At 53.3% G+C, this 283,810-nt stretch overlaps 2 protein-coding genes and 4 long non-coding RNA genes across 16 annotated transcripts in view; 4 read left to right on the forward strand and 2 right to left on the reverse strand.

Annotated features, from left to right (window-relative positions):
- Nucleotides 31,560–34,805, forward strand: LOC100516105. Its single transcript, XR_297633.3, has 2 exons — nucleotides 31,560–32,092; nucleotides 34,584–34,805. It is a non-coding gene; the product is annotated as an uncharacterized LOC100516105 (long non-coding RNA).
- On the forward strand, nucleotides 40,930–106,329 carry LOC102164155. Of its 3 annotated transcripts, XR_002336971.1 has the most exons (9): nucleotides 40,930–41,685; nucleotides 43,454–43,574; nucleotides 46,575–46,676; nucleotides 47,659–47,807; nucleotides 55,280–56,312; nucleotides 58,964–59,109; nucleotides 98,085–98,638; nucleotides 99,092–99,248; nucleotides 104,920–106,329. It is a non-coding gene; the product is annotated as an uncharacterized LOC102164155 (long non-coding RNA). The 3 variants fall into 3 exon arrangements; XR_002336970.1 differs by lacking the exons at nucleotides 40,930–41,685; nucleotides 104,920–106,329 and adding an exon at nucleotides 41,763–41,970 and having other exon boundaries at nucleotides 99,092–99,343; XR_002336969.1 differs by lacking the exons at nucleotides 46,575–46,676; nucleotides 104,920–106,329 and having other exon boundaries at nucleotides 40,931–41,685; nucleotides 99,092–99,343.
- LOC102164165 lies at nucleotides 114,888–116,047 on the forward strand. The gene is made up of 2 exons (XR_306398.3): nucleotides 114,888–115,378; nucleotides 115,491–116,047. It is a non-coding gene; the product is annotated as an uncharacterized LOC102164165 (long non-coding RNA).
- Nucleotides 119,503–164,040, forward strand: LOC110255964. Of its 4 annotated transcripts, none has more exons than XR_002336975.1 (6): nucleotides 119,503–119,827; nucleotides 138,987–139,038; nucleotides 140,555–140,659; nucleotides 144,195–144,330; nucleotides 161,179–161,280; nucleotides 163,202–163,773. It is a non-coding gene; the product is annotated as an uncharacterized LOC110255964 (long non-coding RNA). The 4 variants fall into 4 exon arrangements; XR_002336974.1 differs by lacking the exon at nucleotides 163,202–163,773 and adding an exon at nucleotides 163,783–164,040 and having other exon boundaries at nucleotides 119,505–119,827; nucleotides 144,200–144,330; XR_002336972.1 differs by lacking the exon at nucleotides 163,202–163,773 and adding an exon at nucleotides 163,783–164,040 and having other exon boundaries at nucleotides 119,506–119,827.
- MGAT5B (mannosyl (alpha-1,6-)-glycoprotein beta-1,6-N-acetyl-glucosaminyltransferase, isozyme B) lies at nucleotides 160,866–235,590 on the reverse strand. Of its 3 annotated transcripts, none has more exons than XM_021066558.1 (17): nucleotides 235,209–235,590; nucleotides 231,341–231,453; nucleotides 221,962–222,109; nucleotides 209,035–209,150; nucleotides 208,186–208,259; nucleotides 207,104–207,274; nucleotides 206,176–206,340; nucleotides 205,138–205,307; nucleotides 188,994–189,125; nucleotides 187,499–187,632; nucleotides 182,423–182,553; nucleotides 171,289–171,450; nucleotides 170,097–170,243; nucleotides 169,840–169,956; nucleotides 164,268–164,338; nucleotides 162,818–163,074; nucleotides 160,866–162,381 (listed from the first exon to the last, which is right to left on the reverse strand). In XM_021066558.1, exons 1-17 carry the CDS (start codon nucleotides 235,274–235,276, stop codon nucleotides 162,344–162,346), a joined length of 2,214 nt encoding a protein of 737 aa, XP_020922217.1. In that variant the 5' UTR covers nucleotides 235,277–235,590; the 3' UTR covers nucleotides 160,866–162,343. The 3 variants fall into 3 exon arrangements, with proteins under 3 accessions (XP_020922217.1, XP_020922216.1, XP_020922215.1); XM_021066557.1 differs by having other exon boundaries at nucleotides 164,268–164,342; nucleotides 171,289–171,444; nucleotides 235,209–235,589; XM_021066556.1 differs by having other exon boundaries at nucleotides 164,268–164,342; nucleotides 235,209–235,587.
- MFSD11 (major facilitator superfamily domain containing 11) overlaps nucleotides 280,167–283,810 on the reverse strand; it is a 25,767-nt gene continuing 22,123 nt past the window's right edge. For all 4 annotated transcript variants that reach the window (XR_002336977.1, XR_002336976.1, XM_021066560.1 and 1 more), the window contains one exon: nucleotides 280,167–283,171. Coding sequence is in view for 2 of the 4 variants with exons in the window: in XM_021066560.1 (XP_020922219.1) it covers nucleotides 283,007–283,171 (165 nt within the window). In the remaining 2 variants the exon portion in view is untranslated. The remainder of the gene's footprint in view (nucleotides 283,172–283,810) is intronic.

Consider the following 283,810-nt stretch of genomic DNA (forward strand, 5'->3'; position numbering starts at 1 on the left):
AAACAGACTTTCCTTCCAGACGCTCAGCTGACTGTAGGATGGACATCGAAACAGCCTGTTAGGTTCTGGAACCCTTCCCTAAAGTCTTTTCTTTCGCCTCTTCTTTTTTTCTCTTCCAGGCCAGGGATCGAACCCACGCGGCAGCAGTGACAACGCCGGACCCTTTACCCACTGAACCACAAGGACCTCCCTCTTCTTTTTTCTCTGCCTGTGCCCTTGGCACTTCTGTTATAAGGCACACGGCCTGAAGTGAGGTTGCAAAAGAATTGATCTGCCTTTCCCTTCCAATTGTAAGTTGCTTGGGTCCTGGGAGCATTCACTCCTGTTCTTCTGCCTATCACAGTGCTTGGCATCTTCTAGAAACCTATTAAATGTCCGTTGGGTTGACGTGATGAGCCTTGAGTTAGGCCTTTCTGCTGAGTGCATGAAACACATCTCTCCATCTCAGGCACTGAGCTGACACATCCTTGGGAGCTATGCTTTCGACCCCCACTCTGCTGTCCCCTGTGTCCCCAAGCAAGGACATCGAGCCTAGGGAAGCAGCCTGGCCTAGGAGAACGGCTGCCGTGCGCCCCGGAGAGCAGAGCATTCATCCGAATAGATTTAGGACAAGAAAGGACGACCCAGGGCCTGTCAGCTTCCGGCTCAGAGAAATAAAAATAGACAAGCCGATCAGACTTCTCTTTGGTTTGATTCTTTTGCAAAATGTTGCCCTTGCTTCGCCCACCCCGGTACAGCTGTGCGCTGCCTGCATAGACCAGATCCGGACCTAGACCAGCAAGTCAGCAATCCATCCCCGGCTCCTCCACCGCCGGTGCCACGAGGTGGAGGTGGGGGCCGCCTCACAGAAGGATGGGAGCGCTCACAAGGGACAGAGGCCACCAAACAAGGGGGGACTGGATGAGGATAAGAAGAGCACCTCGAGGTGTTCTCATCGTGGCTCAGTGGTCAAGGAACCCGACTCGTATCCATGAGGATGCAGGTTCGATCCCTGGCCTCGCTCAGTGGGTTAAGGATCCGACATTGCTGTGAACTGTGGTGTAGGTTGCAGATGCAGCTCGGATCTGGTGTGACTGTGGTATAAGCCAGCAGCTACGGCTCTGACTCGACCCCTAGCCTGGGAACCTCCATAGGCCGTGGGGGCGGCCCTGAAAACACAAAAGACAAAAAAAAAAAGAAGAAGAAGAGCACCTCAAATCTGATTAGTACAGCAATTTTCCCAAGGCTAAATGTGGACGGGCACGCCCTCCACTTCCAGGGCTGCGGGCAGAGCCTGGGCTGCTCAGGGAAGAGGCGCACAGAGGCCCAGAGCTCCTTCACTTCCTCCTCGGTGTGGCCAAAAGACAGACCGCCTCAGATCCCCAAATCTCCTGTCACCCCACATGCTTTTTATGGGGGACTGTTTATTCAGGGCGCACACCCCAGCCAAGCCTCCTACAGCTCCGCCTCCAGAATATTCCACGACCTCCTGCTGAGATTCACACACCTGCTCGTTTGACACCTACTGAAAATTCCATCTCCCATCCCTTCCCACCTTGGCAGGGCCTGTGTGCTGATGGGGCCATCTCAGTGGCCGAAGCAGCTTTTAGTATTTTTCTCTTCCAAAGGCAAGAAAACCTACCTTTTTAAAAATGTTCAATTTTAATTATTTCTTTGTCTTTTTAGGGCTGCACCTGCGGCAGATGGAAGTTCCCAGGTTAGAGGTCAAATCGGAGCTGTAGCCTCCGGCGTACACCACAGCCATAGCAACACAGGCTCTGAGCTGCCTCTACAACCTGCACGGCAGCTCACAGCAACACCGGATCCTTAACCCACTGAGCAAAGTCAGGGAGCAAACCCATGTCCTCATGGATACTAGTCGGGTTCATTAACTGCTGAGCCACAACAGGAATGCCAAAGAAAAGATTTTTTTTAATTGAAAGCTGATGGGATTTGGTGTCAGAAAAATCTCACAGGGTTGTGAGCTCAGGTAAGAAAATGTTTGCCAAAACACTTTGTGACTGGTCAGGCTCTGTGTACGTGCTTTCCACAGCCAGGCGTTTTCGAGCTCTGCCTCCAGAATGTTCTCCAAGCAGAGGTTATTATTATCCTGCCTTCCCTGTGGTCGGGGACCAGCATCCTCCTCTGTCATTTAGATAAGCCCGTCCCATCTTTTATTTCCCCAAACCGAAAAATCATACGAGTGCTGTTCAAAAGGGCTAGCCTCGGAGTTCCCCGGTGGCACAGTGGGTTAAGGACCTAGGGTTCTCGACTGCACGGATGAGGTCACTGCTGTGGCATGGGTTCCATTCCTGGCCTGGAAACTTCCATGTGCCGAAGGCACAGCCCCCCACAAAGGTCTGTCCTTGAGTGGCTGTGAGCATAGATATGAGGGAAAAATAGAGGAGTCTTTCTTGGTAAACCACATTCTAGAATCATGAGCGACATAGGGCTGGAAGGGATCAGGAGCCCATGAAGAGGTGGTCATCTTGCTTAGCTGGACGCAATAGCCCCTGCCACCCTCCGGGTGCTCAAAGCTCACTGGACCAAATGCCAAAGTGTGGGTGCATAACAAGTCCTAACAGGGACGGGCCTGCCAGGTGCTTGCAAACCACAGAGGAGGCCTCCAGGCCCCCAAGGGCCTGTGCTCTTCCCTGAACACCCCCCCCCAACCACTACGATCTTTAAGGAAAATGAGGCTGAAGGAAGGATAAGGCAGATCTACTGTCCACTTTACAACCCGGGCTCTGAAAGAGCCCCGAAGACCCGCCTTGCAAAGACTTGGTGCCCGGGGCGGCCTCCGTGTGCAGCTGGCCTCACGCAGAGGCTCCCCACGTGTGTCTGCAGAGGAGCTCGCCTCCTGGGACCCACCAGGGCACACAGAGGACACACAGAGGGCTCAGCCACTCAGGGGAGCCTTCCAGGAGCCCCTGTTATGCTGCAACCTGAGCTTATTCCATCCCCGGGGAAACAGAAGTGCAAAGAGACCTGCTTGTTTAATCCCTACAGAGAATTCGGATCTTTGGAGCTCGTGCCTCTGGCCCCATATGGTAACGGAATATGATTCCCTATCCAATTTAGTTACAGTTTAATAACAGCTCCCTCTGCTGCACATCAACCCTATGGGCCTGGCCCTAGGCACTGCACATACACCACCGCTGATCCTCCTATGAGCCCATTTTGCAGGTGGGGACACCGAGGCCCCCCATAGCAAGTAGCTCGGAGGACGGAGAACACAACCCTAACACTATTTGACTCTAACACACAGGAGTGTTTCCATTGCATTAACTTCTCTCTGCTTAACTCACAATTTTCTCCTTTGTGTTCTTTCTGCCAGGTCACCAGTTTCAAGACCTGGACGCCCAGGCGTCATGGTGAAAAGCCCATCACCCTAAGCACGTAGGCATGTGGATGCCCAGGTGGCCGTGCGCGAGCTGAACGAAGGCACCTGTGCACCCGGACATTCCGCTGAGCAGGTAAACCAGGAACAAATCTGCCCTCAAGATATTTCCATATGGCTCCTGCGTAGCAGCTGAACAGGCTTGACACATGTGTTCTTTAAATAGCAAGTGGCAATACCCTGCATGACTTTTTAATGTTCCATTTATTCTTCCATCCGCTCATTGTTCTGAGAGTTATAATAATAGAGTTCTCGAGAGCCTAGCACATGACATAATAGAGGCCAAGAAACCCTGATTCAGTTCAAGTTTGAGGATGCCAAACGAGTTTAAAGTTTCTCCAAACTTGGTGAAAATAATAGGAAGTTTTTTCCCATTTTTTTTCTTTCCTTTTTCTTTAAAGCCACTTAGTTTTGTGTCCCAGCAGCAAAGACGATGAGGCCAAGTGGGGTGTCAAAACAAAGCAAAGCTTATTCTCTGATAGAAGACATTGAACCCTCTGTCTGCATTTCTGCATCCCTTGCATTAAACACTTTAGCAACGGTACAAAAAGCTGAAAGGAATCCATGATTTTCTCTGCAGCTGGTTCAAACTTGCTAAAAGCTGGTGCTGGGAAGGTTTACGGACTCAGAAAAACTCAAGGGACGGCCAAGTGGCTCCTGTTACTCCCACCCTCAGATTTGCAAAGCTGAGTCACCTCCAAGTCCGCTTCATTCGTCTTGGCCAAGCCCTTAACTGTTTAGAAGGCTCCATCAAATCATGTCTGATGAAAGCTTGGCTCTCTTCACAGCTAAGGACCAAACTTCACTTTGAGCCATGACACTTTAAGAGGGGAACTTTACCAGCCAAGACGGGGAGTCCTGGTCAGTGGTCTGGCTCACGTGACCCACGTAAGGGACACACCTGAGGAAATTCAGGTCCCGTGACAGCCAGCTGGGACCTGTTCGGTTCTTGATGTTCGCAGAGATAAAATCATCCGAGGCCGACAGTAGGGGGTTTTGTTCCTGCTTAGACGGGGATTACTTTTCAGGAAGCAGGAAGGAGCAAAAAGTTTTCATAAACAGAGGGGACCCATCAACACAGCCCTCCACCGCAGTACCAACCACAGCAAGGGTAACGTCAACATTTGAAATAGCAATGTAATTTTTTAAAAGAGTAAATCATGCACTCCAGCAGACTGTCTCCACAGCATCCATTCCCTGTGTCTGCCTTCCCGAGGACCAGACCCCTGCCGGGAGCTCCAGGGAAACCTGGCTCCTGCCCCAGCTCTGGCAGGTGAGCCTAAGGCATCCCTTCTCCCAGGGCCTGATTTAGAAAGGGGCACGTGATCCAGTTCTGACCAATGAGCTCGCAGGGATGTACCAATGGTTTCTGGAAGGGTTCCTGCCATCTGAAAAGGAGACACCCAAAAAAGGGCCCATTTCTGTGTCTGGCCCCTGCCGCGCCCGCCTACGCTGATCCCTGGGCTGTGACAGCGGAGCTGGGCCCACGGGGGGAAGCCTTCGATGGGTGGGGGAGGCGTGCCGGGGCCTCAGGGAGAAGAGCTGAGGGGAGCAGAGCTGGTCTTTGGCGACGCATCCCCACCCAGCCTGGGCTCCCCTTCTGGCTAGACTTACTTCCGTCACACGCACTCGTCAATGCGGAAGGGCTTTCTGTTCCCTGTCGCTAAAAGCTAAAAGCAACCTGAGCACACGCTCGTTTTAGAAACGTGTTTAGATGCAGGGAAGCAGGAAGGAGAGAATGAAAGTCACCTGTCATCCCGCCCCCAGTGAGAACCATGCTTTAGGTTTTGCTGCTTTTCCGTCGCGCTTTGGCGGTGCTGATTGTGATGTGTACACACAGAGTACGCTTGCTCTCCACGAAGAATCCAAGTGGCACGGTTGTTGGGAGTTCCCGTGGTGGCGCCTCGGATTAAGGACCTGACGTTGTTGTCACCGCTGTGGCGCAGGTCGCTGCCGTGGTGCGGGCTCGATCCCTGGCCCCAGTATTTCCACATGCTGCGGCAGAAGCCAAAAAGGAAAAATACACACACACACACACACACACACGCACAGACAAAGATAGCACAGTGGTTGAATGTAGAAATAGCTGCTATAAGCCCGTGCCCTCAGCAGAGGACTCTTTGCGGTCTGCCATGGATTATGCAAATTTTCTTTCCTTTTTTTTGGCTTTTTAGGGCCTCACCCACAGCATATGGATGTTCCCAGGCTAGGGATCTAATTGGAGCTATGGCCTCCGCCACAGCCCCTGCTAAGTGGGATCTGAGATGCCTCTGCGACCTATACCACAGCTCACGGCCATGCCAGATCCTTAACCCACGGAGCAAGGCCAGGGATGGAACCTGCAACCTCATGGTTCCTGGGTGATTCATTTTCACTGCGCCACAATGGGAGCTCCCTGTTATGCGAATTTTCTAATGTAAGAGCGGTTCCAGTCTTTTCGAGCCCGTACCCAGGGAACCTGGAGAGTGACTCACACCGGCAGAACATCTGGGCTCGGAGAGTAAGCGGCCAAGAAAGTAAGAGGAACAGAAGGAGTTCCCCTCCTTTTTGCAAGCAGGGCTGGCCTGGGCAGAGGAAGAAGTGCAGAGATCCCGGCCTTGAGAACAAGGGATCAGGGTTCACACTTCCGATTCACTGTCGAAGGCTGTGTGGCCTTGGGCAGGTCCCTTAACCATTCTGAACCTCTTTTCTTAGCTGTAAATCGGGCACGATAATGCCCAACAGAGCTGTTGTAAGGGTTGGCGATAAGACACGTGGTACAGACTCAATAAATGGCAACCATCATTCAAGATATTTGCCAACATCTCATATCTCTTTCTAGACTCCTCTACCACATCCCACCCAGCCCCCACCCCTCCTCACCCACCCTCTCTGCTGTCTTTGCTCCATCTGTATTGGTCAGAGGGTTCTTAGTCGGGCAATACACTCTAGCTGGTTCAAGCCAAGGGGATTAGGAAGGGCCAGAGGGTTCCCAGAGCCATGGGGAGGCCGGAAGATGCAGGCAGTAGGCAGGCCCCCGCCCCCGAACAGCCGACCTCACCCAGGGAGCTGCCTAGTCAGCGTGGCCTCCAGATCCAGGCTCCCTCAGCCACAATCCATGCCAACAAAACGATGCCCTCTCCCCTCCCTGTCTCTGTCCCCACGTGTCAGCTCTGAATCAAAGTCTCCTGCAGGAGCCTGTGATTACTTGATTTTAAATCACACACCTGAATCCCAGCAGGTTTTATGTTGCTGCGTCGGAAAGGGGATACCTACAGTCTGGAAACTGGATGACCATCAGAACGTGGCGAGAAGACTCAAAACCGAGGTGGCAGCTTCAGATTCCGGGTGGGGAGCAGGCCAAGGGCGCATGCTCGGCAGCTACTCACCCCTGTCCAGGTCCAGCAGAGACGGCGCTGGGAGGCGCTCCGACACCCCACTCCCAGGGGCACGGTTTAATGGGCCCATCACATTGCACTTGTTAATTCTTTTTTTTTTTCTTGTCTTTTTGCTATTTCTTCGGGCCACTCCCACGGCATATGGAGGTTCCCAGGCTAGGGGTTGAATCAGAGCTGTAGCCACCGGCCTACGCCAGAGCCACAGCAACACAGGATCCGAGCCGCGTCTGCAACCTACACCACAGCTCACAGCAACGCTGGATCTTAACCCACTGAGCAAGGCCAGGGACCGAACTGGCAACCTCATGGTTCCTAGTCGGATTCGTTAACCACTGAGCCACGACAGGAACTCCCTTAATTGTTAATTCTTAAGAAGATGCTTGGGGGCGTTCCCTGAGGCTGCAGCGGGTTAAGGATCCAGTGCTGTCATGGCTGAGGCTCGGGTTTGATCCGTGGCCTGGGGAACTTCAGCATGCAGAGGGCATGGCCAGAAAAAAAAAGGATGCTTGGGGTGGGGCTCAGTTCATCGGGCACCCCCACGACTCAACTCCTTGACGTATTAAATATTTTAAGCTGAGGAGTCTGAGAAAATGGCCAAAACAGGAAGTTCACACTCATCTTCCTGTCTCCCTAAAACAGGTCATTGAGCCCTTCGGGGGCGGTGCCCTCCCCACACCCAGGGGACCTCCTTTCCTCCAAGGGCACAGGGACCCTGGGAAGAAGCCCTCTGGTCTTGCACAGTCTCCGTCAGGTCGCCAGGCTCCCTCCGTCCTCTCTGACCTATCAGAGTCCTTCCTGTCTAGTCCATTTAAACCTACCCCAAAAGTACTCAGCTTTAGCTGTGACTGGGGGAGGCTTCCTTTCCCTACGAAGCCTCCCGTGTCACGTCTAATTTACATCACGTACGGCTGTATCTTTTTCTCCTGTGACCCCCCCATCTTTGTCAGTTGAATTTCCAGACCCAGACAGGACCCTAAGAGATTCAAGGAAAACACCGTCCTCCCTACGTCCGCCCCCTTTCATCCCCGACTCATGACATTTGGGGCCGTCTAACAAATGAGCTGCAGTGGTTCTCGGTGCAAAAAGAGGAACATGGGGTCAGGACAAAGGCAGGCAGCGTGTAAAAATCCCCAAGACGGGAGTCCTGATATTATTCCTGCTTTTCCAAGCTGCAGCCTCTTCTCCGAGACGCTGGCTCAGAAGGAGTCTGTACAGGCTCTGAGCTGTCTCATAATCACAGCCTTTGGTCCCGGAGGGACAGGAGCCCGTAGGCGTGCGCCCAGGCTGGCTTATGGAACCAGGGGACTCCACACGGGGTAGGCAGCATGAAGCTGAGGGGAAGGACCTTCCAGAGAAGCCAGACGGGGCCCTCATCTTATGGCCAAAGACAGCATCTTCATTACCTGCCACGGTAGATGGTATTTGGCATTCACTCCGCATAAAGGACATCATGGCATATTTACTCTTTTTATTGGGCAGCAGATAAGAGAAAGGCTGCCTCTGCTCCTGCCAGAGAGCCACCATCCCCGACAGCACGCAGTCCCCTCTCTCACGGGGGGACCAGCTCCCTGAGGAGCTTTTCCTCCAGCTAATGCCGCGATCTCAGACCATCCTTCCACCTCCCGAGAGAGAGAGACAGAGAGACAGAGACAGAGAGAGAGAGAGGCAGGTGTTTGTTCCAGGGTGGGACAGAGGCCTGGAGTTCACCCATAATCCTGAGGAAAGGCAGCCTCAGGGTCTTCGAGACTATTTTTCGTCCCCGTGGCTGCACGTGGAGCAGCTCGTGGGACCCTGCTTAGGAAGGCGGCAGAGCCAGGGCTGCCTCATCTTTCGGAAGACAGTGGGGGCGGGGGAGGGTTACTGGAAGGTACTAGTTATTTCTTTCTCAAGCTAACCCCCCCCCCGGATTTTCACATTGCCAGTCACAGCCTTGCTCCCTGCCTGGTGAGATAGGAATGCTGAGCAGAGGCGATGCTAATGGCAGCTAAATATAGACGGCAGCTTCTAGACCCGCCTGCCCGGGTGCCTGCACGCACATTAGAACAATTACGGGAAGGAGGCTTCCGTGCTGCCTAATTATAACCTTGACTTCGGAAAGCAGGCACTTCTGTGGCTGAGACCAGGGCCCTCCTTCTGTCAAGCGGCATTTCTGCCCTGGCAGCTGGACGTGCTCTGTCCTTTGTTGCCTTTGGACTTGGTGGCGCCCGGGATGGTATGACCTAACAGAAAAGTGTCCATTGTCCCTCGGAATGTGTGGGGCTCAAAGGACATTCCTCATGGGTGGAGATTAATAGGCCTCATTAACGAGTCACATTCCTGCCCTTCTCCATCCCCTGTAATTAGGGCGGCAGACATCCCTGTCGGCCTGAGCCGGTCTTAGTTTACGCCTCCGGAGAACAGGGAGTTATTAACAAGGCCTGTCTTTCATGCTCAGAAGTGCTATGTTTTTATTTTGTTTTATTTTTTATTGAAGGATAGTGGATGTACCATGTCGGTTAGTTTCAAGTGTACAGCAAAGTGATTCAGTCATACGTACATATATTCTTTTTCACATTCTTTCCCATTATAGGCTATTGCAAGATATTGGATCTAGTTCCCTGTGCTATCTAGTATCTCGGCGTTTATCTGTGAGTGATAATTTTTTTTTTTTTTTTTTTTTGCTCTTTAGGGCCGCACCTGCGACTTCTGGATGTTCCCAGGCTAGGGACTGAATTGGAGTTGCAGGTGCCAGCCACAGCAATGCCCGACACAAGTCGCATCTGCGACCTACGCCATAGCTCACGGCAATGCCAGATCCTTAACCCACTGAGCAAGGCCAGGGATTGAACCCATGTCCTCATGGATACTAGTCAGGTTTGTCACTGCTGAGCCACGACAGGAACCCCTATGGGTGATCAATTTTAAGGTCCCTGATGTGCAGTCCTCAAGGAGGAAGGAGACGATGCCCTTTGGTAGGTGTGGACCCCCCAGAGCCAGCCTGGATAAGAGGGCTTCAGGTTGAAGAATGATCAGGGAGAAGCAGCTTTTCCAAACCCTCCTAAAAAGCTTTCTGCTGCCCTTACCCTCAGTGGCTCTGAGAAGCCACACCCCCTCAGCTTCTAGGGCTCCCAGGTGATGGCACTAAGCCAGGGGGACCTGTTGGCCTTCGAAGTATGGCCAGACTGGAGAATCCACTGGTTCCTGCCATCCAGTTGGCTCTGGGGCTGACCAAGATGAGACAGTCACGGAGTTCCTGTCGTGGCTCAGTGGTTAACAAATCCGACTAAGAACCATGAGGTTGCGAGTTCGATCCCTGGCCTCGCTCAGTAGGTTAAAGACCTGGTGTTGCCATGAGCTGTGGTGTAGATCGCAGACGCGGCTTGGATCCCGCGTTGCTGTGGTTCTGGCGTAGGCTGGTGGTGTAGTCTGGGAACCTCCATATAGCATGATATCAGGCCCAAGAAATGGCAAAAAAAGACAAAAAAAAAAAAGAGAGAGAGAGAGAGAGAGATGAGATGGTCACCTTGCCCCGGCCTCGAAGCCTTGGGTCTTCAGGTTCAAGAGAACGTCGAACCAGGCTTGTGCAGCGGGTGCCAGCCAGCTGTTGGGCTGGTGTTGTTGGCAAAGTCTTCTCCCAGGCGGGACCATTTCCGGGCCCCCTGTAAAAGGCCAAATCAGACCCTCTTCTGCAAAGATTCTCACCTAGACTGATGAGAAGGAAGAGAAAGCATGGGGCAAGAGCCTCAAGGGAGTCTCGAAGATCTGAGGTCCCCAAACTAAACTCTTTCCCCTCAACTCCACTGTCGGGAGGCACTTTCTAATCCTCCCTCCCTTCTGAATATGTCTTCCTGCAGGAGGTGGCCAGGGCCAAGAGGCAGCTGGGTTTTCTCGAGCAATCTGTTTGTGACAGGCCAACTCCATGGGGAAAATTCTCATCTCAGGCTTGATCTCTGAAGTTACTCTATAATTCATCAGCTGTCTAAAAGCTATAGAACACACCAGTTACCATTAGGCTGTCAAAACATTCATTCAGCTGATGAGAATAGCTCATTAGGGCTTTTAAAAACACCCGTCTTGGGCAAGATGTTGGTAGGGTTTCTGCACGCACCCGCAAAAGTGCCTTTGCATATGGATTCCTTCAGTAGCATTTGCTGCAGAGAATAAAGACGGGAAACGGTTGAGTAGGAGGCCCTCCGACCCAGAGAAAAGGGATTGTGGCAAATGAAAAGAATGCCCAAGATTCAGTTAGGTAGAGATGGCGTGTGGGCATCAAAATCCCTCCCACCCGCAGACCAGTCCCCAGCCCACCCACAGCTTCCGACAAAGTGGGGTGAGGGATTCTACCATCGGCTACTAAGCATCCTGCAAGGAGCTCCCCAGAGGAGTGGGAGGAGGTTGCAGAAAAGCGTGGAATTCCAAGATGGTTCAAGCAGGCTGTTCCTTGGTAACAGTGTCCCTTCAAATGCCCAATCAAAACCCCTGACTTTTAGGCAAATGTATGCCTGTTCTCAGACTCATAAAGCACAATATGAGTGAAACGAGGATAAAAATACAAAATGCTACGAGTTCCCGCTGCGGCTCAGCAGGTGAAGAACCCGACTAGGATCCATGAGGGTGTGGTCCAGTCCCCGGCTCTGTGAGTTAAGGATCCGGCGTTGCCACAAGCTGCAGCCTAAGCTGCAGATGTGGCTCACATCTGGCATCCTGTGGCTGTGGTGGAGGCCTGCGAACTTCCATATGCAGCAGGTGCAGCCCTGAAAAGAAAACAAAACGAAACAAAAAAAAAATTTTCAGGGTTGTTTTTGTTTTCTGTTTTTTTTTTGTTGTTTGTTTGTTTTACTTGATGCATTTTATTGCATTTATTGGTGTACAGCCATCTTCACAACCAAATTTTACAGCACGAAATTTTAGGGTTGCCGGGCCCCAGCCACCAAGGGCTGAAAACCACATGCATCAGGTGGCCTGAGGACTTGCCTCTCGAGGACTTTGAAGCTCTTCCACCTGGAAGGTCATCATCTCTGCTCTTCCAAGTCCTGCCGCGCGCCCTCAGATGCAAAGGTCAGAATGAATCCCTCCTTCCTCCGGGTTCTGGGTCTGGTTTTGTTCACACCGTTATTCTAGCACCCGTAAGATTCGGCCTTGGATAAGCGACCCCTCATGTCCACGTCCTCCAGCAGCCAAAGCCTGAAACAGCCGTGCAGATTTTTGCAGGGTTTCAAAAACTTTTTTAGTCCTTTCCTTTAATTTTCCTTGCCACACAGTGAACTGATTTCCAAACAGGACTTGCTGACGAGGATTTTAATTTATTTTATTTTTTGGTCTTTTTAGAGCCACAGCCCCGCCAGATCCGAGCCTTGTCTGCGACCTCGGCCACGCTGGATCTTTAATCCACTGAGCGAGGCCAGGGATTGAACCTACCTCCTCATGGATACTAGTCGACCTCGTTAACCACTGAGCCGTGACGGGAACTCTGATTACACAAGGATTCGAAACTTAAGTTCTTGCTTTTTTCTGCCAAGTGCTCTCCAATAGCCGTAAAACATTTCCAACGACCTCTCCTGGTGCCAATTTTTTTCTTTTCATTTAAGAGACAGTGATTTGCTTCCTGGGTTTTGGAAGCACGAGGACAGGCTGCTTTGGCGGCACCAACTCAGAGGGGAGTCAGAGCGAAATATCCCCTTTCTTGGAGGTGGGCAGCATCAGAGAAGGGCTTTGGTCCCCAGAGTGAAAGCCTTAGAACTCCCCCTTCTCCCTCCTCTAAGAGCAAAGGTCTGTCTGATTCCAAAAGGGCCTGGAACAAGTGGAGTCATTGACGAAAACACCTGAGCCCAAACTGAGCTGAAAGGGACTCGGAGCCTTAAACAAATCTCACTGCAGCTGCAGATCCACTCCGCTCAGCCCCACATAAAACCCCACGTTGGCATTTACCAGTTTGTTGGAAACTGGTAGATGGTCAGACCCAGGAGGAGCTGGAAAGGGGCAGTTTTCTGGGGTGAATGATTAAAATAAATGGCTAAAGCAGCACAAGGGCACAGTTCTGTGACTGGGAACCAGGAATCATGGCCATGAGCCTCCAGGATATACTGTGGGGACTTCCTGTTTTGTTTGAAGTTTGGGCTCCGCTCTCAAAAGGAGGGATGGAGAGGAGGGTGGGAGTGGCTCCCAGGATCTCTCTTAATGTCTTTTTTTGAAAATGCGTTTATGTATGTATTTTTTGATGATGCCCAGAGCATGCAGAAGTTCCCACGCCAGGGATCGAACTGGTGCCACGGCATTAGCAACGCTGGATCCTAAACCACAAGGCTGCCAGGGAACTCCTAGGATAATGCCTTTTATCACAGAGAGACAAGTGGCCACACAAATAGTGTCGTAAAAAAGATGTCACTTAAACAGAAATGGTAGGGAGTTCCCATTGTGGCGCAGCGGAATCAAATCTGACTAGGAGCCATGAGGTTGCGGGTTTGACCCCTGGCCTCACTCAGGGGGTTAAGGATCTGGTGTTGCCGTGAGCTGTGGTGTAAGTCATAAATGCAGCTTGGATCCCATGCTGCTGTGGCTGTGGTGTAGGCCGGCAGCCGTAGCTCCAACTGGACCCCTAGCCTGGGAACCTCCATATGCTGCAGGTGCAGCCCTAAAAAGAAAAAGAAAAAAAAAAAAAAAAAACGGAGATGGTGGGCTGGCCCTTGCATCTCCTTTCCACCCAGGTCTACCTCTGACGGTCTTATCTGCACCCACTCGGAGTTCCCACTGTGGCTCGGTGAGTTAAGAACCCGACAGAGTGTCCATGAGGATGCAAGTTCGATCCCTGGCCTCGCTCAGTGGATTAAGGATTCGGTGTTGCCACAAGCTGTGGTGTAGGCCGTAGCTGTGGCTGCGGTGTGGCAATCAACTCCTAGCCCAGGAACTTCCATTTGCTACAGGTACAGCCCTAAAGAGAGAAAAAAGCTTATTTGCACCCACATCTAGCAGCAAGGATCTCTCTCCTGAGACCAGAAGGCATGTGCCTGAAAGTATTTAGGGCTGTGAGAGCATGAGAGGTTGTGTTTGCCCAGCAGACTCAGGAGCAACTATGCAGAAGGTACGACTAGTGACAACTGGTATCTTAGGTGTGGCCTCAGGACACACAAGGCCCTGGGGAGCTTCGCTTGTGAACTGCCGTTTGTCCCAAAGGCAGTGATAACCTCAGACCGGCAGTCTCTCAGGGCCAAGTGGACTGAGAGACAAACGCACCTCAGCTGGTATTTCTTGTTCGTTATTGCATCTGTGGCTGCAGGTGCGTTTGGGGATACATTCAGCCTGTGACCTGAGAGAGGAGGCGTTGCCAAGGGAGGCAGAGGTGGAGACGGACCTCACGCTGTCTGAGGTTCTGTGGGCAGAGGTGGCGCTGCCTCTCAGAGACACCGGGAGGGTGACCAGGCCACCCCCAGGGGAGAAAGGCTGAGAGGGTACCTTGGCCAAGTCACCGGGGCTCCATTCTCCAAATGTAATTCACGTGTTTCGGGGATATTCCAAATTCCATAGCAAAGCATCCTTTGATTTCCAATTTTGTTTTCACTGATTTACTTATTTTTGGCTGCTCTGGGGACATGCAGAGGCTCCTGGGCTGGGCATTGAACCCACGCCCCAGCAGCGAGCAGAGCCCCTGCAGTGACAACGCTGGATCTTTAACTGCTAGGCCACTGGGGAACTCCCAAATTAGCATTCTTAACTTTTTATTGGTCGCCTCGGTTGGCAGAAGGACGGTCCCAAAGATGTCCACACCCCAAACCAGAACCTGTGACGATGTTAGGTGACGTGGCAGAGGGGGTGGAAGTTGCAGGTGGAATTACGGATGCTGATCCCAGGACCTTGAAAAACGGAGATGCCTCGATTATCCAAGGATGCGGTGGAATCACAAGCGTCCAGCCTTCGCCTCGGGTTCAGCTCAGGGAGACCCCAGCACTCTTCTGACCTGCAGCCTCTAAGACAATACCTTTGTGTTCTTTTAGGCCACGAGGTTTGTGGTCACTGGTCACAGCAGCCTCAGGAAGTGAGTAGAGCACCCCTCCTCCCACACTTTTTCTTTGCATATTTTCAACCGAAAAAAACTGTGCTGCACGTATCTTTTTTGTGTCTTTTTTTTAGGGCCGCACCTGCAGCATATGGAGGTTCCCAGGCAAGGGAGCGAATGTGAGCTGTAACCCCTGGCCTATGCCACAGCCACAGCAACGCCTGATCCGAGCCATGTCTACGACCTACACCACAGCTCATGGCCACACCAGATCCTTAACCCACTGAGCAAGGCCAGGGATCTAACTTGCATCCTCATGGATGTTGGTCAGATTTGTATCCCTGAGCCACGATGGGAACTCCTGCACATATTTTTGAATAATCTTTTATTGAAGCATAGCCTCCAGAGAGTCCGCATCACACGGCTGCACAATCTCAAAGAGAATCCACCTGTGTGACCAGCCCCCAAAGCCCCCTTATCCTCTTCCCAGTCACCCCCTCCCCAAGGGCAACCCCTTCCTGACGTCCACCCATCGCCTAGTTTTCCTGTCCAGGAACTTTCTAAACGAAACCACACAGTACGTCCGCCCCGCTTCCTTTTATGCTGAGGTATGAGTTACACATGGTGAAAAGCACAAATTTTAGGTCTGTTTTCACATATGCGGACACTCAATTAATAGCCCTGGGGAACCGAGAGAAGGAGCACTTCCGGTCCCTGAGCTCCCTTTTCCTCTCCCCAGCATAACCCGTTTTCTGCCCTCTCACGTGACTTCTACCTGATGGGGGGCTTCATGGATATAAATGGGACCACAGGCTCCCTCGTCAAAACACCGAGAGCATCTTTCCACGGTGGGACCGCATTCTCATTTGTTTAATCCATTTCCCCCTTTTGTCTCTGGTGGTTTCCAGGTTGGGGATAGTCTTGGCAATTACATATCCAGGACGCAGGAGGCTTCTTGTGCTACTCGTGGTGGAAGCGTGCCAGGCTGAAAAGCCTTGCATGCCCAGCCCTCTGGCATCACCTTCTTCCTGCATCACTTTCCGAATGGATCCCTGCAAGACCCAGGCTCTCTGGGGATCCAGAGGACCGTTCCCGCTGACACGACTGTCATCCACTGTCCCACGGCCCCTTCCTCTCCCTGCAACCTGGCAACCAAGGAGGTATTTCCTCTTGGAGCCCCGACAACGGAAGTCTCCAGCTGACAAGCCGCTGTTCCGGGCTCTGTGTGCTGGACCGGAACCCCTCCGTGTGTTCCGTGGAAGACAAAGAAGTTTCCGCAGGGAAAACCAAGCACACAAGCCCACACCCCTGTTCTGGGTAACATGACGGACGTTCAAACCGAAGCCGTTGGCCTGCCGTTGGTTCCAGCTATTGTGTTAGTTGCACAAAAAGTACAGACTCGAGAAGCAGCGAGGAGCCCAGAGAATTCCCAGGAAAATGGTCTGACAAATGATGACATCACTTTGCAAAAATGTGCACATTAGAATATTGGCATTTTACGAATTTAGTTCATGGAATGGGTGACCGTCTGTTAAATGGAGAGAAACTGGGGACTCGGACGGTTGGAGGTAAGGAGGTACCAGTGGGTCATTTTATTCCTTTTTGAATAGGTGGAACAGTAGAGGCTTCCCATGCCAGGCGTGAAAAACAAAAGGTGCAGAAAGGAAACTGCATTCAATATTTTATGATATGCCATAATGGAAAAAATATTTTTCTTTCTTGGGCTGCCGCCCCTGCGGCATATGGAAGTCCTCAGGCTAGGAGTCAAATCCGAGATGTAGCTGCCAGCCTGCATCACAACCACAGCCACGCCAGATCGGAGCTGCATCTGTGACCTACGCCGCAGTCATGGCAACACCAGACCCTTTAACCCACTGAGTGAGGCCGGGGATTAAACCCACATCCTCACGGGTCCTATGTCAGGTTCTTAACCCACTGAGCTGCCGTGGGAACTCCTGAAAGAATATTTTTAAAGGAATGTATATTTGTAAATCCCTTTGCTGTACAGCAGAAATGGATGCAACATTGTAAGTCAACTATATTTCAATTTAAGAAATTGAAACATAAAAACATTTTAGTAAAAAAAAAGGGAGACCTTTAACGGCAAGTTTGAGTTCATTCCTTTCAGAGGGAGGCAATTGGAAAATCAGACGAAACACTCTTTCCTCCGGCGCCAGGAGGAATTCTTTCTGGAGGGGACCACACGTTTAGCAGGACAGAGGTGAAACGTGTGAAAATGACACGTTTCTATGATGTTTCTTATAAAACAGGGGTCCCCTCCCTTTGGGCTCTACTTCGTTTCATTTACCTGTGGGAGCGTGTAGAGGGGAGGGGCGGAAACAACGGCAGAAATGTCAACCCAAGTTGTCCTGTGCAGAGCTTGGAAAGAGACCCAGCTGCAAAGGCCCTTTGTCCCAGGGACTTCCAGGAGTTGGTGACAGAGCTGGACTGCTCCTGGATAAAGTCTGAAAAGCAGCTTGACCACTGGCAGGTGTAGAGCCTTTAGAAACACCGTAGAGGGAGTTGCCGTTGTGGCTCAGGGGTCAACGAATCCGACTAGGAACCATGAGGTTGAGGGTTCGATCCCTGACCTTGCTCAGTGGGTTAAGGATCCGGTGTTGCCGTGAGCTGTGGTGTAGGTCACAGACGCGGCTCGGATCCCGCGTTGCTGTGGCTCTGGCATAGGCTGGTGGCTCTGATTGGACCCCTAGCCTGGGAACCTTCATATGCTGCAGAAGCGACCCAAGAAAATGTCAAAAAGACAAAAAAAAAAAGAAAAGAAACACCGTAGAATAGGAGTTCCTGTGATGGCTCATCGGTAAAAGAACCTGACTAGCATCCATGAGGACGCGGGTTTGATTCTGGCCACACTCAGTGGGTTAAGGCTCAGATATGGCGTTGCTGCGTCTATAGTGCAGGCTGGCAGCTGCAGCTCTGATTCGACCCCTAGCCTGGGAACTTCCACATGCTGCAGGTGCAGCCCTAAAAAGACGAAAAAATAAAATGCTTTTAAGATGCAAACTATTATATATTGGATGGATAAACAACCAGGTCCTACTGTGTAGCTCAGGGCACTATCTTCAATATCCTATGATAAACCATGATGGAAAAGCATATGAAAAAGAATATATACATGTATAACCAAGTCACTTTGCTCTAACAGCAGAAATGAACATATCGCAAATCAACTACAACAAAATTTTTAAAAAATACTTGCAATATTTTGTATGTTTTGTTGGCTTAAAACCAGATGAAGGAGGCTCTCTCTTCACCTCGCGTGGCCATGGGCGTCGGCACCGCTGCGGTCAAGGTCAAGGCCCAGCACCCACTAGCTCTGGGGGAGATGTGGGGGAAGCCCAGAGCCCTGCATCCGCCCGGTGGGGGCCAACTGGTCCTCAGCTGGAAGCTATCTCACATTTGGAGCTCTTCGTTCCTTTCCTGGGGGTCCAGGACACAGCCAGCCGAAAAAATAAGATTCTTGGAGTTCCCTGGCGGCCTACCCGTTAAAGGACCTGGTGTTGTCACTGCAGCGGCTCAGGTCACTGTTGTGGCTCACGTTTGATCCTTGGTTTGGGAAAAAAAATAAAACAAAAGACTCAGACAAAAAGACCAAAAAAAAAAAAAAAAAAAAAAAAAAGGAATTCCTGTCGTGGCTCAGTGATTAAGGAATCTGACTAGGAACACGAGGTTGTGGGTTCAATCCCTGGCCTCCCTCAGTGTGTTAAGGATCCGGCGTTGCCGTGAGCTGTGGAATAAGTCACAGATGCAGCTCGGATCTGGCGTTGCTGCAGCTGTGGTGTAGGCCGGCAGCTACAGCTCCGATTGGCTCCCTAGCCTGGGAACCCCCATATGCCACGCGTGCGGCCCTAAGAAGTCCGGAAAAACCGATTCTTCATCCCAGCCCCAGAATCTGCAGTCATTACACTCCACACGGAGCAGCGGTTTCCTCCGGTTCGTAAAAAGTCCTCGATGGCAAATTGCAGGCCGGGGACAAGTGAACTCTTCAGGGACACACATGTCGCTGGCCTGGCGCAGAGTGGAAGTCTGTGGCCTCACAGGGACACACGGGGAGTCAGCGGAGGGCACATCCGGGGGAGGCCCAGCGGGCGGGGGGTGACGAGCTGGCCTGTCCGGCCTCTGCAGAGGATCTGAGTCACTTCAGTTTCCTCTTAGTTGGGAGGCGTGTCGGTCGTGGAGGGCAATTTCCTTGATTTGCAATAGATTCAAAAAGACAAAGGCAGGCGGAGGATCCAGAATAAGAGTTTTGTCATTTTGTTTTATTTTCAGAGCCCCCCCCCATATGCCTCCAAGCAGAATGTCCCCAAAGAATCCTGCTGTCACAAATTCCTCCCCAGGCTAAGGTCAAAACTCCAGAAGAGCGGCTCCTATCCCTGGGGAAGACGAGAAAATTCCCCCAAAGACACAGAACTAAAGCCCATTTATCTCCCCTGAAAGTCCTTTGTTTTCCCATAATTCTCTTTTTCCCCACCCCTGCCCCATTCCTAATTAAGACAGTTTATGGACCCCTAACTCTGCATACCTTTTGAGTCACATTTTTCTATATTTCTATTTCCTGCATTCCTATGGGGATTCAAAAAAACAAAACAAAACCTGTCTTTTCTCTGGCTAAACTGTCTTTTTAAGTCTATTTGTAGCCCCGTCCCCATGAACAAACCTAAGAGGTAGGAGAAACGTTTTTCTTCCATGATATTGGCGTTCACATGTCTTTACTGGTAACTATTAAAGACAAGATACTCCAGAGTTCCTGTCGTGGCGCAGCGGTTAACAAATCCGACTAGGAACCAGGAGGTGGCGGGTTCGATCCCTGGCCTCGCTCAGTGGGTTAAGGATCCAGCGTTGCCGTGAGCTGTGGTGTAGGTCGCAGATGCGGCTCGGATCCCACGTTGCTGTGGCTCTGGTGTAGGCCGGAGGCTACACTCCGGTTAGACCCCTAGCCTGGGAACCTCCATATGCCGCAGGAGCAGCCCTAGAAAAGGCAAAAAGACAAAAATAAAAAAATAAAGACAAGATACTCAACAGCCCTTGACAGAGATGCTAAGAACTGATCCCAGGCCATCTCCGTGAGTAGGGCCACTGCAAGGGGAATTTGCAGTGAGGAAGCAAGACGGGCTCCACCTGGATGACGGGACAAGTGGGAATTTACAGCCCAGGAGCTGGGGCCGGGGCAGGGGACAGACAATTACTAAGCGGAAACATCAGGAATAAGGAGGTGATGAGTTCCCACTTTAGCTCAGCAGGCGAAGACCCGACTAGTATCCGTGAGGATGCGGGTTGGATCCCTGCCCTGGCTCAGTGGGTTAAGGATCTGGTGTTGCCATGAGCTGCAGTGTCTCTGCAGACGCGGCTCAGATCTGGCGTTGCTGTGGCTGTGATGCAGGCCGGCAGCTGCAGCTCCGTTCGACCCCTGGCAGAGGAAGGCAGGTTCTGGCTAAACCAATCTAGCAGGATTCTGGCTGAAGGCAGCCAGGGGGCTCTGACATCACCGGGGGGCGGGGGGGGGGGGTGGAGGATGAGGAACCTGATCAGATATCGAGGAAGGGGTCTGGTTAAACAGACCCAGCAGGGTTCTTGCTAAAACTAGATTTTTACAGGGAAATGCACAGATGGGCCCTAGGACAAAGTCTAGGGCCTGAGGAAAGTTTGGTCAAGCAAAGAATCTTTGTCATAAACTTACCCTCACTGAGTCCTTTTGAAGTTAATCAAATGCTTTTTAAAATGTGCGAGAGAAGGAGTTCCCGTCGGGGTGCAGTGGAAAGGAGTCCGGCTAGGAACCATGAGGTTGTGGGTTCGATCCCTGGCCAATCAGTGGGTTAAGGCCCCGACGTTGCCATGAACTGTGGTGTAGGCTGGCAGCTGTAGCTCCAATTTAACCCCCAGCCTGGTAACATCCATATGCTGTGCGTGTGGCCCTAAAAAGACAAAAGACAAAAATAAAATAAGATAAAATAAAATATGGGAGAAAAGTAAACATTATATAATGAAACAAGTGTGGTAAGCATAATTTATCACAGGCCTAGTCAGTCCCAAGTGCTTTGCCTCCCAACTCCTTGAGCCACCAGCTCTGGTTTTTTTTTTATTTTTTTATTTTTTGTCTTTTGGTCTTTTTTTTTGTTGTTGTTGTTGTTGCTATTTCTTGGGCCGCTCCCGCGGCATATGGAAGTTCCCAGGCTAGGGGTTGAATCGGAGCTGTAGCCACCGGCCTACGCCAGAGCGACAGCAACTCGGGATCCGAGCCGAGTCTGCAACCTACACCACAGCGCACGGCAACGCCGGATTGTTAACCCACTGAGCAAGGGCAGGGACCGAACCCGCAACCTCATGGTTCCTAGTCGGATTCGTTAACCACTGCGCCACGACGGGAACTCCTGGTTTTTTGACAATGGGGAGAGTTTGTTTTCATTATCTTTCTCCAACAGGCATGACTGCGGCATACAGATGTTCCCGGTCTGGTGCCACAACAGCAACCTGAGCCACGGCCGTGACAATGCTGAATCCTTAACCCGCTGAGCCACGAGGGAACTCCAACTTCAGATTTTTTAAGCAGACAGCAGGGGAGTCTTTGGGTGTTTATCCCTGCCTCTGGCTGCACCCACATAAGGGACCTCAAAGATCTCAGCTTACATACTTTGGTGGCACAGGTGCAGAGACCACAAGAAATGGGTACCACGGCAGCTTGCTGGGAAATTCTGGAAATTGTGGCTCTGGACACTGGCTCAAAGGAATCACATCACTGTGTATAAATACTGCCAATCACCACACCCGTGCATGTGTCATATATGTTTAAGCCTACGCTCAAACCCATCATCCGGAAGAAATGCACAAAGCAACTACCACCACCCTCCCCACTCAGTGTGGGCCAGCCGCACCACGAGCACCCAGGAGCTGGTGAGAAAGGCAGAGTCCCGGGCCCGCCCCGCACCTGCTGCTCCAGCATCTGCATCTGACAGACCCCAGGAGGGCTTTGCGTCCGTTGTTTGGGTAGCGCTGAAGTGGGGACACTTTGATTGGTGTTCTTAGAACAAAAGCACAACGAGATAGACCTTCTTGACCAAGTCGGGTATTTAACTAAGACCAGGCCAAAAAGAGGGATTAAAAAAATGAAAAACTGCTCTGGGAGTTCCCTCGTGGCCTAGTGGTGAAGGATCCAGCATTATCACTGCTGTGGCTCTGGTCCCTGCTGAGGCACAGGTTCGATCCTTGGCCCCAGAACTTCCACATGCCGTGGGTGTGGCCAAAAAAAAAAAAAAAAAAATTCCTCCACACCAAGCTTGGAACAGAGGCTTTTAGCCTGATATAATTTGGATTCTCCTTCTGGAAAGAGATTAGCATCCATGATAAAATTCACAAGCTGGGAAATGTCACCTACCCACCCAGCTGAATAGCTGACTGCTGGGACCAGTGATTCCTTTTGTACTCAGCCTAAATGTATATATATATATATATTTGGTCTTTTTAGGGCCACATCCATGGCGTATGGAGGTTCCCAGGCAAGGAGTCCAATCAGGGCTGCCGCTGCTGGCCTACACCACAACAACGCAGGATCCGAGCCTTGTCTGTGCCTACACCACAATTCATGGCAACACCAGATCCTTAACCCACTGAGTGAGGCCAGGGATAGAATCCATGTGCTCATGGATCCTAGTCGGGTTCATTAACCACTGAGCCACGACGGAAACTCCTGACATATTCTTATAAAATATCCCTAGCTGAAAATGAACTTCTAATTGGCCTACTGGGGCCTCTGCCCTCGCCAGATTGTAACAAAACTTTAACACACAACTAAAGCGCCTTGAGTCTTCTTTCACTCCATGTCAAGTCGTGCTAAGGGGCTGCTGCAAATGTGGGAAGAATTTGCGAGAGGGTCAAAGAAGCTCAGCAGCAGCAGCAGCAGCAGCAGCAAGACAACTGGGTGGAGAATAATAAGGTAAAACAAAGAGTAATTTTGCAGGTGCCTAACAGTGTGATTGGGGCGGGGGGGGGGCTTGGTTCTTGTGTTGCAGTAGGATAAGGATCTGGTGTTATCACTGCGTGGCTTGGGTTGCTACTGTGGCTCAGATTCCATCCCTGGCCCAGGAACTCCCACGTGCTGGGGGCACGGCCAAAAAAAAAAACAAAACAAAAAAAAAACCAAAAATCATGTAAACTGAGTGGTGAAAACAGATGATGAAAGATGTTTATACCGGGAAGATGAGCAGTGGGAGAGAGAGTGGAAGTGGTGAGAGCTCAGCCTGACTCTGCCTGGAAGGTGAGGGTCAGGACGAAGGTGGCGCATCAAAACGTGGAAACAACCTAAACGTCCATCGACAGACGAATGGATACAGAAGATGTGGTCCATGTACACAGTGGAATATTACTCGGCCATTAAAAGGGAAGAAAGAACGGCATTTGCAGCAACATGGATGGACCTAGAAATTCATGCTAAGTGAAGTCAGTCAGACAGTGAGACACCCACATCCTATGCTCTCACTTACATGTGGAATCGAAAAAAGGACGCCATGAACTTCTTTGCAACAGATACTGACTCACCAATGTTGAAAAACTTAGGGTTTCCAAAGGAGACAGGTTGGGGGGTGGGGGGAGGCGCTGGAGATTTGGGATGGAAATGGTATAAAATTTGGTTGTGATGATTGTTGTACAACTATAAATGTAATCGAGTAATAACAATGCTATTAAAATAAAAAATAGAAGAAGGAAAGCATGCCATTTGCAGCAACGTGGATGGATCTAGAGATTATCATACTAAGTGAAGTCAGTCAGAAAGAGAAAGACGGACACCACTTGTACATGGGATCTAAAATATGTCACCAGTGAACCCATCCATGAACTAGAGACAAACTCACAGACACAGGGAACAGACTCGTGGTTGCCAGGGGGAGGAGGTTGGGGGAGGGATGGACTGGCAGGTTGGGGTTGGCAGATGTGAGCTATTATCCACGGAGGGGATAAAAAACAAGCTCCCGGAGTTCCCGTCGTGGCTCAGTGGCTACCGAACCCAACCAGCATCCACGAGGACATGGGTTCGATCCCCGGCCTCACTCAGTGGGTTAAGGATCCAGCATTGCCGTGAGCTGTGGCGTAGGTCGCAGACGTGGCTTGGATGCCACGTTGCTGTAGCCTGGGAACCTCATGCGCCTTGGGTGCAGCCCTAAAAAGACACAAAACAAAAACAACAAAACAGGGTCCCACTGTACGGTGCAGCGAACTACATTCAATGTCGATGAGAAACCAAAACGGAAAAGAAGATAAGAAAGAATGCATGTGTGTATAACTGAATCACTTTGCAGTACAGCGGAAATTGACACATTTTCATAAATAAACTATATTTCTTTTTTTTTTTTTTAAAGAGCAGGAGTCCCCTGGTGGCTCTCTGGGTTATGGATCCAGCGGTGTCGCTTCTGTGGCTTGGGTTCAGTCCCTGGCCCACGAAGTTTTTTGCGGCCAAAACCAAAGAGCAGCACATCCACGTTATTCGGAAACATGGGACGATGACCGTGAAAGAAGGAGCTCTGGGCCAGCAGCGGCCTGTAGGGAGGGCCGTGCCGAGCCGAGACCTGCTGCTCGGCATCCCTTTTAACCCTGAGAACTTTGAAAACCGGTGCACTATTGATCCCCTTAGGAAAAAAACTGAAAGCAAACACCAAGCAGTGTTTACAGGTGACCAGAGGAAATGAGGCCTTTGTTTCATTTTGACTTTTTCGTATCTACTTTTCATCTCCCAATGGTAACTTGCCAAGGGGTGGCGAACTTTCGAGCCATTTATTTATTTATTTATTGTTGTCTTTTCTGAGCCACACCCACTGCATATGGAGGTTCCCAGGCTAGGGGTCCAGTTGCAGCTACAGCTGCCAGCCTACGCCAGAGCCACAGCAACGCCAGATCCGAGCTGTGTCTGCGACCTACGCCACAGCTCACGGCCACGCTGGATCCTTCACCCACTGAGCCAGGCCAGGGATCAAACCTGCAACCTCATGGTTCCTCGTCGGATTTGTTTCTGCTGCGCCACAACGGGAACGCCCTTCAAGCCATCTAGATCAAAGTTGGCACCTTCGTGAAGAGGGTCACGGGAGCTTTGCCCGTAGCTCATCATGACAACTCGCCGAGGTCAAAGACGACAACCGAGCAAAGTTTTCAAACAGGGACAGATGTTGAAAGTTTGATGCTCAGAGATGGACTCCTCAAGAGCAGCCCGCACAGTTAGACTGAGGCTCACGCAGCTGTAGCGGAAGTCAGTTCTTTAAAGCCCACATCTTGGGAGTTCCCGTCGTGGCTCAGAGGTAATGAACCCAGCTAGTATCCATGAGGACGCGGGTTCGATCCCTGGCCTCGCTCAGTGGGGTTAAAGATCCGGTGTCGCCGTGAGCAGTGGCGTAGGCCGGCAGTTGCAGCTCCAATTGGACCCCTAGCCTTGGATCTTGCATATGCAGTCCCCCCCCCCCAAAAAAAGAACCCGTGTCTCGGCTGTGTTAACAAGGAATTTGTTGTTGAAAGAAAACAGCAGTCTTCCTTTAACTCCGTACAATAATCGAAGTGGCCAGCTGACAGTGGCTGCCGTCCCCGAGCAGCCTTGTGTCACCATCAGCTGCACAGCTGACAAGCCCAAGAGCCTCCAAAGACGCACTCAGCTCCACTGTGATTACATGGGCCACAAAGACCTCGTTTCTGCTGTGACTGCAAAACGGATTGGAGAAAAAAATACCAGAATGGCTAATTGTTTTAAAGGCGTTCATCACGTGTGTCCACGTCCAACCCAAACGGCCTGTACGTCGTCGGGATTACAGACGCATGAACGCTTCCCGAACGTCTTACTGAAGTGGAGTCGACGTGCACGGCTGCGACAACCTCTGCTGTACAGCCAGGGGCCCCAGCCGCACACACGCACACCCCCAGTCTCTTTCAGAGTCCCTTCCCACGGAGATCACCACGGAACATGGTCAAGTTCCCCTCCGTGTGCATATGACGGTCCCAAAGCCCAGGTCCATCCCCCCCCCGCCCCCCACCTGTCCCCCTTGGTGACACGAATTCTTTCAGTCTGTGATAGGCGGATGTGTTTTTTGTCATCTTCTTGGTGGTGATTGAATGACGCACATGACATGCAGCAGCTGTTTGTCAGAGAGACAAGCCTGTGGTCCCCACAAGGTGGAAAAAGGTGAAAAGACAACCACACAACACAGGGAGCCCTAGGGTGGAGGCGTCTACAGGCGGCCAGGGGCCAGGATCCTTGCTTTGCTGAGCCAGGCAGACTTTGGAGCAGCCTCTGTATTCATCTGCAAGGAGGAGGGCCCCAGGCCTGCACATGGGAAAAAGGTCATTTGTTCTGGGAACTTTATATGTCATATCTAAACATTTTTCCAAGTCACTCATCTCGGGACACCAGCAGAGACCAAGAGCAAGAGCTCCTCCAGCCGCCAAAGGAAACACTCCCCAGCCCAGATCTGGGATCAGCTCAAAGGCAGATTTGTTAGCACAAGAATAGGAAGTACCTCTAATGTTAACTACTTTTATTGGGAGGGGGGATGGTCCCTAAAAGGGCCCCGAAAAGACTGCTGACACTCCTCAGAGTAAAAGCCAGTCACAGTTTTCAGGAGATCCTGCGAGACCCCGTCCCCACCCCCTGCAGCCCTCCTCTTCAACTCTCCTTGCTTGTGGTCCATTGTACTGGCTGCTCTGGCTGCCTTTGCACTGGCTGTTCCCTCTGCCTGGGATGCTCTTCCAGGGTATTGTATGACTTACTTCTGTACTTTGGGATTTTGCTAAAGGTCAAAGATTAAAATTGCAAACCTCACACTCCACTCCTTCCCAGCTCATTTTTCTTTCTGTCTCTTTCTTTTCTTTTCTTTCTTTCTTTCTGTCTCTTTCTTTCCTTCCTTCCTTTCTTTCTTTCTTTCTTTCTTTCTTTCTTTCTTTCTTTCTTTCTTTCTTTCTTTCTTTCTTTCTCCCTCCCCCAGAGCAATCCCATTGTCCTACTGCTGTAATGATTTCTGTGTCCCCTGCACTGAAACGTTAGTTCCCTGAGGGCAAGGAGTTACCTTGTTTTGCTTTCTGTCCTGGCCTAACTTGGCCAGCAGTGAGCGTTCAGCATTTGTTCAATCCATCAGGAAGCTGTCAACCAGGTGCACCCACCAGGTTACATAAACCAGAGAGCACGCAGCCCTCTAATTAAATGTACACTTCCAGAGTTGTGATCCCCTCCCCCCCAAGTCTACGGCACTTTTCTAACAGGCAGCAATCAGTAAGCTGAGCCACGCTGGCTTTGTACAAACTTTTTTTAGTCTTGATTTCTACCTTTCAGTTTCGAGTTTGAGTTACTCTGGCCAGAGATGCTTCTATTCCCTTCAAACGCTGTCTAGGACTTTCGGATACTGGTCATGTGTTGCACTGGATTCCTCACCAAAGAATGTCTTTCATGGAGTTCCCTTCGTGGCTCAGCGGAAACAAATCTGACTAGGAACCACGAGGTTGTGGGTTCGACCCCTGGCCTCGCTCAGTGGGTTAAGGATCCGGCGTTGCCGTGAGCTGTGGTGTAGGTCGCAGACGTGGCTCAGATCCTGTATTGCAGTGGCTGTGGTGTAGGCTGGCAGCTGTAGCTCCAATTGGACCCCTAGCTTGGGAACCTCCATATGCCGTGGGTGGGCCGTAAAAAAAAAAAAAAAAAAAAAAAGCAACAACAACAAAAAGAAGGACATCTTTCATGCAGAGTAGAACCACCTGTTGTCACCAAGGGTGACTCTGGACAGAAGGCTGCTTTAGAACTCTCTCTGATCCTCAGGTGCCAAGTGCCAAGTTCCCAGCCATGTCCTAGGATGGACTTTGGCTCAGCTGACCCATGACATGGTAAATACTTCCCGGGAACTAGGTGCAGCTGGGACACCCTGGCAGCTTCCAAGAAAGAAAGAGCCCAACCCTGCAGATAAACCTTATGCATAACTTTCTGGTGAAATAAGGTTTTGGCTAAATTACAGAAAAACAAAAACCAACCCAAAAAACTTCGTACCAAGTTACAAAAGGTAACTGGTGTAGGAGTCCGCCCTCTAGTGGACAAAGAAAGAAGTTCAAAATTTTGACTTCATAGAAAGACTCTTCAGCTCTTTTTTTTTTTTCTTTTTTCTGGCTGCCCCTGTAGCAGAGGGACCTTTCCCTGGTCAGGGGTGGAATCGGAGCTGCAGCTGCAGGCCTATGCCACAGCCATGGCAACACTGGACCCAGGCTATTCTGTGACCTATGCCACAGCTTACAGCAACCCTGAATCCTTAACCCGCTGAGCGAGGTCCGGGATCAAACCTACATCCTCCCAGAGAGGTCCATAACCCCCATAACACAGCAGGAACTCACCTCCCTTTTTTTTTGCTTTTGAGGGCTGCAAGTGCAGCATATGGAGGGTCCCAGGCTAGGGGGCTAATCAGAGCTACAGCTGCCAGCCTACACCACAGCCCCAGCAACGCAGGATCCTGAACCCACTAGGCAAGGCCAGGGATTGAATCCACATCCTCGTAGATACTAGTCAGGTTTGTTACTGCTGAGCCACTGTGGGAACTCTGGGCACTCCCTCTTTAATTCAATTTTATTAACGTTTCTGCTACAGGCCTTTTGTATCCCACAGTCATTTTCAACATTAAACTTAGAGACCACACATTAACTTACCTATTGCTACTATTAAAGAACCATTTTTATCAGCTGCACCCAAGGCATATAGAAGTTCCAGGGCGAGGAATTAAACCTGAGCCACAGCAGTCATCTGAGCCACAGCAGGACAACACCAGGTCCTTAACCCACTGAGCCACCAGGGAACTCCAAAGTGCCATCTTTTTGAAAGACTAGACTTCTGCCTGCTTCCACTGTCTCTTACATAACCCAGAGGAACACAAGTCATAAATGCTAAGGCCCAGCCACACACACACACACACACACACACACACACACACGCATCCTTTGGGGAAAACAAGCACGCCATCACTACACCTCGACCAGCTGGGGCCTATTCCATTGACGGGCTGGAGCTGAGCAGGAGACAGCTGGGGACCATTCCAGGAGCCAAGCTTGGGTATGGCATTGGCCACATGAGATGTTTTCACGAGTCTCCTCCCGTGGGTTCAAGGGTTCCCCATCACCTGCTCAGGCACTCGGTATGCTCATTGTGTAATGAAGGCTATTGTCCTGAGCTGCAGTCACAGACAAGGCTGGGGTTCAATGCTAAGAGCCCACCCCGGGGCAGCATTTCAGCAGAAAAAAACAGGTTAGGATGCAAAGACACGTTCCTTTAATGTTCAGTGCCCTAGAGAATGTTGCACTGGAGACCCCGTGTCATTTCACACTGGGAATAGCTTAGAATGATCTGGACAGTTACATGTCACTAGCTCTGGAGAACGGTGGTCCCTGGTAGTTTCTAGCAGGGGGTGGGGGGAGGTCACGCCCATCTTCCCCCTAAGCCTCTGCTTCCCCAAGGCTGCCATGTGTGTCCAACTATCCAGGGCTCCCTTTCAGGCCATTTCAGTCTGAGATCAAGGACCTGAGAGCTGGGGAGTGCAGCCCTCAAAAGAAAAAACAAATAAATAAGCAAGCATATCACGTATACAGCTCAGCCCTTCTGGGTCTTTGTCTTCCTTTGGCCAATTACCTTGTTTTGTCTTTCACACCTGAGCAGACCCAGGGCCCTCCCCTGATCTGCGTGCACACCTTTTGGCCCAGATGGATCCCAAAGCTGAGCATGGGCGGGAAGGTTGTCCAGACTTATTATGGCCTGGCACCCCTTCCCTTCCTGACCCAGAGGGTCTCTCTGCACATGTGTGGTCATGGCATATGGAAGTTCCCAGGCTAGGGGTCGAATTGGGGCTGCGGCTAAGCCACAGCCACAGTCACAGCAACGCCAGATGCGAGCCACATCTGTGACCTGTGCCACAGCTTGTGGCAACGCCGGATGCTTAACCCACTGTGTGAGCCCAGGGATAGAAACCTGCATCCTCAGGGAGACAACGTTGGGTCCCTAACCCGCTGAGCCACAGCGGGAACTCCCCCGATAGTTCTTATTTTCAGGTTTTTTTGATTCTAATCAACCACGTGGGTCTGAGTGGTATCTCACTGCATGTTTGTTTGTTTGTTTTTTAATGGCCACACCTGCAACAGAAGACCCTGGGCCAGGGATCAATTTTGACAACAATGGATCCTTTAACCCACACCTCCACAGAGACTCGAGCTGCTGCAGGTTCTTAACCCACTGCACCACAGCGGGAACTCCTCCTTGTGGTTTTGATGTGAATTCCCCTCATGACTAAGGACACTGAGCATACTTCCCTGGGATTATCAACCATTCGTACGTCTTCTTTGGAGATATGTTTATTCAAGTCCTTTGTCCATTTAAAATTTTTATTTATTGTTTATTTGTCAATAATTTTTCTTTTTTTACTTAGTCTTTGATTTTTTTACTGAACTATATTTGATTTATATCACATTAGTTTCAGGTGTACAACACAATGATTCAGTCATATATTTATATGGGGTTTCTTGTCTTTTTGTTGTTGGGTTTTATTTTATTTATTTCTTTTTTTAAGGCAAGAAATAGATTTATTAAGACAGGATGCTTCTGAGAGATGTAAACGGGCAGGCACAGAAGCTCAGCCTGTTGTTGGGATTTAGAAAGTTTATCTATTTTAGCTACTGGATTTCTGAAAAATATTGCATCCAAAACAAAAGAGGTTTACCGGCAAATGAAGGCTGGGACCCAGTCCAGTGTTTTTACCTCACAAGCAGAGAAAAGGAGTCCATGAAGACAAACCGCATGGTAAGTAGCCAGACAGAGCCTGTCAGCCAGTCGGCCTCACCATCTCCCAGGTCGCTCAGCATCTGGATGAGGAAGACTGGTGCGGGCTCTGTGGGGTGTGCGTTCCTGGCCAGAGAAACTCCACGTGCAAAAACAAATCCTGTCCTTCAAGGCTTGCGGGATGCTGCTGCTGGCAGGGTTGGGTGTTCAGGACGCATGGTAAGAAGTTCTTTGTCGGAGTTCCTGTCATGGCTCAGCAGTTAATGAATCTGATTAGCTTCCACAAGGACGCAGCATCGATCCCTGGCCTCGCTCAGTGGGTTAAGGATCCAGCATTACTGTGAGCTGTGGTGTAGGTCCCAGATGTGGCTCGGATCCCGCGTTGCTGTGGCTGTGGCGGAGGCCAGCGGCTACAGCTCTGATTGGACTCCTAGCCTGGAAACCTCCATATGCCACCAGGGCGGCCCTAAAAAGCAAAAAAAAAAAAGTTCTTTGTGATTGAGAGTGGTGGCAAACGAGCCTAGATTCTGAAGGATTTGAACACCAATAAGTTGGGATTTTTAGCCTGGAGACCCCAAATCACAAATTCAAACATCTTCCTGGGGCGGCAGGTAATGTAAATGTGAACAGTGGGTGTAGGACAATAGGGAGTGGAGGGGCCTGTGGCTAACCCGAGGGCCTGCCCTTCCTACAGGCAGGATGCCCGACTGCTGGTCTGCGATGACTCCTAACACACAAACTAGAGCATCGATGGCTCCCGAGCTGGCCAAGCTTGGGAAAGTAACGCATCTTCGCTGGAGCTCCTAGAAAACAGGAGGGATCACTGAACCTACACCCTGCCTAGGGTTGCATTAGGAGCAAACGGATAACCCAGGCTGGGCTCCGGGCACCTAGCGGGCCTTCCGCTTCCCTGGCTCTAGAACCCAGCCCCGCCTCCGCGGCGCTCGCGCCCATTGATCAACGCCTCGCGGCTGCGGCCCCTTTAAGGCGGCCATGGAGGACCCAGTCGCAAAGCGGAGGGCGACCTTCTAGCGGCCGCCTCTATGGTAAGCGCTCCCTTCCGGCCGGAAGTGCGTGTGCCGAGCGCCTTAGGCTCGGGATTGGGAAGGCGGCAGGAGCCACGTGCTCCATCAGGTCGGAGGGGATGGGCACCTTCGCCCCAAACGCGTGACCGGTCCCAGGCCCCCCCGACCCCCAGGGGGACGTTGGCTCGCGGCGTCCGGCCCCGCCCTGGGGTGGTAACGAAGCCGCGGGAGCCGAGACTTCGGGGACCGCTCCCCTCCTTGCAGCCGGAGCTGGGACGGAGGAGGCCGAACGCAGGCATCGGGATGAGGGGCAGTAGGAGGCGCTGCCCCCCCACGGCAAGGCCTGGGCTTTGCCAGCTGGGGCCCAGGGAGGGTTTCTGGGGCCGTGTGAACATCCAGTGAGACTCGTCCTCCTAGAGCAAGTGGTGTCCCTCTCTTTCCCCAGGGTTTTCTCAGAAAGTGAGAGCTCTCCAGGCGCTGGCGTTTGGATGAAGGCGAGCTACCTACCTTTGGCACCTCTTCGCCGACGGTGAGAGTTTTCGGAGCGACCTCAGTCTGGGGGGCCGAGAGGTATGTCAAGCGTGGAGACGCAGTGTCCTGAGGCCGATGGTCTTGGGGAGAGGCTCCTGTGTTGTTGAGCCTGCCCCGTTGTGGGTGCAACCTTGTACCAGGTAGCCCGACCCTGACCTAAAGTAAATTCCCAGGAGAGTTGATTCCTGGGTTTTGAATTTGCAGTAACAGGTGTGAACATTCTAGCAGCAGTTTGATGATCATGTATGATACTGCAAACAAAACATTCGCTGAAAGAAGAAAAGTACGGTAGTCAAATCGGGTAGTTCCCCAAAACCTATAAACAGTGGTGATGTAATTTGTTTTATTCAATAATTGTTTTTTGATACTTTGGCTAGGTAGGCACCACGCTAAAGGTTCGGGATGCAGAGAGGAACAGAACACTCATGGCCCTTGTTCTTAGGAAGTTACAGCCCAGTTGGGGACACAAAATAAAGTGATTCCCTTAAAGAGAGTATAAATTAAAACTGAGGGGAGTGGCCTGGAGGAAAACACAGTGGAAGAATACATATCTCAGGAGTTCTTGCTGCGGCTCAGCAGGTTGAGGAGCTGACATTGTCGATTCCTGGCCTCCATTAACGGTTTAAAGATCTGGTGTTCCCCTAAGCTGTGGCTTAGGTCACAGATGGGGCCTGGATCTGGCATGGGCCCCAGCTGCAGGTCTGATTCAACCCCTAGCCTGGGAACGTCCATATCCCACAGGCGTAGCTGTAAAAAGGGGGGGGAAATAAAAGGATACGTATTGCAGAGAATCTGATGGAGACTGGAAGGCTTTCCTGAGTTTGGGACCTTTGAGCTGGGCTCTGAAGGATGAGTAGGAGTTTGGTGGGATGGCCGCGGACAGCATGTATACAGGTCCTACGGTAGCCTAGCCTGGCCAGTGGGGCTGGCGGAGGAACTGGAAGAAGGTTGTGTAGCCCAGAAAGCAAAGTGGAAAATGGTGTGAAACAAAGCTGAGAAGGTGGGGAAGGGCCGGTCTACAGTCCATCTGTGCGGTCCGGTGGAACAGCCACAATCCTCTGGCAGCTGTTGAGCACCTACAGTGTGGCTGGTGGGACTGAGGAACTGGTTTTTTTTTTTTTTTTTTTTTTTTTTGGTCTTTTTGCCTTTTCTTGAGCCGCTCCCGCGGCATACGGAGGTTCCCAGGCTAGGGGTCTAATCGGAGATGTAGCCGCTGGCCTACACCACAGCCACAGCAATGTGCAATCCGAGCCACGTCTGCAACCTACACCACAGCTCATGGCAACACTGGATCCTTAACCCACTGAGCAAGGGCAGGGATCGAACCCGCAACCTCATGGTTCATAGTCGGATTCGTTAACCACTGCACCACGACGGGAACTCCAGGAACTGGGTTTTCAATGTTAACTTAAGTGTAAATGGCTGCATGTGTCTAGTGGCCGCCAGATGGGATGGCGCAGGTCCAGAACTTACCCGAGGGGGCAGTGATACCCTTCCTGGAACCGTGGCGCGCAGCTGCTGAGACGGGTTCTGCTTTGGGGAGAGTCTCTTTTTTTCCTTTTGATTTTTCAGGGCCGTACCCACAGCATATGGAGGTTCTTAGGAGTCGAATCGGAGCTGTAACTGCCCGTCTACACCACAGCCACAGCCACATGGGATTTGAGCCGCATCTGCAACCTACACCACAGCTCATGGCAACGCCAGATCCTTAGCCCACTGAGCGAAGCCAGAGATCGATCCCACGTCCTCATGGATACTGGTCGGGTTTGTTGACCACTTGAGTCACAGTGGGAATTCTGGGGACCCTTCCTGGGAGCTAACCCGCGACCGCTCACCGAGCTCCTTACTCTCGGTGTGTTCAGCCTGTTCCTGGGCGAGGCAGCTCCCCCTCCCGTCCTTGCCTGGTGTCAGCACGCGGTGGTGAAGCCATTCTTGACGTACGACAGTGGGCAGAGCGTTATGTCTGTGCTTTGCGGGGGTGTCAAGCCAAGGGTGGTCCCTGGTGGTCGGGATGGGAACGCAGGGGGCGGACGTCAGTAGGTGACCAGGACAACAGGAGGGAGCATTCCCGGGGGACCCAGCAGGATGCGGCCCCGTGACAACGTAAAGGCCTTTGCAGCCAAGGCAAGAAGCAAGCAAAGGGCTTGAGAGGCTTCAGGGAGCCCAAGAGCTGGGGGCAGACGGGACGACACAGCAGAGAGAGGGGGAGGTGTCGCGATAGATGGGCCGGCGTTGAGTTCGGAGGCTTTGTCCCACCTGCCGAGGGCAGGTTTCTCAGGAAGGCCCTGTGCAGGTGTGCAGGGCTCCGGGGGTCTGGGTGCCTGGGGCACTGGCGAGGGAGACCCTGGGTATGTCCTGGAGACTTGGAAAGACGGGGCTGGTGGGTCACCGCAGGGCGCCGTCCACCTCACGTTCTGCGTGAAGACTTTAGACTGGGGGGGGTGTTTTCTTGTGCTAACAGATTTAAATCCCCTGAATGTTCAGACTCTGGAAGTAGAGTAAAAACTGATCACGTGTCCTTTCTTTGCAGGTGAGTTTCTCGGAAGCGGTGTGCTCGCACGGGGGGCGGAGTCGCCGGTCTCCTTTCTGTCCGTTTGTCTGCGCGGAAGCGTGGTGTTTTGTTGCGGGACCTCCCTGGTCGGTTCGGTGTATTTCTTACTGACTTAATTGTTAAATGCGGACCTGCCTAGGACCCTGCTTTGTATGAGTGTGAATAAAAGGACTCAGACCCCAGGAGAGTTTGTAGACCTTACGGGTTCCACACCAGTGACCACGTTGCCTCTGTCCCCGAGGTGCAGACTCGACCAGAGAGCGACTTCCAGAGCCCCTCGTGCTCCTCTGTGCGAGGGTGAGCCCTGGGGCCTGGAGGGGCGTCAACGGTCAAGAAATGGTGGCGGGTGGGAGGAGGTGACTGTCGCCTCTGTCGTGACGGCGGGAGGTGCTCTAGGAAGGAGGGTGCAGCTTGGTCAGGGGAGGGGGTGCCTCACTCGGTGGAATTTCCCAGGTGTGACCACTGCATCGCAGCGGGTCCCCCCCCGGGGGGGGGGGCAGCACCGCAGTCCCTGGGTCCTCAGGTGCGCCGCTCACCCCTTGCTGACCTCCCTCCGGCCTGCAGGCCTGGTCCCCGCTTCACCGGGCACTGCCAGCCACCTGCTGGGCTGAGCAGCTTTTGGCCTCGGGGCTCGGTGCTGGGGCTGCCCCAGGCCACCCCCTCCGGGCTGCCAGTGCCCTGCCGATCACGTAGTCCCTCGGCTCCCGCCCCCCAGCTCCTGGGTGCTCGTGAAACCACCCCCGCCCAGTGTGCACACACACTGACGGCCAGGGGCCGTCGTCACAGAGGCTGGGGGCTCTGCCGGCACCGATGGGGCCATGCTTCCAGCCGAGAGGTCTCCGAGCCCCGTGTCTGCGAGTGTTTCTTGTCTGTTGGTAAAGGGGGAAAGGAAGTCCAGCCCGTGCTGTGGGCTGTGACGGTGTCGGTTGTGCACGCAGTGCTGTCCTCAGGCGTCTCTTGCCGTCGCTGCGCTGTGGTCAGGGTGTCTCGGGGCCGTGTCTTCTCTGCGGAACTGAGAGCTCCTCTTGGGTTTGGACCAGCTTGCTCCAGACCCAGGTACCTGCCCCATGTACCTGGCGACCCTCGACCTCACGGCCTGTTGCTCCGCCCTGTCCGTGCAGCTCAGTTCCTGGAAGGCCCGGCCTGTCGTGCCCGCCGAGGCCGGGCTGGAAGTGCGGTTACTGGGGCAAGCCTTGCGGGCCCTCCCGCAGGTGCCCAGGGAGGCATGGGCCATTCCAGGAGTGGCAGCCATCAGCTCAGATGACCCAGCCCGAGCTGCCCCCACCGGCAGGAGTAGCCGGAGGCTGCGCCGCCACCCTCCGCGTGACCTTGGGCGGGTCACTTCCCCGTTGGTACCTCAGTGTCGGTGAAGCAACGATGTTCGTGCCGAGGCTCCCGGCCAGGGCGCTGCTGCGGGTCTGCTTAGCCGGTCATGTGAAGCCCCAGGAGCACGTTGTGTCAGATGTTGCGTGTCTGTCACTGACATTTTTCCTTGAGTTTTCGGTGTATTTCAAAAAACTCGGAAAGGGGCTTGTTGGGGGAGAAATCCGGAGCTGATCAAATCCGTGCAACCAGGGCTGGGAACAAGCTGAGAGGCACTGGTCCCTGGGGACAGCAGACAGTACTTGTAGAAACCCCAGAGCACGCACATGCACTATTTCAACTGTTCTAAAGTGTGCGGTTTGGGGTTCCCTGATGGCTTGGTAGTTAAGGATCCAGTGTTGTCACTGCTGTGGCAAGGGTTTGATCCCTGGTCCAGGAATTCCTCATGCTGTGGCTGCGGCCAAAATATTTTTTTAAAAGTGTGCAGTTCAGTTTTTTTGTTTTTTGGGTGTTTTTTTTTTTTTTTTTAATGGCTGCCCCTGAAGCATAAAGAAGTTCCCAGGCCAGGGACTGAATCCACACAAGCTGCAGCTGTGATGTAGACCACAGGCGGGGCAACGCCAGAGCCTTCTCCCACGGTGCTGGACCCGAGCTGCTGCAGGTGGGTTCCTTTTCCTTCTTGCTTCCTTCCTTCCTGCCTCCCTCCTGCCCAGCAGCATAAGGAGTCCCTGTGTTAACGCTGGGTCCTTAATGCACTGGGCTGGGCTGGAGCTTGAATCCACGCCACCACAGGGACAAGGCCGGATTGTGCCACAAGAAGAGCTCCTTTTGCTTTCTCAGCACCTGTGCAGTGGCACGCGGTCAGCGGCCCTGTGCAGCTCTGGGACATTTTCATCACTCCTGGAGGACACCCCTCCTCCCGCCCCTGGGAACCTCTACTCTTTTTTTCTGTCTCTTGAGCTTTGCTGATTCTGGACACTTTGTAGGAGTGAAATCCTGCCCTCTGTGGCCTCGGGCCTGGCTTATTTCCCTCAGGTTCTTTCATTGTGCGCATGTCGGTGCTTTGTTCTTGTTCAGGGCTGAGTGCTATTCCCCCTGGCAGCCAGGGCTGCTGGGCTACATCCTAATCAGGGGACTGGAAGTGCCAGGTGTCCTGCTTGGAGCTGACGGCTTGTCTGGTGTGCTTCCTCTCCAGCAGGGAGGGTGGTGAGAGAAGCAGGACAGGGGCTGCCTTCCTCCCTTGTCTCCTGCCTCTCAGCGGGGGCCTTCCTCGCTGCCCACTCGGCAGTCCTTGAAGCAGAGCCTCCCTCTGGCCCCAGCCCAGGGGCTGCAAGCGGCTCCTAGGACGGTCTCAGAGGAAGAGAAGCCCCCTCCTCCACAATGCACCTGCCAGCCTCCTGCCCTGGCCCCACCTCTCTTGCCCACCCTCTGACTTCTGCTCTTCTTCAGGACATGTCCTGTAGCATCTGGAATTCTCTGGGTCTTGCTGGTACAGGCTAAAGAAACCCAGCTGAAGGTATGTTACAATGTAGGAGTTCCCTGGTGGCCTAGGGGTTAAGCAGCTAGCATTGTCACCGCTGTGACTCTGGTCACTGCTGTGGCACAGGTTCCATCCCTAGTCCCGGCACTTCCACATGCTGTGGGTGTGGCCAAAAAAAAAAAAAAACCACTGAATCCAGAGGTGGAGCAGCTGCTGGAGCCCAACAACCACAGGATGGAATCCCATCTTTGGGTCTCCGGCTCCCTGCCCTCCTTTCTCTCTGGGGGATGGGAATGGGGGGGGGCAGGGTGGAGAGCGGGGCACAGGCCACACAGCAACATCCTTAGGGCACCCAGGGCCTCCCCCCAGGGTCCAAGGATGAGTTCCGTAGGTGGACTAGCCCCCGCCCTGCCTCTTCCAGCCAGCAGGGGGCGTGCTGGAGACAAGACCTTTTGTTTTGGGGTTTTTTTTTTTTTTTTTTGCTTTTTAGGGCTGCACCTGAGGCATATGGAGGTTCCCAGACCAGGGGGGCAAATCGGAGCTGTAGCTGCCAGCCTACGCCACAGCCACTGCAACTCGGGATCCGAGCCGCGTCTGCGACCCACACCGCAGCTCACAGCAGTGCCAGCTGCTTAACCCCCGAGCGAGGCCAGGGATGGAACCTTTCTTTCAAAGGCAGTGATCAGGCGGGTGGGTACCACGCCTCTCGGAGGCGGGCTGCTCAGGGCGTCCAGGGCGCCTGAGGGACTGTGTTCGGCTTGCGTCTCCTTGTCCTGCCTCAAAAACATAGTTGATTCCATCGCAGCTCGTGGCGCCGCGGACCACGGGCTGGGTTCGCAATTCTGCTCAAAGGCCTGCCCTGCTTCTCTGCAAGCTGTGGGCTAAGAGCCAGACCTTCATCTTCTTCCTCCTTTTCTGTTCTGCTTCACTGTGTTAACAAAAGGGAGCAACAGAAACACACAAATCACACCTTCCTCGCCAGATCTAAGCAGTGGGGAGGCGGGGGAAGGAGCCGATAGCCCCCAGCCCGATGGGCCCAGATCACCTGTGGCCTGTTGTGGGTCCTTGGGCACCTTCTCCGGGCTCAGGCGGACACAGGGGAGGTACACATTACATGTGTGTGTTTTCAGAGTTACCTTGGCATCCAGGCCCTCCAGAGCCCTCTCTACCTGCCTTGTCACTCTGCCCTCACGTGTCATCAACTGTGTCCCCACACAGACGCCCCGCTCTGGCCATTCGGGTCAGCCCAGCCCGCAGACACCCGCTGTGTTCTCATTCAAGCAGACCGCTCCTGTCCCTCGCGGCCACCTCTGCTCCCGGCCGGCCGTCTCCTCTGTGTCGCTCCGTAGTGTCAGCTCTCACTGGGGCTCTCCTTGTGCCCCTGGCGCTGCCCGCTGGGCCACTTGGGATGAGCACACCTGGTCCCGCTGCCTTGCTTCTGGCCTTTCAGGACAGGACTGGATCCTGTAACCCTCAGAACAGGCGGGGGATGGACCCTGCGCCTCCACGGCGAGGCAGTGCAGTCAGATTCTTAAGCGTCACCACAGGGGGAGCTCCCAGCACACCTCTGCGGGGAGAGGAGCGTCCTGCCCTGGCTTTGAGAGTGGGACCCCACTCGCTGCTGCTTCCCCGCTTACGGGCGACACGGCAGGGAGCACTTCCCACAGGGCTGGTGGTATCTGTCTCATCTCGTCCCTGCCACAGTCCTTACAAACCGGAATCGTGTTTGTCATCTCCATTTTGCAGGTGAGAAAACTGAGGCCTTGAGGTTAGGGACACGGAGCTGGCAGGTGGCAGAGGCAACATGTGAACCCAGACTGACGCTCTCAGTGCTGCCCACCCAGACCCCAGGTTCCGCTCCAGGGAGGTTCTCCAAGCAGGGCTACTGGATTTAGCAAAGCAAAACAAAATAGGCTGCTAAGTTAGTATGAATCAGATAAATCAAGAATTTTTAAAGTATATCCCAACTAGTGCATGGGATATACTTATAATTTAAACAGTTCACATTTACCCAGGTACTTGGCATTGCGCCTGACAAAAGCCACGGCACAGCGCTGTGAGAGGAAGTGGCTGTGGGGCAGGGAAGGACCAGCCAGGCACGGTGGATCTGCAGGGCGAGGGCCGAGGTGTTCTGGGTCCCAGAGACTGAGAACCTGTTTTTGGACACCAGGCAAATCGACCGCTGGACCAGCCACAGGTCTCCCCAAGCAAACGCTGGACAGCGTGTGGCCGGTAGTCCCTGCAGAATCGCTTGCCTGTGTGGAGAGGAAGGGCTTGGGGTCGGGGCAGACAGAGGAGACCACGTGTGTTGGATGAGAGTCCGCGGTGCCAGCTGGTCCACTGTGCGCCACCAGCCCACCAACTGCTCTGCCTGGGAGGGGGGTGTCTTCGAACCTGCAGGAGGGTTGGTGGAGCTGTGCCTCTTTGCCCACAGGGAGGGAGGGCTGCCACGGCGCCGCGTGGGGTAGGCAGTGTGACAGCATGCCCGTGCATGTGTGCTGAACTGAGCTCCCCCGGTTCAAGCCCCGGGTCCAGCTCTTTGGCTCTCTGATGAACACGAGGGTTAGTGAATACCGCCTGCAGAAGGCACAGAAAGGGCCCGCTCTCCAGGGGAGCTTGACGGACTGGGTGAGCTGGTTATTGCTTTTTCCAGCCAAGAAAAGGCCTCATCACTGGGGGCTCACGCAACCCCACCCACCCTCCTTCCACCCTGCAGGAGGCCGCCTTGAGCTTCTGGGATGGATTCCTTTTAATTGCATCGGGGGCGGCCTTGTCCGATATGGACAGAATGTGAAGCTGCATGTAGTTTTTGATTTTTGATCCTCACTTTTTTTAAAGAAAGTGAAAAGAAACAGTGGACATTAAGTATATAATAACATACCAAAAATACTGTTTCAATATATAATCATATAAAAATTATTACGCTGTGTTTTTAGGGCCGCACCCGTGGCCTATGGGGGTTCCCAGGCTAGGGGTTGAATTGGAGCTGTAGCTGCTGGCCTGCACCACAGCCAGAGCCACGCAGGATCTGAGCCGCACCTGCGACCCCCGCCACAGCTCACGGCAACGCTGGATCCTTAACCCACTGAGCAAGGCCAGGGATCGAACCCACATCCCCATGGATACTAGTCAGGTGGGTTAACCACTGAGCCGCAATGGGAACGCCCTAAAATTTATTAATGAGGGATTTCACCTTTTTTTTTTTTTTTTTAAACTGGGTCTTCAGAATCCAGCATGTATTTTACACTCACGGCTTGTCCGGTTTCACAACAGCCCTGTTCCAAGCGCTCAGTGGTCACGTGGAGCTGCGGCCACTACCCGGAGGAAAGTGCTCGTCCAGGACCAGCAGGCCAGCCAAGCCCCCGCCTGATTCCTGGAGATGGGCCGGGAGGGAGGCGTGGCGCTGCACTGCGGAGACCGGCCTGGTGCCTGGCTTTGTGCTGGTTTCTTTTCTGTCCACGGTGTCATTTACCCTGAGGAGCAACCTTGGGAAGCAGGTAGCACTGGGCTCATTTTTCAGAGGCTCAGACGTGCCTGAGGTCACTGGGCACATCCTGGCGGCCGCGCCCACCGCCCGACTGCAGCATCTGTGATCCTCTCAAGGTCACCCCAGGGCAGAGCTCCGCACCAGCCACTGCTCCCCCTTTGTTATGCTCGAAGGCCGGTCAGCTGGCCCAGGGTTTGGGCTGCCAGGAAAGCCGGCCAGTTCTGGTCAAGGCCAGCCCTGCCCTGCCAGACCATCTCCCAGGCTGCTCTCCAGGGGAGGCCGTAGGCTTGGGGAGCTTGGCGCTGGGCTCTCCCGAGGCTGCAGACGTATCTGGGCTGAAAGCAGACCCTCCCCACCCAGCTTTTTGTGCAAGGGGCCGCTGGGGGCCAGGGCCCTCCCCGTGCCCTGATTCGGACCCTTGCTGGAGCAGATAAAAGCAGCCCCGCAGCCCACCCACCTCGCAGTTGCAAGCGTTGGGGGACAGCTGGTGCGCCCCGATTAAACCGATTCATTTTGCCCGGCGCGGCAGGGCACCGAAGGGCCTCTGGCTGGTGACTGGCACTCTGCGGGGCGCCCGGAACCAATTTCCGGAGGGTGATGGATTTCTTCTCCTTGGCTGCTCTCAAGCTGCGCTTCCTTCTGTGGCGGGGAGCAAAGCACTTTCAGAAGAGCCCGTCTCCTGGGACTGACCCCCGGGGAGGGGGCTTCGGAAGGCAAGTCCCAGCAGCCGGCCCTCGGCCCTTCTGCACGGTGGTGGGGCCGACTGTCCCCTGAGGCCCGAGGGAAGCCAGGTGGGGTGGAGGGGGGTGGAAAGGAGCGGAGGGAGGGTGGGACGGGGGTGGGGGGGCTGAGAGGGGGTGGGAAGCGAGGTGGGCGGGGTCAGGAGTGGGAAATGGGCTGGGGGGGCAGGAGGCCCCCGGACCCCGCCTGCTTGGAGGCTAGTGGTTGTCAACTTTGAGTGCAGGTCAGAATCATCTGGGAGCTTTGAAGATTCTAACGCCAGGAGCCGCCCCCAGAAGTACTGATTTTTAGAGTCCAGGGTGTGGCCCGGGATCCGGATGTTTAGACGTCCCCCGGTGAGTCTAATGCTCTGGACTGAGGCGCTCTCTGTCCTGTAGGTGTGAACAGAATAAGAGTAGATCTGGGAGTTCCCGTCGTGGCGCAGCGGAAATGAATCCGACTAGGAACCATGAGGTTGCGGGTTCGATCCCTGGCCTCGCGCAGTGGGTTAAGGATCCGGCGTTGCCGTGAGCCGTGGTGTAGGTTGCATCCTGCATGGCTGTGGCTGTGGTGTGGGCTGGCAGCTGCAGCTCTGATTATACCCCTAGCCTGGGAACCTCCATGTGCTGAAGGTGTGGCCCCCCAAAAACAACAACAAAAAAAGTAGATCTAGAGAAATAGCCCTGGACAACGAGTGAAGAGATGCTGGGTGTGCCGGTGCAGTCCCTGCCCAGGGCTCGCCTGGGTCTGGCCCAGCCTGGACCTTTGTCTCTCTCTTCACTAGGCTCTTTTACAGCTCGGAGGGGAGAGACGCTGGGCTGTAGAAAATGGAAATCATTCTTGTCCACAATGATGCAAACGGATTTTGTCCTGCAGAGAAACCGTTGGTTTCTGCTGCCTGGAAAATATGACCTCAGCCATTACATTTTATTGCTCTGATGAGCAGTTTTGCATCTATCAGCAAACCCGTTCCAGCGTTCCTGATTGCCTGTATGCATGGCTGGCTTTCAGATGTTCCTTTCAGCTGGGCTTCGTATCTTATTGGGTCCCTCATTCATTAATGGGTTGGAAACAATTACTTACATGTCTCCATTTTATATGTAAAAGTCATGTTTTCAGCTTTTAGGAAATTATCACGCAGCCCCTTCAGGGCCAGCAGGTGCTCTTCCTGCTCCCTCAGCCCCTGCAGGCCCCCGGCCCAGCTGGCTCCACCCCCGGGGCTGCCCCTGCCTGTCTCCCCAGCTCTGCTCAGATGTACTGATGTAAGTTGTTCATAGTATTTATAAATAATTTTAAAACTCCTTCATCTGGAGTTAACCCCTCTTTTCCATTCCTGGTCTTTTACCTTTTTTTCTTGGCTGAAATTTTTCCTAAATTTTTCAAAGAAAAAAACTAGATTTTATTGATGCTGTCTATTGTTTTCTGTTTCACGAATTTTGGTTTGCACCTTTATTATTTCTTTTATCTTACTTTCTTCAGCTTTGTTCTGCTGTCTTTTTTCTTTTTTTGGCCACACCCCACAGCCCACAAAGTTCCAGGGCCAGGGATGGAACTTGTGCCACAGCAGCAACCTGCACCACAGTAGTGACAACACCAGATCCTTAACCCACTGAGCCACCAGGGAACTCCTGTCTTTTTGTTTTTCCCTAGCTTCTTGAATTGCCTGCTTGACTCATCTTTTCCACCCCTTTTTTTGGGGGGGGGGGCTACCCCGTGGCATGTGGAAATTTCCAGGCCAGGGATGGAACCCGATCCATAGCAATGACCAGTGCAGTGACAACACAAGGTCCTTAACCCACTGAGCCACCAGGGAACTCCCTCCACCTATCTTATTACCAGGGGTTTCAGGGCCCTTCTGGACACCTTCACGCTCCTGCAGACTTCCACAGCCCCTCTTCCTACTCTGCTGCCAGCGTTTCTGCCTGCGCCCCGCCCCAGAGGAGGCCACCCACTTAGGCAGGTAAGGGCTGCAGACTTCTTAAGCCACAGCTTTGGAAATCCCAGCATTACTCGGCAGCATCCTATTGTCGACACAAGTCACGGGGCCAGCCCGGGTTCAAGAGAAAGGGAACCAGACTCGAGGTCTTATCAGAGAATGGCAAAGAATTTCCCGTTGTCTTCCATCCAGCACAGCCGTGAAAATACTGTCTCGCTGGTCTGTCTATGCAAAGTTCAAAACAGACAAAAGGAATCTACAGGAGTAACCTCTGAATCGTGGTCGCTTCCGGGGGTCGGGGCTGGGCTTGGACCCAACAGTGATGCAAGGGGTGCTGACCAGACTCTGGCGTTGGGGGGGATGTTGGTTACGTGGGTGCATATACGTTTGACAGAACTCATCAACCTGGACACTTAAGAGCTGTGCGTTTTACTCTATGTAATTACAGTTTATAAGTCAATCAACAGGCAACAATGCACACCCCATAGTTGTATTAGCCTGTTCCCCTCCCCCCCGACACACCACACACCACACACACACACCCCCCAGAGGCAGAGGGGAAGGCATGTTTATTTGGGACGTAGTCTCCGTGCGCAGGAGGGAGGGATGCAGGGACCGGACGGGGAGGAGGGCAGCCCAATGCAAGAGGCCTCATCAGTTTTGCCACCACCGGGGTGACCGGCGCTCCGTTCCACCAGGACCCGCCCAGGAGCCTTGTGAAGTGCGCCTGTGTCTGCCTGGCAGTACCGAGGACAAGTATTTTCCCACTGGCTCCTGCCACCCGTGGGTCCAAGTCGACTTCTTGGCATCAACTCCCTGGTACTTGTGGGTTGCGCATGGGCTCCGGGTTGGCCCCTAGCGATGCTCCTGTATTCACAGCCCCGTGTAGAGCCGGTGTGTTTTAGCACTGGGGCCACAGCAGGGCGGATCCGCCCTCCGTCTGGATGTTACTCCTTTTCGGGAGCAAGCCTTCCCTGGGCCACTCCTCTGTCCTTTCCGCGCAGATGCTTCCAGATAATGGAGCACAAGGCGAGACCAGGAGATCTGCAAACATCCTCTCCGCGCGATCACTTCCCCTTTGCCTCTGGGAGTTGGGAGTGGGGATTGATTGGGAAAGAAGGGAACTTTCTGGGCTCTTCGTTTCGCTCTCTATAGTGATAGAGGCTTGGGGTGCACCGTGTATGAATTTGGCAAAACCCAGCGAGCGTACACTTCAGACCTGAGCATTTCGTTGTGTGTAAATTTTACCTCAAAAGTAAAAAAGTAAATAAATAGAGAGCTCTGGCCAATGATAGGCAGGCGGAGTTGTTTTAGGGGAAGTGAATGAATGATGGCAATTTCATTTGAAATGAATGCATCAAAAATAAGGTGCCTGGGAGTTCCCGCTGTGGCACAGCGGAAATGAATCTGACTAGTAGCCATGAGGTTGCAGGTTCGATCCCTGGCCTCGCTCATTGGGTTAAGGATCCTTCGTGGCTGTGGCTGTGGCGAAGGCCAGCAGCTGTAGCTCCGATTCGAACCCTAGCCTGGGAACCTCCATATGCCACAGAGGCGGCCCTAAAAGCAAAAAAGAAAAAAAGAAGCTGCATGGAGAGATGGGTCTGGAGATGGACAGATCAAGCAAGAGTAGTAAAATTAGTCAAATGCTGATGGTAAGCCTCACTGATAGATACGTGAGTGCTCGCTGCGTGTTGGAGAACGTGCCTAACAAATTCTTGGGAAAAAGGAGTGGGAAATACCTAAATATCTAGCCTGGGGAGGACCCAGCGTGTGCTCACTCTCACCCAGTGGCCATTGCTGTGACGCAGGGAGCAGGACACGCTGGGGACTGATGGAGGCTGGTTCTGAGTCCTCCGGGGTTTGATGTGTTGGTGAGTCAGGGCAGCAGGGAGCTCAACATTGGGAGGCTAATTTTTTTTTTTTTTTTTTTTTTTTTTTTTTTTTTTTGCGTTTTAGGGCCCTACCAGCAGCATAGGGAGCTTCCCAGGCTAGGGGTCTAATTAGAGCTACAGCTGCCGGCCTGCACCACAGCCACAGCCACACCAGATCCGAGCCGCATCTGCGACCTACAGCACAGCTCACGGCAACGCCGGCTCCTTAACCCACCGAGCCAGGCCAGGGATTGAACCTGCAACCTCATGGTTCCTAGTCGGATTCGTTTCTGCTGCGCCACGACGGGAACTCCCTGAGGATGACGCCTTAATCTTACAAAAAAAAAAACTGTTTTGCAGCAACGTACATTGCCTAAATTGTCCACTTGGAAGTCAAGTGTTTTGTTTTTTTTGGTTTGGGATTTTTTTTGTTTGTTTGTTTTTGTTTTTGGCCACTCCCACAGCCTGTGAATATTCCCAGGCAGGGATCGAACCCACACCACAGCAGTGACCAGAACCATAGCAGTGACAACCCTGGATCTTTAACCCGCTGGGCTACCTGGGAACTCCTGGAGGTAGAATTTTAACCTACTCGTGGGGGAGGCTGCGTAAGGAATGAAGAACCCGGATCTGGACTCAGAAGAAGCCAATTTTTAGCTCTGGCTCCCTTCCTTAGGAGCTGGGCTCCCTCGGGCAAGTCACTGAACCTCTCTGTTGCAGTCTTGGCTCTTCACGCGTACTGTGGTACGCCCATCTCCTCGGTGCGGTTAAACGGAACCCTGTCCATTGGAGTTTCTGTCGTGGCTCAGCGGTTAACGAATCCGACTAGGAGCCAGGGGGTTTCAGGTTCGATCCCTGGCCTCACTCAGCAGGTTAAGGATCTGGCGTTGCGGTGAGCTGTGGTGTAAGTCGCAGACGCAGCTCGGATCCCCCGTGGCTATGGCTGTGGCGTAGGCTGCCAGCTGCAGCTCGGATTCAACCCCTTGCCAGGGAACCGCCACATGCCGCGGGTGCAGCCCTAGAAAAGGTAAAAAGACAAAAGCAAAAAAAACCCAAAAAACAAAACAAACAAAAAAACAGAACCCTGTCCATAGCATATTTTGCGCCTGGTGCGAGTAAGTTCTCAGTACATAGTAGTTTTATTCCTCTCCAGATGTGAGTAAAGACAATCGTCCAGAGGTCCCCGATGTTATCAGGGACCCAGTGCAGAAGGACACGAATCGTGGGGGTCTGAACCGAGACGACATCTCATCAGGTGCAGTATTTGTGCCGCTTGGCTATTCGGAGATCCTCCGTGTCCACAGTGCCTCGGCTTCTTGGGTTCTCGGTGGGGCTGGAAAACAAAGCCTGTCCCACCTCGCCTTGTTCTACTGCGTGTCAGTATCACCGGATGATCCGCTGGGTTTCTGTTCGTCTCCCCGGCTTTCAAAACAGCAGCCACAGGACGAGTCATACGTACATGTTTTATAAATTCTCTCTCCCTCCTGTCGATTCCTTGGCAAGCGTCTGATTCCATTATGACACGGAGAATCAACTCGGGGCCGCGGGAGGCTCATTGAGTCTCCGGAATGCCAGGGCATTTATTCATCATTCTCTCCCACGCTGCTTCCAGGCTTGTCACTCAGCACCACAAATACTTAATGGATCCTGGCTCCCTCGGGGCTTCATGTTTCACAACCGGGAGGCTCTGTAGTGGGTCTGCTCCTTCCTGCTTCGAGAAGAACGGGCAGGGGGGTCATGTGAAGGTTTATTCTCCCCTCTCCTCCTGCTCATCTGGAAGGGCTTCGGGACACACAGGACTTATTTATATTCCGACTCTGAAAGACCCTTGCTCCGTGAATGCCTGCTGGGTCATTGAAAATGATGGCCCTCAGAATTTTTCCACTTGCTGTCAGTTTGCATTCAGTTATAGACAATGGCAGCCCTGAAGCTCGACGGCTCCTCTGTGCCCTTGTGAGTCTCTCCAAGGGTTTTCAGAAGCCGTTGTGACTGGCTGGCTCTCCTGCTTACGTGACCCGGTGACGGGCCCGAGGGGGGGTACCCGGGGCCGGAGGAAGAGCCTTTGTGGATGGAGAATGATGGAAGCCCAGAGCCAGGAAGGACTTTGTGTCCTGTTCCAAGTTAATCCCTGAAGGGGCGTTGCCTGTAAGCTTCGCGTACCCATGATGGCCCATCTCTGGGAACCCTGCCTCCCAGGTAATGAGCATTAAGCTAAAATCCCTCTGTTGACCTTGCAGGAAACATCCGGGCCAGGCCCACCTGTGAGTGACGGCAGGTGGAAGAAATGAACACATCCCTCCCCTCCGGACCCCGCCGGCCGGAACCAGGGGATGTTGGACGTGGCTCCTCCCCTCTTAATATAAAAGACGCCTGACCTCTAACGCAGGTAAGATGGTTCTTTGGGACACGAGTCCACCATCGTCTCCGGCTGCATCTGTATGAATAGCTTCGCTATCCCTCGCCCCCCAACTCCTCTCTCGATGTATTGGCCTGTCGAGCAGTGAGCAGCATGAACTTGGACCCAATAATAGCATCTTTCTGTGTATCTTTATGGCTTTTCCATTCTTTCTTTTCTTTCTTTTTTTTGGTCTTTTTGTCTTTTTTTAGGGCCGCACCCATGGCGTATGGAGGTTCCCAGCTAGGGGTCGAATTGGAGCTACAGCTGCTGGCCTACACCACAGCCACGTCAACGTGGGATCTGAACCACATTTGTGACCTACACCACAGCTCACGGCAACGCCGGATCCTTAACCCACTGATGAGGCCGGGATCAAACCCACGTCCTCATGGATGCTAATGGGGTTCGTGAACTGCTGAGCCATGATGGGAATTCCTCCCTTTTTAAAACATTTTTTTTCTTTTTTTATTGCACCTGTGGTTGTTTTCCCAAGTACGTGGAGTAAAAGGCTGAGCCCAGAGACTCTTGAGTCAGAGAGCCCTGCGTTTAAATCCTGGATCTCCATCTGTGGTCAGTGAAATCTTTGCCTCTGATCCTTTACTCACCCCCAGTGTCAGAACTAGAAGTTGCTGCCCTTGAGCGTGACTTTGTGGCCCCTCCCACCCCAGTGGGCAGAGGATGCGGGATGTGGGAGCCTGGTCCAGCCAAGGGCTTCAGAGATGCCATGTCTTTCTGCCCACACGTCCTCCGTCTGGGAGAAGAGTTCCCCCAGAAAGAGGCTCTGCAGCCTGGAGACCCTCCCAGCCAGTCCAGGAAACTGTGAGGGAGAAAAATGAACCTTGGCAGGGTGGGCTCACTTTTCTGGAAAGGACCAGATAATGAATATTTTGGGCCAGCTGTCACTGATGCAGCTTCTCAACCCTGCTGTTGTGGTTCAAAAACAGCCCCAGACACCTCGTAAGCAAACGAGGGAGGCCGTGCTTGTTAACACTTTATGGCCACTGAAATTTGAATGTCACATAATTCTCTCATGTCACAACATATTCCTCTTTGGAGGTTTGTTCTTTTCTTTTGTTTTTGGTTTTTTTTTACCCTTTAAAAATATGAAACCTGGAGTTCCCTGGTAGCTCAGCAGGTTAGGGACCTGGTGTTGTCACTGCTGTGGCTCTGGTTACTACTGTGCCTTGGGTTCAGTCTCTGGCCCGGAAACTCTTGCATGCTGCAAGCACGGTCAGAAATGATAAAAATAAAAGAATTAAACATCGGAAAAGCATTCGTAGCTGTGGGCCATAGATAGATCGGTGGGGGGCTAGGTTTGGCCCCCTGGTTGTGGTTTGATCCCCCCACTAAATCTCAACTTTTTCATTATAAGACACAGGTTACAATAGAATATTTCTCTCAAGGGGGAGTTACCGCCGTGGTGCAGCGGAAACAAATCTGACTAGGAACCACGAGGTTGCAGGTTCAATCCCTGGCCTCGCTCAGTGGGTTAAGAACCTGGCGTTGCTGTGAGCTGTGGTGCAAGTCACAGACACAGCTCGGATCTGGTGTTGCTGTGTCTGTGGTGTAGGCCGGCAGCTGTAGCTCTGATTGTTCCCCTAGGCTGGGAACCTCCATATGCTGTGGGTGCGACCCTAAAAAGCCAAAAAAGAAAAAAGCAAAAAAGAATATTTCTTTCAAGGGAAATGAAATGATGCATAGGGATGGCTTCGATGATAAGTGTTTCATCTATCATGGTTAATTATTATTAATTGGGGTAATCTATTATGATTTTGTTCTGTAAATCTAGTAGAGAGAGGGAGAGGCGCTCTGCTCTTCAGCCCAAACCGAGAGAGGCAGTGATTCCCAAGATCAAACAAGGGGAACTCTGGGGGGTAGCGCTCAGAGTTGGGGTTCCTACCAGGAGAGGCCAGGGGCAGCCCTCCCACCGCCAGCCTGGCTCCCGCAGAGCTGCTCAGTTCCTGCTCTCAGGACAGACTGGGGCCGAGGAGACGTGCAGGGAGCTGGGCCTGGGTCCCTGGAGTATCGCAAATCTATACATCTAGAAGCAGAGGCCTGCTCCCACCCGGAGCATTCTCAGGGCAGGACTCTGGCCGGAGCAGCTGGTGATGCTGGGCCAGGAGGACCATGGTGCAGCTGCCAGGAAGAAAGGAGAGGGAACCCCCCCCAGCCCACAGCTTCCCAGTCCTTCGAAGGCATCGGAGAGGCCCTCATGGACTCCCAAGCTTCCGCATCAATGACAGTGACCCGGGAAGAGGCGGGCACCATGCACTGTTCAGGCCGCCGTTGAGTGACCGCTGGGTGAGGCCCGAGGAGATACGCGGGCGTTTCTTTAAGGGGGCATCCCGGCAGTGGAGATGAGGTCCAGCATGGGTCTGAACAGCACCCTGGGAAACTCGCAGGGGGGTGGTCTCCATGGAAACCACCTGGAGCGCAGGAGCCCCCAGGCCAGATGGTCCAGACCCAGCCAGAGAGAGACGGGCAGCGAGCCCCCGCTCCTCCTGTCTCAGAGCCGGGCTCGGCTGCCGTGGGAGACGGGCGCCCAGGAGCTTGGACCTGAACGCGAGGTAGTGATTTAAACCCAGGAGGCTATGTAATAACTGGGGGCCAGCAGGAAACAGTGGGATCTGCCTGAGTTCTCGGTGGGAGATGGAAAGCAGAATTTGACAGAGTGCGGCTGGCGGCATTGATTAGAGAAAATAAAAAACCACTCTATGTTTATACCCCCGGGTCTGAGGCTGCTCAGTAAACCAGCTAAACAACTGATCACAGGCCTCTCAGGGGCCCTCCGCACAGCTCCCTGCCTGTGGGAAAATGGCACAGGCTTCACCTTTTTGCTGAAGGAGGGGGGAGGAGGAAGGGGGGAGGGGGGAGAGAGAGGGAGGGGGGAGTGGGGGAGCTGCTGGCCTGCACCACAGCCACAACAACACCTGATCCGAGCCCTCTCTGTGACCTACACTGCAGCTCACAGCAACGCCAGATCCTTAGCCCACTGAGCAGAGGCCAGGGATCGAACCCGAATCCTCATGGATACCAGTCGGGTTCGTGACGGCTGAGCCACAGCGGGAACTCTTCTTCTAGTGTTTTAATGGTGCCCCTTTGTGCATTGATAGCTCCGATCTAAAGTGGATTCACTTGTGTGTAAGAAGGGAGGTGAGAGGCATGGTTTCAAAACGAATGTGTATCCCCCCAAATCGTGGGATGTCACAGTTCCCAGCTCCCCCCTCCCTTTCACACCTGAGGGCGATGTTCCCACGGGTAACACAGCCCGTGAGCCTGTGTGGGGCCGCACAGGTGCCTGGCGGGTCGGGAGAGGGGACGGGACACAGGCTCAGAGGTTGGGCTGTTCCCACAGAGACAGTGGCAGAGCTTGGAGGGGCGGCATTTTCCAAGGAAAGCAGCTGAAAGAGCAGAGCACGTGCTAAGAACGTAACTCAGGGTCACGGCCTGGGCTGGGAAGCAGGGACGGGACCGAGAGCCCTCAAGCTCACAGGCTGGTTGGAGGGTGGAGGCGAGAGTGGAGAAGGTTAGTGTCGCAGGTCGTTTGGCCAAATACCACGCGGAAGGACATCCCAACAGCTAGAACAGGTCCGGCTGCAGCCGGGGTCTCATGAGCATTGGTCGGGGGGAGCTGGTGGCAGAAGCAAGAGCGTGGGCTTCGGGGCCTGACATCCTGCCTCCACCCTAGCCCCCCGCCCAGGGACCTTGACCAGCTGACTCCCCTCCCCTAAAAGCCTTTGTAAACTGGAAAGAATTCCTGTCTCCGGGGCTGTTCCGAGGATTAGCTGAGAGCGTCTGCAAAGCTTGAGGCCTGGTGCCCTGGGCCTGGGAGAGGCTCATAGGCTCCTTAATTTCTCTGCCCCTCCCTCTGCTTTGGATTCCACCAGAGGGATGCAGCGACCAGAACCCAGATCCACACACGTCTTCAGGTGAAGCAGGTTTAAAGGCCTCCCAGGTGCTTACTCTCAAGGGTGGGGTGGGCGCTTTGGGCTGTAAGCGGGGCTTCTCTAGGAGGCCCACCCTGGAGGGCACGGAGCCCCTTCAGTACCTCTGCACCCCCTTCCTTGGGTGCCACGCGTCTGTAGCAGGTGCTTGTTGTCTGCGGCTCCCAGGGGGGGGGCCTGTGACTGCAGGAAAGAACCACGGGGTCTGAAACTCCGCCTGCAGGACCATGGGGACTTCAGGAGCCACCACGCCACCCGTTGGCTGGAGCAGCGTCATTCCCACGGGGACTCACCTCCTGACACACGACAGAAGGGGCTTGCTGGGGCTCCTCCTCAGCTCTGAGTATCACTCGGCGGGAAAATGTGGGTCCCCACCTGCACGTGTCAAATCCCCACGGGGTCCAAGAGCCAGCTCTCGAAATCACCTTGTAGCTCCGAGAACCCAAGTCACCTCTTCCTTGTTATTTTGCTAGATTGCGCCAGAAAGAGGTGAGAGAGAGAGACCGACAGAGCGGATGGGGGAAAGAGACGGACAGTACGAAGGAAGGACCCTCAAGATAAGAAAATAATTCGGAGTCCCGTTTTTGTCTCTCTAGAGGTTCTCATTTTTCAGGCTGCCACAGGGACGCTGGTGGATGTCAGCTCTCGCGTGCAAACCCATTCTCCCCGATCCCACAGCGCCTGGGCCCCGTGACAGCCTGAGTATGGGGACGTGTCACCCATTTGTCCTTCTGACCAGGCTCCTGCCACACACCACCCATCAGCCATGGTTGGGGGGAGCAGTGTTTTCAGCCCCCCCCCACGTGCCTTCTCTCTCCACCTGCTCCACGTGCCTCTGCAGACAGGATGTGGTGGGAGGGGCCCCCGTTGGGCCCCTTTGCCTCCTCCGTCCCTTTGCCTTGGGTGTCTCTGGGGTCCTTCGAGCTTAGACTGTCCTGAGGCTGATGACCTTAGAATGACTTCCAGTGACCCCCGTCAAGTTGTTCTGGAATTCTCCTTTATTCTGGTGGGGAGGCGGGGGCGGAACAAAGGGGGACAGGGGAGCTGAGCCTCCAGGCCCTCTGATTCCGCACTTCAAGGGCGCAAAGGAAGAGGAACCGGGGAAGCAGAGTGGTCAGGCTGGCTTCTGCAGATGATGGGGGAATGAGGACGCAGGTGCTGCGGGGGCGCTGGGGGAGGCATGGCGTGGGGAGGGGCGCCTGTGGGCCAGGTGCACCAGGGACCCTCGTGCCTCCCCTGCCTCTGCGTCTCCTACCCGCTTCCTGCCAAACCTCTTTGTCCCCCCCCGTCCCCCCCCCCACGGAGTCCGTACGGTGGCTGTAGCAGCCTGCGTGGGAGGGGGTTATCGGTCCACAGCGCGCCAGCCACTGGCATCTTTTATGGGATTCGAAACCGTGGCGAGAGGAGGGACATTTTTCTGCTGAGCTTCCCCCAGGAGAGAGAGAGGGAAAAAAAAAAAAAAAAAGAGGAATGGGAGAGATGAAAAGCCTTTTTCCTCCTTCTCAAATTGGAACCGGACTTCAGATGAAAATGCTGCACCTTGAGGGTTGTGATAAGATGGAGAAAACCGCTCTCGAAGCGTCTGAGGCAGCGTCTCTCTCTTATCTTCTGTGTCCATGTCCGCGGGAGATGGCGTTTTCCACTGATGGAGCAAACCCAGAACGGGGAACAAAAGCCGTCTTTAAAATCCGGTCTCTGAGAACATTAGCCCACGTTTTAAAGTGTTTAATTTCAAGGCTTCAACACTTTCCTTTTTTATTTTTATGTTTTTTTAAAAAAGGAATCCATGAGGCAAAACTGTGGGGAGAAAACAAGAGGCTGTCAATTAGTGCAGCCTTGCTGGCTGGCCCAACTGCTCATCTTTTGTTAAAGCTGTCAGTGCGTTTTTCCAAGTCACTGGGCTTCCTGGATGCCATATATTTAGTTCCCTGGAACATTCCACAGATAGGTGCATTGGTTTTTTTTTTTTTTTTTTTGTTTTTGCTTGTCTTTTGCATTTTTAGGGCTGCGCCCATGGTACATGGAGATTCCCAGGCTAGGGGTCGAATCGGAGCTGCAGCTACTGGCCTACACCACAGCTCACGGCAACGCCGGATCCTTAACCCACTGAGCGAGGCCAGGGATTGAACCCACAACCTCATGGTTCCTAGCTGGATTCATTTCCACTGTGCCATGATGGGAACTCCGTCTCGGCTGCTTTTCAATAGCGTTTCTTTGGCGCCTGTGGATGGCCCAGGGAGGGTGCCAGCCCGTGCTCTCTCCGACAGGGTGACACTCGGCTCACCTGGCAGCCTTCCTGGCAGACGTTCATCAGAGAAATGGGTCACTGGCGATCATGGGTTGACCTGTGTCCATCCTTAGGCCCCCCAGATTCATATATCGAAGCCCTAACCCCTAGCACCTCAGCATGTGACCTTACTGGGAGGGAGGCATTGCAGATGTAACCAGCAGAGGTCGTGACCTAATAACCCGGTGTGACCAGTGTCCTTATGAAAAGGAGAAATTTGGGCACAGAGACATGCCCAGAGGAAAGATGCCACCCAAAAACCAAGGGGAGACACCTGGAGGAGGTTCTCCCACCAGCCTTAGCACCAGTCCTGCTGACACCTTATTTTCAGACTTTGGCCTCCAGGACCAGGTGACAACGTTCCCACTGCTTAAGCTGCAGGTCCGTGGTGACTTTGTTACAGACACAGAAACCCTGACTTCATAGGAGAAGCCCCTGTGTGGGCTAGAGCATGCAGGAGGCAGCCTCAGCGTCCCTGCATGGCTGAGCATACACCTGCTTTTGGGGGTGGGGTCAGCTTTTTTTTTTTTTTTTCTCCTGCTGTGCCCGTGGCATGCGGACATTCCCAGGCCAGGGATTGAACTCTTGCTCCACCAGTGACAGCGCCAGGTCCTTAATCTGCTGAGCCACCAGGGAACTCCGGGGTCAGCTTTCCTTAGCCCTGTTTTCGAGCCTCTCCTCCCTCACCCTCACCCACCTGATCTCCCCGTGGGACCATCAGTCCAGGAGGCCAGGTAGGGGCGAGAGGAGTCTGCCGTCTGGTTCTGCTCCTTGAGCGCCAGCTCCTGTCCGCCACCAGGCCCTACTCTGGCCACCCTAGAGGTGCTGGGTGTCTCAGCCGAGCTGTCCTCTTCCCCAAGGCTCTCAGACCCATGGGAGTAAAACTTTTCCTTAACAAACTAAAAGGCTGACCCCTTGACCCAGGAAGTCTGGCTTTCTAGAACATTTTTGGTTTTTGTTTTTGCTTTTAGGGCCGCACCCACAGCCTATGGGAGGTCCCAGGCTAGGAAGTTGAATGGGCGCTGTAGCCACCAGCCTACACCACAGCCACAGCCACATGGGGTCCAAACCACATCCGCGACCCACACCACAGCTCACAGCCAAGCCAGATCCCCGACCCACTAAGCAAGGCCAGGGATCCCACGCGCAGCCTCATGGATACTAGTCGGATTCGTTTCCGCTGTGCCACAGTGGGGACTCCCCTGGACTTTTTTTTTTTTTGCATTCAGATCAATTGGTCACGTCTCCCTCAGAGGCCTTCCTGGACCAGTTGGGCGGCGGGAGCATCTTCTGACCTTGAGAAGCGGGCTGAGGGACTAGAGCCTGTCTGGGCTGATCCCAGGAGAGGCGCAACAGCTGGCGCCTGACTGCCTGCACCTGCTGGGGGGTGGGGGCGGGTGGACGCTGGAGACGGATCTGGGGACACTTAATGGGGTAGAGAGCACTCCACAGCCTTTTAAGGGGAGGAGGTGACAGGGCTGATGGAAGTGATTTCCAATCTGAACAAGGCCAGACGTGACCACCGTTTGGAGGTGGCAGCCCGCAAACCCAGCACGGAGGGTCCGAAGTGAACGCGAATCCCCCTAAAACCAAGTCCCTCTGCGGAGTTTATGATTCCAACACCTGTTCCCCTCAACACGGAGGCGCATCAAAGAAAAGGGGGCGTGGAAACCAAGCAGGACCAAGCCTTTCTGTGTCCCCCGTTCCTGGATTGCAGGGACAAGGCTTCAGCCTCCAAGACCTTCCCTGAGTTCCAAAGAGCAGATTCAAACCATTAGTAATTAGGCCAGGAAGGGGATGCTGAAGCGATGGAGGAGCCCCCAAGAAACAATAAAGCAGCATTAAAGCAGGGCCCTTACTACGGCTGTGAGTTTTTCTACCCAGGGGGAGGACGGGACCTCCAGGCTGAGCACAAGCACGTGGACCCAGGCTGGGTGGAACCGGAAGCCTGATGACCACGCTTCCCAAGCACCGCCCTCTTACCCCCACCAACTCATCAGAAGACGGCCACACACCTGCAGCCCATCTCCCAGATTTTGCCTATAAAACCTCTTCCCTGAAACCCCACGGGGAGTTTGGGCGTTGAGCGCACAGACTGTCGGTTCTCCTTGCTCAGCCCTTGCAGCAAACTTTCTCTGCTCCGAACGCTGGCGTTTTGGTTTGGCCTCACTGCGTGGTGGGCAGGCAAACTGGATAGCCCCAGGCTTAGGTAGGGCTGCGGCGGTGGACGCCAGCCAGTGGAGACCTGGTCTCGACTCCCAGGTAGGAAGGGAACCCGGGTACCGGGGGCTCTGTCTCTGCGGGCTGCTGTGGGCTCAGTTGTGTCCCCCATTCTGTCCTAACCCCTGACACCTGTAAGTGTGCAATAGTCACTGCAGATACAACTGCACTAAGATGGGAAGACACCTGAGGAGGGGGGTGGGTTAGGGCCCTGGTCCAGTGACTGGCGTTCTTGGAAAAGGAGAAGGAACTCGGACGCACACCCACCAGAGGCCAAGGCTGGAGGGCTGCCCCCACCAGCCCGGGAACACTGAGGGCAGCTGGTCACCACCAGGAGCTGGGAGAGCTGCCGGGATAGATGCTCCCTCGGGGGCCCCAGAGGGAACCAGTGCTTCTGAAACCTTGAGTTTGGACTTCTGGCCTCCGGAGCTGGGAGAGAGAGTTTCCGTTGTTTGGAGCTGCTCTGTGTGGCCACTTGTTACTGCAGCCCCAGGACACGACCACGCGGGCCTCCAGTGTGCAGAGCTCCAGGTCTGTCTCCATCAACAACCCGGCTGTGGGTCCCGGCTCTGTTCTCCAGAGGAGGACACTGAGGGTGTGAGTGGGCTGCAGAGTGCCCATCTGAACCCCGGCCGCCTGACTGCTCAGGGGGCCTGCCCAGGGCAGAGAGAACCCCTCTCACCCCAGGATGCAAACCCATTTGGCCATCTTCTCTGTACCAGCTTCCCACCCCTGCTCCCTGGCCTGGGCAGGGCCAGCCCGCTCCCTTCCGCAGGCTGCCTGGCACAACCTCTAGACTCAGGGGGTAGAGGGGCGCAGAAGGGTGGAGCCTCGGTGCCCAAGCAAAGGCTACGCCCACCCTCGTAGGGTGAGAAGCCTTCCCGGGCAGAACAGCAGGCTGTCTCGCCACAGACACCCTTGTGTAGCACGCCAGGGCCACACCCAGCCTATGACTTTCTGGAGGGCTGGGCCCCGAGTTTGCCCCGTGGAGGTCTGAGGTCAGACCAGGCTAAACTCTCCAGCATCCTTTTAAAGCCACAGAGAATTCTGGTTGCCCCGAGAACCTGAAATGCGGGCCCCTATTCTGGAACACTCCTGGTACCAGGTCTGGGAAGCCACTAGATGGCAGTAAAGACCAAGCCTGGACCAAGTCTAGCGGAGAAGGCATGGGGGAGGGGGACCCAGAGGAAGGTCTATGGGGGAGGGTGTAGCTGTGTGGCCTGTGTTAGAGACCCGGGGAGCAAAAGGGTCCCTGTGTGGTGAGCCCAGTGGTTGGACCCAGAGGAACCTCTTGCTTAGAAGGATGTCCCTTGGGGCCCCCCCTGGACCCTCCAACTTGAAGCCTTCCTCTGGGTGTCAGGGCCAGAGGCTGCTTGGCCAGGTGGCACCCAAGTATGTATCAGGCCAAGGAGACCCCAGGAGATGGGGCGAGGGGTGCATGGCTGAAGGCCACTGGCCTTGGGGAGAAGCCCGGCACCACGCCTACCAGATTAGCCGGTGGCTGACTCCTGCTGGGTCACTTACCAGCCCCTGTGAACTGGGGGGCAAGGACAATATCTTCCGGGTAGAGTCACGTGAGACAGTGCCTGGCGCTCCGTCCAGCCCAGAACACGTGCTGTTCGTTGTCAGCATCACACCCGCTGCTTCATCCTAATTGTTCTCAGTGGTGCGGGGTGATCCTGGGCAGGTGGGTCAAGTGTGAATAAGACAGTGAGGCCAGAGTTGACCCACCTGAGTGCATGGACCCACGGGACATGCGAAGCCCAGCTTTGAATGGCTCGTGGTCAACCTGGCCTCATAGATCCCGTCCCAGGGTGGCCCCCTCCCACGGATCACTCGGGGTGTCTTCAGATGTACCCGCACTCCCCGCCGACTGTCAGGGACACCCCACGTGCCAAGGGCCTCTCAGGCGGGGTTTCTGTCTGCCGTCACACAAAGTCAAGGCCAAGGGAGCAAGCCCAAAGCTGGACACCGTTCTCTGGGCCAGGCTGAGAGTGGGAGCCACTGTGTGAGGAGGAGGGATGGGGACGGGGTGGAAGAAGGGGCACGGGGCGGGGGCTGGCAGGGGAGAAACTCCGGAGAGAAAGGCGGCGGGTGGCTCTGCAGGGTTGGTTAATGGGGCTGAGCAGTGCCGCGCAGGGCGGGTGCAGCCTGGAGGGCCCTTGCTGGGCTCGAGGGAGGTGTTGCTTGGTTCTCTTGGGCGGGGCGGGGGGGGACCCTGGGAAATGCTCACGGGTTAGGACAGGGGCCTGAGTGTCCTCTCTCTGTGGAGCGTTTGCCGTCAGCAAGTGAAGGGCTCCTGGTCGTGCCGAACACCGTGTCCTGTCTCCACTTCCCGTACCCCAGACACGATCCTTCCAGATTTGTTAGTTCGTGCAAATCTTCGGGAACCTCTGGAGAAGCATCAATTACCGTTTGCCGGCAAGCCTGGCTGTGTTCTGTTTCCCCAAGTTAAAATCACAACCATCCTGTAAGAGGCTTCGTGGGCTCTTTGGACCTGATGTTGGCAGTGATGAAAAGGCACCAGGGAAGCTTAGTGAAGACATTTTAGTTCTTAAAAATTAAATACGACAATAATAGCTAACATTCGTCAAGTGCATGCAATGAACCAAGCATTTTGTGTGTGTTACTTAATTTAATTAGAAATGACCCTTCGAGATAGGGATTTAAACGACAAAACTCCTGTCTTACAGATGAAGACACTGAGGTTCAGAGAGGCTCAGAGTCCTGTGCGGTGCCACAAATCCAGAGCGTCTCAGAGCCGGGGTTCAAGGCTCAGGTGAGCCCATCTGCAAGAAAGATACTGGACACATGTGCCAAAGCCCCCGCTGGACATGAGGTGAGGCGTCGCGGTTGTCGCGAGGAAGGGGTCAGAGAAAAGGCTTTGGGTTGCAAAGATTTTGCTCCAGGTGCAATTGTACTTCCCCCAAGTGCGTGAAAAGAGCTCTGTGGGTAAGACAGTCAGGGGTATGCCAGGCGAAGGAAAGTGGGACAGTTTCTAGCGGCAAGGGTTCCTGGAGAGCCAGCGTGGGTCTCTGAGAAAGGAGGGAGGAAGGACCCTGCTGAAGTGGTTCTGAAGGCTCTTTGATCGTAGAAGTCTCTTCACCATCATGTGCAGAGGGGCTTGGGTTCCAAAGGACACGCTTGGGGAAATTCTGCTCCATTGGAATCTGGGGACTCAAACGGATAAGAGTCCTCCCACTCCTGGAACATTTGGCGACGTTCGTTTCATGGTGTGCAGTGAGAGCTTTGTTCTCTGCTCCTGGAAGGTCACCTCTGAGCCCTTGGAAGGTCCCACCTGATAAGAGTGCCTCTGTTGACCTGGGGACCTCGGCCAGCCAGGTGATCTGTGCCAATGATGTGATTTGGTTGAGGGGGGAGCTTGGGCCACTGATGGGAGCTTGACCTCTGGAGGGGCTGCAGCCCAAGGTCGGCCACGTGGACAGTCAGATACATCTGTGTGACTGAGACCCAGGGAAAAGTGGGCACCAAAGCTCTGGGGAGCGTCTCCGGTTGGCAGTGTTCCGTGTGTGTGGTAGCCCGTGGTTGCTGGGAGAATGAAGGGCTGTCCACATGACCCCACCGCAGCAGGAACCTGGATGTTCATGCCTGGTTTGCCCCAGACGCCGCCCCAGGTGCCTCTGCTTAGTGCTGATTTCAACCTGCGTCCTGCTGCTGTAATAAACCGTAACTCTGAGTAGAACAAATTTTTTTGTTTTCTCCCCAAGTCTTGTGAGTCCTTCGAGGGAAGGATCCAACCTGAAGGTGGTCTCAGGGACTTCCACGCTTTGCATATAACAAAAGGAACATTGCAGGTGTAATTAGACATCTTAAAATAGGGAGACTGTTTGGGATTTACTGCTGAGGGGCGGGGGTCACATGAGCCCTTAAAATTGGAGAACTTTTTTCAGCTGAAGCTGGAAGAGGAAGCAGAGGGACTTGAAGTGCGGCGGGCACTGTACCTGCCAGTGTTGGAGGGGGGCATGTGGAAAGCATGGGTCCTCTAAGAGCAAAGACGGGCCCCAGCCGACAGCCAGAGAGGCGGTGGGACGCTCTGTCCTACAGCTTCACAGAACTGAACTTGGCAAAGACCAAAATGATCTTGGAAACGGCTTCTTCCCAGAACTTTCTGATCAGGCTGACCCCTTGATTTTTGCCCTTAAAAACCTGGAGCAGAGAACCTAACAGACCCACCCGGCCTTCAGGCCTACGAGCCAATGAATGTGTTGCTTAAGCTGCTCAATTCCTGGCAGTTTGTTACAGTGGAATAGGAGATTAGTACACTCGCCCTTCATGCATTTTTTTTCTTCCCATTCCTGTCTTCTAGATCAAACTGCATGTTCTCTGGCCCCCTTGTCCCATCCTGGGGCGTCTCCAGGGCCTGCCGTGCCTGGCCTCGGCTCCCAGGATGAGACACGAGTGCCAAAGCTCAGAGGTCCTTCGGAAATTTTTAGTATAAAACCAGGTCTTTGAAGCACGGAGGGAGCGGCGGGAGGCAGGGAGGATGTGCTTGGCCCAACAGAAGCTATTTTAAATTTGAACACAAAGATTCCAAATCTAGAAGCCTCTCCAGCACATAGACTGCATGTTAAAGTTGCCTAAATGTAATTATCTGGCTTTATGCTTCGTTAAAGAAACCAGACACAAGAGAGTCCATTCTGTGTGATGCCATTCCTGTGACATTCTAGAATAGGCCAAGCTAATCTATGGGACAGAAATCAGAGGAGGGGTTGTGACTGGGGTGGGAGCGGGAGGGAGGCACGGACTGAGAAAGGACATGAGGGAATATTCTGGAGGGAGAGAGGTGTTCTAAATTTTGGTAGGCATGTGGGATACACTGGGGTATGTATTTGTCAAAAATTATCCAGTTGTATACTTCGGAGGTTCATTTCAATATATGTAAATTATGCTTTGGTTAAAATTAGAAAATTAGAATAATTGCTTAGAAAAAAATAACTGCGTACTGTGAATTAGGCCTTGTCCTTTAGAGGAAAGGAGTTACAGCTCTAGATAAAAGGAATTTCTCCTGGAGTTCCCTGGTGGCTCAATGGGTTAAGGATCAAAATATATATGGTCCCTGCTACGGCTTGGGTCACTGCTGTGGCGTGGGTTCAATCTTCTGCATGCAGCCAAAACCAATTTCTCTCTAGAACTTTGTACATTTGCGCCCCCCTCCCCATTTATTTATTTATTTATTTTTGGTCTTTTTGTCTTTTTAGGGCTGCACCCATGGCATATGGAGGTTCCCAGGCTAGGGGTCTAATCAGAGCTGTTGCGGCTGCGTTCTCTGCCAGAGCCACAGCAACGTGGGATCTGAGCTGCGTCTGTGACCTACACCACAGCTCACGGCAACGCCGGATCCCCAACCCACTGAGCAAAGCCAGGGATCAAACCCGCAACCTCATGGTTCCTAGTTGGATTCATTTCCACTGTGCCACGATGGGAACTCCCCATTTTTTATTTTTAAATGCATTAAAAACTGTGCTAGTCTCCGTTGCTGTGCAGATTTCAAAGTGCACGGAATGCAGTAAGTTTCATTTTTGATTTAAAAAAAGAAAATATAGGAGTTCCCGTCGTGGCGCAGTGGTTAACGAATCCGACTAGGAACCATGAGGTTGCGGGTTCGGTCCCTGCCCTTGCTCAGTGGGTTAACGATCCGGCGTTGCCGTGAGCTGTGGTGTAGGTTGCAGACGCGGCTCGGATCCCGCATTGCTGTGGCTCTGGCGTAGGCCGGTGGCTACAGCTCCGATTAGACCCCTAGTCTGGGAACCTTCATATGCCGCGGGAGCGGCCCAAGAAATAGCAACAACAACAAAAAAAGACAAAAGACAAATATATATATATATATATGTATATTTAAAGCACACCTTTCAATGGGCAGCTTGGCTCTGGGGTTCAGAGGTGATGGGCAGACGTTGATCTTTGTCTGCCCCCCATCCCCGTGGCCCTGACCGTATGGGAAGCTCATCAGGGTGTGATGAACTGGGAAAGGATGGGGATTTGGGTGTTGAGTTTAGGTCTGCCCAAAGCAGGGGCTGGAGCACAGGACCCTCTGAGGCGTCCGTCGGATGGGTTTGGGGTGCATCCCACAGCGCCCCCCCGCCACCGCCGTTGTACCCAGGAGAGGCTGCAAGGGTGTTACATGGGCAGAGGGTTAACGGAGGGTGGAGACTCCTGATGTTTATAGTCTTGGATGACCCCTGCTGAGGTGCTGGGTCCCAATTGACCCTGCCGGTTTGCCTGGGGTGTGGGGGCATTGTCCCTTGGAGGAGGGGACAGGGGGCAGAGAGCTCTGGGGGCCCTGCCTGCAGCTCCTGAGAGCACCTGTTCCAACGGCCTGAGACTGGATGGACACATCTGACCTCCCTTGCCAGGCAGACGGGGCCTGGCCTGGACCAGGGTTGGCGTGTGGATGCGGGGGAGGTCTGGGTCAAGGCTGCAGGAACCCCGGACTCTGAGGCAGACCTGGGGGGACAGGGCCATCACCTTCATCAGTCCTAAAGGCTGGCCGGGCAGAATGCGGGGTAAATGCCCTCAGTGGCTGGACGTGCAGAAAGCAAGCAAGACGGCGGCAGGATATTGGGAGGCGGAGGCTAGGTGTGCCCTGAGTCCATGGAGCTGTTATTTACTCATTTTTACGGCTGCACCCTTGGCATGTGGAATTTCCCAGGCTAGGGGCTGAATCGGAGCTGCAGCTCCCAGCCCACACGGCAGCCACAGCCACACTGGATCTGAGCCACATCTGCCGCCTACGCTGCAGCTTGTGGCAACCTCCTGAGCGAGGCCGGGGGTTGAACCTGCATCGTCGTGGTTACTAGTCGGATTTTTAACCCGCTGAGCCACAGGGGAGCTCCTCCATGGAACCTTGGAGAGACGCCGATGAGCAGGTGGATAGGACTCTAGAATGAGCATTTGACTTAGTCTTGTAACCTTTAGATTTAGGGGGTGCACTGGTAAATTTTAACAACGGATTGTTTGGACCGAAAAAAGAAAAAAAGCCATGCGTTTTACCAATTTCCCTGGTGTAAATGCTCTCCCACTGTGGCCTATTTGAGTCTATACACACACACAAACTGAAGTTACACCATTACCTGGTACTTCTACCATGTAAATCCAAAAGCCATGAGTAACCTCAAGCGCAGGGGTCAGGCAGGATGCGGTGATGAGCGAGGGACGCGTTTGAGTATGCATCGTCTTTTTTCTTTTTTTTGCTATTTCTTGGGCCGCTCCTGTGGCATATGGAGGTTCCCAGGCTAGAGGTTGAATCGGAGCTGCAGCCACTGGCCTATGCCAGAGCCACAGCGACGCTGGATCCGAGCCGCGTCTGCAACCTACACCACAGCTCACGGCAACGCCGGATCGTTAACCCACTGAGCAAGGGCAGGGACCGAACCCGCAACCTCATGGTTCCTAGTCGGATTCGTTAACCACTGCGCCACGACGGGAACTCCTGAGGTATGCATCGTCTTTTTATTACACGGTTGTAAGTTTACGTAATTTATATTTTTAATAATGGCTCTGCTTAGCAATTGGTTTGCTCAAGAGCTGAAGATTTCAGTCTTGGGAGCCAGTCTGAGCTGGCTGCCGAACCCCACTGTTGACACCAAATCCAAGAGACAGGCCGTCAGCGCAGCTCCGAGCTGGGAGGTTGGGCAGCAGCCAAGCCATCGCGAAGTCCCGCTGGAAGAGTGGAGTTTTTCTAAGCAGTGCTCTCTGCTGGGATAACAGAGCCCCTGGGAGGGCCACGACCAGGAGAGGCCGCAGCCAGCGCTGGTCCGGGAAACGGCCCCGTTTCCCTCCAGTCCACCCCGCTGGTTCTTTATGGACAAGTTTAACACCTTGTATTTTCAGGCCCTCGGTTCTGGCTCCTGTCAGTGTTCACACCCCCCCCCCCCGCGACAGCTTCTGTTTGGTTTCCACGCCCCCGACGTGGATCTCAGCATCTGGAGGTTAGTCGGAGGTTCTGGGCTCCTAGTGAGCAGTCCTGTGTGTGGACGATTCTCCGTCTCAGCTGAACACGGAGTTCCCTTGGGAGGCTTTTGAAGCCTCTGACACCCTGGGTTCCATCCCACCCCCGTTTTGGAATGAATGGCTCTTGGGTGCAGCCCTCGGGGGTGGTGTAAAACCCCCCCGGGGGGCTTCTAATGTGCAGCCACGCTCAAGACGGGAGTTACGTTAGTTTATTCACTCACCAAGCGCTGCCCGGGTTTCATTCATTCTTTAAACACTGACCTGCTGCCACGTGCCAAGTCCCGGATGTGAGCCAGGCATCGGGGACAGGTGACGAGGCCGTCTTCCCAGCCCTCGACGAGCTCACAGAGACAGTCCAACGGGGGAGACTGGACACCGGGGACGGCGGTCTTGCGTCTCTTCCCCACCATCCGTTGCGAATAGTGGCTCCAGTTCCTTCTGTCCCTTCACGGTTGTCCCGTTGCCATGTGACTTCGCCCGTCCAGCCACCCAGAGGTGACGTCTGCTCTACTTCCCCTGGACTTGGTCTGACTTGGAGATTTGCTTCGGCCATCAGGATGTGACGACAGTGGCCTGGGACAGAGGTCAGGCAAACCATAAACCTTGAGGGGACCGTCCTTCAAAACAGTCTGCCCTCAATTCAGATGCCGGCCCCAAGTTCTGGGGTCCCAGCATCCTGGAAGTATCACTCAGGCCAGCCAGCTGCCAGGTTGGGGGTCCCCACAAACACCTTCAGGTCAGGCAAGTCGCTCAGTGAATTTCAGAAACACAAGAAGGTGCTATACGTGTCAGCGCAGTATTATCACAGCAAGCAGATGCGATGAGAACCAGCCAGAGGGCCAGGTGAAGGGCAGGGGGGGGTTCAAACACGAAGCCCCTGGTCATCCTCCCTGTGGAGTCCCGGACGGTGTGACCGTCTCATGGCTGCCACATGTGACGATGGCCGAGAGTCTAGCCAACCAGGGAAGCTCCCTGAGCCTCAGTGTCCAGTTTTTACGGGGGCCAATCATAGACCGCCACGTGGCTGACCTTCAGTCTCCAGGTCCTTTAGAAGCTGCCGTTGATATGGTCTGTCCCAAAGCTTCATCATAAATCACGTTGTTTTGGGGAGCTCCCACTGTGGCTCAGAGGTAACAGACCTGACTAATATCCATGAGGACACAGGTTTGATCCCTGGCCCGGCTCAGTGGGTTAAGGATCCAGTGTTGCCATGAGCTGTGGGGTAGGTTGCAGATGTGGCTCAGATCTGGCATTGCTATGGCTGTGATGTGGGCCAGCAGCTATAGCTCCCATTCGACCCCTGGCCTGAGAACTTAGAAATGCCATGGGTGTGGCCGTAAAAAGAAGGAAAAAAAACGCATTGTTTTTACATCCCAAAGGCCGAAGCCCCATCAGGCAGGATATCGCAGGGGCCTAGGGCCCCACCTCCCTGTAGCTGAGGGCAGAGGCCAGGTCTCCCTTTATTTACTATTTATTCTTCACTCACCGCATAACTTCTGAGCCCAGACCTTAAGAGGCCTGGCAGCTCCCACGTGTGTCCTCTGGCAACGTCCCTGCACCTGTGACAAAGCCCAGGCTTCGCCTCCTGGAGGGTGGGAGACCCCACGGGGGCAGCTGTCACCTGACCGCCAGCACCAACCTCCAGACACAAACCTGCCTTGGTGGTGCCCAGGCCGAACCGCTGACCCACGGACTTAAGAGCAAACCGAATGGTGGTGTGTTATTTAAGCCGCTACGTTTGGGGTACTTTGTTCCACAGCGGTAGGTGAGGAATGTGCCATCCCTGGTGGTGAGGCTGAAACAGGGGCCCTCAACCTTCTCCATGCGTTAGAATCACCTGGAGAGCCTGTCAACATGCAGTTTGAGGGGAAGAACAAAAAACTAATAGCATTTCAGGTTTAACCTAGACAAAAAAAATTTTCTTTTTAGTGCCACACCTGTGGCATATGGAGGTTCCCGGGCTAGGGGTCGAATCAGACCTACAGCTGCCCGCCTACACCACAGCCACTCGGGATCAGAGCCGAGCCTGTAACCTACACTCCAGCTCATGGCAACGCCAGATCCTTAACCTACTGAGCGAGGCCAGGGATGGAACCTCAGCCCTCATGGATGCTAGTCAGGCTTGTTTCTGCTGAGCCACAATGGGAACGCCCTAGACCAAATATTCTTATGTAAAATCATAATGCTTTTCATTTTGTAAAATCGTGGACGTTTTTATTTGGGAGATCTTTGTTCCTTAGGAAATTACATCAGGCGTTAGTAAGGTCATCACCTGTTGAACTGTGGCTAAACTGTGGTGATTATACTAGCTAATAATTTTTAAAATGTGGTGTGTGGAGGCCTAACCCAAGTTTCTGATTCAGTGCTTCTGGGATGGGGGAGCCAAGAATCTCCATTTCTGACAAGTTCCCTGCTGTTTTGAGATCCACGCTTTGAGAACTAGTGGTCAAACTGTTACAGGTAATACTTTCACGGCCAGTGATTGGCTCAGGAATGAGCATGTGACTCCATTCTGACCAATGAGTGCTAAGCAGAGGCCTGCTGGAGCCCTTCTAGGAAAGAGCGTCATGGCTTTCTTCCTGCCTTGGGATGCTGTGCTCTGGATGCAATGCCTGGAGCTGCCTCTGCCACCTGGCAGCCCTGAGGGGAGCCATCCTGGGGCCACAGTCTGCACCCTGGGGAAGGCAGAGCCTGGGCGAGAGAGAAGCTGGGTCCTTGAGACCTTGTCGATTAGTTGACACCAGGCTGCTCCCGGCCCTTCCCCGACAGCTCCAGCTCTGGAGACGGCAAAGTCCCTTATTGATAAAGCCGCATTGATTCAAGGTCTCTGTCACTGCAGCCAGAAAAACCTAAACCTGTTTACCAATATGCAATTTGCAAATGCTTCGACAGATGCTAGAATGGAAACAGACCCTGGACGTAGTCCAGCTCACCTCGGTGCTTCCCGAAGCTTTTCGTGGACCGAGCTGGGGGTGACGTCGGGATTGAGGGTGGGAGGGAACCGGGAGCTCTCTCCGTGTGCCCAAGTTTCAAGGTTAGGATGCCGAGTTCAAGGCACAGGGACCCCTTGACAGCCAAGGTCAGCAAGGCCTTGTGTACCTGCAGTACCCAGTGCAAAGTCTAAGTCTTTCTGGGAACAGATGCCCCTCAGTTATTACGGGATCAGAGAGGAGCGGGTCTGGCTCGGGGGAGGGGACCTCTCTCCGCTCTTGTAAGCCTCCCTGGAGTGGGTGGAGGAAGCGGGGCTGCTTCCTAACCCAGGGCACGTGGGGAGACTACTTTCCAGTCTTCCAGGAGAATTAAGAGGGATCTACGCTCCTGGGCACGGCTTAAGGAGACAAATAAACCCCCGGTTATTGGATTAGCATCACCGAGGCAGCGACGGATCCAGCTTGCTTTCAGGTGCTTTGTGAGCAGGACAGGAGAATCTTGCAAGCGCTTGGCCAGTGTCCAACCTCTGCCTTGTGGCTGCTAAAGCCATTTTGTGTCTTTGGGACATGGTCTAAAAATAAAGTCCGAAGTCCTCAGCACCAGCCATTCGGATACCACATGGGGGCTGGTGTCCTTTCTCTGACAAATATAGGTCCTGGGACAAAACAGAGGAAGACGGGAGAATGAGATGATGGAGCTGGGTTCCCACAAAGTCAGGGCACCAGGAAACGGGTAAAACTGGAAGAAGTCATATGTGACCATGCAGGTGATTTGCATGAAAGCAGGCTTGGAAGGAGTCACTGGCGTGACCTCATTTTTGTTTAAAAAAAAAATTAATTGTTGTGGGTCAGCGGTTATGAATCCAGCCAGCATCCATGAGGATGTGGGTTTAATCCCTGGCCTCCATCAGTGGCTTAAGAATCTGGCATTGCCACGAGCTGTGGTGTAGGTCACAGACACAGCTTGGATCCCGCGTGGCTGTGGTGTAGGCTGGCAGCTGCAGCTCGGATTCAACCCCTAGCCTGGGAACTTCCATGTGCTGTGAGTTCGGCTCTTAAATGGGGAAAAAAAAAAAAAAAAAAAGCAAAACCAAACCAAACTGAGGTAAAATTCACATAACACAAAACAACCATTTTAAAGGGAATAATTTGGTGGCCTTTAGAACATGCCCAGTGTTGTACAACCACCACCTTGAACTAGTTCCCAACCACTTTTCTCTCTCTAAAAAGAAACCCTCTACCCATTAAGCTATCACTTCCCGCTCCCCCCATCACTGTCGGTCCTTTCTGTATGAATTCACCCATCCTGGACATTTTGTATAAGGGGAGTCAAACAGTCTGTGTGTGGCCTTTTGTGTCTGGCTTCTTTCACTAAGAATAGTGTTTTCAAGGGTTATCTGTGAGTAGCATGTCCACGCATCATGCCTGGATGTTACGTCACATCTTCTGGCCTGTGTCAGTGCTTCACTCCTTTTTTATGGCTTCATAATATTCCACTGCATAGATGGACCACATTTTGTTTATTCATCAGTTGATGGACACTTAGGTGGCTTTGAACATTCATATGCAATATATTTGTTCGAATACCTTCCTTTAATTCTTTTAAATGTATTCCTAGAAGTATAACTTCTGATAGAGTAAGCTTAAGCAGGTACACAAATAAGTTCACACATGTACGTGCACACACATCTAGACACAAATACATCTAAGAAACCCACAGATGGGGGGTTGGGAAAATGTTACAGGTCTCACACCCCCAAATTGACATAAGCAGCATCACAAGGCTCCCACACTTAGTAAAAGGAGAATTTACCCCCCCCCCGAGAATGGTCAGAGAAACAGCGGAAGAGGGAATGCAATGAGCTGTTAAGATTCTATTTTGCAAGACGAAGGACCTCGGGTCATGAGGTTATGTTCAGTAGAAGAGGCAGAAAGCAGGAGTGTAAAATGGTCACAATTTGGTTAAAAAAATTCATAGGCAGAGATGCTCCTCTCTCTGCATGTGGGGAAAATGCCAGGGGAAAATGCATGATGGGACCAGGGGTTTTATTGCCCTTCCTTGTGGTTTTGTATTTTACAGATTTTCTACATTGAAAACATTAGGGTCAAATGAGCTGAGGTCACTAAAAGACTTAGAAAAGGGGAGTTCCCGTCATGGCGCAGTGGTTAACGAATCCGACTGGGAACCATGAGGTTGCGGGTTCGGTCCCTGCCCTTGCTCAGTGGGTTAACGATCCGGCGTTGCCGTGAGCTGTGGTGTAGGTCGCAGACGCGGCTCGGATCCAACGTCGCTGTGGCTCTGGCGTAGGCTGGTGGCTACAGGTCTGATTAGACCCCTAGCCTGGGAACCTCCATATGCCGCGGGAGCGGCCCAAGAAATAGCAAAAAGACAAAAAAAAAAAAAAGACTTAGAAAAGGACTTGGTGCATGGCATGTGCTCTAGAGGTATTTGTTTATAATCAGACAATTTGCAAAGAAAAAAATACTTCTGGAGTTCCCATCGCGGCACAGTGGAAACGAATCTGACTAGGAACCATGAGGTTGCAGGTTCAATCCCTGGCCTGGCTCAGTGGGTGAAGGATCCAGTGTTGCCGTGAGCTGTGGTGTAGGTCGAAGATGCAGCTCGGATCTGGTGTTGCTGTGACTGTGCTGTAGACTGGCAGCTGTAGATCCGATTAGACCCCTAGCCTGGGAACCTCCACATGCCGTAGGTGCGGCCCTAAAAAAAAAAAAAACAGTACTTCTTTCTGCCTTTCTCAGGGTTGGAGTGCGTGCTCCAAGAGGGCAGGGAGGCAAGGGCTGGCTCCGTGGATGTGACGTGAAGGGCAGCTTTCCACCCTTGGCTCTTGTCCCTGGATGAAGCAGGAATCCCTCTTCCCCCGCCCCGAGATCCCCGTCCCATCTAGCAACTCTGCAGAGGCCTTCAATGTGCTCTCAAAGGACTGTTGCCGGGAAAGGTATAAAGTGACCAGAGTCAAGGTGACACCTGAGAATGGCTTTAGTCCCAGGGGAAGTGTGGTTTCCAGGTACCCAGGGGCCTCTGCCTGGTGAAAAGCACCCCACTAGAGCACCCAGGACCCTGGGGGAGGAGGCGGGTCAGCAGGGGACAGGAGGGAGTGTGCTTGGACCCCCTGCTTTCTGCCACATTTCAGGTATCAGGAAGGCACCTGGACCTCAGGGGTCCAGAAGCTGTGCTTGCATGAGTTCGCCACAAGGGGGAGCTCTAGGCACCGCGAGGAGCTCGGCTGTGCAGACAGTGAAAGAAAGAGGAGACTCATGACTGTTTTCTTCCAAGGGTGGGGGAGATGTTTTTGGTGCAGGGGGTCGTTCCTAACGCGGGTGGTGCACACAGGGCACCGGAGGGGCCGAGGAGCGGTTGCTGTAATTTCCCTGCCCGACCTCAGGATGGGGCCTGAAGGTGGGGGCCTGGCCTCTTGCAGAGACGTTGGCTCCTCCAGAGAGGCGGGTCTGGGCAGGAGGCGGGAGGCCGAGGGGCAGCCGGGGCAGCCGTGAGGGGAGCAGGCAGGCAGGGCAGCGCTTCTGGGATGCACAGAGCGCCAGGGCCCCGGCTGTCTGCTCAGAGTTGAGGCCTGTCTGCTGGGGCCCTCCAGAGCCTCCTGCTAAAGTGTGTGTAGAGTGTGTGGCTGCGCGTGGCGTGGCTTCTGATCACGGGCACAATGCCTGCTGGTGGCCAGGGTGGAAGGTTTCTGCCTGGGGCGCTGTGAGGTGAAACTCCATCTCATCTCTGCTATCGGATACCTGGGCCTCCAGCCTGGAGCTGTAAACACACACACACGTGCACACGCACAGATGAGTGTACACATGCACACTCAGTCGAGCACACATATGCACACACACAATATCTCTACCAGTTGGAGATAATGTGACAAGACACTCCCAGATGAACAAGAAAATTTAGAGGCTGAAACAAGCCAAACCTCCAGGCTCCTGGTTACCTGTAATCAGCTCCACTGAGTCGTGACTGAGGCAGAAACCCAGTGATTTGCCTGCTGACATCCTGTGAAAATGCCCCTAATGTCGTTTGCTTCTAAGTGGGGCTGCTGTGCTTTTCTGGTGACTCAGCAGCGGTGGGGGGAGCCGGGATCCTGGGAGGAAAAGGGGAGCCCTGGGCTGGGCCGGGCTGAATTTGCTGGAGGTTCTGGCACAGCTGGGGGAAATGCCAGCCACCATCCAGAGAGGCGACAGGAAGTGTGAGTCCTCCTCGGCCTGCAGAGCTGTGACCTCAGCCTGGCTCTGCTCCGGGCATGACCTTTCAACCTTGAAAGCAGAGCTAGAAGTTTGCTGTTTCTGCCCTGGATGCCCTTCCTCCCCTGTCCCCTGCCCCCCCATAGGGCTTTGGAGAACAGGCTCCTCCAGCTTCTGGCTGAAGTGCTTCCCAAGCTGGCTGCCCACTGTCCCTCACATTCAGCCCCCTACACTGCTCTCTCTCTGGCCCTCCCGTACCCCAAAGTCCTGCCCTTCTCTGACCCCTCAAAGTTCTGACCTCATCACCACACATGTTTTGGGGGGAGTCTTTTTAGGGCTGCACCTGCAGCACATGGAAGTTCTCAGGCTAGGGGTCCAATCGGGGCTACAGCTGCCGGCCTACACCACAGCCACAGCCACGCCAGACCCGAGCCACATCTGTGACCTACACCACAGCTCACGGCAGCGCCAGATCCTTAACCCACTGAGCGAAGCCAGGGATTGAACCTACATCCTCATGGATCCTAGTCAGGTTTGTTAACCACCAAGCCACAATGGGAACTCCCACGCTTTTTTTTAAAATGAGCCTTTTCCCCCCATCACAGAATTGCCCTTTCTCCTCTCCGTGCCACCTCGTTCTGGAGAGGCGGCTTTTGCGTGATTCTCACCCGAGTCTCCCACCTGGGAGAGGGTGACGGGCTAGTTGGTGGAAGGTCTGGCAGGAGGAGAATGGAGCTGGGATCCCGGGCAGGGAAGGGAGTGAGAAAGGGGAGGCTGAGGGATAGGCAGGGGGACTGCGGGGGGCGAGGGTTTGGGGTAGATGGGAGGCGGCCCCTTGGGGACCTGAAGGGACCTCCACACTGTCCTCCAGTCACTGCGAGCAGGACGGGCCAGCGGGTGACCTCCTGCAGGGCCTTCCTGCCACACTGTCACCCGTGCTGCCGGCACAGCCTGGGCTTCCAGGGAGGCCACAGAGATGCTGCTGGACCCGGCCTGGGGAGCTGAGACCCCAGTGCCAGCCCACTGCCTGGTCCCTAGGGTCCCCCGTCCTGGGGGTAGCCGGAAAGGGCATGGACAGTGGGGGGCACACCAATTGCGGGGACCCGGGTGGGCAGGATAGCCCAGCCTCCAGAGCTGTGCACTGCAGGCGGGGGGCCACGTCAGTGGTGGTGGAAGCAGAGCGCTCTGGGCCCTACCTGGGGCCACGCTGGTCCCCGGGCTTCCTCCCTGTTGCCCTCCGGTCCTCACAGCCAGCAAGCCAGCCGCCCTTCCCATCACTGTCTTATGAGGAGTTGGAGTCCTGCTCCAGATGGAGGGCTGGAGAGCAATGAGCATTTCAGGTCGGGGAGGAGGAATGAGAGAGGGGGCTGGCGGCCGGGCGGCACCCGCAGGCCTGTCTGCAAGGCTGCCTCTTGTAGCGGGAGGTGGAGGAGCTTGGAATTCAGCCCCGTCACTGCCTTTCGGATAAGCTTGGTCTTGACGGGGCCGACATCAGGGCGCCGCTGAGGGAGTTTTCTATTTGCATGGTTTTCAATTTATCTTGTGCAATTTCTTCCTAATGCTTTGAGGTTTCAAGTGCCCATCAGTGGTCCTTTCCCAATGGTCATGGACACGAGGTCATTGGCTGGGACGGCATCAGAGCGAGCGCACGGGCAGGCGGAGGAGGTCCCTGAGCAGTGGTCACGTGCTCCAGCCCTCCTCTATCCGGCCGCAGTGGGGTTAACCAGGTCCAGAGCCGGGGTCCCTGGCACAGCAGCCTAAGCCCATATCTGTCTTCTCTGGGTTGCCTTAAAAAAAAAAAAAGTTGGAGTTCCCATCATGGGTCAGTGGTTAACGAACTCAACTAGGATCCATGAGGACTCAGGTTCGATCCCTGGCCTCGCTCAGTGGGTTAAGAATCCGACATTGCCGTGAGCTGTGGTATGGGTTGCAGATGCGGCTCGGATCCTGCGTTTCTGTGACTGTGGCTGTGGTGTAGACCGACAGCTGTAGCTTCGATTTGACCCCTAGCCTGGGAACCTCCGTATACTGAGGGCGCAGCCCTAAAAACCAAAAAAAAAAAAAAAAAAAAAGAAATGTACTCTTGGCGTTTCCTGGTGGCTCAGTGGTTTAAGGAGCCAGAGTTGTCACTGCTGTGTCTCTGGTTACAGCCGTGGCACCGGTTTGAATCCTGGCGGGTACTTCCATATGCTGTGGGCGTGGCCCAAAATGTTCTCTTTCTCGCTCTGTTTAGGTGAAATCCTGTGTTAGTGTTCGTGGGCCTCTAGTTGAAAACCCCACATGATAACAAAAAATTGCAGCTCCGCTCCTGCCCTGCCCGCCCCCCAGTCCCGGGACGGACCCTTCTATTTTTGTCTTTTTCTTCTGGGTTTTGCCTCCATGATTCTAAATACCATGATTACACTGCTGTTTCCTTGACTACTTTACCCGTTTGTTTGTTTAGTTTTTTTTTTTTTTTTGCCTTTTTCGGGCCGCACCTGTGGCATATGGAGGTTCCCAGGGGAGGGGTCAAATCAGAGCTGCAGCTGCCGGCCCACACCACAGCCACAGCCACGCCAGATCCAAGCCGCATCCGTGACCTACCCCACAGCTCACGGCAACGCCGGATCCTTAACCCCCTGAGCGAGGCCAGCGAGCCAGCCTTCGTCCTCAGGGATGCCAGTCAGGTTCTTAAACTCCTGAGCCAGCACGGGAACTCCTCAAGTTAGCTTTTGATAACGTTTTCCCAAATGCTTTGAAGAGGTTTCAGATGCCCATCAGTAGTATTTCTAAAGGTGTATTAGGTGATGTCTCCGTCTCCTTATTTCTTGGCGACCTCTCTTGTTGCTCTGATCTAGGGCTATCCTTTCTGTCCTTTCCCCTTCTCCGTCATTCTGGAACTCTCATTATTTTCCTCTGGCTGGCTGGACGTCCTGTTACCTGCATCCTGCATTTTTGTCTGACCACGTCCTTGTCCTGCTGGAGCACATCCTCCAGTAACTTCCGCAGAAGAGGTGAGCAGGAGGTGCCGCCGTGGTGACCCTGAAATGCTTATGCTCAGGCCTCATACTGGCTCCCTCCATGACCCAAAGGGACAGACTCCTCCAGAACCAAAGCCCAGCCCAGAGCCAGGTGCGTTCCAGGTGTCACAAGGGGACAAGCTGTGGGCCATCAGCATCCAGAGGACCCCGCCTCCTGCATCGGCCCGGGGTTCACCCCAGCGGGTCTGGGCCTGTAAGGCAGAGCCCTGTTTTCCACATGCTAAAGCTTGGTCTGCTGGTCCCTCACCTCTGTAGCACCATCTGGAGGGGCTCCTGTCTTGAGTACCAGCCTGGAAGCCCATCCTTGGTGGGTCTCAGACATGCAGTGGCCACAGGTATTCCCCAAATCCTGATTTTTTTTTTTTTTTGACAGAAAAAAACGCAGCCTCCTCCAGCCCCCACGGAGCCTACTTCCCTTCCCAGACCCATCTCTAGTGTGTGTCATAAGGCAGGTCAGAGTCTTACAGAGGATGTAATGAGGCTCGGGGACCCATACATCCTTTCCCATGGTCAGGTTCAAGTGAGAACATCTATGAAAGGGTTTAGATAGTGTTGAAACACCACAGGGAGGCAGGGCTGTTATTACTCTTGAAGGAAATGAAGTCATTCCTGGGGGTCCAGTCCGTTGGTTAATTTTCCAAGTTGCCGAGGTTCTCAGGGTCCATTTTATCTGTGTGCAGATGCTTCAGGCGCATTTCTTAAAGCCAGGGGGATGCGGAGTTTCCAGGGGCTCATTTTAAAGCAGTAGGAATAAAAGTGTTTAGCGCAGTGCTTCAACCTTGGCTGAATATGGGACTTACCTGGGGAGCTTTAAAACATCTCGTTGCCCAGGCTGTACCCCAGGCCCATTAAATCAGGCTCTCTGAAGCGGGGTCCTGCCATCAGTATTGTTTAAAGCTCCCAGAGATTTCTGGTTGTAGCCAGAGCTGAGAAACTCTTGCATGAAAGATTGCCATTAAGGGGTTGACTTCATCTCTGGCTGGGCCTTCAGATCCCCTTCTGGGGGGGTCTGTTAAAAACCCTGACGCCAGACCTCACCCCAGAGGGCTAGACTGACTCACGTTGGGGCAAAAGCAGCCCCAATGATTCAAATGTGCCGGCGGGTTGGGAAACGTGTCTCCAAGGCCGTCCTTACCGTCCTCGGGGGCCCCTGGGTATCAGGAGGCTGAATGTGGGGATCAGGTGCTCCAGGGAGCTGTGGGAAGTAAAGTTTGCTTTGCCGGGAGGAGCCCGAGGGCGTTGCTGCTGCCTCTTGACTGCTCGTTCTGCCTCAGCAGCCGCTGGTGGCACCTCTTTCCAAACCATTTCCTCCACTGTGGTCCTGGCCCCCGCAGCAGAACCTGCAAACCTGGGGGTGACGGAGCACAGCCTTTCAGCTCAGCCGGGAAACCCCGTTGGCAAAATAGGAGAGGCTGGAGGATGCCCTTCCTGAAAGTGTGCCTGTGCAAGGGACCTGGGATGGTACCCTGGCCCGCCATTGCGCCAAGAGGTCGTTGGGAATCTGACGCCACCGAGAGGTTCCACATAGGATGTCTCACCCATGTGAAGACACTTTGATGGGCACAACAGTTATTGGGCATGGAAGACTCCTTTGCCCTGGAGAGAGATTAAGGAATCCGGGTTTGTCCTCCTGCAGAGAACTGGGTCATTGTCTGAGACATGGTTTGCCTACTGCCGCCTGGTGCGTGAAGCACCCTCCCGAAGGGGGTGTAAACCCAGCTACTTCCTGGTCCACAGAGGCTCACCAAACAGCCACGGGGTTGGGGTCTCCCTCCCTGACCATCAAGACAACGGTATCCTGGGCTGGTCCTCCATGCGAACTGTTGGACTGACTCTCCCGAGGTAAGCGCGTGAGTGCCGGGCACTGTTACGCTGACAGCATCCCTGGATGAAGCCAGTAGTCTGTGCCTTTGAGACCTGCCCCTGCGCCACGCCAGCTGGAGCCTGGTCCGGTCTCAGCGTGGAGGCAGGCGGGTTCTAGGTTGGCCTTTTCACTCACTCGTTGCTGACCCAGACTGTGATAGAAGTTTTGTCACCTGCCGAAGAGGATACTTGCTTTTACTTAACAGGATTGTGAGGCTCAGACATCATAAAGGGAATGAATTGGCTCTGAAAAAGCATTTCCAAGGCATATCAACAGAAGGGATGATAGGACGAAGTCCCTCTGGCTCGGCGGCAGCGCTGTGAGGCTGTGTGCACAGCCCATGATCCCCCGTGGAATTGGGGACCGAGGAATTCATTGCCTTTTGGGGGTTCAATCTGCCGTGTGTGCACAGTGAAGAGGAATGGGGGAGCATGGCCTTTGCCATTTATGGCAGTCTGGGAACTTGAAACACTCCAACCCATCATTCTCAAAAAGCTTTTTGTTGTCCTTCAGAAGCTTATGTCTCCAAAGATCCACCCGTCACGGGTATGCAGCTAGACGGGGCTCATTGCATCACGAGCTGGCGCAGGGGCGCATTAAATGCTTCTGACACTTGTTACCATCTGCTGAGGTGGGGGTGAGGTCTGAACATTCTCTGTGTTCTATTAAAGCCTTCGCGTCCCCACCACCCCTTGGGTTGAGCTCTTGTGGTTTCGGCTCCAGAAGTAAGGAGATACTATCAGAAGATGGATTCGATCCTTAACTGATTTCCGTTTTAAAACACAAGCTTTGGGGATTTTTACAAAATTACTTCAGTTAATTAAAAAAGAGAAAAGCTTTGAACTAATTTACTGGCACTTATGCATTTGGTCCCAGCGTGGTCTCTGTGGACATACTAAATTCCAGGACTGTGTGGCTTTCTGGGTCGCCAACTGCAACAAAGAGAATCTGTGAGATTAATTATTGACGTTGATTTTCTTTGCCAGTAAATGAATCCCTAAGGACCTCGAAAGAATCTTGGTCAGTTGGGCTTGGAACATTGAGGTTCTGCTTTCTCCTAAGTCACCCCGCTTCTCTTCCTCCAGAAGAGATGTAAAGAGTTCTTTTCCACGGCTGAAGGCGGATGGATGACGTGGCCGTATGTCCCATGTCCACCACCCCCTGCTGCCCCCAACCCCCCTGCAGTCTAAGCCTTCTCTTAACTGATTTTCATGGATACATTTGGTTCTGGGAGGAAGGACTTAGAAAACTTTTATTCAAAAGGAGCTATTTGTCGCCTTTAGTGGGGTGTCTACTTTTTCCTTAATGATTTGCAAGGGTTCTTGATAGAGTTTTACTTGATATGACTCCTTTGTCAGTTATATGCATGGCACCTGTCTCCTCCCACTCTGTGGCTTGTGAATCCCTAATAAGCCATCAACACCTTCCAAAAGAGAGAAGCAGGCCTTATAGACGACTGATAAAGACTTTTCTTACTTGCTGTCTTACTGACACATCCACCCCGGGTCTGACCAAGCTGCTTGGTTTAACTACCAGTCCTCAGGAAATATGGGGGATGGAGGGACATGGTAAAGATTTAGCTCAGAGGACTCCCTACAGAGAGTCAACAGCTAAGATGCAAGGAAAATCGGCAGCTTAAAAGAAACTAAAGAACCAAATCAACCCATGACAGTGTTTGAAATTCACATGGACCCTGAGGATAGTAAAACTGTAAAATACTGAAGACATTTGGAGACATTTGAACATTGACTGGCTATTTGGTGTTGTGACTGCATTAAGCTAATTTCTTATAAGTGTGATAATGGTGTGTTTTTAAAAGCCCTCTCTTTTCAGAGATGCTTATGGAAATACCTACGGGTGGTGTTGAGAATTTGCTTGAATATAATCTGGTCGGGGGAAGGGGAGATAGAATCAAAATGAACTCACCAAGGGTTGATGACTATCGAAACTGGGTTGTGGGCATTCATGATAATAGCTCTGTAAATAGTTGAGATTTTCTACAATGAAAGGGATTTTTAAGCAGGGTTGCTCCAAGCCCGGGTGTCAGATGAAGCATTACTAAAGTCTTGAAAGCGGCAGGTCCCTCTTCACCCTGTGATTTGATCTCCTGGCTCTACGTGCGGCTGAGCCTTGAGAACCAGCCCCACGGTGCTGTTCGTCTATTCAGCTCTCTTCATTGCATGAGGATGGTGTGAAAGCTTCCAGTTGCCTAGCAATGTCTGGCGACAAATCGATCCCCTGCTCTGGAGCACAGTAGCCGAATATTGATTATCTGGGTGATTTGGAGATTTGACTCTCTGGATGGACAATTTTTTTTCTGGGTAATTGACCAGGGCTGTTACAAGGGTCATCAAGAGACATTCAGGAGAGGAGCTGGGGAGTTCCCATCATGGCTCGGCAGAAACAAACCTGACTGGTATCCATGAGGATGCGAGTTCGATCCCTGGCCTCGCTCGGTGGGTTATGGATCTGGCGTTGCCTGAGCTGTGGTGTAGGTCATAAACATGGCTTGGATGCCATGTGGTGTAGGCCAGCCGGCAGCTATAGCTTCGTTTTGATCCCTAGCCTGGGAACCTCCATATGCTGCAGGTGTAGCCCTAAAAAGACAACAACAACAAAAAAGAGATGAGGGAGGGGCTGGGATCAGGTAAAGATACTGGGTAAGATAAAAGAGCGTGGTCAGGCCAGGGATGGAGAGCTGCTGACCGATGCCAGCGATGTCAGGGTACTCAACCCCTGAGTCCGCCCTCCATTCAGCACCTCTGCAGCTGGACAGCGCCTCGGGAGGCCAGTTTTCTGAGGGTGGGCTTTTCCCCAGCACCTTCCCTCAGGTGCTGGGTGGTCCCTGTTACAGCTGGCTAGTTCAGCTGGTTAAGGAGACCAAGGCCACAGCCTGGCCTTGACCCACTGGCTCGACCAGCTGAGTTGGCTTTGCTCTATTTCTCACCCTATTATGAGTATGAGTGAGTGGTTTTTGCTGGGCAGCCTGGGTAGACAATGAGTTTGACTCCATGAAAAAAAGACACTCCCTCCTGGAGAAGCTGCTCTAAGTTCATGTTCTTCCTTGTGGATGATCAGCAATGCCAATTGCAGCCGATGGCATATTCAAAAGAATCGTCAGCCTGCCCCCTTGAATTAGCTCTTCTTGACAACCAGTTGCAAAACTCAGTGGCATCCAATCAGCACTAACTTCCCACTCGTTTGTCTGCAGGTCAGTGCGAGTCTGGCTGATCTTGTTTGGACTCAGCTGGAATCGGCTCTGCAATGTGAGTGGGGTCCAGATCCACTCCCATCCTGGACCTAGAGTTACTCGGGGCACATTCCAGTCATAGGGGGGGAGGCAGGTGGATAAGAAGATAAGCCCATTCGCACACACATGTTTCAACCCACTTGTATTATATCTGCCAGCGTTTCACGGGTCAAAGCAAGTCCCAAGGTCAAGCTCGGTTCCAATGGGACGAAGGGGTATGCTCTGCTTGTAGTGTATGCAGTGAGTCGTTGCTGAACAGTAATTTACCTTAGCACCTCCCACGCCTGAAAGGCGGCCTGCATTCCAGCTTGAATAGTCCTGAGAGAGACATTGGTGGGAAGGGAAGCATTGATAGTGCCTGTTCCAGTTAGCAGCTGTACAGGGAGGATCTGACTCTGACCCGCCTGCCCTCCGTGGGTCCCTGGATGTGATAGGCAGTGGGGGAATTGATGCAGGAATCTGGAAGCTGCCGGCTGCCATCGTGGGAGCTAAGAGAACCCCTGGAGGTGGGGAAATGTGTCTGTAGCTTTTCTGAGCTGAGCAGTTTTGCAGCCTCAGTTCTCCTCTGTGTGTGTGCACGAGAGAGCATCTCTCCCCCTATTTATAGACTCTGGGTGCGGGGGGAGGGGTGGTGGTGCAGGGAGAAGTAAAGCCTCCATCACCACCAGGCAAAGGGACTGTCAAGTCTGCCAAAGATGTGTCGAAGATGCAGTCGTGTTTGCACAGAAATCCCTGGCGCGCAGTAAAGGCTGGGAAGAGCAAAGAGACTGAAATTAAAACACAGGCTGGCTAGTTACTAAATACAATGTTTTCTGGGAGGTGTTAGCAGCTGTTTAAATTCCAGAGCATGGAATACCATGTAATTCTGTTTTACTTAGTAGCAACTACACAGAGCTCTGGCTGGGAATTGACACAGAGTGACTGGAAAGGCAAACACATCAACAATCCCCAGATTCCTAGACTGGAACAAATGGCAGGTGGGCTCAGAGAGCCCCTGGCTGGTTCCCATGACTGAACCTCAGAGAGTGGGAGATGCTCTCCTTCCTGGAAGAAAGTGACAGTAAGTTCCCTCCGCCCTGGTACATCAAAGAACCCTTTCTCTGCCTCCTGCCTGCCACTACGTTGGTTGGTTGGTTGGTTGGTTTTTCCCCAAGATGCATGATCAGAGAAGATGACACCATTTCTGAAAATGGTTGGGGAGGCTCCCTGCAGATTACAACAAGGAATTAAGTATTGAAATACATTTAGGACAAGAGGAGTGTATAAGGGCATTTTGGACTAAGGAAAAAGCAAGAGTATCACGTCTGTATCCGTCAACCATTGGCTCAGTAATGCTGTGTAACAAACGTCCTGAAAAGTGGCTGAGAAAGGTGGGCTGGAGTGACTGTATTCCGCCTATATTCATCTGGGGACCCAGGCACAGCAGCTGCTACAGGAAGCCCTCCTCCCGACAATGACAGATGCGCAAGAGGCAAGCTCCAGGGCACCTCTGCTGTGTCACGTCTGCTCCATCCCATTGATGAGCACAAGTCACATGACCGAGACACACCTTTGGTGGGAAGAACTACAGAGGCACATCATAAAAGGTCTGGATACAGGGACGGATGAGGAATTAGGGCGGATACTGACATCTCCCACAGTATAGGAGGGGCATGCGCAAACAGTTTGCTGGAGTGCGAGGTGGAGGCATTGAAGAGATGAGCAAAGTGGAATGGCTGCAGCCTTGGGTGCCAGGCAAGGCTTGGCTGTTGACAGTGGGCAGTAGGGGGGGCCTGTTTTTAGCTCCCGCTGCTATGACGAAATAGCGTAGACTGGGGTGTTTCAACAACAGGCATTTGTCTGCACGGTTCTGAAAGCTGGGGAATCTACAATGAAGGTGCTGGCTGACTGTGTTTCTGTGTTCAGAGCCCTCCTCCTGGCTTGCAGCTGGCCGCCACCTCACTGGGTCCTCACAAGGCAGGGAGAGGAGCCAGCTCCCAGATATTCCTTCTTTTAATGGCCCTAATCCCATCATGAGAGCCCCACCCTCATGACCTCATCTGAACCCAGTCACCTCCCCAAAGGGCCACCTCCAGATACCATCACGTTGGGCATTAGGGCTTCAGCACATGAATTTGGATGGAGGCAACTCAGTTCTAGCAGAGCCTGTGAAGGATTTGGAGCTGCCATGTGACAAGACCAGGTCTGTGGGTTGAAAAGTAGGCTATGCAGGAGAGATTTGAAGTTTGCAGCTAACAGACTGGTTGTGAGTGTGTGCGTGTGTGTGCGCGCATCTCTCCCTCTGTTGGAATAGATTTGAACCAGCCTGTGAACATAAGAAAGGATAGGCAGGCAGAGGACCCAGCTGTAAGAAATGAGTGGGCAGCAATGGCACCTGGTGGGGTGGGTAGATCAGGTGATGTGGGCAGGCAGGGCAGACCTCCTGACCTTCCAGCTTGGGGCCTCTGGGTACCAAACCCCTCCTGAGAGGTGTGGCCGGAGGAGGAGCGAGAATGTGCATTCTCACGGGACCCCGCCCAGCCATCACAAGCATTCTCCTCAGGAGCCCTTGCAAGAGGAGACCCTGGGACCCAGCACCTTCTCCGGCTCATCTGCTGCTGGACCCTCAGTGCCTCAAAGAGAGCCTGGGACCCTAGAGATGCCCAGGAAGTGAATGGTGGCTTGAGATCTGCCTGGGCATTTGAGTCTGGAATTCAGGGAGAACCCTGGCCTGGAGTCACAGTCTGGGGGGCCATCCAGATCCAGGCGGTCGCTGCACCATCTGGGACCAATAGCTCTGTAATGGCCCTGCGTGGTCTCGTGGATCATACGGCCACTGAAGCTGGTCATTGTTCCCCAGCCCCACCAGCTCTTTCTCCTCCGTGTTGAAGAAGCCCCGGGCCCTCCCCAGTCTGTTCCTGCCCGCCCCCCACTCTCCTCCGCTCCCGCATGTCATGGCTGCTTTGCACTGGGGACTCCCCACCCCTCTTTCAAGCCTGTCCTGCCGCCTCCACTCCTTTCCTCCTGTGGTTCTCCTTGCTCTCTTCTCTCCCTCATGTCCTGAAATGCTACTCATCCTCCAAGGCCAACCTTGAATGTCACCAGCTCCCAAAGGCCGTCATCACCTCACCACCTGGCAGGAAGTGCTCCCACCTCACCTGCACCTGCTGTGGGGTAGGCCTGAAATTAACACACAGATGCTCTTAACTGGGGGCGTGGCTTGCTTTCTACTTTGTCTTTGTCCTCACCTGAGCTGACTTAGGGAATTCTGGACCAACATGTATAGGTCTCTTCACCACCCTGAATTCTTGCAGAGATTTCTTCCAGAATCAATAGCCAAGGCCATTTAAATACTGTTGGATACTGAGCCAGTCCCTTGCTCATTTCCCTTGCTCAGCTCCAAATGATGTTTAATTTTTCTGTAAATTAACTTGCACCGTGTCACACTGCAGTACCGCACCTTGGAGCGTTCCGATTTCGATCCGTGAGCCGCGGACATGCCAGGGATGCCACGCTTTTCCCCAGGGACGTTCTCCCGTAATGTCGCTGATTAAAATAGAGCTGACTGCAGTTGAAGCGCGGCCCGCCAGCCGGCCTCGGGTGAGCCAGCGAAACCGGAGATAATGAATAATGGTTTGTGGCGAAACTGAGGATGCCGCCGCCGCTGTCGCTGTCGTATTGACTGGGGCTTCGACTTCAGTTAATCGCGCTAAACGGCGAGGCTGGGGCTCGGGTCCAGCGGAGGCCTGGCTGCTACCTTCCTCTTCTGAGACTGTCCACTTGTCTGATGTTGGGTTCCTGTTTCTTCCTCCTGTAACTCCTCGCAGAGGAGGTGGCTCTTTTTGCTGGCGGCCGCTCGCTCGTGGGAGTGGGAGTGTGGCACGCATGCTCCCCGCGGGCCCCACCTGCCGGCGTGGGCACGCCGTGTACTGTGTACTACGGGGGCTGCGCCCTCTAGCTTGTTGGTCGAGGTGGAAAGACACCCTGGGCGCCGTTCCTCTGCTGCCCGTGCAGGGGCGAGGGGCTAGGTGTGGGGTTCTGGAGTCTGTCTGGGAGTCAGTTGGACTCTGCCTCCCCCGCTTTCTAGCCTCGGCCCCTTGTCTATCAAATGGTGAGACTCCTGGGCCCAGGAGGAGGAGACTGTTTGGCACTGTGCCTGGTGTAAAGCTGGCTCCTGCTAGACAGACCGTGTGGCCATAAGCCTGAGGCCTGTGCAGAGGGCTACGGGGCAGAGCAGGAGTGCCTGGATCCCCAGCAGGGTGGGGCAGCCTCACCAAGGAGGCAACCACGGGTTCAGTTTGTAGGAGAGCAGAGGCAGGAGTTGTTTGTGCAGGGGCCAGGGGTCGACCCATCTCAGCTCCGGCTGTGGGGTGGTCCTTGTCCTCTGCCAGGGGGACCCCAAAACAGCCCTTCTCCACCCTCTTGGAGCCGCGGCCTCCTGCCCTGTGGTGGGCGAGGCTGGGGCACAGTCCACGTGGCTCCCAGGGGCCCCCAGAGGCTTAAGCCTGGAATCCCAAGACAATCCTTCACCGGCCTGGCCTGTCTTCCCTCCCCCGTGTTGCCCCTAAATAAACCATCCACACCCATGTCCTTTCGGGGAACCCAGCTGAGGGAGAGGAGCACCCACCTCGCCATCCTGCCCTCCGAGACCATCCCGGCTGATCCTAAGAAGAGGGAATGTGGCCAAACCCCCTTCCGTGGCCGGAAGCCTTGGGCGGGTCACCCCAAATAGAAGCTGGGCTGGGAGCCTCCTGGAGGAGCAACTGGGTCCCGCCCTCTGTCTCACTACGATCTTGCGGGTGGTGCCAGCTGCCAGCCCTTGGCACCCAGGGCCCTTCTTCAGTCCCAAGCCCACCAGAAGGTGTCCCTGGTGCCAGAGCTGCCCACATGCAGCCAGGCCCGCTGACTTGCCTGACGCAGGTTCTGGTTCAAATTCAAGTGTGTCAGTTGTCTATTGCCACAGAAATGTCCCGTGACGACTCAGCCCCTGGCAGCATTCCACACGGAAGAATTGCTCTTGCTCACCAGGCAGCTACAGCTGGCAGGGTTGTTCTGCTCCAGGCGGGACTCGGCCAGCCTCAGGCCTCGCGGGCACCTGCTGTCAGCTGCCAGGTCGGCTGGGGCTGCCTTGTCTGGACAGACGGCTGGGTCCATATCACTGCCATGCTCCCCGGGGGCAGCAGGGGCGGCTGCAACCCTGCTGGTGGTGGCCTGGAAGAATGGGAGGCTACAGCTTCTGTCCTGTCCTGTGGCCAAAGCAAGTCGGCAGCCGGTCCAGACTTGAGGGGTGGGGACTAGACTCCGGGGGTCACAAGGAACATCACAGAGGGCGAGGGGGCCAGCTTTGCCATCCGTCCACCCCACCAGTTGTGGGGAAGGAACCGGGTCCAGCCCCTGCTCCGCTTCTCCTGTGTGACCTTGGGCTGGTCTGAGCCTAGTCTCGTAATATCACCTGCAAAAGGAGATTAATCCCCCACCCCCACCCCCAGGCTTCTTGTGTGGATTGGAGCGATTCATTTCACCGTGTTTACTGAGGGTGTATATACTGCGTGCTCAGCACTGGGACAATCAGTGAATCGGACAAAGAGGCCTGGCCTCATGTGGGTCGCAGTTTCCAGCAAGCAGGAGACTCGGCCATGAACAAGAGGCATGGCTGCTAAATGGATCGGAGTTAAGCGGTGCCGGGTGCTGTGGCAAAGGAAGACAGAGGGGAGCTCGCCCTCCGACACAGGCTGTCAGGGCAGGCTTCACTGAGGAGGGGACATTTGCCCCCAGGCGTTAAGGTGAGGAGGAAGTTAGCCATTTGGGAAAGAGCGGTCCAGCAGAGGCACCCGTGCAAAGGCCCTGGGGCAGGAGCAGGGCTGGCGCCTTGAAGACAAGGGAGGAAGCCACTGTGGCTGGAGCCACGTGAGTGAGGGGGTGAGGGCACCAGATGACCTGGCCAGATTGGGTTGTGCTTGGAAGCCCCTGCAAGGACGCCGACATGGGAGCCCGTGGAGAACCCCCAGCACCATCGAACACCAGCAGGGGGCAGCATCAGTAACCCATGTGATGGGGGCAGTAGGGGAGGTGGGGAGCCCTGGTCCCGCTCTGGGTCTATTTTGAAGGTGGAGCCGTGGGAGGGGAGAGGGAGCCCGGAGGGCCTCCAGCCACGTGCAGGCAGGCGGTGCCTTGGACAGGGCGTCCAGAGAGAGAGGAAGCAGAAGACGTTGGGAAAGGCCTCGGGTCAGGAGGGTGAGGTGACTGCAGGCACAAGCCCTGAGTCTGGGGGCCTGGGTTCGAGTCCCACCGCCACGGTTTACCAGCTGTGTGGCCTCTGTCACGGCGCTGCCTTCTCTGTGGTTCTTGGTAAAACAAGGGATTAACAAGGGTGTCCTCTTCACGGGGCGCCTCGGGGACGTGAGAGCTAAAGTCTTAAGCGCCAAGGATGGGAATTCAGGACGATGACGCCGTGATGCTTGCAGCTGAGGCTCCCGGGGCGGGGGTGGGGGGTGCTCACCCGCCCCCCACTCCCAGCTTCTGCTGCCTCCCCATCCACCCAGGGAGCAGGAGGCCCAGAGCAGGGGGGATCTCTCCCAGATCCAGGCGTGCCTTCGGGGCAATGGCTGGGAGTAAAAGCCCAGCCGCTGAGCCTCCCCCAGCCCCGGTCCCAGCCGGAGTCTTTGGAGAGTATTCATCACCCTTACAGCCCAGAGCGATTCATTCTGCGCAGCCAGCTCTGCACACGCGTGTGCACGTCACCCTCCCGAACCCCCTGACCTCAGGGCTGGCGGCGCACTCCCTCCGGGCTGGGACGCCCCCACCCCCTCCCCCCTGCCCTCTCCTCCCCCATCCTGGCCGGATCGTGACCCCCAGCGGTCAACGCTTCATCCTGCTCCCAAAGGCGGTTCATTAAATGGACAATCAAATGCCACTTGGCGTGCACACTTTTGGGGAGGCTTTTTTGTGTAAGTAAGTGGCTAAATCAGGAAAACCTCTTTGGGCAGACCATCTGTCTCCATTTGAGCTTCAAAAAACACGGTCACCTAGCCGTGTTCCCGTGTCAGACATAAACCGCAGGAGCGGGCGGGCAAGCGGACATCGCTCAGGCTCTCAGAGTGGCTTGTCTGCCCGGGCTGCGGGAGTCAGTGAGGACCGGGTTGGGTTGGGCTGCCCGGCTGGGGGAGGGGCCGGGGCTCCGTGGGGAGGGGGGAGGGGGGGAGGAACCCCGCCCCCGCCCCTGCCGCACGGTTACCGGTGGCTCCTGTTCTGGTTTCTCCATCTCTGCGACTTTCAGGGGGGCCAGACAAGGCTGGCCTTTGGGGCGCTCCCCTCCCCTGACCCTCCTGGTCCTCGGGACGGAGAGATCCGAGGGGCGCGCGGGAGGTGGGGCGGGTGGCGAGTGGAGGAGGCGGGTTCCGAGGATGGATGGAGGTGGAAAAGCCTAAGAGGGTGGCTTTTTGGTGAGAACGACGGTGGTTCAGGGCAAAGGTCGTTCAGGAACCGAGTCTGGCTTGGACCAAACTCTCTTTGATCAGAGTTTCCACGTGATGACTTTTTTTTTTTTTTCCTTATTGTATCATTTGAATTTCCCTGACGGCCCAAGCCGGCGGCCGAAAGCACTCCAGGCATTAAATTCGGAGTGGCTTTAATACGGGGGACGTTGGGAAAGGCGGTCCGGCTGTGATGTGCTGTCTTCTCCCTGCGCCGCCGCCGCCATCTAAGAACCGGCCTTGGGCCTGGAAGGTCCAGAGGCTGTGCGGGCATCTCCCTTTGTGGGGGAATGTTTTCCTCTGCTCTGGGCTTGGTTGTACATTTTGGGCTCAAGCCGGTCTGTCGCGCAGCACATGGCCAACCCCAGTGTTAGAGCCGTTTCCACGGGGAGGGCCCCGGGTCCCTCCCCTGCAGCATGAGAGGGGTGCTTGCAGACTGGCCCCCTGCCCCGGCTGGTGGAGCGAGACCCACCTGACCCGTGAGTCGTGTCTGTCTGGGCGACCTGACACCTGCTAGCCCTGGGTCAGCTGGCCTTGTCCACCCCCAAGCAATGAGCCCCTCCCCCGAGGGTGACAACAGGTGCTGCTTGCCGGAGAGGTACTGGTTACAGGGGTGGTGGAAGAGCTGGGGGTCTGTCGGGGGCATCCGAGAAGTTGGCAGATGGGAGGCGGATCTCTCCTTAGGGCCAGAGGGACCAGTGCAGATGTGGGACGATAGGACCTCAGGACCAGGGTCGCTGGCGGGGCCGCCGGGAGGAGACACAGCTCCTGGGCAGAGGCGCTCACGGGCACCCAGACCCTCCCGTTTCCCCATCAGTGCCTCCCCACGGCCTGCAAGCAGAAGCCCAGTGACATGGAAGCCCAGGAAACAGACTGCAGGGCTCAGACCCTCAGGACTCAGGCGCAGAAGGCAAGGAACAGGTCTGGGTGAAAACAAGCCCGAGACTGACCAGGTCAGACGTACATGCTCAGGACCAAACTCAGAAAGTACAAGGACAGGTGTTCCCATTGCGGCTCAGCAGGTTATGGACCCAGCTAATATCCATGAGGGTGTGGGTTCGATCCCTGGCCTCACTCAGTGTTAAGGATCCAATGTTGCCTGTGGGCTGTGGTGTAGGCCATAGAGGTGGCTCGGACCCCATGGTACTGTGGCTGTGGTGTAGGCCGGCAGCTGCAGCTTTGATCCAACCCTTAGCCTGGGAACTTTCATATGCTACCTACAGTCGTGGCCCTAAAAAGCAAAGAAAAAAAAAAAACAAAAAAAACCCCCCAAAGGTCCAAGGATCGTTTCCTCTGGCTGCTGTAACAAATCACGCAAAGCTGGCGGGTTAACGGAGCACACGGTGACCCTCGGAGGTCAGAGAGCCAGAATCAGCCTCCCTGGCTGGAATCAAGGAGTCCACAGTCAGGGCTGCCGCCTCCCCTCCCCCAGAGCCTCTGGAGGGGACGGTTTCCGTGCCTTCGCGCCTCCACTGCTGCCTCCCTCAGCTTTTGCACCTTCTCCATCTTCGGAGCCAGACGTGTGACATCTTCCAGGCTCTGGTCTCTGCTGAGGTTCTTCCCTCACTTTCTCTTTTCCATCTGGTCCAAGCTCCCTCGGCCTGCCTCTTAGAAGGATGCTCGTGATTATATTTAAGGCCCATGCAGAGAAGGCAGGATGGGGTGTCTTGGTGGCTCCGTGGGTTAGGGATCCAGCATTGTCACTGCTGTGACTCAGGTTTGATCCCTGACCCCCAGAACTTCCGCATGCCATAGGCGCGGCCAAGGGGGAAAAAAAAAAAGGCAAGGCTGGATCATCTTCCCATCTCAAGATCCTTAACCGCAGGAGCCCAATCGCCTTTGCTGTGTGTGGTGATAGTCGCAGGACGCAGGGATGGAGAGCAGGATGTCTTTGGGAGCCATTAGCCGGAGCTGTACCGCCTCTGTAATAGTTACCTACTGCCGCGTAACAAATTACACCCAAACTCACCAGGTCAAGATAACAGATACTGTTATCTCACACGATTTCTGTGGGTCAGATATTCTGCACTAGCTTAGCTGGGTGGCTGTGAAGCTGTGGTCAAGCCGTCAGCTGGGACTGCGGTCATCGGAAGGCTTGACCGGCTGGAGAGTCCACTCCAGGGTGGCTCCCCGACGTGGCTGTGGACCGGAGGCCTGGGTCCCCCCCAGACAGGCCTCTGCATGAGGCTGCTTGTGTGTCCTTCCAGTATGGCGGCGGGCTGGCTTCCCCAGAGCGAGTGTTCCGAGGGAGGTGAGGGCTGACGCCGAGAAGCCTTCATGGCCTAGCCTGTGTGTGTTGGCTGGGGTTGCCATGACAAAGAACACAGACGGAGCGGCATAAACCACAGGAATATCTTTTTTCACCATTCCGGAGGCTTGATGTCTGAGGCCAAGGTGTTAGCAGGCTTACTTCCTCTTGAGGCCTCTCTCCCTGGCTGGCTGGCACTACCTTCTCCTTGCGTCCACACGTGGGCGTCCTTCTGCGTGTGTCTGTGTCTGGATGTCCTCGTCGTCTCAGTTGACCATGACCAGGGGCCGAACCCGCACCACGGCAGTGACAACACCAGGTCCTTAACTGCCAGGCCGCAGGGAACGCCTCAGCTTTTCGCTGCTTCTAAGGACGCCAGTCCTGTTGGAGCAGGGCCCACACCCATGGCCTCGTAGGACCTCAACTGCCACTTCAAGGCCCTTTCTCCAAACACAGTCGCATGCCGAGGCCCTGGGGACCGGGACATCAACATGTGACTTTGAGAAGAGATACAGTTCAGCCCGTGGCATAGCCTCAGGGGTGATACCTGTCTGCTGTGCCCGCCTGGTCACAGACGGTCCCACTGCAGCGAGGGCGGTGGGAAGACAGGGTTGGCAGGGGGGCCTCGTTGGGGACAATCTTAGAGGCCCCTCTCCATCCCCAGAGGAATTCTTTTTGTTTGTGTTTGTGGTTGGTTGTTTTTATCTTTTGAGGGCTGCACCCGCGGCATATGGAGGTTCCCAGGCTAGGAGTCAAATGGGAGCTACAGCTGCCGGCCTCCACCACAGCCACAGCCACCCCAGATCTGAGCCACATCTGCGACCTACACCACAGCTCACAGCAACACTGGACCCTTCACCCACTGAGCGAGGCCACGGATTGAACCTGCAACCTCATGGTTCCTAGTCGGATTTGTTCCCAAGAGGAATTCTTATTGGTTTTGTGTTTCTCGGGAAAATCTATGTATGGACAGTGTGCACTTATCTCTCTCTCTATGGATATATATTATATGTGTGAATATTAGATAAACAGATGGAGTTCTGGTCCCCGCTTTCCTCACTTAGCCAGGCCTTGGAGAGCTGCTCTCAGCCTTACTATGTTCCGCTGCAGGAATTGCTGCCATTTACTTCACCGCTCCTCTGGCTGTTGATTCCAGTATTTTGCCACAAATATTCATGGGCTCGAGCCATTCCTAGCGCATCCGCCAGCGTATTTATAGGATCAGTGCCTGTTGCAGAATGGCTGGTCAGAGGCTACAAGCCTGGGATCGATGTTGTCTGGTCACCAGGTTGCTGTTGGAGGTTTTCCTGTTTATACTCTGTGAACCACGTGTAAGAGGGCCTGGTGCCTGCGGCCTGGCCGCCTGACATGGGCTGAATTCAACCTACTCCCCTGGCCAGTCTGGTGTAAAAAACGGTATCTTTGGTGCGTGTTTTTTCTTTTTTTAATTGAGGTAAAATCACATAACAAAGTTTATATGTATATAATATATTTAGGCTGCACCTGCAGCTTATGGAAGTTCCCAGGCTAGGGGTCCAATTGGAGCTGCAGCTGCCAGCCTACACCAGCCAACTCAGGATTCGAGCCACATCTGTGAACTATGCCACAGCTTGTGACAATGCCAGATCCTTAACCCAATGAGCGGGGCCAGGAATCGAACCCACCTCCTCAGGGACACTGTGTCAGGTTCTTTACTGCTGAGCCACAACGAGAACTCCAACCATTTTTTTAAATCTTTTTTCTTTTTTTCTTCTTCTCCCTTTTTTTTTTCTTTTTTTTTTTTTTTCAAGACTATTTTTTACAGCAGTTTTAGGTTCACAGCAGAATTGAACAGAAGGTACAGAAATTGCCCATTTACCTCACTCCCACCCATGCCCAGTCTTCCCCATATTATCAGCCCCCCCATCAGAGCGGCACACTTATTACAAGGAATGAACTGACGTTGAGACACCAAAATCACCCTCATTTACACAAGGCTTCACTCTTAGGTTTGGACAAATGTTTACAGCTATTTTCCTATCCCATCACGGCTATCACAGAAACTTCTATTACAAAATCACTCTTCTACGGGGTCACACTTTAATGTGCTAGTAAAAAAAGTACAGAGCTTTCTACTATTTTTAAAACATTTTGATAACCAGGTTTCAATGCAGTTGGAAGTAGCCTGCTTCGTGGGGCATGGCTAGTAAATAGCTCATTTCTGCCGTCCTTCAGTACGTGTCCAGGTGCTCATCTGTCTACCAGCAGCCCCTCTCCTTCTGTGGGCCTGATGCTCGAGAAACTCAACTCACCTTCCACCACCTCCACACCTTGACTCACTTATTCCATTTCCCCCCTACCTTTTCCCCTTGCCTACCAGGAAGCTCCCACTCATCCTTCCAAACCCAGCTCACATACTACGGACAACGGTCCCGTAACTCCCCTGCAGGCACCCCATCTGACACAGAACAGATGCTAGAAGTGCATAGACCTACTCAGAGTAAATTCTCACCATATAGCCTGCAATACGCACATAATCTGTTGTTTCCCTTCCACCCGATGGAAGGTACCCATAAGTGTACCCTCTTGGATTCCTGTGTCACTCATTTGGAATTTGGGTAAAATAAGAGAAGGTTAGACAGCTGGTTCCTTTACCTCCGTGGATAATCAAGGACCTAACCTTTCTCATCTCCGGCTGTAAAATCAGAGTCACGACTCTCTGAACAGAGGTGGTGTGATGATCAAAAGGGATAATGTGGGAGTTCCTGTCGTGGCACAGCGGTTAACGAATCCGACTAGGAACCATGTGGTTGCGGGTTCGGTCCCTGCCCTTGCTCAGTGGGTTAAGGATCCGGGCATTGCCGTGAGCTGTAGTGTAGGTTGCAGATGCGGCTTGGTTCTGTGTTGCTGTGGTTGTGGTATAGGCTGGTGGCTACAGCTCCGATTCGACCCCTAGCCTGGGAACCTCCATATGTCATGGGAGCAGCCCAAGAAATGGCAAAAAGACAAAAAAAAAGGGGGGGGGATAATGTGTGCATAGCGCGGCTACATAGTAAGTGCTCAATAAATGCGAGTTGTTATTAACCCTCCAAGTCACCTGCCAAAGGGTGAAATAAACACGTCGTGAGGAGTTCACAGGAGGGAGAAGTCGTGGCCTGCGATGGAAGAGGGGAGACTCCACGTTTGGATCTGGGAGGGGCCTGGTGGAGACCGCAAGGCCGTCGTCGCTGGCGCTGGCGAGAGCATCCTGGGGCGGGGGGGGTGCTGGGGCCGGGGGTGCCACCGAGTGGAATACGCATGCACTTTCCATACTCCTCGAGCATTTCGCTCAGACACGAGAGCACCACTGATTGCAAATTGTCTCTTCCCGTTCCTTCCAGAAGCCAGCAAGAAATTTGACGAGGCAAATTCTATGTTGTTACGTGGCTGCGCACAGTTTAAAAGTTCTTTCGGAGTCGCCCAACAATCTGTAATTCAGTCTTTTCCCTCAGTGAGACAGAGCTCGACCCCAGTTAGTCTCAATTAGAGCCAGTTTGGGAAGCGGGAAGCCAGCAGCCACCTACCGGGACCACCTGCGCTCCCTGTTCCCTTCTCGGAGAATATCTGGGGAGCACGTGGGGTGATGCCAGCCTCTCTCCAGGTGTAGACGCTAGGACCCCGTGCAAAGCATCAGTGTGGCTGTTCCTAAGGCTTAATTACTCGTCTTCACTCCCTCTGCAAACTTCGGAGCCAGGTGCAGGTGTGGGTGGCTTGGGCCTTGCCGCCTGGGTGAGTTGTCCGGGACTGAATTAGTCCTGAGTGTGGGGGACCCTCCCTCCTTCACCCCACCCCCGGGCCCACTCCCTCATTTCCTCCCCCTGCTCCTGGGGGCGGGCAGCTGCAGCAATCCTGAAGTCCCAGGGAGAGGACCCACCCACAACCTTCTTCTAGTCCTGGCCTCTGCCTGCCTTTGGGGCCTTGAACAAGTCAAGAAGCCCCGTGCCTCTGCTTCCCCATCTGTAAAATGGAGATAATGCACCGTCTTCTCAAGGTGGCCGTGAGCATCTCATGAATTCAAAATGCAACGTTCTAAGAGCTGTGCCGACCCCGGGGAGGGGCTGCCTCGCTGCCTGTTAAACTGGCTTCACTCGACTGTCATTCTTTATTTACTCTGACCCCATCCTCTAGTTGTCATGACTTTTTTTCTCTCATTTTTTTAGCTGATTTGTTTTGGGGGGTTTTGGCCACAGCAGGCAGCAGCTTGATGTGGGATCTCGGTTCCCGGAGCCAGGACTGAACCCAGGCCACTGTGGTGAAAGTGCCCTGTGCTAATCACTAGGCTACCAGGGAGCTCCCCACGTTTTCTCTTCCTATCCATTCAGTTATTCTCCTTCACTCATTCCACGGGCCCTGAGTCCCTGCCGAGGCCCGGGCCCCAACTTCAATGCGCAAGTGTGGGTGTGGCTGCTGCCCCCGGAAGCCTGGTCAAGGCCGCGCTGTATGCATTCCACCCGCCTCATCCTGCAGGCTGGAGAAGGCCAGGCCTCATTGAGGTGAAGTGAGGCCCCCGTTTCACAGCTGGCAGGTGGCCGAGGAAGGTCTGAGTCTTGGTGTGTCCACCTTGTTAGCGTGCAGACACCCCCACAGCCGCGCCCCCAACCTGAGTGCTTGCAGGAGGGCATCTGACACCTTCCTGGCAAATGGCAGCAGGAAGGGCCGCTGGACACTGCTGTGAAGCACGAGCCCAGCCAGGGTAGACCAGACTCGCGACTCCAAGGACCAGGCATCAGTGGGGTGGACTGGGGTGCGCTGGGCCGGGCCTGTGGCCATGGACAGAGCCTCTGCCCTCTGGACATTTTCTGGCCTAAGCGCTGGTACCAGGCTCGGGGGCTGTTGGAGGAGAGTCTGTTGATTCTGGAAGAGGAGGCGGCTGGAGCCCTAGCTCCGGAGCCACATGCAAGCAGAGCACAGGGCTTCCTCCCAGCGGGGCCTCCATTGGTAGAGAAAGGACCTCTGTGCTGAGGCCCAGTAAAGACGAGTCGCCTCATCTCCGTTTCGGCCAGTGTCACTCCTGCCCTGGGTACTTCTCCACCTTTGCTGTTTATTGTCCTGAATCCCTGACAACGGAACGCAATGGGCCCTGATTTCTGCGTGATTTCAAGCGCTCCAGATTCCTGCAATTCTAATCTCTGTTTGTACACATTAACCAGTAGCGAACTCCCTAGACACACGTTCCTGGCATGTAAATAAAAGCAGAACGTATATTATTTTATCGAAATTCCTGCCTGTGGACACAGTCCACGCGGTTTGATTTCCGATCTTATAGCTCCTCCCAGGATGCTAAAATTCCAGGCTTTGCTTAGCTGCGGCCCAAGCGTAGGGGGCACGCTCTCGTTCAGAGGCCTTTCTGCGGCCGCAGCCCAGAAGTTGATTCTGGAAGAATATGCACAGTGACAGGAGGACATGCAGCGCCCCAGGCAAAGACTGGCCTGGGATTGAGGTAACCAGTTACTGCCCAGAAACAGCTCCAGTGAGATGTGGCAAACCGGATTTCCTGGCCAACGTCGGCCTAAGATACAGCTTCGTGGTACCAAGCCTTCTGAATCAAGCAGCGCTGTCCAGCACCTCTGTGTTTGGACATAGCCTGCCCCCAGCCCATCACCCTGCATCTGGACCCTTGACCACCAGTCAGCGGTGGGCAGGAAGTGATTAAGGGGACTCAGCAGGAGCCTGGGGCCTCGGCCATCAGAGCACCTGAGGGATCCCCTCCCCCCATCAGGGGGTGACAGCCACTAGCTAGGACAGGATTGACCCCGGTGAAGTACCTAGATGCCACTGTTGGTGGAGTCGGTAGGTGTCCCAGGGAGGAAGCCTGGGGTCAGGAGAGACCACACCATGACCAGAAAAGGTCTTTGAGCAACCTGACCCCCCAGTTGCTAGCAAAGACCAGGCCTGGTGCATCTGATGACACAGACCCCCTGACACAAACATCAGGTCCCTGGCTTTTGAATGGCTCTACATACTTGTGGCAGCGTTTCCCCTCAGTCCAGCCAGCCCGCAGTGTCCCCAGGCCAGCTTCACAGGAAGGCCCTGTGCCGGGCGAAGGGCTCCACTGTCACCAACTTGAATTCCTTAATAGTTGTTTTGTTTTCTGGCTGTGCCTGTGGACATTCCCAGGCCAGGAATCGACCCAAGCCACAGCAGTGACAACGCTGGATCCTTAACCACTAGGCCACCAGGGAACTCCAGTAACTTTTGGACGGGGGGCCCCACATTTTGATTTTACACAGGGGGCCGGGATGTTGGGAAGCTGGCCCTGCTCCTTCCATCCTGGAATTTCCTGTTTCCTTGTCTGACGCTCCTTCTGCACTGTGGACACCTAACCCTCTCAGTCTGCTACTGACTCCTGGGCTCCCAGGAAGGGTCTGCTCTCTGAGAGACCTATGGGTGCGGTTGGATGGATATAAGGTATCTAAGCCTCAGAGCAGGACCAGCAGAGACCGGTCAGGTGGCTCAAAGCCAGGGCTCTCCCCCCACTGGAGGCCTGAAAAGAACCCCGCTTCTGGCTCCAGTCCAGCGCCTCCCTCCGTGGCTGCTGGGGGCAGTGACACAACCTATTAGCTGGTCTGGGGGGTGGGAGTGGGGCTGCATTTCTTGAGCGGGAAGAGTGAGTCTCTGCTTCTGAACTCCGCTCCTAGGGGAGAACTTAACAGCTGGGTCGGCATTGAACTAAACTCGCTACGAGGAGATTAGGCTAGATTTTCATGCATGCAAATGAAATGTGTCTTTGCTCATGTCGAGAACCTGGCAGAGAAACATTTGGGGAGCAGACTGGGCTGGATGTGTGAGACGTGTGGGCAAGAGATGGAGCCGATCCCAAGAGAGGGGCCTGTCCCAGAAGGGCCAGCCCTGGGTCCCCTCCTCTGGCAGAGGGGGAGGGGCTTGCCCGTCAGTCAAAGCGGGTGATTGTAATAAACCTGCCACCGCTGGGCCTTGGGCACCAGGTGCCGACAATACAGCACACGCAGGAATAAATTCTTGGTTTTGGCACCTTAATTTCCTCCTTTCCTCCTGAAGCTCCAGACTGAGCAGCTGTTTAGCAGGAAAGGAAACTCAGAGCAGGGGTAATAAAGACGACTAGGGGAGCAACTATGGGTGTGCAACTGTCTCAGCCGTGTTTCTAGTTTCTGCAAGATTGGTGTCTTACCGAGCATACCGCTGACACCTCCACGGTGAGCCAGCCTCCTTCTCCCCCCCATCTTCTTACCCTGCGCCTCCCCCGTCTCGGAGGGAGTCCTCCTCCCTGGGGCCACACTTTTCCAGTACAAACCAACCGATCCAGAGCCCACTGCCCAACCCTAAATCTGATCCTGATCGCCCCAGAGCCGGCAGCACTTCCTCCGCGTGGCCAGTCCGCAGCCTGATGCCCCCAGCCCGCCCTGTCCCTTCCCCTGGAGACCCCAGGAAGGGCTCTTGCCCACGGTCCCCTCAGCTTCCTCTGCCCCCCACTGACCCTGGTGCTTCCCCACACGCCCCCTTGGGGTGCTGTGTACCCCGTGCCCCCCTCAATGAAGCTGTGAGTAGCTGCCTTTTCAATGGTGAGCATCTCCTGACGTGTTGTCCTTAGCTTACCTTGGAGTTTCTATTCATACCCTCTATTTTAAAACAGGAACAAACACTCAGGCTTCCGTGCCCATTTCCAGAATAGGCAGAAGGAGGAAATAAATGCCTCTCTTCTCATCCGCTCATCCTTCCGTCCATCCATCCATCCAGCATTCCTCAAGCAGTATGGTGCTTTTTTGTTTTTTCCTTTTAGGGCCGCACCCTCGGCATATGCACGTTCCCAGGCTAGGGGTCGAATCGGAGCTGCAGCTGCCGCCTTACAGCACAGCCACAGCAACTCAGGATCCAAGCCGCATCTGGGACCTACACTGCAGCTTGCAGCAATGCCAGATCCTTAACCCACTGAGCGAGGCCGGGGATCAAACCCGCATCCTCACAGATAACTACGTTGGGTTCTAACCTGCTGAGTCACAACAGAAATGCCAGTATAGTGGTTTGAAAACATCTTCCAAAGCAGAGCTGGCCTTTTTACTTTGTGGCATTGTCTTTTTACTTAAGTGCTTTCCTTTTTACCCTAATCAAATACGATTATCCTATCCTGTGTAATTTGTGCTCTGTGGATCTTAAGAAGCCCTTCTCTGTCTTGGAATAAATGAATAAAGGTGTTCTAGAGTTCCCCAGTGGCTCAGCAGGTTACGGATCCAGCATTGTCACCACTGTGACAATTCAATCCCTGGCCTGGGAAACACTGCGTGCCTTGAGTGTGGCCAAAAAAAAAAAAATATGGTACCTTTGAAAAAAAAGATATTTTGGTCTCTGAGCATGGTTGGAAAAAGAATTTTCTGGATTTAAAGCAAGCTCTAGAAAAGACAGGTTTATTGAGACAAGAGACACTTAACACAGCGGGCCGACTTCCTGCTGGCAGGGAGAGCCGACCCTGGGTGCTTGGTCGTGTCTGTTTTTACAGCCCAAAGACACAGGAGTTGGAGGCGTGGCCTTGCCATGCACCTGTCGACCTGCTGATTGGGTGGGGAAGAATGGGGTCCTCGGATACACTCGCTGGTTGGTTGGGGAAGGGTGGGGTCTTTGGGTACCCTTGCTGGTTGGTTGGGGGTATGTGTTGCCCCTCCGGGGGGGGGGGGAAGGAGTGGGCCACGTACCTCTCCTAGTGGGGGGCAGGAAGGAGAAGGCCAAGCTGCTGGAGTGGGAAGGTCCTTGGGAACATTGTAACGATTACAGAGAGACTGGCGGGATGATAAGGGCCATTCTTATCTCCTGCGGGAGGCTCTTGGAGTTGTATCGCCTTGGAGAAGCCATGAAGTCTCACGTTGAAGTTTTCTCTTTCACATCTAGGGCTTTAGTTCATTTGGAATTGATTTCCACACGTAGGATAAGGTATATACAAACGGTCTGTTTTCCCGTATGGACAGGCGGGCATCATCGTACGGACTATTGCCTGGCTCCCTCTTCCCACCGCTGATTTGTACTGAGACCTCTGTCCTTCGCCAGGTTCCCTCACACGGATCATCTGCTCTGGTTTTCCCAGTCTGTCTCATCCGTTTATTTGTCTTCGATCCAAGCCACACTATTTTATTTCTGCGTATTGCTTTGTTTGTACTTGCATCTGAAAGGTCAGCTCTCTTATCCATCTTCTTCCAAACTGGCTTGGCGATTGCTGGACTTTCACACGTGGACCCAGGGGCAGGTGTGGTGGACCACGGGGCGAAGACAGCATGCTAGGGATGGCGAAACAAGATCGATGGAGTCTGGGTCCCCGGACCGCCTCAGGAACCACAGACACCAGCCCTGGACCACCTCCAGATACGAGAGGAAGAAATACGCGTGGGGCTGAAGGCGCTATCAATTTGCATGGATATTAACTAAGTGCAGCCAAATATTTATCTTAAGTAATGTATTTTTCTCATTTATTAACTTAGCTGAAGATTCTGGTAAAACACGGAGTCAACTTGATGGAGCAGGCGTCCTTGCCTTGTTCTTGGCTTTAGAGAAAATTACTATTTTACCATTCAGTACAATGCTTTTTTGGTAGATATTTCTTACCGATTTAAGAAAATTTCCATCCATTCTGTTTGCTGAGAATTTCCTTTAAAAAGTTATGAGTGGATTTTACATTTTATTGAATGCCTTCCCTGCATCTAAGAAGATTATTATATATATGGACTTCCTCCTTTAATCTTTTAATGTGGTGAATGATTTTAGCAGATATTTTAGTGTTAAGCTGCCTTTATTCCTGAGTTAAAGACTCTGCGTATAATAAAGGATTTATATATAGGTTGCTGGATTTGCTTTGCTAATTTTGATGCAGGATTTGTGCATCTGTGCTCTTATTTTCCTTGTAGGTGCTGTTCTTGCCTGCTTTGGGGAGCAAAGTCCCGCTGCCCCTATGAAAGGAGCTGGGGAGCCCTTCCTCCAGCCCCATCCCAGGAAATTTCTATGGGCCAGTTTGTTCCTGATGAGGATTAAGTGTCCCTTGGAGGTTTCGTAAAACCTGTCTTGGTATGTGACCATACACAACTTAACGGTACAGAACGTACATGGTAACACTTGCCCAGTAGAGTGCTGCTTTTTTAAAAAATTTTTTTGCAAATCGATCTGTGACTACTGTTTTACTGTCCCGAATGCTTACAGGGTTTCTCTTGCTTTTTGAGATACTTTTTTTTTTTCGGTCTTTTTGCTATTTCTTGGGCCGCTCCCGCGGCATATGGAGGTTCCCAGGCTAGGGGTCGAATCGGAGCCGTGGCCACCGGCCTACACCAGAGCCACAGCAACGCAGGATCTGAGCCGCGTCTGCGACCTACACCACAGCTCACGGCAACGCCGGATCGTTAACCCACTGAGCAAGGGCAGGGACCGAACCCGCAACCTCATGGTTCCTAGTCGGATTCGTTAACCACTGCGCCACGGCGGGAACTCCACTTTTTGAGATACTTTTGATCATTGCTACTTTTTCTACACCTTTCTCTGTTTCGTCCTTTTCTAAACACTTTGACGTAACGCTGTCCTTTCATGTTGTGTATTTTTCTAAAGAAATCTACTGGGTGGTTCTGTCTTCCTCTGCCTTCCTCATCGCCTTCATTTGTAGTTTCCCTTTTTTTTAACGATCTTTATGTCTAAAAGGCGATTTGCTTTGTCTTCTGGAAGAATCAACTTTGCATCGGGTAATTATTTGCTTTATAGATTTTGTTTCACTCATTTCTGTACTTTTTTTTTTTTTTTTTTTTTTTTTTGCTCTTCACTGCACCTGAGGCATGTGTGGAAGTTTCCAGGCCGGGGATCGAACCTGTGCCACAGCCATGACCAAGCCACTGCTGTGACATTGCCAGATCTCAACATGCTGCTCCACAAGAGAACTCCCTGTACTTAGCTTTAGTGGGTCCTTCCTTCTGCTCTTTGAAAAACTTCTCTGGTATTCTAATTTCTTGTGTTGAATGCTTACTTGCTTAATTTTCCCGTTTACGCATTAACGAGTTTTTAAAACGTACGCGGTACTGCTTTAGCTGTCGCCCACGTTTGGAAAGGCAGTCCTTCCGCAGACATTCGGTCTACATACTCGGTACCTCCTGTTAGGCTGTATCTCTTGAATGAGGTGGAAGCAGGCCGCGCGGTTTCCAAGCATTTTGTGATTCCTCGTTTCTTTAGCGTCAGCAGGTGACCTGGATGCTCTCAGTTCTCTGGTGTTTGTTGGACCTTCCTCTGTAGCCTGGCATCTGATTAAATGTGTTAAGTGTCAGACGCCTGTTTGAAAAGAGTATTTAGTTCCCATGTTTGTCTAGATTAAGCTTGTTAATTATGCGGGGTGATCGTCTGTCGTCTTACTAATGAAGCCGTGATTTTCTCGCAGAGATACGTTAAGCGTTTCCCTGTGACTGTGAGCTATTGGTTGCTCCGACAGTTTCGCCTTTTATGTGTGACACTGAAGAGATGCACAGAGGCTCAGGACTGGCGTGTTTTCTTTTTTCTTTTTTTGTCTTTTTGTCTTTTATAGGGCCACTCCCTTGGCATTTGGAGGTTCCCAGGCTAGGGGTCTAATTGGAGCTGCAGCCACCAGCCTACACCGCAGCCACGCCGGATCCGAGCCACATCTGCGATCTACACCAAAGCTCATGGCCACGCTGGATCCTTAACCCACTGAGCGAGGCCAGGGATCGAACCCGCAACCTCAGGGTTCCTAGTCGGATTCGTTAACCGCTGAGCCATGACGGGAACTCCAGGACTGGCATGTTTTCTTAAAGAATTATTTATTTCTTTAGTCTTGCTTTTTGTCTTAACGACGCCTTTGTCTGGCAGTAGTATACGGCTCTACCAGCTTTCTTGGGCACGCGTGTTTTTTTCAACCGTTATTTGTTTTCAATCTTTCTGTGTTGTTTGGTGCCAATTGTATCATAAAACGTTTTGTATAGGTGGATTTTTTTTTTTTTTCATCCAGTCCAGTAAGTCTGGAGTTTTTTCATCTAGTTAGTCTGAGTCAATTAATAGGCAAGTGTAATACGTTTATATTATTGTCGTTATGGCTGTGTTTGGATTGAGACTTACTATCTTCTTTATCATGTCTCTTCCCTAATCTCCCCGCCTATCCTGTGTGTTACTCTGGGCCAGCGTTTTAGTTTCGCTTTGTTTTTAACCCCCTCGATTCATCCTTATCATTATTAAGATTATTGTTAATTACAGTCAAGGCCCATTAGGTTGATTCTCATTTAAATCGTGCTGGATTTAATTTCCACTCCAGAGCTCTTAACAGTTCTTTCAGTGAGAATCCGTGGCTAGTGAATTCTTTTTGTCTCTGTCTGAACATGTCTCTATTATCATTCTCAATTTTGGATGGTAATTTACCTGAGTGTATAATTCTAGGCTAACAGATTCACCCTCTCACTCCTTTGCGGATACAGCTTTGTCTTCTGGCAGGCATCAGTGATGCTGAGAATTCTGTCAATCAAATCGTCATTTCTTTTCAGGCGGCAAGTCTTACCTCCCCGGTAGCTTTTAAGATCTCCGAGTCTTTGATGCTTTCTGTTTCTCCAAAATATGTCTAGATGCCAATTTATTTATTTATTCTTGGCCAAACCCACGGCATGTGGAAATTCCCAGGCCAGGAACGGGACCCGCAACACTGCAGTGACGGTGCTGGATCCTCAACCGGCTGCACCTCAAGAGAACTCCAAGAGGCCCGTTTATTTTTACTTGTCCTATTTGAATATTACCACGCTTCACTCTGGAGGATGTGTGCTCAACCTGCTCATCCGCTCGTCCACGTGTCTGTGCTGTGTGTTCATTTTCGACCTCTTTATATCTCGTACTGCATTTCGAATGGTTTCCCTTCCACTTTTCTAATTCTCTCTTTAGTGCTGTAAACTCTCATACATTTAATTTATAATTTCAGTGTTGTTCTTTTTTTACTTTTAGGTCTGTTTGATTTTTTTTTTTTTCATGTCTGCTTACTCCCTTTTCAAAATGTCCTATTCTTCCTTTTGTGTTTGTTTTTTCTTTTTAGGGCTGCATCTGCAGCATATGGAAGTTCCCAGGCCAGGGGTCAAACTGGAGCTGCAGGTGCCAGCCTACACCACAGCCACAGTAATGCCAGTTCTGAGCTGCATCTGTAAACTATGCCGCAGCTTGCAGCAACGCCAGATCCTTAACCCACTGAGTGAGGCCAGGGGACAAACCCACATCCTCATGGACGCTAGTCAGGTTCTTAACTCCATGAGCCACATGGCAACATCCCCTATTCTTTCTTTTTTTTTTTTTTTTTGTCTTTGTTGTTGTTGTTGTTGTTGTTATTGTTGCTATCTTGGGCCGCTCCCGTGGCATATGGAGGTTCCCAGGCTAGGGGTTGAATCGGAGCTATAGCCACCGGCCTACGCCAGAGCCACAGCAACGCAGGATCCGAGCCGCGTCTGCAACCTACACCACAGCTCACGGCAACGCCAGATCCTTAACCCACTGAGCAAGGGCAGGGATCGAACCCGCAACCTCATGGTTCCTAGTCGGATTCGTTAACCACTGCGCCACGACGGGAACTCCCCTATTCTTTCTTTATGTCCTGATTCCCATGTCATTGAAGATATACTTTAAGAGTTCCCTGGCGGCTCAGTGGGTTAAAGATCCGGTGTTGCCACTGCTGTGGCACAGCTTCCACATGCCACATGTCCAGCCAAAAGAAAAAAGGAAAGAAAAAAAAAAAAAAACACTTTAAATGTATTTCAGATGTTCTATTCAGTTGTTGGGAAGCTAATTTTCCTTTTGTAATTTACAATGTCTCTTTTTTATGGTAGTTTGTTTACATACATATTGGTACTTTTTCTATTTTGGGTCCATATTAGGAATGTTTACCCCTGCTCTGTGGGGGTCCAGTATGCTCCAGGTTGTCCCTAAAGAGAAGTTTCCTATTTTCTTCTGCCAGCGTGCAGGTGTTTAAATGGTTCTGGACCCATTTTTATGTTGTTCCTGTGACTTGAGTTCCCTCTACCCCTCAGATTTCATGAAATTACACCCTTCCCCCACTTTTGGTAGAGGCCTGGGGTTTTGATTTCTGACAGATTTTTTTATACCCAAGTCATTGACTCAATAGGTGGGGTTTTTCTAGCCCCCTTGGCATCATCTTCAGGGCAGCAGGGGGAGCTCTAAAAGATTCTAGGTGGGAGTTCCCGTCGTGGCTCAGTGGAAATGAATCTGACTGGTATCCATGAGGAAGCAGGTTCGATCCCTGGCCTCCCTCAGTGGGTTAAGGATCCGGCATTGCCGTGAGCTGTGGTGTAGGTCACAGACCCGGCTCGGATTTGGCATTGCTGTGGCTGTGGGGTAGGCCAGCACCTGCAGCTCCAATTCAACCCCTAGCCTGGGAAGCTCCATATGCCACAGGTGCGGCCCTAAAAAAAAAAAAAAAGGAAGACACACACACACACAAGTAAAAGAGTCTAGGCATTAAGCTGGGCTTCTATGCCAGCTACATCTGCTCAAGTGAGCTCCAAACCTCACCTCCTCTTGACATGTTAGACCCTCCGCCCCCTTCCCAAACCTGGGGAGTGTTTAGGGTCAGCCTTTGCTATCCTGCCCCAACCTTTCATGACCTATTTTCCACCCTGGGAATTTTCCTTTCGTTCGAGTGTGAATACTCATGTAAAAAACCCGTGCGTGTGGGGTTCTGCTCCGTGCTGCCTCCCCTCAGGCTGGAAGAGAGGAGAGCAAGGCCCCATCACTTGGTCTGCCACCCTGCGGGGAGTTCCTCTCTTCTGCCATTCGCTTGCCCCCCGCCTGGTTTCAACATAGACACAGATCTGTTTCCAAAGGTCCTTCGAGAGAGGAGGTAGGAGGGAGAGATGAGGACCAAGGGAGTGGAGGGTAAATAATGATGGACGCATGACCAGGGCGACTACAGGACCAGTCTCTGCAGGCATGGATGTGGGGCGCCCTGGTTTGGGATGGAAGATGGATCTACTTAAACCAGCAGTTCAGGTGGGGTGATTTGAGAGACCCCCTCCAAAGAGAAGGCATCCTGCGCTGACTTACCTCTTTTCAGTGGTAGCATGCCTGACCTCCTGGGAATCAATACCCTGGTTGCCAAAGGTCAGCACCACGGTCCAGGCAGGTGCGCCACCTCCCTCTAGGAGGTCCAGCCTGCACATCATCTCAGTCCCTGGGGACACTGAGACCCACGGCTCTAGAATTCAGGATGGAACAAGGATACTGGATGATATTTGGCTTCACGGAGAGCCCAGAAATCCCTGGGGAACCTCAACGTCATAGACCGGAAGCCTACTCGCTTCCCATCTCCAACCAAGCAGAGGAGACAGAGGAGGCAGCTGTCTCATCGAGCTGTCACAGCTCCAGAATCACTGTTGAGTAATTGCTTAAAACTTCAGGTCTGGGCTGGGGACTCTTCCAGCCATATCTCACGGGAGAGATACTGAGCCCTCAGCGGGAAGAAGAAATACGGTTGCTAAACAGGCAGCTACTGGTACACCATCCATCTGTGGGCAAATTCGTGAGGTTCCTTAGCTGACCAGCCCAGCCTTGGGAGAGGGATGCAGAATGAGCCAGAGGAGGGGAGAAATAAACAGGAGAGATGTCAGGCAGAGGTTGCTCACCTTCCAGGTGCTGACTCTGGAACATGGAAGGGAAGGAATTGGATTTTTCTTCGCTGCTCCTTACAAGGAATGTTTTGACTCTGCAGCACAGAGTTCGGAAAAGGATACCCAGTGGGTACATCTGCCCACCCCTGCCTCCAAGATCACCAATGTCCGCTGTTAAACTCCTACCCATGCCACCCCCCAAACCCAGAAGACCGCTCTGCAAAAGCCTGCAGCAGCACCCCAACCTCTGGGTCATCAGAAAACAGAGAACAAAATTCTTCTCATCAAAAAAAAAAGCTGGAATCTACCTGCCCTGCGAAATCTTTATGTAAATTCAGACAGATTTGCAGTCTTCCTGGTGCATCATTTTTGGTCTCCAGCCAGGTCTCAACCGAAGATAAGAAGGCGCCAGCGGATTGCCGGTCAGAGCCAGACCTGCCAGGAGGATGGGATGCTGTTTGGACGAGGACTGGAGGTGGGAGTTCACATCTCTAAACCGTGTCCCAGAGAGCCCCAACCTACAGCTTACCTGCCATCCTTAACATCGTAATTGAGGCCCTTGAAAAAAAGGTGTGGGGGGAGACACAGGTGGAAGAAAATGGAATAATTTGAGCTATTACAAAACAAAGCTTTCTAAAGGCATGGCTTTCCTCAGGATGTGCTTCGGCCTCTCATGGCTCTGGCCACGCCTGACGTCCACCCTCCGAGGCTCTCGGACGCCTCTCTGTCACGTTGCCTAATCATGTTCACCATCGCCCAGCGCAGGCTGCACGGTGCCGTGTGGCAGGACGGCGGAGTCGAAGGAGACAGAGACTGGGGCAGTGAGACTGCAAACAGGTTTATGGACCAGCAGAGAGGCGGGGGCACTGAGCAGAGAGAACGCAGCCACCCCCACCCCCCGCCACCACCCCGCCACCTCCCCCACCATGGGGGCAAGGGCTTTTTTCTGGCTAGGGTTTCCTGTGACAGGTCACCTAGTCTCCGGGAAAAACAGGACGGGGGCTTGGGAAAGAGGGAAGGAGGATTTCGGTCATGACGTGTGAATCTGAACGGTCCTTTTGGCTCTGAGGAGGTTTATTTGAGGTTTAACAGCTCCTCAGTCGTCTTGGGCCTGGGGCCTTCCTCCGGGCCGGAGTCTGTTTCTCCTGTTTGTGTCTCCGCTGAAGTCGTGTCTGGAGCCTGGGTGGGGTCTCGCTGGTGTGCCCACGTTACATCCTCCGCTTGGAATTCTCCCTCCAGGTCGTAGATCCCGCGCAGTGCAGAGGCAGGCGACCGCCGAGTCTCAGGGGCCCCTTGTGACCAGTGTCCCTCGTGGGTCAGCTAAGGCCCTGCCCCCCACCCCCACCCCGTGATGACAGAGGCAGGGGTTAGAGTGACAGGCACAAATCAAGGAACCCTTGGGGTCACCGGGGACCGGAGGGGGCAAGGATGAATTCCTCCCCCGCCCCCAGGGGTCTCAGGACAGAGCTTGATCGGGTGCCACCATGATTCCCGCCCTGTGGCCTCCGGAACTGTGAGAGAATCGTCGTCTGGAGTTTGCAGTTCCGGGAACTTGGTTACAGAGGCCACAGGAAGCTGATGCAAGTTGGATCTTCGGTCGGGACCTTGGCTGCTGGGGCAGCCTCTCCTGAGACCCCTGGGCCTTTTCCTCCAAGGGAAGGAAAGCGAGGCACCGCGTGCGAGCCGGTTCCCAGCGCTTCTGTGCGAGGGCGACCCGGGCACCTGCTCACACTTCCCCGGGCAGAGCAGGTCCCCGGACTTCCGAGTTCAGAAAGCAGGGGCATCTAATTCCGCGCTGCAGAGGTTGGCGAATTTCCTCTGTAAAGGGCCACATGGTAATTCTTTTAGATTGTAGGCTGCGGGGTCTCTGTTATGGAAACTCTAACATTTTATTCAAATTTTTTTTAAATTTCTTGGCCATGTCCATGCCCATGGCAGGCAGAGGTTCCCGGACCAGGGATAGAACCTGCACCACAGCAAGGGCTCAAGTCACAGTAGTGACCACAATGGATCCTTAACTCGCTGAGCCACCAGGGAACTCCAGATCTGCCACTTTATTGTTGTTATTATTAGTCTTTTTAGGGCCTCCCCCGCGGCATATGGAGGTTCCCAGGCTAGGGGTCGAATCAGAGCTGCAGCTGCCGGCCTCCACCACGGCCACATCCATGTGGGATCCGAGCCACATCTGTGACCTACACCACAGGTCACAGCAACGCCGGATGCTTTAACCCACTGAACGAAGTTAGAGATTAAACTGCATTCTCATGGACACTAATTGGGTTTGTTACCACTGAGCCACAACGGGAACTCCCAGTTCTGCCACTTTACTGAGAAAGCAGCCATGCACAAGCATAGATGAATGTGTGTTCCAATAAAACTTTATTTACAAAACAGGGCAGTGGGCCAATTTGGCCCGTGGGCCATATTCTGCTGCCCACTGGGCGACGGGAAGGGGCAGTGGATATTTGTGGGGAGCAGGACGGTCCAGCACACGTTCCTTTGTGCTTCTTACCTCCTCTTCTGGTTACCTGTACTGCACGGCACATCAGCTCCAGACTTAGCAGCTTAAAGCAACAACCGTCCTGTGTGCTGTTGCTCACAGATCCAGGGGTTGACCGGGCCCAGCGGGCAGTTCTCACTGGGGTCTTTCATACAGGTGCTCTCAGACCGTGGCTGGGGCTGGAAGCATCTGAAGTCCAGAGCCTGGGCTGGCAGCACCGCAGTTGGGGGCAGATGCTGGGGTTCTGGGCTCCCCCATCTTTTTTGGTTTTGGGGGGTTTTTTGGCTATGTCTGCAGCATGCAGAAGTTCCCAAGCCATAGCAGTGACAACACCAAATCCTTAACTTCTAGGCTGCCGGGAAGCTCCTTCCCTGTCTTTATCTGTCTCTCCAGGTGGTCTCTGGTGTGTGGCACCTCTTATTTAATGGCTCAGGGCCGCACAGGCTAAGAGGGAAAGAGAACCAAGCCCAGCGGAAGCCATATAGCCTTTTACGACCTAGTCTCCGATCACATGGCATCATTTTTCACTTATCTGCTCACAAGCTCCCCTCCCCAGGTTTAAGAGTGGGGGGACTAGACCTCGTCTCCTGATAGCAAGCGAGATACTGCTGTGGCCATTTGGGGGGTGGGGACCCCACTGCACAGCCTGCCCTCGAGATCACCTGGCAGTAGCCGAGGCTGAGCCCCGATCTCTCTTTGGGTGAAGGTCATCCTTCTCTACCTCGTATCTATTCTCCAGGTGAGGCTTCGGAGAACTAATCCCCATCAAGTGTTTATTGTGGTACCAGCCACACAGTGCGCACTCAAGAAATACAGCTGCTGTCATGTCCCGATTTTATATGCGCAAGGCCTGCAGTGTAAGAATGCTGTGAACTGGGAGCTCTCGTTGTGGCACAGCAGAAACGAAGCCGACTAGGAACCATGAGGTGGGGGGTTCGATCCCTGGCCTTGATCAGTGGGTTAAGGATCCAGCGTTGCCATGAGCTTGTGTAGGTCACAGACGTGGCTCCAATCCGGCGTTGCTGTGGCTGTGGTGGAGGCCGGCAGCTGTAGCTCCGATTCGACTCCTAGCCTGGGAACCTCCATGTGCTGCATGTGAGGCCCTAAAAAAAGCAAAAAAAAATGTTATGAACTGAATATCTGTGGCTCCCCCAGATTCATAGGTTGCATCGTAAGCCCCACCGTGATGGCATTAGGAGGGCATGAGGGTGGAGCCCCCAGGAGTGGCATTAGTGTCCTTGCAGAAGGGACTGCAGAGAGCTCCCTTGCCCCTCTGCCGCGTGAGGACGCAGTGAGAAGGTAGCCATCTAGGCAGCAGGGCCTCCCCCGGGCTGAATCTGTCAGCGCCTTGATCTGGGCTCCTCAGCCAGAACGGAGAGATCGCTGCGTGTTGTTTCTGAGCCGCCCGCGTCTGTAGTGTGCTTGTCGCAGCTGCCCAAACAGGCTGGGGCTGTTAGGACTGAGGCTCTTGGAGTTCCCGTTGCGGCTCAGCGGTTAGCGAACCCGACTAGCATCTGTGAGGATGCGGGTTCCATCCCTGGCCTCGCTCAGTGGGTGAAGGATCCGGCACTGCCGTGAGCTGTGGTGTAGGTCGCAGATGCAGCTCGGACCTGGCGTTGCTGTGGCTGTGGGGTAGGCCGGCAGCTACAGCTCTGATTGGACCCCTAGCCTGGGAACCTCCATGTGTTGCAGGGTGCGGCCCTAAAAAAACAAAAACTGGGGAAAAAAAAAAAAAAACAAAACCTGAAGCTCTTGCACCTGAGTTTAACTGAAGATCCAGAGCCTCAGATGTCATGACCTCCCACCTTCACGCCATGCAGAATTACTACCTCGCCACAGTGGGGGCGAAGGCAAATCTGTCTCTTACCTCTTTTTTATTTTTTCCTTTTTGGCCACGCCCGTGGCATGCGGAAGTTCCCGGGCCAGGGATCGAACCTGTACCACAGCAGCGACCGGAGCTGCTGCGGTGACAAGGCTGGTTCCCTAGGCAGCTGTGTTGCAAGGGAGCTCCTGCTCCCTTGTCTCTTGAACCCGCCCACTCCCTCCAGAATGTTAGAGGGGAGAGTGTGAGCAGGAGCCCCCACTCCAGGAGGACTGGGAGGAGGTGAGCGGCTATTCTGCGGGGAGTCCCGCCTGCCCCCCCCACGCTCCCCCATTGGTGGAAGGGTGGGGTTAAATCCTTCCAACCCCAAGCATGGTGAAAAGCCATGGGGCCCCTGTGAAAGCCTTGAAATGTGTCCCCTGCCGTTGAGAGTTGTAATTAACTGACACCCAGCCCCCACACCCCACTGCACCCCCACAGACACCACGGTGGGGACATGGGTTTGTGCTCTTCGGATGGTAGAGCCAGGAGGGGGCCTAGGGGATGGGAGGACGGCCCCCAGGCCCAGGCGGGTCAGTCCGAGCAAGGAGATGGGATGCTCCTTGTGGACGAGAGAGAATCCACAGGGGCTACCTGGGGGTCTGTCCAGTGGGACCTTCTGATGATGCTGGAGGCGGTACCCAGCAGGATGCGGCAGGGGCCTCTGATGGATGTCCGAATGGGGAAATTCGGAATTTGAGGAGCACCCCAGGGGTCGCAGGTACCCTTGAGTCGGGCAGGGAACATTTAAGGAATCCACGGAAGCCAGGAGAGGATGCTTTTCTTTGCAGCCGGGTCCTGGCTGCCCTTAAAATGGGTGAATTTCATTTACCACCTGCTTGTTTGCTGGAGGCTCCCAGAACCCCACCCAGGCAGCCAACGGTTTGGGGCTCCTGGATTGTCTACCTTTTGGGTTTTTCTTTGCTTGTTTGTTTTTTGTCTTTTGGGGGCCACAACAGCAGCATATGGAGGGTCCCAGGCTGAATAAGAGCTGCAGGTGCCAGCCACAGTCACAGTAACACCAGATCTGAGCCACGTCTGCGACCTACACCACAGCTCACAGCAATGCCGGATCCTTAACCCACCGACTGGGGCCAGGGATCAAACCTGTGTCCTCATAGACACCAGTTGGGTTCCCATTCAACCACAATGGGAACTCGTGGATTTTGTGCTTCTGAGCTGCATTTTTTTTCTCCCGCTCACGGCCTTCCTCACGGTGATGGGAAGCCGGTAAGTGTGATTCGAGGTGGGAGATATTGAAGTCCAATTCCCGGTGGCAGGAGGGCTGGAGAAAAAGAAAACCTTTTTGTCTTTGAAATGCCGGGAGGGCTCTGGGTTAATTGCCGTGCCAGGAGCTGCGCGTGGGATCTGCAAAGCTCGCTCTTCCACCTCGGCCAGGGCAACTTCTGGAACATGCCTTAATTAATAGCCATCTTTTTCTGCGGTGGTTTCTGGGTCTCTCATCAGCCAATTGGACTGTTCTCCTGGAAACAAAGACCCATTTGGAGGTGCCGGGCTTCCGGTAATTTCTTTCTTCCATCTCTTTGTCTGGAGACAGTTCACTGAATGGCGTGGCTGATGAATTCCTTTTCGGGATGACAAAAGCCCTGGGGAGGGGGGGTTGCCATAGTGATGGGGGGGCCACTCCATTAATTTGTAGAGGAACAATGAGAAAGTCTCTGACCCTCGGCAGGAAGCCTGAGGCTGAACCCATCACTGTCTCTGGCAGACTCCTCCGTCATGGCTGGGGGAGGGAGAAATGAACCCACCTGGTCACTTCAAACTCGGGACCAGAAAACTGCCCCCCCGCCCTGGGCAGCCCTGGATGGTGACATTCCTGCGCCCTGCTTCTTTCCAAATGTGCTGGCATGATCATTTGTGCCCAGCGTTCCCAGCAGAGAGTGCACAGGTGTAGGCCGTGCACTGGAACAAATGTCCACCTCCCCAAAGAACTCGGAAGGAAACGGCTTCCTAAGGCAGGGGCTGGAAAGAGGGTAGCATGGGAGCGAGCCCCTGGTATCATTAGCTGCCTTCACTGTCAGGCAGAGCCTGTGCTGATTTTCCTTGTATCTGAGGAGGATGCAAAGCTGAAAGGAAAAGAGCAGAGGAAGGCAGGGAAGGACCCCTCTTCGCCTGGTCCTGATGCAGGACTGTGGTCCTCATACCCAAAAGGCCTTCGCCTCCTCCTCCACCATCTCTGGCCCTCCTCACGCCAGGTCCTGGGGTTGGGGGCTCAGCATTCCAATGCTGGGGTGCACGGCCATGCTCTCCATCCGCAGAGCCCACAAACCTTGGATCAAATTCACTCCTGGGAGTTCCGGCGTGGCACAGCGGAAACAAGTCTGACTAGCATCTATGAGGATGTGGGTTCCATCCCTGGCCTCGCTCAGCGGGTTAAGGATCCAGCACTGCCGTGAGCTGTGGTGTAGGTTACAGAGGCCATTCGGATGCTGTGCGGCTGTGTCTGTGGGGTAGGCTGGCAGCGGTAGCTCTGATTTGACCCCTAGCCCGGGAACTTCCATATGCTGCAGGTGTGGCCCTAGAAAAAGCAAAAAAAGAAAAAAAATTCACTGCCGATTCAAGAAAGGTCTAGGAGCCAGTCAGGTCACAGGGTGTCCTCGGCGGAATCATGGTCCCTGGAGGTGTCCACCTTCCAATCCTGGGAACTTGTGACTCTACTACGTTCCGTGGCGTGGTGCGATAGAATCTGTATTTCGCCTTTGCCTCGGGTCCCAGGCACAGAGCTCCTGATGAGCAGGAGATGGATGGGCTCCGTGATGGACCTTTACAACCAGCCCCCCGTTTATATTCAAGACAGAATTTTTTTTTTTTTGTCTTTTTGCCATTTTTTAGGCTGCTCCCGCAGCATATGGGAGGTTCCCAGGCTAGGGGTCGAATGGGAGCTGTAGCCACCGGCCTACACCAGAGCCCCAGCAACGCGGGATCCGAGCCGTGTCTGTGACCTACACCACAGCTCACAGCAACGCCGGATCGTTAACCCACTGAGCAAGGGCAGGGACCGAACCCACCACCTCATGGTTCCTAGTCGGATTCGTTAGCCACTGAGCCACGACGGAAACTCCCTCAAGACAGAATTGGCAGCAGGCACTAGGTACACAGCTGGAATTTGTTTTCTGTGGGCCCTTTGAACAATGCTAACGGCAGGGCAGAGAGGGGCTAAGCCCCCCTTGGGCGAAAGCTCAAGGGGTCTCAAGCTTCTTATCCTCAGGGTCAGGGAGACCCCCGACGACACATGCGTGGAAAAACCCCTCTGGGTGGGAAAGGGAGGGGCTGCCAGGCCATAAGGAGTCTGGGCAACCTTCCCAGCATGCCTTGCTTTGGACGCCATCGTGGCCCGAAGATGCGCACGCAGCTCGGGGAGGGTCAGGTGTGAGAACTAAAACAAGGTAATTGGCCAAAGGAAAACAAAGACCTGGAAGAACCACCTCTTGGAAGGGATTTGAATCCCCTCTCTGGCCTGCTCATCTTTTAGGAGGATGCACGCACCTGCTCACCTTTGGGTGCATGTGACGGCTTTGCTTCTGCCTTCGATAGACAGGCTCCTCTGGGTGCTCTCCCGCCGGCTGTGCTGTGTTTCTCACGCGACACTTTGTACCTGTTTTTACCGTCTTTGTCTCCCTGAGACATTCCTGCTTTCCACCGGGGCAGGAATCAGGGCAGTTCTGCGTTTAGCCTCTGGCTGGTCCAGTTAGTGGTGAGGATTCCTGGTTTCCACCGGGGCTGCCCAAGTTCAACGCCTGAGCGAGGAATTAAGACCTCGTTTCCAGCCTCACTCACCGCCGCGTCTCCGAGATCACTAAGACCCTCGGAATTTCCTGGGCGTCAGGCATGTCCTCTGTCATTCATAAGGAGCCCCTTGTGATCTCACCTGAGTTTATGCTCCTGAGGGGACCTGGGCAAGGGGGTGGAGCCCTCAAGTGGCCTCTGGTTGGGGCTGGTCTCCAAAAACGGCCAAGTGATTAGAGAGTTGGAACTTTCAGCCCCACCCACTGGCCTCCAGGGAAGGAGAGGGGCTGGAGATTAAGCTCAAGGAAAACTTTTTTTTTTTTTTTTTTTGTCTTTTGAGGGCCACACCTGTGGCATATGGAGCTTTCCAGGCTAGGGGTCTAATCGGACCTGTTGCTGCCGGCCTACACCACAGCCATAGCAATGCCAGATCCTTAACCCCCTGAGTGAGGCCAGGGATTGAACCCGCAACCTCATGGTTCCAGTCGGACTGTTTCTGCTGCGCCACGATGAGCAGCAAGATGTGATGAGCTTCTGGTTGGGGAGGGTGGCTCATCACAGCTCCATGGAGACCAAAGGCCTTGCTCTCAGGATGCTTCTGGACCTGGCCCTATGGACTTCTTCACCCGGCTGTTCATCTGGATCCTTTATCATCAACTGGTGAACATAAGTAAACGTTTCCCTGAGTGTCCTGAGCCGTTCTAGCGGAGGGTGGAACCTAAGGAGGTGGTGGGCATCCTGATTTGTAGCTGCGAGGTCAGAAGTTCCGGTGACAGTCTGTGTGCTGGCAGGTCCTGTGGGACTGATCCCTTAAAGTGTGGGGTCTGCCAGGATCTCCAGGTAGATAGGGTCAGAATAGGGTTATAGGACGGGCCAGGAGTCACAGCTCAGAGGGCCACCAGGGACGCCAGACCCCCTTCAAGGGGGTCTCAACTTGGGTCAGGGAGGAAACAGCCCCTATGCCTATAAACGTTGATGTGTGCTCACAGCAGATTGGTCAGAAAGGGTTATTTTCTTGACCAGCTCCTATTACAGAAGCAGCAGAGAGGCTTTTGGGACCAGCCAAAAGAAAGGGAGGCCTCGCCCTGCAGTGACCCAGTAACTCAGGGAGAACCAGAGCCTCAGGCTCAGAAGAACCTGGGTTCCCAGGTGTGCAGGATGGATTCGATCCCTGCTGGGGCGGCTGTCAAGGGGAGGAGTTCCCTCTGTGGTGCAACAGGATCGGCAGCGTCTCAGGAGTGCTGGGACACAGGTTCGATCCCCAGCCCTGCACAGTGGGTTAAGGATCCAGCGTTGTGACAATTGCGCCTCAGCTCTGATCCCTGGCCCGGGAACTCTATATGCTGCAGGGTGGCCAAAAAAAAAAAAAAAAAAATTGAGAGTGAGAACGCCAGATGAGCCCATTTCCGGGAGGCAGCGAATAGGCAGGAAAAACAACCCAAAACACTCCCATATTTCCTGAACCCCAAATGATGTCTGGATTCCCCCTAGAGAAGGCATTTAAACATAGAAGGTGATGAGAGCCAGGTCTGTGCCCCGTGGCCAGCCCTGGTCCAGCTCCCCCCGGCCCTGGGGGATCAGGTCTTCCTGGCCCCTCTGCTTGCCATCCTTCTTCTAACTCCCTGACTTCAGGTAAACACAGCGCCACTGGAGCTTTGCCTAAACAGCCATACATGTGGTCACATTCTGTTATGCATTTAATAACTTTCCCTTATGGGAAAGAATAAAAGCTCATGAGCAGAAATAGAAAATCCTGGAGTTCCCGTCATTGCCCAGTGGTTAATGAACCTGACTAGCATCCGTGAGGTTGAGGGTTCGATCCCTGGCCTCGCTCAGTGGGTCAAGGATCCGGCGTTGCTGTGGGCTGTGGTGTAGGTTGCAGACACAGCTCAGATCCTGCATTGCTGTGGCTGTGGTGTAGGCCGGCAGCTACAGCTCTGATTCAACCCCTAGCCTGGGAACCTCCATATGCCGAGGGTGCAGCCCTAAAAAAGACCAAAAAAGAAAAAAGAAAGAAAATCCTGCAAAAATACACATCTGTTGACATAATAGTTGAAATTGCCAGGGTTTTGGAAAACCGGAGAGGAATGCTGTCCGTCTTGGGGACCCCACTGCAGAGCACTGTCTCATGGGTAAGATGCAAACATCCACCACCTTCAACCCCACCCCCGGCCCCATGTCACCTTTGGAGCCCAGGTCAACTTCAGGGCAGTAGGCAGGGGTCCCTGGAACCTGGGAGGGGGTCAATGTTTTGTGAGTTGAATCCCATTTCCAGCTCCCTGGGGGTGCTTGCTGTTGAGAAGGGAACGCTTCGATGTGGTGAATGGGGGCTCTCGCACTGCCCATCGGCCCGCGCTGTGCTGTCGTGGTTTTTTTTGGCACATCTGACTTTCGACGCCTGTGTCTGGATCTGGGAAGAGTGTCCATGAGGGAAAGGACTGGGCAGCTACAGGTGCTCGTTAGCCTCCGATGGGTGATGGTCCGGCTGAATGTTCTAGGGCGGCGGGCGGCTTACAGGGGATGCGCGTAGGGAGAACGTGACTCTGTGCTCTTTTGCGGGGAAGGAGCTGCAAAGATGTGGAGCCCCAACGCCTCAGGTCGAGGGAACCAGCTGGCTGCTCCGTGGAAGTGGACTTCTGCCTGTGACCCCAGGTGACCCCGCGTGATGGTGTAGCAGAGCCTCGCCGTGCCCCTAGGCACCCCTCATCTCTAGTCTCACCATCGGGGCTGTTGCACAGGAAGCAGCTGCGCCTATTTCTGAACAAGCCTTTGAGTAAATACATTTTCTTTACTCTTGGGAATGGAATGACGGGTCAGACGGCAGGAGGATGCGCGACCTCTTAAGAAGCGAAGCAGGTGTTTTCCCAAGTGGCTGTGCCGTTTTCCATTTCCACCAGCAGCAGCCGAGCGTTCCGGTTCCTCCACCCTCCACGTCCTCTCCGACAGCCACCCGGAAAGGCGTGCGGTACCGTCTCATCATGGCTTTCATTTACTTGCATGGCCCCAATGGCTGATGATGGCAAGCATCTGTCCCTGCACTTCTATGCCACCTGCGGATCTTCTTGGATGACGTGTGTATTCAAGTCTTTGGTCCATTAAAAAAAGCTAGGTTATTTGTCATTGAATCTCATTGCAACAGTACCTGGTGCATTTTGTATTGGGAGCGGGTGGAACACGGCGTTCAGCTTATCTCTTCACACCAATCCATCAACTTTATGTCCTAAGTCCTTTAAAGCTGACTTTCATAATTCCAAATTCCAGGTCCTTGCCAATCCAAAGCCTCGATTTTGAAACGCAGAAGCACTTTCTCTGCTTCTCTGCTCCATCCTACCTTCCCTCCATTCCTGGGGGCCTGGCTCTTCCCAGGGTCAGCAGAACGGCTCGTTTCCAAGCAACTTTGTCTTGCCCCACCCAAGGGCTATGCCTCCTCCCAGAGAGCCACTAACCACCCACCATCACCTCCCAGGATGCCCAGGTGATAACGGGAAGGGCTTCAACAAAGGAAGCCGTCAGTATCCAAGCCTAGGGACTCTGGGCTGTGAAAGTTGGGGATGGGGCATTGGGGGGTGGGGTGTGGACAGGCTGCCCCTTCTTGGACCCTATGACTCTTCTGGAATCCTGTAATTCTTGCCCTTCAACAGAATAAGCACCCTTCTGGGCCCCAGCTCAGCCCCCCATCAAGGGGGGCTGCATTATTACTTCAGAGCAAAATCCCTGCTCCCCCCAATTGTCAGGACCCAGCGCTACTGTTTCTTTCTCCATAACATCTGCCAGCACTACTTATGCGTGTGCTGTGTCTATGGTACCTTGTCCGGCTCCCCCACGAGGATGTAAGTGCCTCCAGGGCAGGAATCCTTGTCACATATGTCCAGCCCTGCATCTCTGGGAGAGCACCTGGCACAGAGGAGCAGCAGAATGACTCTTTGTTGAGCAATGATGCACCCAGGAAGCCACACTCCATGGGGCCAGACGCAGGGGCTCTCCCTCCTGATGCCCAGCCCCCAGGGCAGGGGGTCCTTGAGTTGTTGGGGGTCTCTGCAGGGTGGGAGGATGCTGTCTCGCCCCCATCCCGAATAGGGAGAGAGGCTGAAATTACACCAAGCTCCCTTCCCTACCATCCTCCCCTGCTGCCTCTCAGCCTAGAATCCCCAATTCCCTGAATTTGCTAGCAAATGAGAAATGACTCCCTCCAGCACCTCCCTAGTCAGCCCCAGAGATGCCGGTGAGGTCGACAGCTGTTTCTATGGCAACAGGATCAGGGCTCTGATGCTGAAGGGCTTGGTGCCAGGGGGCAGCCTCCTGCCCTCCTGGTGAGGGGATGAATGGACTGGGGGTGGCTGGGGCACTCTTGGGGTGGGACCACGTCACAAAGAGGAAGCCACTGAGGCATCGATGGACCTGGATTCTGCTTCCAAATGTGTCGCCTTAACTTCTCTGACCCTCAGCTCCCAAATGCTAGGGTTGCCGCTGGGAGAACAGATGTGAGGGCAGGCATGGAGCAGGAGTCAGGAGACTGGAACCCTGTCAGCCCTGGCACGGCAGTGGGGAGGGGATGCCTGGGCAGGCCGTGGGTAGCACCCTCCCAGAGTCAGGGCTCAGACCTGGTGGGGAAGGACTTGGTTGCCGACAGTTGCCCACGAATCTAAATCCCATCCCAGTCTGCCAGCTCCTGGGGCTTTCACTCAAAGACCCTTTCCTGTCCCAATGTCACCCTCGGTAGCTCAGTTCCCAAGAGCTACTTCATGCTCTTTCTGCCTCATCACAAAGGCCGCCCTGGGCTGCATTCCTTTAGGACCTGCTTGCAGGGGGAGAAAATGCCTGTGGGGATTAGTCTGGGCACCCAGGTCCTGGTGGGGTGTCCCTAGATGGCATCTTGCCTTCCTCAGGGGATACATGCGTGAAGCCATCCAAGTGGCATGTGTTCCCACCCCAGCTCCGGGGAGTGGCTCTAAGGGTGGGGAGTCCAGGCTCCACGTGGGCCACGGGCAGCCTCTGCGTGGGTGGGATGCAGACCTCGGGGGTAAGCTGGCCGGAATATTGCTACAACTGTGAACATTCGTCTCCCGGGGCTTTCAATCCCTCCCAGTGGCATGATGAGCCGTAGAAAATATTAGTACCAGAAAAAACTCAAGAAACCACCAAATCTGCGTTCACAGACTCAGCTCCGGGCCAGGCAGGTGGTGGAGCTGGGTGGGGGCCACCATAGGGTGCAGGGCAGCCTGTGGCCAGCTGAGAGCATGTGACCCCTCTGAAGGGGGGCTGCTCCCCAGTTCCCGAGGGTGGTCACTACATGGGCACCTCCTGGCTGGGCGACCTCAGGCAAGTTACTTAACCTCTCTGGACCACCTTGTCCACATCTGTAAAATGGGCCAGTGGGAACCTGCTGTGTCTCAGCAGATCCAATGAGACAACGGGTGCGAATGGGCTGATGAGTGTCAGCATATGGCAGCTGTCACTGTGACTCCCGCCCCCCACCACCACCCCATGCCCTAACTCCTTATGTCCCACCCTCACTCCTCCCTCTGGGCCCCCTCTGTGTTTTGATCACCTGACAAGCATTTATCCGGCACCTGGGTGGGGGATGCTGGAGCCGCCCAGCTCCCTACTCAGGAAGGAAGGACGGGGGAGCGAATCACTGACACTCAACCCCGGGAGGGGGGGCGCCTCAGCTGAGGACAGCTGCCTAGCTAGCCCGCCGCTCTCCCACGGTGGCTGGTGTCAAAGGACCAATCAGCACCAGGAGAGCAAGGCCGGGGCTCTCCGCCCAGCGCAGGACGGCAGGGGTGGCTGTTGAGATTACATCACACCCCAGCTTCTGCCTCAACCCAGTCTGCCTCTTGCCGGCGCCTTTGGAGGTGTGATCCCCTAAGAGTCAACCTGGTGGTGCTCACCCCCCACGCAGAGCCCGCCCCCCGGGGGATCAGCCCAGAGACACCCCACAAGGAGGTGGACTTTGGAGCTGGGCCACGTGCCCTCTGCTTGGCATCAAGGACCCCGGCAGCGGTGGGTAGAGCCTAGATCTTGGCGCAGGGAGCAGATACTGTGAAGGTTTTCCCCCTGGTGACCTGGAAACTGGGGGCGGAGGGGCACCAGCTGGCGTGGCTCTCAAGGCATTTGATGAACACGGAGAAAATGCTCAAAGGAGGATGGCTGGCGATGCTTTCCAGAAAAATCACGAAAACCTGAGCGCAATTAGGGGGCAAAGATGAAGAGCCTCCTTGGGAACACATAGGCGGCTCGGGGTGAGAGCTCAGAAAGCTGAGGTCAAGGCCCAAGGCTCGACCCCCAGAGCAGCAGAACCCCATGAAAGGTTAAACTCTGAATCCAGGAGGGTCTGCCATGCTGGCGCCAGAGCCCTGGTTGGGACTTATGGGATGATGGTCCCCCCAACTCTTTGTTTGTTTGTTTTTAGGGCCGCACCGGCAGCATATGGAGGTTCCCGGGCTAGGGGTCTAAACGGAGCTACAGCTGCGACCTACGTCACAGGTCACAGCAACGCCGGATCCTTAACCCACTGAGCGAGGCCAGGGATTGAACCTGCCACTGCATGGTTCCTAGTCGGATTCGTTTCTGCTGCACCATGATGGAACTTTTTTTTGGGGGGGGGTGCCCAAAATCTTGAATGCCAAGTTTTCCTCAAACTCTGAGCCTGCAGAGAGGCCCATGGCCAGCACCCCCTGCGTGAGGACAGCAAGGAGGCCTCTCCCCTGCAAACCACACTCATCCTTCTCGGAAACTGCTCCCTCTAAGTCGGGCACGTTGGCACCTTCGCTCAGCTGAGGTCGCTCTGGGCCTGATGAGGGGAGGCCACGCCGCAGAGGATCCTGGGAAACTGCGCCTGTTCCCGCAGGAGGCAGCGAGTCCGCACACGGAGCTGGGGCTGAATCACAGGATCCATCAAGTAAGTGGAACACGGGCCGGGAGGGGAGTCCGCCTCTGGGCACGGGACTCAACTCCCCCGCAGGGACCCCTGAGATGATGCAAACGCCCTGCCGGGACGGCGCCCCATCTGTGGAGAAGGAATGTGCCAGAACTCCATGGGATCCAAAGGCCGGAGGGGTGGGCGCGTTCGAGGGGACGTGCCAGGTGAGGACAGAAACCCCCCCTTCCCCCCCGAGAGCAGGCCTCAGAGGAGGGCAGGGAGGATGCGCCCTTTGCAAAGCACGAGCAATGAATGTGCTGGAGAGAAGGCACCAGCGTCTTTGGAAAGGGAGGCGGCACAGCAGAGGCCAGTGGGAGGGAAGGGACCCCCCTCCGCCCGCTCCACCTCCTTCCCCTCCCCAGAACAACAGAGACCACGTGGCGGCACCTAACCCCCAGCATCCCAGTGGATGCAGCCATCGCAATGATGGGAGGCCACCATATGGGTACCACCCCATAGGTTGCTCCGTGGTCAAATCCATGGAAATTACAAATTCGCATACCCAGCAGGTCTACGGCTAGTGTATCCCACAGCTGTCCCTCATCAAGAAAGATAATCCCGAACCGGTGGCCGCTTGTCCTTTCAATGTCTGGAGGGGGTTTTGTCCACCAGACCCACACGAGGCTCATCTAATTATGTAGACATTTGCTCTTTGGTTTGGCCTCCTATTTCCTATTGGCTCGAGCATCTTACAGCTCTGGAGGGCAGATGTCAACTTGTTAGCTATGCAAATGGTTCTTGTCCAGTACCGATTCAAATGAATCTCGTCTGGGAGAGATGCAAGTAACTTCTGTCCTGTGGAAATGCTAATCCCAAAGGCTGTGGTTTCCCTGCCCTGGAGTTTATGCATTGGCCAGTTTTCTCTCCAACACAGCTGCCTTGTTCCAGGCCTCTTTCAGTGCCTGTGTGTACCCAGTCTCTCCAATTCTCTTTAAATCAATTTTACTGTCCCGCTGGTCCCGCCTTTAATGGGTTCCGGGTCTTTTGACACAGAGTCACTTTATCGTGGTATAAGAATCATACTTTGCAGTTTTTGAAAATGAAACGTAGACCCCTGGCACATGTACGTATGAAAGCATTTGTGGCACTGTTGATTTTAAGAGAAAAGTTTTGGACGCTAATGTCAGTCAGGAAGGAACTGATTAAACTAATTCCGGAGCATAGATACTGAGGCGTATTGTACAACTTTTACAAAAAGCGGACTCAGAGTTCCCGTTGTGGCGCAGTGGTTAACAAATCTGACTAGGAACCATGAGGTGGCGGGTTCGATCCCTGGCCTCACTCAGCGGGTTAGGGATCTGGCGTTGCCATGAGCTGTGGTGTAGGTCGAAGGCTCAGCTTGGATATGACGTTGCCGTGGCTGTGGTGTAGGCCGGCAGCTATAGCTCCGATTCGACCCCTAGCCTGGGAACCTCCATATGCCGCGGGTGCAGCCCTAGAAAAGACAAAAAAAAAAAAAAAAAACAGACGCAAGGGTGTATGTATTTCTATGAAGGACTCTCTGAGATTTGACGTTAAATTTTAAAATAGGTTGAGGGAGTTCCCACTGTGGCTCAGCAGATTAAGAACGCAACACGGCGTCCATGAGATGTGGGTTCAATCCCTGGCCTTGCTCAATGGATTAACGATCCGGCGTTGCCACGAGCTGTGGCGCAATTTGCAGATGAGGCTCGGATCTGGCGTTGCCGTGGCTGTGGTGTAGGACGGCAGCTGCAGCTCCGATTTGACCCCAGCCTGGGAACTTTCGTATGCTGCAGGTATAACCCTAAAAAGAAAAACAAAATTAAAGCAATAAAATAGCTGGGTAGAGCATGGCGTGGGCTCATTTGAGGATGTGAACACCCCTCCCCTTCTGTCTCCCAGTGGAGTTCCTAGAGCTCCCGCTGTGGTGCAGTGGGTTAAGAAGTCTGACCACAGACACTCAGGTTGCTTTGGAAGCAATGGTTTGATGCCTGGCCCAGCACAGCCACAGCTGCAGCTCAGATTCTGTCCCTGGCCGGGGAATATCTGTATGCCACGGGTGTGGCCATACATTTTTTTTAAAAATAGATATAAACACATTTCTTTATATTTACTTACACACAGTCTTTATTTATTTATTTATTTGTCTTTTTGCCTTTTCTAGGGCCGCTCCCGCGGCACATGGAGGTTCCCAGGCTAGGGGTCGGATTGGATCTGATGAGCTGCGTCTGCAACCTACACCACAGCTCACAGCAACGCCAGATCCTTAACCCACGGAGCAAGGCCAGGGATCGAACCCGCCACCTCATGGTTCCTGGTCGGATTCGTTAACCACTGCGCCACGATGGGAACCCCTCTAATGGCTTTTTTAAGGTTTATTTAAGTACAGTTAAATATAGTTAAATTTATGATTTTACATGTATTGTTTTTTGTGCTTTACCAAGTGTATGCAGCACGTAATCCTGACGACGAGCGGGGTACACAGAGCATAACGTCCTCGAGGTTCATTTGTGTGACTGCCAACAATGCAGCGCCTTCTTTATTGCTCAAGAGTGTTCTGTCGTATGAACAGACCACAGTTTGTTCATCTGTTCACCTGTTCATTCGGGTTCTTTCCAGTTCTTGCTGGTTAGGGACCAAAACTGCTGTGGACACTCTCATACAAGTTTCTGTGTGAATATAGTTTTCATTTTTCTTGGATGTGGCAACTTCACGTCACCAAACCAAACTTGGCTCCACTCACCGGCACGTAGAGAAGACCATCTCCTGACACCAGGTTTTGACGAAGGAAAGTGCAGTGTTTATGTGCCGATGTGTTTATTGCAAATGCCAGGCAAGGAGCCCAGGGTATCTAGTGCTCGAAAAACCCCAACTCCCTGACGGGTCTCCGTGAAACTGTTTTTTTTTTTTTTTTGGCTGTGCCCATGGTTTGCAGAAGTTCACAGACCTGGGCTAGAACCCTCGCCACAGCTGTGACAATGCTGGATCCTTAACGGCTAGGCCACCAGGGAACTCGCTCAGGGAAGCATTTTCAAAGACGAGGGGAGGGAGGGGCGCTGCAGGGTGTGTGATCAGTTCCTGAACGTTTCTGATTGGTGGATGAGGAGATAACGGGATGATGGCACAGGGGTTAACACCCTCAATCCTGAGGCTCAGTCAGTCCGGGGGCTATGACCGTGCAGTCAACAGGTTGTTTCCATTTGATGGGGTTTCAGGACCTACAGAACAACTCAGGGGAGTGGATCAGACACTATCATCAGTGTCCTTCAGGGAGGAACGAACGGTTCTGTGACTGCCATATGGCTGATGTACTGTTTAAATTCTTACCAGTTCTCCTGAACCAACTGTTATTTTTGTCACTACATGTTCATATCAATAACTGATTCTTGAGCCAGGAATTTGTGACTCAGGGGAGGTCTGAAGACTACAGATTTTTCTACAAACCAGAAGACATGGGTGGGGGGGATCCTGGAAAGGCCCCATAGGGTCCGGCTCCGTTACAGTGGAAGTGGGATGTGGGGTTGGTTTAACTTTGAAAGAAACTGCCACGCATTTCCCCGAGCAGCTGCCCCATCTTTTATTCCCACCAGCAGGGTATGAGCGTTCGCTCTGTATCCTGGCCAAAATTGAGTGGTGTCAGGTGTGTCTGTCTTTTTTCTTTTTTTTTCCGAACTTCAGCCATTCTAATACGTGTGTAACGGTATCTGGTTGTGGCTTTGATTTGACTCTGTGACGTTAAACATCATTTCATGTGCTTATTGGCCATCTGTATCTTTTCTTTGATGAAATGCCCACATTTCCTGCCCATTTTTTTTTTATTGGCCCATTGCTTGTTTTCTTATTGCATAATGAGAGTTTTTCCATGTATTTTGGATACAATTCTTTATCAGATCTGTACTTCATAATTATTTTCTCCAAGTCTGCAGCATGACTTTTAAAAAAACTTTATTGGGCACAACCTTGTCAGTCAACTATACTTCAATAAAAATTTTTTAAAAAGGAGCTCCTGTTGTGGCTCAGCCGTAGCAGACCCGACTCGTATCCATGAGGTTGTGGGCTCCATCCTTGACTTCGCTCAGTGGGTTGAGGATCCAGCGTTGCCGTGAGCTGTGGTGTAGGTCACAAGTGCAGCTATGATCTGGCGTGGCTGCGGCTAGGCTGGCAGCTATAGCTCTCATTTGACCCCTAGCCTGGGAACTTCCATATGCCAAGGGTGCAGTCCTAAAAAACAAAAACAAAACTTTTATTGGCTTCTTGCTATGAGCATAAGGATTTAGCTTTTCCCTCTCAAAGTTTGAAAGTTGTTTTATTGTCTGGAGTAACTTTTTTTTCTTTTTCTTTCTTTTTTTTTTTTTTTTTTTTTTTTTTTGTCTTTTTGCCATTTCTTGGGCTGCTCCCTCGGCATATGGAGGTTCCCAGGCTAGGGGTCCAATTGGAGCTGTAGCCATAGGCCTACGCCAGAGCCACAGCAACGTGGGATCCGAGCCGCGTCTGCAACCTACACCACAGCTCACGGCAACGCTGGATCCTTAACCCACTGAGCAAGGCCAGGGATCGAACCGGCAACCTCATGGTTCCTAGTCGGATTCGTTAACCACTGCGCCACGACGGGAAAGTACCTTTTGACTCTAACCGATGAACCTCTGTTTCATGCTGCATCGACTTTTGACAGCATCTCTTGACTCTGATGTTGTGACAAAGTATATGCACGCCCACCTTTGCCCCCAGCGATCCTTGCTGCTCCCTCCGATGGCCACGTTGTAATCTTTACATCGTCAACGTTGTTGACACCTGTCATCTGTCTCTGAACCACAACTCCGGCTTGTTCGCTTTATCTGCAGTTTGACTTTAATCATATCTCCATCATACTATAAATTCTACGCGTACCCCTGACCCCAGGAAAACTTGCTCGTAAAATCTTTATTCCTCCGGTTCCAGTCTCAATTGGCTGGTCTCTAGGCCTGGCGTGCCAGTCATTTCCCAGGACATAAATAAGCCTTTTAGTGCAAAAAATGGGAAAGTCTTGGCAAAGTGGAATGAATTCTTCACTGGATATCTTTAAATTTTTTTTAAATTATGGTTGATTTACAATGTCGTGCCAACTTCTGCTGTGCAGTAAAGTGACCCCATCATACATGTATACACACTCCCTTTCTTATATTATCTTCCGTCACGGTCCATCCCAAGAGACTAGATATAGTTCCCTGTGCTGGACAGCAGGACCTCATTGCTTATGCATTCTAAATATAATAGTTTGCATCGACTAACCCTCAAAATCCCAGTCCATCCCACTCCCTCCCCCTCAGCAACCACAAGTCTGTTCTCTACGTCTGTGTTTCTATTTTGTAGATAGGTTCGTTTGTGCCATATTTTAGATTCCACATATAAGTGATACTGTATGATATTTGTCTTTCTCTTTCTGACTTCACTTAGTATGAGAATCTCTAGTTGCGTCCATGTTGCTACAAATAGCATTTGTTTGTTCTTTTTTATGGCTGAGTAGTATTCTACTGTAGACATGCACAACCTCTTAATCCATTCACCTGTCAATGGACATTTAGGTTGTTTTCCGTGTCTTGGCTACTGTGAATGGTACTGCAATGGACAGAGAGGTGCACGTATCTTTTTCGAAGTTTTGTCTGGATATATGCCCAGGAGTGGGATTGCTGGATCATATGGTAGTTCTATGTATAGATTTCTGAGGTACCTCCATACTGTTCTCCGTAGGGGTTTTACCAATGTACATTCCCACCAACAGCATAGAAGGGTCCCCTTTCCGCCACACCCTCTCCAGCATTGGTTATTTGTAGACTTATTAATGACGGCCATTCTGACCAGTGCGAGGTGGCACCTCCTTGTAGTTTTGCTTTGCGTTTCTCTAATAATTAGTGATGTTGAGCATCATTTCATGTGTCTACTGGCCATCTGTGCGTCTTCTTTGGAGAAATGTCTATTTAGGACTTCTGCCCATTTTCCGCTTGAGTTGTTTGGTTTTTGGTGGTTGAGTTGTATGAGTTGTTTTTATATTTTGGAGAGTAAGCCCTTGTTGGTTGCATCATTTGCAACTATTTTCTCCCATTCCGTAGGTTGTCTTTTCATTTTTTGTTTTTTTTTAATGACTTCCTTTGCTGTGCAAAATCGTGTAAGTTTGATTAGGTCCCATTTGTTTACTTTTATTTCTGTTGCCTTGGAGACTGACCTAAGAAAACATTTATATGGCTTATGTCAGAGAATGTTTTGCCTATGTTCTCTTCTAGGAATTTTATGGTGTCATGTCTTATGTTTATGTCTTTAAGCCATTTTGAGTTTATTTTTGTGAGTGGTGTGAGGTGTGTTCCAGTTTCATTGATTTACATGCAGCTGTCCAGGCTTCCCAGCACCACTTGCTGAAGAGACTTTTTCCCATTTTATATTCTTGCCTTGTCGAAGATTAATTGACCATTGTACGTATCCGTGTGTATTTCTGGGCTCTCTATTCCATGGATCCATATGTCTGTGTTTTTTTTTGTTGTTGTTGTTTTTTTTTTGTTTTTTTTTTAACACGAGTACCACACTGTCTTGATTACTGTAGCTTCGTAATATTGTCCAAAGTCTGGGAGAGTTATGTCTCTTGCTTTGTTTTTGTTTTCCTTTCGCTTTGGCAATTCTGAGTCTTTTATGGGTCCAGATAAATTTTTAGATTTATTTGTTCTAGTTCTGTGAAAAATGTCTTGGGTAATTTGATAGGGATTGCCTTGAATCTGTAGACTGCTTTGGGTGGTATGGTCATTTTAACAATGTTAATTCTTCCAACCCAGGAGCGTGGATTGGGAGAATTAATATTGAACCCTCTTTAATTTCCTTGGTTAATGTTTCATAATTCTCAGCATAAAAATTCACTTCCTTGGTCAGGTTTATTCCTAGGTATTTACTTTTGGGGGTGCAATTTTAAAAGTTTTTTTAAATATTACTTTCCTAATATTTCAGTGTTAGTAAACAGAAATGCAACTGATTTCTGAGTGTTAATCTTGTATCCTGCTACTTTACTGAATTAATTGATTAGTTTTTGTGTGAAGTTTTCTATATATAGTATTCTATATATCGTTTTCTATATATAGTATTACCTCTTCTCTTCTAATTTGGAGGCTTTTTTAAAAAAAAAATCTGATTGCTATGGCTAGGACTTCCAATACTATGTTGAATAAAAGTGGTGAGACTGGGCATCCTTGTCAAGTAGAAAGGCTTTCAGCTTTTCTCCATTGAGTATGACATTGGCTGTGGGTTTGTCATAAATGGCTTTTATTATGCTGAAATATGTTCCCTCTATACCCACTTTGGTAGGAGTTTTTATCGTGAATGGATATTGAATTTTGTCAAATTCTTTTTCTGCGTCTATTGAGATAATCGTGTGGTTTTTGACTTTTCTTTTGTTAATGTGGTGTATGACGTTGATTGATTTGGATATACTGAACCATCCTTGTGAACCTGGGATGAATCCCACTTGGTCATGGTGTATGATTCTTTTTATGTGTTGTTGGATTCAGCTGGCTAAAATTTTGTTAAGAATTTTTACCTCGGGGTTCCCGTCGTGGCTCAGTGGTTAACGAATCAGACTAGGAACCATGAGGTTGCGGGTTCCATCCCTGGCCTTGCTCAGTGGGTTAAGGATCCGGCGTTGCCATGAGCTGTGGTGTAGGTTGCAGGCGAGGCTCGGATCCCACGTTGCCGTGGCTCTGCTCTGGTGTAGGCCAGCAGCTGTAGCACCAATTCGACCCCTAGCCTGGGAACCTCCATGTGCCGCAGGAGCAGCCCAAGAAATGGCAAAAAAGACCAAAAAAATAAAAAAATAAAAAGAAGTTTTACCTCTATATTCATTGGAAATATTGGCCTATAATTTTCTTTTTTAGTAGTATCTTTGTCTGGTTTTGGTATTAGGGTGATGGTGGCTTCATAAAATGTCTTTGGGAGTGGCCCTTCTTCAATTATTTGGAAAAGTTTAAGAAGGATGTGTATAACTTCCTCTTTGTATGTTTGGTAGAATTTCCCTCTAAATCTGTCTGGTCCTGGACTTTTATTTGTAGCAAGTATTTTTAGTATTATCATTATTATTATTATTATTCAATTCCATTTCTAGTAATCAGACTGCTCAAATTACCTATTTCTTCTTGATTTAGTTTTGGCAGGCTGTATGTTTCTAAAAATTTGTCCGTTTCTTCTAGGTTGTCGAATTTGTTGGCATATAAACGTTCATAGTATTCTTTTAGGGTTTTTTGTATTTCTGCTGCATCAGTTGAGATTTCTCCATTTTCATTTCTTTGTTTATTTGAGTTCTCTCTCTCCTCTTTGGTAACTCTGGCCAGAGGTTTGTCAATTTTGTTTATCCTTTTCAAGAACCAGCTCTTGGTTATATTGATTATTTTTTTTTAATCTCTGTTTTTGAAACTTCCCTCAACGCCTAGTTTGAATCCCATTTTCTGGATGCTTATCTTCCTCTTTTTTTCATTTATTTCCTGACTTCTCAGATATCAGCCACTTTTTAAGAAGGGGCACGTTGAAGATAATCTTTGTCTTTCCATCTCTGAAATGTCTCCATTCTGCCCTGAGGTTTATTGATGGATGGTTTAGCTAGATATAGAACTCTAGGTTGGAAATAATGTTTCCTTATAACTTGGGAGGAATGTTTCATTTCCTTTGAGCATCCAGTTTTACTGACAAGTAGCATGGTACTAGTCTGGCTCTCCTTTCTTTACTGAGCCTGCTTCTCTTTTCCCCTAGGTTTCCCCTCTCTGTCTCCTTCAGCTCTGTACTTTGAGATCATTTATCACCGTGTCTATTGGATTTGGGCAAGCATATTTTATAAATCTCAACAGCACTTTAGTTCTGATTTTTTTCCCCCATCCAATCTGAGTTCTTGTTTATAGATGGAATATTGACTCTAATCTGAATATATCCAGCCGGTGTTTTAAATGCTAGTTTCTGTTCATGAGTCCCCTCTGCTCCCTCTGGGCTGGTGTTTCTCTTATTTCCATGTGGCCTCTCCTTCACGCTCATGGCCCCCCTTCAAATGCCTAGTGATCCTTTGTGGCTCATTCATGTGTAAGAGACATGGTCTGGGTGACAGCTTTGTCTCCTCTGCTATTGTGTCACTAGGCTTTCTTATCCCCTCAAGAGTGGAAATCTGATAGAAGCCGCATAAGGGCAGGTGTTATTTTAGAGAAAGCCACTCCAGTGTCCCCACCGCCTCTTAGGGCCAGATGGGCAGGGCTCTACAGCATCCTCCTGGGGGCTACAGTCCTACTGAGGGCTTTGCAGCTCAGTGGCCTTGGCTTCCCCAACAGGTTTTTTGTTTTTGTTTTTTTGTCTTTTTAGGGCTGAACTCACAGCATATGGAGGTTCCCAGACTAGGGGTCGAATCAGAGCTGTAGCGGCCTATGCCACAGCAACACCAGATCCAAGCTGCGTCTCGGTCCGACCAACACCACAGCTCACGGCAATGCCAGATCCTTAACCCACTGAGTGAAGCCAGGACTCACACCTGCGTCCTCATGGATGCCAGTCAGATTGTTTCCACTGAGCCACAAGGGGAACTCCCCCAACAGGTGTTTCAACTTCTTTAGAAGGAACCTGCTGGGGTTTGGTTGGATGAGATGCGCAGGGAGTGGGAGGGGGGGGGTGCCACTGGTGCTGTTGTCTTATGAGCAGACCCTGTCCTCAGCAACCCCCTTCACTCTTGGATTCTGCAATGTCCGTTGACCTGAGCCTGGAGCCTCAGGAGGCTTCTGTGGCTGGTCACCAAGCCCTCTCTCTTCGGCTCTGTCGCCGCCTATTCTGGGCCGAAGCCCTCTCCACCTGGGTAGTGCCACCGTACCCTCCTCTCTTCTGTCTCCGCCAGGAATCGGTGACTCCTGTTCCCCAGCCCACCCATTGCTGTCTTTGCTGTTGTGGCTGCTCCTTTCCTGCTTGTACATTTGCCCCTGAGTGGGGACTGGGTCGTTGCTTATGTGCACAGCCCTCGCGGTGGAAGCCTTACCCCAGGGTTGAATGGGGGCTCGGCAGGAGATAGAAGCTCTCACAACAGGGATGAAAATGGACATTGATCCATGCCTGTAACACACCAGGTGCAGGGCTTTGCATGCTTGCTCTCATTTATTTTTTTTTTCATTTTTTAAAGTTTTATTGATGTATAGTTGATTTACAACATTGATAATTCCTGCTGTGTAACAACGTGATTTGGTTATTCATATGCACATAGCCGCGCTATTTCAGATTCTTTTCCCACATAGGTGCGCCCAGCACACTGGGTAGAGAGAGTCCTGTGCTGCACAGCGGGTCCCCTTGACCATCCGTTCCCTGCACAGTACTGTGCACCTGCCAGTCTCATTTCTTCTTAATCTCTCACTATTAAATCTGAAGCATAGAAAAATTAGCTGGCTCCAAACTGGGGGAGCCAGAATTCCCACCCCAGCCTGTTTGCCGCAAAAGTCCAGATGGTCCTGCAGCCTCCCTGTGGCCCTGCAGGACCATCGTCCTTGGGTTACACAGCTCCAGCCGCTGGGAATCGGCAAAGTCCACACCAAGCATCGGGGAGTTGCTCCCACACACCCAGGCCCCAGCATCCTGAATCCTCACCCACATTCATGTTCCAGGAAAACTGCCAACACCAGGCTTCCTCCGGGGATCTTGCTGTCCCTTGCGGCTCGTTCCTCACCTCTGTGTTGTTAATGCACCTCAATTAGAGCCTCACCTGGACCACCTCTTGCTCTGAGGCAGGTGCAGAAGGAAGGAGATGAGATGCCTGGTGGGGCAGGATACCTGAGCTTTAAGCAGAGCCATTCCCCATCACCCCCTCCTGGCCTGCAGGTACCACCACCTGAGGAGCTTCAGTATTAGCTGGCGTGTATTGATAGTGTATTGATAGTGTATTGATAGTGTATTGACGGCCTACCACAGTCACCAGCGGTAGGTCCTTTATCTAACTTCCCACCAACCCTTTCAGGTAGGGACAGCTGTCCCATTTTTCTGATGAGGAAGCTGAGGCTCGGGGGTTAAGGCACTCATCAGTGACGTCCAGCTGGAAAGTGGCATAGATGTTGACCTGGGTCTGAAAGGTGCCCACCACACTGTGCCCTGTATCTGGTGGCAGGACTCCCGTCTCTGCCATGGCCTGGCTTGCTCCAGAGGGACAGGAGGTCAAGAGCTCCCCACCCCCTTGGATGGACCCAAGGCCGCTGGGTTGTGACCCTTGGGAATTTGGGGTGAACCCTGGGTGCCTCCTTCCCCAAGGTCCTGGAGAAATGGCCCATTGCTGTCGTCAAGATTCTCATCAGTCCGCCCCGCCCAGTGTGACCCTGCTGGCCCCTAACCACCCCCACCCCTCCCGCCCCGAGCCTGGCCTCCAGCCCCGACAGCCAGCGAGGTTGATTCAGCGTTTCTCACCTTTGTGGAAAGGAAGGTGCAGCCCTTCCAGAAGGTGAGAAAAACCCTGGGAAGTGAGGAAGGGGGCGTGATGGAAAGGAAGGAAGTGAAATCGAAATTTTAAGGGGAAATCGGGCCCCCAGATTGGTAGCTGGAGAGAGAACTCTGGAAATGCATCAGGTTCCCCACCCCCACTTTCTCTGCAGAGTGTGTACCAGGGCCGGAGGTGGGGGTGTCTTGGTTAAGAGCAGGGGAGGGGTTGGCGCGACTGGAGGGGGCTGGGGGGCAGCAGCGTTCCAGGTGGGGCGGGGTGGCTGGGACAGAAAGGAGCTCCTGCTTCGTGCCCGGCTCCAAGCCAGGCGCCCGCACGCTGAGCTCATTAAATTTCCCCCAGGCCTCCCACGGGGTCTTACAATCTCCACCTCACAGATGAGAAGTGGGGGAGCCTCGCCTCGGGAAATTTCCATCCTCACCGTCGAGGGCTGGTCTGGGGCTCCGGCGATTGATTGTGCCCTCCAGGAACCCCCGCCCTTACCCCTCTCCTCCTTCCCCTCGCAGGATGCCGAGAGGGAGGGGGTGGGAGGGGGGCTGCCGCTGCTGGGGTCCCTGCATCCCCAGGCACGGCTCCTCATGCATAAAACAGGAGGAACCTTTTCCTCCGCAGTTAATCAAAACCTCCAGGCTGAACGATTGCAAATGAGGAGCCCCTGTCAAGTCATTTCCCTTGCAAATGAAGCCACCACTCCTGCGTTTTTTCTCTTTAATAACTCATCAACTCAGCAGCCGACCCAGGCGCCTGGGGCTGCTCGGCGCACAGGTCCCCAGGCGCAGAGCTGGCACATTTCAATTAGCTTGCCGAGCCCCTAGTAAGCAATTGGGGTACCTTGGATCCCTGACCCCCTCCCCTCGCCAAAGCCCAGGGGACTGGGCCTCCCGCTCCCAGCGGTAATTAGTGGGTTTTCAAGGCGATGCCCCCAAACCAGGCCCAGCTGGAGGAAACTGCCCCCAGAAATCCTTGGACTGGACCTAGTAACGGAGGTGGGGAGGCCTGCTGAGGATTCGGAGCCCAGGGGCACACACACCAGGCCTTAAGGAAGACCCCATGGGGCCCTGATCCTGGAATCTCAGCTTGCAGAGCTCGGCCCCAGAGGAAGCCGGAGGTGAAGAAAGCCTCGTTACTCACTCCCCAGGTGCCTGGAACCTTCCATCTGTAAAATGGGACAGGACAGTTGTTTGCCTTGTAGGGCTGCTGTGAGGCGGTAATGAGATGACCTTGGCACAGTGTCTGGCACTTCAAAGACCTCCCGTCACCGTTAGCCACGATTGATATTAATATTCGATCAGTCCCTACGTCAGACTGTTACTGAAACTCAGCCTCTGTCCACCGCTGCCGAATAGAAACGCTGGGACAATTTGGGGTGAAGGAGAAAAAGATTTTATTGCTCTGCCAGGCAAAGGCGGCCGCAGTAGGCCGATGCCTTAAAGACGGTGCCCCCACCCGTGGGAGGGACCAGGGGGTGGTTTTGTCGTTTGGGGAGTGGAAGATAAGGGTCAGGGTAGAGGCAAGCTCTCATCCTTTCAGAGCTGGTGTTTAGTGGCCCCAGGCCTGGTTCTGGGGGTCCTCCTTCTTTCTGGAATGAAGAATGCTCACCAAGTAGTTAACATCTTCCATTTGTTGGGGGGTTCAGTTCTGCAGAAGGGCTCAGCAATAGTTATCTCTGTTTCTTGAAGAACTGAGACCCCGACCCAAGGCTGCACTCTTGTCTGTGGATGCGCCTCCCTGGTCTCTGCATCCCCTCCCTTCCCTGAGGAGCACCTGTTTAAACTCTGGGAAGGCCAAGGAGGCTGAACATGGCTCAGTGGTTAACGAACCCGACTAGGAACCATGAGGTTGCGGGTTCGATCCCTGGCCTCGCTCAGTGGGTCAAGGATCCAGAGTTGCCGTGAGCCGTGGTATAGGTCCCAAATGTGGCTCGGATCTCACGTGGCTGTGGTATAGGCCAGTGGCCACAGCTCCGCAATTCGACCCTAGCCTGGGACCCTCCATATGTCGCAGGTACAGCCCTAAAAAGCAAACCAAAAAAAAAAAGACTTTCTTGAATCTGAGGGAATCAAGATGTCACCACCAGCTCAAAGAATTCAAAGCACACACATATGTGGGGAGTTGGGGATATTGAAATGAACTTACAAACAGATGGAAACCCGGCCACAGGACAATAACCAATTGCATCCTGTGGGACTCAGCTCCTGCGCCATCCAAGGAACCCAAATTATGTGCAGTAGGTAAGTTTTCTACAACCTGCAGCGTTGTGAAATAGCTCAAAGAGAACAAAAAGTGGAAATAAGCCCAAAGGTGCATGGGACAGGGACCCGGGAACAGGTCTGCGGTTTTGTGCCTGTATCTGGATCTTTCTCCGAATAAGTGAGTTGCCTGTACACACGGAGCCTGGCGTGTAGTAAGTGCTGCACGCATTTTCGTAAAAATTAACGTGGTAATCCATAAATGAAGGCCGACCAGATGAGAACAGGCACAGACGCTTTCAAGGTTGCGATGGCCCCCAGCCCTTTCCTTTCAGCAGGAACTCAAAGGCAGGCAGGAGAGCAGGAGGGCTTTCCAGGGGAGCGGAGAAGAGGCCCCGGATGGGAATCTGGCGGCCTGGGAAAGCTGGCGGGTCCACGAGCAGGGGGCCATCCCACAGGGTTGGTTAGAGGGCACAGCTGATGCTCTCTGCTTGGTCCTCTGTTGGAGCAAAATTGGGGGCGCTGTGGGTGGTGCAGCAGGTCCTGGCTGTTTGGGGCCCATTGTTACAGGAGCGGTTGTTAGGCTCCCGGAATGCTGGCTAGAGTCGGTGGTCTGACCTGGAGCCAGCAGGCTGGCCTTGGACAGGTTACTGTAGATAACGGGTTGGTTTCCTGGGCGGGGGGGCTGCAGGTTGTGGTCAGAGTTCTATTTTTCCATACAGTCTGGCCGAGTGTCCATTTGTAGGTTGAGACTCAGTAGCCACAGTGCCTGACACCTGGGAACCTTCCATCAGCAGTCATTTCTTTTGTGTGTGTGTCTTTTTGCCTTTTCTTTTGTTTCTTTTTTTTTTTTTTTTTTTTTTTGTCTTTTTGCCATTTCTTGGGCCACTCCCACGGCATATGGAGATTCCCAGGCTAGGGGTCTAATCAGAGCCGTAGCCACCAGCCTACGCCAGAGCCACAGCAACGTGGGATCCGAGCCGCGTCTGCAACCTACACCACAGCTCACGGCAACACCAGATCCCCAACCCACTGAGCGAGGCCAGGGATCGAACCTACAACCTCATGGTTCCTAGTCGGATTCGTTAACCACTGAGCCACAACGGGAACTCCTGGTGGTCATTTCCATCAGCTGATACGAACGCCACCACTGATACACACACAGCCAGCTCTGACCGGTTTAAGCTGAATTGGAGATGTATTGCCTCGGGAGCTCCGAACCTGGGGGGGAGCCCCGAGAGCCAGGTCGGGAAGGCGGGAACCAGACTGGCACCAGCCTCCTACAAGATACAGCCTGTTTCTGCCCTTGTCACTCTTGGAGATAAGGTCCTGATCTCAGAGAGACAGCAGTGAGTGACGGCTTTGGAGGGAGATCTTAATTCTCTGCTCAGGCATTGAACCTGGGCAGCCTGGGTGAAAAGCAGGAGTCCCAGCCACTAAACCAGCTAGAGGCTAAGACAGAACTGCCCTGATTCTTGCCCCCGGTTGAAAGCCAGAATGTTTCGAGGAGGCAAAGGCTGTGAAAAGAGGTCTAGGAGTTCCCGTCGTGGCGCAGCGGAAACAAATCCGACTAGGAACCATGAGGTTGCAGGTTCGATCCCTGGCCTCGCTCAGTGGGTCAAGGAGCCGGCGTTGCCCTGAGCTGTGGTGTAGGTCGCAGACACGGCTTGGATCTGGCATTGCTGTGGCTGTGGTGTAGGCCGGTGGCTATATCTCCAATTTGACCCCTAGCCTGGGAACCTCCATATGCTGCGGGTGCGGCTCTAAAAAGCAAAAAAAAAAAAAAGAGAAAACAGGTCTAAAGTGTATTGTTAGAGCCACGTGTGGGAGAGCACACAGAGTCTATTTAGGTCAGAAGCAAAGCCGTACTACACACCCGAAAGCGGGGTGCAGGTGCGGGCACCCCCTGAGTGAGGAGCGCACCGGAGAGGGGGTTTAAATCGCTTCTTCAGCACAGTTCTTCTGGGTCTTTGTTCACCTGTAGCCAGTTACCTTGTTTGAATTCTCACACCCGACTGGGCACAGGACTCTCCCCAATGTGTGCGCATCTTTTGGCAAAGATGGGTTCCAGAGGAAAGGACGCCGGGACTTATTTTGGCCTGGCACCCCCTCCCTTTCGGACCCCTAGGAGTAAGGCAGGTATAACTGGGGAGCTCTCCTGGACCCCAGGAGAGATGGAAGGGTCATCTCGTCTCTACTCCAGCTGAGCTCAGCTCCTGCCGTTCACTTTCTTCCTGAAGCGTCAGAGAAGCCAGGCCCACTTTACTGGGCAAGTCCCAGCTGTTCTCAGCCCAGGGGCCCAGCTCCCTCCTGCCCCCCCTAGGGGAAGGATGGGGCCCTGCAGATCTGCCCTGGGCCCTGTGCCGCCAAGGTCCAGCAACGGGGAGAGCTGACTCTCCCCCCAGGAAAACTGGGGTGCCGATGCCACAAAAACAAGGCTTAGATACCTGTTCACCAGAAAAACACCAGCGTCCCCTCCACCACCCCAGGACATGGGTGCCATGGAAACACCCATGTTTCCAGCTGGGAACCCTGAGGCACACAGAAGACCCGTCATCTGTGGGATTCAAACTTGGGGTCTGCTCTCTTCAAAGTCCCGGCTCTTCTGCCTGTCGCTTTCCTCAGTGTGCTGTCACCCTGGTGTCCCCTGACCCTCAGGTACAGCCAAGCTCCCAGGCGCCCTGCTCAGCACAGCGCACGGAGCGCGCCCTCCTTCCTCTGACTCAGGTTCTCTGCTCCAACACCCGCGGCCCTCCCACTTCCCGCGTCCCTGTGGACGTGGCCTCCATCCCCAGCCTGGGACCAGCTCCTGGAGTCATCTGCCTGTGAACCTGGGAAAACTTTAAAGGAAATCTTGAAATCCAAGGGCTCTATGAGAGGGACCCACCAGAGCACGAGAGAGTGAGCAAACCCTCTGGGGTTGTTCGTTTTCTTATTATTGAGTTTTAAGAGCTCTTTGCATATTTTGAATAATGGTCCTTTATCAGCTGTGTCTTTTGCAAATATTTTCTCCCAGTCTATGGCTTGTCTTCTCGTGCTCTTGAAATAGCTAACACTTTGCTAAATCCAGTTCAATCTTCTTTTAAATTTTTTTGAAATGGAAGGAGAGCTGATTTAGGGAGTTCCCATTGTGGCTCACCCTATTAAGAACCCGACTGGTATCTATGAGGATGCGGGTTCAATTCCTGACCTTGCTGAGTGGCTTAACGATCCAGCACTGCCGCAAGCTGTGATGGAGGTCGTGGATGTGGCTCGGATATGGCATTCTTGTGGCTGTGGCTGTGGCATAGGCCAGCAGGTGAAGCTCCAATTTGACCCCTAGTCTGGGAACTTCCATATGCTGCGGGTGTGGCCCTAAAGATTAAAAGAAAAAAAAGGTATAGTTGATTATTATAACGCCATGCCGATTTCTGCTGTATAGCGAAGTAACCCAGTCATATATACATATACACACACCCACACATACATTCTTTTTTCATGGTCTTTTGCAAAAGATTGGATATAGATCCCTGAGCTGTACAATAGGGCCTCTTGTTTATCCATTCTAAATTTAATAGTTTGCATCTACGGATCCCAAACTCCCAGTCCATCCCACCCCTCCCCCTCCTCCAATCCCGTCAAATCTCACTCCAAATCCTGCTTCTGAGAGGTGCAAAAAATTTGAGTCGGTAGTTCCTGCTGTGGTGCCCTGGGTTAAGAACCCAACTATAGGAATTCCCGTCGTGGCTCAGCAGTTAGCGAACCTGACTAGCATCCATGAGGATGCAGGTTCGATCCCTGGCCTCGCTCAGTGGGTTAACGATCCAGCGTGAGCTATGGTGTAGGTCGCAGACACGGCTTGGATCCAGCATTGTTATGGCTGTGGTGTAGGCCAGTGGCTACAGCTCCAATTTGACCCCTACCCTGGGAACCTCCATATGACTCGGGTACAGCCCTAAAAAGCCAAAAAGACAAAAGAAAAAAAAAAAAATCCAACTGCAACGGCTTAGGTCAGTGCAGAGGTGTAGTTTTGATCCCGGGCTCGGCTCAGAGGGTTAAAGGATCTGGCGTTGCTACAGCTGCAGCCTAAGTCCCAGCTGCCGCTCGGATTCACTCCTTGGCCCAGGAACATTCATGTGCTGAGGGCGCCGCCATAAACTTTAAAAGTTTGGAGTCGGTCATGTTTTGTGCCCCTGCTCCCCACCATCTGAGCGGTCACGCGGATGAGGAAGCCCCACCTTTGTCCCTGCCTGTGTGGTCCCTACAGAGATGCTTCTCATCCAAGGAGCTGGCGGTCCATCCAGACGCAGGCAGCCCCGTCGCTGGGGGTGAACGTGGGCCCTGGGACCGCTCTGCCAGGCCCCCAAGCCAGAGCTCTGGGGATCCGTCCCTACATCTGGGTGCCATCCCTTCTGAAGGCCTGTCACCCCATGGGGATCCTCATAGACCTGGGACACAGGTGTCCCCACCCTCGGGGAGCTAGTGTCCCCATTCTGAAAGCCCTGGAACTGCGCACCCCCCAATAGTTCCGTCATCTAGACCCCAGGCCTGCCCTTTCTTGCCTTTTGGGATGAACAAGTAAAAAACAGTCTTCTGAAATCAGACTCTTTTACAGAAAGGACAAATTATAGCTGCCACTCAGGAAATTGTCCTGCCTCGGATGGTCACCAGGACCCCAAAGGGTGTCTTTGTTCAGCAAGGGGTTTTCTGAGTTTGGGGATTCTGCCAGGAGCCACCTCCTCCAGGAAGCCTTCCCCCGCCACCCCCGCCAACACCCCACTCCCAGCTGCCTGAGCCCCCCTCCGCCCCCTGTGTTGCTGTAACACTGGTGGCTGCAGCTCATCTCCCCATGGGCTGTGAGCTCCCTGAGGGCAGGGCTGGGCCTGTCATCTCCCCAACAGCTGGCACAGAGGGTGCCAACACCCCCCCATGCCCCTCCCAATGAAGGTGCAGGTCCAGTCTTTGGTTGGCACTGGAGGCTCCCCACCCCCGGGAAGGGCCCAGGCTGGAGGGGTTGGGGACAGGTGCTGGGGTCCCTGGCCTTCGGGCTCACCCCACCTTCCTAGACGCCACTTAAGCCAACTTTCCTCTGTCTGCACCCACCCCAGCTGGTGAGAGCGGCTCCTCTGAGACTCCTCTTGCATTTTCATTAATTTCTATTGAATAATTGAAACCAGAAAATTAATACTTTCAGCCTAAACCCGAATCGCAGTGCATGTGTTTTCCGTAATTGTAATTCCACTGGCGTGTTGACCAGGCACCTGAACCCTCCTCCTCCAGGGGCAGAAGGAGCAAAGCTACGTCTGGAGGCTGAAAACACAGTGCCGGGCTCAGGCGGGGCGCCCGGGTAGTGCTTTTTCATTAGTGTGTGGGCCCGGCAAGTGGGTGCATGGACACAAGGACCCCAAAGATCCATCCAGCCGTATAGAAGCTTCCAGCATTGGGGATGACGCCCCTTACGGTCTGGGCTAGAACCAACTTTGTTGCTTTTATCAAAATGAAATGGAAATTGCAGGACACCAAGAGGCTAAAAAGCTTTACTTTTTCTTTATTTCCTATCCAGCACCAGCCCACCTCCCATCTAGGTGCAACCAGCTTCCAGCCTGCTCCCAAAGGTAAGATTCTTTTTTCCCCCAGTTTTATTAGAGTATAATGGATTTACAATGTTGCATTAGTTTCAGGTGTACAGCAAAGTGAATCAGTTTTTTTATATGTATATATATTTATATACACATATACACACACACACTTTTTTTTTTTTTTTTTGGTCTTTCTAGGGCCGTATCTGTGGCATATAAACGTTCCCAGGCTGGGGGTCCAGTCGGAGCTGCAGCTGCAGGCCTACACCACAGCCACATCACATCCAAGCCATGTCTGCGACCTACACCACAGCTCACGGCAACGGCTCCTTAACCCACTGAGCGAGGCCAGGGATCGAACCTGCATTCTCATGGATGCTAGTCAGATTCGTTTCCACTGCGCCACGACAGGAACACCCAGGTTCTTTTCTCATATAGGTTATTTCAGAGGGAAGATTCTCAGAGCATCAGCACCACCCTGGGCCCTGGGGTGTTGTTTACTGACCAGGGGAAAGAAAGAGACTTGGTCTGCATCCCTCAGCATGGCCCCCTTTGGGGACAGCCAGGTGGCAGCTCTAGCAGGCGCGGACACCCTGCTAATCCCTTGTACTACTTCTCCCACTCCTGGCAAGAATTGGGGGTCCTTGGTGTCAGCCCAGCGCAGCTCTCATTAGCTTTATCTGGGATACAGAGGGATAAGCATCCTTGATCTTAAGACAGAGCGAGCGAGCAGGGCAGCTGCAGATGGTCCACGGTCACGTGACTGTGGATCTCTGGAAGGGGCCCTGGCGCCCTGATGTGTCCTGTTAGTTCCATCCTTTCCCCAGGAGAGAGAGAAGGACACGGTCATTGTCCAGAGTCAGCAGTGACTCTGGCGCTCCTGCAGGAAGTTTTCCTGAGGGCAGCTCAACAGGAAAGGAATAAGGCTGATGCAGCCAGCGAAGCTGGGAGAGGACCTGGTTGGACAGAGATGGAAGGCTGAGTGGGAGGTCGATCTCAGGGAAGCCACCTCTCCCGGGGCCCACCTCGGGGTGGAGGGGGGGATGCTGGAGAGGTGGGAGATGCAGAGGGAGAGGCTCGCCCATCCTTGTTCCAGCCTAGGATGCCCTTAAGGCAGGGTCCCCACCTGGCTGATCGTTACAAGCCCTGGCGGGTCAGGGTTCTGCTGCTACATTTCTTACTGCCATCTCAGTGCCTCTCCTTTTTGGAGTCAACCCCCATACCTTGAGGGTCTAGCCCAGGGCCAGGGCCAGAGCTGGAGCTTAGAACTCTGTGCAGAGCCTGGAGTCTGATCACCACTCTCCCACCCCTGTCTTTGCTCCACCCACACTGGCCTCTTTCCTGCATCTTGCACCTGCCTCAGAGCCTTTGCACAGGCTGTTCCCTCTGCCTGGGATGCTCTTCCTTTTGGCTCACTTCCTCCCTCTTCCTGACAACTTGCCTTCTCATCAAGCGTCTCCTTAGAAACCCATAGCCACCTGCCCGCCTTCCCCACTCCCTCTCCTTCTTGCTGGAATTTTCTCATTTTCGTTCATTGTCCATCTTCTACCAGCTGCAGTATAAGGTCTGTGAGAGCAGGCATCTTCTTGAGCACCAGCTGCATCCTCAGAACAGCCCTCGGCACACAGCAGGCTCTCCGGGAACCCTTGCCGAATGAGTGAGTAAAGCACAGTTGGCGGCTTAGGGCAGGAGCGCAGAGTGTTGGGTCTAAGAAGGGAAAGTCTCGACTTTGGACTCAGTGGGCACTTAGAGGCCGGGTGGTCCAAACTTGGCAAGAGTGGCTTTGTCTTGCCCCTTCCTGGAGGGTGGCCACCTGCTTCTAAGCCATCTGCTTCCAGCTCTCTTAGCTGTGGGGGACCCACCCTCGTCCCCTGAACCCTTCCCATGCTTTCTGGCTACACCTTAACTCCTATGGCCAGGCCCCTCGCCCTCGCCTCCAGCCCCCTCTGCAGAGTTAGGGGAAGGTGTGGGGGCGCCTGCACAGGGCAGCAGAGCCAGCTTTCCATTTCAAACCAAAGTTGAAGAGACGCCACTTTTTTTTTTTTTTTTTTTTTTTTTGTCTTTTTGCTGTATCTTGGGCCGCTCCCGCGGCATATGGAGGTTCCCAGGCTAGGGGTCCAATCGGAGCTATAGCCACCGGCCTACGCCAGAGCCACAGCAACGCGGGATCCGAGCCGCGTCTGCAACCTACACCACAGCTCACGGCAACGCCGGATCGTTAACCCACTGAGCAAGGGCAGGGACCGAACCCGCAACCTCACGGTTCCTAGTCGGATTCGCTAACCACTGCGCAACCACGGGAACTCCGAGACGCCACTTTTAATTACGTTTAAGTGCAACGTACCCTGAGGCTTTTGGTGGTAAACGGCTCTCAGTAAACAGTTTCTTCATTAATTATTATTATTTTCTTGAGCAGAGGCGAGAGGGAGGCAGGGCCCGGCTCAGCCCACGGCCATATGTCGGCTGTCAAACCTGCAGATGAGCGGGGCTCTGAGGGGCTGTCTTGTCGGCTCCATCGGGCTGGCCTAGGCCTGGGGTGGGAGAGGGAGCAGCCAGAACTCCAAGCTGCAGGAGGAAAGCAGGGGGCAGTGCACTGCCTGGGCCAGAGAGCGCGGCTGGGGTGGGGAGGACTTTTGTCTCCAGCAGAGGGGGGGGAGAAAGAGAATTACCACTAACTGAACAAAGTCTTAGGTGCCTCACACGTGGGAAAAACCCACTTTCTAAAAACAAAAGGCAAATAATAAGGCAAAAAGCCCCGATTTGTAGCACATGCCCATTTTCAAGGTGTAAACACTTCTGCCCCCAGGTTTAGGACACCAACCCCTTAACACCTGCCTTGTAAAACTCCTAAACATTTAACAACCATTTTTTTTTCTTTTGTCTTTTTACGGCCACACCTGCAGCATATGGAGGTTCCCAGGCTAGGGGTCGAACTGGAGGTGTAGCCACTGGCCTATGCCACAGCCACGGCAACACGGGATCCGAGCCACACACATCTGCAACCTACACTGCAGCTCGTGGCAATGCCGGATCCTTAACCCACTGAGCTAGGGCAGGGATTGAACCTGTGTCCTCATGGATGCTAGTCAGATTCATTTCTGCTGAGCCATGATGCGAACTCCAACAACCATTTCTGTGAGCTAGTAGGAGCCAGCCCCGGCACCCCTGTGTGTGTATTGGAATTCAAAACTTCCCTGCAAGGAGGTGTGCTGGTTAGTTAATTTTAGGTGTCAGCTTGATTAGGCTACACATACCCCGATGTTATCCAGAGTGTGTCTTTGAGGGTGTTTTGGGATGAGATTAATTTTTGCACGAGTAGACCGAGTAAAGCAGACTGGCCTCCCCAATGTGGGTGGGCCTTGTCCAATCAGTTGACAACCTGAATGGGACAGAAAGCTGACCCTTCCAGGAGTAAGGCCTGACTGTCTTGAGCTAGGACATTGGTCTTTTTCTGCCTTTGGACTCAAACTGAAACACTGACTCTTCTGAGTCCTGAGCTTGCTGGCTAGACCAGAACTCACACTATGGGTTCACCTGGTTCTTAGGCCTTTAGACTCAGACTGGAATTATACTCTCAGCCCCCTTGGGTCTTCAGCTTGCTGCTCAAGATTCTGAAAGTTGCCAGCATCCATTGGATAGATAGATAGATAGATAGACAGACAGACAGATAGGTAGATAATGTCCTATTGATTCTGTTTTTCTGAAAAACCCTAATACAGAGGTAGCTGTGGTCATCAGAATAACGGCCTCCCCAAAACAACCATGTCTGAATCCCCAGAACCTATGAATATGCTGTGTTACATCATGTGATGATTCATTTTATGTGTCACTGGGGCCACAGTGCCCAAGTATCTGGTCAGACATTATTCTGGATGCTTCTGTGAGGGTTTGGGGATGAGATTAACATGTACATCAGTGGACTTTAAGTAAAGCAGATTGCTCTTCCTCATGTGGGTGGGCCTCACCCAATCAGCTGAAGGCCTGAACAGAACAAAAGACCTAGCTCCCCTGGGAAAGAGAAAATTCTGCCAGCAGGCAGCCTTCCAACTTGAGCTGCAGCATCTCCTCTTCCCTGGGTCCCCAGCCCGTTGGTAGACCCCCCAGATTTTGTACTATCCAGTTTTCATAGTCACATGAGCCAATTTCTTAAATCTTTCTATATGCATATAGACATAACCTGTATACACACACACACACATCTGTTTCTCTGGAGAACCCTAACACACATGGGAAGGGGGAGAACGGGAGAGTTAAGGCGGCAGATGGAATTAAGGTTGTTGATCAGCTGACTTTGAAGCAGGAGGAAGATTGTCCTGGACACAAGGGCACAGACGGATCACACAAGAGGGCGGGAGGGTCAGGGTCCGAGTGATGAGATGTGAGCGAGATGAGCAGCCACTGTGGGCTTTGAGGATGTGAGGGGGCCACAAGCCAGGTAAGACAAGCAGCCTCTAGAAGGAGGAAAAGGCAAAGGACTCAGATTCCTCCTTGGAGTCTCCGGAAGGGATGCAGCCTTGCTGACACCTGGATTTTAGCCATGAAACCCATGCTCAGACTTAAACCTCCGGAACTGTAAACGAATCAGTCTGTGTTGTTTATGCCACCAAGTTTGCGGACAGCTGTAACAGCAACCCTGGGCACCTCTCACCAACATGGATCATCTGCCTTTAAATACACGATGGACCTAAAACACAGAGAGGCAGGCCGCCCACGTTGCCATAGTGATGAGCATCACGACAGAGTTTGAGCCCAGGGCTGTCTGATCCCAAGGCCCAGGCTCTTTGTTCTGTCCCATGAGAAAAGCCACTCTTTAAACATAAATGCCCGTGGGAAGGTGACTAACTTGGTCCCTTTGCAGCCTAGGTAACTGGAAAGCTTTCTTTAAAAAACACCCGAAAGGAAACGACCACAAATAGCAATGTCCAGGTGAAGGCACAGCTGAGCCTGTGGGATGTGGGAACCCGCCCCCTCCCCGGGGTGGGTGTGGCCCACATTGAAGCTGGAGCTGAAAACCACCAGGTGGTCAGCATTTGAGCCCAGGCTTTAACTCTATGAGGCTGAGTGAGAGGTGTTGCCAAGCCCTGCATCAAGGGGCTGGGGTGGCGACCCCGCCCCAGAGGCAGGGGGCGTGGCCTGGGGATTGAGGTGGGGCAGGGTGGCCTCTTAAGAACCACAGTTTGCATGAACTGTAGAACAGGAAACACCTGTCCCAACGCAGTTGGATAAGGAGGCTGGTCTGTCTGTGGAGGAGGCGAAACATGGGGAGGTGCTGGCTGAGCAGTTTCCAGAATTGAGGAAGACCAAGCATCATCAGATTCAGGAAGCCCGGTGAGTCCCATAAGCCCAGGCCCTGGATGCTGGTGCCAAGACACAAGCACTGGGTATCTTCTGGGCCAAGCACTGCACCAAGCACTTGGGCTGGGCGAATGTTTGTTGAATGAATAATGGGAAGAGGGGAGCAAGATGGGAAATGCGGATGACAGCTGGGAATTCCCAGTCTCTACCCTACCCTCTATCCCCACCTTCTCAGGACCCCAGAACGGTGTGGACAGGCGAGGGGTTCTGGAGGACCGGGTGGCGGGGGCACTGGGGCAAGGATACTGAGCATCCAGGGGTATCTCACCTGTGTCCCAGGGACCCACGCCCAGCCTAGCCCCAGCCTGAAACTCCAAGAGCCAAATGCCCCATCCCACCTGAGCCCTGGGGACCCTGCTGGGGAAGACCCCTGCAAAGAGTCTGGAAGGAAGAGGTAGCCGATGGTCAGGGCTGGGCAGCCAGGGCCAGCGGGGGGTAGCTGGGAGTTGATGCGGAGAGCAAACGCTCTCTGCTCTGCTCGCTTCACATCCGACACACAGGAATGAGCTGCGTGAGTTCTCCAGAATCACGCGTCTCTTGAGCCCAATGTTCAAATTTATGCAGCAGTCGAGCCTGGGTTATATTTAGCAGAGTCAGAGGGAGGTGATCTGAAGCTGAATCCAGCCGCGTCAACCTGGGAAATTGGGCTCGAGGGGCCGCCCGCCTCCCGCTGGAAGTGCCTGATGCTGCTCCAGCTGCCCTCGAGCCTGTGTTTGGGGGCTTTTGTGGGAAGGAGTGGCTCCATCCACAGCCTCCCACCTCCCTGGGCACCAGGGTTCTTTTTGCCTCTGCCGGCTTTTACTGAGCCAGCGCCACGCTTTTATGAGAAAAGAGGGACTGGGCTGTGTGCTGGGGGCCGTCGGCCGGCCGGGGGCCATTCAGCGGCTGACCGAGGGGCACTGGGCTCTGGCCTCTGGGCTGGTTCCCTCCCTCTCCTGCCGTTATCTTTAAAAGCAGCAGAAATCTGCCCCCTTTTGTGTGCGTTTCTTCTGGCTGCTGCCATGAATAACCCTAAACTGGATGGCTTCAAAGCGCAGGAATGCATTGGCTCAGCATCCCGTCCTGGCGGCCAGAAGTCTGAGATGAAGGTGTCGGCCGCCCAGCCCCCTCGAGGGCGCTAGGGACCATTTTCTCTTTGCCTCTTCCGTCTCTGGCACCGCAGGCAACCTTGGTGTAACAGCATCACGCTAGTCTCTGCTCTGTCTGCATGTGGCCTCCTACCCTGTGTGTGTGTGTCCCACATTTTCCTCTTCTTGAAAGGACCCCAGTCATTGGGCTTGGGGCCCATCCTCATCTGGTATGACGTCATCGTATCTGCATCCATAAAGACTCTTCCCAGTAACTCACATGCACAGTAGGGCTTCAACACATACTGGGGGCGCGTGTGGCGCCATGCACTTCAACCATGACCCCTTCCATCTCATCGTCCCTCACCCCCAGCAGCTATAGCTAGAAGGCCCCCCAGGTTGGGGGCTAGCAGGCCGGGAGCAGCTCCCCCTCAGCCTCCCCGTTCTCACCTGCCAGGAAGGGGCAGTGAGCCCCTCACACACGGAGGCAGCCCTGAGCCTTGGCCACCCTCATCTCACGCATCGCATCCCGGTGCTACCCGCCCGAGCTCGCGTCATCCTCAGCCCCCGTGTGTGCTGGGACCACGGTCCTCGTTTCACACAGGAGGAAACAAATGCCAAACCCGGTAAGGCCAGGACAGCAGGTCAGGTGCCCAGATACCACCCGGGCCTGATTCGGCTCTTAGGAGAGCTGGGAGGGGGGTTTTCACTGCCTTCTGAGCGGGGGGCAGGCACTGCCTAAGCAGAGCCGAGGGGGAGCCAGGGACCCTCTCCCTAGCACCGCCCTAAAGAGACCAGCGCCTGAGGATGTTGTGACCCCTTGAAATGTTATTAGGACAACATGGGGAGGAACCAGCATGACCAGACTTAACTTGCTGGCAGAAGGACCAGAGTTAAATCATGAGCCTTTTATCCTGGGATTTAGCCATGCCCTGGGCTGGTCCCCCCAGGCCTGGTCCCCCCAGGGCATGGCAAGAGTAACACGAGGGCTTGGCAGCACTTTGAGGCTGCCAAAGGCAGGGGGTGCAGCTGCAGTGCCAAGACGCTGGGAAGGTGGATTGCCAGGCCCAGGGTCCTTGGTGACCAGGAGAAGAAACCAGAGTTGCGCATGCCTCCCAGCCTCCGCAGGGGCCCTCTGCCATCCTGCCGCGTCCCTGGTTCTGGGCAAGCTGGTCAACAGGCCCCCGCATTCTCCGTCTTGCCCTTGATCGTTCAATTCTGCCTTGGAGCCAGCCAGGCCTGTGAGAGCTCTTGGCCTCAGGCCCAGGTGGACCAGCCTCTCCCTCCTCACTCCCCGGCTTGGCAGCTTCCCCGGCCCTGGGCTGTAGAGAGAACTGCCTTTGGCCTGACGGCTGCAGTGGGGGTGTGTGTGGGGGGGGCAGCAGCAAGCCTTCAAACGAAGCCTCCTCCAGCGCCCTGAATCTGAGCCCAGCCTCTGAGAGCAAAGCCGAGGAGTGGGGGGAGCAGAGGCCCCCTCCGCGCATGATGCCGAAGCCCTGGTTCTCACTGCTTTCACAGTAGAAACACTGGAGGAGTGTTTTGTTTTGCTTAAATTCTTTTTTTTGGGGGGGGAGCTTTTTAGGGCTGCATTCATGGCAGATGGAGGTTCCCAGGCTAGGGGTTGAATCGGACCACAGCTGCAACCTACACCACAGCTCACAGCAACTCCCGATCCCCAACCCGCTAAGAGAGGCCAGGGGTCAGATCCACATCCTCATGGATACCCGCTGGATTTGTTTCCACTGCGCCAGCACGGGAACTCCCTTCTTTAAGTTCTGATGCCTGCCCCCCTCCCAGTGATTTCAGTGTAATTAGTCTGGGAGCAGCCTGGGTGCCCGTCAAGCCTGGGGCGGGGCTTCACCATACCTGCAAGTAAGTGGGGAGGCTGACGTTGCCTTGCAGGGTGGCGATGAGGTGGGTGGTCCATGCCTACTTCAGCAGTGGGGGCGGGGAGAACCGGGGATGGCCAGCTTCGGTTTTAGGGGGGAAAGGCCCCCCAGCGTCACAGCATCTGGCCTTCTATCTGCCTGCAGTTTCCTCCCAGGACCTGACTTCTTTTCCTGCTACAAGCTGCCCCTCCTGCTTCATCTGCCAGCCCAGTCCCCCCACCCACCCACCCACCCACATCATTAAAATTTTAAGATAGCATTCAAAATAGTCTCCTGCACAAAGAACTCTTAAAACTCTAAGAAAATGACCCAATTAAAAAAAATGGGCAAAAGACCTGAACAGACACCTCAGCAAGAAGGGACACAGATGGCCAGTAAGCACATGAAAAGATGCTCATGTCATTAGGGAGTTGCGAACTAAAAATCTATGAAAAATTAATAAGCCACCACCTGGTACTCACTTGGTCTAGACCGGTGGTTTGCAACGTGTGAGCCCTGGGCCCTCAGCAGTGGCATCAGCTAGCTAAGAACTCATATCCCCAAGCCCCACCCCAGACCTAGTGAATCAAACTCTGGGGTGGGGCAGGGTGGGGTGGAGGTGACAGCAGCCTGGGGTTTAACAAGCTCAGAGTCAGGTGGTTCTGACACCTGCCAGAGTGTGAGAACTGCTGGCCTAGAACAGTTTCTCTGCCTCTGCACGCTGATGTTTTGGGTCAGATTAGTTATGTTGGTGGGGGCTGGCTTGTACCCTGTAGGAGGTCAACCCTAATCCTGGGCCTCTACCCAGTGATTGCCAGGAGCAGGCCACCCCCTGCCCCCCGAGTGGAGACAGTCAAACATCTCCAGATGGTGCCAGTTGTCCTCTGGGGAGTTAATTGCCCCCAGTTGAGGACCTCTGGCTGGGGGAGCATCTCAAACACAGGACTATAAAACTAGGAACACACCCTGTGGCTTGGGCACCATGCTGGGCTCTGTGAGGTCATTTGATACCCCACCTTACTGTTTACAAGCTGGATGACCTTGGGCAAGTTGCTTAAACTCTCTGTGCCCCAGTTTTCTCAACTGCAAAATGGGGGTCTAATTGTACCTACCTGGCAGGACAGCTAAGCAAAGAAGAATGTAAGATGACAAACCATGTGTCAGACTCTCAGCCGGGGGTCTGACGCATGCACCCTCTCCAGCATTTGTTATTTGTAGACTTTTTTTTTTCTTGGCCATGTCAAAGTTCCCATGTCAGGGATCGAACCAGCACCATAGCAGCAACCCAGGCCACTGCAGTGACAACACCAGCTCCTTTACCCACTGTGCCACAAGAGAACTCCCTGTAGACTTTTTGATGATGGCCATTCTGACCCGTGTGAAGTGGTACCTCGTCATAGTTTGGATTTGCGTTTCTCTAATAATTAGCGATGTTGAGCATCTTCTCATATGTCTGTTGGCCATCTGTCTTCCTTGGAGAAATGTCTATTTAGGTCTACTGCCTGCCTGCCTGCCTGTCTGTCTTTCTCTTTTCTTTTTCTTTTTTTGCTATCAAGCGGCATATGAAGTCCCCAAGACACAGTTGCCACCTATCCCAAAGCTATGGCAACACCAGATCCTTTAACCCACTGTGCCAGGCTGGAATCAAACCCACATCCTGGTGCTGCAGAGATATCACCGATCCTGTAGTGCCACAGGAGGAACTCCTACTTGCCCATTTTTCGATCGGCTTGTTTCTTTGATATTGAGTTGTATGAGTGGTTTGTACATTTTGGAAATTAACTCTTGTTGGTCTCATAGTTTGCAAATATTTTCTCCCAGTCCGTAGGTGGTCTTTTCATTTTGTTTACGGTTTCCTTTGCTGGGCAAAAGTTTTTAAGTTTAGTTAGGTCCCAGTTGCTAATTTTTGCTTTTATTTATATTGCCTTGGGAGACTGACCTCAGAAAACACTGGTAGAGGGTTTGTGTCAGAGAGTGTTTTTGCCTATGTTCTCTTGTAGGAGTTTTATGGTGCAGTGCCTTCTGTTTAAGTCTTTAAACCATTCTGAGTTTATTTTTGTGTGATTGAAGGGTGCACACTAACCTCGTTGATTTTACACGAAGCTGGGTACAGCCTTCCCGACTTGCTGAAGAGACTGTATTTTCTCCATTGTGTCTTCTTGACTCCCTGGGGAAGAGTATTGCTTGCAGGTATGCGGGCTTATCTCTGGGCTCTCTATTCTGTTCCATTGGTCCACATGTCTGTTTTTGTGTCAAAATCACAGTTTTGCTTACTGTATTTTTGCGAATTTGTCTGCGGTCTAGGAGGGTTATGCCTCCAGGTTTGTCCTTTTTCCTCAGGATTGCTCTGGCAGTTATGGGTGTTTTGTGGTTCTGCATACATTTTGGGATCATTTGTTCTAGTTCTGTGAAAAATGTCATAGGTGATTTGGTAGGGATGGCATTAAATCTGTAGATTACTTTGGGTAGAAAGGCCATTTTAACAGTATTAATTCTTCCAATCCAGGAGCATGGGATTTCCCTGAATCATCTTCAGTTTCCTTTATCCGTGTTTTATAGTTCTCCGCATATAAGTCTTTTATCTCCTTGGTTGGATTTATTCCTAGGTATCTTAACTTTTTTTGATGTAATTTTTGTTTTTTTACTTTTTCTGATATTTCATTGCTAATGTAAGGAAATGCAACAGGAGTTCCCACTGTAGCACCGTGGGTTAAGAATCTGACTGCAGTGGCTAGGGTCACCGCAGAGTCACAGGATTGATCCCCAGAGTGGTGTGCTGGGTTAAGGATCTGGCGTTGCTGCAGCTGCAGCTAGGAGTTTAATCCCTGACCCAGGAACTTCCACATGATGTGGGTGCAGCCAAAAAACAAAACAAAACAGTGAAACAAATTTATGTGTATTTTTTAAACATTTTTTTGCCACACTTACAGCATGTGGAAGTTCCCAGGCCAGGGATTGAACCCATGCTACAGTTGCAACCTGTGCCACAACTGTGGCAATGCCAGAGAGTTAACCCACTATGCCACAAAGGAACTTCCAGATTTACGTATATTAATCATGTATCCTGCTACCTTGCAGAATTCATTTATTCTAATAGTTTTTGTGTGGAGTCTTTAAGGGGTTTCTATAGAGAGGATCATGTCGTCTGCATAGAATGGCAATTTTACCTCTTCCTTTCCAATTTAGATACATTTTATTTCTTTTTCTTGTCTGATTGCTGTGACTGAGATTTCCAATACTATGTTGAATAGAAGTGGTGAGAGTGGGCATCCTTGTCTTGTTCCAGAATTTAGTGGAAAGCCTTTCAGCTTTTTGCCATTGAGTATTTTGTTGGCTGTGGGTTTGCCATAACATTGCTTTTATTATGTTGAGACATTGCTCCCTGTACACTCACTTTGGAGAATTTTTATCATGAGGGGATGCTGAATTTTATCAAATGCCTTTTCTGCACCTGGTGGGACGATCATGCAGGTTTTGTCTTTTGATGTGGTGTATCACTTTGATTTGCATATATTGAATCATTCTTGCAACACTAAAGCGAGCCCATCTTGATCATGGTGCCTGATCCTTTTTATTTATTGTTGGACTTAGTTTGCTAATATTTTGTTGAGGATTTTTGCATCTGTATTCATCAAAGATAGTGGCCTATAATTTTCTTTTTTCTTTTTTTGTAGTGTTTTTGTCTGATTTTGACATCAGGGTGAGGATGGTTTCACCCTCTTGCGTTCCTTCCTCTTCAGGAGTGCTCCCTCCTCTTCAGTCATTTGGGAGAGTTTGAGAAGGATAGGTATAAGTTCTTTGTATGTTTGGTAGAATTCCCCAGGGAAGCCATTCATCCTGGACTTTTGTTTGTAGGGAATGTTTTTAAGTTTCATTGAAATATAGTTGATTTACAATGTTGTGACAATTTCTGCTGTACAACAGAGTGATGAGAATTTTTTTTTATTACAGATTCTATTTCACTTCTAGTGATCAGTCTGTTCAAATTATGTTTCTTCTTCTTCTTCTTCTTCTTTTTTTTTTTTTTTTTTTTTTTTTTTTTTGCTGTCCTTTTGTCTTTCTAGGGCTGCACCCACAGCATATGGAGGTTCCCAGGCTAGGGGTCCAATCAGAGCTGTAGCCACTGCCTACTCCACAGCCTCAGCAAGGCCAGATCCAAGCTGCTTCTGCAACCTACACCACACCTCATGGCAACACTGGATGCTTAACCCACTGAGCGAGGCCAGGGATCAAACAGCAACCTCATGGTTCCTACTTGGATTCATTTCCTCTGCGCCATGACGGGAACTCCTCCCAAATTATGTTTCTTCTTAATTTTGGCAGGCTGTATGTTGCTAGAATCGTCCATGTCTTCTAGGTTGTCCAATTTGTTTGCATGTAACTGTTCACAGTTGGCGTTCCTGTCGTGGCACAGCGGAAACAAATCCAACAAGAACCATGAGGTTGCAGGTTCGATCTCTGGGCTTGCTCAGTGAGTTAAGGATACGGCATTGCCATGCACTGTGGTGTAGGTCACAGATTCGGCTCAGATCTGGCATTGCTGTGGCTGTGGTGTAGGCCAGCAGCTGTAGCTCCTATTAGACCCCTATCCTGGGAACCTCCATATGCTGTGGGTGCAGCCCTAAAAGGACAGAAAAAAAAAAACTGTTCACAGTAATATGAATTTTTTGTATTTCTGCAGGATTATTTGTTATTTCCCCTCTTTCATTTATTTTTTTAATTGGGTCCTCTCTCTTTTCTTCTTGGTTAGCCTGGCTAGAGGTTTGTCCACATAGTTTATCCTATCAAAAACAAAAACGGCTCTTGGTTTTTTCGGACTTTTCCATTGTATTTTAAAAATCTTTATTTCATTTATATCCTCTCTGATCTTTATTATTTCCTTCCTTCTACTGACTTTGGGTTTATTTGTTCTTTTTCTAGTTCTTTTAGGTGGTAGGTTAGGTTGAGATTTTTCTTGTTTCCTAAGGAAGGCCTGTATCATGATGAATTCCCTCAATAATTGCTTTTGCAAGAAAAACATTCAAAAAAATTTTTTAAAAGAGTTCCCGTTAGGGCTCAGTGAGTTAAGAGCCTGACTAGTATCCATGAGGATTTGGGTTCAATCCCTGGCCTTGCTCAGTGGGTTAAGTATCCGGCATTGCTGTAAGCTATGGCATAGGTTGCAGATGTGGCTCAGATCCTGCATGGCTGTTGTTGTGGGATAGGCTGGCAGCTGCTGCTCCGATTTGACCCCTAGCCTGGGACCTTCCATGTGCCACAGGTGCGGCCCTAAAAAGAAAAAAGAAAAATAGAAAAATAATTTCTCTTGTTGCATCCCATAGCTTTTACAGGCTTGTGGGATTTTTGCTTCTTTGTTTGTTTTTGGCCACAACTATGGCATGTGGAAATTCCTGGGTTAGGGGTCAAACCCACACAACAGTAACCAGAGCCACAGCAGTGACATAGCAGGATCCTTAACCCACCAAGCGACCAGGGAACTCCTTTAAGGTTGTGTTTTCATTGTCTTTTGTCTCAAAGTTTTTTTGTTTTATTTTTATTTTATTTTATTTATTTATTTATTTATTTATTTATTTATTGTCTTTTTGCTATTTCTTGGGCCGCTCCCAAGAAATGTAGTAGTATGTTGTTTAATTTTCATGTAATCATATATGTTCTTGTTTTCTTTTCTGCAACTGATTTCTAGTTTCATGCCAGTGTGGTCAGAAAAGATGCTTGAAATAATTTCCATCTTCTTAAATTTGTTGAGGTTTATTTTGTGTCCTAGTTTGTAGTCTATCTTAGAGAATGTTCCATGCACACTTCAAAAGAATGTGTATTCTGATTTTTGTTTTTGTTTTTTAATATAGTGCCCTGTAGATATCAATTAAGTCCAACTGTTTCATTTTGTCATTTAGGATATCTGTTGTCTTATTGATTTTCTATCTGGAAGATCTGTCCATTGATGTCAGTGGGGTGTTAAGGTCTCCTACTACTGTTGTATTCCTGACAATTTCTCCCTTAATGTCTGTCAGCATTTTATATATTTAGGTGCTCCTATATTGGGTGCATATGTGTTAAGGGAATGTAATATCTTCTTGTGTTGATCCCTTTATCATTATACAATGTCCTTTGTCTTTCTTTATGAACTTTGTTTTAAAGTCTATTTTTGTCTGATATGAGTTTGCTTTCCCTGCTTTCTTGCCATTTCTGTTTGCATGAAATATATTTTCCCACTCCCTCACTTTCAGTGTGTATGTTTTTCAGCCTAAAGTGAGTACTTTGTAGGTAGCATATTATAGGTTATGTGTTCTGTCTTTTTTTTAAGGGCTGCATCTGTGGTATATGAAACTTCCCAGACTAGAGGTTGAATGGGAGCTGGAGCTGCTGGCCTAGACCACAGCAACACCAGATCTAAGCCACATCTGTGACCTTTGTCACAGCTTGTGGCAACGCTAGGTCTTTAACCCACTGAGCCAGGCCAGGAATCGAACCCCCATCCTCATGGATACTGGTCAGGTTCTTAACACACTGAGCCACAATGGGAACCCCAGTTCTGTTTTTTTTATACAATCTGCAGGTCTCTCTCTCTTATTTTTATGGCCACACCCATGGCACATGGAAGTTCCCAGGCAGGGATTGAACCCAAGCCTCTGCAGTGACCCAAGTCTCCTGCAGTAGGATACTTAACCTACTGCACCACAGCAGGAACTCCCACTCTATGTCTTTTGATTGGAGTATTTAGTCCATTGACATTTAAATTATTGTTAAGTATGTATTTATTTCCATTAAAAATTGTTTTATTGTTTTAGGGCCACACCTGTGGCATATGGAGGTTCCCAGGCTAGGGATTGAATTGGAGCTATAGCTGCCAGTCTACACCACACTGCACAGCAAAGGGGTCTGAGCTGCGTCTGCAACCTACACCACAGCTTGCAGTAATACTGGATCCTTAACCCACTGAGTGGGGCCAGGGATAAAACCTGCATGCTCATGGCATATTAGTTGGGTTGGTTACTACTGAGCCACAACAGCAACTTCTATTTCCATTAAAATTTTTTTTAATAAACTGTCAATTTCTGCTGCACAGCAAAGTGATCCAGTTATACACATATACAGACATTCTTTTTCTCATATTATCTTCTATCATGTTTTATAACAACTGATTGAATACAGTTCCCTGTGCTATAAAGCAGGACTTCATTGCTTATCCATTCTAAATATAATAGTTTGTATCTACTAACCCCAAACTCCCTCCCCCTCAGCATCACAGGTCTGTTCTCTGTGTCCATAAGTTTGTTTCTGTTCTATAGATAGGTTCATCTGTGCCATATTTTAGATTCCACATATAAGTGATATCATATGATATTTGTCTGTCTCTTTCTGACTTAGTATGAGAATCTCTAGTTCCAGCTATGTTGCTATAAATGGCATTATTTCATTCTTTTTTATGGCTGAGTAGTATTCCATTGCATATATGTACATCTTCTTAATGCATTCATCTGTCAATGGATATTTAGGCTGTTTCCACATCTTGGCTATTGTGAAAGGTATTGCTATAAGCATAGGGGTGCATGTATCTTTTTCAAAGTTTTGTCCAGATATATGCCCAGGAGTGGGATTGCTAGATCATATGGTGGTTCCATATTTAGTTTTCTAAGAAACCTTCATACTGTTTTCCATAGTGGTTGTACCAATTTACATTCCTATCAACAGCATAGGAAGGTTCCCTTTTCCCCACACCCTCTCCAGCATTTGTTATTTGTATACTTATTAATGATAACCATTCTGACCAGTGTGAAGTGGTACCTCATTGTAGTTTTGATTTGCATTTCTCTTTTTTTTTTTTTTTTTTTTTTTTTTGTCTTTTTGCTATTTCTTTGGGCCACTCCTGCGGCATATGGAGGTTCCCAGGCTAGGGGTCGAATCGGAGCTGTAGCCACCAGCCTATGCCAGAGCCACAGCAACTCAGGATCTGAGCCATGTCTGCGACCTACACCACAGCTCACGGCAACGCCGGATTGTTAACCCACTGAGCAAGAGCAGGGACCGAACCCGCAACTTCATGGTTCCTAGTCGGATTCGTTAACCACTGCGCCACGACGGGAACTCCTGATTTGCATTTCCCTAATAGTGATGTTGAACATTTTTTCATGTGCCTGTTGGCCATCCGTATGTCTTCTTTGGAGAAACATCTATTCAGGTCTTCTGCCCATTTTCCAATTGGGTTGTTTTTTGTTGTTGAGTTGTATGAGTTGTTTTTATATTTTGGAGATTAAGCCCTTGTTGGTTGCATCGTTTGCAAATTTTTTCTCCCATTCCACTGGTTGTCTTTTTGTTGTTGTTTTTTGTTTGTTTGTTTTTATAGTTTACTTTGCTGTGCAAAAACTTGTCAGTTTGAATAGGTCCCACTGGGTTTTGTTGTTGTTGTTGTTATTGTTTTGTTTTGATTTCTATTGCCTTGGGAGACTGATCTAAGGAAACATTTGTAAGGTTGATGTCAGAGAATGTTTTGCTTATGTTCTCTTCTAGCAGTTTTATAGTATCATGTCTTATGTTTACATCTTTAAGCCATTTTGAGTTTATTTTTGTGCGTGATGTGAGGGTGTGTTCTAATTTCATTGATTTACATGCAGCTGTCCGTTTTCCCATCACCACTTGCTGAAGAGACTGCCTTTTTCCCATTTTATATTCTTGCCTCCTTTGTTGAAGATTAATTGACCATAGGTATCTGGGTTTATTTCTGGATTCTCGATTCTGTTCCATTGATCTGTATGTCTATTTTTGTACGAGTCTTGATTACTATAGCTTTGTAATATTGTCTGAAGTCTGAGAAAGTTGTGCTTCCTTCTTGGTGTTTTTTTTTCCCCTCAGGATTTCTTTGAATTCTGGGTGCTTTATGGTTCCATATAAATTTTTAGACTTGTTCTAATTCTGTGAAAAATGTCATGGGTAATTTGATAGGGATTGCTTTAGGTAGTATAGCCATTTTAATGATATTAATTCTTCCAATCCAGGAACATAGAATATCTTTTCATTCCTTTGAATTCTTTTTAATTTCCTTGATTAATGTTTATAGTTCTCAGCATATAAGTCTTTTACCTCCTTGGTCAGGTTTATTTGTAGGTGTTTAATTTTGGGGAGCACAACTTATTTATTTAACTTTTTTAAAGCCACACCCTTAGCATATGGAAGTTCCCAGGCTAGGGGTCAAATCAGAGCTACAGCTGCTGGCCTACACCACAGCCACAGCAATGCAGGATGCAAGTCACATCTGCGACCTACTCTGCAGCTCATGACAACACCAGATCCTTAACCCACTGAGTGGGGCCAGGGATTGAACCTGCATCCTCATGGATGCTAGCTGGATTCATTTCCACTGCACCACAACAGGAACTCCTAGGGTGCAATTTTTAAAAATACTGTATTTTTATATTCCTTTCCTAATATTTCATTATTTGTACACAGAAATTCAACCAATTTCTGAATGTTAATCTTGTGTCCTACTACTTTTACAGAATTCGTTGATCAGTTTGAGGAGTTTTTGTGTGGAGTCCTTAGGGTTTTCTATACATAGTATCCTGTCATCTGCATAGAGTGACAGTTTTACCTCTTCTCTTCCAATTTGGATACAATTTCTTTCTTTTGTTTGTCTGACTGTTACAGCTAGGACTTCCAATACTAGGTTAAATTACAGTGGTGAGAGTGGGCATCTTCATCTTATTCCAGATTTTAGTGGAAAGGCTTATCAGCTTTTCTCCATAGAGTATTATATTGGCTGTGCGTTTGTCATAAACGGCTTTATTTTGTTGAGATATGTTCCCTCTATACCCACTTTTTATCATGAATGGATGTTGGATTTTGTCACATGCCTTTTCTGCATCTATTGAGATGTTCATGTGGTTTTGACTTTTCTTCTGTTAATGTGGTGTATGATGCTGATTGATTTGTGTATGTTGAACCATCCTTGTGAACTTGGGATGAATCCCACTTGGTTGTGATATATATTTTTTATGTGTTGTTGGATTCAGTTGGCTAAACTTCTGTTGAGAATTTTTGCATCTATATTCATCAAAGATGATTAGCCTACAATTTTCTTTTTTGGTAGTATCTTTGTCTGATTTTGGTTTTAGAGTGACAGCGGCTTCATAGAATGTCTTTGGGAGTATTCCTTTTTCTTCAAACTTTTGGAAAAGTTTAAGAAGGACCCAAGCCACTGCAGTAGGATTCCTAAACCACTGCACCACAGCAGAAACTCCTACTCTAGGTCTTTTGATTGGGGTATTTAGTCCATTGACATTTAAAGTAATTATTGATAAGTATGTATTTATTTCCATTTTAAAACTTTTTTTCCAGTTGACTTGGTATTTCCTCTTTGTTCCTTTGTTCTTTGTGTTTTTCCTTTAGTGGCTTGTTGGTTCTCTTTTGCGTTATGTTTGAGTTTCTTTGTTTTTGGTTTTTGTGATGGTTTGCAAGCATGTCAACCCATAACCATTTCTACTTGTTTTAGACTGATAGTCATAGGGGGGTTCAAACACATTCTATAAGATCTATATTTTTTACTCCCCTCCCCAACATTTTGTGATTTCCATGTCTTATTTTGCATCTTCATGTTTATCCTTTTGCTCTTAATTGTAGTTATGACTGCTTTTACAAATTTTTTGATTGTTTTTAAATCTAGGTACTGGCTTACTTAAGTGATCTTCAGTACTTTCAAATATTTGCCTTTCCCTTGATGCTTTTCTATTTCAATAAGATCTTTCACTATTTCTTTTAGGTTAGGTTTAGTATTGCTCTATTTTAGTTTTTGCTTGTCTGAGAAATGCTTAGTTTATCTATTCTAAATGATAATCTTGCTAGGTTGCAGATTTTCCCCTTTCAGGACTTTGAACGTATCATGCCACTCCCTTCTGGCCTGCAATGCTTCTGTAGAGAAATCAGCTGATAACCTCGTGGGGGTTCCCTTGTCACTGACTTTGGTTTTTATCTTGCTGCCTTTAGAATCCTCTCTTTACCTTTTCCCATTTTAATTATGATATGTCTTCATTTGTCTTCATCTTATTTGGGACCCTCTGTACTCCCTGTATCTGGATACCCATTTCCTTCTTTAGGTTTGGGGAGTTTTCAGCCATAATTTCTTCAAAAATACGTTCAGTCCTTTTTTCTCTTTCTTCTTCTAGAAACCCAATTATGCATAGGTTGGCCTGCTTTATATTATCCCATAGAGATCTATGTTGCTTTCATGTCTCTCATTTAATCTGCTGTTCTGATTGGGTGATTTCCATCATTCTATTGTCCAGATGACTTATTTGTTCTTCTGCATTATTTAGTTTGCTATTCGTTGCCTTAAGCTCAGTTTTTACCTAGGCAATTGAGTTGTCTGATTTTGATGGGTTCTTCTTTACAGTTTCTAGTTCCTTGTTACAGTGATCTGCATTTCTATTGATAGTCTTCTCAATTCCTTTAGCGTTTTTATTATCTCCTTTTTGAACTTGGGTTCTGGTAGAGTGAAGAAGTGCTTCATTGTTCTTTCAGAGGATTTCTCTGTTCTTTTCATTGGGAGTAGATCCTCTGCTTTGTTATTTTATTAATTGGGAGTAGAATCTCTGCTTTTTATTTTATTGAAAGTCTGTTTTTGTGAATTTAGGAGAAAGTTATCTATTGTGGTCTTGAAAGGCTGTTTTTATTGAGTGACCTTGTGTAGACTGAGTCCAGTATTTTGGGTGTGAGGGCTGTTCTTGGTATGCAAACCTGCTCCATCTTTCCTCAGGGTATGCTGACCATTGCCCTTTGATAGTGAGTGTGTTTGGTGGTGTGGTGACCAGACTGAGTACTGAATATTGGGTGGGGCCTCCTCTTTGCTCTGTGGTTGTCAGAGCCCAGTTGGGGACAGGATATGCTCCCGAGATGTTGGAGTAGAAGCCACTCTCTCCAGCTCTAAGATGCAGTGTGATATAGGCAGGACTTGAGCACTGCCACTGGGGAAGAAACCCCTGTGTATGCCTCCCCAGGAGTGTCCACAGGAGATGTGGAATTCTGTGATGCCTTCTGCCACCCTGTGTGTGCACCAACTGAGTCTGCTGCTGCAGGACCTGCCCTTGAACCTGTCCCAGCCCAAGGGAGCGCTGACAATGGGCTCAGATGTTACCCTGCAGGGGTGGGGCTATGTACTTACACAGCCATACCCTGCCGTAAGCATGCCAACAGCAGGGATCCAATGGCAGACTCACAACTGGTCATATGCACTGATTATGTGGCCGCTATGGAGGACCTGCACCCTAACTTGGGTGCATTAACAATGGCATCCCACATTTGGCGCAGCGGAAATGAATCTAACCAGCATCCATGAGGACACAGGTTCGATTCCTGACCTCGCTCAGTAGGTTAAGGATCCGGCATTGCCATGAGCTGTGGTATAGGTCACAGATACAGCTCGGATGAGGCATTGCTGTGGCTGTGGTGTAGGCCGATAGCTATAGCTCCAATTAGACCCCTAGCCTGGGAACTCCATTAAAAAAAAAAAATGGCATCCCAGACCACAATTCAGGCCCTTTGGGTTGTTTTTGTGTAGCTAAATCGAGTCTTCTCCCTGGGTCTGTTGGCTAAAGCCTCAACCCCTGCGCGTAGTAGCAGGTGCGTGTTTCGGGGCAAGAAGCGTGGTGACATGGCAGCTGTCAGTGCTGGCCTCTCTCTGTCCTACCTGGCAGCAAGCCAGCACATGCGCACTCCTCTCCAGCAACGTCCAGGCCGCTCCAGCTCTCCATCTGCCCCCGTGGGCCTCCCAACAGCGAGGGGAGTTCCCAGGGCAAGGGACTCTTTCCTCGTTCACAGCCCCATCCCAGGGGTGCAGGTCCCACCCCAATTCCCCTTTTCTTTCTATCCTACCTGGTCACGTGGGGATCTTTCCTGCCACTTAGGTTGCGAAAGAGATCCTCGGCCAGCTCTTGGTTGGTTTGCTGTGAGAATTCCTCCACAGGTAGATGTGTTTTTGATGTGTTTGTGGGGGGAGGTGAGTCCACGTCCTTCTGCTCCACCATCTTCATCTTCCTCCGCTAGCAAGACGTCTTTTCAGACTCAGGCTCTCTTCAAATTGCACTTATGGGAGTTCCCACTGTGGCTCAGTGGTTTAAGAACCTGACGCAGTATCCACGAGGGTTTGATCTCTGGCCTCCCTCAGTGGTTTAAGGATCCAGCATTGCTGCGTGCTGCAGCAGAGGTCACAGATGTGGCTCAGATCCCGCGTGGTGTAGGCCGGCAGCTGCAGCTCCCATTTGACCGCTGGCCCAGGAACTTCCATGTGCCATGCGTGCAGCTGTAAAAAGAAAAAAAAAAAATTGCATTTATGTTCTCAGCCCTCACACTGAACACAGCCCTGCAGAGGTCAACCCCAGGTAAACAGACCTAAGCACCTGGCAAGCAGGGCCCTGGCATCACAGTGCCAGGGCAATGGGAGGGGCCCGCGGGTCTCTGGCACCCAGGGGCTTCCTTTGGGCTGACAAAGTGACCGTGTGGACCTGGGGGCCCCAGAAGGCCACTCCCCGCCCTGGGTGTTCACACCCCCTCGCTCCTCCAGGAAAAAAACGAGAAATAGCACAGCTCCTCCTCTGCACCTCACATCCCAATAAAATATTTATTATTTCAAGAAATAAATCTTTAAAAAAAGAGAGAGAGAAAAGAGTGTCTCTATTGCTTTCCCCCGACAGGTCAGGTCCTTGGTGACTTGGGAGTGGCCGAATGAGGCCTCAACCTCGAGGCCCACAGCAGGGCTAGGCCTTCTCTCTGGACTCAGGGCTGCCTCCCTGGGGTGGAGGGCGGGCCTAGGTGGGTGGGGTGGGGCTGCCAGGAGGGGAGCGGGATCACCAACTGGGGTGGGGTGGCAGTGTTTCTAAAGGCCTGATTTCTCTCTTCAGGCAGGCTTGGGGCCAAAGGGAAGACATGCCACACGGACGGACGGACGGACGGATGGGCAGGCGGCTGCATCCAGCGTGATCTGAGGCTCGAGGAAGCTGGAGGTAGGGGCGCGGACGCAGCGCTGATGGGGTGGGGGCTGCGTGGGGGTAGCAGGCCTGGGCAGCCAGGAACTGGGCCAGGTGTGCTCTGGGGCTAAGGCTCCGTCCCAAGCCTACCGAAGATGCTGGGGGGTCGGGCGGGGCGTGGATTCTAGATCCTGTTCTCAGAGGCTGGGGTTGGGGGGAGACTGAGGCTTTGGCGACAAATCCACAGTCTGGAGTTGCAGTCATGCTGGGATAGGTTTCAGGGAATGCCCTAAGTGAAGAGAGTTGGAACAAGCAAGAGAGGAAACGATTCAACCCAGAGTCTACATGGCCCCTGCAACCCTAACTGTGGTCGGTCCCCAAGTGTATGTGGGGGGGTGGGTTTGGAAAAGTGGGAGGGTGGGCCCAAGAGGAGGCATGAGCAGGGTCCCCCAACCTAGCCTTCCCCTAGCCCCCTCCCCAAACAACTCCAGAGGGACAAGTCTGACCCCTCGTGCATCTCTCCCCACCCCTGGACCTTTCAGCAGGCCATCTGCTCCTTCTGTCATACACCCGAGGCCTCCCCCTCGGCCCAAGAAGGACCAGGGCCCTCTCGCTACCTGGTCCAGGTCTGGCCTTGCACAAAGCAAGGGGTCCCCGAGCACCTGCTCCTGGGCCAACCTCTGACCAGCCCCATGGCTGCTTGGCCACCATGGTGCCAGGAGCCCTCGGGCTGAGAACGAGAAGCCGGCTGAGGGTGGGCACTGGTCACTCGGCAGCGATGCCCCCTCCCCAGCCCGATGCACCTGTCTGCCCTGCCCACTTGCCAGCCCAGGAAGGGGGCTCCGGCCTGAGGGCGTTGGCGGGGGAGCGGGTCGCTGGAGCTCGGAATCTGCTGGTGCTTTCTCCTGCGGCAGCGAGGGCCAGCCGGGTGGGCGCCCTCACAGACAGTCCTGGCACAAGGCCACCTGGCCCTTGCGGAAGTCTCGGCAGGGACAGAGGCGGCGGTACTTGGTGCTGGCGCCGGCACAGCTGAAGAGCAGGGGCTCCTTCTGCAGGAAGCACTCCTGGCCGGGCTGGGCGAAGGCCGGGTACAGGTGGTTCATCTCCGACTCGGTGCTGTCACAGGGCACCTGCAGCCTAGGTGGGCGGCACAGGAGGCAGTCCCTCAGCGGGCGGGGCGGGCGCTGCCCCTCCCCTTCCACACCCAGAGGAATGTTCTAGGAGGTGCCAGGATAAACCCGGGCTGCAGCTCCTTCTCCACCTGCTGTGAGAGGAGAGTGGCCAGGAGGGCGAGAGCCACCGGCTGACCCCCCAGGAGGAAGCCCGGGCAGCTTTGGAGGCCTGGACCTAGTCGATGCCCGGACAGGTTGGGCAGGGGGTTTCCCCTAATGGTTTAGGGCAGAGGCTTTGCCAAGAGTGTGGCAGCTGTGAGGTGAACCCCTGCCCAGAAGGTCCCTTCTGGATCCTTCCTGATTCTCGGGAACGTTCAGTGGCCCCCGCTGCTGGCAGAGCCAGGCAAGGTGGTTAGGGAGTGAGGAGCTAGAGGGGACTGGGCAGGGCCCGGGCTTCTTACTTCTGGAAGGCGTCCTGGCTGTTGAGCAGAGGGAAGAAGGAAGGCTCGCAAACCAGCCCGTGGTCCAGGCAGGCGTCCGTGCAGGCCCTCCCAGCGGCAGCCAGCCAGGCCCGGAGGGAGCGCGCTGGGGGCCAGGCCCCCGGGGCCAGGCTGGCGTTGCGGGCCCACTGAAGGTGGGTGGCATTGGGGGCCAGGACGAAGGGGCTCCGTGGGGCTTGCGCCCCTGGCAGGGCAAGGCCTGGGGCTGCACAGAAGTCCTGCCGGGAAGGAAGCAGGGTGAGAAGGGGAAATGGACACAGGTGCTGCCGGCTGGCACCTGGCCATGCCCTTAGAGTTTACTCAACGCAGGCAGCCCTCGGGCATCTCCTTCACTCCCGGCCCCAGGTACTGATATGGCTCAGCTATTTGATGGAAGAGAGGCTCAGAGAGGTCAAGGAACCTGCCCTGGGCCTCACAGCTGGACGGCGGAGGCAGGATCTGAACCAGGGCCTGTCTGCGTGCCTTCTACTACACCCCACGGTGGGGACAGGGGCGGGCTGGCCGGCGGGGCTCCCCCTGCACAGGTCAGTTCCAGCACCAGGCAGGGCCCGGCCCATGCTTTTCTGAGTCTCATCCTGACGTCCCTTAGGGATGGGAGAGGAGTCCGGGGCCTGGCCCTCCCTGGGGGGGCCTCGGTGTCCCCATCTGTAAAGTGACAGAGTAGAACCATCCTCTCAGCCCCCAGTGGTCACAGGGCGCTGGGTGGGGGGCAAGGTACAGACAGAGGCCACAGACACTGAACATCTCACGGTTACAAACCAACCTCCATGGGGGCCCACAGCCCTGACGAGCCCTGAAGCTGTTTTCCTGGCATCACCCAGACACACGTGGAGCCTGGAGAGAGGGGCTCTGCTGGGCCCCCTACGGGGACAGGGGCTTCCCTCCTTCCCCCTCGAGCATTTTGGGTTTTTTTTATGTCTTTTTAGGGCTGCACCCAGGGTTATGGAAGTTCCATAGGAGGAGTGGAATCAGAGCTGCAGCTGCCAGCCTACACCTACACCACAGCCACAGCCGCCAGATCCAAGCCACGTCTGCGATCTACCCGACAGCTCACGACGAGGCCAGGGATCAAACCTGAGTCCTCAGGGATGCTAGTTGGGCTCGTTACCACTGAGTCACAACGGGAACACCCTCGATTGTTAAACTTTTAAACAACGGTTCAATAAACATGAGCAAAGTCTGTGCTTGCGGGCTGTTATGGAGCTAAGGCTCTAGCGTTGGGGGCCCTGGGCAGGGGCGCCTCAGGCCGGGTCTCGGAGCAGTCTGGCCCAGCTCTTCTCCAACCCCTCAGGGAGGGAAACAGACTGGAGAAGACCCTGGGAGGAGAGTGGACACGGCGCCCCAGGCAGAGGCGGGGTCCTCACTGAGGCCGGCTGGGGCCCCAGAGGCAGAGAGCGGGGGACCCACCTACCTGGTGCTGGATGTAGGCGTGGATGCGCTCCAGCATCCCCTCGCACGTGTACTCGTAGGGCAGGTAAGGGTCTACCTGTGGGAGAGACGGGCAGACACATGGGGCCGGAGCCGCCTCGGGCCTCCCAGACCTGGCTGGGCATTGGGGGCAGAGATCCAGGGGCCTTTCACGTCCGACGTGCAGGGAGCCGAACGCGCCCTCCACGGATGCCTCATTCTCTGCCTCGTTCTCGATGCTCCCTCCAGGGGTGCTCCCTCCAGGGGTGCTCCCTGGCCCCCTCCTGGCCGCACTGAACGTCTCTCCTTTCCATAAAGCTCGGGGTTCCATCCCCTCCTGAGCTGTGATGCCTGCTCTTCCCCAGCAATCCCTAGATCCCTCCTCCCTCTGAGGCGCCACCTCCTCCAGGAAGTAGACCCTGAGTGCCACCCCCCCACCTTTGAAAGGATCGCTTGCCTTCACCCCCACCCCAGACTTCCCCCGATGCAGAATCGGCTCTTGTGTCATCATTTCTGATTTGTCCTTCGTCCCCCTCGGATGATGAGACACTTGTGGGCTCTGGGACCATGACTTGTTCACCACTGAACCCCTGGTGCCTGGCACAGGGTCTGGAAAACAGTGGCCACTCTGGAAATAGTCCTGGAATGAAAAGGCACCCCCAGCTCTGCCTGCGTCCTGCCCAAGATGCGGACGGAAACAAAGGGCGTCTCCTAGCCTGATGGCATGAGATGACAGCTGCGAAGCCTCCTGCCCAGACCACGTACCTGGGGGGCCACATGAGACAGGCACCCCCAGATGGAGGCCACATACCGCCAGTCTAAATATCAGAGTTGTAAAGCAGCCCACGCTGGGGGCGATGGGAGCAGACGGATTGAGGAGCAAGGGGAGTCGAGAGAAGAGGTGAGTGGGTCCCCCAGCTCCTCCCCAGTCTTCTCACCTGCCCCCCCCACCGCCCCCTGTTTACGTCAACACTCGGTGGCCCAGCACACAGCCACCTTGGAGGAACCATCAGCCAGGTGGGCAGTCCAACCCAGACTCAGAGAAAGGTCTGTTTTAGTCATCGACACCCCCCACCGACCCTGGCCCACTCCCCAATGCGTGTGTGTTGACACCACGCCCAGCCCAGCCCACCTGCCAGTGACATTTTCCTGCCAGCAGCTCCAGAATCAGGAAGTCTTGGGGCAGGAGGGAGATCCTGCAGGTCGGGCCTCCTTTCTCATCAGAGACGGGTGTGTCAGGGTCCCACCAGCCTGTGCCGGCTCCTGACTCCTCAGCCCCCACCACGAGGGGCTGGAGGCCCGTCCTGGGTCCTCTGGCCAAGGGCACATCCCCTGATACTCAAGCTGAGGAGCGTCTCAGGGAAGCAGCAGCTGCTACCAGGACTGACTCTCGGGACAAGACCCCCACCCATCTGACCTTGGCTGCGGTTCTGACTCCCCCAGCCCTGGGAGCAGGTGTTCTTAATCCCAGGGCCGTTCCGGAGGCCCAGAGAAGCCCCAGGTCCACATCCAGCCACCACCTCAGCCACACCAACCAGCCAGTCCCAACCCCAGCTGACCACCACCAAGGCCCCGGCTGCCAGCCACTGCAGCAGCGGCTTGAGGCCCTGGTTATAAATAAAACTCCCTGGAGAAGAGATTTCCCCTCCAAACGTCACTCTGCCTGCTCCTGGTAGCAGCAGAATCATCCCCCTGGTGGTTTGAAGCCCATCACGGGGTGATTCAAAGGCCCCCCGTGCGAGGGGCACACTCGCAGTATCCATATCCCACCTGCCAAGAATCTCCCGCCGGGGAAGCCAGCCTGGAAATCACCCCCATTAGACCTAATTACAGGTGTGCACGAAGATCAGGCTCCACAGAATGGAAGGTTCTGGCCCTGCCAGAATCACCAGCCTGTGATAATGAGAGTGAGAGGGGGCCAGGGAGCAGGCGCAGCATCTCTCTCTTCCCCTGCCTTGCCCCACCCCCTCCCCAGCCCCTCCCCAGCCCCTCCCCTCCCCTGCCTAGCCCCGCCCCGCCCGCCCCTCCCTCGCCCCGCCCCTGCCTCGCCCCGCCCCTGCCCGCCCCTCCCTCTCCCCTCCCCCTTCCCTGCCTCGCCCCCCTCCCCAGCCCCTCCCCTCCCCCTTCCCTGCCTCGCCCCGCCCCCGCCCGCCCCTCCCTCTCCCCCTCCCCGCTTCCCTGCCTCGCCCGCCCCCTCCCCTCCCCTCTTTTCCCCTCAAATGGCCTCACCGCAGCCGGAGAGATGCCTGAAGGGCAAACCCACCGAGGCTGAGAGACTGAAAAGGGGTCCCCACCTGGAGCCTCCTAGGCTGCTGGTCGGGTGCGGACAGCTGGGCTGGTGCCTCAGGTCCCCCTCACGGCCTCCCCCTCCTGTCAAAGGCCTGGTGACTTGCCGAACAATCCGAATCCCCTGACGGTGGTCCTCCTCCCCTCCTCAGCTCCTGCCATCTGTTCCTAAGTCAGTTTTCTAAAATAGGATTATCGGAGTTCCCCAGGGTGCTTGTTTAAAATGCAAACTCCTGAGTTCCCGCTGTAGCACAGTGGTTTAAGAACCTGACTGCAGTGGTGCCGGTTTGATCCCCAGCCCCGAGAAGTGGGTTAAAGAATCGCAGATGCAACTCAGATTCTGGCCCTGGCCCGGGAACTTCCATGTGTTGTGGGTGCATTTATAAAATTTTTTTAAAAAAGAGCACACTCCAAGGCCACACCCAGTCCTTTGAAATCAGAGGCTGGGGATGGACTCAGGAATCTGCTTTTTTTTTTTTTTTTTTTTTTGCTTTTTAGGGCCGCACCTGCGGCATATGGAAGTTGCCAGGCTAGGGGTCGAATCAGAGCTGCAGCTGCCGGTCTATACCACAGCCACGCGGGATCCGAGTCACATCTTTGACCTGCACCACAGCTCACCGCAACACCAGACCCCCGACCCACTGCGCTGCTTGAACCCCCATTCTTGTGGATACTAGTTGAATTCATTTTCAAATGTCGGCGATAAGAGGCCAGGTAAAGCCTCTGAAAGACAGGAGTAGGGGTGGGAGGGCTGGTAGGTTTGGGGTCCAGCTGCAAGTCAGCCCGGCAGATTTGCAAAAGCTTAGCTCCTGGACCCTTTCGCTGTTATAATTTTTAATTAACTAATTAACACAATTAAACAGATGTTCATGTTGAAAAAAAAAATCAGAGAGAATGCAAAGTAGGTTTTCCTCCAACTGCAGATGCCCAGCCCCTTCCCCAGGGCAGCCGCTGTGATCAGTTTCTCGCATGTCCCACCGGAAACACCGCGTGGATAGGTGAGCATGCGCACACACGTGCAGCCCCCAACACACAGCCCGAGCAGGTCTGCGGCTGGGAACACGCTTCGACGGGGCTGGGATCTTGCTCACTGAGCTTACCAACGGCTCTTGGAGGTGGGGCCAGACCCGAGATCTGGGGGTGCACAGATGCCTTCCCAGTACCACCACCCCCCAACCCTGCAAGGGAAGCCTCAGAGGATTGCTTTTGCAGGGGTGGGGAGAGGGAGTGGGAGGCCAGTGCAGGGTAGGAGTCCCCTCCAGGGCAGCTTCCCACAGCACCCTCCCCCACCACTGCTGCCTGTGGAGGAGGGGTGCAGCCCCCACCTGGGGGGTAGAGCATAGAGTGCCGCAGGGGCTGGCCAGGCTCCAGCACTGACTTCTTTCTTTGGTACAGAACCCCCCTAGAGCCCCCCACCTAAGAGCTGTCTCCAGCTTGCTCAGCCCAAGTGTCAACAGCCAGCATCCCCAGGGGCAGCGTCAGCCAGGGCAAACACCCCAGAATCCTCATTTCTCCAGGTGAGATCCACCCGCCCCTCAGGGGTCCCCTGGCATGGAGCACCAGGTGCCCACAGGCAGGGGTAACCTTCTCCATGACATACCCTGACTCGCTGTCACTCCAGGACCCTCCTTCCTGGGAGCCCCTGCCCCCCTCAAGAAAAACCTATTTCTGCTCAAATCCCTGCCTCGGGTCAGCTCGAGGAAGAACCCGTCCGTGGCCTGGAGAAACTTCCAGCAGAGGAGGGTCCGCTTAAGCTGATGCTTAAGAGGGGGGTGGGGGCTCTCCTCCCACACTGATGGAGAGTCCAGGGTTCAGCCACTTTGCAGGTCAACCTGGCCACGTCTGCTACACTAGAGATGAGCCTGGCTGTGGCACAGTGGTTTGCTCGGCACTGTTACTAGAGCAACTCACACGCAGATGGGAGGAAGGATGAGGCTGTGATGCTTCAAGGCAGCGGGAAGCAGGCAGAGATTTTCTGGGGCCATTTGCTGAGGGGGTGGCTGAGTGGGAGGGACTGAAACCCAGAATATAGGAGGGCATTAAAAAAACACAACCCTGCCTCGCAGTCAGGCCAACCAGGCAGGCCCTGGACCCAAAGCTAAGCCCTTAAGACCCTATGGGGGACCTACGTATGCCTGCTGGCCTCGGCCCCAAGCCCGGCAGTGCCCCCACCCCCGCTCCCAAGGCACGGCTCTCCCTCGTGGCCCCTCCAAGTCCCATGTTCTCCCATTCTGCCACAAGGTCACCGCAGCAGCGGTGAGCTGCAGGTTCCCTCCGTGAACGTGGCATTGGGCCGAGAAGGCGACCCAGCAGGAATGGTTATTTTTGCTCAGCTTGGTGTCTGAGCTACAGCGAGAAGTGGGTCCAGAGGGATTGTGGGGCGTTCACACAGTCTGACCTTGTCTCAAAATGAAGGGACCCATGAGAGCACAGGGAGCCGAAGCCACAGAGGTGCCCACTGCCAAGGAGATATGCTATACAAGCCCCTCCTCGCCCTGCCTCCCCCACAAGGCACCCCCCCACCCCAATATGCACACACCTGCTCTACCCGACTGCTACCGAAAGGTGGCGACACCAACACCACCCAGACCTCTCTGAAGGGCAGCGCGCTTCAGCCCCACCCAACGTGCCGCATCTGAACTTGCAAAGCACCAAGATCCCAGGTGCTCTCCATGCACCCGTTCTAGTTCGAGATAATGCGCCACAGAGCACGTCAACCGGTGCAGCCGCGATGGAAAACAGTGTGGAAGTTCCTCCAACAAACCCCTAAAAGCAGAGTTGCCATGTGATCCAGCACTCGCCCTCCCAGGCATCTGCCCAGACAAAACTCTAGTTCAAAAAGATACACACCCCCCTGTGTTCACAGCAGCACCACTGACAATAGCCAAGACCTGGAAACAATCTAAACGTCCATTGATAGACGAATGGATAACGAAGATGTGGTGTGTACACACACACACACACAGGCACACACGCACACGCACGCATGCGCACAATGGAATACTACTCAGCCATAAAAGAGAATAGTGCCATTTGCATCATAGAGGATTCTGGATCCAGGGCTGCCACGTGCGGTTGTACAGGCTGCTCCCTTCACAGAGGTATCTTTCCCACCCCCACTCCCTCAACACACACACAAACCCAAGTTGGTGAGTGGGGTCCGCGTTCTAATGTGCCGACTCTGGCCTGCAGGTCTGAATTGACCTTTTTTTTTTTTTTTTTTTTTTTCTAATTATAGCAAAGACCCACAGCATGGGCTACTGACGCTCCCGACCGGCCCTGAGTCTCACCTGGGTTCCCATGATGGCCTTGATGGCTGCTTCAAACTCCTCTGAGTTGTTGTAGTCGACGGTCCACACGTGGGGCTTGCCAATGAAGTTCTCCGCGTAGGGGTGCTGGGAGAACACCTAGCCAGGGCACAGAGCCAGGAGGCGTCTCCTGTGTCTGCCAAGCCGGGCTGGGCAAAGGGCAAGTGCCCCCCACCCCTCTGCCCCATCTCCCCCTTCCAAGAACGGCAGGGGTCCCACCTCAGACCCTCCCCACTCACCTCCCTGGAGGTGGGTTTGCCTCTGAAGAACTCGTGGTTGAGGGAGCTGTGGGGCGGGCTGAAGCGGGACTGCAGGAAGACACAGCCATTGGCGATGGCCTCCAGGGGTGCAGGGCCCTCATAGGGGAAGCCAAACCCTATGAAGAGCTGAAGAACCGAGGTGGCACAATGGTCAGGGAAGGCAGGGCATCCCCAGGAAGCTGGGGGTGAGGCTGAGGGGGGGGGCCATTCATAGCAAGCGGCTGGGGCACTAGAGAGCCCAGACCAGCGGTGTGCCATGGCCACTGTGAAATGAGGAGGCCTAGCTAGGTCATAGCAATGGCCTCTTCCTGCTCTAGGAAGACTGTGATTCGTGGAGGATGGGGAAGAGAAGCCTGAGGGTCCCCAAGTTGAGGTTTCAGATCCCCTCGTACAGCTGACCTCAAGGGACATTTAACTCACCCCCAAAACATTCATTCAGCACCTAACTTGTGCTGGGAGTACTCACAGGGGGGGCCTCCTGGAGGGTGATCAATAAATGATTCTGAATCTAGAGTTGCCATGTATGGTTGTTCAGGTTGCTCACTGCACAAAGGTAACTTCTCTCCACCCCAACACACACACACTCCCCCCACATGCATATCCAAGAGGCCTTAGGAAAGGGGCTATGGTGACATCAGGAGAGGACCTGGGAGGACCAGGAAGCTGGCTAGCGACCCTATGGACTCAGCTGACACTTCAGGGCCCAACAGCAGGGTCATGTCTACTGTGCCAGCCACTGCTCCAGGGACACAGCTCGAGGGCTTCCAGAAGCAGTCGGTCAGAACTACCAGCCTGGTGGAAGTCCAGCCAGGATGCTACCCCTCCCTTTGCCCCCAGCCTGTCCTTCTTCCCCCTCGGTGGCTCTGGAAGCCACACCTGACCTAGGAGTCTGCTGGGCTGGACTGGTATTAAGGGGGCACAGGCAGGCAGACCAACTCCTCTTTCTCATCACTGAGTCCCACCCAGATCCCTTCACTGTGGGGCCTCAGTGAGCATCCCCACCTCTGCCCGCGCCCCCCGGGAACAGGACACGAGGCTCAGGGCATTAGAGCATGCTGGGGCATGTCCACACAGAGAAGGGGCCACAAGTGATGGTGGCAGGATGTACCAGTGACCTCTCGGGCATCGCCGGCGGGGCTGGGGTGAGGATGGAGGAGGGGGCGGGGCTGACCTTGGCCTTGCGCAGCAGCTGCTGGAACTCGGGCTGCGGCAAGAGGCCGTGGTTCTTCACGAAGGCAGGGACTTCGGGGGGCCGCTGGCTCTCGTAGTACACGGTGCCGTGGACCTCCATGTACTTGTTCAGGATGCTCAGGAACTTCTCCTTCCCCTGGAGGAGCAGGAGGAGGAGGAGATGCGAGCCTTGCTCCGACCGCAGAAGGCAGAGCTGGCTGAAGAGACACCCCTGGCCGGGAAGTCAGAAAACGTGGGGCCAGTCTCAGGTCGGTCCTTAACCTGCTGTGGGAGCCTGAGGCGGCTCCTCTTCTCTCTGGTCCCCAACTTCTCTATCTGTGAGGTGTGGAGCTTGGACTAGACCAAAAGTTGGTTTCAGGACTATTTTTAAGCCATGGACCTGTTTTCTTTCCAAAGGTCTCCAGTGGGGACCAACACGTAATTGCACCCAAGTGGAACTGCTTGGCCTCCCCGGAATCCCTGGTGACCTCCGAAGACCTCTGGGGAGCTGGGGGAGCAGTCAGGAGCCCGGATCATCCACCTGTCCGTCCCTCATTCAGCCATCCCTCCATCTATCCAGGCATCCACCCACTTGCCATCCATCTACCCTCCGTCTGTCCATCCCTGTTTCCCTCCTCTACCCACCCAGCATCCTGTCCTTCCATCCATCCTCCTGCTCGTGCCCCCACTCATCCATCCAGCCATCCAACCACCCGCCATCCCTCTAGCCACCCATCTCTCCCTCCGCCCACACACACATAGAGCACCTGCTACGCGTCGGCTCTGAGCTGGGGACCAGGAGCACAGCAGGGAGAGGACAGCGTGCTTGTCCTTCTGGAGGACACCGAGGGGACCCCCCAAACCAGCAACTCCGCTCCTCCACACCCAAGAACCCCACATTCAGGCTCTGCCTCCCCTCCACCCTCAGGGGGCTGGGAACAGGCCCAGCCTGCAGGGGAAGCGATGGAGGGAAGGGAGCCCTGGCAACCAGATAACACCCCAGCCTTTGGGCACCCATCTGACCTTAGGGCCAGGGGGGCCCTGAGCTGGGAGCTGCCGTCGGTGTAGGGCCTCACAGCTTGCGATCAGCTGCTGGGCTCTATTTTTTTTTTTTTTTTTTGGAGTTTTTTGAGGCTGGCAGAAGAGAAGGGATAAGTTGAGGGGGAAGTAGGTTCCAGATCACGGAGAAGGGTGGGTGGGGCTCTTGTCGGGGAGGGTTAGTTCTCAGCAGGCCAGCAAGTCAAAGAAGCCACAGTTCCCTGTGTCCTGCTGGCTAACATGAGGTCAGACGGCAAGGAGCTCCCGCCCAGGTTTGGTTTATACACCTCAGCTCTTGAAGAATGCTAGCAATGAATATCTGAATAATTGTTAACAATTCACATTTTGAAACTCGAACTGTATGAATTTTTCAGAAGGAAAAGGTAACGCAGACCAGCCCTGCCTATGAGATGGACCAGGAAAGCCCAGGAAGTGTGAAAAACACCTAGGGAGGCCCTGAGGCTCCAGCACAGAGCAAAGAATGACAAGGCCAAGACCTGGGAGAAGGAGGAAGAGATTGCGGAGGCCAGGGCTGAGGGCAGCCTCCTTCCGGGGGTGGCGGGGGGGGGCACCGCCAATTGCAGGGGCAGCGTCTAGGCGGCTGGGCAGACCTGGGGGACGAAAGTCAGAGTTCGGGGGCTGCCGATGAGAGACAGCCCTGATGGAAACTCCCCATGCTGGGTCGGAACGCTGAGCAATTACACCCTAGAAGAAAGGGCGGACCAGAACTCGAGCAGCTCTTGCTGGGGCTGAACCCTTTCTGGATTCGCCTCCATCACTGCCACCGACAAAGGTGATCTGGACCCGCTGGGCTCCACGGCCATAAGCCAAGACGAACAGCAAACCCTTTCTGGAAGGAGGGCGCGTCATCCTTGACCTCAAATTTTTTTCTACCATATTTCTTTGCCTTTCTTTTTTTTTTCCTAAGGCCACACCCACGGCATATGGAAGTTCCTGGGCTGGGGTCAGATAAGGAGCTCCAGCTGCCAGCCTACACCACAGCCACAGCAACACCAGATCCGAGCCGTACCTGTGACCTATGCCACAGCTCACGGCAATGCTGGATCTTTAACCCACTGAGGGAGGCCAGGGATCCAACCCGCATCCTCACAGACACTGTGTCGGGTTCTTAACCGGCTGAGCCACGACGGAAACTTCTTTTTCTACAGTTTTTCATATTCACTTTCTACAACTACCCCTAACTCAAAAAAAGAAAAAAAGAAGACGAAGGAACCAGTGAAGTTCCAATCGAAATCCCAGCAGGGTTTTTTTTTGCTGAAATTGACAAACTGATCCTAAAACTCATTTGGAAATGCGAGGACCTAGAATAGACAAAATACCTTTGAAAATGAAGACGAAAATAGTGAAACTTACATCACCTGATTTCGAGACTCATTAAAAAGCTACAGTAATCAAGACAGTGTGATATTGACATCAAGATGGACAGAAAGATCAATAGGACAGAACAGAGAGTCCAGAAAGAGACCCACCCATGTAGGGTCAATTGATTTCTGACAAAGATGCAAAGACATTTCAGTGGAGGAAGTCTAGATTTTTCAACAAATGGCCATGGAACACTCGATATCCCTATTAAAAAAAAAAAAAAAAAGAGATGCACTATTCACAATAGTCAAGACATGCAAACAACCTCAGTGTCCATAGACAGATGAATGGATTAAAGAGATGTGGTGCATATACACCGTGGAATACTACTCAGCCATAAAGAAGAGCAAACTAATGCCGTTTACAGCAACATGGATGCAACTAGAGATTCTCATACCGAGTGAAGTCAGTCAGAAAGAGAGAGACAAATATCATATGATACCACTTATACGTGGGATCAAAAATATGGCACAAATGAACCTATCTGTAAACCAGAAACACACTCACAGACATAGAGAACAGACTTGTGATTGCCAAGGCGGAGGGAGAGAGAACGGGAGGGGCCAGGAGTTTGGGCTGCGTAGATGCAAACTATGACACTGACAGTGGATGGGCAATGAGGTCCTGCCGTAGAGCACGGGGAACTATATCTAGTCTATGGGGTAGACCAGGATGGAAGATAAGAAAGGGAACGTATCTATATGTATGACTGGGTCACTTTGCTGTACAGCAGAAATTCGTACAACACTGTAAATCAACTATACTCATAAATGTTTTAAAAAGGAGAAGACAGAAAAAGGAAAAAAGACTTAAATCTATATACTTGATATCATAAATAAAAGTTAACTCAAAATGGACCATAGATCTGAATGTGAAACCTGAAACTATAAAACCCACAGAAGAGAACATAGGAGAAAAATCTTTGTGACCCTGGATTCAACAAAGATGTCTTGGTTACACCAAAGGCACAGCCCATAAAAGAAAACACTAGACTTCATTAAAACGAAAACCTTTTGCTCTTTGAAATGTGCTGTTCAGAGAAAGACAAGCCACGGCCTTGGAAGAAATATTTGCAAGCATCCATTTATTAAATAACCTCTATCCAGAACATGTAAAGAACTTTTTTTTTTTCTTTTTAGGGCCACACCCACAGCATATGGAGGTTCCCAGGCCAGGGGCTGAATTGGAGCTACAGCTGCCAGCCTACACCACAGCCACAGCAACTCAGGATCCAAGCTGTGCCCGCGACCTACACTACAGCTCACGGCCACGCTGGATGCCTGACCCACTGAACGAGGCCAGGGATCGAACACGCAACCTCATGGATACTAGTTGGATTCGTTTCCACTATTGCAAAGAACTCTAACAATTCAATAACAAGAAAATAACCCATTTTTTTAAATGGGCAAAAGTTTTGAAGACACGTCACCAAAAAAGATACATAGAAGATAAATAAACACACAAAAAGTATCTTGAATGTCATTAGTCATTAGAGAATTACAAATTAAACCCACAGTAAGAGAGCACCGCACATCTGTTGAAATGGCTAAAATTACAAAGACTGACCAGGCCAAGTGGTGACGCATTTGTAAAGGAACTGGAACTTGTGTATAGTGCTGATGGGGTTGCAAAATGGTACAACCGCTTTTCCTAAAATGTTACCCATGGTTCAAAAATGTGACCCAGCTGTTCTACTCCTCGGTATTTACCCAAGAGGAAGGAAAGCATATGTCTATACAAAGACGTGTGCTCAAATGTTCCTGATAGCTCTATTTGTAATAGCCAAATACTGGAAACAACCCAAATGTCCACGAACAGGTGAATGGAGAAAGGAAGTGTGGCCCATCCATGCCGTGGAATACTACTCAGCAATGAAAAGGAAGGAATTATTGTTATGTGTGAAAATGCAGGCCAAAAATGAGCATATACCATATGATTCCACTTACATAAAATTATGGAAAGTGAAAATGAATCCACAGTGACGGAAAGCAGATCGCTGACTGCCTGGCGATGAGGAGGAGAGGAGAGAAGAGGGAAGGGATGGCAAAGGGAAGGAGGAAATTGCAGGAGTGGCGAATCTATTTGCTCTGGGTTGTGATCATTTCACAAGTCAGGAGCTATAAAGCCATACATTTTAAACATGGTTGGTGTGTTGCATAACAATTTCCCTCAATAAAGCTGCTAAACTCCCAAAGACATTCTATGAGGCCACCATCACCCTCATTCCAAAACCAGACAGAGATACCACCAAAAAAGAAAACTATCGCCCAATATCATTGATGAATATAGATGCAAAAATTCTCAACAAAATCTTAGCCAACCGAATCCAACAACATATCAAAAAAATTATACACCATGACCAGGTTGGGTTCATCCCAGGTTCACAAGGATGGTTCAACATATGCAAATCAATCAGCATCATACACCACATTAACAAAAAAAAGGTCAAAAATCATATGATCATCTCAATAGACGCAGAAAAAGCATTTGACAAAGTTCAACATCCATTCATGATCAAGACCCTCGCCAAAGTGGGTATAGAGGGAACATTCCTGAATATAATCAAAGCCATTTATGATAAACCCACAGCAAATATAATCCTCAATGGGGAAAAACTGAAAGCCTTCTCACTCAAATCTGGAACAAGACAGGGATGCCCACTCTCACCACTGCTCTTCAACATAGTTTTGGAAGTCTTAGCCACAGCAATTAGACAAACAAAAGAAATAAAAGGCATCCATATAGGAAGAGAAGAGATCAAACTGTCACTGTATGCAGATGATATGATACTATACCTAGAAAACCCTAAGGACTCAACCCCAAAACTCCTTGAACTGATTAATAAATTCAGCAAAGTGGCAGGATATAAGATTAACATTCAGAAGTCAGTTGCATTTCTGTATACCAGCAATGAAACATTAGAAAAGGAATACAAAAAAATGATACCTTTTAAAATTGTACCTCACAAAATCAAATACCTCGGAATACACCTGACCAAAGAGGTAAAGGACCTATATGCTGAGAACTATAAAACCTTAATCAAAGAGATCAAAGAAGATGTAAAGAAATGGAAAGATATTCCATGTTCCTGGATTGGAAAAATCAATATTGTGAAAATGGCCATCCTACCCAAAGCAATCTACAGATTCAATGCAATCCCTATCAAATTACCCATGACATTGTTCACAGAACTAGAACAAACAATCCAAACATTTATATGGAACCACAAAAGACCCAGAATCGCCAAAGCAATCCTGAGAAACAAAAACCAAGCAGGAGGCATCACTCTCCCAGACTTCAAGAAATACTACAAAGCCACAGCCATCAAAACAGTGTGGTACTGGTATCAAAACAGACAGACAGACCAATGGAACAGAACAGAGAATCCGGAAATAAACCCTGACACCTATGGTCAATTAATCTTTGACAAGGGAGGCAAGAACATAAAATGGGAAAAAGAAAGTCTATTCAGCAAGCATTGCTGGGAAACCTGGACAGCTGCATGCAAAGCAATGAAACTAGAACACACCCTCACACCATGCACAAAAATAAACTCCAAATGGCTGAAAGACTTACACATACGACAGGACACCATCAAACTCCTAGAAGAAAACATAGGCAAAACACTCTCTGACATCAACATCATGAATATTTTCTCAGGTCAGTCTCCCAAAGCAATAGAAATTAGAGCAAAAATAAACCCATGGGACCTCATCAAACTGAAAAGCTTTTGCACAGCAAAGGAAACCAAAAAGAAAACAAAAAGACAACTTACAGAATGGGAGAAAATAGTTTCAAATGATGCAACCGACAAGGGCTTAATCTCTAGAATATACAAGCAACTTATACAACTCAACAGCAAAAAAACCAATCAATCAATGGAAAAATGGGCAAAAGACCTGAATAGACATTTCTCCAAGGAAGATATACAGATGGCCAACAAACACATGAAAAAATGCTCAACATCGCTGATGATAAGAGAAATGCAAATCAAAACTACCATGAGATACCACCTCACACCAGTCAGAATGGCCATCATTAATAAATCCACAAATAACAAGTGCTGGAGGGGCTGTGGAGAAAAGGGAACCCTCCTGCACTGCTGGTGGGAATGTAAACTGGTACAGCCACTATGGAGAACAGTTTGGAGATACCTTAGAAATCTATACATAGAACTTCCATATGACCCTGCAATCCCACTCTTGGGCATCTATCCGGACAAAGCTCTACTTAAAAGAGACACATGCACCCGCATGTTCATTGCAGCCCTATTCACAATAGCCAGGACATGGAAACAATCCAAATGTCCATCGACAGATGATTGGATTCGGAAGATGTGGTATATATACACAATGGAATACTACTCAGCCATAAAAAAGGATGACATCATGCCATTTGCAGCAACATGGATGGAACTAGAGAATCTCATGCTGAGTGAAATGAGCCAGAAAGACAAAGACAAATACCATATGATATCACTTATAACTGGAATCTAATATCCAGCACAAATGAACATCTCCTCAGAAAAGAAAATCATGGACTTGGAGAACAGACTTGTGGCTGCCTGATGGGAGGGGGAGGGAGTGGGAGGGATCGGGAGCTTGGGCTTATCAGACACAACCTAGAATAGATTTACAAGGAGATCCTGCTGAATAGCATTGAGAACTATGTCTAGATACTCATGTCGCAACAGAAGAAAGGGTGGGGGAAAAAAACTGTAACTGCAATGTATACATCTAAGGATGACCTGACCCCCTTGCTGTACAGTGGGGAAAAAAAAAAAAAAAAAGCTGCTAAAAATTGTTTATCTAAATTTTCATTTATGTATTTATTCTGGCCACACCTGCGGCATGTGGAAGTTCCTGGGTGGGACTGAACCTGCACCACGTCTGCAACCTGTGCCACAGCTGCCGAAACACCAGATCCTTCATCCACTGTGCCACACGGCAACGTCCAAAAATAGGTGTTTATTATTTATTTATTTATTTGGTCTTTTTAGGGCCGCACCCACGGCATATGGAGGTTCCCAGACTAGGGGCCCAATTGGAGCTGCAGCTGCCAGCCTATGCCACAGCCACAGCCACAGCCACAGCCACGTCAGATCCAAGCCACGTCTGTGAACTACACCACAGCTCATGGCAATGCCGGATCCTTAACCCACTGAGCAAGGCCAGGGATTGAACCCCCATCCCTACTGGATGCTAGTCGGGTTCGTTAACCATTGAGCCATGACGGGAACTCCCCAAAATAGGTTTTTAAATTAAAATTTTAAATACCTTGATTTCTTAACAAAATCAAGTACATCAGGAGACAAGGCTATATGATCAATACCTGAGAAACAGACAATAAAAACGGATTCAGAGAAAATCTAGGTGCCAGAGTAGATATGCTAAATATAGTCTAAAAACAGAAAATAATATTGGAAACCAAATGGAAATGCTAGAAATAAAAAGCAGGTGTTCCCACTGTGGTGCAGCAGAAAGGAATCCAATTGGTATCCACGAGGATGTAGGTTCGATCCCTGGCCTTGCTCCGTGGGTTAGGGATCTGGCATTGCCATGAGCTGTGGTGTAGGTGGCAGACACGGCTTGGATCTGGCGTGGCTGTGGCTGTGGTGGAGGCCGGCAGCTGCAGCTCCGATTAGACCCCCTCACCTGGGAACCTCCCTATGCCACAGGTGCGGCCCGAAAAAGACTAAATAAATAACTAAATAAAGGCTCATTATTTAAGACTGAGTTAGAAAAATACTGCATGACCTCATTCATGTGCAGGCTCTAAAAGAGCCAAATACACAGAAACAGTAGAATGGAGAGTGTCAGGGGCTGTGGGTGGTGACTGCAGTTCATAAAACTGTATCGTATACTTGCAATTTGCTGAGAGAGTTGACCTGAAATGTTCTCACACCACACACACACACACACACACACACACACACACACACACACACACACACGATAACTACACGAGGGATAGATGTGTTAATTAGCTTGATTGTGGTACTCATTTCCCCATATATATGCTTATCAAGCCACCGTGTGGTACATCTTAAACACATACAATTTCTCCCCGTCAATTATACGCAGTGAACTTGAGGAGGAAGAAACACCAACCAAGAAACCCAGAGCTGAGCTGCTGTTTGGAAAGTCCACCTCGGCGTCCCCAGGGGTGCTTTCTGACGTCTGGAATGTTTCCTCGAGCAGCGAGGATGGGTTTGCCTGCGCCTGGACAAGCCACCTCTCTGCCACCCCTCACCCCAGCTCCCTGGGAGAAACTCTAAGGAAACAGCAACATCGAAGCCTCAGCCTCCAGCAGCTCGGGGACCCAGGCTAAGACCAGCCTCCTCGGTACAACATTCGCCAAAGCCCCCGTCCTGATCCCGGCTGCTGCCCCCGAGGATGTGACAACCCCACAGTCCCTCTCCTTTGCGTCTCTGCAGCCTGGTCCCCTGACCTCTGCATGGTGCCAGGCTGCTGCTGTCATCCCTTTCTTCATCTGGCCACCTCTGCCTTCCTTAGGTCACAAAAACCACAGCAAAGATGTCTTTTTTCGGAAGCAGCTTCTTTGAGGTCCACAGCTGAACAGCCTTGCTCCGGGCTACCCCAGAAGCTCCTGGGCTAGAGATAAAACCGTTCTCTTCCCAGACTTCCTAGCCTCCCATTCTCTTGGGGCAGTTTCTTAGCAGTGTTTTCTGGTACAAGCAGGCACCGTCCTGCTCTCTCCTTGCCCAGCGCCCCAGGCATCCTGGCAGCCAGCTTGTTCTGCATCATAATAGAACAACCCGCGTCCCTCTCCCTGTGCCCCGCAGTGGGCACTCAGTCAGGGCTTGGACCTTGAGTCCAGCCCCTAGATCGTCTCTCTGCCACCATCTGAGGTGTCATAACTGGGGAGGTAAGTAGAGTCGGAGTTCAGTGTCCGGGTTCTGGAGTCAGACGTGGGTTCAAACCCCAGCCCCACCATTTAACTAGCTTGTCACTCTAACCTCATAGCTGATAGCCAAGTGAGCAAATACAAGCCAGCACCTGGCAGCAGAGAGCCCTGGATGAGCCAGTATCAGCATCGCCATGACTCATTGCCACACAGACCTGGAGATGTCCCGTTACCTCTCTTTTCTCCCACTTCTTCAGCCACAGGACTCCAGGACTGAGCTGGGCACATGGCTGCCTGGACCACAGCCCCTTCCAGCCTCCCCTGAGACTGGGCACAGCCATGGGACCGACCCCTAGCCACATGCTGTATGGGGAAGAGATTCCTACGGTTCAGGAAATGTCCCTACACCTGGCCCTCCGCTGCGCCTTCCTCCTCCTCCCGCTGGAAGGCAGGTGGATGACTGAACCGTCTGGGGTCAGCTTCTTTCTTTTTACTGCCACACCCCCGGCATACGAAAGTCCCTGCCTGCACCACAGCCACAGCGACACCCGATCCAAGCCACGTCTGTGACCTATGCCAGAGGTCGTAGCAATGCCGGATCCTTAGCCCACTGAGCCAAGGATCCAACCCGCATCCTCACGGACCCTGTGTCAGGTTCCTGACCTGCTGAGCCACAACGCAACTCCCACGTCTATGGTCACCTTAAACCAGGAGGCAAGCCTGGGTGGGTCAACCAGGGGAGAAGGGCCCTGGGGGTTCATTCAGGACTGTCAGCTCCAGGGTGTGTGGACAGGAAAGCCAACGGACCTCCACCCTGTCCCAGCCGCTACTCTTAGCGGCTCTCCTGGGACAGCCGGACCTAGTCCTAATCGGTAGTGAGAGAATCATTAACTTATCTCAATACATTTTCTTTTTTTGCTTAATAATAATCATAATTATTATGATTATTATTTGCCTTTTGTCTTTTCAGGGCTGCACCCACGGCATATGGAGGTTCCCAGGCTAGGGGTCCAATCAGAGCTACAGCTACCGGCCTACACCACAGCCACAGCCATGCAGAATCCAGGCTGCATCTGTGACCTACATCACAGCTCACGGCAACGCCAGATCCTTCACCCACTGAGCGAGGCCAGGGATTGAACCCACAACCTCATGGTTCTTAGTCGGATTTGTTAACCACTGAGCCACAATGGGAACTCCTATTATTAACCTTTAACCTCAAGCTGCCTGCCTTTGACCCTGGAGGAGCCCGCCTGAGCCCCGCTGTCCCCATCGCCCTCCTCCCACTTTGGTCCTTCCACAGGAGCCACCAACCCGAGAAAGCCCGAGCCGGGAGCACCCCCAGGGGAGACCCTCAGACGGGGAGGAGGGAGCATGCATCCCCTCACCTGGAGCTGCCTCGGTGCCGGGGGGGGCAGAGCGGAAAGAGGAGAGACAACAGGTTAGTGCCCAGGTGAGGTGAGTGGGCAACCTCCCACGCAGGCCGTGCTTCCTGGGGGACCCGGGCCCCTCCCTAGTCCTTTCTTGCCTCTGCACCGCCTCCCACCACAGAATCCCCACGTCTCGGCTGGGTTCGAGCATGTAGGGACCCGTCCTGGGAGGTGCAGGGTGAAGTCACAGTCCTCCATAAAGGACACCTGAGCTTGTTGCAAGCAAAGAGCGGGGGCAGGGAGGGGAACGGTTGTGAGCCCCCAGGCCAGGATGTCCTGGCTGCTAGGGGCCCCTTTTTCCACCCATGAGGGGGCCGTGTTCTACCGTCCAGGGCTGGGGGTGGTGGATGGGAGCCGAACCCGGGGGGCTGGGCGCTCGGGGGGCCGAGGGCTGGAGCTGGGCCGCGCGGGGCTCACCTTCCAGATGCTGGCATCCTTGCCGTAGACCACGGCCATGTTGCCGGCCTTGCCCCCTTTGATGAGCTGCTTCTCCGTCTCGTTGAGCTCCTCGGACACGAAGCCCATGAAGGAGTTGTCCGGAGTGTGAGCTGCAGCCAGACCACGAGGTCGGGGAGGGGGTTACCAGACAGCCACAGCCCTGCCCTGGGCGGGAGGGGCAGGGGGGCTGCGAGCTGAGGGGTCCGGCTTTGGGGAGAGAGCGTCCACCCATCAGTGCCGGGCTCTGGGCAAAACCCCTCTCCCAGAGGCCGTCTCGAAGCCTTGGAGCAGAAGGGAACTTGTGGTCCCTGGCTGGTTTCCGGATGAGGAGACGGAGGCACAGGTCACGGGACGTGGCCGGGCCCCTGCTCCATCGCAATCCTCCCTCCCGCTTTGCTCAGACCCGGGGGGGCTCAGGCTCCCCCCTCTGCCCGCACTCCTGTGTTTCCATCCTCAGCCCGTCACCCCAGGTCACCCCAGGTCGGGTCTCTCACATCGGCTCCATCAAGGGCGCCTGGCCCAGGACCATCTCCCAGGTTCCCGGGCCCTGTCCTTTCTCCCACGCGACCCTTTCAAATCTAGGTTCAATCAGGTCCCTCCTCTGCACAAACCCTGCGGTGGCCCCATAAGTCAAAGTCCCCCCAGTAAGTTACAGGACCACCCCCAGGTCCCCTTCCGCGGCATCTCTTCCCACCTCCCCAACCTCCCTCCAGGCAGCTCCTGGCTCACAGGGCCCTGCTCAGGTCCTTCCCGACCCCAGGCCCCCTTTCTTCCTTCCCTGCTTTATTTTTCGGTCCCGGCTCCCGCTCACCAGACACACTATTGATTCGCTCGTGTATTATTGTCAGAATCGAAGCCCCACGAAGGCAGGAGCGCTGTCTGTGTCCCTGGCGCCGCGGAACGCCTGGCCAGCTGGCTCACAAATACATGAATTTATCTTCCCTTTCACCCTGCAGGCTTCTCCCCTGCTCCCCCCTCTGCTGGGAGCATCCTCCGCCCTTTTTCTGGATGAGAAAATCCCACTCATAGGCCTTCTCTCCCCCCAGAAACCGCCTCTGGGGTCTGTGTGCCCTCCCTTGGGGGGCCGGTCCACTGCGGCCCCCTAGGAGACCCCCAGGTCTCTGTCAACACGCAGACGGCACCCAGACCCACTCCTCCCAGAACTCAGCGCACCAGGGCCAGGAAATGCGGACCAGCTGGGGCTCCCACCCCTCGGCCACGCCCAGGAACGGCACAGGTTAGCCCTGGCTGCCCCAGCACAAGTGCCATCCATTTGCGGGGCATGCGGGCTTCCCTTTCATGCAGAGGACCCTGAATTGAAGGCTGGTGGAACCAATTAAATCTGCTCTACCTTCCCAGGCGGGAGGGGCTGTGGGGAGAGGGCTGGCCACAGCCACACCAGCCTTGGTTGCCCTGCTGCGCTGATGCCACCCACCCTGTTTCTTTGTTTCAGATGCACGTTGTTTCCGCATCTCGGAAACTGGGACGGATACTTCTTAAATTTTTTGTCTTTTTTTTTTTTGGTCTTTTAGGGCCACACTGGCGGCATATGGAGGTTCCCAGGCTAGGGGTCGAATCAGAGCTGTAGCTGCCAGCCTACACCATAGGCACAGCAATGCAGGACCCAAGCCGAGTCTATGACCTACACCACAGCTCTCGGTAACCCCAGATCCTTAACCCACTGAGTGAGGGCAGGGATCGAACCCGCATCCTCATGGATGCTAGTTGGGTTCATTAACTACTGAGCCATGACGGGAACTCCTGGGATGTATACTTTAATCGAAAGTGTAAGTTTAACGTAGTATTTCTGTCCGACCCCCCTAACACTGACAAAATTTGTAATCATATCTGGTGTACCTTGGCCGGGGGGCGGGGGGTTTCTATCCAAGTGCCCCAGAAAGGTCACGGATTCTTGAGTCTGAAAATCCCATCACTCCACGGCTAGGCCTTGGCTGCCTGCAAAGCCACCTCTCCCCTAGGGCTTCAGAGGCATAAGGGGGGCCCTGGAGGCCTGGAGTTGTTTCCGCGATGGTCAGGGCTCAGGCAGCTCTCCTGTCTCAGGAGGCTCTGCCCAGTCGGGCAGAGGCCCCAGGAGGGCAGATCAGACCCTCGCCGACCCCGTTTCTCTGCTCTGATCCACCCTGTCCTCTGTCCCGACCCTCTGGCTTCAGCGAGGCTGCAGCCAGGCCTCTCTCCCGCTCTCACCATTCCCTCCCCACTCTCAGAACTGAAGAATCCCTCATTCCACCAACTCCAGCAAAAGGGACAGGTTTAGATCCATTAGCTAAACCAGTGGGTAAGGCAGGGAAGTACTGCAGCCAATTAAAATGACAGGGACCATTAAGTGTGAGCTCCTGGAGGCGGGGCCAGGTGGGGGAGGCCGCCAGTTAGCTCCCAGTTAGCTCTTGGGGAAATCAACTGGCCCGATGAGGAAAAAGGAATACTCAGGTGTCTCTTCCTGAACGGGGTATGTCATCAAGACAGGCAAGCCTTTCTTTAATTTATTCAGTCAATTAACTTTTTTTTCCAGGGCCGCACCTGCGGCACATGGAGGTTCCCAGGCTATAGGATAAATCAGAGCTACAGCTGCTGGCCTACACCATAGCAGCAACTCGGGATCCAAGCAGCATCTGCAACCTACACCACAGCTCATGGCCATGATGGATCCCCGACCCACTGAGCAAGGCCGGGGATCGAACCCGCATCATCATGGATACGAGTCAGATTTTTTTCCTCTGCGCCAAAATGGGAACTCCCAATTAACATTTTCTGAGGACCCTGATAGGCTCCAAGGGTATAAAGATAAATTCAGTCAGTGGCTCCTTTTTTGAGTGATACATAATCTATCAGTGGAAATAAAGGTATAAGCAAATAACTCTCCTATTTCAATAACATGTTTTAATAGGATTAAATGTAAGAGTTATAAAAACATTCTGCCTGGAGTAGATAAGGTGATCGGTGAAAGCAATGGTAAAAAGAAGGGACATTTGACGTGGGGTTTTGTAGGATGAGTAGGAGTTTGCCAGGTTTGATCCCAGGGCAAGGCCTCATTTTCTCAGTGTAGATTATTACAGGAGGCTCTTGGCCCATAGCCTGCTTACCCCCTCCTCTACCACTGCCCCTTTGGCCATCTGCAGTCTGCCAAAAGAATGTATCTCAAAAAACTTTTTCTCCACGATATTCCTCAGCGGAAGAACTTACAGTGAACCTTGCATCACTGTATCCCATGTACACTCAGGAATCTTTGCTAAAAGACCCCACCCCTCTGCTCCCACAGTTTTTCCTCTCTGCTACCACATCTGCTGTTTACGTAGCCTGCCGTGTCACCACCACTGACCCCTCTTCAAGTTTCCTTTCCCTCCAGAAATCTCTTCAGGACCCACCCCACTCCAATCACTCTGCTGGGGGTCCAATGCCACCAAAAGACCTAGTAGGACAGTCCCTCTTCTGGAGAAGCCACATGCAACCTTGCAATGGGCCTTGGGGAGGGAGGCTGGTCCCCACCGAACCACGTGATCTCAAACGTGACATTCCACAGCTCTGGGCCTCAGTTTCCTTGACGGGACTCCCAGGAGCCTTCCCACCTGCCCAACTTTCTGGGATCCAATCAAGCCATCACTTAGCTATTATTCAGAAATCTCAGGAGTTCTCTTGTGGCGCACTGGGTTAAGGATCCGGTGGCATTGTCACTGCAGCGGCTTAGGTGGCTGCTGTGGCTTGAGTTCGATCCCTGGCCCGGTAACTTCCACATGCCATGGGCTTGGCCAAACAAACCAACAAACAAAAAAAAAAAACACCAACATGGAAAAAAAAAAAAATAGAAAGAAAGAAATCTCATCTGCCTCTAACGTAGCTTAGAACCCGAAAGAGGAAGACAAAGATGGCAAGCACCCAAAAGGGAGGCAGGCATTCGTTTGACAGGTGAGGAAAGATCAGCTACTTTTCTTATAAGCAAGTTCCTGGGGACCCTGCCCAGAACTGAGTTTGCTCTTAATTAATTAATTTTTTATTTTATTTGTCTTTTTAGGGCCACGCCTCAGCACATGGAGGTTCCCAGGCTAGGGGTCTCATCGGAGGTGTAGCCGCCAGCCTACACCACAGGTCACAGCAACGCCGGATCCTTAACCCACGGAGCGAGGCCAGGGATCGAACCCGCAACCACATGGTTCCTAGTCGGCTTTGCTAACCACTGCGCCACCACGGGAACTCCTGCTCCTCATTTAGAGACGATCCTTACGAGGGTGCTTATCTGGCCTTCTGACCCGCAGCCTTCAAAGAGCCGCCAATTACATGTGCGAGCGGCGGCTGGAGGCAGACGGACTGACAAGGATTCAAAGTGACAGCTGCCAGGCTCCCAGCTAGGAGAAAAGGCGCCACATCAGAAGTGACAGGAGAAGGGGCCACTTGGCAGGGGACACGGCTCTGCATGCCTCCGCTGTCCCCGCAGGGCAGGCCCCCCACCAGAGAGAGCGAGCCTTGACCCCGCGTTGTCAAGGAAAGGTTACATTATTTTCAGCACGCCGCTTGTAAGCGGGGAGGTCAGTGTGTTTATATTTTAGAATCTCATTAAAAATCGCAAAAGCTATGGCCCCGAATGGCACCTCTTGGCTGAAGCCCATCATCCACAGGGGCCCCAGCCCCCCCACCCACAGCCTTACTCCCATCATCCCCAGTGGTGGAGCCTCGCATTTCCAGAACCTTCTGGTTCTTTCCAGCTCCATCTTTGCAACGCCTATTCCCTCTGCTTAGAAAGCCTGCCGATGCTGCCCTCACCACTCTCATTCCACCTGGAATGTCTTTCTTTCTGGAAGGTCTCTTGGCTCTGGAAGCCTGTGCTCAGCCACTTTTTAGAGCAACCTGTGCTCCAGGAGGACAAAGGCTATGACCTCCCGATGTTGGAAAGGTCACCACGCTTCCCGCCAGGCCAGGCTGCCCCCTTCCCCGCACAGACCCCGGGAGGAAGGAGAGGAAGGAGTGGGACCTGCCTCCGCTGCGGCCACCTCTGAGGGGCCCCACCGGCCCACCCCACCCCCTCCCCCCAAGCCAGACACTCACGGAACATGGTCATGAACTGTTTGGGGTTGAGGTTCCAGTAGCCCCAGTTGGTCCGGTAGCCGTGCAGCGTGGCGTACTCCTCGTGGTTGTACGCAGGTTCCGTCCCGAAGGTGTCAATGACCCGGATGCGGCACCTGCCTCCCCCACACACCCCAGGGGCCAAGGTCACCAACCTCCCTGGGTCTCCCTGGGCTGTAACCGGAAGGTGGCTGAGCAGCGTAGCATATGCGTGGTCAGGGCCTGGGCTCAGACACTAGCTGGCTGTGGGGTCACAGGGAAGTGCCTTGACCTCCCTGGGTCAGCCTCTCCATCTGCCGGGGGGAATAACAACCGCCCACCGGCTGTCTCAGGGTCTCATGGATACACCCGAACCATGGACCGCTAACTCAGAAACTTGGTTTTCACAGCTGCGTAGGAGGGAGCCTAGAAGGGGAGACCCTGCCTGGAGTGGGGTCCGGCCCACTGCCCCAGGGAACGCAAAGCCCCTCTGCCCAGGAGCCTGACAGCCCCAGATGTGCCTGATCTATCTGGGCTCAGATGCAGAAGAGCAGCTCTGGGGACCAGCCAGGAATGGCCCTGGCCCCATCATGCCTCAGGGTCTCCTCTGCAAGTCTGGCCACTTCAGGGAGGGGGGCCTCCCGGCAGGGGTGGGGGGGCGGGGAGAGGGGCTATCCTCCCCTCAGGCCACTTTCAAAGGGCCAAAGTCCAGAACCATCCCCTCCACCTGGGCCACCCCGGGAGGGGGCACCTAAAGAAAACCACTGAGACTCCGACACCCCTGCAAGGAGGCACCCAGAGTCCTTGCCGGTGACCCAGAATTGTCACAGAGCGCTGAGATGGGCACTCCTTCCCGGGAGAAGAGGCAGGGGTGGGAAGAGGAGGCCAGGAGCGCGTAAGGAAAATGCGCATTAATAATAAAAGCAATAACGCAGCCTGTCCCTTCTTTTTTGCTAATAAAATCACGGGGGAGTCAATGGGACAAAAGCAATAAATAGCGGGGCTCTCTGTGCTGAATTAAGCCCGTTTCCTGCAGAGAGAAAGGAGCCGGGGTGGCATGGCAATGGCCTTCCTGTAGCCTGAGGGGGTGGGGTGGGGTGGAGGAGGGAGTGGGGAGGGGGCTGCTGGGTCCCCACACGCAGGGGTCACACCTGCAGGGTTACCTGCCCAGCTCTCCCGCTGGCCGTTCCTCTGCCCCTCCCTCCAGGTCGGCTCTGACCTCAACCCCCCCCTACCCCGCCAGCCTGCAGCAGGGGGGCCCTGGAGCACCCGGCTGTGGCTTATTAATTGTCATCAAGTCAGCCTTGGCCAGGAGGCAGAGCTGTCTGGGAAGGAAGCTGGCAGTGGGGGGGGGGGGGGCCTTCTCTCCACCACATCCCTCATCCCCCACCTTGGGGCCCAGCGGGCAGCGGCAGCCAGCCAGCCAGAGCCCGGGGGCACTGTGCACATTGTCGGGGGCTGCAACCCCACCCTCCCCCACCCCCTGTGGCCCTCTCACCGGTATTTCTTGAAGGACAGTCCCATGTGCTGCTTCATCTGCTGCAGGCCGTGGTAGTCGGTGTAGACGAGGTCGAAAGGCAGGGGCATGGTGAGCGGGCAGTTCCCCCGGCCTGGCGGCACCCCTAAGTTACTGAGAGAAGAGCCCTTCAGAGTCTGAGCCCGGAGAGGAACGCCCCCAGACAGCAGATGCCACCTTCCCAAGTGGCCTTGCACTGAGGGGACCTGGGGCCCACCTGGTTCCTACAGGCTGGATAAGCAAGGGGGACAGCGCTGTAAAGAAAAGTGAGGTCAGGGAGCAAACCCTGGGGGGCACTTGGAGAGGACGTAAATGGGGCAGCCGTGTACGGTTGTGGAAGTTCTCCACTGCACAAGAGACCCCAAATGAGGGACAAGTGGAGACCCGGGCCAGGCTGGCTTGCCAAGCTGCTACCTGCCAGAAGGAAGGGGAGCCTTCTGTCCACCTGCTCGGCCCTTCAGGGCTGTGTCCGCCCAAGGAGGGTGCCCTTCTCCAAGGTTCACTAAATGCTAAACGTCTGTGGTGTCCTCAGAGCAGGTGCAGCGTTTATTTGGAGCTGAAGGGTCCCCACTGTGTGCCCCAGAAGATAAGGTCCTGCTCCGCCGACTGGCTCCTAGCCCACAGAGATGCCCAGCCCTGACCCACAGGTGGGCCCTGCCCGCTGGCTCTCGTACTTGCAGGCTTTCATCTGAGACGGGGCTGCCTCTCGTGCCCCAGTGCTGAGCCTCTGCTCGTCTCACTGGAGCCTGAAGGACTTGGCCTCCTCCTCCACCCAGCCCACCTCCCTGGAGACAGGCTCAAAGCCCCCTGCCCGGCACCCACAGTGCGAACTTTGTCCTGGATGCCCCAGCCCACCATCCAGGAGCCCCTGCTGAGCCTGCCGACACACCCCCTTCAGAGATGATGAGGCTTTCAGATCAATGCCTCAGTGAGTCTGTACCGAGCGGCTGAGCCAGGTATGGAGGAGAGGAGAGTCAGCCCCCACCTCCCCTGCTTCCCTGATTCTTGGAGCCTTAGTCCAGATGCTAGGAGGCATTCACGAGACCCCCCAGTGAGCCCCTTCAGGGATCCACGTGGCCAAGAGCCAAGATGATCCATTCCCTGGGTCACGTCTTGGGCTCCTTGAGACAACTCAAGCCAGGTGGATAAGTACCACCTGGACATCTTTGCATTCACTCTCTCTCTCTCTCTTTTCTTTCTTTTTTTTTCTTTTTTTGTCGATTTTTTTTAGGGCTACACCGTGGCATATGGAAGTTCCCAGGATAGGGGTCCAAACGGAGCTGTAGCTGCCGGCCTACACCACAGCCACAGCAACACCAGATCTGAGCCTCGTCTTCGACCTGCACCACAGCTCACGGCAATGCCGGATCCTTAACCCACTGAGCAAGGCCAGGGATCAAACCTGCATCCTCATGGATGCTAGTCAGATTCGTTTCTGATGAGCCATGATGGGAACTCCTGGACGTCTTTGCATTCTCTTGCTCGTGCTCAGCAAGACACCAACGAGGCTCTGCACCCACTGTCCCCAGCAAATGCCCTCACTGGTGCCTTTTCAGCGGCTGATGATAACCTGATGACATGATGGACAAATGTCGGAAGGCAGATTGGGGTGACAGGGATCAAGGCATCAGGGGTTGGCCTGTGACTGCAGAGAAGGGCAGCAAGAGAGAAGGGACTTTCTCTGTGCCTGCACCCCACCAGCCAGTGCACCCCAGCCTCCCCCAGCTCCCCCCACACTGGCTCTCCAGTGTTAGAACCTTTGCTGCTAAATGGGGAGAGGGGAGTGGAAAAATCTTATAATCACAGTCTCTTCATTTCTTATCTCTAAACTTAAAAATGGCCAAGTGCCAACCCCCCCCACCCCCTGCCACCCCCACCCATCCAACCCCCCGATTCAACTCCCTCTTTCCAATGGGATGGCCACATGGGAGTCTCAAAACCAGGGCTTTTAAGGCAGGGCTTGCTTCTTCAGGGTTTTTGGGTGAAATACTCAGAAAGCAAAGGAGAATAAGCCCAGACCCCAGGGGTCTGGAGCCCTCCCAGGAAACAGCTCCCACAGCCTGGAGACTTCATGAACTACTGGGCGGTGTTTTAAGTGTTGAGCAGGTGTCGCATGCTACTCTGCAGGGTCCGTTTTCTTTCAAGCACGGGCTTTCTCTTACCCCCCCGCCCCCGCCAAAATAAACCTCCTCCAGTTGAGCTTCATTTTTGTCCTGGGCTAGAGAAGCTCTGAGTTTAGGACAGCCCCTGGTCCCCTTCCCCACTTGCCGCACTCAATTGAGAACCACAAATAGAAAAGACAAAGGGATGCTTCTTCTTGCAGAAGCAAGGAAGGGGGTGGCTGCTCCTCCCTCGTGGAATCTGGGTTTGGAAAAATTAAGACAATTCTGAAAATATAAACCGTAGGTGGGTCTAGTGGCTGCTACCTGTGCCAGTAACATGCTCGACTTTCCCACGCCGCCTCTCTGGCTGGTTTCCAGGCAACGCATTTTCCCTCTGGGCCTGGGGGGGGGTACCAGCAAAGTGGGGTGGAGGTGGAGGGCGCTTCCTTTGGTTACCCCAACCCGGACCACATCCCTGGCCCCAGCCCACCACCAGGGCCACTGAAAGGCCAGAGAAGCAAGTCACAGCCCGCTCCCGGGAGAGTGATTCCACATGGATGTTTTCGAGCCTGTGCCAACATCTGTACTGTCATGGCTACCATCCTACACAGGCACCATTCCACACGCTTCCAACGTATTAATGCATCCATTCCTTTCATCTGGGCAGCCACCCTATCAGATCCGATCCATTCCCATCCTGCTCCCCTCTTCAGAGTTTAGGAAACAGAGAGGTTTAGTAATTTACCCAGGATCACACAGCCAGGAAGGAAGGGAGGATTAGAACCCAGGCGGCGGGCTCAGAGCACCACCCCCCCCGCGCCGCCGCCTGCTCAGGTATCCTTCCTCCCCAGACTCACCAGGCATCAGACAGGACAGCGGTGGGTCGTTGGACCCCCCGTGACATCCTGAAATGGGAGCCCTGGGCTCCAGCAGAAATCAGACCCAGTCCCAGTTTCCTTAGGAACCCTGGAGGAATCATGAATCTCTAGGAATTTCATTTTTCTCATTAGCCAAAGACAAATAAAAATGCCTCGTCACAGAGTTCCTGGTAGGATGGAGTGAGGCAAGGGGCGCGAAAGGTCCACCTTCTGAATTTCCAAGTCTAGCAGCCCCACCCCCGCCCCTGCCACCCCCCTCCCTTAAGGCCCCGGTCATTTTCCAGCCAGAGTCTTGAGATGACCCGTCCTCTCTCTTCTGTCCCCCAGCAGTTTTCCCTGCTTGTTTTCTAGAGAGAACTTTCCGCAATGTAAACTTGGTCACCATCTGATCCTTTCCAGAGACTTCCTGCCTCCTGATCCTTAACTCAAACCTTGCCGCTTCCTCCAGGAAGCCTTCCGGGAGTGCCTGGGCAGAGAGAAACGCCCTTCTCCCTCAAGCCCTCGGCCCTGGCATCGCATTTCCCGCCCCTCCCACCGTCCCTCTGACTGTCCGGAGTCACCTCACCACTGGGCCCCCAGGGCAGGGCCAGGTGACCTTTGACGAAGCCCAGAGCTGGGACAGGATCTGACCCAGTAAGGATTATCTTGGCGCTCAGGAATGAATAAATAAGGCAAGGAACCGGGGAGGCCCCGGGAGAAGTGGTTTAAAGGTGGCAGATATGGTGAAGAAAAGCATCTGAGGGGCGAGGGGGTGGGTGAGTGAGGAGCCTCGCTGGACGCCAGTGGCCGCTGGGTCCCAGAAAGACACCGCGGCAGGAGGGAGTGGAAGAGAGACAAAGTGGCCCGGAGACAGCAGGTCCCCTTCCCAGGAGGAGTTATAAGAAGCCGCAGGGTCCCCCCACCCCTGCCCTAGAAAACAAAGATTTCCAATTTAAGGCGACTCCCCTGGGGCTAAGTGTCTGCTGCTTCCTCTTTACGCTTTTGTCACAAGGACCCTGTGCTCATCCCCAGGAGAGCAGAGGGGGTCGGCTGAGGGGAGACGGAGCTGGGGTTTTGTCACTTGTAATTTAAGTTCACTTTCATGGGCAATTTTACGCTACGTGGCTGGTTGGAGCAGGGACACATGCACTGAAAAACTCTGTCTCCTGACACCCTTGAGCCCAAGGTGCCCAGGGAGGCTGGGCTGTGCCATTCCGCCCTCCGTGCTGACTCCTCAAGAGGCCCCTGGCCAGAGGTGTTCCTAAATTCCAGTGTCCAGGTCCCTTCTCTCCAGACCCTCAGGACAGGGCTGTGTGGGGAGGGGCTCCCGGAGCCTCCCCACCCGCACCCCCTCAGCACTGGTGTGAAAAGCTGATGGGCAGTATCTCAGCCTGACGGGACGTAACCGCCCCGGCCCACCCCAAGGCTTGGAACGTGTCTGTGCAATGGCCAAACTGCGTGGTTGGAAAGAATTGCCAAATGTCCCCAGGCTGCAGTGTAGGTCGCAGACGCAGCTAAGATTTGGCATTAGCAGGCCAGCAGCTGTAGCTCTGACTAGGCTCCTAGCCTGGGAACTTCCATATGCTGCAGGTGCAGCCCTAAAAAAAAAAAAAAAAAAAAAAAAAAAAGCCACAACCAAAGAGTACACACCCACAGGGCCTCCCCAGAAGGACACGCCCAGCATTCTGCCTCCCAGAGGGACCCGTGTCCCCATCTTCTTCAGGCCCCCTGACCCACAACGTAGGATCTTGGCAAATAGCCAGAGCAGGGCTATTTGAGTCACTCTTTGCTGAAAGATCAAAAGGTCGGATGGGTAGATGGGACGAGGAGGGGAGGGGAAAGTACATTCTATCCCCAACAGAAAAAAACAACACCAGGGGTTCCTGTCGTGGCTCAGTGGTTAACGAATCCACCTAGGAACCATGAAGTTGAAGGTTCAATCCCTGGCCTCGATCAGTGGGTTAAGGATCCAACGTTGCCGTGAGCTGTGGTGTAGGTCACAGACGCGGCTCAGATCCTGTGTTGCTGTGGCTCTGGCAAAGGCCGGTGGCTACAGCTCCAATTAGACCCCTAGCCTGGGAACCTCCACATGCCTCAGGTGTGGCCCTAAAGAGACAAAAAAAACCAAAAAAAACCAAAAAAACAAACAAAAAAAAAAAACCATCACCAAAACCCAGGAGTTCGCACTGTGGCTCAGCAGGTTAAGAAGATGACACAGTGTCTGTGAGGATGTGGGGTCCGATCCCTGGCCTTGCTCCATGGGTTAAGGACTCGGTGGTGCAGCAAGCTGCAGCGTAGGTCGCAGATGTGGCTCAGATCTGGGGTTGCTATGGCTGTAGCGGAGGCTGGCAGCTGTAGCTCCGATTCCTGGGAACTTCCATATGCCTCAGGTGCAGCCATAAAAAGGAAAAGGAAAAAAAGAAAAAAAACCCACAAAGCCTCTGCTGGGGCTCCAAATGCTGAATTCTGCACAGCGCAGAGCCTCCCTGGGCGTGCGCTCCAGCGTGAGCTTGCTGGGTGGCGTCACCCAGGCGGGGAATCGAGCTGGTGTCCCCTCCACTCCCAGTGCGTGGTGCCCAGACAAATCTAGGTCCCTTCAAGCTAAATATTCTCCGGTTTCCTTTCCCCCTGTGCCTTTGGTCTGTGGCTGGAAATCACCTCTCCAGGTAGTGCTCAGATTCTGGAGCAAACTAGCCTCTCCGTCTTCTCTGTGTGGGAAGGACCTGATTAAGAAGGATTCTTACAAAGCGCTCGGAGACTTGGGCTGCAGGTGCTGAGCGCACCCAGAGCTTCCCTCCGTCCATCTCATCCCTGGGCGCAGCTGGCTGGGCGGCCCAGGACCTTGGTCTCATCTGGGCAGCCTTGGACCCTGACCGGTGCCCATCTCCTGAGCGCTAGCCTGTCTCTCTCCCACGGCCCATCCCTGGAACGGGCTACTACCCCTTCCTCAGAGCACCCCGAACCTAAAGAAGACCCGGAGAGATAACTGGGCATCTCACGAGCTGCTGTGGAAGGCAGGTTAGAATCCTAACAAGGAGAGAATTCAATCCCCGCCCCCGCCCCCCCCCGCAGGGTTTTCTGCCTTTTCCCAGCCCGGCTGACCTTCCTGCCCTCAACACAAAGAGCCTTAAGATGCCAGCATGATGGGCCCACCCTCAGCTTCCAAAGACAGAGGAGGGTCAGGGGTCACAGCGAAAGAGAAGAGCCAGCTCCCCAGAGGAGTAAGGACTCAGAGGAAAGGGGATTCAAAGGAAAAGCAGATCAGAGCAGCGTCGGGCCACTCCTTGGCCAAAGCCCCAAGACGCTGAGGCTGGAAGGTTCTGAAAGGGAACCGGGTGGCCCGCACAGGGCCACCGCTTTCTTCCACAGCGTTAGCCTCCCAGTCAGCAAACGGGGGCTGAGAATAGGGCTCCCAGGCGGGCCGGATGGAACCACAGACCTGTTTCTGCAGCTCCCCGGGGGCTGCGGTGCTGCCGCGGGGGGAGGAGGGACAGGAACACGTGCCTTTGGCTGTTTGCTGCTTCTTCCTTGCAGCCAGGCCCCCATTTATATAACAAGTGCCTGCAAATGCTGAGCACGAACCAAGGCTGCTCCCGTCCGTGCCTTAAAGGAGGATGGCTCTCAGCCCGGGTGCGGGTGAGAAGCACCAGGGTCTGTTAGGGCTCCTGATGCCCAGGCGGGGCCCAGAGGTGCCACCCCTTCGCTGGGGGGTTGGGGGGATGGAGTGGGGGCTTCCATGGGGATGTTGGTGTTTCGGTTTCTGGGGGATTCTCACACCCGAGGGGCTCCCGCTGTTCTATCCAGTTCCACAAACCTTTGCAGAGACCCCCTCAGGTACAGGGCCTTGGAGGACAAAGACGGGCACAATTCTGCTCTCGGTGCCATGAGAACAGGCCCCAGGGGGGCATCTGGGTTAAAGGAGGTCTGGCCGTGAACGGGAGGCTGGGTGTGCTCCCGACTGGCCTGTAGGAAGGAGAATCCGACGCCCCAGAAAAGTTCTATTTCATGAGAGCCCTTTTCTTTCTTTCTTTCTTTCTTTCTTTCTTTCTTTCTTTCTTTCTTTCTTTTTTTTTGGTCTTTTGAGGGCCACACCCACGGCAGATGGAGGTTCCTAGGCTAGGGGTCAAATCGGAGCTACCGCTGCCGACCTACACCACAGCCACAGCAACGCCAGATCCAAGCCTCATCTGCGACCTACACCACAGCTCACGGCAACGCTGGATCCTTAACCTACTGAGCGAGGCCAGGGATCGAACCTGGGTCCTCGTGGTTCTTAGATTCGTTTCCACTGCGCCACGAGGGAACGCCCTCACCAGAGCCCTTATCTGATTTCAGAGAGTACTAGAGGGACCAGAGGGGAGGCTTGTACCTCCTGCGTTTCTGCTTCACTGGGAATCAGAGTCCCAGGCCAGCGCCGAGCCTGTTCTGAGCCCGGCACACAGTGGAGTGGTGGGGGCGGTGGGCGGGGAGGGGCACATCTGTCCCCAGGAAGCTGGTCTCACTGCCCTTCTCCTCTCCAGCCACCACTGGACAAGAGCTCCTCTCACTCAGGACCCCACCTCCCTTTACAAGAAGCCACTGGCTCCTGGGATTTGAAGGTGTGCTGATGCGTCCCTCCCTGCCCCACCCCCTGAGACAAATCCCACCTCCTTGCCCTTCCCCCCAAAGCCTTCAGTAGCCAGCCTGCCTCTTTATTTCTCCTCTGACACCCCCAGGCTCCCCCACCCTCCTGGGGTTGCATGGACCTTCCCTGAGATCCCGCGATTGCTTTGAAATGGCTCGGCCTTTGCAACCTCCCCGCCCCAACATGGACCAGGCTAGAGCTGGAAGAGTCGACCGGACCCCGCCACTGCATCCGCGAGGTCACGTTTATGGGCCAATGTCAAGACTCAGTCAGGGGCCTTGATGTGCAAGACACAGATTCCCACTCCTTTTCCTTAACCTCCCTTTCCCTGACTCTGCCAGCCTCCCACGCTTGGTGGCTCAGAGCAGCCTGGAGTGGGAGGGGCACAGATGAAGGGCAGGGACCGGCGAGGCTCTGGGCCCCCAGCAGCAGAGGTCCCCACCTTCCCAGACGAGCGGCTGTAATGAATGTGCTTCTGCTACACAGATGCCTCCCTGGACCCAAGGAGGAAGATGGAAAAGGGAGAGAGAGGGATGCGGTGTTTAGTGTAAGTTAGTCGTTTGCCTCTCCTGGGAATGGGGCGGGGGGGAGAACCACCAGGTACGGGAGTCTGCTAAGTGCCACCCAGACGCCGGATGCAGCTCTTTCTTCCCTTGTTCTAATCTAACAACACAATATTTCAAGCATTCAGAAAGTTATAGGAAATAATACAATGATACAATGAATACACCTGTGCTCCCACTTCCCAGCCTTGTCAAGTCATAAGAGCTCGCCATATGTGGTTCAAATCTTTTTTCTTTTTGTTTTTTTGAAGGGATAACACATTATAAATCCAGGGCAGCCTTCGCGGCCATGTCCACTCGCCTACACCTCCCGCCCCCTCCGCCTCTCTCCCAGCAGATGCTCGACCCTCCTACATCACAGATACAAGGAAAAGCACAGATGGGACAGCCCCAGCCGCCTGCCCCCATCCCTGCAGCCCCTCAGCACCCCCACCACATCCTGCCCTCTCCCCTTCCTCCGGGGGGCCACCCTCTGGGGCCCGCCGAGCACGTTATGGTCTGCCTTCCATATCTTCAGCTGTTCCCCTGCCTGGTGCCTTCGCACCTGCATTTAAACATGCAGACAGCTCTCCCATCTTGAGAAATAAACAAGCGTTCCTTCTGTTACGGGGTGCATTGTGTGTCCCCCAAAGATGCCCGGGTCCTAACCCCCGGCATCTGGGATGTGACTCCTTTGGAAATGGCCTTTGCAGGTGGTCAAGTTAAGATGAGGCCATGAAGGCAGGTGCCGGTCCAGTAGGACAGGGTCCTCCTGAGGAGGAGAAATCTGGACTCAGAAACAGACCCACCAGAGAAAGACGACATGAAGGCACCAGGAGGAGTCGGCATCCACGCGCTCAGGGATGGGCTGAGGCTCCAGGAATCCGGGAGCGAGCATGGAAGATTCTCCCATCAGCCTCGGCAGCATCAACCCTGAGACACCTTTTTTTTTTTTTTTTTCCTTTTTGGTCACACCTGTGGCACATGGAGGTTCCCAGGCTAGGGGTCAAATTGGAGCTACAGCTGTTGGCCTACACCACGGCCATAGCAACGCTGGATCAGAATCTCGTCTGCAACCTACACCACAGCTCACGGCCACGCCGGATGCTTAATCCAGGGAGTGAGGCCAGGGATTGAACCCGCAACTTCATGGTTCCTCGTCAGACTCATTTCCGCTGCACCACGATGGGAACTCCAACGCTGAGATACACTGATTTCAGACAGCTGGCCTCCAGAACCGGGAGACGGGGCTCCAGTTTTCAGAGCTGCATTTCCAGCAGCCCCAGGACCCTCACGCACTGTTGAGAATTCCACCGTCCCCCAATCCCTACTCCCTCCCCCCTCCTCCCTCTCACAGCCGAGCTCCTCAAAGAACAGCCCAACTCACAGCTGGTTCCTCACCACCCCTCATCCCACGACCCACACATCTCTGGCTTTTGCCCCACAACTCAACCCAGATGGCTCCTCCTAGGATCAGCAAGGACTTCCACGTGGCGCAATGCTTGGCACATCCTTCAGTCTCCTTTGGTCTTTGGATGAGACTGTGACACCCCTGGCCGCCCCCTCCTTCTAGAAGCATCTTCTCTGCGGGTGCCCACGCCTTCTCTGTCCCTCCGCCAGCACCTCTTTGCCCAAGAAGCCTTTAAACATTGCCTTGCCTGAGGCTCCACCCTCAAGCCTTTTGCCCTAGCACTTGGCACTTTTGTTCAAGTCTATGTCTGGCTTACCGTCACCACTGAGACACCATCGCCACTCTGAGCCCCGGGGCCCACCCCTCCGCTGTCTCCACGTGGGCACCTCTCATTCAACGTGTCTAAACTCACATTCAAGGTCTTCCTCGTGGGGTCCCCAAGCCCAGTGTTCTCCTCTCCTCTCCCCTCCTGCGCAGAGAATGGCAGCACCCCGGGCCCCCCAGCTGCCTTGAGCTGGCTCGTTGTCGTTCAGCCTGACTCGGGCGCGTGTGGGGCAGTCACAGCGAGATCGTATTGGGTTCAAACCCGGAGGTCTGCCTGGACTGGCTCCTCAGAGGGTTTACTGGACATGCCTTGGTCAAGCCGGGCAGAGCACAAGGGACAAGGCCGTGGTCCCTGCCATCCTCGTTCCCCGGGGCCCCTCCCGGTATTTCCCTTGCACAAACGAAAAGGCTGGAAGGCCAACTTCCACCAGGGCCGGTGCTGGACAGCCAAGAGTTTCCCCTCCTCGTCTCCCTTACTTGAACATTCTCCTCTCGAGCTTTCATCATTTGCCAGTTCAGTCAACTAATTTTCTACTAAACCCAATTTCACTCTTGGAGGGAGGAAGAGTTCGGTAATTTTTCCTCGTGCCACGTGCTATTAATGATGCTTGGGATCATGCGAATAAGACGGATGAGCACAGCCGACTCTGGGCAGGTGGGAAGGGAACAGCTTGGCTTTAAAATGCCCGCCGTGGACCCGGGCACCCGAGGAGACACCTGAGATGCTGCCAACTCGGGGGCTTCCTCTCTCCTTCCCTCCAGGCACGCAAGGCCGCGGGCGGGTCGGTCAGCCGTCCCGCGCTGCCGGCTTATCACAGAGCCCATTGTTCTCGAACGCCCCCCGCTCTCGCCCCGGACACATCTTGCAGCAGCAAAGCCAGATGTGGATTCTGCACTCTACTCCAAACCCGCACATCACGCCAGTGAGCTGGTTAATGAAACCACAATACGAGAAGCAGAGAAAAGCGGCTCGTGTGTCCAGCCTCGTTGTCGAGTCAGTGGCCGAGACATCTGCCGTGAACATCTGTGAATAAGCTACAAGTGTACAGGCAGCGTCTTGGTCCTGTCCAGCACTAGGAGACAAAACAATTCTGTTTGGAGTTTCCGGGAGACTCACTGGGTTAAGGATCCAGCATTGTCACTGCTGCAGCTCAGGACGCCACTTTGGCACAGGTTCAATCCCAGGCTCAGGAACTTCTGCAGGCCATAGGCACAGCCAAGAAATATATGCACATACACTTCTTTTTTTTTTTTTTTTTTTTTTTTATCTTTTTGCCATTTCTTGGACTGCTCCTGCGGCACATGGAGGTTCCCAGGCTAGGGGTCCAATCGGAGCTGTAGCCACCGGCCTATGCCAGAGCCACAGCAACGCAGGATCCGAGCCGCGTCTGCAACCTACATCACAGCTCACGGCAACGCCGGATTGCTAACCCACTGAGCAAGGGCAGGGACCGAACCCGCAACCTCATGGTTCCTAGTCGGATTCGTTAACCACTGCGCCACGACGGGAACTCCTACATACACTTCTGTTGTTTAAACCCCCCCAGGCTGTGGTACTAAGTTATAGCAACTCTAGCAAACTAAATCACACTTTCGTTTCAGTCTCCACTCAGGGAAGAGCCTGCAAACAGGCATCGTCGGGGTGGTCCCGGCAGAGAATGAGTTTGAGTTTTATTTCGTTTTTCTCTTCTGTGGCCGCCTCTCGGCATACGGAGGTTCCCAGGCCAGTGTAGGCTGCAGCTGCCGGCCCGCACCACAGCCACAGCAATGCAGGATCCAAGCCACATCTGTGATGACACCACAGCTCACGGCAATGCCAGATCCTTAACCCACTGAGCGAGGCCTGGGATCGAACCCACAACCTCACGGATATAGTTGGGTTTGTTACCGCTAAGCCACGATGGGAACTCTCTAACATCGGTGTTTCTGAGCGTGCAAATGCAGGCATCTTTTTCTAAGTCCTCTAGGGCGTGAGCCCCACCGAGGCCCTGACCCCGCTCCTGCACAGAGTACAGTGTCCCAACCCCCAGTTATCCTGCTACCCACACTGGGGGCACCGGGGCGGGGGTGGGAGTCACAGCCTCAACCTGCCTACTTCCCCACCCTCCCTGCTCAGCAGGTCATCGATCACCTGGGGGGGGGCTTGAAATCTTGATACCCGCCCCCCCCAGGCCTTTTAAATCAGAGATGCCGAGAGTGGCGCCCAAAGGTCAGTGTGTTTCTAAGGCAGTTGGGCTCCTGCCAGGGTTAAGAATTCCCACCTAAACGAATTCCAACAGAGCAGATGCTGTTAATTTTGTAGACATAACTGTATTATGTCTCCTGGGGAAGGTGGTTTTCTTTTTTCATCATTTTTATTATTTTCATTGTTTTCCATTGTACCTGGTAACGGATTTAGAAAGAGCCTTCCCGAGACTGTTCCCTGGGGTGGCTGAGCTGTTTATACAATTGTGCCCAGTCGGAGCAAGAGCTTCCGCTCACACCTGCACCCCCCCAGGGAACCAAGGGCAGAGCCACCCGAGCACAGCCCCGGGCCTGCCTGTTTAACAAACGGCAAGTCCTGCTTCTGGGAATTTCAGATCCACACAGCTTGGCAGGAAGTGATGCACTGGTGGGACGATACGGGTTCTGTATAGGGGGTGTGCACACGTGTGCATGGGGGTGTGCCTGTGAGCATACGTGTGCACAAGAGTGCCACGGGCTGCATGTCAGAGGTACATGCATGTTCACGTGCAAGAGTGTGCATTTGCCTGTGTGTGGAGGCAGGCACCTGCTTGCAGGGACGTGCGTGAGTGGGCATGTGTGGGGTGTGCACATTTACAAGGCTGTGCAAGGGTGGTTGTGCACAGGAGCATGCGTGCATGCATGTGGGGGCATGTTTGTAGTGGAAGAAATGGCAGCAGGAGCATATTTCACATCCTGGTGCTTTGCACCAGGGCCGCGCTTTCACGGCGCCCGAGGGCCAGGACCCCTGTCATCATGGCTCTAGCCCTGTGATGGCCACAGGCTCAGCTCCAGCCAGGCCCAACAAGTAGCCAGTGGAGGAGGAAGCTCTCTGGGCAGGGAAAGACTCGGGGTCAAGGTTGAAGGAGGAGACACCTGAGCATGGGCTGAAGCAGAACAACTGAGTTAAGTTCCTGGCTCCCGGGAAGACTTGTCAAACACCTGTTCTCTCCGAGAAGGACAAGGGCGGTTCTCTAAGTGTGATGCGGGGCCGTCACAAATGCATGGGAGCCTTCTCACTCCCTGAGGGAGCAGTAAAGAAAGGAAGTTCTCACCTCCCTGTCCCCAGAAGATACACAGTCAGAAGGGAGGGATCGAGCTGTTTGATAAAAGTGAACTCATCCAACCTCGAGGGGGAGCCAGGTGTCAGTGGCGTGGATACAAGGAGTCTCCATGCTGCCAGGGGACTTGCATGTGGCATGAAGGCTCTGGACAGTCCCCGCCCCCAGGATTCTTCCCACAGCATCTTGGGGTCTCTGGTGATCCAGGGGACAAGGGCCCCCAGACCCTTGCCTGCTTCTCTGCTGAGGCAGGTCTGGCTTCCCACGCCAACGGCTGTGCCACCTTAGTTGCCTAAGACCTCTGGCTTCCCACACCTCAGCTCCTGTATCTCATCCTCCCTCCTCTCCCCGCCCCACCTGACTTGCCCGTAGGAAGCTTTGAGGCCAGAGGGAGATGCTTCTTTTCATTACTTGCAAATGTTAGCAGCCTCTGCGGTATTCTGCTCCACAGACAGTGTGGATGCATCTCCTGAGCTCCATGCAGAGGGAGCAGGGGTGTGCCCAGGGCAGTGAGCAGTCATGTGTGCTGGTGGGCAGCGGGAGGGCACACCCAGCTCTGGAGCAGCCCGCACAATGGGAACAGCTTGTCTGACAACAAAATGCCACAAGGCAAGAGCCAGCGCGAGGGACCTGCTGCTGCCCTCTCCCAGGGCTGGGTAGCTCAGCTGACGGTTCAGCACCAGCACCCGGGGACAGCTCCCAGCCTAGCTTCTTCCCACGCAGGTGGGGCAGAGATGCTATATCAGGTGGCACCTCCTCCCCCAGAAGCTGCGGCTCCCCACCTGGGAGGTGCATCCCACTGCTGCCACAACCATGCAGCCCCTTTGTCTGTCCCTGTGCCCTTCTTTCCCTTCAAAGTAGACCCTCTTCCATAGCCACGCTTACATGTGCCACTCCTGAGAACACGAAGCCTACTGGAGACGAGCACAGCAACATAAAAGGATGACTCCAGTGGGGTGAATTCCAAGCCACAGGGATGAAAACCTTCAAACAAACAGGCCCTTTAGCAGCCTCACCGCACAACCCAGTCTCAGCCCCCTTCTCCCCCTGCTCGCTCTCCAATGGAGGTCACGAGAAGTGCCACCTGAGTCACACTGGCAGACGTCAGGTTCCAGGGGGAAACTGCAAAGATGGAATAGCTGCCCAAGCCCAGGGCCCTGTTGACCTAGGATTGTCGATGGCTCTGTCCCCATCAGCATCCTCTCCTCTGCGACACCCCCGTGCTATAGAGCGTCAGCATTTGTGGTCAGGAAAAATGATCGGGAAAAGACAGAAACACCTAGAACCAGCAGACCAACAAGAGAGTGGGAGGACTCTGGCCAGGAATCCCATTTTAGCTTAAAAACTACCTGAAAGCAAGTTAATGGGCTGAGGAGGAAAAGTCAATTTGCAGACAAACAGCTCAGGGGCCTTCCTTAGTTACGCCCGGGTACAAAGTCAGAAAATCTCATCCCAGTGCCAAGAAAAGGAATAGAAATTTACCAGGCAAAGTCCCAAGCCATTAAAAAAATTTTTTTGATTCATTTGATTGCATGAAGAATTAAAACCTCTTCCTAAAACGAAACAAAACAAAACAAAAACAAAAAACCTTGGCGTTCCCATTGTGGCTCGGCAGTAACAAACCCGCTCGTATCCATGAGGATGCACGTTTGCCCCCGGGCCTCACTCAGTGGGTGAAAGGGTCCGGCGTTGCCTCGAACTGCGAAGAAAGTCATAGACGTGGCTCAGATTCTGCATGGATTCGACCCCCTGCCTGGGAACTTCCGTATGCCATGGGTGCACCCCTAAAAAGACAAACAAATGAAAAACCTCCGTCTCTACCCGAGGGAAACTCTGACTCTACCAAGTGACATGCACAAAAATGTCCACCATGGCATCGTGCAAAATAACTTGTAAAATCAGGAAAAACTCCCCATAAATAGGGAAAATTGAGAAATAGTGACGGTACATTCACACAAAGGAATATTATACAGCAGAGAACATGAAGGCAGTGGAGCTACAGGCAACCACACGGAGGGATCTTTAAAACCTAATCATGGGTGAAGAAAGCCGGTCTTGAAAGCTACAGAGAACAGACGCCACTTTTACAAACTCAAACCCAACCAAAGCAAACTAAGCCATATAGTGCTCATTGATACACGGATTTGTATTTTTTAAAAAACTAATTTTTTTTTAAAGCAAAGGAATGATAAACACAAAATCCAAGTTCCAGGTTTCCTCCAGGGGTGGGGGGGGGAGACAGAGGGATCCCCAGGCCAACACAGAGCCCCAATAATGTTCTCATTCTAAAGCTGGAAGGCGGAATCCCTTCTTGTGCTTCATGACACATATGGTACATATATTTTTGTATGTATCAAATACCACCTCATAAATACTAATTAATAAAAGAATAAAAATCTTCTGTATGTTGACATCCCATGGATTTAGTGGTTAGAATAAACCTAATCATAATTGCACGCACACAGCCCCACCTCCTCTAATCTCCAGTCTCCCACCTCCAAGAGCGTCAGAGGGATGCTAGAAAGGCAAGCACGGGAGCGGGGGGCATCGCTGCCCCACCTCACCACCTCCCAGGTCCTCCTGGCCCCCAACACCCCCTCCCAGATTGGCCCAGGAAGGAGCCCAGTTCCAGAAGAGGACCCCTAGGCTACACCAAGCCCCACCAGGACGGCAGGTGGAGGGGACCCCACCTAAATGACGTGGCTCAGTTGCATAAGCCAGTATCTGTCAGCCCCTGAGCACAACTCTAGGGCCCCATCGTCCCTGAGATGGAGAAGAGAGAATGGGGCCCTGTTTGAACAGCATGACACAAATACACCCCCTTGGTGCATCCTCAAAATGACTAGGCATCAGCATTGAGGAGGCAGGCTGAGCAGGTGGAGGCAGAAAGCAGGAGCGTACCCCTGTGCCACAGCAGCACAGTGGAGACAGGGCTCCTGGGGGAGGGCGCCCCTTCCTCTCCTCCCCTCCCCCGGCACTCACCTCTGCAGCTCCTTCAGGGAGACTGTGATCCGCAGACCGTGTCCCAGGACATAGAGGGCAGCCAGGATGTCTGCCCACTGCACCATCTCTCCCAGAGGCCCGCCCTTCAGCACCCGCGGGCTGAACACGTCCCCAGACTCCTCCGTCAGGAAGCCGATGTGGACGAGAATCTGGGGGCGGGGGGCACAGAGGGTCAGCCCGGAGGAGCAGCAGCCCGTGGCCCTGCCACCCCCCCAGGGAGAACCGGCCAGCAGAAGACCTGCCTCCAGGCTGTGCCCCAGAAGGCGCCTTCCGGCACCAGAGCACAGAGGAGGGACCAAGAGGCAGAGGGACCTCGCTGGACGCGGGTGAATGACAGTCACACCCTGTCCTCTAGGCACTTAAGGTCCAGATGGAAGAGGCGGACAGGAAACACAGATGAGAGACAATTTCATGAAATGATAAGGACTGCAAGAAATAAACAGGGTGATGAGAGAGGCAGGGAAATATTTATTGCACAGATGGATGGATAGATGGACAGACGGATGGACGAACCAGTGAGCAAAGGAAACTCCCCCAAAAGACTACATTGTTCCCAACGTTCTAGGCAAATGCTGCAATTTTTTCGCCTGATGGGAACAAGGTGTCTACAGAACGCAGGACTCCTAAGGGGGAGAGGGGTGTCCTTCTGCCCCCAACTTGAAACCACATCCTGACTCTGCCTTCCCTGCTCCCGGCTCGAATGCAAATAAATTCTTTTTTTTTTTTTTGGCCGCCCCCCAGCATTTGGAGTTCCCGGGCCAGGGATCAGATCTGAGCCACAGTTGCGACTTACACCGCAGCTATGGCAGCAGGATCCTTTAACCCACTGTGCTGGGCTAGGGATCGAACCTAGGTCCCGGCGTTGCAGAGACACCACTGATCCCGCTGCGCCACAGCGGGAACTCCTCAAATAAATTCAATAAAACTTTGCAAAGGATACACTTAGCGTCTACTTAGAAGCCGGAGGCCCTGAGCTCCCTTCCTGAGCTCCTCGAATGCATAGAGAGGACAACGTACCTGCTTCTGGTCCCTCTGGACATCCCCCAGCTTCCGCGCCAGGCGCTGGGCAGCCAGTGCCCACTGGACTGTGAGACGCTTGGTACGTTTCTTCATAAAGATTAGAGACTCCTTCCCGCTGCCCATCAGCTCCAGGAGGTGAGACAGATTGCTCCGGAACACTGCCTGGAGGCGGGGGGCAGACAGTTCTCTAACCCTCCCGCCAGCAGCCACACCACCATCACCCGCTGCCCTGGGCACGGGAGCTGGCACCTTCCCCATGAGGCTGGGCCTGGTCTAGCTTCTCCCACACTTTCTAGGAGGCCCCCCAGCCTCCACAGGTGGGGGGCCCTGCTCTCACCGCCCCCCAACACATACTCCCTGGCCACACTGGTCTGTCCCAGCCCAGCGCTAATCAGCCACCGGCCGTCCTTTGGGAGACCGTTGGCTCTGACCCAGGGCCCCAGCTGCGACAAGGAGGCGGTGAGGTGTGGTCGCAGCTGGGGCTCCAAGGGCAGGGAAGCCAGGCCGTCCCCAGCGGAGCCGAGTAACCATGTTCCTTGAAGAAGTTAACGCAGCTCTTCTGACCTCAGAGCCGCCACCTATTAAGGACAATTGCGTAAGAGCTGCCGGGAGAGTTAAGCACAAATACAGTGACCAGCACACGGGAAGCCCTCGCTGAGTGACAGCTATTATTACTATTATTCCAGTCCATTAATGGGGCGCCTCTAGGGCCCCTGCCTGCCCCTCAAGCAGGCTCAGCGTCGCAGCATCCCCCAGGAGCTGGGACGGGCAGCAGCAGGCTGGCAGGCTGGCAGGCTGGGACTGCCCACCCACCAGGCACAGCTGGCTGGCTTCGTCTTTCGGGGGACGTGGGGTTCCCCCTGCTGTTTCCCAAGCGCGACCTGTCCCCCAGCCCCCTGCCGGCTCACCCACCTCCCACGCCTACCTGGACTTTGGGGAGGGGCTTGGATGCCCTCGGGGCGGCCGTCTGGTTCCTCCAGGGCAGCGGGGGGCAAAACCACTCGACCTCACTGAGGTAGATGAGGAAGGAGCATTCGGTGCCGTCGACCCCGAAGAAGGCGTAGCAGGGGTCCGAGGTCCAGCGCGCACGCATCCACTGTGGACAGGGCCAGCCTGGGCCAGGGAGCCAGCGCCAGCTCCCCATGCGCCCTCAGTGAGTCCCCTGCATGCTGTGTCCCTGGGGATCCCAAGGTCCCCCTAGGACAGGCCTCTGGGGCCCACCCTAAAGTTGCAGCAGGGCCAGAAGCAGAGAAGAGAGACTGGACCAGGGCCCAGCCCAGTGTCCTGGCCGCGTAGAATCTCAGGGAAGGCCAGGCGGGACCACCCTCCCCAGGCCCTGAGGGAACGAGGCTGGTGAGAGGACACATGGGGGCGAAGCTCCAGGGCAAACAGTGACCGCACAGCAGCTCAGGGCCTGGCTGGTTCACCCTCTTCCTTCGTTCCCCACCCCGTATCCAAGGGCAGGGCTCAGCTGAAGCCAAGGTCAGGGAGCATCTCCCAGGGGGCAAGGGCAGGACCCATCGGCAATGACGCCCACATGGTCCCCAAGGAAAGGGTGCTCAGAACGAGGGAGGGGCTGGCTTTCAGGTTTGTGCACTGGCTCCCTGGCCAGACGGACAGATGGACAGACTTCCTGCAGCCAGAGATAGGGGGAGGGGCGGGGGGGATGGGGGAGCAGGAAGTCCACTCCTGTCTGAAGCTGTGGGGAATCAGGCTGCTGATGGCACATGCACACTGTAAGAAAGTCCTAGAAACCCTGCAATATGACTCATCCTGGGGAATTTGGGTCGGTGGGCCAGGCAGGTGGCCCAATAAAGTGGTTGCCCTGAGGGTGGCCCCTGCCAGTTCATGCCAGGGTCAGGGTCCGGCGGCCGGGCAGAGAGGCCTTGCTGGTGGCTGTCCCTGCCAGGAGCACCCCAGAGCTGGCCTGAGGCACAGCCCCCAAGGGCTCAGGAGATGCCCCCTCCCCCGGGTCACCCCGCCTCCAGCCTCAGTCCCGGGCCTCACCTCCACCTTCCCTGAGCAGTCAGGGAACTTGGGGTCACTGGGCGCCTCACACTGGTCCCGTCGGCCTTCAGACACTGCAGGGAGAGAAGGACAACTTGCTGCAGACCCGGGTCCGGGGGGAGCCCAGCCGAGAACGTGTGAGGGGCGGGCTGCCCTGGGTGGGAGGGGGCGGCACAGGAGCACACACGGCCCTGGGCCTGAGTTTTCCCCACTGAAAAGCCAGCGCTCCCTGGGCCTGGGTTGCCCCCTCTGCCACCACTCCTGCCCCTCCTTAGGGGATTCTGAACCAGCGAGGGGCTGGCCTGAATGGCTGTGGATCACCTGCCTGGATGGGCAGACCCCAAACACCCTCCCGAATGTACCCCTGACTGCTTTAGGGGGGCAGAGTAGGGTCTCCCAGCCTGCTCCGCCTCCCTTCGAGAGGAATGGAGGGAGTTCCCGTGTGGCTCAGCAGGTTAAGAACCTGACTAGTATCCCTGAGGACTGTGGGTTCAATCCCTGGCCCTGCTCAGTGGGTTAAGGATCCAGCATTGCCGTGAGCTGTGGTGTGGGTCGCAGACGTGGCTCAGATGGGGCATTGCTGTGGCCGTGGTGTAGGCCGGCAGCAGCAGCTCTGATTCAACCCCTAGCCTGGGAACCTCCATGTGCCGTGGGTATGGCCCTAAAAAGACAAAAAATAAAGAGGAATGGAGGGGGGGCCACGTGGGACTCCAGGGACCTCTGTCCTCAGGACAGGCTCGGGTGAACCCTGAGCACCCCACTGAGAGCCTGAAGAAATCGAGCCCCACCCCGGATGTCCCACCCTGTACTCTGGCCTCCTGGGGGTGGAGGGGCGCCCCCGGCTCCCACCCTTGCTGTGCAGAAGCAGGCTGTGGCGCAGGATCTGGTCCACCTTCACGGCAATGTCCGAGACGTTCTGGGCGATGGCCTGGATCCGCTCCATGAGGCCGGCCCCGGGGGGGAACCTAAGTGGGAGAAGCCAGGGTGAGCTGCCGTGACGGCCTTTCTGGGCCGGGGGGTGAGGGGCAGCCTGCCAGCCCAGGTAGCGGGACCGCAGGGCTCCCAACCCCAAATACCACCCTGCAGTGAACAGAAATGCAGCGACGGATAAAGTCAGGCCAGGAAATGGAGCTGCTGCCGCCCCAGGCCGGCCTGGAGGGGCTCACTCACCAGCAAGGCACACGTGGGACACACATGTGGGAAAACCCACATCTGCAGGTGCCAGGCGTGCCTGCACACATGTGTGAAGGGCATGGCCTGAGGCTGGCCCGGCAGAGGAATCCCATTCCACAACCCAGACAGAATCTGTCCACTGAGGCCCAGGTGACAGAGGCCCTTTTCCTGGGCACAGCCGGCAGCTCTGAGCCTGTGTCTCTATTTTCTCCCCGAGGGGCTGTATCTTGCCAAAATAAATTTCACCCCAAAGCAGCCCAGGGACTTGCCAATTCTTAAAGCTTGAGTAAATGATTGCTGGGTTTTCAAGAAGGAAGCCTTCCGGGATCTTTAACCAGTTTACCACCACAAACACCCCAGCCCTCCGCCCCGCCGTCGCTGCTCCTGCTGCCCTGGTTTGGGGAGAATTTATTTCCTGGCCTTGATGGCTCCTCCCTCTCAGGGAAGCCTCCCTGCCATCACACACAGGCTTTCGCTCATTGCAAAAACTCCTATTGAGACGGATACGATTCCGCGGGCACGTGGGGCTCCGAGCAAAGGCGCCTCTGGGGGCTCGTCTTCAGGAAGCTGCTGGCTTGTTCTGAACGTGAGAATTCCTCCTCCTTGGATCTGCACCCCCTCCCCCGGCTTCGCAGGCCCAGCTTAAGCTCCATTTATCCCTGTACAAGGAAGGACCGGGTCTTTACGGCCGCAGGTCATGAGAGGGATGTGAAGAGTGATTTTTTCCAACTTGGGCCCCTCTTGGGTCTGGAAACCCCCCTTCCCAACAAGGAAGACCCAGGGGTGCCCCTCCTTGGCCACCTGCTGCCCCCCACCCCGGCCACCCTCCCTCCCACCTTCCCTTTCTGTAAGGAGAGGAAGGGCGTGGCCCCGTCCACAGAGACAGGGGACCAGCGTGGAAGACGGCAGAGAGGGTGGGGACAAAAGGCAGAGGTGACAGGAACGGGGAGACGAGCCCTCCCCCCATACGCGTGCATACACAGCTGCACATGCGTCCACACATGTACACATGCCGTCCAGTCAACCTTCTCCAAACACCATGGAAAATGGCTTTGCCTTTTTCTTTTTTCTTTTTTTTTTTTTCTGCTTTTTAGAGCTGCACCTACTGCATATGGAAGTTCCCAGGCTAGGGGTCTACTGAGAGCCACAGCTGCCGGCCACAGCCACAGCCACAGCCACACGGGATCCAAGCTGTGTCCGCAAATTACACATCTCACAGCAATGCCAGATCTTTAACCCACTGAGCAAGACCAGGGATCAAACCCACATCCTTGTGGATATGAGTCAGATTCGTTTCCACTGAGCCACGACGGAAACTCTCTAGCTTTGCCTTTTATTCACTTCCTGCCGCTGCTGTAACTGAGGACCACAGACTGGGTGGCTTAAAACAACACAAGCTTAGTCTCTCACGCTTCTGGATACCAGGAGTTTGAAATCAAGGTGTCAGCAGGCTTGGTTCCTCCTGGAGGCTCCGAGGGAGCACCTGTCGCAGCTTCTGGGGGGGAACAGCCATCCTTAGCCTTCCTGGGCTGGTAGGTTCACCACTCCTACCATTCCTCCTACGTCACCCTTTTTTTTTTTTTCCTGGCCATGCCCATGGCACATGGACATTCCCAGGCAGGGAATGAACCCATGTCACAGCAATGACAATTCCAGATCTTTAACTGGCTGAGCCACCAGGGAACTCCCAAATTTCCTCCTCTTATAGGACACCCACCCGATCAGTGACCTCATCTTAATTTGATTACATCTGCCGAAACTCTATTTCCAAATAAGGTCATGGTCACAGACACAGGGGGTTAGAAGGTCAACACATCCCTCTGGAGGACACAGTTCAACCCTCAACCACCTTCTCTAAAATTACGAATAAAAATGAGCACATACATAGAAGCCGATGCTTGTGCCCAGAAAGTCCCCAAGCAGGAAGGAGCATCAGCTGTCTCCTAGGTCTTTAGATAGTCAAGGAATGCTGTCGGAAAGAGAATGGTCAGCTTGTCTCCAACCCGCAGTAACATACGAGGAGATGAGCCAAAGCCCTGCCTCTTACGAGCTGTGTGACCCTGGGCAAGGCGCGTGGCCTCTCTGTGCCTCCGGCTCTCATCTCTTAAAATGGAGGAGATGATAGCACCTCCCTCGGCATTCCCATCGTGGTTCAGTGGTTAACGAACCCAACTAGGAACCATGAGGTTGTGGGTTCGATCCCTGGCCTTGCTTAGCGGGTTAAGCATCCGGCGTTGCTGTGAGCTGTGGTGTAGGCCGGTGGCTACAGCTCCAATTCCACTCCTAGCCTGGGAACCTCCATATGCTGTGGCTTCGGCCCTAAAAAGACAACAAGGACAAAAAAAAACAGCACCTCCGTCATAGCAGTGTGAGGATGAAACGAGAGGCAAGGCGCTCAGAACAGCAGCACCTGCGTGGCGGGCACACGGGGTTGGCGATTGTGACTGTGGGGGAGCTGAGGCTGCAGCCAAAGGGATTTGGGCCAGATCGTGTTTCCCAACCTTCTCTCACCATCACCCCTTGTAGGAGCCTTTTTAGACACTGCTTCCCCTCCTCGCCCCTCCCTCCCCCCAAAGTCAACACCATGGATATTCGGCTCATCTGTTTACAGCCAACGGAGGGCCACAACCACTGTAGCGGCTAAAATTATACGAACCGGTTTCCACCCTTTTGGGGGCGACGGCTCGTGGGTTAGAGCAGAGAGGGAACGAGACAACCTTGGCCTCCACTGGACTCTAAGAAGTTCCGAGTGAGGGCCGAGGAACCGCTTTCCCCATGACCTACAGGCACTGGATGGCCCCTGCTCTCCCCAGGGGGAACGACTGATGACCAACTGGCCACACCCCCCTGCATGCAGAAGTTCCTGGGCCAGGGAGCCAACCCACGCCAGAGCAGCGACCTGAGCCACTGCAGTGACAGTGCTGGATCATTAACGCACTGAGCCGCACGGGAACTCCCTGGAAGGCGTATTTAGGGATGAAAGGAGGCAGCCACAGTGCGGAAGGCTGGACCTGATTGGTCGCTGAGTCAGCACTGGCCCAGAGCCGGGGCAGCCGGGGCCCACGGGAGGTGCTTCCGGGCTGAGAAGGACTGGGTACCCCTCGACTTCAAGCAACCCCTGTCAGGGACCAGCCAGAGGTCCAGCCGGGTCCCTGGAGACTTGGAAGGGATCCCACCTCACTTCGCGCCTTCCTGAAGGCACCTCTCCTTCCAGGCTCTACTCTATCCATCCTGGGGGCATCGGGTCACCCCTCTGAGCACCCCCACGCCTGTGGTGTGGTTGCAAGAGGCAGACCCACAGGAGTCCTGAGTCCCCAAGGACAGGGATGTGCTCTCGGTGGTACAGCCTGGCCCTGCCCAGCACAGGCCACATGCCCAGGGCTCCATCACTGTGTCAGGCTGGACAGTGTCCCCCCAAAATTCACATCTACCTGGAACCTCAGCATGGGACCTTATTTGGAAATAGGGTCACTGCAGATGACATCAGGATGAGCTCATCCAGAAGGAGGGTGGCCCTGGGTTCAGTTATCCGTATCCTTAGAAGACCATGTGACGACGGAGGCAGGGACTGGAGCGGCGTGCCCACAAGCCAGGGGCACCTGAAGCCACCAGACCCTGGGAAACGCAGGGAAGGCTCGTTCTCTAGAGTCTCCAGAAGGAAGGAGGACTTACGGATACCTGGATTGAGGCCCTCCAGCCTCCAGCATCGAGAGAAGATAAATTCCTGTTGTTTTAAGGCACCTGGTTTGTGGTTATATTTTACAGCAGCCGTAGGAGCCTAATACAAGCACCACCTGCAGAATTGAGGGCAAATGGTTTTTCATCCACTACAAAAAGAAAGCCCAGGTTCTCCTGCCTTCCTGCTGTCAGGAACGTCTTCTCTCTAACCCGTCCTCCTCTTGCAGAAGCCTCACCTTCATTCTGCTGCTATTTCCATGGGAGATGAAGAACCAAGACCCGCATACGCCTAGGTCGATGACTTTCCGTGTTATTGGAATGAGAATGGATCTTGGAGTCAGAGGTCCTGGATTCAAACCCTGGCTCCACTGGAGAGCTGTGTGACCTCGGGCAAGTTACCTAACCTCTCTGAACCCTGGGGTCGGTCAGCTCATGTCAAATCTGAATAACCTCAACGACCTTGCGGAGTGATTAATGATAAGGATTAGGCTGTCAAGTAATCCATATACAGTAGGCATTCAATACATGCTTGAGATGCTTTTGCCACCTACCCTCAGTGGTCACTCCATCCCCAAGAGGAAGCCTCCTAAGTCTAACTCCAGAGCAAAGCACTTTACTTTTGAAAGGGTCAGCAATTTTCATATGATAAGCATTTTTTTTTTTTTTGCATAAAACATATCACCAGCCCGGGCTTTAAAATAGTACAGATGGCATCTGTCTGGTTTAACAAGTTCAACGTGTTCAAAGCAGAATTACTTGCATTGCTATTATTATACTGGACTTAGCATTTGCACAGCACTTTCTATTTTCAAATAATATATGATTAGGCTTCTCTCCCTGGGAAGCTTTTTTCAAAATGACAATAACAGTAGATGTCGTGTGACTTCAAACAGCAGCAAATCTATGACCTGGGAAATGCTTCCGGGGGAAAAGAAAAGGGGGCATTGACGGGGGAGACGGGGCGCAGCTGCCTGAGCTGACGGTGTTGTCACTGTGGGGTCGGGGTGGCGGCAGGGCTGGCCCCAGGAGATGCTGTGCCAGGGCCCACTGTTTCAATTCCTCAAACATCAGGAAAAAAACGTTGCAGGTCAAAGAAGATGCTTTAACAGGCAATGTTAATATATCTTTATGCCAACGTGGTCATAATTTTGCTATAGGTTAAACTCTGTCCCCCTCCCCAAATGTGACCGCATCAGCCTGGTGCTGTCCTCCAGGTGCAGGAGTCTGTAAGTGCCTGGGCCAAACCTGCCTCAGCAGGAGCTCCTACTCTTAGAGCAGAGGAAGCCAGGCTGGGAGGGGTCCCACGGGCACCCCAGTAAGAGGAATGAGGTTCTCCAGCCCCAACACGTAATCTGTAAGTGCCAGGCAGGGACAGAAAAGCCGGGGACATTCTGTACTATCAAGCCAGCCTGAAGGGTCCCACTACCCCTTCCAGCTGGGTAAAGATCCCCCCCAACCCCCACCCCCCGCCACAAGCATGGCAGTCACCTGGCCGTCGGGCTCTCAGCACCACCAGGCAGTGCAGACAAGCCAGACTAGAAGACTCGGGCAGTGCTTTTCCTGTCTGAGCCCAGATCCCTCAGATCTGTCAATCACGGACCAGAAGAGGCTGCTCTCTTATTGGGCCACTGGCCAAGGTCAAGTTCATAATATGTACCCACTAGGGGGTGGCCGCTCTTATTATTATCATCATTAATTATTACTACTGCTGCTTTAGTCAGCTCTGAACCTGGCCCGGAGAGGATAAAATGATTTCCCAAGGTTGCACTGCAGACTGGGGACAGAGCAGAGACGCAGACACGGTGTCCTGTGCCAGCCTGCTCCTTCCCGCCGCATTTGCACAGTCAGTAAATACTAAGCTTGAAGGCTGAGCCCTGGGCCTGTGGGCATTTTCTGCACACACACGAAGTACCAGGCATTCCCCGCAACTGATCCCTTCTGACTTGCTAAGTAAAAGAGGGCCAAGCCAGACCCCTGGTCACCTGCCCACCCCACTCCTCACCCCCAAAGACCCACCCTGGGGTATTCTAAGTATTCATAGGTCTCTAAATCCTCGAAGCCCTGTCTGAGCATCGTTCACACTCAGACGAGCCACCAGTCCCTCCCGCTCGGGCACAAGTGGCTTCCTGGAGCCAGCCAGCCTCTGAGCTTTGGCCAAGGCCTCCTGAAGCAGCAACCAAGACGACAGGCCACACACTGGCCCCAGGATCTTATTCTGCTCCATCCACCCCCAGGGGCGGGGGCCAGTGGCCAGCAGCCAGGGCCAAACAGCGAACTCTGGCTCCAGTTGGCAGCCAGAGGCTGCCCCCTCCCCGAGGACACCAGCTCCAGGCATCACCTCCCATCAGGGCAGGTCCCCGAAAGGCCACCTCGAGGCTTCTTCTCCCAGCCCCATGAGCCCATCACCGATTCCAATCCTCACTCCCCTGGCCCCCAGGGGGAGCTCGCCAGGAAGCCTGGGGAAGGAGGTTTAATGTTGAGTTCCTCCCGTGATTTATGAGGGTTGCATTCAATTAATGAGGTATTGATTTCTGCGCAGCTGGCCAGCGTGCTTGCTGGGAGTTGTTATTTTATCATGAAATGGATCGCTTTCCTTTTAAAACACAGAGACTCCCGCTCAGAGGGGCCCCGCAGACAGATGTACCAAGACGCAAACACCACGCCAGAAACACGAGCACCGCAGACAGGAGGTGTGTTCCCTCTAGGTCGGTCCATCTCTCTGTCTGTCCGTTCAGCTCTCACACACACCACGCGGGACACAGGAGACCCCACCCCCGTGCCCAGCCTTCCTTGCACTTCCACTGCTCTGCTCCTCTGCTTCAGCCCCTCCCCCGTCCCACCCAGAGGCCCTGATGCTCCCAACAGATGCCCAGGGACCTGGCTGCCCCTTCCCAGTGGGAGCAGAGTGGGCTCCTCTCTCCTGTACCACGAAACACACACACACACACACACACACACACACATATTCACAGCAGCAAAGTAGAGGTGGCCCCACCATTGACAGGGACAGAGCTGGAGTTGGACTATCTGTGGTTTTGTCACTTGGGGAAGGGCCTGGTGCCCCGTGAGAGCGGCAAAGCCCTACCCCCACCCCAGGGCCCAGGCTTCTCCTGGAGAATTTCTTTTTTCACATCTCATAGGTTTATTTTATTTGAGATTCTGCTGTGTACATCTTGTATCTTGCCTCTTTCACTGAGACTGCATAATGAATGCCCTGTCATTCATTAAAGGTTTTTTAGGAGTTCCTGTCATGGCTCAGTGGTTAATGAATCCGACTAGGAACCATGAGGTTGCTGGTTCGATCCCTGGCCTCGATCAGTGGGTGAAGGATCCGGTGTTGCTATGAGCTGCAGTGTAGGTTGCAGACGAGGCTCAGATCCCGTGTTGCTGTGGTTGTGGTGGAGGCCAGCAGCTGCAGCTCCAATTGGACCCCTAGCCTGGGAACCTCCATATGCCATGGGTTCAGCCCTAGAAAAGACAAAAAATAAGGGGGGGGGTTAAATACATTTTTAGGAGTTCCCTGGCGGTTCAGTGGGTTAAAGATCTGCATTGTCACTGCTATGGTGCGGATCTGATCCCTGGTCTGGGAACTTCCGCATGCTGCAGGCATGGCCAAATATATATATGGTTATGGAGTTGTAGTTTTATATATATATATGGAGAGAGAGTGTCACACTCTATTCCCTCATGCATATCCATACTGTATTGACTCTTCCTATTATCCTATTGCCTTTTTTTTTTTTTTTTTTTAAACTACCGTGCCTGCGGTATATGGAGGTTCCCAGGCTAGGGGTCGAGAATCGGAGCTGCGGCTGCCGGCCTACACCACAGCCACAGCAATGCCAGATCCTAGGCGTGTCTGTGACCTACACTGCAGCTCGTGGCAATGCCTGATCCTTAACCCATGGAGCGAGGCCAAGGATCAAACCACATCCTCACAGAAACTGTGCTGGGTTTTTAACCTGCTGAGCCAGAATAGGAAGGCCTGTCCTACTGTCTTTTAAGTATCTTAAAAGTACTGTGTGCATTTGGCTGTGCCCTCAATAATCCGAGACTTAGCAATGAAGTCATATTTGCCAGTCTGATTGGTTAAACTGTTTCTTGAGGGTGGGATTTTTATTATTCGTGAGGTTGAATTCTTTGTCCTGTTAAATGTTCTTCTGCCTCAAATTCTGCTTTGTTTGGTATAAATATTGTCATTCAAACTTTCTTCCCGTTGCTGTGTTCTAGATATGTTTCTTTTCATTTCTGAGTTGTTTGGTTTTAGGCCTGTCTTGCAGACGGCATATCATTGGATGTTGAGAAGCTCTGTCTTTGTTGGGGATGTTGAACCCTGTCACATGGATGTCACACTTGACATTGAATTTGAATTCACCTGCATTGAATTTATGCAGCTGCCAACCCCACCCCACCAGTCCAGCCCCTCCCCAGCCCAGGAGCTGGACAATGCCCAGATCTGCCCTGTTAGGAAGGGACAGGAGCGCCAGTTGCGGCTCAGCAGGTTGAGAACCTGACATAGTGTCTGTGAGGATGTAGGTTCGATCCCTGGCCTTGCTCAGGGGGTTAAGGATCCGGCATTGCCCCAAGCTATGGCGTAGGCCTGCAGTCACAGCTCCAATTTGGCTCCTAGCTTGAGAATTTCCATATGCCACAGGTGTGGCCATAAAAAAGAAAAAAGAAAAAGTAAGAAAGGCAAATCCAGGGGCTGAGCCCAGCACAAGGCCTGACAGAAGTGGGCAGTTCTTTTTAAATTGAGCTCAAAGTCATCTGAACAGGTGGCGTATCTCCTACCCTGCTCCCCAAGTTCACAAAGAGACCCCAGGGAGGACTGCTCTCCCAGCATGACTCCACCAGCACAGGGATGCTTTTTTTTTTTGGCTGTGCCCATGGCATGCAGAAGTTCCCAGGCCAGGGATCAAATCTGTGCCACAGCAGTGACCCAAAGCACAGGAGTGACAACGCCGGATCCTTAACCTGCTGAGCCACCAGGGAACGCCTTTAGAAACGTTTTTGTTTTGTTTTGTTTTTTGCTTTTTAGGGCTGCACCCATGGCATGTGGAAGTTCCCAGGCTAGGGGTCCAATTGGAGCTGCAGCTACCGGCCTATGCCAGAGCCACAGCAACTCGGGATCCGAGCCGCATCTGCAACCTATGCTGTAGCTTGCTGCAATGCTGGATCCTTAACCCACTGAGCAAGATCAGGGATCGAACCTGAGTCCTCATGGATACTAGTCGGGTTCTTAACCTGCTGAACCACAGCGGGGACTCCTGGAAGCATTTTTGAGTTTTTAAATAAAGCTTAAAAAAGTTGAAAAAAACCTTTGCCCTCGGACAAGGGTTCTGATGTGCCTTCCTTTCTGCTGTCTCTTCTGCACAGGGATAGGGTGTTGGTTCTTTTCCCTGAGAGGGTGGGACATTCTTTGAGGACAGAGCTCTGACCTGTCTCCTGGGTCTTCCCCACCCACTCCTGACAGAGCCCAGACTCCACACACGATAAGCACTCAGTGAATACAGATTGGCTCGAATGCAGACGGGCTCCAATTCCGGCTGGCTTTGCTACTGCACAGAAGCCTTAGGAGATCCCCACTCTTTGGTTTTAGGATAGATAATATGACACCGTGTGCAACAAATCTGCAAATAATCCCTAATTATGTTTTCCTAGACTAAAAAACAAAGGCACATTTGCTTTCCCTGCGGACATACCAGCCATGCGTAGGAGACAGCCCAGAAGCTTCTGGAAGGTCAGAAGGAAGGCAGTAGAGGTTGTTCTTTTTAAGCCACAGATCATTTCAAAGTGAGAAAACCAAGGGCTGGAAACATGGCAGTGCCTGCAGGATCCTGGGCTGCCAGCTCCAGGCTGGACAACCTTGGTGGGGAGAGGGTGGGGAGGGGGCTGCGGTGTTTGTGCAGGAGGGAAGCGATCGCGAGGCCTCAGCGTGCCCTGGACACACCCACCATTTCTCTCCCCAAAACCAGAAGCAACCGTGTCCCTGAAATTTATGGCTCTGCCTGTGGGGTTTGATGGGCTCCGCTGGTCATGATGGATTGTTGCTATTTCCTGGGATGGAGCTGGGAGGTGGTGCACGCTCCCCTCTCTCCTCCGGAGGAGACGAAGGGCAGAGCAGGCGAGGGAGGGAAGGCCAGGGCCGGGAGGAGGCAGAGAGACACTGCATGTGCCAGCAGGAGAATTCCCAGCCTGAGAAGGCAGGTCGGGAGCTGAGGCGCACCTGCTGCCCACAGCTCTGCTGCCCACTGCTTGGCCTCCGTCCTCACCCAGGGAAACAGCTCTGCGGACAGAGGCTGGATCTGTGGCCCAGACTGGTGGGCACATAGCTGGGGGCAGCCGGGAAAGTGGAAGGGGTGGGGGCGGGGCAAGGGGCTGAATACAGCAGAGGGGATACAGCGGCGGCAAGGAGAGGAAGACCCGTGCCCAAGGGGTAGAAATGGCCTCGGGAGCCGTCCAGGGGAGCCAAGCAGCCGTGCCTCCATCTCCCTGTCTCTGCCTCTGGCCCCTCTGGGTTCCCCTCTTGCCCCCTCCACCTCCTCTGCTAAGCCAGAGACTTCCCACAGCGACCACCTTATGTTCCAACTCCACTTACCATAGCTGACAAAGCCCCACGCCACCTGCCCGCTGACCTCTCCCAGCCCCCACTGGGCTCTGCCTGGCTGGCCTTCACATTGGTTCCTTTTCCCCAACACTCCCAGCTCGCTCCCACCCCAGGGCCTTTGCACCTGCTGCTCTCCCTCCCTCAAATTCTCTCCTCCCAGCTCCTCACGTGGCTGGCTCCTCCCTGCCATTCAGAATGCAGCTCACACATCACCCCCTCGGAAGGGCTTGCTGGACCACCCTGTTTGAACTGCCCCTTCCCCAGCACCCACTCCCTCATCCTTCAGAGCCAGTATCTGCCAGGATCGCATTTCTTTCTTTTTCTCAGTCACTGTCTGTCTTCCCCCAGGGAATGAGGTCAAGACTCATCACTGCATCCCCGGCGCCTGTAGCTGCCAAGACAGATTTCTTGAGCAGATAGATCTTTCGCTCCTTCTCTCAGATGCTTAGTCCCTGGAGGGTATGAGAACACGTAACCAGGGCCCCACCACACAGCCTTGCGGCCCACCCAGGAGCCCCAACGTCCCACAAGAAAGAGCTCCCCCAGGACCCAGGCACGGTGGTGGCCCCCCCACGGCCACTGCTGCATTTAACTCCAGGCTCCAGGAGTTCAAATTAAAATTAGTGCCTACATTCTCCAAAACAAAAATTCAGAGCAATCAGTCTTGGCTCTAATTTTTTGTTTTGGAAAGGTAGATACTAAAGGATTTTTTCCCCAAGTTGTGAATTAATTGATATGAAAAGTCTTGAAAAGGGATATACAAAAAAATGGAGTTCCCGTCTTAGCTCAGCTGAAATGAACCTGGCTTGTATCCATGAGGATGCAGGTTCGATCCCTGGCCTCAATCAGTGGGTTAAGGATCCGGCGTTGCCGTGAGCTGTGGTGTAGGTTGTAAACGTGGCTCGGATTTGGCATTGCTGGGGCTGTGGTGTAGGCCAGCGGCTACAGCGCCGATTGGACCCCTAGCCTGGGAACCACCATAAGCTGTGGGTGCGGCCCTAAAAAAAAAAAGGACAAAAATGAACTTCCATGTAGCCATGTATTTAATGACTGGCCGTCAAGAGCACAGTGGTGAGAAGGGGGGCTCTGGACCTAGCTGAGAGCTGTGCAACTTTGAGCAAGTTCCTGAACATCTCTGGGCCTCAGTTTCCTCCTCTAAGCAATGGGGATTAACCCCCCGTAAGGTGGTTATGGCACCGACCAGACCACAGAGGGAACGCAGTAAGGTGAGCTTTCGGTAAATAGGGATGCCGACATCGGCTGACCCAACTGGGCATCCAGAACATTCCACCCGAAGGCCTGTTGGACGTGGGACTCATGGCCAGCAGTCCGGCCCAGGCAGCCTGAGGGGCAAAGGATTCCCCCACCAGACCAAGGGGGGGGCGCGCACTGTGCTTCACGCCCCACCTCGTGGAGCCCCTCGAACATAGGCCCCTTCCTCAGGGCCCCTCAATGCCCAGGACGCAGCACTGACCCTCTCTTTGGTTTGCTCAACACCCAACTTCAGAAACACCTGAGCTCTGGCTTCACATCCACACGCTGGCTGAGGTCTGCTCTTCCGCAAGTTGTCCAAAAGTGTGGACTTCAAACATAGTTTTTGGCAGTGGCACACTTTCAGCAAATCACGCTGGCCCAGTGAGAGCTTTTCCCAGATTGGGTAAGAGTGTGGGTTTCACACTAATTTTTCAGCAGTTCGAACACACGGAGCAACTCCATCTCACCGCAAACGCCAATATCTAAAAGGGCGAGGGCCGCTTGTCTCCCTGGGGTGGTTGGAGTCCGAGCCCCCTCCTTCCACAGCCCAGGCTGGTGGCCAGGACTCCCAGCTGGGACAGGCCCAACTTCATGCCCACTCCCTCATTCCCTGGGGGCCAGGAGAGCCCCACACCTGAGACCCACCACCTGGGTTCCTGGGGACATCCAGAGGCACGCAGAGCTGCGGCACCAACTCTTGGGAAACTCTGCACATTCTGGCCCCGGTAGTGGCCTATTTAGAATGAATAAAGCAGAAAGTGCCTGCCGGGATGACCCAGGTCCCTGTGGCAGGAGGACAGACCACCCCTGCGGCCATCACGTCCATGTGCATCTCAACAGGTGCCCATTAGCACAGACGGCGCTCAACAGCGTCACAGCGCGTGAGAAAGGCAGGTGCAATGGGGAGCCACTTAGGGACGATGTGTAAAAACCACACACTACGCATCGACTGCGCACGTGTGTGGATAAAGTGCACTTTGAGGCCGCCCCTCCGGCCCAGCACAGGGCGGGGTACCCCTCCTCCCCGACTCCGGGAGCCCCGCTCCCTCCCGGGTCCCCCTCACCTGTCCACGGCGAAGCGCCCGTCCCCAGCAGCCCGGTGCAGCTCGCTGCTGTTCTCCAGCCTGGCCAGCGTGTCCATGCGCTTCACCATCAGCTCCAGCAGGTCACTCATCTTGCGGAGGACACCCCGGGACTCCGGCCCCCCCAACACTGCAGGCAGAACGTGGGCGCAGTCAGAAGCAGCCCAAACAGCCCGGAGGCCACCTGAGACCCACGGCCTGGTTCTCTGAGCCTGAGAGGCCCAGACCTCAGCCCCACGCCCATCTTCCCAGGAAGAGGAGGGGTCAGGAGGGGAGCCGGCCCCACCCCTCACCCCTGCAGGACAGGAATCCAGAGAGCCCCGGGCCAACCCTGCTCCTTTCCCGCTGTGTGACCTTGGGATAATCTTTGAACCTCTCTGGGCCTCGGGTCTTGTCACCTGCAAAATCAGGCTTCAGACATAATTCCAGGTCTGCGAGACGGCAGGGAAGGCCCACTAGTGGGACAGGAACCTGCCCGACCCCCAACACCAAGCTCCAGACAGAACTTGTGGATCAGGGGTCCTCAAAGTCTGGTCAGCCATCCACTCACAGCTGAACCTCCTGGCCAGGCTGTTCAAGTCTGGATTCCCGGCGCCAGTCTAGACCTGCTGAGTCAAAGCCCTGGGGCACGGGGCCCAGACCCTGCCCTCTGCTTGCTCCCCACGTGGCTTGGACAGGAGAGGCTCCGAGCCCAGGTGCAAGGGGTTCAGAGCCCCGGCTGCATGCCTTCCCCCCTGACAGCCCCAGACCCCACTCTAGAAAACCCCTGTGACTTTGTCCTGACTCTCAAGCTGGTGTTTGGGTTCCTGAAGATCACCTCCAGGGCTGAGGGGCTGGGAGACCTTGCGAAGAATAGAATTAAATGAAAATGAGGCGCTTCAACCAAGGTCCCATTAACCAGCCCGAGGCTTCCATGATTCCTGTCTAATCATTCGCAGTGCAGGTGCCAGTGTGGGAGAGCAGCCCTGTCTTCCCGTTTAATTAAATCTTGTGATGGTTTCAAGCAGTCCCTCCAAACCATCCAGAGGTACTGGGTTCCAGGCACGGCGATCCCCAGCCCGGCTTCCTGCAAACCCCAGGGGACCAGGCTCTGAGTCACTCTTAACAAATGAGCTGAGTCTGTGGGGACCCCAGGCTGCCAGGGGGCAGGGGGCGTCTTAGGTGGGGTTCCCCAGAAGCAGATCCCAAGGTAAGGGTTTGAAGGCAAGCGGTTATTTGGGAGGCGAAAGGAAGCCGGGCTGGGGAGTGCAGGGTGACACGGGGAAGGGGAAAGAACCAGAGAGGGGGCGCCAGTGACCTGGGGAAACCAGCAGGTGTAGAACCGGCCTCAGGGTTCTGCCCCTGGTGGGTGAGGGGGCACCAGCCACTGCTTGAGGGATGGCCAGGTTCTGGCACTCTCCTCCTGCCGTGGCGCGCCAGAGCCGGCTCCGGCGTGTGAGCGGGAATCGTGAGAGCTGAGGGTGTGAGCGCCAACAGAACCCGCTTCTCAGGGGAGAAAGGGCGGGGGCCCGGGGGCGGGGGTAAGAGGGGCTGGAGGTGAACACCTGGGCTCTCACCTGCCTCTGCCACCAACCCCTGTACCAAAGGGGATCATGGGAACACTCTCAGCTTCAGTGGCCCCAACTCAAGGCAATAATCAGGCCCTGTCCGCAGCCCAATGTCAAGGTGCCAGGAGGGGCAGGGGAAGAAGACAGCAGGCCATTCGGAACCAGAGAGAGAGACGGAGGGGGAGAAACAGGGGGCAGAGGGACTGAGGGGGCTGGTCTCTGCCCTGTGCTTGGGGCTCAGCCAAGGAGGGGGGCTCACCAAGGCTGCACATGAACATGACTGCCTGTGACATTTCTGCTCTGCTCGTCCCCCAGATCCCCTGGCTCCAGGCCTGTTTCAGCGGCTGCCGCCACTTTGTCACACCAAGTCATCTCCTGGCTGGGGTCCCCTGCCAGTCGAAGCAGCCCGAGGTCAGAGGGAGGCCGTGGAGAGTTGGGGGCTGGGAGTGGGGCTCACTCTGGGTCAGGGGGCAAATCCAGAGCAGGGAGGGGCTGCAGGCTCCTGGGAGCCAGGGAGGAAAAGTGGGGCAAGAATGCCCCCGGCGGGGGCAAGGGCGGGGAGAGCGGAGGAAGAGGAGAGACGCGGGGTTGGAGAAAATGGGCATCAGAAAAAACGAAGGAAACACTGATGCCAGCCCCTCCCCTCCGAGGAGCTGGAAGGGCTCTTGGCCCTCCCACTTTCCCCTCCCAGAAACTGGCGGATTTTTCAGTTGGAAGCAGGAAATTTCACCATAGTGTGAAATGAAGCAAACTGAGATCGCTCCTGCCACTCGGCCCCTCCCACTCGCTCGCAGCCCCAGCGAGTCAATCAAGCAAGATATCTGGGGTTCCCTCCCTCTTTCAGCTCCACAGAGTTGGGGGCGACCGTGGACTCAAAATTACTCTCACCTTGAGACCCCTACCCAAGCCCATCATCCAAGCACAACACCTGGCTTTCAACCAGGGCTCGGAGCACAGAATAAAACAAGAGGGGCGTTCCCATCAGTTCTGCTGGAAAAATGGGCACACATCAGATGCTTTGACCTGGCCGCTGCTTTGCACAGCTCCAGAGGGACCCCCCCCCCCAGTGTTGCAGGTCACCTGATGGATGTCCTGGGGTTGCTCCTAACTCAGGGTGGCCCCTTCCCCAAAGGAGTGAGATGAGTGAAACAGAGTGAGGAGTTCCCTGGGGGTGCAGTGGGCTAAGGATCCAGCGCCTCGGTTTGAGCCCTGGCCTGGGAACCTTCACATGCTGTGGGCATGGGAGGAGACGAAGCAAAAGAGGAGGAGAAAGGAGAGTGAGACCACGGCTAGACTCCCCTGCCAGAGCTGTTAACCGAAGCCCCCCAGCCGTGCACCCAGGCCCGACTGGACCACACTGTGCGCCAGCGATGCTGAGACGCGGCACTGCCCCCCCGCCCCCAGGCTGGCGCTGCGTTCCCCACAATGCCACAGGCCTGGCACCTGCCCTGTCACACTGCTCGGGCTTGTCCCAAGCCTCCTTCACCCCTCTGAGCTCACTGCCCACACTCTTCCCGGGACCTCACTGCCGAAGCCCCCCCCCCAACACACACCCCTAGTCCCATTTCACAGGCTGCAAAATAACTGGTGGAGCCAGTAACTGCAGAGACCAGGCCTAGAGCAGCAGAGGCCCCTGGAGCCAGACAGAGCTGGGCCAAGCCTGGGGGCAGCAAGGCGGCCTGGGACAGGGCACAGTGGCAATCAGGAAGCCTTGATGACGTCATCCCTGCTCTGTCCGACCCTGATGCGGGGGGAGGAGATGTCACACTTGTTCTCTGGGCCTCGGCGTCCCTCCTAAAATGCTAGGGTCTGACTTCCAGAGCCCCTCGGGTCCACAGCCTGGGGTTTCCATGCCGGCTCTTCCCCCAGTTGCCTCCAGAGATTAGGATAAAGGGAAAGGAAAGAAGCGATTCTACAAAAGCCTGCAGACTCTCCTTAGAGAGGAGCTCTGTCTGTTGTACTAAACCCCTGGGTGGGCCTGAGCCAGGTCTAGATGCTCGGAGCCCGAGCCCCGAGACAGAGCGCGCTAAATGACTGTGCATATTAACGTAGGGAAGCTGGACTTTCCCGGCTCAGCCTGGGGGATGGCAGAGAGGACAAGGCCCGGGGACAGGGCAGGACGGCCAGGCAGGGGACAGCCAGGCAGAGTCAGGGAAGCACTTCTGCAGCCATGGGGGATGACCTTTGGGGGACTCTGAAAGGCAGGGGTGTGAGAGGGACGTGCCATCTGCTTGCTGTGCTGAGCGGAGACCCCACCCCGGGGCAGGGGGTCTGGGGGGCTGACACAGAGGAGGCAGGAGGGGGAGCCCAGAGCAGGACAGTTCTGGAGATGGGACAAGGCGTGACCCGGGAAACACAGGCCCCCATGCCATCTGGAGATGGCTGGGGTCTGGACGGCCCTTCCGACGGGTTAAGCCAATTCTTTAAAAATGTCAGCAGAGGTCCTTTGTGGTGCAGCAGGTTAAGGATCTGGCACTGTCATTGCAACGACTCGGATCACCGCCGTGGCGCAGGTTCAATTCCTGGCCTGGGAACTTCCACATGCCAAGGGTGTAGTCCAAAAAAAATGTCAAGAGGCAACCAAAAAAATGGAGTTCCCATCACGGCTCAGTGGTAACGAACCCAACGAGCATCCATGAGGACGCAGGTTCGATCCCAGGCCTTGCTGAGTGGGTTAAGGATCCCGCGTGGCCGTGAGTTGTGGTGCAGGTCACAAATGCAGCTTGGATCCCGCATTGCTATGGCTGTGGTGTAGGCCGGCAGCTGCAGCTCCGATTGGACCCCTAGCCTGGGAACCTCCATATGCTGCAGGTACGGCCCTAAAAAGACAAAAAAAAAAAACCGCAAAAATAATGTCAACAGAAAGAGTGACCCCAGAAGACCAGGGGCTCACAGCCTGGGGCTACGGAGACAGACCCCTCTCAGTGGGTCTAAGTCCCCCTCCATCAGACTGGAGGAAGGCCACGAGACACCCCCCAGCACCCGGGGCTCAGGGGCGGCTCCCACCATGTCACCGAGTCAGATGGTGCAGGACCTCAGGAGACACCCCCACCCCATCACCTCCCGAGGAGCCCAGGGCTCTAAGCACATTTTCTGCCCTGGACAAGAGGGTGCGGGGGAGCAGGCCACGCACGGCCTGTCGCAGGCAGCCCCTCCCACCTGAGGCGCTGCCTGGAGGCCACCGCCAGTGGGCCCATCAGCACAGCAGGCTCCCGACGCCGGCTTGCCCCAAGTCACCTCATGGCTGCTCTCTGCTTGGCTAAATTGAGATGTCTTTAATGTGAGGCCCCAAGGACACACGTCAGGACTCAGCCCAGTCCCTCCATTTCCATGAGAATGAAAATGCAGAGGGCACCAGGGCCCTGACCTCGTGGGCGATGGGCATTTCTTCACCACCCCCTGACCTCGTGGGCGATGGGCATTTCTTCACCAGCTGGCCCCACCCCCTCCCCAGTGCGCTGTTTCCCTCCACTGTCCGCCCTTGTCCCCCCAACCCCGTGTCCCCACCCCCACCCTCTCCCACTGCTTCCGGGAGCCTGAAGGAGCCGTGACCTTGGCAGAGAGAACAGACTTTGTGGCACTCGCGGGATCACGTCTGTGCAGCTGTGTGTCTCTCTGCACGTGGCCGCCCCGGAATCCACCTGAGCCCAAGGCAGCTCCGCGCCCTGGGCAGCGTGGGTGACAAGGGCAGGCACTGGCCCACTCATCCCTCGCCAGCCTCTGAGAAGAAGCGCCCCTTCGGAGGCAAACACAGAGGAAGGAGGTATTTCTCTGATGTTCCCCAGGTTCCATCCTGGTGGGGGGCTGAGAGGTCACGGGGGAACCTCAGGGCCAACTCATGCGGCCCGAACAAGGACCTCCAGCCTGCAGGCCTCTCCCCAGAGACAGCCTCCGACCTCTTCAAGGCCGGCCTCGGTCTTTAAGGCAAGACAGAGCCGGGATCAGAAGGCGCCCCAGAATCTGTGGCAACGTTGGAAAGGAGGCCTCAGACACGACTTGAAGACCCCCAGCGCTAGGAGGGAAGCAAGTCCCTCTTAGGACAGGAGAGGGGGGCGGAGGCAGGAGGCAGGGAGGCCAGACAGGGTGGGGACGGAGGCCTGGGCAGGGAGCCCACCCCCAAAAATCCTCCCTCCAGGCCCGAGCCGGGCCCGACAGCAGCACCAGGGAATGAACTAGATTACAGTCCTCCTGGCTTCGCTTCTTGGTCAGGACTCTGCCCTCAGACCCCTCCGCCCCCTCCGCCCTGACTCCCAAGACGAGTGTGCAGAAGAGAGAATGAGACACCTGCCGCGTTTTCACCCCCAAACCAGAGAACCTCATCATGAAACTCAGAACCTCCCCAGGGGGACCACCATCCGTGAGAGGCTGTGGAAGGTTCTCCTCCTTTTAGAGAAGAGCCTTCTCCCTGCCCACCCACCCCAGCCACGTCCATGGGGGAACCCACTCCCCTCCCAGGCTTGACAAGCGAGGAGAGGTTATTTCCCCATTTGTGTTCAGATGGTTTTATTGATCAATGAAAGACTTTTCATTCTTAATTTTTTTTCTAATGTTCCCCCCTAATTCTTAGTGGGTTTCCTTCTCCTAGCTCTGCCTTGGGGCTGCAAGGAGCCCCCTCCCCAAAAAAAACAACCCAACCCCCACCATGACCTCCAGCATCCTCCCCAGTGGGAGTTCCCCTCGGGGACTAGTGCTTGGCATTCAGTGCTCCTGCCCAGACCCCCTCACAACTGCACCCCACTTCCAGCCCCATCCTAGGTAGAAATGCTGGCTTCTGCAGGGCTGCCCCAGGCCTGGGGTGGGGGTGTCATTTGAGGGGTATTTCTTGAAGGATCAGGATTTTAAACCCATAGTGGCTCTTCCAAGCCTCTGCTTTGGGTCTAAGCAAATCAACTTAGTCCAAGGGCATGAAAAAATTTGAGGTGGGGGGGTGCTGGGACCTGCTGTATAGCACAGGGAACACTACTCAGTGCTCCATGACAACCTACACGGGGGGAAAATAATCCAAAAAAGAATGGATATGTGTATATGTATAATTGAATCATTTTGCTCTACAGCAGAAATTACGACAATATTGCAAATCAAATATAATTCAATTTAAAAAAATGTTAAATGAAGGGAAAAAAAAGAAATGGGGGGGGACAGTGAGACCCAATGTGAACCAAACTGGGGTCAGTTCCCTGGGGTTCTCAGGGGCCTCCCTCCCTGTCCAGCTCCTCCCCCCGGCTTTTCTTTTCTTTTCATTTCTTTTTACAGCCTCATCTACAGCATATGGAGGTTCCCAGGCTAGGGGTCAAATCAGAGCTGCAGCTGCAGACCCATACCACAGCCACAGCAACACTGGATCCGAGCCACATCTGCAGCCTATGCCGAAGCTGTGCCAACGCTGGATCCGTAACCCACTGAACAAGGCCAGGAATCGATCCAACCCACATCCTCAGGGACACTGCACGGGGTTCTTAACCCCTTGAGCCACAACGGGAAATTCCGAAGCCTTTACTTCCATATTCCAGGGCCTCAGCTTCCAGCCCAGAGGTCTGGCAGATGTGAAAAGACTTGGACACACTTGCTCTGAGAGCTGATGTCACAGCATACCGGAGACCTGGCAACGCCATCTCCAGGTGCGCGCGGAGAAATGCCTACGTGTATCCAGCACAGTTCACAAAAGCCCCAAACCAGAAACAGCCCAATGTCTGCCCAGGATGGAGGGATAAATATACTGCGACGTGTTCACACAATGGACACTGCCCAGCAGTGCCCGTCTGCACCCACACACCCTGAGGCGGATGAATCTCACAAACAGAAGATCGAGAGAAAAAAGGCTCACGCAGAACACCCGCCCTGTGATTCTGCTTCGATAAAGTCCGAAAACCAGGCAACGCTCCTCTGTGCTCGGAAATCAGGCTGCTTGGGGAAGCGATGAGTGGACGGAGGCCTAGAGGCACTTTGGGGATGGAGCAGGCGGTGTCTCTCTCAGTCGGGGCTGCTGGGCGAGCGGATGCGCGTGCATGCGCGAGCGCGCACACACACACAAACCCACGCATCTCTAGTCTAATCGCAGGGCCCTGGGCAAGTCCTCTTCCCTCTATGGCTCTGCCACCCCTTAGACACAAGATCTAGGCTGCAGTTGGACCCCTTCTCCCTCTGCCGGGCAAAGTAGACCGCGCAGAGCACGGAAGCCCCTGGTCCTCTCAGGGCACTGGGCTCAGCCCTACCAGGACGGGGCCCCCACCTGCACAGGAAGATATCTGGACAAAACCAGAGTCCATCCACACACCCCCTTCTCCCCCAGCCCTTGATTCCCAGCGTCTGGAGCCCTGACGTTTCTGGAGGTCCAGCTTGCTCAAGCCCCCTGCAGCAGCCCACCCGGATGGACACGACCCCGCTTCCACGGGTGGCATCGCCCTGCACCCATCCCCCGCACTCCACCTCCCCCATCCCTCCTGAAGCTGCCCCCTCATGGGCACAACTTCCCCATTTGCTCCTCCACTGCAACCCCCAGGATTCGCCCGCTAGAGATCCTGGTGCAGGCCTCTAAGCATCCCGGGGGGCAGTGCCCCCCTCTCAGACTCAACGCATCCAGGAATATTCGCAGAGCTCGTGCTGTTGGCCAGATGCTGCTTGAGACCCTTTGTGTGTTATCTTCCCGCCTCCTCGTGTCAGTCCTGGGGAAGGGGGTCTCCTTATCCCCTCTTAGCAGAGAAGGAATCGGAGAACCTCTGTGAGTCAGGGATGGGATAAATTCATTTACATGCAGGCTCGAATGACTAATCCATGTGAAATTCCTGCTGGGCGCTTTTGCAAGTTTAAAGAAGTGCGTGTTAAACCAAAGGCATGAATCTAATGAGGAGACACCAGATGGCAGCGTAAGTGCCCCTCAGAGCAGCACCCTCAACGACAGCCCATCCTACTAAGGCTTTAATCCATCGTTGGGAAAAGGGGGGCCAGACAGAGGAGCCCTGGGAGTTTGAGATGTGGACTTCAAGCAGAGACCTCTCCCGAGCTGCCCCTGCGACTGCGCTGTCCCAGAAAGCCCCTCTGCCCCAGTCTCCCACTGTGTTCCTTCCTCGCCATGGTTACCAGGAGACTCCCTGCCCTGCGACACACTCATCAGGACTCTCTGTACTGCTCTCCACCCTCCCTTGGGGAGGCGGAGGGGGCAGGACCCACGTCCGGGAGGGGGTCTCCCGGGCCATCGCCCCACCCCCGCCCCAGGCCATGGGAGCTCAGTCATCCAGCCCTGAAACGGTCACTACTTCCTATCTCTCCAGGTGAGTTAGGGACTTGGCCAGTGGCACACAGCAGGTAGATGATGCACCAGGATACAAATTAGGTCTGTCTGGTCCCCACAGCCCTGAACCTCCACTTCACGGCCTCCTAAGCGTCGTGTGGGCCACGACGAAAGAGCAGAGAGCCTGGAGATAAGACACGTGAGCCCACGGCCTGGTCTGTCTCCTCCCCAGTGCTGTGGCTACAGCCTGGGCTGAAGCTGCAGAATGTACGTGTCTCAAAAAGAAATTCGGAGGCGCACAAACCTCCCCACCAGAGAAGCACATGGGCAGCCTCTTCTGATGCCCAGGAGACCCGGATCCCAGGACCTTCCTGGCCTAAGAATCTAGGTCAGAAGAAGCCTGAGGACCACAGCCAGGACAAAAGCCAAAGCAGTGTGTAAGGCCCCTCCATCCACACATCCACCAGTGAGGCGGCCTGGCACGGACGCCGGAAAGCCTCTCGCAGGGTTGGGCTCAAAGCCTTCCCTCTCCTCTGACCCCCAACTCCTGCACCCCTTTCCCACCCCCCCTTTCCCGCCAAATTACCTTCAGTGCGGATGGTAAAGGGGGAGTCCCCCGGGCGCCGGGCTGAGAACTGGCCTCCCAGAGACGTCATCAGGAAGCAGAGTGAGAAGAAGCCGATGCCCAGGACAAAAAGCCTGCGGAGAGCAACAGGGGGAGTCAGGAATAGGTCAGCACACGCATCCCTAACCTGTAAGGGCTCCCTACGAATGAGTGAGGCAGGGATGGAGGGGTGGATGGAGACAAGATCCAGGCTGAGCCCCTGGACCAGGAACTCTCCCATCACCACTGGACAAAGAGAGCTGCAAGAAAGGGGCCATGAGCCCCCTGTGAAACCATGCGAGACAATGATGCACACGTGGGTATAAGGCCAGGCAAGCTCTGGCCTTCAGACAGACTGACAGCAGAGTCCTCAGAGCGTGGTCCCCAGACCAGCAGCATCAGCATCACCTTGGAACTATTAGAAATGCTAATTCTTAGGCCCCAGTCCCAGGCTTACAGAATCACACACTCTGGGAGTGGGGCAAGCAGTGTGAGTTGTTTTTTTTGTTTTTTGTTTTTTGTTTTCTTTTTAGGGCCACACCTGCAGCATATGGAGGTTCCCAGGCTAGGGATCAAATCAGAGCTGTAGCCACCGGACTACACCACAGCCACAACAACGCAGGATCCAAGCCACATCTGCGACCTACACCACAGCTCACAGCAATGCCGGATCTTTAACCCACTGAGTGAAGCCAGGGATCAAACCAACAACGTCAGGGTTCCTAGTCGGATTCGTTTCCGCTGCACCAAGTCAGGAACTCCAAGCAGTGTGTTTTAACAAGCTCTCCAGGTAAACGTGATACATGCTCAGGTTTGAGATCCACTGGTATAGATGGAAACAGCGGGACCCGATGCCAGCCAGAGGGCAAGGAATTGGTCCAGATGAAACCCACCTGGATCCCATCAATCACCTGGGCCCCGCAGCCCTTGAATACACAGGCCCTGCTGCTACAACCAGTGCTCGAGTTTGCTGGAACACATCCTTGTCATGTTCAGGGCGGGGGTGGGGGAGTGCCACTGTCACTACCAGATAGTAAGACCTAGGGGGGGCAGGTCCATGTGGACACCTCTGTACCTAACGCACCTCTTCAGGCAGGCACACGAAGGACTGCACCATGGACAGGTCAGAGTGAGCCTGCACACGAGGTGTCACATGGGTGTGTGCGGGAGGTGGCCAAAGCATGACTGCTTATTCCTTCACCCCCTAGGGTTTGATGACTTGCCAAGTGCCAGGCACTTAAGGTGGCCTCAGGGGGCCAGCAGGGAAGCCACCCCCAAGTCTGGCCCTGGGGCCCTGCCTCTTTCATTCTAGATTCTGAGCCAGCACAGCCTTGAGGTAGCCAGAGGTGGAGGCTGGGACCTTGACTCCATCAGAGGACTTGATGAGCTGGCAGGGCTGAAAGGGGAGCCACCCCCCCGCCCAGGTCTGGGCGACTCATCTCCTGTGTAGCCGGATGCACCAGGGGGAGCCCCACCAGCCATGCCAGAGACCTCAGCCCTCCTGCCCCCCACCCACCCACCTCCATCCACTAACCCCATATGTGTTTGTATCTCTACGCAAGACTTGCTTTATGCATTTTAATCTTCATTATTTGAAACTGGCAGAGCCGTATTTAATTAAAATTTGGTCCATTAAAGAAAACACATAATTGCGGAAGAAAATAAAAGCACAGCCAAATCCCCAATCTGTGTTTAAAGGCAGCTGTTAGAGGGTATGGCAGAGCGAAGGGGGCAGAACCCCAAAGCAGAGATGGCCCTGGAAGCTTCCCCCAGGAGACGACAGGCAAGACGCCACAGGGGAACACTGCTCCCTCAGCTCCCGGGACCCCTCCCTGGATCCCCAAGACAAAGTCAAGCTGGCCTCAGGCCAGCAGCCAGAGGGACAGTGGAGCAGGAGCATGGTCCCTCCCCCAGGAAGATCTTGGGAGGAAGCAGCAGTTTGTCCTCCCAGCCTGGGGACAAGGATGGAGCGCTTCGAACGTCTTGTCCCCACCCTCGCTTCCCTTCCCCAGCTCTGTATTCAGAACCGGGGACCTGGGCAGCCAGCGTCCAAAGACCTCCTGTGAGAAAGGAACCTAGGCCTTCAGCCCAGGACCTGAAGCCCCCAAATACCTCACCTGCCTCTCTGCCAGACCCCCAATCCCGGGGCCATTTATCGTAGCTTCAAGTTAAAATGGTTTCGTCCAACCATGTATCCACTCAGACAACATTCGAGAAGCAACCAAGGAATACGGCCGAGCCAGAGGCTCTGGGAAAGCCGGCGAGGAAAGGGCTCCTAGTTTGCCCTTGAGGATTGACAAGTAGGGAGATAAAGCTGCAGGCTCTACGGACCCCCATCGGAAGGGGACTTGGCGACCTCACTGCTGGCTGTGCTCTCTGGGCGGCCCAGGGATAACCTGGCAGGGAGGGGAGCCTATGCAACCCCACCTCTGAATTCTGCCTTCAGGCAAGAGCCTTAAGAAGCCCCCCCACCCCCAGGATCCAGAGGGAGAACCCGCTATGGACCTGGCGCTGTCCATGGTCCTGGCTCTCAGCCACCACCTCCAATCGTGCAGCGGAATGCCCAGCCGAGCTGGGGTCAGCGTCTGAGCTTCCCATGGCCTTAAGGGAGGGGTCAACACTGGGTAAGAGACACTGGCCGAGGACCCCCTCGCCCGTCTGGGTGGGCAGGAATTTCAGGATTTCCCAGGAGGAACAAGGCCCTTTTCAGAGACAATAGCTTCCAACCTGCTTTCCAGGGGAATGTTGGGTGGGGGAGGTTGTCCTGACACCCAGTCACCTGCCCAAGGCTCTACCCTGGGGGAACCCCAGCCCTTCTGTCCCCCCCCCATCCTCCAGACAGTGGTGGTCCAGCCTAGAGGCTGTCTCTTCAACTATAGCGCTGGGACCCCACCTGTGGCCAGGTCCAGAGTGAGTCCCCCCCCACCTTCTCTGGCTGGCTACTCCCTCTCGGCTGACCAGCCCCTGGGCGAGGAGGCAATCCCACCCTGCTGGGCACCCCTCCCTTAGCGCCCCCTCCCCAACCCCAGCTACAGGCCGGGCTATGACAGTGTTGGGGAGGGGTGAGAGCTGCCCGGGGGTGGGACCAGCAGAGCCCAGCCATCCGCAAGAGGCCACAGTCCTGCTGGCCTTGACCGCTGAGGTTGGGGTGGGGGTGGGGGTGGGGGTCGGTCTTCGCGCCCCTCCTGCCTCCGCTGCTCTCTCCGCCCTTGCACCCACAGCGCCGCCCCTGCCCCAGCCTCTCCGAGGCCCGCGAGAGCGGATCGAATTCCCAGCAGAGAGGGCCCCTGCCCCAATTTCGGGGGCCCTCCCTTTGGCGATAGGCCCGCACCCCGCCAAGAGAGAAGGGTGCCGGCAGGAGGCTGGGGTAGAGGTCAAGGCACAGGCAGGGGGTGGGCGGGCCGACTCGGGGCTCCACGCGCCCGCCGGGTGGGGTGCCGCCCCGCGCTGAGCGCTAACTTTGCCTCGGGAGTGGGGCCATCGGCGGGTGGGGTGAGGGGCGAAGGACCCCGAGGGGCAGGGAAGGGGCGCCCTGGCTGCTGCTGCGACTTCCCGGTCCCAGGACCACAACGCGGCTGCTGTCTGCCCCCATTCCCACCTTCGCACCCCGAGTCTTCTCCAACCTAGACCAAACTCGGTCCACGTCCCAGGATCACACACGCTCCCCAGGCGACCCGGAGCCCCAGCTCCATCCCTTCCCCTGCCCCGCTGGCCGCCGCCAAGGGCTCAGGCACGAACCGCCCCCTCTGCTCCCGGGACAGGCACCCCGGCCGGGACTGACCGCACTCGCCCCTGCCCGCGCCCCTTCGGAGAAAAAGACCTCCCGGCGCCAACCGGGAGAGAACTTTACCGAAAAGGTCTCAGGGTGACCAGGCATCTTCTGACCATTATCTTCCCATCGGGGTTGACTGTGATCATTGTTCAAACTTGTCTGGGCGAGGAGCCGCGGGCGAGGCCAGACGCACCGTCCCGGGCCCTGCTCCCGCCGCGTCCGGGCCGCGAACCCGCTGCGGGCCGGAGCCGGATCGGAGCGAGGTCGGGGTCGGCGCGGCCTCGGCGGGCAGGGGAAGGGGAGCGGCGCGGCTGCCGGAGGGCAGCGAGGGCGCCCGGCCGGGCCGTCTCTGCGTCTCCGCCCTCCCCGCTTCACATCTTGGGGGCCGGGAGACGGCGCGCCCCCAGACCGCCGGCCGCGCGTCTGCCTGCTCGGGCTCGCTCGCTGGGCGGGACGGCGCCGCGGCGCGCAGACGGGCTCCCCGCCGCGGGCGCCCTCATCCCCGGGCCCGCGCCCTCGGTGCCGGCTAGAGGCGGCCCCGGGCCCGCGCCCCGGCCCCCCGCGCCTCCGGGCCGCGCCGATCCTCCACCCCGCGCCGCGCCGCGCCCATGGCTCCGGGCGAGAGAGCCCGGCGCCCGCCCTGCCGCCTGCTCGCTCGGCTGCCCGCGCCCAGGTGTCCGGCGTCCGGCCCGCACCGCGTTACGCCCGGAGGCGCCGCATTGTTTCCTCGGAGGAGGCGGCGGAGCAGCGGCTGGGGCGGCCGAGGAGCGGCCGCGGCGCTTCCTCGGCGCGCTGGCGCCACCTCGTGGCCACGTCCCAGCAGCGCGCTCTCCCGGCCCGGGGCGGGGCTCCGGAGACCGAGGGGCGGGGGCCCTGCGTCTCCCTCCAACCTTCCAACTTCTCGGGCGCCGCTTTCCGAAGCATCCGGGTGCCACCAGCTCTGTGGGCCTCCGGCGGCTCGGGCTCCTGCTGAGCACAAAGGAGGTCGGCGCTGGGAGGAGACTCCCACTTCTGCCCGGGGCCAAGGCCCTCCCTCTGGCCACTACCGCTGCCTCGGCTGCCGCAGTGGGCTTCTGCACCGGCCCCTTCGCACCCACAATGATGTCGCTTCGCAGCCCTCGCCCATCCGCTGGCTCTCTCTGGACAGAAACTGCAGCTGCTCCCCTTCGCTTACTGAGTTCAAAGTTGGCCTGTGACACAGGCTTGTCCACCGAGAAGCAGCCGAGAAGCAGGAGCGCGCTCTGAGGCGTCTCATCTCAGACCCTCTATGAACCAGCCAGGAACACGTACAAGTCAGGGGGACTCCCTGGCCCTGGTTTCTCTGCTATGAAATGAGAGTGGCCCCAGGTTCACTTGGGCCCCTTCCAACTCTGTAAAGAATGCACCCCCCCTCCTCCCCAACCCCAGCCCCCATCTGCTTCTTGACTCTGGAGAGGTGTCTACTATTGCAGGGGAGGGGGCAGAGGTCCCTGTGAGCAGCTCCCAGAGCCAGGCCTGGATGTGAGCGGGCAGCTCAGGCAGGAAGAGCCCTTGCTGGACACGCCTGACCAGGCACAGACATGGGAGGCCCAGCTGGGAAGAGCTCCAGGCCTCTGGCCATGTGTGAAATGATATGGATGACATGAGAACTTTCCAGAGGAGAAAACCTCCTTTTTGTCTTTTTAGGGCTGCACCTGCAGCATATGGAAGTTCCCAGGCTAGGAGGTCACATCAGAGCTACAACTGCCAGCCTACACCACCGCCACAGCAACACCAGATCCGAGCCACATCTCCACCCTACGCTGCAGCTCTCAGCAACGCCAGGTCCTTGACCCCCCGAGCGAGCCCAGGGATGGAACTCACATCCTCATGGATATGAGTGAGGTTCTCAACCCACTGAGCCACAGCGGGAACTCCAGGAGAAAACCTTTATTCTGGGCCGCCCAGCCCTTGTCCAGTCCACCTAGGCCCCCCGCCCCCAGCCCCTCTGCTGCTCACCCGGCCTGCCTCCCCCCACCTCCTGTCCATTTCTCCCCAGCAGTGACTCACGTTCTGCTTTTCCTGCTCCTTCTCGATCAAAATTCACCTGTCCCATGTTTCATTAGCTCATCGCCCTGCTCTCCGCTAATGGGAAAAACGATGATGAATTGGTGTTGGCGGATTAATGTGTTACTCCAGCGAGGGAGCGAATTTGCATTGAACAAGGACGTGCTGGCCAGGTCCCTATGCTGAAGAGTGACAAATGGAGATGGGAAATTTGGGCACCACGGCAGGCTGGCCAAGGAGATATCGGAGGGAGGGGGCCTCTGCCGGGCCCCTGCATCTGTCACACACTCGGGCAGTTACTGAAGGCTTGGCTGTGAGGGCGAAAGCCGCATCTACGCCCAGGCCTGAAGTGGCCCCTCTCTTTATGTGCATCTTTCAAGTGAGTTGCGGGCGTGGGGGAGTCACATTGGCAGCTGGTTGACATTTTGGGCCAAAGGGGAGGGGAGAAGATGGGGGTCTCCCCGAAAAGCTCAGCCATGTGTGGCGTGGCTTATCTGGGGAGGTGGCCTTCTCTCGGCTGGAAGCCAGAATTCCGAAGGTGGGAAAGGGTAGTCCCCACCCCTCCGGGCACTGCCCCCTTGCGCGTGGGCTCTGAGACCGGCCGGGGGACGCGCCTCTGGCCGGTGCAGGCTCAAGCCAAGCTGAGGGGTTTGGGGCAGACAGTGGAAGACACTGAGCCGGACCACAGCTGCCCCTTCCTTTCAGAGCCCGTTCGCCCTTTGTTGGCCCTTTGTGTGCAGCAAGGCTCAGTGTACACCAGCCTGCTTGCTCGCCCTGCTGCAGATTTTCAGAGGAAACTTGTGAATCCCCAGTCATGCAACATCAGGTACCACCTCCCCATGCCTCGGTGTCCTGGGCTGTAAATCGGTTTACAGCCTGCCTCACTGGGGGCTTCCTGCACTGAGCCTGTGCGTGCATGTCAATGAGAGCCGACTGCTCAGCACCTCACAGCAGGTGGTTGTGGTTGTTCTATAGTTACCACCCGCCTGTGGCAGAGGCGCTGGTGTCTCGCCCTGTCCCCCCACCACCAGGAGCTCACCTCGCGACGCCCGGAGGCAGATCACTGAGAATACATGCAGCGCTGCCCGAGGCTTTTTTGAGGCTTTTTTGAGGCTTTTTTCCTGGCTGTGGGGATACAGCTGAACATCCAGGAGCAAGACAACAGTGTCAGGGAATTCACCCCCCCAAAGCAGCCCTCGAGGAATAGAAAGACACCCATCCCGTCCTCCGGGGGGACCCTCTGGCATGTTCCATATCTTTTCCCAGAGTTCCCTGAGCTCCAACTGCCCGCAGTGGCCACCGGCTCTTGTCGTCCATCCATCCGGCCCTCCTCCATCCACCTTCCTGGGGCCGCTTCCCAAATAAACTACTAGTGGAGTTCCCTGGCGGCCTAGTGGTTAAGGATTTGGCGTTGTCGCTGCTGTGGCTCAGGTTCACTCCCAGGCCCAGGAACTTCCGCATGCTATGGGCGTGGACCAAAACAAACTACTGGCCCTTGAATCCTTGTCTCAGAATCTACTTCTGAGACCAAGACCCTGCCTTGGAGGCCAGTGGCTCTCAGCCCTGATTCCCAGCGGAATCACCTGCAGAATATAACAAAGCAGCATCCTTATTCTGAGTCCCCCAGGTGGGCCCTGGGCACATTCGGTTGGGTTGGGTTTGGTGGGGTTGTGGGCCCGCTTATTTCAAGGGAGTCCGAAACCCAGGCTTCTCATGTGCGGTCACAACATTTTAAAATGTCGACGATATTTTTAGAACGTTGTGCAAGATCAGTAGAACCCGCTGGAGGGCTGCCATCTGGGTCCCCCTGCGCATGTCACCCAAGGGCAGAGCAGGGAACCCCCCAGCCCCATCCGACCTGCAAGTCCAGCCTGCCTGAGGCCAGCCCCTCCCGCCCCCAGCAAAGACACAACGCTGCCCCCAGGAAGGGCAACACAACGGTGGTCCCCGGGGCTCCCTGGGGGCCTCCCTGCCCCCTGGCCGGCCCTCCTGGAGTCTCCTGGGGCATCGCATCTTTGCCCACACACCCACCTGCTCGAGGCTTCAAGGATGCTTCTGGAGCTCACAGGGGCCTGGGGTGGGAAGAGAGAAAGCAACGTACAGTTAAGTGACTGAAGTTCCCACTTGATGTGCTCCCACGGCCGCAGCAGACAGCACATCAAGAGGCAATAGGCCATTGTCCTTTGCCAGAGCGCGGAGCACTAAGAATGTCATGACAGCATTAACCGACTGTGGGCAAATCACCCGCAGCCTCGCCGGGCGGGAACAGCAGCCACACGCAGCCGCGAGCCGTGCAGGGTGGCCGACAAGTGGGAAGAGCCGTTGCTTCAATGCGTCTTTCATGCTTTCTGTTTCCCAACACTTCAGCTAATCCTCTGATTGAAAAGCAACGTCTGGGGTTTATTTTTATTTACGCCAGAAGGCCATTCTGTCGCACAGCTTGTGGGAGCTGGGAGCACTGCTATTGGACTCGCCTGTTCCGCGCCGAAGTTAGCAGCCGGGTCTGTGCCTGTGCCTGTGCGTGCACCTGTGTGGACGGGCAGGGGAGCTGGGGACAGACCAGACCCAGGACCCTCCCAAGGGGACCCCATCCCAGCGCTGGACACAAAGGCGAGCTCTTGGTTTAACATGATCCTAAGATTCCATTTATTGAGCATACACCACATGCCCAGAAATGTCCCCGGGATTCTAAATACGTCACTGCGTTTACATGACTATTTGATTTCAATTTGCTCTGGCAGGGCAACTTAAAAAAAAAAAATGACCTGCTTTGTTTCTGGACAGTTTCTCCAGTTGCATCCCAGGTCACCGCAGGGGTATGAGAGCAGCCACCGTGGGGTGAGAGAATCATGGTCTCCCAAAGATGACCATGTCCTGATTCCCCAAATCTGGGACTATGCCACGTTACGTGGCAAAAGGGGATTCAGGGTGCAAGTGGAATTAAGGTGTAAATCCACTGACTTTTTTTTTTTTCCTCTGTTTTTGGCTGCACCCACGGCACGCAGAAATTCTCCAGCCAGGGATCAAATCTGAGCCGCAGCTTTGACCAATGCCACAGCTGCAGCAATGCCAGATCCTTAACCCACTGCGACATAGCGGGAACTCCTGGCTGACCTTAACATAGGAGAGCATCCTGGATTATCTGGATTGGCTTAATGTAATTATAAGGGTCCTTAAGGAGTTCCTGTCGTGGCACAGTGGTTAATGAATCTGACTAGGAACCATGAGGTTGCAGGTTCAATCCCTGGCCTTGCTCAGTGGGTTGAGGATCCGGTATTGCTGTGAGCTGTGGTGTAGGTTGCAGACGCGGCTCAGATCCTGCATTGCTGTGGCTCTGGCGTAGGCCGGCGGCTGCAGCTCCAGTTTGACCTCTAGCCTGGGAAACTCTATATGCCGCGGGGGCAGCCCTAAAAAAGGAAAAAGACGAACAAACAAACAAAAAAGTCCTTAAATGTGGAAGAGGGAGGCTGCATGAAAAAGACTCATCCAGCCGTTGCTGGCTCTGAAGATGGAAGAAGAGGCCATGAGCCAAGGAAGGCAGGGGCCCCTGGAAGCTGAAGAGGGCAGGGAGAGGGGCTCTCCCCAGAGAGGACAGCCCTGCTGACACCTTGTGGGTTAAGGACCCGGTGTTGCTGTGAGCTGTGGTATAGGTCACAGATGCAGCTCGGATCTGGTGTTGCTGTGGCTGTGGTGTAGGCTGGCAGCTGCAGCTCCGATTCGACCCCTAGCCTGGGAGCCTCCACATGGCACGGGTGCCGCCCTAAAAAAAAAGGAACGAAGGGAGGGAGGGAGGGAGGAACACTAACATACCTTCTTTGAGAGCCACCATTGCCAGGCGCTGCAAAGCTGAGTGCTCCCCCTCCTCGTACGCTCGTAGCCCCACTGCACAGATGGGGAAACAGAGGTGCAGAGAGGGGAAACATCTGGCTCAAGGGCTCACAGCAGATCCAGCCTCCAAACTCCAGGCCGGCAGCTCTCGGAGCCCACGTCCCTCACTGTGTTCCAAACCTGGTCCTGGGGGCAGGCAGGAGCGAGCCTTCTCCAGAGACTTCAGCCTCCAACCCCGGGAAGAAAGCTGCCTCCCGGCGAGAGCTGAGGTGTCCATCGACCTGGGAAGCCACCCAGGGGCTCGGTTTCCTCCTTCTGCTCCCAGCATCCCTGGTGCATCTCGAAAAAGCAGCTGCCCAAAGATTCCCCTCCGCGGTTTCCATTCAGGCAAGACTGAGGCAGGATTTCAAGCCTCGGGGTCGGGCAGGAGGGGCTTCCGTCTCGGACCACCTGGGAATCTGTCTCTTTTTAGCAAGATCTCCTGACATCCAGGCCCATGTGGGATCTTCCCCTCCTGAGAGGCAATGACCTCCCAACACCCCGCCCCGTCTGTGGCTCCCTCTTCGGGACATCCGTCCCTCTCTGCCTGGCCTCCCGCGCCCCAGCATGGGGTGGGACAGCCGTGCCCCCTCCTAGGTCCCTGGAGAGGTTTGAGGATGAGGCAGTGGAGGAAGGCGAAGATACACTTCCCCCCAACTTGGACAAGGGTTTTCATCTCTTTCATCCACCTGTGTTCCCCCAAATGTCCTGAACAGTATCTGACACAAGCTACCTCCAGTAGAGAATTTTTTGGGGGGGACTCATGGCTAAGGGGTGCAGAAATTCCCTAGGCTAGGGATCCAACCCAAGCTGCAGCAGTAACCTGAGCCACAGCAGTGCCAATGCCAAGTCCCCCACCGCCAGGCCGCCAGGGAACTGGCCTGGCCCCCTCCCCACCTGTGTGGAAACAGGCAGCACAGGGAGGTCGCTAGGATGCCCACCTGTGCCTGAGGGCAGTAGTGTCTGCAGGATGGGGGCGGGGGTTGAACCCTAGATCAGAGGGGAGACTCCAGATCTGGACCCAGCTTCCATGTCCAAGCCTGGGCTCGCTGGGTGCTCTGGGCTCTTGTGTATTTGCAGACACAGCTGCCATATTCACTGTGTGAGTCTGGAGCAAGAGGGGCCTGTGCTCCGATCCTGCCTCCCATCCTGACTATGATTTTGGGCAAATTACTCTCGGAGCCTCAGTTTCCTCATTTCTAAAGTGAAGACTGGAGTTTCCATCATGTCTCAGAGGAAACGAATCTGACTAGCATCCACGAGGACGCAGGTTCAATCCCTGGCCTTGCTCAGTGGGTTAAGGATCCAGTGTTGCCAAGAGCTGTGGTTTAGGTCACAGATGCGGCTCAGATCCTGCATGGCCGTGGCTGTGGCGTACACCGGCAGCTACAGCTCTGATTCAACCCCTAGCCTGGGAACCTCCACATGCCTCGGGTGTGGCCCTAAAATGCAAAAAAAAAAAAAAAAAAAAAAAGAGAGAGAGAGAGAGAAAGAAAAAGAAAGAAAAGAAAAAAAGGAAGCCTGACACCTGCTACAACATGGACGGACCTGGAGGACCTTGTACTAAGTAAGACAAGCCAGCCACGTATCATCTTGTCCCATCTACAAAAAAAGTCCAGAACAGGCAAATCCACAGAGACGGAAAGTAGATTAGTGATTAATTCCCATGGGCTTGGGGGAGGAGGCGGGGGGGGGTGTAACTGCAGGGGAGGGGGTTTGGGGGTGAAAATATCCAAGCTGGATAGCAGTGATATTTGCACAATCTCATGAAATACTAAAAACTACTGAATTGTTCACCCAAAGGGGCGAATTTTATGTGAATTAGGTCTTGAGTTTTGTTTTTGTTTTTGTTTTGCCTTTTTCTAGGACCGCACCCACGGCATGTGGAGGGTCCCAGGCTAGGGGTCTAGTTGGAGCTATAGCTGCCGGCCTACACCAGAGCCACAGCAATGCAGAATCCGAACCGCGTCTCCGACCTGCAACACAGCTCACGGCAACGTCGGATCCTTAACCCACTGAGCGGTACCAGGGATCGAACCCGCAACCTCATGGTTCCTAGTTGGATTCGTTAACCACTGCGCTATGATGGGAACTCCTTGACTTTTTTTAATGACATAACTTACCCCCAAGGACCCAGTCAGTAAGGGGAAGACTCCAGATCTGAGCCCAGATTCCGTGTCCAAGCTGGACCCCTGGTTGCTCTGCGCTCCTTTGCATTTGCAGACACAGCACGGAGGGTGCTGTGGACCAGACACTGAGCAAATGCTGCCGCTCTGACTGGCAAATGCTTACATAGCGAAGGACAGGGACCGGCCCAGGATTCCCGGGGTCAGACGGCCCCTGTGCCTGGCTGTGACCCGCCAAGCCCCCATGAGGGCCTCTAACCTGTTACTGTAGGTACTTAAAATTTCCTCCTAGAATATGGGTCACAAGCTCTGTCTCTCCCCATCTTCTCTTCTCCAGCCGATGAAAAAGAATCTTAAGTGCCCCTAGACTGCTGGTTTACTTGGATAAATTTGAAGCATGCTAATAAAGCCATCCCATCATCCCACATCCCAACGGTTCTCCAAGGTGAGGGCTCTCTCTTTTTTTTAATCAGTTTCTGAGATGATAACAAATTGGGTCTTGTTTGGAACATCCCGGAAAACACCAGCCCAGTGAGGGGACACTATGCATATAATATATATGTGTGTGTGTGTGTGTGTAAGAATCATTTTGCTGTGCCCTGAAAGCGACACGGCACTGTAAATCAACTGTCCTTCGATTTTTATACTATTTATTTATTTATTTGCTTTTTATGGCTGAGCCCTCATCATATGGAGGTTCCCAGGCTAGGGGTTGAATCGGAGCTGTAGCCGCCAGCCTACACCACAGCCGCAACAATGTGGGGTCCAAGTCGCGTCTGTAACCTACACCACAGCTCACAGCAACGCTGGAGCCCTGACCCACTGAGAGTAGAGCAGGGATGGAACCCTCATCTTCATGGATGCTAGTCGGATTCTTTTCCGATGCGCCACAGCGGGAACTCAAAAACAAACAAATAAAAAAAAAACCCAAAGTATTTGAGTGAATAAAAACCCCGGAGTTCCTGCTGTGGCTCAGCAGTAATGAACCTGACTAATATCCGTGAGGACTCGGGTTTGATCCCTGGCCTTGCTCAGTGGGTTAAGGATCTGGCATGAGCCGTGGCGTAGGTCACAGACACAGCCTGGACCCCACATTGCCGTGGCTGTGCTGTAAGCCGGCAGCCGCAGCTCCGATTGGACCCCTAGCCTGGGAACCACCATACGCCGTGGATGAGGACCTAAAAAGAAAAAATAAAATAAAATAAATGAAAACCTCATTTATTTTACTCTGAAATAAAAGTTGGTTCCGAGCCAGCATCTGGAGACTTGAACCCTCCCTTCCCGGCTGACAAGACCAGTTCTGAGCCCGCCCCGCTAAGCAAACGGTGTGGTTTACAATGAGCGTCCCTGCCCTGGAGGCTCGGGAACTCCGGCTGTTGCTCAGCACAGGTGCCCAGGTGACCAGCCCCCAGTGAAAGCCTGGCGGGCTGAGTCGGCCCTGGGCGTCCTGGGCAGACACACGGCACACGTGTCACTGCATTTCCACTGGGGAAGAAGCACGCTCTCCACCCCTCATGGGAGCCGGGGAGCCTCCAACCCTGTGCCCCGATCCCCCAGACCCGCCTGTATCTTCTCCCCTCACTGAGCCTGTTGTGGGTCCTTTTGCTGTCATCAACCTCAGGCATGGACACAAGTCTATGCAGAGTCCTGCGCGTTCCCGTGAATCACCAAGGGTGGGGGCCAGTCTCAGGAGCCCCGACACGGGAACCAAAGAGAAGGATGGGGACCAGGTGGAAATCCAGTGTAAACAGTCTCCGTCCACAACAGGAGACCGCTTGGGCTCTATCTGCGGGTTACCTTGGTTACAAATGGTCTGGAAACGGGGACCCTTCAGCAGGACAGTCAAGGAGACTGGAAGGGGCCTGGCCTGAGTTAGGGGTGCAGTGGCCGAATGGGATCCCGGAGCAGCACGGGAGGGAGTCAGGCCCTCAGAGAAAGGCCAACGTGCTGGTAATGGGCCACCCAGCTCAGCTTTGACTGGGCGCCGCAGGGCAGAAATCCTGGGCAGCTCCGGGCCCTGGGGACCTGCTCACACCCAACCCCTCCGGGCTCAGGTCACACTCTTTCCCAGGGCTGTAGATTCCAATCTGTCCTGAGGGTCGTCTTCCTGGTGACTTGTCTTCACAGCCATCCCACCCCTCCTCCCCCAGGGAAAGATTCCGGCACCCACCGTTCCTCCAGAGGGTGGCCCCGTTGGCACCGTCTATTGGGAAGACTCACCTTGCTTCTCCTCTGGCCCACAGTGCATTGAGGGCCTCACGACTTGGCTGTGACCTCCAGAAGGTCCCCAACCATGGGGGTGGCCGGCAGGTGTGACTGTGACACGGAGCCGGGGGAGGGGGGGCAAGAGCGAGACTCGGAGCCCAGAGCACCTTGGCCCGGACGCCACCCATCAGCTCCACACACGCTCTGCTCTTCTGCTCTCATCCCAGGTTCTCCAGGATGTCCACACTCAGGGAGACACAGGCCAAGCTTGGCTGTTCCTTCCCTGATGGGCACTGACTGACACCCTGGCATCCTCGTACAAATGGCCTCCGGGGGGTTCCCACCATGGCGCAGTGGGTTCAGAATCTCTGCAGCAGCTCAGGTCACTGCAGAGGTGTGGGTTTGGGGGTGTGGGCCTGATGCAGTGGGTTAAAGGATCCCACGTTGCCACAGCTCGGGTGGTGGTCGCAGGTGGGCCTCAGATTCAAAGTCAGAAAACAACAAATATTGCACAGTAGCCCTCACACACAGAACCTTAAAAGAAAGGTGAGGCTTTCCCTAACTTGGGCGGTTATGGATCTGGTGTTGTCACCACAAGGGCTCAGGTTGCCTCTGTAACTCAGGTTCCATCCCTGGCCCAGGAACTTGTGCATGCTGTAGGCACAACCAAAAAAAAAAAAAAAAAAAAAAATCTGTCTTCAAATAGGCACATCCTGAGATGCCGGAGGAAGGGCTTCCACGTGTAAATCCAGGAAGGGGGGCACAGTTCAGGCGCCCACTCAAAAAACTGCCCCCCACCTTGGCCAAGAAGCAAAAGGGTTAAAGTTAGAAGCAGAGGGGCGCGGGACTGTGTGTCTGCACGAAGCAGATGAAGGGGGGAGCGCGTGGAGGCTCAGCTGTAATTAGAGATATTAAAGGCAGGGCTGATGCGCGCTCCCGCCTTATAATTAGGGTGGGATTGTGGAGCCTCCAGGCTCGCTGGGGTTTGGGTTTGTGGCTGCTGCTCTGTAGTGAGCAGAGGGGGCAGAGGACATAGGTGGGTCCCAGCCAAAGTCCTCACATTTGGCTCGGGACAGACCTGGGTCAAGGTGAGACCTTCCTGAAGGCCCGGGATGCACCCTGGTCCAAGCTCAGCCCACTCTCCCCTCTGCCCTCCCACAGAGGCGAGCTGATCGCCAGCTCCTACCCCATGAGGCCGCCGTGGGGGAGCTGGAGACCAGGGGCTGTGCTAGGGACTGGGGGCGATGGGTGGCGGCGGGGGCAGGGGCGGGGGGAGGGGGAGAGCAAGACCTCTCTGGGGAGACAGGGGTGAGGAGACACCATGCAAAAAGGGGCAGCTGGTTCCAAGCAGTCAGAACAGCAGGCGCAGGACTGGGGGGCAGCTGGACTTGCAGCAAGCAAGCTGCTAGGATTCCTTTTAGGCGGATCGCTCAGGCTGCTGGTGGAGGAGAGGAGGCAGGGAGGCCCGAGGAGGTAGAGGAGGAATTGGGTTGGGGGTCTGTCAAGCGGGACGAGCCCATGGGACCTGCTCAGGGTTGAGATCCTAAGGGCAAGAGAGAAAGAGTCAAATGTGACTCGCAGGCTTGCGGGCTGAGCAACGGGGTGGGTGCAGTGCCCTTCTCTGCGAAGGGGAAGCCTGGGGATGAATGTTAACCAGGAACTCAGCAGAGCTGTGTCAAGAAGGCAGCTCGAGGAGTTCCCGTCAAGGGGCAGCAGTGAGCAAACCCAGCGAGCATCCATGTGGACGCAGGTTCGATCCCTGGCCTCACTCAATGGATTAAGGGTCTGGCGTTACCGTGAGCTGTGGTGTAGGCTGCAGATTCAGCTCGGATCCCATGTTGCTGTGGCTGTGGGGTAGGCCGGAGGCTACAGCTCTGATGGGACCCCTAGCCTGGGAACCTCCATATGCCACGGGTGCTCCCCTAAAAAAAAAAAAAGAAGGCAGGAGTTCCTACTGTGGAGCAGCGGAAACGAATCCGACTAGGAACCATGAGGTTGCGGGTTCAATCCCTTGCTGTGACTCTGGTGTAGGCTGGCAGCTGTAGCTTCGATTAGACTCCTGGCCTGGGAACCTCCATATGCGGCCCTAAAAAGCAAAAAAAAAAAAAAAAAGAGGAAACTCACTTTCATACATGCAAGAGTATGCCTAGATCTTAAAATGACCATATCTGGGTAAAAACCTGCCAAACCAAAAAAAAAAAAAAAAAAAAAAAAAAAGAAGGCAGCTTAACACCATTTGGGAGACATGGAAAAAATAGATGATTGGCTTAAGATGACATGGTATGTAAAATATATTATACACAATGGAATATAACTCAGCCATAACAATGAATAGGAGCTCCCATGTAGCTCAGAGGGTAAAGGATCTGGCATTGTCAGTGCAGCAACGTGGATTGCTGCTGTGGTGTGGGTTCAATCCCTAACCAGGGAACTTCCACAGGCTGTTGGCGAGGCCAAAAAGAAAAAGAATGAAATAATGCCGTTTTGAGAGCAGCTGATTCACACAAAGCCTCTGGCCCCTTGTCTCTGGCACAAATGGGAGCTCAATAAACACGCATCCTCTTCCCTGGGAACAGGGGTGGGTGGTCCCGTAGCCTGGGTTCTCCAGGGACACTGTCCAGTTTGTGCTGTTGATCCTGTAGCTAATTTAGCACAGGGTGGCCTCGTACCATGTCCTAGAGGCAATGGGAAGAGACTGGATCTGATGCCACAGGTTGGGAGGCGGTGATGAGAGAGAATAGACTCGACCCAGAAAAGCAAACTTTGATTGACTAAAAATATCCGTCGGTTAAGCAGCCCCCGCCCCCACGCCACCCCACCCCTGCCACTGCCTCTCCAGATTCCCATCCACGAAAAGCCAAACACAAGACGCCAAGCCAGGATTGAGATGTGGCAATTAGACTATTTAAGACAAGCTTTCAAAGCTCAGACTCCCAGACGTTTCAGTCGCACAAAGAACGTGTGCATTTTGTGGACACAATGAGAGCAAATCCGTTTCCTTTTTTTGTTCCCTCCTCCGCCCCTGCTCAGAGGCAAGCAGTGGAGGAAAAGAAGCAGAATTGGGGGTGGGCAAGGCAAGAAGAGGGAAGCAACAAAGGGACCATCTCTGGGGGATGTGCGGCTCTGGTGTGGCTGGACATCCCCCAGGGCGGAGCAGGCTGGGGGGCTGCCTGGCCTCTGAGGCCCTGGGGTGACCCGTGGGGCAAGGGAGCCTGGTTCCATCCTGAGCCGGGGTCCCCAGGGGGCATGGATACAGACCACTCTCTGGGGGCCCTTGCTGAAGCCACAGGAATCAGGGCTGAGGGCAGCCCCCAGGCTGGGGAAGACAGCCCTTCAGTCCGAGATGGGTGGCTCTTCACCCCAGCTGAGGCTGCAAGAGGCCCTCAAGGTCTCGGGAGGGACAGAACTTGCAGTGAGCCACTGGAAGAACACAACCAGCCACTCCCCAAGGCTGCCTATTCAGCCTCACCCAGAAGCGACATCTGCCCCTTCCTCTCCATCACAGGCGGCCACCAAGGGTCAGAGACTATGACCCAGTCAGTTACTGACCCTTCACCCCAACCTCTGCTGAACAACAAGCAACCTCTGGAGTTGCCATTGCGGCTCAGCAGCTTAAGAACCCGACTAGTATCCATGAGGATGTGGGTTCAATTCCTGGCCTCACTCAGTGGGTTAAGGATCCAGCATTGCCATGAGCTGTGCCGCAGACATGGCTCGGATTTGGCGTGGCTGTGGCTGTGGATGTGGCTGTGGCCAGCAGCTGGAGCTCCGATTTGACTCCTAGCTGGAGAACTTCCATGTGCCATGGGTGCGGCCCTGAAAAGAAAAAATAGAAGAAATATACAACAAGCAACCTCTTTCTAAGAAGGGTGCATTTTCTTATCTTTTATTTCTTTTGTCTTTTCTAGGGCCGCACCTGCGGCATATGGAGGTTCCCAGGCTATGGGTCTAATCAGAGCTGTAGCCACCAGCCTACACCAGAGCCACAGCAACTTGGGATCTGAGCCACGGTCTGCGACCTACACCACAGCTCATGGCAACACCGGATCCTTAACCCACTGAGCAAGGCCAGGGATTGAACCCGCAACCTCATGGTTCCTAATCGAATTCGTTAACCATTGAGCCAAGATGGGAACTCCAAGAAGGGTGCATTTTTCATCCATGCAAGAGGGTCCTCTCTGGGAGTTCCCGTTGTGGCTCAGTGGAAAAGAACCTGACTAGTATCCTTGAGGATGCAGGTTAGCTCAGTGGGTTGAGGACCCAGAGTTGCCGTGGCTGTGGTGTAGGCCAGCAGCTATGGCTCCTGACTGAACCTCAGCTGCCACCAGGCATGGCAGAAGTTCCTGAGGGGTTGTCTGAAAGGCTCTCTGTTCAGCCACCATAACAAAATGCCATAGACTGGGGGACTTAAGCAGCGAATTTATTTTACGCAGACCTGGAGGCTGGAAGTCTGAGATGAAGGCACCAGCATGGCTGGGGTCTGGTGAGAGCTCCCTTCCTGGCTGCCTTCTTGCTTTGTCTGGAAGGAGCAGGACCCTGCAGGGCCCCCGGGGTACATGTCTTTCCCGTGCCCCCATCCCTTCTTATTTGTAAGAAATAGGCTTTACTCAGCCTCCTTGAACTTCCCTGAGGACAGAGGCAAACACTCACTAATCATGGAAGGGAGGGAAGGCGGAAATTAGGAGGAGGAGTCAAGAAACAACAGTTGAGTTCCCTGGTGGCTCAGAGGTTAAGGAGCTGGTGTTGTCACTTCTGTGGCTGAGGCTGCTGCTGCAGTGCAGGTGCCATCCCAGGCCCCAGGAAGTTCTGCATGCAGCGAAGGGAGGGAGGGAGGGGGGAAGGAAGCAACAGTGCAGGCATGGGGCAGGGTCCTGGGTCCTGGAGCTTGAGTTCTTCTGCAGGAACTAAGGTCCCCGCCTGGTGGAAGATGGCAGCTTCAGGCTGAGCACAAGATTCCTGGAGCCCCGCCCTGTTACCTCATCACCAACCAATCAGAAGAAAGTCACAGACTGCAGCCCTCATCCCAAATTTTGCCATAGAAACGTCTCGACACAAAGCATCAGGGGGAGCTAGGGGTTTTTAGAGCATGGGCTAGCCGTTCTTGCACGGCCCTGAAACAAGCCTTTCTCTGCTCCAAACTCCAATATTTCGGTTACGCTGGGCACACAAGCTTGTGTATAGTAACACACCTTCACGAGGTGGAGAGAGCCAGCAAGCCCCCTGATGTGTCTTCTTAGGAAAGCTCTAGTCCCGTCATGGGGACTCCATCACAGAGCCTCATCTAACCGTAATTACCTCCCGAAGGTCCCACCTCCCCTTCGTCACACTGGGGGTGTGGGGACAGGAAGAGCCGGTCCTCTCTGTAAGGCTCCCTCTCCACTGTCCCCCCACAAGGGACCAAGGAAGCTGCCTGGCTGTAAAACTGGACGGGGCTCGGTCAGTGCCCTGTATCCGCAGCAGCATCTCTTACAGGGAGACCCTCCTGGAATGAAATGTGAATCTGTCCTTTCCAGCTCCGTCAAGGCACCCTCCCAGCCTCATCCACACACACACACCACACACACACACACACACACACACACAGAATGCCCCTCCACAGCAAGCCCACAGGAACAGTCAGCATTCGAGATAAGAAAAGTTTAGTTTTTTTTGTTTTTCTGAGGGGTGGGGAGGAGGGAGGAGGAGTCTGAGAACTTCACATGGCTGCGAGGTCTGTAATCCGCCAATTTCTTTCTTTCATTTCTTTTTTTAAATTACTCAATGAATTTTATTTATTTATTTATTGTCTTTTTGCCTTTTTCTGGGGCCGCTCTTGTGGCATATGGAGGTTCCCAGGCTAGGGGTCCAATCGGAGCTGTAGCCTCCGACCTACACCAGAGCCACAGCAACTTGAGATCCGAGCCGCATCTGCGACCTACACCACAGCTCATGGCAATGCCGGATCCTTAACCCACTGAGTGAGGCCAGGGATTGAATCCACAACCTCATGGTTCCTAGTCGGATTCGTTAACCACTGCACCACGACGGGAACTCATCAGAATTTTATTACATTTATAGTTGTCTTTCTTTCATTTCTTTTCTTTCCCTTCCTTCCTTCCTTCTTTTCTTTCTCTCCTTTCTTTTTTGCCACACCTGCAGCATGCAGAAGTTCCCAGGTTCCCAGGCCAGGGACTGAACTCACGCCACAGCAGTAGCCAGAGCCTCAGCAGTGAAAACACCAGATCCTTAACCTGCTGAGCCACCAGGGAACCTCTAAGCTGCTTTAAAATATGTCCTGTTCAAAAAAGGGAAGGGGGGAGTTTCCGTCGTGGCTCAAAGGTTAACGAATCTGACGAGGAACCATGAGGTTGCAGGTTCAATCCCTGACCTTGCTCAGTGGGTTAAGGATCCGGTGTTGCCATGAGCTGTGGTGTAGGTTGCAGACGCCGCTCGGATCCTGCGTTGCTGTGGCTCTGGCGTAGGCTGGTGGCTACAGCTCCGATTGGACCCCTAGCCTGGGAACCTCCATATGCCACGGGAGCGGCCCTAGAAAAGGCAAAAAGAAAAGGGGGGGGAGAGGGTTGTACCGCTATAAATAAAATTCGCTAATGAAAAATAAAAAGAAAAGAGAGTGTCCTGATTCCTGCTCAGTGGCCAGCTCTCTGCCCAGCTCTCTGCGCAGTGGCCTGGCCCCCTCAGTGGGTTGTCCCCTCCAGCCAGAGCTGAGCCTGGCCAGGCCATCGTTCCCAGCAGTAGTGGCCCCTGATCCCTCCAGGCTAAGGAGGATCCCGCAGCTGCATTAACCCGGGCCTGGCCCAGCTGTGCTGGAGGATTACATGTCACCCCGTCCATCCTTCGGGCAGAGCCCCGCCCATTCTTCAGGCAGAGCCCCGCCCATCTTTGGGGCGGAGGCCCCCCCCCTCCCCTCCCCCCGCAAACCTACAGCCGCTGGCAAACAACTTTTCACGCTGACTTTGCAGAGCTGGCGGTTCCTTATACGTGCTGCGACCTGCTGTTACACAGATCTGGAATTTCTGGATTTTACCTCGACGCTCTATCACAGGCAGAAGCAAGTTGTTTGCACAGCGTCCGGTACGATAAAGTCAAAGAAATTAATGGGCCACCGAGGGGGCCTGTCTCTTGCAGACAGCCAGAAAGAGGACGCTCCTGACCTAGAAACCTGTTAACAGGTGTTATCAGCTCCCGCAGAACCCAAGTCACACTCCCCCGACACGCACGGGTCCCCACTGCTGAGCTGGCAGGCGGCCTCCACGATAGCCCTGGGAGGCCCCCTCACCTCCGCGTCCGTCTGTAATCTACTCCGCTGGAGAGTGGGCTGCACCGAGGGGTCTGTTTCTAACAAAGAGGACACCCACAAGTAATAGGATGTCACCTCCAAGGTGAGGTTACACAGTTCTGTGGCTTCTGTCTTGCCTGCCCCTTTCCTGCTCCTTCTGGGGGAAGGTATCCTGCAGAAGGAGGGCTATGGATTTTGCAAAAAAAAAAAAAGAAAGAAAGAAAGCCGTGGGAGTTCCCGCCGTGGCTCAGCGGTTAATGAACCTGACTAGCATCCATGAGGACGCAGGTTCGATCCCTGGCCTTGATCAGTAGGGTTGGAGATCCAGTGGTGCCGAGAGCTGTGGTGTAGGTCGCAGATGCGACTCGGATCCTGAATTGCTGTGGCAGTGGTGTAGACTGGCAGCTACAGCTCCGATTCGACCCCTAGCCTGGGAACCTCCATATGCCACCAGTGAGGCCCTAGATATACAAAAAGAAAAAAAAAAAAAAAAAAAAAAAGAAAGCAAGCCATATGAGGTTCCCCATTCTGCATGGGGGGCCACCATTCTAGGGTGTTCCCCTGCAGACACCCCCCCATGACGGCCCTTCCCTCCTGGCCTTAAGAATGAACTCCACACCTCGAGTGAGGCAGGGAGTACCCCTGAGGCTTCCTGAGATGAAGCCAATCACGACAGGATGGCTTTTCCCCAACAAACCTCCAGGCTTAGAGAGTGTTCCCCTCCCCACCAAAAAAAAGGTTCAGGTCCTGCCATGATGGTTTCCTCTTGGAAGCTGGTAATTCATCCAGGAGAAATGCTCTCCCCCACTGTAATTAATCCACGTAGGATTTCGTCCGCACACCTGCACACTCTCTCCAGCCAGGAAGCAGCCGCCGAGGAGTCTTGCCACCCAGCGCTTGAGGGCGGGGCCCTTCTAGTTGGCCCACGTGGTCCCAGTGGGGAGCTGCTACAGGGCAAGAGGGCGGAAGGCCATAACCTGGGAAGTGGTAAAGAGACAGAGGACCCCAGAGGCTCCGTCCAGCGGCCACGGCCACGGCCAGGGAGCCCCCGGGGGGCAGCCCCGGCTCAGTGGGTTTGATCTCCGACCCAGGAACATCCACCTGCCACGGCGTGGCCAAAAAAATACAGATATATCAGCATAAAGCCTCAAACTTTAGAGGTAATTTTACATATAATCATTTCATATGTAACCAATTTATAAGGACAACTTCATATATAATCAAATCATACATCTTAAAATTAACAAGTCTATAATATCACCTAATAATCTGCCTCATCATCTAATATTTAATCCAGATCCAAATATTTAAATTTTCCCAAGAATGTCTTTTTTTTTTTTTTTTTTTTTTTTTGCTTTATAGGGCCATACTTGTGGCACATGGAAGCTCCCAGGCTAAGGGTTGAATTGGAGCTACAGCTGCCAGTCTACACCACAGCAATGATGGATCCTTAACCCAGTGAGCGAGGCCAAGGATCAAACCCGCAAGCTCATGGTTCCTAGTCGAGTTTGTTTCCGCTATGCCATGATGGGAACTCCTACTTCTTTTCTTTTTATTATTATTATTTTTTGGTCTTTTTAAGGCTGCACCGGGGCATATGGACATTCCTAGGCTAGGGGTCGAATCGGAGCTGCAGCTGCTGGCCTACGCCACAGCCACGCCAGATCCTAGCCATTTATGCAAACTACACCACAGCTCATGGCAACACTGGATCCTTAATCTACTGAGCAAGGCCAGGGACCGAACCCGCAGCCTTATGGATCGAACTCGCGGCCTTCTGGATCCTAGGCTGGTTTGTTTCTGCTGAGCCACAATGGGAACTCCAAATCTACTTATCTTCAAACTAGTGCCTCTACTAAGTTTATAAATTTCACTTGACTACTCTTTAATCTTCCTTAGTCTAGAAAAATATTCCTCTATGTTTTTTTAAAAAAATTGTTGAGATGAAATTCACATAGCATTGACAATTTTATTTTTTAATATGATGATGTCTTTTATTTATTTATTTTAATTTTATTTATTTATATATTTATTTTTGCTTTTTAGGGCCTCGTGGAGGCATATGGAAGTTCCCAGGCTCGGGGTCAGATCGGAGCTACAGCTGCTGGACTACACCACAGTGACATCAACATGGGAGCCAAGCCTTGTCTATGACCTATACCACTGCTCAGGGCAACGCCAGATCCTTGACTCACTGAGCGAGGCCAGGGATCGAACCCGCATCCTCATGGATACTAGTCGGATTTGTTTCCACTGCGCCACAGCAGGAATGGGATCCCAGCGCTGACAATTTTAAAGTGTACCGTTCGGTGGCATTTAGTACATTTGTAATGTGCAAAAATTTGACTTTCTTAAATAAAAATGTGGGAGTTCCCATCATGGCTCAGCGGAAACGAATCTGACTAGTATCCATGAGGGTGCAGGTTCAATCCCTAGCCTCACTCAGTGGGTAAAGGATCCGGCGTTGCCCTGAGCTGTGGTGTAGGTCACAGACGTGGCTCGGATCTGACGTTGCTGTGGCTGTGGTATAGGCCGGCAAGTACAGCTCTGATTCAGTCCCTAGCCTGGGAACCTCCATATACCTTGGGTGTGGCCCTAAAAAAGACAAAAAAAAAAAAAAATTTCAAGAAAATAAGTAGATTTGGAGTTTCTGTTGAGGCTCAACGAAAATGAACCTGACTAGTATCCATGAGGATGCTGCATATGCCAGACCTGCAGTCCTAAAAATTATATATAATATATATACACACACAATATATTCAAGCGGTACCAAGGGCATAGTATCTGATCCTGAAATCAATTCAGAACAGTAGTCCCTGGATGTTCCCCCCACCAGAAGCCCCCCAACCAAGTCTAGGCAAAACCACCCCCTAGATCCTGCCGACTTCCTCTCCCGGAAAAAAACCACTTTCCTGGAAAAAACACACTTTCTCTTGTCCCATTCCCTGAATGCTACTGAATGAAAAGGTGGTGGAAGGCTTCGTCAAATGAACTCATTTAAAATAGAATGTCCTTTCAGAAGGCCAACAGGCACATGCAAAGATGCTCAACACTGCGAACCATGAGGAAAACGCACATCAAAACCACAGTGAGACATCGCTTCACACCTGTCAGAATGGCTACCGTCAAAAAGAACACCAATCACAAATGTTGCCAAGGATGCAACGCGGAGAGAAGGGAGCCTCGTACACTGTTGGTGGGGATATAAATTGGTGCAGCCACTGTGGCGACTTCAGAAAAACCAAAAAATGGAACTACCATATGACCCAGCAATTCCACCCCTGAGTATACATCTGAAAAAATAAAAACCCAAATTCAAGAAGATACATTCACCCCAGTGTTCATAGCGGTGTTATTTACAATTGCCGAGAAGCAACCTAAGTGTCCATCAACAGATGAACAGATTAGAAGATGTGATACACACACACACACACACACAAACACACACACACACACACACACACTGGAATACTACTTAGCCATTAAAAAAAAAAGGATGAGAAGTGGGTTCATGATCCAGCTTGCCTCTGCGGAGGTGTCAGATGGATTCCGGCCTGGTGCAGTGGGTTAAAGACCTGGTGTTGCTGCAGCTGCGGTGTAAGTTGCAGCTGTGGCTCAGATTTGATCCCTGGCCTGGGAACTTCCATATGCTGTAGGTGCAGCCAAAAAAACAAACAAAAAAAAGGAGTTCCCTTGGTGGCACAGCAGAAACGAATCTGACTAGGAACCATGAGGTTGCGGGTTTGATCCCTGGCCTCACTCAGTGGGTGAAGGATCCAGCGTTGCCGTGAGCTGTGGCATAGATCCCAGACATGGCTCAGATCCTGTGTTGCTGTGGCCGTGGTGTTGGCCAGCAGCCACAGCTCTGATTAGACCCCTAGCCTGGGAACCTCCATATGCCGAGGGTGCGGCCCTAAAAAGAAAAGAAAAAAAAAAAAGGAATGAAATTTTGCCATTTGTAACAATATAGGTACACTTGGATGGTACTGGGCTAATTGAAATTCAGAGAGAGAGAGGAGTTCCCGTCGTGGCACAAAGGTTAACGAATCCAACTAAGAACCATGAGGTTGCAGGTTCGATCCCTGGCCTTGATCAGTGGGTTAAGGATCTGGCGTTGCTGTGAGCTGTGGTGTAGGTCGCAGACACAGCTCGGATCCCGCGTTACTGTGGCTCTGGCATAGGCTGGTGGCTACAGCTCCGATTAGACCCCTTGCCTGGGAACCTCAATATGCCGAGGGAAGCGGCCCTAGAAAAGGCAAAAAGACCAAAAAAAAAAAAAAAATTCAGAGAGAGAAAAATAAATACTGTATGATATCACTTTCATGTGGAATCCAAAAAATATGACAAACTAGTGAACATAACAAAAAAGAAAGAGACTCACAGATATTGAGAACAAACTAACCAGTGGGGAGAGGAAAGGGGGGGGCAAAATAGGGGCAGGGGGTTAAAAGGTGAAAACTACTACGTATGAAATAAATAAGCTACAAGGATATAGCCTATGACACAGGGAATATATCCAGTATTTTTATGGTGACTATAAAAGGAGCACAACCTTTAAAATGTGTGAATCACAATACTATACATTTATATTTATAATGTATAACATTGTACACCAACTATACTTCAATATAGAAAAATAAATAAATAAAAAATAAGTCCTCAAAAGCCCTTAAGGCACCGAGGTTGAAATTCCAGGTTTTCTTTCTTCTTCTTTTTTTTTTTTTTTTTTTGCTGCGCCCATGGCATTCAGAAGTTCCTGGGCCAGGGATGGAACCTGCGCCACAGCAGTGACAATGCCGAATCCTTAATTGCTGGGCCATCAGGGGACCCCAATTACCGGTTTTCTGAAGCCTCCTTGCACCCTCCAACACCGGCTTCCTCTGCCTTTTGGTTTTTTTAGTTTCTTTCATTTTTGGCCACCCTGCAGAATACGGAGTTTCTGTCCAGAGAGCCACAGTCGAGACTCAAGCCACAGCTTCGGCAACACCAGATCCTTAACCCTCTGTGCTGGGCCAGGGATGACCCTCAAAGCCACCAAGCAGGCTGCACCACAGCAGGAACCCCTCCTCTGCCTTTGACCTACCTAAACCCATGGGTGCAGTTTCCTCAGCCCCTGCTCTCCTCCTGCACGCTTGCCCCCTCGGTGACCCAGGACCCAGCTGGGCAGCCCCTGTGCTGACCTAACCATGGGCACCGCTGTGTTTTCAGCTGCAGAAAAGGAGAGGCCGAATCGGATGACGTCAAAGATCCTGTGTAGTCGGACATGAGGTCATTTGGCCGTAGGCTGTGAAGAGCCCTGGCGATCACGGAGGAATGTGCGTCACTGTGAAATGATGCTGAACTGGAGGTCAGCGGTCCCCAGCAGCAGAGAAGAGTCCCAAAGCCAGAACAGGAGCAGAGCCTCCTGCTGTCTCCTGGGCTCCCGGCCACCCCTGCTCCCAGCAGCAGAGGCCCCAGGAAAAGCAGCCTCCCTGCCAGGGCACAGGGGGTTAAGGGCAGAATGTCTCCTGCAGGAGAAGCAGCCGTGGAGCCGGTGCTGCTGGATCTGAGCGTGCTCTGCACGGACATCCTCCCGCCGCCCAGCGCCGCCTCTGCACGTCAAGCACCCACCCTCTACTTCAACAGCCCCACCCCAACCCTACGGAGTTAAAAGTTAGGCAGAGGCCATGTCCAAGGGCAGAGTTCGTCTTAGCATCTTCGATAAGAAGAGTCAGGATGGCAAGGTCCTACCTTTCACCCACCTGGGGACAGATGCTTCATGTGTCTGGGGAGTAGGTGACCCAGCAATCATGGAGAGCTGAGAAGTTCTTGAAAAGTGATCTATTTTCAGGAAATCACAAAGTTTTTAGAGTGAAACAATGAATTTATGCAATCAGTAGGTTTTTACACAACCTGACCCCCAAATTTGCATCCTTCAACCTGCATTTGATGGACACCCCAGGGCGCCAACTCTCAAGCAGAAAAGTCCGGGGACTCTGCCTGATGGACGTGCCTGGCTGAGGTGCCACGGAGAGAATGTGGAAGTTCCCGGGCCAGGGAGGGACCCAAGCCGCTGCAGTGACAACACCAGACCCCTAACCCTTTGCACCACCTGGGTGAACTCCTGCCTGAAGATTTTTAAATTTTTTTATTTTTGCTTTTTAGGGCCACACCTGTAGGATGTGGAAGTCTCCAGGCTAGGGGCTGAATTAGAGCTGCAGCTGCCGGCCTACACCACAGCCACAGCAACTCAGGATCCAACCTACATCTGCGTCAGCTCATGGCAACACCGGATCCTTGACCCAGTGAGTGAGGTCAGGAACCGAACCGGAATCCTCATGGTTACTTGTCGGGTTGGTTACAGCTAAGCCACAACGGGAACTCCGAAATATTTTTAATCTCATTTTTCTTTTTTTTTTTTTTTTTTTTGTCTTTTTGCTATTTTCTTTGGGCCGCTTCCGCGGCATGTGGAGGTTCCCAGGCTAGGGGTCGAATCGGAGTTGTAGCCACCGGCCTACGCCAGAGCCACAGCAACGCGGGATCCGAGCCGCGTCTGCAACCTACACCACAGCTCACGGCAACGCCGGATCCTTAACCCACTGAGCAAGGGCAGGGACCGAACCCGCAACCTCATGGTTCCTAGTCGGATTCGTTAACCACTGCGCCACGGCGGGAACTCCCTAATCTCATTTTTCTTTGCATAGAATGAAATTCACTCTGCAGCCCACTCCCCAGGCCATGTTTCATCTCTTCACCTCTGGGGACGAGTGAAAAGAGTGCAGTGATGGGTTCAGAACCCAACTAGTATCCATGAGGTTTCGGGTTTGATCCCTGGCCTCGCTCAGTGGGTTAAGGATCTGGCATTGCCATGAGCTATGGTGTAGGTCGCAGACATGGCTTGGATCCCACGTGGCTGTGGATGTGGTGTAGGCCGGCGGCTACAGCTCCGACTGGACCCCTAGCCTGGGAACCTCCATATGCAACAGGTGCACTTCCAAAAAGACAAAAAAAAAAAAAAAAAAAAAAGTGCAACGAGACCCTGCAGCAGGCTCTGCCATTTCCCCATTTCTAAGTGTAAGTGTTAATAGTCCCAGGCTCAGTGGGTTTAAATCGACTTTGCTGTGGCCACCTTGCCGTTTCCGGTAACGCAGAGAGACAAGCGGAAAGAAAAAGGCACAGAGGAGCATAATTCGGAGACAGATGCAAATGAGACGGAGTCAGCTTGTGCCGGGACCCACGTGGCAGCTCGGCCCTGTGCTTTAATTTCAGAGGCACTTGGGATATGTGGACAATTTACTCCCTCCTGAAGGCTTCTGAGATCTCCCTAAACCACTCCCCTACCTGGTGATAAATATCCCAAATTCCACCAGACCTTCAATAAACCAGGCCTCACGATGGGACGTGCTCCCCGCGTCCTGATTAAGCCATGTGTCCTCGAGCTTCTCTGATGCGCTCAGGAACGAAATTCCCTTAGACAGGATCAAAGGAAGAAGGGGCCATAGGCTCTAAATTCCCCTGGGAGAATCCTAGTTAATCCAACTAGAATTCACTGAGCACCTGGGCAAAGGCTCAGGCCAGAGGCAGCAGGGCAAGTACCGGGAAAGAAGCCTATTCTGAAGGCAAATCCAATCTACAATGAGGGGGAGTTCCCGTTGTGGCTCAGCAGGTTAAGAACCCAACTATTATCCATGAGGATGGGGGTTCAATCCGTAGCCTTGCTCAGTGGATTAAGGATCCCGTGTTGCCACAAGCTTTGGTGTAGGTTGCAGATATGAGTCGGATCTGGTGTGGCTGTGGCTGTGGTGTAGGCTGTCGGCTATAGCTCCGATTCGACCTCTAGCCTGGGAACTTCCATATGCTTCAGGTGTGGCCCTAAAAAGAAAAAAAAGAAAGAAAACAAAAACTACAGTGAGATACCACCTCACGCTGGTCCAACTGGCCATTATTAAAAAGTCCACAAATCAACACTGGCCAGAAAGTGGAGAGAAGGGCGCCCTCCTGCACCTCTGGTGGGAATGTCAATGGTACAGCCGCTGCGGGAGACAGTGTGGAGGTTCCTCAGAAAACGAAGGGTAGGAGTTCCCACTGTGTGCAGAGGGTGAAGCATTTGGTGTTGCTGCATCTGTGGTGCAGGTCACAGCTGAGGCTTGGATTCAATTCCTGGCCCAGGAATTTCCATATGCCCCTGAAAAAAGCAGAAGAGGAAAAGAAAGAAAACTAAGGATAGCGTTAGTACATGATCCAGCAATCCCACTCCTGTGCATATATTTAGACAAAACTATAATTTAAAAAGATACAGGTATCCTTATGTTCATAGCAGCACTATTCACAGCCAAGACATGCAAACAACCGAAATGTTCATAGACAGATAAAATGGAGAAAGAAGATGTGGTACAGGAGTTCCCGTCGTGGCGCAGTGGTTAACGAATCCGACGAGGAACCATGAGGTTGTGGGTTCGATCCCTGGCCTTGCTTAGTGGGTTAAGGATCCGGCATTGCCGTGAGCTGTGGTGTAGGTCACAGACGCGGCTCGGATCCCGCGTTGCTGTGGCTCTAGCGTAGGCCAGCAGCTACAGCTCCGATTCGACCCCTAGCCTGGGAACCTCCATATGCCGCAGAAGCGGCCCTAGAAAAAGGTGAAAAGACAAAGAAAGAAAAAGAAAAGAAAAAAAAAGATGTGGTGCATATAGACAATGGACTACTACTCAGCCATAAAAAAGAATAAGATAATGTCATTTTCAGCAACATGGATGCAACTAGAGATTATTATACTTAGTGAAGAAAGAGGACAAATACCATGTGAGGTCAATTATATGCAGACTCTAAAATATGACACTAATGAACCTCTCTACAGACTCACAGACCTAGAGAACAAGCTCGTGGTTGCCAGGGGCCCGTGGGGGGGGGGGCGGAGAGGGAGGGAGGGATGGAGCGGGAGGTTGGGGTTAGCGGATGTGAGGAGGTGACAATTAACAAGGTCCTACTATGTAGCACAGAGAACTGGTGCAACGTCCTGGGGTCGTCCAGAATGGAAAAGAACATTTTTAAAAAGAGTGTATAGGTGCCTTGTTAGCACAGTAGGTAGCGCGTCTGTCTCATAAAAAGAGCGTGTATACGTGAAGAGCTGAATCACATGTACAGCAGAAATTAACACAACACTGTAAATCAATGTTCAGTTAAAAACAATATTTTAAATAAAAAAAAAGAAGAAGCCTGTTCTGAGCCGGCTGTGCCGCCACTCTGCCCTCCTGGGCAAGCCCCCGTCCCTCTGAGTTCAGATCTGAGCCACAATAAAGTGGACACTGACACCTGTCTCCCAACTTCTGTACTGAGTCCGTGGGAGGCTCGTCTGAACTACTGGAAAGGGCTTTGCGAGTCAGGTTACATGAACGTCAAGCCTTCTGCTGCAGGTGAGGCTGCAGGAAAATTATTTTCGCTCAAAAGCACAGACCAACAGAAGGCATGAGAGCCTGAGCCACACAGAATTCGAGGGAGAGGACAGAGCCCACACCCAAACTTGACGGAGCTGACCTGAGTCTTGACTGCAGTTTTGCCGACGGGCTCTACACTTGGGTGAGTGTTTGTGTCTTTGTGTGACAAAAGGGCCAGGACTTGCCCCTTGCCGATGGGGTAAGGCGAGTGTGATTCGGCGAGGATGAAACACGATGTCAGTGTACGGCGCTCAGATCTGGCCTAGTCCGAATCAGCTTCTGCTGCCCCCATCCTGCGGGCGTGATGCTCGTTCTAGAAACCTGAGCAGGTGCCTTTATTACCGGTGACCTGAGCCAGAGACGATGCCCAGGTTTTCCCCAGGTCACTCTCGGTTTAGATCAGGAATTGATGCGTGCCTACAGGCCTGGCCAAAGAAAGGAAAATAAACCTGGAGATATCAACAAAGGCAGGAGGGACCCAAGATCTTGAAAACAAGTCCCATCTGCATTCTTAGGGAAACACCTGCTGGCCCAGCATAACTGAGGGCGCAGGGTTCATTCAGCCCTTCTGAGAACGGATCTCTCGGCGCCCTGAATGCTATTACCCCTAAATACTCTAACTAAAAGGACAGGGAGTTCCCTGGTGGTCTAGTGGTGAGGATTCAGTGCTTCCACTGCAGCAGCCCAGGTGCGATCTCTGGTCTGGGAACCGAGATCCCATATCAAGCCACTGCGCGCTGCAGCCAAAAGTTTTTAAAAATTAAAACATTTAAAAAGATTTAACCAAAAGGACAGATGAGCACTTGTGTAGAGCAATCTATTGAAGGCAAGAAGGTATCCAAAGTATATAATAAGCGCTTTTCTGTTTTTGCTCTTTAGGGCCTCACTTGCGGCACATGGAGGTTCCCAGGCTAGGGAGCAAATCGGAGCTACAACTGCCGGTCTACACCATAGCCACAGCCACACCAGATCCGAGCTGCGTCTGTGACCTACACCACAGCTCACAGCATCACCGGATCCTTAACCCACTGAGCAAGGCCAGGGATTGAACCCGCAACCTCACGGTTCCTGGTCGCATTCGTTTCCACTGCGCACGAGGGGAACTCCTCCTGCTGGGATTTTGATAGTGCACCGAGTTTGTAATCCATGGGGCAAGAACTGCCGTCTTGACAATACTGAGTCTTCCAACCCAGGACCGTGGAACTTCATTTATTTAGAGCTTTAATTTCTCTCAGCAATGCTTTCTAGTTTTCAGCAAACAAGAATTGTATTTTTTGGTGAAAGTTATGACTAAATACTTTATTCCTTTTGATGCTCTGAGGAATGGACTCGTATTTATTTGCAGATGGTCAGTACTCGTATAGGAGTGAAACTGATTTCTGTATATTGATCTTGTGTCTTGAGACCCTGCTGAATGCATTCGTTCTTGTACGTCTGTGTGTGTTTAGAATAACTCCTGGGATTACTGACATGCAGGACGAGACTGTCATCTTGATTGACAGTTTTATTTTTTATAGATCTGGATGACCTTTTTTTTTTGCCTTTGTCTTGTTCCTGATCTAAAGGAAAGAGCATTCATTTTTGTCACACTAAGCATGTGATGCTCCGGTTACACTGAAAAAACTTCTCTATTCCTACTATACTGAAAGGTGTTTATTTTTTGTTTGTCTTAAATCATGAATACTGTTGGATTTTGCTTTTCTGGAGACGTGAGTGCTCATGTAGTTTTGTCTTTTTTTTCTATTAATATGACGCATTCCCGCAGGATAATAAAAAATACATGCAGATCTAGTCTTTGTCCCAGATTCCTGGCACAGAGCTCCTAAAATCCTTGTTATTTCCCAAGTGGAGGAGTGTCTGTCGCTATTCATAACTCGCCCCTTTGCACTAGACTGAGTCTATGCTAATGAGATGAGTCTATGCTAATGAGATGATGCTAATGAGCTCGGGATGGGGGCTGGTTGCCAGAGGAACCAAGCATGTGATTATTAGACAGAACTTCGGCTCCACCTCCAGAGGGGAGACTGAATCCACTCTAATGCCAATGATTTGATCGATCATATTTGCATAACACTTTCTGGGGGGCTATGCCCTGCATGCAGGAGTTCCCCGGCCAGACAGAGATGGAACCCACACCACAGCAGCGACCCCCAAGCCACTGCAGTGATAATGGGGGATCCCTGACCTGCTAGGCCACGAGGGAACTAACTTCAGCCCTGTGCTTTAATTTCAGAGGCACCTGGGAAATTTATTTATTTATTTATTTATTTTGCTTTTTAGAGCCGCACCCACAGCATATGGTGGGTGGTTCCCAGACTAGGGGTCGAGTCGGAGTTGTAGCTGCTAGTAGCCTGCACCACAGCCACAGCAATGCCGGATCTGAGCCACGTCTGCAAACTCCACCACAGCTCACAGCAATGCTGGATCCTTAACCCCCTGAGCAAGGCCAGGGATCGAACCTGCATCCTCATGGATGCCAATTGGGTTCGTTAACCACTGTGCCATGGTGGGAACTCCCGCACGTGGGATATTTAAACAATTTACTCCCTCCTAAAGGCTTCTGAGATCTTCCTAAACCACTCTCCTACCTGGTAATAAATACCCCAAATTCCACCGGAGCTTCAGTAAACCAGCCCTCACAATGAGACGTGCTCCCTGCGTCCTGATAAAGCAACTCGAGTCCACAAGTGTCTCCGATGTGCTCAGGAACGAAATCCTGAGCCGTCCACGGACAGGCTCTGCGCTAACTCTGGGTAGTCAGTGTCAGAACCGACTCGACCTGGAGGAGTGGGAGAATTACCGGTGCCGGAAAAGGACACAATTATAGGAACTGATCTGGGGATGTCGAGCTGGAGAGGAAAATCAGAGCCGGCGGTGAGGGGGGCGCGTGCCGAGAGAGCTTTCCGGGGTGGAGCCAGCCGGCCGGGAGGCCAAGATGCCGTGTGTCTTCTGCACAACTCGGCCTGGTTGGAAACTGACCTCTGACCTGATGGAGTCATCCAGAACCCCTGCCAGAAACTCCGGATTCTTATCGGACCCCTACCCTCAAACAGCTCGTGATGCCTTAAGGGCAAATATTTCTGACTTGCGTCAGAGTCGGTCACAACCCTCGCCAGCCACCTTTTAACAACCGGGGGGCTTTCTGTCTTCATAAGCCCCTGATTCCCTTCCCTGGAGCACTTGGGTTTCCCCAACCTGTGTCTCCTGAACTGCAATTCTTAGGACCCCCCAAGTAAACTCTTTTCTTATTTGCAGCCTCCTGCATTATTTTTTGGTGATTATTCTTTTTTGGCCGCCCCGAGGGCTGTGGAGTTCCCGGGCCAGGGGTCAGATCAGGGATCAGGCCACCGTTGTGACCTACACCGCACCTGTGGCAACACAGGATCATGAACCCACCGTGCCGAGCCCAGGATTGAACTCGTGTCCTAGGGCTCCAGAGACGTCCAATCCCCTTGTGCCACAGCACAACTCCCCTGCATTCTATTTTGATTGACAAAACGAAGCCTGCATTCCTGGGATAAATCCCTCTGGGTCATGGTGTATAACCTTTTTTATGTTTGTTTCAGCTGGACTCAGTCTGCTGGTATTTTGGCTTTATGTTCACGAGGGATATTCAACTGGTTTTCTGTGATGTCTTTGACTTTGGTATCAGAGTCGCACTGGCTGATTGAATTGGAAAGCATGTCCCTCCTTCTTTATTTTCTTTCTTTCTTTCTTTTTTTTTTTTTTGTCTTTTTGCCTTTTCTTGAGCCCTGCGCCGCTCCCGAGGCATATGGGGGTTCCCAGGCTAGGGGTCGAATCGGAGCTGTAGCCACCGGCCTACACCAGAACCACAACACGGGATCTGAGCCTCGTCTGCGACCTACACCACAGCTCATGGCAACACCAGATCCTTAACCCACTGAGCAAGGCCAGGGATCAAACCCGCAACCTCTTGGTTCCTAGTCGGATTCGTTAACCACTGCGCCACGACAGGAACTCCCCTCCTTCTCTATTGTCTGAAAGAATGTGTGAAAGATAAATCTTAGTTCTTTTATTTTATTTTTTTAGGGGGATGCACCCATGGCATATGGAGGTTCCCAGACTAGGGGTTGAATCAGAGCTACAGCTGTCAGCCTACACCACGGCTCACAGCAATGACGGATCCTTAACCCACTGAGCAAGGCCAGGGATCAAACCCGAAACCTCATGGTTCCCAGTCAGATTCATTTCCGCTGCACCACGATGGGAACTCCAGTTCTTTAAATATTTGATGAAATTCACCAATGAAGCCATTTGGTCCTGAGGGTTTCTTGTGAGAAGATTTTTAAAGGCTAATTAAGTTTCTTTATTTGTTATAGGTCTTTTCGGATTTCCTATTTCTTATTTTTTAATTTTATTTTAAATTTATCTTTTGATTTAAAAAAAACGAAGCGTAGTTGATTTATAATGCTGTTTGTTTCAGGTGTACAGCAAAGTGATTTTATATGTATATATATATATATGTATATTATTTTTTCAGATTTTTTTTCCACTATAGTTAGAAGATACTGAGTATAGTTCCCTGTGCTATAAGCAGCTCCTTTCTCTTTTTTTTTGTTTGTTTGTTTGTTTGTTTTTGGCCATACCCATGGCATGTGGAAATTCCCGGGCCAGGGAATGAACCTGTGCTGCAGCAGTGACAATGCCAGATCCTTAACCTGCTGAGCCACCAGGGAACTCCTACAGTAGGTCCTTCTTCCTATTTCTTCTTAAGTGCGTTTCAGTGTCCTCCTAGGAATCTCCTAGGAACCTGTCCTTTTTACCTGAATGGTCTAATTCTCTTCCTTTTGAGGTTAAATTTCACTAATATGGAATTTATTTACTTACTTAATTTTTAAAATTTTTATTTTGGTTGTACCCGTGGTATGCATGAGTTCCTGGGGCCGGGGATGGAACCTGTGCCACAGACATGACCAGAGTCATATAGGAGTGACAACACCAGATCCTTTTTTTTTTTTGGCCTTTTCTAGGGCTGCTCCCACGGCATATGGAGGTTCCCAGGCTAGGGGTCCAATCAGAGCTACAACTGCTGGCCACAGCCACAGCCACAACGCCAGATCTGAGCCTTGTCTGTGACCTACACCTCAACTCACAGCAACGCCAGATCCCTGACCCACTGAGCAAGGCCAGGGATCAAACCCGTATCCCCATGGACACTAGTCAGATTCTTTTCCTCTGCGCCACAATGGGAATGCCCTGTTTTTCTTTCTTTCTTTTTTTCAGGGCTGCACCTGCAGCATATGGGGAATATGCTGGCAAGGGGTCAAATCGGAGCTGTAGCTGCCAGCCTACGTCACAGCCATGGCAACCTGGGATCTGAGCCACACCTGCAACCTACAACACAGCTCACGGCAACACTGGAACCTTAACCCACTGACTGAGGCCAGGGATCAAACCCACATCTTCATGGATACTAGTTAGGTTCTCAACGCACTGAGCCACAATGGGGACCCCAAAACTGTTTTCCTGTGAGTCATTCCAGCAAGCGATTAAACCTGAGGGTGGGGTTGAGGGGATCACCCACCCCCGACTTCACAACTGGGTGCATCAGAAGGACGGGTGGCCTGGACTTGCCCCTGGGTCTGGCATGGGGGCGTCTGGGGGCAGAGCCCCAAGGCCTGTGAGTCTGATGCTGACCCTGGAAGGTCGGTGTCAGGACAGGTGGGACTGTGTGACATGCAGCTGGTGTCAGAGAATTGGCTGGGAAAATACCATACATTTGCTATGGAACTGCTGAGGGTAACGCGATGACAGGCTCGTTAATGCAGAGCAGACACATAAAACAATGGTCCTTTCCCCTCAGAGTTAATCTCGTTGTGGGAGCAGGACATGTGCACAGGGAAAAGGAATCAACACAAGACAAGACGTGATGCCCGTAGTAGGAGCGTCAATAAAACCAGGGTCTTGTTTGTGGTCAGGGACATAAAAGGGCTTCATAAGAAGCCAGGGCTTGGGAGTTTTGGCAGCAGAAACGAATCCAACTAGGAACCATGAGGTTGCGGGTTCAATTCCCGGCCCTGCTCAGTGGGTTAAGGATCTGGCATCACCTTGAGCTGTGGTGTAGGTCGCAGACGCGGCTCGGACCTAGCATGGCTGTGGCTGTGGCTTAGGCCGATAGCAACAGCTCCGATTAAGGCCAATATGCCACAGGTGTGGCCCTAAAAAGACGAAAGACAAAAAAAAAACAAAACAAAGAAAAAGAAAAAAGAAGGCGGGGCTTGTGCCAGGCCCTGAAAGAGAAATAGGATTTGTCTTTTTTTCTTTTTAGGGTGGAACCTGTGGCATATGGAAGTTCCCGGGTTAGGGGTTGAATTGGAGCTACAGTTGCCCACCTACCCCACAGCCACAGCCACGCCAGATCCAAGCCAGGTCTGTGACCTATACCACAGCTCACGTCAATGCAGGATCCTTAACCCACTGAGCGAGGCCAGGGATCGAACCCGAAACCTCACAGACACTATGTCAGGTTTTTAACCCACTGAGACACAATAGGAATCCAATAAATAGGATTTGAGTAGAAAGAAGGCAAAGACAGGACATTCCAAAAATACATTATGAACAAAGACCAAGGTGCCGGAGTAAGGAAAATGTATTCACGGGGCAAAAATAACATTCGCGTGTGGAGACGAGGGTTCTGTTTTGGGACCAGAGGAGCCGAGGAGGCTTTGCAGCCTCAGGCTCAGTGGGATCAGGACGCACAAGTAGCAGGATGCCAGGCTGAAAGTTTAGCCTTCATCTGATAGGAAATCGGGAATCAGCACATTTTCTTTTTCTTTCTTTCTTTTTTTTTTTTTTTTTTTTTTGCTTTTTAGGGCTGCACTTGCAGCATATGGAGATTCCTAGGCTAGGGGTCTAATTGGAGCTACAGCTACCAGCCTACACCAGAACCACGGCAACGCAGGATCCAAGCAGCGTCGGCGACCTACACCACAGCTCACGGCAATGCTGGATCCTTAACCCACTGAGCAAAGCCAGGGATCAAACCCGCAACCTCATGGTTCCCAGTCGGATTCGTTTCCACTGCGCCACGACGGGAACTCCGGAAACCAGCACATTTTCCAAACTAAGATATTTAGTGAAAACGACACCCCTCATCTTTGATCAGTTGTCAACCATTATGAAAGAAGCAGCTGAGTAGTTCATCAGATAGGATTTTCAAAAATTCATCTCTCCCTGTATTAATTTTCTATTGCTGCTGTAGCAAACTGCCACAAACGTGGCATGGCTTAGAACAACATAAATCTATTACCTTCTATGTCAAGAGGCCACAGTCCACAGCGGGTCTCGCTGGGCTAAAATCAAGGGCTGCCTTGCTTCTGGGCACCCTCAGGGACAATCCGTTTCCTTGACTCTCCTGTTCCAGTTTCTAGAAGCTGCCCACATTCCTCAGCTCATGGCCTCTGCCTCCACCTCCAAAGCCTTCAGCTGCATTGAGTCCTTCTCACATGGTATTTCTGCCTCTGACGCTCTTTATAAGGGCCTCTGTAAGGACCTCCCCACTTTATAAGGACCTTTGTGGTTCTACTGGGCCCACCTAGAAAATCCAGGGTAATCTCCCCATCACCAGGTCAGCTGACCAGCGACCCGCATTCCCCTTCCCATGGAACAAGTTCGCAGGTGTTCAGGACACAGACACCTGGGGGGGCGGATTCCTGATTCTGTTTCCCACACTCCCCCAATAACTCAAAAACAAGCTGCCTCCCTATTGTCTCAGCTGTGACAATCCTGGCATCCTGCTGTGACAGCCGCGGGGTGGCACAGCTGGAACGCAGCTGTCAATTGTCCGGGTTCTCAAGGAGACTCTGGAGTGTAAATCGGCTCCTTCACCTCCTGGCTCGGCCATCTATTTCACCTGACCTGTGTGCCTCTTCCCACGGCTTCTTATACATGGTTTTCTCATGTATAAGTCGGTGTAATAATGGTATCTGGCTTATAATACTTGCAAAGGGTAAGCAGATGGGGCAGGGGGTCCCTGAAGAAAGAGAACCAGGCATGGCTTTCTGGACAAAAGAGAAGTCCTTTTTGTTTGTTTGTTTGTTGGTCTTTTTAGGGCCGTATCCACAGCATATGGAGTTTCCCAGGTTCGGGGTGGAATTGGAACCACAGCCACTGACCTACGCCAGAGCCGTGTCTGAGACCTACACCACAGCTCATGGCAATGCCAGATCCTTCACCACTGGGCGAGGCTAGGGATCGAACCCACAGCCCTGCTAGTTGGGTTCATTAACCACTGAGCCACGAGGGGAACTCCCGAGAAGTCCTTTTTGGCCGAAGCCATTCTGTGATCTGAGCCTGGCCACAGGGCTCGTCCTTGAACAGGTCTCAGTAATCAGTGATCTTTACGGAACCGAGAGAATCAAGGATATACTTAATCTGATACATGCCTTTTTTTTTCCCTCCCCCAAACCCTCGGCCTATGGAAGCTTCCCAGCCCGCCAGGTCCTTAAGCTGCTGTGCCACAGCGGGAACTCCACGTTTTTCATTTGTGCAGGAATTCAGGCCCCATCCAGGCGAGGACCGTAACCACATGCTGAAACCCAGACGGGTCAGAACCTCAGGAATGACAATGTGGGCTTTTTCTTTCTTTTTGGCTTTTTAGGGCCACACCTGTGGCATATGGGAGTTCCCAAGCTAGGAGTCGAATCAGAACTGTAGCTGCCGGCCTACACCACAGTCATGCCAGATCCGAGCCAAGTGTGCAACCTACGCCACAGCTCACGGCAACGCCGGATCCTTCACCCCCTGAGGGAGACCAGGGATCGAACCCGCGTCCTCATGGATACTAGTCAGGTTCATTTCTGCTGAGCCACGAGAACTCCAATGTTGACCTTTTCCTGACCCTTGGACTCTGCCAACCTTCGCCCCAATTCTGTACTGAATTCTGCACCGCTGAAGCCCTTTCATGAATATGCATATGCACACTTAGCTTACAGCTTCCCCAGTTTTGTTGCTGGGGAGACACTGCTTTGGGAAAGAGCCCCTGTGTTCTCCTTACTTGCTCTGAGTAATAAATCCTTCCTTCTCCCGCTGCTTGGCTTGGTTGTGTCTTTTGGCTCCATGTCTACCAAGGGGAGATTGGTGGGCGCGGAGCCAACTGCAGATTTAATAACAGTTCAGTTCCCTCGTGGCACAGCAGGTTAGGCATCCGGCACTGTCACTGCAGCGGTCTGGGTGGCTGCTGTGGCATGCTCGGGTTCGATCCCTGGCCCAGGAACTTCCACTTGCCGAAGGCGCAGCCAAGAAGAAAAAAAAAGTAAGTTCTGGATGCAAAACAACTCATTTCCTACACAGGGTAGATTTGGGTGTGGCCACCTGCAGGAGGAGAGTCACCCCAGATGCCCCAACACGGTGGCCTCTGACTCTGACTGCAGCATCTAGCTGACAGTCTACTTACCCAACACGCCAACTGAAAACATTTGCTGTGCTCCTCTCTTTTTTTTTGAATGGTTATAACCACATAAAATAAGTAAAGAAAAAAAAAAAAAAAAACAAAACCCTGCTTTTCCCCACATGGTGTCTAGGAGATGAGTCATCAAAAAGATTGCTTTTCAGTGCACGTGACAATTATCCCCAAAGATCCCTTTTAAAATGTCAAATAGAAACAAGCCAATTTAAAAAATAAAATAAAAGTCACACAGGCTTAGAATATAAACAAAGAAGATTGAAGAATTGAAAATAGTAGATAACATTTTAAGGAAGGAAAAAGGAAGACCCATGAATGGAAATGAAGTCAGAAAAAAATGCCCAAAAGAGCCTCTTTTGGATTTGATGGCTTTAAAACGGCAGGCAGCTTCTCCTTTAAATTATCCATCTCAGTTCACACAGAATTAGGGCAGAACGACTCATGATAAAAAAAACATCAAACCTTCCACATGTAACAGCCGTTCTGAAAACCAACAGTCACAGCCAGAGGCACCAGGGAAGTGCTGACGGCATATTCAGACCTCTTGCACACCAAGGTGAAACTAGGCTCACATTTGAAAGCCACTAGGAAACACAGCTTCTGGGTTCACTAGCTTAATAAAAAAGTACTTCCTGGGAATTAAAATTTAGTATATTATGGACCAACAAAAAGAAACCACACCAGAGAGAGTGAGACGATAAGCCATGGGCTGGGAGAAAATATTTGCAAAAGATACATCTGCTAAAAGACTGTTATCGAAAATATGCAAAGAACAAAGAATGCAGCAGATGCCTTACCAGGGAAGACATGATGGCAAATGAGCACATGAAAAGACACTCCACATCTTGTGTCATCCGGGAAAGGCAACGGTGACATAAATGCATACTTTACGGCAAGACAAGAAAAACGTATTTATTTATTTTCGTCTTTTTGTTTTTTTAGGGCCACACCCTCAGCATATGGAGGTTCCCAGGCTAGGGGTCCAATCAGAGCTGCAGCTGCCACCCTATGCCACAACCATAGCCACACCAGATCCGAGGCACATCTGCGACCTACACCACGGCTCATGGCAACACCGGATCCTTAACCCCCTAAGCGAGGCCAGGGATCCAACCTGCATCCTCATGGATGCTAGTCAGATTCGTTTCTGCTGCGGCCCAAAGGGGACTCCAAGGCAAGAAAAATTTAAACACAAAAAAATGTTTTCTGTCCTTTGGCCCCCTCCCTCCTTCTAAAACTGTATCCCTCAGACTGGGACTCGAACCCATGTGCTGGGACTCTAACCCAGCCGAGACTCAGATTGGGGCTCAAACCCGCTGTTTTTTTGTTTTGGTTTTTGCTTTTTAGGGGGTACACCCGAAGCATATGGAAGTTCCCAGGCTACGCGTTGAATCAGAGCTACAGTTGCCGGCCATAGCCACTGCCACAGCCACGCAGGATCTGAGCTGCATCTTCCACCTACACCACAGCTCATGGCAACACTGTATCTCTGGCCAAGTGCAAGGTCAGGGATCAAACCTGCATCCTCATGGATACTAGTCGGATTCATTTCCGCTGCACCGCAACGGGAACTCCCTGTTTTTCTAAATTGAAATCGCACACCCGGTCCCAGACTCACTGAAGTTCAGGTTCTTTATGTCTCAGCGCAGAAGGAATTCAGCGAGAGGCAAAGTGATAGGTAAGAAGTAGTTTGGTTTTTTGTTTTGTTTTGTTTTTTGTTTTGTTTTGTTTTGTTTTGCTTTTTAGGACTGCACCCAGGACATATAGAAGTTCCCAGACTAGGGGGTCAAATTGGAGCTACAGCTGCCGGCCTACACCACAGACACAGGAACTCAGGATCCAAGCCTTGTCAGTGACCACGGCTCATGGCAACGCACGATCCTTAACCCACTGAGAGAGGCCAGGGATCGAACCCACACCCTCATGGATGCCAGTTGGGCTCGTGACCGCTGAGCCACAATGGGAACTCCAGAAGTAGATTTATTGAGAGAGATAGAATGTGTGCCATCTCAGAAAGCGAGAGGCCCCCAAATATGAGGTGGTGAGTTTTTAGGAGCTGGGCAATTTCATAGGCTTATGAGTAGGAGGATTATTCCAACTATTCCTGGAAAGGGGCAGGGGTTTCCAGGAATAGTTTGTTTGCTTTTTGTCTTTTTAGAGCCACACCTGCGGCATATATGGAGGTTCCCGGGCTAGGGGTCTGATCAGAGCTGCAGCTGCCAGCCTACACCACAGCCACAGCAATGCCAAGTGGGAGCTGCGTCTGAAACCTACACTGCCACTCTGGATCCTTAACCTGCTGACCGAGGCCAGGGATCGAACCCACATCCTGATGGATACTAGTTGGGTTCATCACCGCTGAGCCACAATGGGAACTCTGGCTTCCAGGAACCGGACCATTGCCCACTTATTGGCCCTTCGTGGTAGCCTCGGAACTGTCATGGAGCCTGTGGGCCCGTATTTAGCAGAGTAATGCATCACCATGAGCCTACAATGAAGTTCAAGGCCCACTGGAAGTCAAGCCATCCACCCTCCTGGACCTGGTTGGTTCTAACCAGTTTTTGTCACATCCCCAAGGGCTATGTCATTCTCTTCAGGGTTGGACCCCGCCCGGTCCTCCTGTTTCACACCACGATGCATTGAGCACCTGCATTACGCAGCAACCAAACCTCCCCCGTCAGCAGAAACACCGGCTCAACCAGGAAGAGCAACTCTGGCATCAACAAGGCAACTCCGGAAAAGACAAGATTCCTTCTTGGTCTTGTAACCGGTCACACGAGCATCCACCGCCATGACGCTCAGCTCTGGAGTCTGTAAGCGGCCAATAATACATCACTTCGTCTACAGCCCTCAGCCTCAAAAAACTCACATATGGCTGTGCCTCGATCTCCAAAGGGCGCAGCTGTTCTCAGAGATTTCTTCCCAAGTCATACGCCTCAACTTTGCCTTGGATAAAATGGTCCATTTTTTTTCTTAGATCGACTGCATAATTTTTTGTCAACACAACTTGAAACAATGAGACACCATGACACACCTATTAACATGACCAGCATCTGGGACCCTGCCAACCAGCGGTGGTGAGGACAGCGAGCGCCAGCAGCCCCCCGCTCACTGCTCCGGGGAAGGCAAATGGTTTGGCCACTTTGGAAGACAGTCTGGTGGTTTCTTGCAAAAGGAAGCATACGCCTCCCACACAATGTAGCCATTGTGCTCGCTGGTTATTTACCCAAGGGAGCTGAAACTTCTGACTCCACAAAGCCCTGCGGGTGGATGTTTATAGCAGCTTTATTCGTAAATCTCTAAACCTGGAAGCAACGGAGATGCCCTTCAATAGGTGAACGGGTAAATTGCGTGCATCCTGTTAAAAGGAAAATGAAGGCATATTAAAAATGTAAGGCTTTGAGCAAAAATCGATTCAGATCAGGCAGCATTTAATCGAGCAGGCGGAAAGGAGGTCTGAGGAGCGGCACCAAATGAAAGACTTAAAGACGCAGGAAGCAGGAAGAAGGAAGCTATACTGGGCAAAAAAAGTGCTTGGTTACTGCAAGGTTACTTTCCTTTAGGGGGTGGGCAGGGGCGTGGGATCAGGCAGATTACTGACCGGAGCTGATCAGGAGATTCCTAATCGACTGGTCTCAGATTCCATTTCTGGAAGAGCCAAAACTGAAAGTGAGCCTCAATGTTGTGACCAGACTTAGCATAAGCAACCCCATTTAGGGTGTGACATCTTGTTTTTAACAATCCAGACAATGGAATGGTACACTGTGCTAAGATTTGAAACGAGCTATCAAGCCATGAAAAGACATGAAGGAAGCTTAACACGTATCACAGCGTGACAGAAGCCAGTCTGGGAGTTCCTGCTGTGGCGCCGTGGAAACAAATCCAACTAGTGTCTACGGGGATGCAGGTTCAAACCCTGGCCACGCTCCGTGGGTTAAAGGATCCCGAGTTGCTGTGGCTGTGGTGGAGGCCACAGCTACAGCTCTGATTCGACCCCCAGCCTGGGAACTTCCACCTGCTGTGAGTATGGCCCTTAAAAGGAAAAAAAAAAAAAGAAGCCAATCTGAAAAGGCTATAGACGGATTCCAACAGTAAGACATTCTGGAAAAGGCACAACTATGGAGACAGTAAAAAGACCAGTGATCACCAGGGGCCAGCAGGGAGGAACGAAGAGGAGGAACACAGGAACTCTAGGGCCGTGAAACTACTGACACTACAGGGGTCGATTCTTTTTTTTTTTTTTTTATGTTTTAAAATTTTTATTTGCATATTAAAAAAATTGTGCATTCCAATCATTAAACAGAGGTCAACTCTTATCGTTATAACGTCAAAGAAGGTACAACACAGGCGTAAATCCTAACGTAAACTAGGGACCTTGGGTAACAATGATGTGTGGATCCAGGATCAGTAATTATAACAAATCCATCGTTTTGGTGGGGGATGGGAGGTACATGGGAAATCTCTGTACCTTCCTCTCAATTTTGCTATGAACCCCAACTTGCTCCAAAATATAGTCTATTTTAAAAACCTGAAGGAGTTCCTGCTGTGGCAGTGGGTTAAGAATCTTCCTGCAGGGTCTTGAGCCGTGTCTGTGACCTCCACTACAGCTCACGGCAATGCCAGATCCTTGACCCACTGAGTGAGGCCAAGGATCGAACCGGCATCTTCATGGATGCTAGTTAGACTCATCTCCACTGCACCACAACGGGAACTCCTAGGTAACTTGATTCATGATAAAATTTGTTCCAAGACTAGTCATGACAGCTTTTATTTGTTTTTTATTTTATTTTTTTGTCTTTTTAGGGCCGCACCCACAGCATATGGAGGTTCCCGGGCTAGGAGTCGAATTGGAGCTGTAGCTGCCGGCCTACACCACAGCCACAGCAATGCCGGATCCGAGTCACATCCGTGACCTACACCACAGCTCACGGCAACGCCAGATCCTTAACTCACTGAGCGAGGTTCATGGTAGCTTTTGCTAACCGTTGAGCTGCAACAGGAACACCCCCATGACAATTCCTAAAGTCACTTGCTATCCTGGTCTTTGACACTGATACAGGGTCACGCCCAGGTAGCAACAGAGATTTAGTGGGTATCAATTGCATTTGAGGACAACTCTAAGATTTCCTGATACAGAGCCCTCCAGCGAAGCCTAAGAATGGGGGAAACTGGAGATTTGCGTCTCTAAAGTCATATACATCTAGCCCTTAAAAGCAGGCCAGGAGTTCCCATCGCGGCTCAGTGATTAACAAATCCGACTAGGAGCCATGAGGTTGAGGGTTGGATCCCTGGCTGCTGGGAGCCCGAGTTTCAAGAATGGACTCCACCTGATGACAAAGTCCAGGGGACTCTGAAGAAAGGGCTGCAAAACAACAGGCTTGCCAGACCCTGAAACCAGAGGACGTTATGCCTGAGGAAACATACCTTTAAGTTTCTGCTCTTTTGTTTACTGGACCTAACTCCCTGTCCCTTACTTCAAGAAAGGAATTTATTAACTTTTACTATCTTTGCCTGCTAAACCTCCAACGTACCTCTGGGAGAAGAGCTCCCCACTGTCTACATTCAAATGGGTCTCTGATTTGGCTTCTGTTTTTCAAAAGATCTTAGATAATATTGGTATGCATTATTTAGCTAAAATTGTTTTAAGTCTTTAGTAAGTAAATAAGTTTTAGGAGTTATAGGTAGTTATTGATAATTATTGATTTATTGAATTAAGTATTGTAAGTATAGAAATCTACTGATAATATAGTTAAAATAGTTGTTAGGTTTATAATCAGATGATTGTTCTAAGAAAACAATATGTTTGTAACTTTTACAAAGGTCATGTGTGGCTTACGTGATTCCTAGTTCCTGCTTGATTGCTCTTTATGGTGTTCAATTCTATTTGATGCTTTTAGACTGTACTTTACCCAAATCATGTGCTTTTTAATCTTAAAAGTTTATCTCTGGTTTTTGGAAATTTTTGAGATATTGATCTTCCATTGTTTACGTCCGCTTTGGCCTTTTCCCCTGTATAATTCGCTGTTGTCCACCAATAAATTCGAGACTGCTTGAGCACTCCTCGAGAGCGGCTGCGTCTCTATTCTTCTTCCTGCGCCTGCCGCCCCTCCTCTTCGGGACACCCCACTGACTGCCGGGGCGGGACCCCGGCACCTGGCCTTGCTCATTGGGTTAAGCATCCGGCGTTGCCGTGAGCTGTGGTGTAGGTTGCAGACGCGGCTGGGTCCCCGCGTTCCTGTGGCTCTGGTGTAGGCCGGTGGCTATAGCTCTGATTGGACCCCTAGCCTGGGAACCTCCATATGCCGCAGGAGCAGCTCAAGAAATGGCAAAAAGACAAAAAAAAAAAAAAAAAAAAAAAAGGGGGGGGGGCAGGTCAGGACAATTCCGAGGACTGTGGCCCTAAAGGAAATATCTGATAATAAACCCAGGGCTAGGGAGGTCCTCCGGTGGCACAGCGAGTTAAGGATTTGGTGGCGTCACTGCTGTGGCTCAGGTTGCATCTGTGGTGCGGGTTTGATCCCTGGCCCGAGAACCTGTGCATGCCTCAGGTGTGGCCGAAACTAACTAAAACAGGGCCGGTCCGTTTCAAGGCCTCTCCATCTAGGACTTTCTGTATCACTGGCCAGGTGGAAGGAATACGCCAACGCTGCATGCAGGCCCCGTTTTAAAACTGCCTTGGCCCTGTGCATCAAGGGGTTAACACCGCAGGCAGGGGTGATCTTCAGTTCTAGTCAAGTTACCAGGTAGCAGAGAAGCTGTGCGTTTGGACTGTGCAAACCATGCGCTTCGTGCTAAACAAACGCCTGCTTTCGCTCTCCAAGTCCAGAGTCTTGCTGAAGGCCGGCCAGGCAGACGCCTGCAACCAACTCCTATGAAACCCTTGGGTGCTCCGTCTCTAGTGGGTGTTTCTGGATCGAAACATCGTACGTGTGTTGCCGAACCTTTGAGGCTGGAGAAAGAGGAGGCTCTGGGGACGCCTGGGAAGAGAGCGCAAGGGAGTCTGCACAGGGTTCCTCCAGACTCCGCCTGGGTCTTTGTCCCACGTGACCTGGCTGTGCCTCCCCACCACGTCCCTGTAACGAACCCCAACTCTGAGTGCCGATTCCTTCCAGCAAGCCTCCCGATCGAGGGGTGGTCCTGGGGTCTCCCGAGACACAACAGACAGCAGCACACAATTTTATTGTTATTTTTAATCATGGTAAAATATAGGTAAACTTTATCCATAAAATTTCCCATCTCGGAGTTCTCCCATCAAGCATGGTTCAGAGGTTAAGAATCTGACTAGTAGGGAGTTCCCGTCATGGCTCAGTGGTTACCGAACCCGACCAGGATCCATGAGGACACCGGTTCGATCCCTGGCCTCGCTCAGTGGGTGAAGGATCTGGCGTTGCCAAGAGCTGTGGTGTAGCTCGAAGATGAGACTTGGATCCTGCACGGCTGTGGCTGTGGTGTAGGCCGGCAGCTGTGGCTCTGATTGGACCCCTAGCCTCGGAACCTCCATGCCTTAGGTGCAGCCCTAAAAAGGCAAAAAAAAGAATCTGACTAGTATCCATGAGGATGCAGGTTTGATCCTTGGCCTTGCTCCGTGGGTTAAGAATCCTGCATTGCTGGGGTGGTGGTGTAGGCTGTCAGCTGCAGCTCCAATTTCACCCCTGGCCTGGGAACTTCTATATGCTGCAGGCGCAGCCCTAAAAGAAAAAAAAATGATTTTTTTTTTTTAATTTCCCATCTTAACCACACTGAAGTGTTCGGTTCAGTGGCATTAAGTACATTTACACTGTGCAGCCACCCCCTCGTCCATCTCCAGAACCCTCATCTTCCAAAACTGACACCCTATAACCATGAAACAACAACACTCGCTCCCCGGACCCCCAGGCCCCGGCCACCACCATTCTACTCCATCTCCATGAATTTGACTCTTCTAGGGAACTCACCTAAGTGGAATCACAAACTTTCTATCCTTCTGTGACCGGCTCATTCCACTGAGCTAGCGTCCCCAAGGCTCGTCCAGGTCGTGCCTGCAGCGAACCGCCGTACACACAGACCACGCGGTTTATGCCCGCGGCTCCTGATGTTTTCAACTTCCAGCCACTGGGAGTAATTCTGCCGCGAGCACGCCTGTCCACATATCTGTTCCAGCCCGTTTTCAATTCTTTTGGGTATACATATCCACAAATGGAACTGATGCATCATAGGGTGAATCCAGTTTTAGGTTTTTTTTTGAGGAACTACTATATTATTTTCCACAAAGGCTGCTCCATTTTATATTCCTACCTACCAGGGATTCCAATTTCTCTAGCTCCTCACCAACACTTATTTTCTGTTTAATGGGGATTTTTCTTTCATGTGTTTTGAAAACTTAAAAGTTCCCAAGGGACTTTCTGTATATAAATGAACAACCAAGCCACCCGCCAAAATTCCTAGAGGAATTTGGTATAAACAGCCAAAGCCTAGGTTTTAAGGTTTTTCAGACTGGTATGGGGGGGGGGGGAATGGGGAAGGAGGAATCGCTTTACATAGAAAGAAAACATCTGTGACTCCATAAAGGTTGCTCAAGGGCTGAGCAAAATTTCTATACCATGCGAAACGTGCAATAAAAAAGCAGCACCCCCATGCCTACACACACACACCCATGTGAGACAAAGACTTACTTACCAAGAGGCAGAAACGTAAAAGTATTTTTAAAAGTCCATAAAGCAAGCATGAAAAGTAAACTCTTTATTTCATCAGCACATTTCACCGTTAACTCAAATAATGATATAAATCTAAAAGATGAACTTAGTGTTACTGGTCCAATAACAAGTCCACCAGGGGCAATACTATTATAGACACAAAAACGGAGTAAAAAACAAATCAAAACCCCCAAAACACAAAACGTGAGCACAGCACTTCGCGTGAACATCTCTCGGAGCAATGGGAGGAAGCCTGCCGGCCGGACCCACGTCACTCACTTCACATCCCCTCTGACGACAGCCGCCAGGAAGCCCACCGGTGGTGACAGGGGGCTCCGGCTGCCTTGGTGAAGGGACTCAGTGGCATTAACAGAGGCTATGTCACGTCTGCCTCCCATCACGAGCAAAGGGAGCCCAGGCCTGGGAGACGAGCGACACGGGAACGCGGGACCCGGCGCTCAGCTGAGATGCGGGACAGCAGCCTTGGGAGCTCCCCAGGATCCCCTCCTGATCCTCCCACTCCCTCCCATGTGAGCCCCCCGCCCCCCCGATCGGGGCCGGGACCTAGTGACCCGCAACTGGTAAAGAGAATACAGCAAAAGGCATGTGCTGTCACGTTCAAGGTAAGTTAAGAAAGTCGGTGTCCGGAGACCTGCTGGCACTTTCCTTGGGCTCTTGCTCTCACGTGCTCTCTCTGCTGGGGGACAGCTGCCATACTTCGTGCTGCCTGAGAGCAGCCATGGGACACAAGACCCACAGTCCAACAGGCCTCGAGGAACCAGCTCCTGCCAAGGACCAGTAAGTGGAGACGCCGGGCCTCCCCGGGGTGAGCCCAGCCAACACCCTGAGTGCAGCTGTTTGAGGACCCAGCTCAGCCACATACAGACCCCAGACCCACAGAAACTGCGAGAGAATACACAGGCGGTGTTGTTTTGGTTGTTGTTTGTTTCTGGCCGCGCTCAGAACATATGTAAGTTCCTGGGCAAGGGGTTAAATCCAACTCAGGCTGTGACCTTGGATTTGTGACCTTGGAGTTGGCAACGCAGGATCCTTTTTAACCCATTGCACTGGGCTGGCGATTGAACCCACACCTCCACAGCGACCTGAGTCACTGCAGTCAGGGGCTTAACCCATTGTACCCCAGTGGGGACTCCCATAGATGGTGTTTTAAATCGCTACTCTTTGGGGCAATTTATTTATACCGTGATAGAAAACGAATACACCTGGATAAGCAGTGACGTGCTTAAAGAGATAATAAAATCATCTGCATTCTGAAATAGCACTTCCAAATTATTTACATAAGGTCAACTGGCAACTGAGTTTATCTCAACGTCAAGAAAAGCAAAACCCTTACAACTTGGGGCAAAAGAGTGTAGTGTCCCGTACGGGCGACATTTCTCGCAGGGTTCTAGCCAACTCCAGCGTTTTCCGACTCCCTGCCATTGCCATCAAGTCTGAAAGTCACATGCCACAAAATTTCTAAATTTCTGGCAGGTTTTTGAAAAACAATGGAAAACAAAATAATGCTATCTTCTTGGTTAAATTTACTTTGCCATAAAACTCTTCATTTGTAGTTAATTACCACTTTCAAAAATGAGCTTTCCCACTTCTGTGAAATGTCCAGATAGGCAAATCCAGAGAGACGGAAAGCAGACTACTGCCGGCCAGTGCCAGCCAGAGGCCGGGGAGTGACCACTGAGGGCACGGGGTTTCCTTCTGGGGCGGCGGAACTGTTGTAGAATAGAAAACGGTGACGGCTGCACTACCCAGGGAATATACTACAAAGCCCATTAAATCGTATACTTCGTAATGGTGAATTTTATGGTTTCTGAATTATACCTCGATTTAAAAAAAATCGTTTGCAGCTCTTCCGATGGATTCAAGTTAGATTTCCACCTAAACCTCTCGCCCAGCAGTTTCACTTCATTCCCGGGCACGTGACCGGAACGGTGCTGCTGTGAGGAGAGACACAAGTGCTGTCCACCTGCCAGCAGAGCTCGGCCCTCTTGACAGGTGCTGGGGGTTTCTCCTCAGTGCGTTCCATCCTCTAGGAAAAATACGAGCAAAACTCCTCCCCCAGTAACTGTGCTGTTTTTTTTCCTCAAACGTGCTTTTGTTCACGCGCACATGGTAGGTGTCTATTTTTAAAACTGGAGACAACTTTCAGCTCATTTTCCAACACTTGATGGGCCCCTCCCTTGCTGTGAACCCTAAGGTAAGAAAACTTATCAGGCAAAACACTGAAAGCGAAAGAATGTGCAATCCTTTTCAAAGATTCCACTTCAGGGTTGCATGATTTATTATTATTTTTTTCTTTTTTGGCCGCGCCCAAGGCACGTGGGCGTTCCCGGGCCAGGGACTGAACCCTCGCCGCTGCAGTGACAACGCCAGATCCTTAACCCACTGTGCCACCAAGGGGAACTCCCAACAATTTCTTTAGATGTCACTTCCAGACACGGGTGGGATGGCAGGTGCCTCTATTACCCAGTAACCTACCGCCACACGCGGCCAGAGTCTCTATAGGACACAGGGCCTGGACGTTTCGATCAAAGCATGATTTTTCAAGGAGAACAGGAGGGCAGAGGAAACACGGACATTCTGTGCCATGGTCACGAGGAACTGAGACACAGATGCACTGAAAACCGGCATCTTCGCACAATGACAAGCGACAGCACTAGCCTCCCTTGTTCGAGGCGTCTGAAACAAGCACCTGCAAACCTGAAGACCAGCTCTGGCAGACTTCGCAGTCCCGCGCCGGCCCTTCTGGCCGGACCACCCTCCCGAGTGGGGTGAAGACGAACGCCGGCCTCCGCCTCCAGCCCCGGCGCTCGGGCCCGCGGTCTCGGCCGCCTCCCCCGGGCTCCTCCTCCGTCAGATGCTTCGGTAGTCGGAGCCCCGGGCCACAATGGCAGCGGCTTCCCACTCCACGGTGAAGAAGGAAATTGTTCCAAAAAACCCAAACAGCACCATGACCAGGAGTTGCCAATGAAGGAGAAGGTAGTTACTGTAGAAAAACGCCACGGCTGCACAAATGGACTACGGAGAAACGAGACAAAACAAATCACAACACGCACACGGGCGACCCAGCCGCGCCCGCGCCCCCTGCCCCACGGCTTCCCAGGCCCCGCGGTGCCCTCTGCTCCTCCTGCCCCGAGCCAGCACCTGGCCCACCCCAGCTCACAGACGGGCAGCACAGCCGCCCCTGAGAGCTGGGAACCATCCAGGAAGCTACAGCCTATGCTCTTGAAAGAGCAGTGCGAAAACAAGTAAAACAAGAAAATAACATGCCTGAACAGCCCGAAATTCCCGTGTTATACACAGACTGTGAATGCTGGTATCCGAGGAAGGAAGGCGGAGACCCAGAAGCCACAACACTAAAAGCTCTGATACGAGTGAGGGGTGGAAAAACCACACTACTCACTGCTCCCTCACTCCCTCCGTCTTTTTGGTTTTTTGTTGCTTTAACAGCCATACCTGTGGAGTAAGGAAGGTTCCTGGACCTACCACCCGGCCGCAGCAACACCTGATCTGAGCCGCATCTGCAACCCCTGCCACAGCTTGCAGCAATGCCAGATCCTTCACCCACTGAGTGAGGCCAGGGATTGAACTCCCATCCTCACAGAGACAACATCAGGTCCTTAACCCACTGAGCCACAATGGGAACTCCACTGCTTC

Source organism: Sus scrofa, chromosome 12 (assembly GCF_000003025.6).
Source record: "Sus scrofa isolate TJ Tabasco breed Duroc chromosome 12, Sscrofa11.1, whole genome shotgun sequence".
NCBI lineage: Eukaryota > Metazoa > Chordata > Mammalia > Artiodactyla > Suidae > Sus > Sus scrofa.

What these genes read in the sequence shown, in the direction of transcription:
- MGAT5B (XM_021066556.1), bottom strand. Translation starts at nt 235,276, where the DNA reads ATGATCACAGTCAACCCCGATGGGAAGATAATGGTCAGAAGATGCCTG. An exon ending in AGGCCATCATGGGAACCCAG is followed by an intron (nt 164,343 to 169,839) that starts GTGAGACTCAGG and finishes TCTCTCCCACAG; the next exon opens with GTAGACCCTTACCTGCCCTA. An exon ending in AGCCAGGACGCCTTCCAGAA is followed by an intron (nt 162,382 to 162,817) that starts GTAAGAAGCCCG and finishes CCGCCCACCTAG; the next exon opens with GCTGCAGGTGCCCTGTGACA.